The sequence below is a fragment of the Indicator indicator genome, chromosome 6, assembly GCF_027791375.1.
Source record: "Indicator indicator isolate 239-I01 chromosome 6, UM_Iind_1.1, whole genome shotgun sequence".
In the NCBI taxonomy this organism is placed as follows: domain Eukaryota; kingdom Metazoa; phylum Chordata; class Aves; order Piciformes; family Indicatoridae; genus Indicator; species Indicator indicator.
This window is the reverse complement of record NC_072015.1, coordinates 15,755,652-16,041,712: the sequence shown is the minus strand read 5'-3', so window position 1 is coordinate 16,041,712 and position 286,061 is coordinate 15,755,652. Positions and strand designations below refer to the sequence as shown.

The window sequence follows — 286,061 nt, the reverse complement described above, 5'->3', positions numbered from 1 at the left end:
TTCGTTTGTACCTGTTTGCCCTTATTCTATCACTCCCCACTACTGAATAGAGTCGAGCCCAATCCTCTTGCCACCTGCCCTTTAGCTATTGATGAGCACTGAGAAGATCCCCTCTCAGTCTATTCTTCTCCAGGTGAAGCAGCCCAAGGTCTCTCAGCCTTTCTTCCTCAGAGAGATGCTCTAGTCCCTTCAGCTTCTTCATAGCTTCTGCTGGACTCTCTCCAGTAGTTCCCTGTCTCTAACTGAGGAGCCCAGAACTAGACACAATACTACAGACGTGGCCTCACTAGGGCAGAATAGAGGAGGAGAACTACTTTGTCCTGCTGGCCATACACTTCTTAATGCAACCAATACACACCAGACAAATGTAGGCAGGACCTCTAGGTCCTGTATGGCCACCTGCTTTGGGCCACCCTGTTCAGATCAACAGCTCAGAGAGGGCCCCACAACCTGGAAATATATCCTTAGCAGAACAACAAGGTATTCTGTTATGTTAGAAACAACTCACTGAGCAGTTTCATAAAATATCCTGGATCCACATGTGACATCTTTAATCTAGCAGATGTCATCTCTCTGCCACATGTTCAAATTTAGTTTGGCTGTGCTGTGCTCATTGGTGTAAAGTAAATTAATTCTTGTTATTTAATGGCATGACAATGAAATATGGGTCACTCTACACTTGACACTGGGTCTTAGATAGCAGGGCATGAATTTTTAAATAGGATCCTCTTTTCTTATATTCAAAATCAGTCATAAGCAAGATAAATGAGGCTAATAATAAACCAGCCTTGCAGAGGCCTTTGGGATCTCACAGAAGTGAGGTTCAGATGGCTGTACAGTGATGAAGATTCCCCACAGCTCACACAGAGGAGCAACTGCCAAGTGTTAGCAGCCACACAACAGCAGCTCTCAGGGGACATTTCTCCACAATGGCGAAAGTACATCAACCAAGAGAAAGGTATGCAACATCCAGGTCAGGAAGTCCCACAGCTTCTCATTGCTCTGTATTAAGATGTTCTTTCATGAGAAAAATTACTCTACACGTGCCTGGTTTTCATGTTCTCTCTCCCCGTGACACTGCGAAGGGCCATATTTGAAGGCAGACTACTGGGATTCTCAACCAGATCAGCTACTACTGTTACAACTATCCGAGGAAATAAAGGAGGCAGAATAAAAATGTCCTCATTTTTAAGGTAATTAGTGATGGAGAAGATTTATGGCCACTGCATTTATCGACTGTTTAATTTATCAGCTAAACAGCCCTGTGACAGAAACAAATGTAAACTGAATCGAAGGATTCCCGTGGCAGGGGGGTTGGAACTAGATGATCCTTGTGGTCCCTTCCAACCCTGACTGATTCTATGATTCTATGATTCCAGTGGAAGATCAAGCTGGAAAACGTCTTTCAAATAGTGACTGGAGAATCTTGCACAGAGATGCAAGAATTTATCTTGCAAACATCTTGCTTACCATTTACTTCTGTAGTAGCTAGTGGCATCCTCCATGTTATATAAACATGAGTATTATCAGGCAACCATGCAGGGTTCTCTGGACCAGGTTTAAGGCTAGAATTCCTCCCCAGAAGTGACCAGGCTGCCCAGAGTGCAAAAATGCAGATCCCTAATCATCACAGATGAGAAAATAAGGATCATCACAGTGGAGAAGATAAGGATCTAGCGTTATTAAGGACCACTAACAATTATTAAAATCAGTAATAATTATTAGAAAGATCTATTGAAAAAACACAAGTGCAAGGAGATCTCCTTTCCCAACCTGCAGTGCTGCAAGGCAGCATCCCTCCATCCCAGGTCTAGGGAAAGGCTGAGGAAAGGAAGCCTCTGGGCTGGAATGGTGTGATAGATAGAAACAGAGGGCAGATATCTCCTTCCATGATACTTTCCACATCCCTTCCCATCAGCTCCTAGAGCTAAGATGGAGGGACCATCACAGGAAGATCATTCATCAGCTGGAGTATACTTGTGAGAAAGGAATGACATTTTGGGGCCAGGCATTTGGCAGTCTGGGATTTAAAAACATGAAGGGGTTATGGCAGGAAGTTCACAGATTCATGTCATCTACAATGTGGAAAAGATGTCACAAGATTATTGATGAGGCTAGGTCATTAGCCAGGGCTGACATGTGTTTTGGTGGATGATTGCCAACTGAAATGTCCATAAGTGTCAAATCAAAGGAAACTGGCCATCAGCACACTTGTCAGCTAAAAATAAAGAAATAAAGGATAGAAGACTTTATTTTCTGAACTGTCAATTCAGTTCTACAGCTCCAAATATTTGAGCTCACCATGAAGCAGACGGTGAGCACCCACTGAAGTTGCAGCATTCAGTCTCTCTCTCTACAAATTGAAAGAGCTATTAGTGTGCTAGAAATCCAGAATAAAGCTAAACCCACTTTTTTTTAGCAGTATGCTTGAACAGTTGGCAGGATTGAAATCTGACTATTTTTAATATCTAATTCACATAGCATGATAGAATGGTTTGGGTGGGAAGGGACATTTAAAGGTCATCTAGACCAGCCTCCCTGTTGGGGAGTGCCTGAGCAGGGACATCTTCAACTCTAGCCATGGATCCAGTTAAAAATTCTTTTTGCAAGGAAGAGAAAACTTCTGAATTTTCTCTAACCATACCTGCCCCTCTTTCTGAGGGGGATGAAATTGGAGGATGTACCAGCTGTAGTGGGCTGAAAATTACTGCCCCCACCCCCCAACTAATTTGGAAAAAGAAAAAACATACTCCCAAAGTAAAATTTGACAGACCAGCTCAGTTGGAAAGCAAATGAAGCTATATTTACAAGCAGACTAAAATCTATAAATAAGAAATGCAATTAATATGTACAAAATATACAATATTTACATGTATTCACAAATTATAAACAACACAAGAACCCCTCTGGACAAAACCAGGGGGCTACCAACAGCTTCCCTCTCTCTCCCCACGTCCCCCCTGTACACAGGACAAGAGAAAGAGAAGAGCAGATGGTAGCTTGTTAGTACTTAGCCACAACAAGAACGTAGCCAAGGTCAGCAACAGCCAATCAAAAGCAGCAGCTATTATCTGCTAGAGCAAAGCAGCCAAAAAAAGAGAAAAGAGTTAGTTTATACAACTAAATTTATGTTAGTTATCAGACCAATGGGATTTTTTATACCTTATCATTATTTTCCCTTTTACATCCAATAGTAATTTATTTCTATTCTACAACTTTTTTACTCAATCTGTGGAAAATTTTCCTAGGCATCTCCCTAAAACTGCCACACCAGCTTAGTCTGTGTGCCCTGTGGCAGCCCAGTACCTCCAGCATCATGCAGTTGTTCATTGCTTAGGCTATGAAGAGGTGCTCTGGAAAAGGAAAGGCTGCATAGTTCATTTTTCTGCCTCTAACACAGGACTTCCTTCTTGACTCTTGGCTGTCCTCTTTTGCCTCATGCAGTGGGGACTCCCCATCCTAGTTCAGTCTGTTGAGATCACTACCTTATCCTAGAATGCTAGGATTAAGTGCGCGTAATGAGTATGCCTATGTCAGCCAAACATCCTTCAGAAATATTTAAATTAATGTAATTTATCTCACTGACACTGTGGACTAATGCACAGGATCAGCTCCTGTTGTTCCCTTTATGCCTGGTAATGAATATGAAGTTGATGTGTTTGGAGCCCTCAAGCCCTGAGGAAGCAGCTCCAGCTGCTGCACTGAAACCAGTGTGTTGCCCATTTTGGCCAATGTTACTTTGCCAGAAGTGGCCAAGTGACCTCCACAACCCTCAAAAGCATTAGGCACAGGCTCCCTCTCCTACAGATCTGTCAAGGATTAATGCTGAGCTGGCCACCAGAAAGTGACAGACACTCTCTATAAACCCCTCTCTCTCCCCAAAAGGAAGAGAATGGGAGTAAGGGCAAGGCACTAATGGGTTGGGGAAGAAAACTGAAACTAAAACTGAAATAGCAAAATTGAATATATACCAATATTTCCCAAACCAGTCCTGAAGCCAGACTCCCGATGGCAAGGATGTCACTGTCACTAGCGATGCTGTGGGCAGTCACTGGGGAAGCCCCTGACTGGACTCAGGGGCAGACAGAAACTAGATTCAGGAACTGGATTATGGAAATGGATTCAGGAACACATGGATTGAAATTAAAGGCAGAACAAACAGAGTCCTCCTTGAACACCGGGCACTGAAGAACAGGCTTGACCCTTTATCCTGAAGATGATGTCCAGGGGATGGAATCTCTGGTTGGTAAGTTTAGGATCACCTGTCCTGTCTGTTCCTCTCTGCAGGTGCCACTTCCTGCACTCCAACATGGAGCACAAGATTTAGCAGTGAATGTGGTCTCCGTAGGAGCAAGTCTAAACGAGAGTCTTTCTGCACACCACCAGCTATATGTGATCCATGTGCTGGTCTGTGCAGTTTGAAGTAAGAATATATTTAAATGCTTGCAAAGTAATTAACAGAACATTACCCCTGGGCTAGATAGGGGAGATTAATTTTCAAAAAACTATTTGTATGATGAATGATTCATTAAAAAATAGTCTACACCATCCAATCACAAAGTATGATTGTGTTTCTTTTTAGGGAGTTAAAAAAAAAAAAGAAAATAAAAGAAGGGGCATAATTGTCATGATTTTTGCAAGCAGACTTTGAAACATGATGCACTAAAAAACTTTACATGCTTCTGTATGGTAAAAATTACTCTCACCTTTTCCTCCTGCTCTTTCATAATTTGAAATTCACTTGCTCTTAAAAGTTCAAGCCTGTCATGTAGTTAATCCTCAACGAGAGCTAGTGCAGATGACATGTTTGAAAATAATTGGTTTAAAGGATGTTATCAGTGCTGAAACTCCCTGACAGGTTTTAGTGTTATTATGTTCAGATGGAACCTCCTGGGTTCCAGTTTGTGCCCATTGCTCCTTGTCCTATCACTGGGCACCACTGAAAAGAGTCTGGCCCCATTCTGTTGGCACTCATCTTTTAGCTATTGATGAGCATTCAGAAGATCCCCTCTTGGTCTGCTCTTCTCTAGGCAAAACAGCCCCAGGAGTCTCAGCCTTTCCTCATCAGAGAGATGCTCCAGTCCCCTCAGCATCTTTGGAGACCTTTGTTGGACTCTCTCCAGTAGCTGCCTGTCTCTCTTGAACTGGGGAACCCAGAACTGGACACAACATGCCAGATGTGGCCTCAGTAGGGCAGAGTAGAGGGAGATACCCTCCCTTGATCTGCTGGCTGCACTCTTCTTAATGCACCCCAAAAGAAAACTCAAGCACTCTGAAGCTAGAAATGTTGAGGAAAAGTTAAAATTATATCTTAATTTTAAAATACAGGCTGCAATTACATGGTGACACACTGTGTTTTCAAAAGATGTGCTCTCCAAATACACTGTCATTAAATATTTCCTTGAGAAAAACAAAACATGCAGCATACATGACAGGACAGCAAGCAGAAGATCATTTAATTCTCTTCTGATTGTTTCTAATACTCTCATGCCTTAATACTTGAGCAGAGCTAAAGCAATGCTACATTTCTTTCCATAGCACTGCTAAGAAAAATTGGCAGAGAGGATAAAAACTTGATGCTGAATTAAGTGATTTTTTTGAACACTCAAGATGAGATATCCACAACTTCAGTGTTCACATATCCTGTTCAAATTGTGGTTCTCCTCTTAGAAATGAAGTCCTGAGAGGGATGATACTATCCAAGGTCCAGGCAACATGAAAGCCTGTGTAAGGAGAGGACCTCACCACTTTGTTAGTAGAAAGACCTTCTCATTTCCAACCTAGACTGGCTCCCAGATATTTAAAAACCATTTTCTATCATGCTAAACAGATTTTTTAAAGAAACTCTTTTCTTCCTCTGAGGTATTTGCAATTCTAGCTTTTGTCAGCTTTTTAGTTGCTAGGCTAAACAAGACAAATTCAGCCTTCTCTCAGAAGACAGCCAGTCTGCTCCTTCTGTTTCCACTGGTGTTCTTGTCCTGCTCCTGTTCCAGCTGAAGTATATTGCTCCTCAAATGGAGAAGCTAGATCTGGGCCTGTGAGTCCATCCTATGGTCATCTTACAAAAAAAACATGTTATCATCAGGCTAGGTTATGAATAAACAAAATCAGGAGTTTAGGGTTAGGTGGCCTCAAGGTGGCAAGGCCAGAGAAGGGCAACAAAGCTGGTGAGGGGTCTGGAGCACAAGCCTTATGAGGAGCAGCTGAGGGAGCTGGGGTTGTGTAGCCTGGAGAAGAGGAGGCTCAGGGGAGACCTTATTGCTGTCCACAACTACCTGAAGGATGGTTGTAGCCAGGTGGGACTTGGTTTCTTCTCCCAGGCAACCAGCAACAGAACAAGAGGACACAGTCTCAAGCTGCATAGGAGGAAGTTTAGGCTTGATCTTAGAAAGAAGTTCTTCACAGAAAGAATGATTGCCCATTGGAATGGGCTGCTCAGGGAGGTGGTGGGGTCAACATCCCTGGAGATGTTTAAGACTGGATGAGGCACTTAGTGCCATGGTCTAGTTGATTAGTTAAGATTGGATGATTGGTTGGACTTGATTATCTTGGAGGTCTCTTCCAACCTGGTTGATTCTGTGATTTTGTGATTCTGTAATCTTACACTTAATACCAGCAGTTTCAGACTGAAGATGGAACCTGAGTCCCTGGTCATGGTGAGGCTAGGCCACTGACTGGAGTTTCAGTGATGTCCAGTATCTCAAGGAGCCACCTCTGACCCCAGCTGAGAGGAAGGAATTACATTTCTGCTTTCACTTTATGTTCTTTGTTCTTCTAAGTAAAATCAATGAGACTGTGGGTGTGGGGTGAAGGAGCTGTTGCAGTTTGCTGTTGCCTGCATAGATTTACTGGCAGAGGAGATGTACAGGATGACACACTGTATGGCACAGGACATGAAAAATATCAGTGGGAAAGAAAAAAGCGTTCCTAGATGTCACAGCCCTCTGGCCAGTCTTCTGTCTTTTCAGTATCATCTACACCTTGAGTCAGTTATCCAAGTAAGTAAACGGGTTACTCTCTCTCTAACTGTGTTTCTTTCCTTTCTACACTGTTTTTCTAATGTTGTCAAAAAAAGCAGCCAGGCTTTGGGGATGTTAGAGAAGCAGGGTAACACAAGCACAGATTCATCTGCTACCACCATCTCTGTGAGGCATCAGCAGCTTTTACAGCTCAGACAATTATCACAAGTTTGACTGTTGCCAAAACTCCTCTGTTCATCATTTTCAGTATTGCAGATAAGAAACGCATCCAAGCAAACATAACATACTCTGGGATATTGGTACAATTGGTACAAGGGCAAGTGCAGAGTCTTCCATGTGGGAGGAATAACCCTCTAGAAAGCAGCTCTACAGAGAAGGATCTGGGAGTGTTGGTGGACAAGTAGTTCACCATGAGCTGGCAATGTGCACTTGTGTTCAAGAAAGCCAATGGTCTCCTGTGGCACATTGTTGTGTGTGGCCAGCAGGTCGAGAGAGATCCTTCTCCCTCTATACTCTGCCCTAGTGAGGCCACATCTGGAACATTGTGTCCAGTTCTGGGCTCCCTGGTTCAAGAGAGACAGTAAGCTAACGGAGAGAATCCAGCTGTGAGGGTGCCGGAGTCCTGCAGTAGGCTGCCCAGAGACGTTGTGGAGTATCCTTCTCTGAAGATATTCCAAACCCACCTGGACAGGGCAATCCTGAGCAATCTGCTATGGGTGACCATGCTTTAGCAGGGGGGTTGGACTAGATGATGCTCAGAGGTTCCTTCCAATCCCCACCACGCTGGGACTCTGTGAGAAAGAGCAGTGACTTACAGATAGCCAGCAAAGCAAACCTTTCCAGAGATGCTGATGGGAAGAATACAAGAAAACCTCAGTTGAAATATCTGACACCTATAAAAGTTTCCAGAAAAGGATCCCAGGCACTGTTGCAGTTGCTACAGGCAAATAATGTCTCTGAACATCTATTCATAAAAGCAGGTCCACAGCTGCATGAATTGCTGCCCCAGGAAGTGAAAGATACATTGCAGAGATTTTGATCTGGATGGGCTGTTGCTCATTCCCTCAGCATCACTCAGTGCTGCTAAAAATATCCTGCTTCATCCTGGAGGTAGAGGATGAAGGGAAACCTGTGTCTATCATCTCTACATTAGCTTTTAAAGCATCTGAAACATACATAGATGCTTTTCTGAATGTCCATGTATGGATATAACTTTATATACAGGCCTTTGTACATATTTGTGGATGCATGCACACATAGACGTATGTAGTGTGGATTATGGACACGTTCTCAAAATTATATACAACAATTTACAAGAGAGTTACAAGGAACTACAGGACCCTGTATGAGACTGAGTGCTGTGAAATAAATGCCAGTAATGCCAGTGCTGACAGGTTGACAGAAGCAAAGGTTACTCAGCGAACTAGACTTTCAACTGAACTGGGCTATCTGTCTAGCTGTCTAGAGATGCACAAATTAAATAGGTCAACAAGTGACTTGCAAACCCTAATAGCTTCAACATGGCAAGCATGCACCTAGAAAAAACTCATCAGGATCTTTTATGTGTGGACAGCAGATGTTTTGTAGTCAGTTAGCAAGAACACAATGCAATGGATTAGAAAGCATCCTCTAGACCTTCTGTACATGTGTCTCATACGTATGTACTCTCCAAGGTGTGATTCACCATGTTTGCGTTCTTCCTGCTGGACAGTTAGATCTTCTTGGTAATTTTTTGACTAGCAACACAGCATGGTTCAACAGTTTTGATGCTTTCTGCACTAGTATCGGTGATGGTGAGCTAAGACTCCAGCCAGACAGGTCAGAAGGAGAGGCAGATGTTAGAGGAAAAACCAGGCACAAGCCTGCTCCCCGTGGGTGGGTGTTTGGAGGTCACTGCTCTAGCCTATATACTGAAGTGATGGGGGAAGGGGCAGAAGGGTTCCTCTTCCTATGATTTTCATGAATTTGATTCACTGAGTTCCCATACAGGAGAGTGAAAGAAAGAGGTAATAGTGACCTCCTGGAAATAACTTATACTGTGCCTCAAAATCCATCAGGATAGACTTTGTTTTGCAGACAACAGATTTCCTACCACGTTACCTCAGGCATCCTCTCTGACTGCTTTTAACTTCTCAACATTTTTTTTTTCTTTCTACCAGAGCAACCACAATATTTGTAGCTGATGAAAGACAGGGTAAAGGGCTGCTGATACCTGCAGATGGCTACCTGGGTTATGACACAGAGCAAATTCATCATAGGAATATGCACAGGAGATTTTATTTTCTCATCTGTGAGACAAATGTTAGGCTCCACAGGGTGGAAGATACATTTACGTGACCAAAGAAGGGCACTAAATCTGGTAAGGGGTCTAGAGCACAAGTCATGTGAGGAGCAGCTGAGGGAATTGGGGTTGTTTATCCTGGAGAAAAGAAGGCTCAGACGAACCCTACTGACTCTACAACTCCCCAAAGGGAGGTAGGAGCGAGGTGAACGTCAGCCTCTTAACCCAAGTAACAAATAATAGAACAAGAGGAAATGGCTTCACCAGAGGAGATTTTAGGTTAAATAATACAGAAAATTTCTTCAATGAAAGGTTTGTCAAGCTCTGGAACAGGCTATCCAATGAAGTGGAGAAGTCCTCATCCCTGGAGGGATTTAGAAGGTGTGTAGATGTGTTGTTGAGGGACGTGGTTTAATGGTGACCTGCCAGTGCTGGGTTAACAGTTGGACTTGGTCTTAAAGATCTCTTCCAAAATGAGTCTGTGATTTTTGAAAAGAAAACATTAAAACCAATCCCTAGCTCTGGAAAACTGCTGAATGATGGCTTGGGGAAAAGGGTGTTTCTTGGTGACAGGGCTGTTCACTAAAAAACTATCTCCAGTCAGTGTTACCTGTGCTAAACAAGAGTAGATGAGGTGACAGCGTGTGAGTTTGCATCCCCACAGGGAGGTATAGCTACAGGGCCCGGGTGCTTAAGGAAATGGTATTCTGCTCTCTAGCTGTTCACTTAAAATGTTTCACCTTCAGTCAAGCAGTGAGTTCAGGTACAGCTGAATACCTCACACCTGAGAGAATGCTGTTGTGGAGACATGATGGTAACATGCTTAAACCACAGAACCACAGAATGGTTGGGTTGGAAGGGACTATTGGAAATCACCTAGTCCAACCCCCGTGATAAAGCAGAGTCACCTAGAAATCAAGCATTTCACCAAATAGTTGTGGTGCTTAGGCTTCTTACCCTTTTACAAGTAGTACCAGAGCTGCTCTTCGAGGGCCTAATTTGTTGGAAAATGCAGAGCAGAGAGTGCAAAGCTTTGTTGTCTCAAAGTAGGTGAACTCACCTTCAACAAATGAGTCCTCTGGAAAAGAACAACCCCAAATCCTCAGATACCACTTAGTGAAGCCCTGATAACTCCAGTCGTTTCACGAGAGGCAGCAGCGCCACGCAGAAGCACACAAGCGCGCACCAGCGACTCCGCGTAGGGGTGTGCATAGACGTCTGTCTGCACTTCTCCATACATACTCATGCTATAGATAGCTGTAGATAGCTACGCTATCTACATGTAGGCTCACAGCTAAGTGAGCAGTGTTTAGTACACAGCTGTAGGTGTGGATGATGTACGTGTCTTCCTCCCACAGGCATTTGTGTCTCCCGTCGCACGCGCGCGCAGCCTGCACCCGCAGAGAAAGGCTGGAAGTCAGCACCAGCAGTGTTCTGTTCCTCCTGAAGGAAGAGCTGATGTGTGTAATAGCTCCAAGAGGAGCAGGAAGCTTGTTCCAGAACTACCCTGCAGTTTCCTAGGTAACTGAACTTGAAATAAGGTGATGTCTGGAACCACGTTTTATCAAACCAATTTGCTGGATAAAAAAAAAAAAAAACAACAAACCAACCCACCCCATACAGGATCCTACTCAGCACCAACAATGCACCACTTATCTCTTTTGCTAATCGAACAGTTTATTGTCTTTTGATATCAGTAATGACATTCTCCCACTGAAGCCATCTGTGCGAGCAGGGACCTGTAGAAAATATGACTGTGCGTGTCATGCATTATTTACAGAAGGCCACAGCTATGTGCTTTGCAGACAAATGAAGAGAAGACAGACCCCTGCCCTGAGGAGACTGTATGATGATGAGCATGGGTCCCACCTTGCTGACACAGGGTAAATTCTTCCTTCTGCCACAGATTTCTCAAATGATGGTGGGTCACGTGGTTTGGGCAAGATCTACAAAAATATTTATGTGCCTGGATGAATCTGAGATCAGTAGAAGGGACATCAATGTGTGTAGGAAAATGAGACATAGCTTCTCTGGGTATACCTCTGCCCAAGAAACCTAAATAAGATCACAGATTCCCAGCACAGGGGGGTCTGGAAGGGACCGCTGGAGATCATCTAGTCCAATACCCCTGAAAAAGCCAACCATTAACCTAGCACTGCCAGATTATCACTAAATCATGCCCCTCAACATCACATCTACACAGATTTAAAATCCCTTCAAGGGATGGATACTTCACCACTGCCCTGGGCAGCCTGTCCCAAGCTTGAAAACCCTTTCACAGAAGTTGTTCTTAATGTTCAACCTAAATCTCCACTGGTGCAATTTGAGGCTATTTGCTCTTGTTCTGTCACCGAACTGCTATAGGGCTGGGGAGAGGGAACATGGATGTGCAAGTCATGTGTCCTGCCCCATGGATATAGCTCATGCCACAGCCTGTGTCTACTAACTTGTGGTCCCATTCAGGGAACCATGTTAGTTGTCACAGTCCATGTGATGCTTCTGGCCTCAGGACCACCAGACAGCTCTGGAAATCCTGTCTACTATTATTATCCCAGACATACCGTCTGTGCCCATCTGCAGCTCTTCCCTTCCCTCACCAGGGTGTCATGAGGACAAATGCCTTAAAAGACTGAGTCAAATGGGGCATTGGAGTAATGGAGATCACGAGATCACTGGTTGTAACAGCAGCAGATGATGACACATCAGTACCTGTCTTTCCATCACATTTTGTTTAGGTTGACATTTCTAATACCTGTGACAGGCCTGTGTCTGGGACAAAGGTCCCCAAGGAGGCTGGTAGAACAGGTCCAGGAATACTCTGGTGCTGTGTTGTATTCAGAGGGCCACATGCAGGCTTTCAGTGACCTGAATATCCCACTTCAGTCAGAGCACACTCTGCTTTTAGCCTCTGCCTTTTCTTGATGTGCCTGGCAGTGGTTTGGGGTGCAGAACAGTGCTGGGGTTTGGCCTTTGGCACCTGCAGGACCAGAGCATTCCAGAGCATGGCCTAAGCCTTCATCCCATGCACTGCTTGCCCCATCAATGCCTGACAGAGAAGTCTTCACATACTGGCAGGACATTTGCTGGTATGGGGTTGCTGGGTGATCTGAGGGGCTTCACCATCACGCCCACAGGTTCAGTGTCTCTGTGGCCTGGTATTAAGGCCAGATGGCCTCAGGGCTTCCCTCAGCATGCAGCATCTTCCAAAGCTTCTCAACACCCCAAGTATGAGAAGTCTTGAAAAGACAGAACACTATCCATGTTTATCCTGTGGCAAAGCAGGCTGCAGCAGGTTAGCAATCCACAGTAACCATTAACAGAGACATTGTGTGATTTCCAAGGATGAATTCTTGTTCTCACATCTTCTTCCAAACTAAATTAGCTTTGGGATATATGATTGCAAAACCACAGCAATTAGCTCAGGATGGCTCTGGATCAAGTCTGGGACCTGATGTGAGCACAGTCAAATGTGGAGGATGACTTCAGCTTCCAGTTTGGTACTGTCACCTTAATGCAAGAGGGGCTTGGGGGCTGCTTTTAACTGATGTCCAAAGCAAAAAAAAAAAAAAAAGAAAAGGACCTGTTTTTATTCAGCAAGCCCAGATAGTTGGTTGTTGGTTTTATGCAGCAGCATTATCAGCAAAAATATTGCCTGCTGTGGAGAGATGTTACATTTCATTTTAGGCAAGTGCTGTTCAGGCTGCCTGGGATGTGACAAAACATCTGACTGATTATTCTCCAAGAGCTGCTCTGTAGCCCTTGAAAATCAACACATGGTTCTCACTATGGGCAAGCAATTAGGCACAGAGCCATTCAAATGAAATCAAAATCAGATCTGGAGAGGAAAACTGCAGAACATTTCCTTGTCATTTTATCTCAGGAAGTTTCATTACCATTGTGCTCAGCACCAGTATGACTGACCTTGGACAGTGCATCTGGGGATGAGTCCACAGCATAAGGCTGTAAGCCTAGAAAGCTTGAAAAAATGTTCACAAATTGATAGGTGTTCATTAGGGCTGGACATCCTGTGCATCCACCTAGCTCACCTTGGGGGCACATCCTGTGGTATATTGTAGCATCCTCATTCCTTTCCCACCTCCCATGGGGAGACAGATCACAGAACCCCAGCAAGGTAGGATTGGAATGAACCTCTGGAGATCATCCAGTCCAACCCCCCTGCTGAAGCAGGGTCATCCACAGAAGGTTACCCAGGACTAGGTGCATTTGATATCTCTCCAGAGAAGCAGACTCCACAACCAACTATCTGGGCAGCCTGCTCCAGGGCTCCAGCAACCCAAAGTAAAGAAGTTCTTCCTCAAATTATCACAGTATCACAGTACATCAGAGGTTGGAAGGGACCTCAAGAGATCATCAGGTCCAACCCCCCTGCCAGAGAAGTATCACTTAGGGTAGTCTGCACAGGAACACATCCAGGTGGGTTTTGAAAGTCTCCAGAGAAGGAGACTCCACAACCCCCTGCACAGCCTGTTCCAGTGCTCTGACACCCTCACTGTAAAGAAGTTTCTCCTCATGTTGAGGTGAATGAGGTGAACTAATGTTCCTGGGTTCCATTCTGTGTGCATTGTCCCTTGTCCTATCACTGGCCATCACTGCAAAGAGTCTGGCCCCATCATTCTACCCCCAACCCCAATATTCTATCCCCCACCCTTTATATATTCATATGCATTGATAAGATCCCTTCTCACTCTGCTCTTCTTCAGGATAAATAGCCCCAGGTCTCAGTCTAGAGAGCCACATCTCTGATGAAAAGACTTTCTGCCCACCCAGTTCTCCTGAGATTTGCTGGTTCAGAAGCAGAACACAGAGAGTGCTGGCAGGGGCAGGCTGTGTACACCTCCATGTGAAATCAGGTCACAGACCAGGCACTCACCTGCAATCAAGAGTTAAAGAGTGCTGGTGGGACTCCTGGTTCACCCATGGCTTTAGGGCTCAAGGGAGTGAGTTAGCTTAATAAATGAGAAATCCATGCAGTGCCTTTAGTGATGCTCAGAGCCCTGTGCCCAGGGAACAAAGTTAGGATAGCAACATACCAACATCAAATAAGTCAGGCTGTCAGGAGCCAAACCAAGACAAATAAGAACAAGTAATGTATGTTTAATGGAGAAGAAACAACTTTCCCAAGGGTAGTGGTGGATTCTCCCATTACATTCTCCCTCTAAGATCAAGTTTGGCAGTTTCTCTTGATATATATGTTCCAGTTTGATCACAGCTCTTGCTCTGAACCAGGAGTTAGTTGAGTGAAGTCCTGTGTGCTCTGGGAGAAGCCTGACTAAATTGCCACAATGGTCTCTTATGGCCTTCAAAATGGGTGGATCACTGTGTTTCCCTTTCATCCAGCCTCATATTTCACTTTTGTTTCTTTTCAAGTTGTTTTATAGGACTCACATGAAATATCTGTGCATGTCACAAGCAATGAATCACTTCTGATTCAGATTCCCTCAGCACAGTCTGCCACCCCTTTCCCTCACGGGAAAAACCAAAGTGCTGAACATGCAAGTCCCAACTTGTACCAAAACTTTGGGTTGGAATGAAGGAGAAAACCTCAGCCTGTGCCATCTGCTCCTGCACCAGCACCACACCAGTGTGCCTCCAAATCAGCACATTTAATTCTATGTTTCTCTTCCTGCCCACAGGTTCGCCCTATTCCCTGAATAGGGACAGCTGTTGTAGTAGGGCCTCTTGTGACAGGACAAGGGGAGATGGTCTTCATAGAATCGTTAAGGTTGGAAAAGATCTCCAAGATCATTGAGTCCAACACTAACCCAACACCACCATGCCCACTAAACCATGTCCTGAAGTGCCATGTCTACACCTAGAGCTGTCACCTCTAGGGATGGTAACTCCACCACCTCCCTGGGCAGCCTGTTCCAGTGCCTGACTGCTATTTCAGTAAAGAAGTTTTTCCTAATACCCAAGCTAAACCTCCCCTGGTGCAACTTGGGGCCCTTTCCTCTCACCCTATTGCTAGTTACCTGGGAGAAGAGACCAAGTCCCATCTCACTAAAACCTCTTTTCAGGTGGTTGTAGAAAGGGAGAAGGTCTCCCCTCAGCCTCATCTTCTCCAGACTAAACAATCTCAGTTCCCTCAGACACTCCTCACAAGACTTGTTCTCCAGACCCTTCACCAGCTTCAGTGCCCTTCTCTGGACATGCTCCAGCACCTTCTTGTAGTGGGCAGCCCAAAACTGAACACAATATCCACATGGGGCCTCACCAGTGCTGAGTACAGGGGCATGATCACTTCCCTACTGGTCACACTCTTCCTGATACATGCCAGGATGCTGTTTGCCTTCTTGGCCAGCTGGGCACACACTGACTCACCTTCAGCCAGCTGTGGGCTAGCACCCCTAGGTCCTTTTCTGCTGTGCAGATTTCCAGCTACTCTGCCCTAAGCCTGGAGCATTGCACAGGGTTGTTGTGACCCAAGTACAAGACCTGACACGTGGCTTTGTTGAATGTCATACAGTTGGCCTTAGCCCACTGATCCACCCTGTCCCTCTGCATAGCCTTCCTACCTTTGAATAGATCAACACTCCCACTCAGTTTGGTATCATCTGCAAACTTACTGGGGGAACACTCAATATCTTCATCCATATCACTGATAAAGATATTAAATAAGACTGGCCCCCAAACCCAGTGAAAAGTGCATCTGTTCAAGCTATGAGCAGGCATTTTCTCCAGGAGGATGTGGTGGGACACGGTGCCAATGGCTTTATTAGAATCCAGGTAGACAACATCCATAACCTTCCCCTCACCCACTAAGCACCCCATTTTGTTGTAGAAGGAAATCAGTTTGGTCAAGCAGGACCTGCCTCTCACAAAGCCATGCTGACTGGGCCTGATCCCTTGGCTGTCCTGCACATGCCATGTGAGTGCACTCAGGAAGAACTGCTCCATAAATCTTGACCAGTACCAAGGTCAGGCTGACAGGTTTGTAGTTCTCTGGATCCTGCTTCTGTCCCATCTTATAGATGGCCATCATATTGGCAAGCCTCTGGTTGTCTGGTACCTCCCCTGTTAACCAGGATTGCTGACAAAGGAGTGAGAGTGGCTTGGCAAGCTCCTCCACCAGCTCCCTCAGCACTGTGAGGTGGTTCCCGTCTAGCCCCACAGACTTGTGTGTGTCCAGGTGGCATGGCAGATCCTTTACTGTTTCCTCATGGATTATGGGAGGTTTATTCTGCACTCACAGAATCACAGAAACATTCAGGTTGGAAAAAACCTTCAGGATCACCAAGTCCAACCCAGAACCCTACTCTACAAGGATCACCCCTAAACCATATCCCCAAACACCACATCCAAACACATCCAGGGTTGGTGACTCAATCACCTCCCTGGGCAGCACATTCCAGTGCCTGACCACTCTTTCTGTGAAAAACCTTTTCCTAATGTCCAGTCTAAACCTACCCAGTCATAGCTTGAGGCCATTCCCTCTTGTTCTATCACTAATTACCTGTGAGAAGAGGCCAGCACCAACCTCTCCACAATGTCCTTTCAGGTAGTTGTAGAGAGCAATGAGGTCTCCCCTCAGCCTCCTCTTTTCCAAACTAAACAGCCCCAGCTCCTTCAGTAGCTCCTCATAAGGTTTATTTTCCAGGCCCTTCACCAGCTTTGTTGCCCTCCTCTGCACTCACTCCAGCACCTCCACATCTCTCCTGTATTGAGGTGCCCCAAACTGGACACAATACTCGAGGTGTGGCCTCACCAGAGTTGAGTACAAGGGGACAATCACCTCCCTACTCCTGCTGGACACAGCATTTCCGATACAAGCCAGGATGCCATTGGCTTTCTTGGCCACCTGGGCACACTGCTTGCTCACATTCAGTTGCTTGTCCATTAGAAGCCCCAGGTCCCTTTCTGCCAGACAGCTCTCCAGCCACGTTTCCCCAAGCCTGTAGCATTGTTTGGGATTGTTGTGACCTAAGTGCAGGACCTGGCATTTGGCCTTGTTGAAGCTCATCTCACTAATGCCAGCCCATTGATCCAATCTATCCAAGTCCCTCTGTAGAGCCTCCCTACCTTCATGAAGATCAACACTCACACCTAACTTGGTGTCTTCTGCAAACTTACTGATGACACACTCTATGTCTTCACCAAGGTCATCAATAAAGATGTTAAACAGAGGTGGTTCCAACACTGAGCCCTGAGGAACACCACTTGTGGCCGGCCGCCAGCTGGATTTAACTCCATTGACCACCACTCTTTGGGCCCTTTTGCCCAGCCAGTGCTTTATCCAGCAGAGCCTGTGCTCATCCAAGCCATGAGCAGCCAGTTTGTCCACGAGAATTCTGTGGGAAACAATGTCAAAGGATTTTTGAAAGTAGAGGTAGACAATATCCACAGCCTTCCCTCATCCAACAGTCAGGTCATCAAACTCTCTTAAATTAAAAAAAGGGGAGATCTAGACTTAATTGAAGGAAGAAGTATTTTACACTGAGGATGGTGAGACACTGGCCCTGGCTGGACAGATGGATGATAGATGTCCAATTCCTGGAAACATTCCAGGTTGCTCAGATGGGGCTCTGAACAACCTAATCTAGTTAAAAGATGTCCCTGCTCAGTGCAGGGGGTTTGAACTAGACAACTTTTAAAGGCTCCTTCCAACCCAAGCCCATCTATGATTCCTAGAAGAAATTGCATCACAGAGTAAACAACTTGGGTGTCTGCAGTTTTTAACTGGGCATGTACCTCTTCCTGCCTTTCTTTACAACCTGGTTAGAGGCTGCCCAAATGCCCTGTTACCACAGGCAGGAATCAGAGAGGGAAGGCAGTTCTGCACTTGCTTTGCTTATCTTATTCTTGGACTTGGACAAAGGTTTAAAGGAATAAGAGGGAAGCCCAGGGGAGTTGGTTGAAACACGGAGCTCAAAGGAAGCGATTGCAAAGTGGAGACAGCAGCATCTTCCAGTAGGCTGGTGCAGAAACTGGAGTTAACAGAGCATAGGGAGAATCAGGTGAGCAGACAGATTTGAGAGAGAGAAGGAACAGTTAACAAGGAGACAACAGCTGCTACTTACCTACTGAGTGCCAGCAGACAGTGAAAAATAATTCTATTCTAGGTGTTATAGCTGAGATAACTTCAGAAAAATTCCAGAGCATTATGTTATACCTGCTTGGGAAAGAATGTGTTTGGTTTGGCTCCTCACTCTCTCATATTAAGGTCTTTAGTTGTTCCTTTGCTTTAAACAAGGGGTTAAACATCAGCCTTTGGTTTTCATATCCATCTGCTCCCTTGAAACCCCCAGTGGCAACATGCCTGAGACTTAAAGTCCATCCTCTGTCCAGCTGAGGAGAAGCTCTTCAGGGGGAAAATGGTGCTGGTGAGCTCCCCTACAAGTTTGGCAGGGGTTGGGCTCTTCCTAGTCCTCCAGAAGCAAGGACAGAAGCCAAGAACCAGGAGCAAGAGCAGCCAAAAGAATCAATTTCAACATGCTGTGCTCTAAACAATATGAGGATGTGACAAAGCAGGAAGACTCACAACAAGGGGCTGTCTTGGCCTGTCTTGTTTATGGTATAATTCCTTACCCTAGCCTCCTTTTCCCTTATCTCTGTTGCCAAATGCAGGTATTTAGCTTATTTCATACAAAAAAAAAAAAATCATAGAATGGTTTTGGTTGCAAAAGACCTTTAAGATCATTATCTAACTGTAATAAGTTCAAAACACAGTAGGAAAGAAAAAACTCTGAAAAGTCACAGAGATATGGATTCCTTCCTCATAAAAAAGCCACCCTCTTAGGACCCTCTCAGCCCATTATGCACTGACAGTTTTCACCCCTGCAGAGCAGGCAGCAGATGGATGAAGGAGGGAAGAAGTTGTGCTTTCCCTTGGCTAATGGCTTTACTCTAAGAACCTAAGTAGGTTGTTTTGTTTTAGCTGGTTTTCAAACCAGCTGCTTGATGCTGGTTTCTGCCTGCTGCATTGCTAAAGGAAAGCCAGTAAGCAGCATAGAAAGGCTGGCAGACTTCAAAATGAAGACATAAACTAGGAGACAGGAAGGGAGGATGCTGCCAGTAGAAGATGGCTGTAACCAGTGACCTTCAAGCACCCCAAGGCATTTATGTGTGACTAAACCTCTTGCATTTCAGCATTGCCCCAAATTCTCCTGCCCCATTTGGCTTTTTGGTCTACCAGCACGTATTGCCAGCTCAGGTCAAACACCTCATCAACCAACACTCCCAAGTACTTCACTGCAGGATTGCTCTCAATCCACTCATCACCAGCCTGTACTGATAATGCGGTTTGTCCAGACCTATGACCTTGTACTTTGCCTTGTTGAACTGCATGAGGTTGGCATGGCCCCACCTCTCCAACCTGTCAAAGTCCCTCTGGATGACTTCCCTTCCCCGCAGGGTGTCAACCACACCACACAGCTTGGTGTCATCTGCAGACTTGCTGAGGGTACACTCAATCCCACTGCCCAGGTCATCAACAAAGATGTTAAACAGCACCATCCCAAATGCCAATCCCTGAGGAACTCCACTCATCACAGATCTGCATTTGGGCCAATGCTTCAAGCCAATTCCACCAAGCGCTCCATCCATCAGATCTGTGTCCTTCCAATTTAGAGACCAGTTTGTTGTGCAGGAGTGCATTGAATGCTTTGCACACCACCACGAAGATGACATCAGTTTTATGGACTGGTTCAGGGTTCCATTGCAATCCACAAAGAAGAAGATCACATGATCAACTCTAGTGTCCTGGACAGATCCAGGATCCTGTGTTAAAAGGTTTATCATTCTGCTTGGCCTGCTGCAGAAAATCACCTCCTTAGCTTCTCTATTTGAGAAGAACCTCCCAAGAAGAACCTTGCATGCATTAAGAAGAGTGCGGGAAGCAGGACGAGGAAGATTCTCCTCCCCTCAACTCTGCCCTAGAGAGGCCACATCTGGAATAATGAGTCCAGTTCTGGGCTCCCCAGTTCAAGCGAAAGAGACAAAGGTCTACAAAGATGCAGAAAGGACTGGAGCATCTCTCTGAAAGGAAAGGCAGACACCTCAGGCTGTTTAGCCTGAACAAGAGCAGACTGAGAGGGGATCTAAATGCTGATTAATATCTAAAAGGTGAGTGTCAAGAGGATGGGGTCAGACTCTTCTCAGTGTTGCCCAGTGGCAGGACAAGGCATAATGGACACAGACAAGAACCCAGGAAGTTCCATCTGAACATGAGGAAAAACTTCTTTGCTGTGAGGGTGTCAGAGTACTAGAGAAGCCTGCCCAGAGAGGTTGTGGAGTCTCCTTCTCTGGAGAGATTTGAAATGTGTCTGGATATTATGGTCCTGAACAACCTGTTTTGTGTGACCCTGCTTTATAAGGGGGATTGGACTAGACTGGACTAGTTCCTTCCAACATCTACCAGTCTGTGATTTCTGTAGAGGTGTAGGTGACACCTTGAGTCTTCATCTTCCATGAGAGCTCTGGTGATGCTGCAGCTCTTTTTTTTTTTTTTTTCTTCTCTTCTACTAAACTTTCCCAGTTTTATAAAGATAGGAACTCTGAGATGGTGACAAATGTAAGTCTGTCCTCCACACTTTTCTTCCATTTTAACTGATGGCTCTGTACTCCTAAATTAGGATATCTGTTTCCAGAATAGCAACAATGGATTTTGATCTCTGATGTATTTAATGAGAAATTATAAATTAATAGCCCTTCTTCACAGCAGATCTATGCTAAATCCATGTGGGATCATTAAGAACTGCATAGTCAAAATAATTGACTGGCTGTGCAGCTGCAATAAACAGAATTTAATCTAGGAATATCAGGATGGACTAAAATTTAGAAAAAACACTAAAATCACAGAGCAAAAGGGTTTAATGTGTCCTCAGCAGACCTGGCTCTGCCAAATTTAATTAAGGAGTGCTATTTGTGTCAATAAATTATCATCCAAGGTGAAATAAAAGTCATTCGATTTGTTAAAATTCCATTTTATTTCCGTGAGCAATTAGTGGGTTTAGCCTATTGCAAAACAGTGCAGCCAAGAAATTTATTTTAGGACCAACAGGGTATGAATGAGTCTCTAAAGAGGCTTCCAGTGCTAACTGGGTGGAACCATGGACAGGATGTTGTGAATAAATGGCATATTTCTCTTTCACAAACAGACATGCAGACAAACAAGTACTTCTGCAACCACTTCCTAAAAACCATTAGCTGAATGCTGCTGTGATGCTGCTAAAACTAATAACACTATTATGTTACAGAAATTGCTGAAGGCAGCTTCAGGAATGAGACAAAGTGAAAAATAATCAAATAAAGCATTTGTAATCTTGTCTGTCTGCATCTATCTGGTTTTTATTAAAGGTTACACCTCAGTTCTGTGTCTGCTTTGTACCAGTTTTCTGGTAAAATGTGGATGGACTCAGATCAAATCCAAGAAATCAGGCCACATACAGCTCTCAAGGACTCTTGCAAGTAAGCTCTCCGCCGTCAGGACGCTGCAGCAAGGATGAAAAACATTTCAATGCTGCCAACTCCACCAGGATGTTGGTAGAAGCCTGGTTGTGGAGAATGGGCAAGATGTGCTTGTGCATATTTTATCTAGGAGGTCCTGATAAACCCACCCAAAAGTGAGTCATAGCCTGGAAAGATAATTGCTATCACAGGGAAATGGTCACATCACCTAAACTGAGACACCCAGTAGGTGATTAAGGTAGAAGCTGCCTAATATGGCTCCACTGGCAAATTGAGCTGCTCCTCACTTCAGCTGACTGCTGATTGCACAACCCATATGCCTGTGAGCTCCCTTTGGGAGTGAATGTCCACAAGGACATGCAGGCACCTTGAGACAACAACAGCGTCTCCCATGATCTGCAAAAAGGGGGCACTTGGAAAACAAGAAACTCTTCTGCTTGCAATAGAAACATCCTAATCAATGGTTAGTGCTGGGCTGGCCACCTGATGAGTGACAGACACTTCCTATGAACTTCCCACAGGAAAGAGAAAGGGAATAAGAGACACTGATGGGCTGGGAAAGAAAACTAAAACAGCTTGAATGGAAATAATAACAATAGAATTAAATAGATACGAAGAGATACAAACCAAAATCCATCCCAACTCCTGATGGCAATGATGCCAACATCACTAGGCAAGCACTAGGGAAGTCCCAGACTGGACACAGTGGCAAATAAGAACTGCATTCAGGAGATGGATTTTGAAACTGCATTCAAGAACACATTGATCGGAATCTAAGGCAGAACAGACAGAGTCCTCCTTGGACACCAACCATTGAAGATGAGGCTTGACCCTGGTGATTTCTCAGCTTTATCCTGATTGTGTTGTCCATGGGATGGAATCCCTCGTTGGTCAGTTTAGGGTCACCTGTTCTGTCTGGTCCTCCCTTCAGGTGCCACCTAGGACTTCCTGTACCCCTACGTAGGGCACGAGATTTAGCAGTGCCGTTGGTCTGCACAGAAGCAAATCTAAGCCAAAAGCCTTTCTGCAACCCAGCCCTTGGCAATAACTCTAACCATCAGTACTGTCATTGCTAGAAGCAGCCACCGTCTGTGAAAACCTGCTGTGAACTTCAGAAAGTGTTGTCACTGAGCAGAGACTGAGCTGAGAAGTCAAATCACTGAACAGAATCAGTTCTTTTCTAACTCAAACAAGGAGACACTTTCAATTCTGTTCCAGCAGCCTTTGTTCTCTCATCCTTTCTTCTTGGGAGCAGGGAATGGCAAACCCTTCCTGTTCTGAAAGTCCTTCTCTTAAGGTTGGAAGGTAAAAGACATGGCATTAACATACACATTTTGAACAGAGAAAACACCATCTATATATGTGTGTGAGAGCACACACACTTGAACGTGTGTGGGTTTGATGTCTTAGCTGCTGTGCAAGAGGCTTTGGTCAGTCCAAAGCTTGGTAGATCTGAGTGGTCAGGAATTATCCCCTCTACATCTATTTGCCCCCAGTCACAGTAAGAAGAGAGACCAGTACAGTCTTTTACTCTGGAGATTTCTGCCCAGGGTACAGTTAGGGTAAAGACTTGAGTTGGGATTATCTTTCCTCTCTCCCCAGCTTGTTTCCACTGCCTTCTGTGTGGCAGGTCATTACTTCTGGATTACATCAATCACCTCCCTCACAGAGGAAATCTGAGCATAAGTGATGGAAGAACAGTGCAGACAGGCTTTGTGGTCACACATGCCATCAAATTCGGCTCTTCTCTCTCAGGACAAGCCCCAGCAGTGTCCTAGCAAGCCTTGCAGCTTCTTCTCCTTGTCCCAGGGGGCAGATTGCAGGCCTGTCATGCAGGCACCAAGGGAGGAGCCCGTGATATAAGCAACCCTTGCGCTTTAAGCACTTTGGGTTAAACCCCCACACACATACATAATGGTGATCTCTGTGTCTTGGAGTCACAGGGGTTGCACAGTGGATCACAGGAGACTTTGGTCAAGGAGTGTCTTGTCCACTCCTTGTCAGTGATGCAACCAAGCTGTGACACTTCTCTCCATCACACCTTGAAGTCAGCAGAGACAAAAGAACTTGAACTGCTTGGGGAAAACATACTCCCACGCTTAACACCATTTAGTCTGCAACACTGTATGATCCAAAAATGCTAATATCAGGAATTTGGATAATTTTCCTTAGCTGAGCAGCATCTTTTAACTCATCAAGACTATACACACATGAACAAGACCATGAAGATGCTTTGAGGTAAAATTCCAGCTATGGGTCACAAACTCCTATATGCAGCTGCTTCAGATTTCAATCCATATGATGTATAAAGCCATGATAAAATAAGCAATCATCAGTCCCACAGATGCAAAGAAGTTTAGGATCTGTTAAGACCAAGAAATGAGGTAACTGACCACAGCTCATGGAAGGTTCTTGTGGCACAACACGAACACCTCTAACATTTGCATTTGGTGCTTCCATCCCCCAAATCATCTTTCTTATCATTCCTAGACAGCTGCCTTCATTCACAATGCAAAGGTTTATTCTGGCTGCAAACCAGTTCAGTCATCTCTGGTGTTGGTGACATTGGTGATGCTGTCTTTGAACTCCAAGGTAGATTTGTGCATGCAAATATTCCTGATTATGAGCATTGGTTGAAAAAGAAGAGTAAAATCTCACCAGTTCATTTCTTAAACTAGCTACCCTGCCACCCTACTACACAAATCATAGATGCAGCCTGGAGAAGTGAAGGTTGTGGAGTTATCTTGTGGCTTTTCACTATGTAAAAGGGTCCATAGAAAAATGGTGAGCAGGGCCTGTTGCAGTAGGACAAGGGGTGATAATTTTAAACTAAAAAAGGGACATTAAGACTAGAAAGAATTTTTTTACACTGAACGTGGTGAGGCACCAGAGAGGTGGTAGATGCCCCATCCCCATAACAATTCCAGGTGAGGTTGTTTGGGGCTCTGAGTAACCTGTTATAGATAAAGATGTCCCTGCTCCATGAAAGGGGGTTGGACTAGATGTCCTTTAAAGATTCTCCCAATCCAAACCATTTTATCACTCCATGAACACAGGAAAAGCCACAGCATTTACTAAACCTTACATTCAACCAAACTTCGCATAGTAGTTTCAGTCTTTTAGACTTTACAAAGCTTCTTGGAATACTGCTAGGAGGAGAGGTTGTTCCAACATCCAACAACAGATGCAGCTGAAGCAAGAACCTTTCATCTCTCCATCTCCAGACGCAAATGTGGCTTGGATATGCAGAGAAGTTACATGTCTCTCACATTCAGCTGCATTCCAAATGCTTTTAGAGAGACCTTGTCATCCAAAACCAGAGCCAGTCTGGAGGAAACTTGCTGCAAGGAGCATGGATACACTTCTATGACTCTTATAAACAGGGATTGCCAGGAAGTGGAAGTGTTTTTAAATCCCTTGCTTCCAGTGTCTTGAGGTTTGTAACAGAAAGTGAACATGATGAAAGTCATATATTAATATTTCATTGACCACCAGTCAAAACATGTTTGCTGGTGACTGCTCTGTGCCTTCCCACCTGCATACAATTTCCACTGCCCTCCATTAAGGTCTGATTCCCAGTAGCTTCCTCTGATGGATGGGGGGAAGTGGAACATGTGTGAGTGGTGTTGGATTAGGGAATTAGAATTTTTTGCAAATTTTCATTTAAAAAAAAATAAATCCTTGGAGGTCTGTGACTGGCAGCTTGTACTCGTGTTCTCTCAGAGCTGTTCAGACCTAATGGCACGATGACACTGAAGCTAACCTTTCTTTACCAACCTCCTTAATGTCAAGGACTGACATTGCTGATTTCAGAAAGTAGTGATTGCTTCTCCCTTGGTTTACTCTGCTGAGGAAAAGGCTGGTCAGAAATCACTGTTTTGATTGAAGGCACCAGGGCTCTGGGCATTTTTTTGTTTTTCAAAGGCATACATTAGTATGTTGCCTACCTGCAGCTCACTATGGAAAATATTCTAGTTGGGGTGGACTACCTGCCAGGAAAGACTGATAGTTCACTTCAGTAAAGGAAATTAAATGAAAATAAAATATGAATCTGAAGCTCTGGCCACAGCCTGAACTGAGATGTATTTGTGTTTCTAAAGGACTCCTAAAGAAACTTAATGTAATCCTAAAACAAAAAAAAAAATTATGTTCCTTTTTTTTATTTTTTTTTTTTTTTATTCTGGTTGAGATCAGAAAAAAAAAAAAAAAGCATCCACGAAATGACAGGCAGAGATTTTTTGCCTTAAAGGAAAGTTAAAAAAAAAAAAATAGAGTAACTCTTGCCAAATCAGCTGTACTTCTGAGACCACGGGGCTGGTTTTGCAGACATGAGAACTCCAACTTATCACACTAAAATCCTACTGCCTGATATGAGCCCATTGTGATGTCAGACACATGCTGAGGCCTGGAAACCATAGGAGCAGGCATTTACCCAGCAAGCTCTGCATTCAGAGCTCAAGAGATATAACTGTTTAGCTCAAGGACTAACCTGCCTGCTCCCCCAGCACAAAAGTGAGGGGAAGAGCAACACACAAAACTCAGGGCTGAGATAAAGAGATAAGAGTTTAATGTAACATGAGAGATCATAAGCACAATGTGCAATTACCTTAGCTAATAATCTAATTAACCTAATAATACAATGCATGATTACCTTAGCTCAGTCTATTTGCAGAAGCAGCGGAGTGATATACAGGAAAAACCCAGAATAAAACAGAAAGCCAAAGCCAGCAGCTACCTGACTCCCACTCTTCCCACCACCATGCCTTCAAAAAAGAGCCCACACCTGAGAAGCCAGAACCCAGAAGCAGCAACTGGACCAGGAAGCCTCCCATGCTGCAATCTGAACTTCAAGCCCCATCATACTTTGCTCCAGTTAGCACTTTCATTTTTGAAGCTGGCATGACTGCAGCGTGGTATGAATAACGACAGCAGGTTCAACACCATCCATGACACCTATGTAAAAATCACACATCCCTCTGGATCTGAGTTGCAAGAATTTGCCCAAAGTTTGCCCTACTCAGCCCTTCCACAGCATTCTCTAGTTGCCTTCCCCTGTCCTTGAACTCTTTACTCATGTTCTTACAACTTTTCAGGATGTCTGTACCCTACTCCAGGAGTTCCTTAATATGCCACACCTACATTTGCTGTGACTCCACTCTTTGTCCAGATGCACTCCCAAACAGCTTTTCCTGGTGTGAACACCCCTGGACAGAGAGCAACATGGAAAAACTCTGCTTTCTGCAACATTGCCTTCTAGGGATGGATGATGGTAAGTGGCAGTTAGGAAGCTACCTTTACATGACTACAGAGGAGACTGTGTCATGCAGAAAAGATATGCTACAGAGAGCTACATTTTCCTGAGTGGATATTTATAGGGGTACTGGTGGTTGAAAAGCTGGACATGACCTGGCAATGTACACAAGTCTATGGCATCTGATGAGATGCATGCCGAAGTACTGAGGGAATTGGCTGATGTAGTTGCCAAGCCACTCTCCATGATATTTGAAAAGTCATGGAAGTCAGGTGAAGTCCATGGTGACTGGAAGAAAGGAAACATTACACCCATTTTTAAGTAGGGTAGAAAGGAGTAACCTGGGAGCTTCTGACCTGCTCACCTCATCTCTGTGCCTGGGAAGATCATGGAACACATGCTCCTATAAGATCCAATAAGGCACATGGAGGACAGGAAGGTGACTTGGGACAGCCAGCATGGCTTTTCTAAGGGCAAGTCCTGCCTGACCAATCTAGTGGCTTTCTACAAGAGAGTGACTACATCAGTGGACAAGGCAAGGGCAGTGTATGTCATCTCTCTGGAATTTGCAAGGCCTTTGACACAGTCCCTCACAACAGCCTCCTCTCTAAGTTGGAGAGATATGGATTTGGTGGGTGGACTGTTTGCTGCACAAGGAATTGTTTGGAAGGTCACATCCAAAGGGTAGTGGCCAATGGCTCAATGTCCAGATGGAGACGTGACAAGCGGTGTCCCTTGGGGGTCCATACTGGGACCAGTGATCTTTAATATGTTCATCATTGATATAGACAGTGGGACTGACTGCACCTTCAGCAAGCTTGCAGATGATACAAGGATGACTGGTGCAGTCTATATGTCAGAGGGACAGGATGCCATCCAGTGGGACTTGGACAAACTGGAGAAGTGGGCTCAGGTGAACCTCATGAGGTGCAACAAGGCCAAGTGCAAGGTCCTGCACCTGAGTTGGGACAATCCTCATTATCAATACAGGCTAGGGGAGGATATGATAGAGAGCAGCCCTGTGGAGAAGGACTTGGGGATGCTGGTCAATAAGGCACTAGGCATGAGCTGGCAATGTGAGGTCACAGCACAAAAAGCCAACCGTATCCTGGACTACACTAAAAGATGTATGTCCAGCAGGTCAAGGGAGGTGATTCTTCCCCTTTACTCTGGTCTTGTGAGACCCTACCTGGAGTACTGCAGCCATCTCTGGAGTCCTCAACATGAGAAGGACATGGAACTGATTAGGGGTTCTGAAGGAAAGCTTAAAAATGCTCAGAGGACTGGAGTAGCTCCCCTACAAAGACAGATTGAGAGATCTGGGCTTGTTCATCCTGGAGAAGAGAAGGCTCAGGGGAGATCTTATAGTGGCCTTCCAATATCTGAAGGGGACTTACAGAAAAGCTGGGTAGGGACTGTTTACAAAAGCAGGTAGCTCTTGGACAAGAGCCAGTGATTATAAATTAAAGAAGCATAGATTTAGATTGGACATCAGGAAGAAGTTCTTTACTATGAAGGTGGTGGAACATGGGAAGAGGTAGTCCAGGGAGATGGTGGAGGACCCATCCCTGGAACCATTCCATGCCAGGTTGTTTGGGTCTCTGAGCAACCTACTCTAGTTGAAGATGTCCCTGCTGACTGCAGGGAGGTTGGACTAGATGACCTTTAAAGGTCCTTTCCAACTCAAACCAATTTGTGGTTCTATGAGTCTTTAACTCATAAGGTTGCACCCAAAATTAGCATGTACTTTGTAATGAATCTTCACCATTGAGTAGTCCCTACCTCCTCACAGATCCTTGAAGTGAAGAGTACAGGCAGGGGATGTTTTGCCTTAACATTGTCCCATAGGTGTGCTATAAAACATAGATATAAGCAGTAACACATATATATGTATGTATATTTATATAAGCCATAGTGCACAGGGGTTTGGACAAGAAGTGGAAAATATCTTTCACTTGAAACTCAAACCCTCTCTCACTTGAAACCCAGAAGAGCACCTAGATCAGTAAAAATAAATTAGAAAATTATATTTTCCCCACAAAGCATCAACATCAGAACTGATCATATTATTATTTTTAAAAATAGATTAATAACTGGGTAGAGGGAATCAAAAAGGCACAGCATCTCAAACATCTTAAGTACTATAAAGTGATGGAGGTATCAGGGGGATTCATCCATCTAAGTGGAACACAAATTATGAAAACAATGCTATAAAAGCTAGGATTTTATTGGTTTTTCTAACCTTGTTTTCAGTAGCCTTCCCATTACCTGCTTTGTTTAGAGAATTATTCTGTTCTTCCTTAAGATGTTTTTCCCCATGTGAGTTTGCATCATATATTTTTATTATATCAATTACCATGTAATTTACATCATATGGCTTAATTAAGGGGATTTTTTTTTTTTGCTGAGGAGCCTGTTGGAGGATGAATGGAATCAATCAGTTTTAATATAGGACTAGCCTCTTCACAAAGCCATTCATTTCCAAGTTTAGTCTTTGGGAAACAATAAAAGGAATGCTATTACCTTGCCTAGAAAATATGACACTGCTGGAACACACAAAAAAAGAAGGACTCATTTTAACATGGGCTAGGATGCTGATGGGTGACAATTCATTGTCCACAGGTGATGAAGGGAAAAATGAGACAGAAGAAAAAGTTTCCAGGCCATCATTTCTGCTAGGAGCATGAGGATTTCAAGCACTTGTAGAAGAGTGTCGGATGATATAAAAGGACATTTTACTCATTTTCCTCTGCTAAGATGTCAGCTCTGCCGTACGTACAGCACTTCAGCAGGTGAGCTGGGAAAACAGTAATTATACTTCTGTCAGTCCTCAGCATTTTGCAAGGACCAAGCATCGTTTGCTTCTGTGGCATCATGTGATGCTAGGCACTTGCAGATAAATGCATCGAGTGCTGAAGTCCTCGTATGCTTGTTATTTGCATTCTGGCAGTCCTAATATGGTTGTTATCTACACTCAGGGGTACCCTGACGATAATTGCTTCCTGGAGAGACTTCATGCTTAATACTGCTAATTTACAAAGTGATGCAATGGCAGCTCTGAACCTGTTCCACAGAAACACCTCCTAAAATGTTGGCACATTTCTCCCTTGCGTACACCAAAATTCATTCTTCCTCTTTCCTTCCCTTTTCTATGGCCAGACTCCTTACAGTGGTGCTCAGTGACAGAACAAGGGGCAATGGGCACAAACGGGAAACCAGGAGGTTCTATCTCAATATACAATCATAGAATCATAGAGGGCTTTGGGTTGGAAGGCACCTTCAGAGGACATCTAGTCATAAAGGAATAATACACAATATGTTGTAATAGTCATCATAAAGAAAAACTTCTTTCCTGTGAGGGTGCCAGAACCCTGGAACTAGCTGCCCAGAGAAGCTGTGGAGTCTCCTTCTCTGGAGAGACTTCACACCCATCTAGACATAGTCATCCTGGGCAGCCTGCTGTGGGTGACCCTGATTTAGCAGGGAGGTTGGACTAGATGTTCTCCAGATGTCCTTTCCATTACCTACTATGCTGGGATTCTGTGATGTACCCTGTAAAAAAACCTTGACAAGACCATTCCTTCTTACATCTAGAAACACAGGGGGGAAAGGATATTCCTCTGTATGTTTCCCAAATCCTCTCTAAAAGCTTGAGAGAGAGAACAGTTTTGGACACCTCATTTTTCTCCATACTTCTGTGTAGGATTTTTTTCCTTTTTTTTTTTTTTTTGTCCTGTTATAAATGAAACTCCTACAAGATAGCAGAGCATTCTGTGTCCCGATTGTTCTCCAGGCAAAGAAGAGTGAAGCCACAGATGACTGAGATCATGTAGCCATGATGTAAATGGTGTGGTCAGTTGTTCAGATTCATGCAAACAATGGCAATGACACTGATGTTGAACCTGGGGCTGGGTTATCCTTTCTTATCATCCATGTTTTTGATTATGCTGGGATTTTGGATTGGGGCTCCAACTAGGGTGAGGGCCTATAAAAAAGACAAGTGAATGACTTTAACCCCACCAGGCACATGTCAGTGGGGCTGAAAGAAGCTGCCCAAGGAAACTGAGAGCTGATTGCAGACTCTAACTCTGAGGAACACTGAATATCTGGATAGCATGGATCCCATCTTAGGAGTAAGTTGGTGCCTAGGGCTGGGAACCAATGTTTAGGGTTGAGAGAGTGAAGGAAAAAGCTCAGAGCTACCTTTGGTGCGGTGCTAGGCAGAGGCTGCCACAGGAATGTTAGAGTGGCAAAAATAATAATTCTTGAAGAACTTTTAGCTGTTGAGAGGATGCGGCCTCCTCTCAGGGGTCAGAATTATTGTTGGAGCTGAGAGAAGGGAAAGATTTACTTTGAGTGGGGCTGGAAAATCATGCCCCAGGTAAAACAGAGGGCTGAAGCTAGATGCCTTTTCTCATTGGATTTACATTGTGATTTACTACTGCCATTTAAAAAAAATTTAATTTGTATGCATGAGGTCCTAGTCGATGCAATCTTGCTTGAGATTTCTTACTGAAAATTTAGAATACTCCTGCTTATAAACCAAAATTCACCTTCAGGCCACCCACTGCTGCAGGGAGGGTTGCATCCTGGTGATGCTGGGACCTTTCCATCTTCCTCATCTCTGCATTAGGCTCCCAGCTGCTCCTTTTGACACATGGAATATAAAGAAAACAACAGAAAATAATCTAAATACTTTAAAACATCCCCTTAGGACAGTGACAGAACATTTTTGTAATAATGTCTTAAGTCAGAACAAAAGATTAAAATAAATATTAGTGGTGGGAATGAGACCATGTTTTCCTTCTAGCACATATGGTGGCTGCTGTCACCAGCCATGTGCCTGGGGGAACACCAGTCCCTCACACACTGAATCAGAGAGGTCTCAGCAGCAAGAGACTGAAGCATCAGTGCCCTGCAGGTGTAAGATGATTTAATTAGGTTTCATAGTGTCATTGGCCAACATTTTACAGTGTATATCCCTCTACTTAGCACCTGGGTGCTAGATCCTGCAAGCACTTGAACAGAAGAATAGTTTTGTGCTCGTCAACATCAGCAGGTATGTCCTTGGGGGTCTGCAACCAGATGACTGTGGCAGGAGAAATGTGGTGACCCCAGTTGCTAGTGGAACCTCCAGTGTTTGTAAGTGCTCCAAGGGCTCTCTGCAGCTGCATAGCAGTGGCTGGGGCATGGAAGGTTGAAGGTCTGGGTGTTTCCTTGTAACTAGGATTACTTCAGTGCCTGGCTTTCCAGTTCTCTTTGTGGTTCTTTGGTGGACTCTTTAACTAGCTTCTTACCCTTGGAATAGAAACATTCGTGATGCCCAAGAAGGGAACTGCATTTCTGTGGTACACACTTTAGCTTCTAATCCTGCCAAGTGTCTGCATTTGACTGCCCCTGACAACAGTGGGAAGCAACTTGCTCAGCTAACAAAACTCGTCTGGGAAGCTCCTTCCTGTCTGAGGTTGGTGAAAGCTGGCTGTGGATTAGGATTTTCCCAAGTGTGTGTGTAACAGGAGAGCAGATGTTTGACTAGAGGGAACTGTAAGAAAGCTGGGGACAGACTTTTTAGCAGGGCCTGTTGCAACAGGACAAAGGGTGATGGGTTTAAACTAAAAGAGGGAAATTTATGCTACATGAAAGGAAGAAGTGGTTAGACACTGGCCCAGGTTGCCCATAGAAGCAGTGGATTCCCCATCCCTGGAACCATTTCAAGTCAGGTTGTTTGAGGCTTTGAGCAACCTGCTCTAGTTGAAGATGTTCCTGCCCATAGCAAGGAGATGGACTAGATGACCTTTAAAGGCCTCTTCCAATCCAAATCATTCTGTGATTCTCGTGTTCAGTAGGACCAGAGCCCTTCCTGAGCTGTTTCAGAGTCCCACTTTATCCCTTGTGTTTCCTCCAGCTCCTTTGCACTGGATGAAGAAACTCTGCAATTGCACTGGGATAACACCACTGGAAAATGAATATTGTCAGGGTAATGGAGGTGTGTTTTCAATCATTTCATCACATTAATTGTGGCATCAAGGGTCAATTAATGTAAGGGAGTTGGCAGAAAGCAGAGGGCCAAGTGGGAAGAAGGACACAGTTGCTGTTTCCATAACATCCTGGTGAGATAAAATATGCCAGCAAACAGGAGACCTTAATTCACCTAAAAGTTCCTGAAAATCTTAACCTTCTTTTTTTTTTTTTAATAATATTTTATATTGATTTTTTTCAGGTAAAACTCTTACTTACAACAGTTAAGAAAGTAAAAAATTGCCTTGAAACCACACCACAGGTTTATAAGGATCCAGACTAGGAGATTGTGCTGTGAGAAACCTGAGGGAAAGCCAACCCATCCTTAATGTCAAATTTGTCAAAGACAGCTTTTACATAATTTAATTATCTTCTATTAGGCATTGATTTTCACCTTTCAAACACAAATATGTTCATTAGCACATTTATAAGACACCTCTATCAAATGGGAAGGACCCTGAGCTTGAGCTATATGAGGGGTTGTCAGGAGGAGCTCTGCTAGCAGGTGGATGCCTCCACCTGATTTCTCCACACTGAGCAATTACTGAACAGGGTGGAAGAGCTAGGCTGGAAGAACCAGGCTGGTGGCAAGCAGTGAACAGTTTCCTTGTGGCATCTCACAGAGCTGGTGGCTTCCAGTCCTCTCCATGAGCTGTATGACAGCATGCCATGAAAATGCAGCTTCTCACACTGAAGCCACAGAGTGAGAAATCAAAGGACCACTCATTTTGGAAGATGTCTTAAAGCTGAGGAAGTTGCTGGTGACTGTATTGTCACAGGCTGTGCTCTCAAAGGCATTTAAAATCATCAGTTTCATCCCCCTGCTCTGCTCTTAGTCAGACCCCACCTGCAGTTCTGGGTCCAGCTCTGGAGTTCTCAGCACAGGGGTGATGTGGACCTGTTAGAGTGGGTCCAGAGGAGACCACAACAGTGATCTAAGGGATGGAACCCCTCTGCTGTGAGACCAGGCTGAGAGAGTTGGAGTTGTTCAGGCTGGAGAAGAGAAGTCTCTGGCGAGAGCTTATTGCTGCCTCTCTGCACTTCAAGGGCACCTATAAGAATGGCTGAGTATCCTCTGATTGCCTGGGGGTTGAGTGCACTGAGCTGGAACCAAGGGCTTCAGCAAGGCTACACTGGGAGTTAGTGGTTAAACTACACTGGTGAAGAGTGATAGGAACTGCAGGGACCAAGTGGGCTTCCCTAGACTTGCAGTAGGGATATGGCATAGCCCAGAGCTGCCTCTCTTCTCAAGGGTGGCTGGCACAATAAACCTGGGGCCAAGCACAGGACAGGAATACAGGTAAGCTGGGCTATCTGAAATGGTAAAGTCATGCCATGCAGGAATTCCCATCACAAATGGCTGCAGGAAAATACAAGGCAATTTAATTTTTCATGACACTTCTAGTAAGCATTAACCTCTAAGTTTGCCATGTGCACCTGAGGTAACAAAATAGGAAGTTTCTTGAGAGGCAGAACTTCCTCCAAGCCCCCAAACCAGAACTAAAATGACTGACATTTTCTTATCCTCTCTGCCATGTGTTTGTTAAAAGCAGCGTAATGCAATCATCTCTCCCCAGAGCCAGGAGAGAAGGACTAGCCTATATAATGAGAAGACAAAGAGACTTACAAAGGACATTGATGAACCCTGAAAACCAGTCCTATCACTGGGCACCACTGAGAAGAGCCCAGCCCCATCCTCATAACCACCACCTTTTGGATATTTGTATGCATTCAGAAGATTTCCTTTCAGTTTTCTCAGCCTTTTCTTTTCTTTTTTATGCTAAAGAACCCCAGGTCTCTCAGCCTTTTCTTAGAAGAGAGATGCTCCAGTCTCCTAATCATCCTTATTGCCCTCTGTTGGGTTCTCTCCAGTATTTCCCTGTCCTTCTTGAACTGGAGAGCCTAGAACTGGACACAGTACTCTGGGTGTGGCCTCACTGAGGCAGAGGACAGGGGGGGGAAGAACCTTCCTCAACCTGCTGGCCACACTTCTTATTGTACCCCAAGGGGCCACTGGCCTTGGCCACAAGGGCACATAGCTGGCTCATGGTGAACTTGTTGCCCAGCAGCACTCCCAGGTCCTTCTCCACAGAACTGCTTTCCAGCAGGTCAACCTTTAACCTGTACTGATGCTTGGGGTTATTCCTTGCCAGGTGGAGGACTCTACTCTCACCATTGTTGAACTTGGTGAGGGTCACCTCTGCCCAGCTCTCCAGCATGTCCAAGTCTCACTGAATGACAGCATGGCTTGAGGGTGTGTCAGCCACTCCTCCCAGGTTTGTATCATCAGCAAACTTGCTGAGAGCAGACTCTGCTCCTTCACCGAGGTTGTTGATGGATGTTTTGAACAAGACTTGACCCAGTACTGACCTCCAGGGAACACCACTAGCCACAAGTCTTCAACTAGACCATCCACGGTTGATCACTGTGCTCTATCATTCAGCCACTTCTCAATTCACCTTACTGTCCATTCATCGAACCCACACTTCCTAAACTTACCTGTGAGGATGTCATGGGAGACAGTGTCAAAAGAACTCGTTGAAGTTATGGCAGACAACACCCACTAAGAACCTCCTATTTCATACACCTATATATCTATATACCTATACATCTATACACCTATATACCTATAGGAACAAAGTAATTTTGATTTTGTGTCTGAGGAAATCCTGCTGGACTGAATTGCTAAACCTGAAGTCAGTGGGAGTTTTCCTGTGTTGCTTAAAGAGACTTTAAGTATTCTTACATTCCATAGGACTCCCCTGTAAGCACAAGGAGGTTAATTACTTCCTGGGTAGTATCTGTTTCATATTATTATTAATTATTTAACAATTAATTATGAGGCATTGCCTCTTAGGGATGTGTGTGAGCTATAATAGACACCAGTGAAGACAGCCTCTGTCCCAAGGAATTTCCAGTCTCTTCATTTTTTGATGTAGCTTCATTTACACAGTAGCTTGACCAGCATAAATGGAAAAACCCAGCAGTCTGTCCCAGCCTGAGGAATCTGAGCTCTATGGGATAGGTACTTCTCCAGACTGAGATCAGAAAATGCCATCAGGGAACATTGCTGTCCATCCTCCATCCCTGCTACAGTTCTGGATGTGAGCGCTGAGGGCTGAAAAGCTGTTAAAAATATATCCTGTTCTGAGGAGACATAACAGAAATAGCTTCTAACTCTTCTTCAGCTCCTGCCAGTCTGTGCTGCAGTCACATGGGGAGCTCCTAAGCCAGGGCTCTTCTTCACTACCTACTAACATCTCTTCCTCTCCCACTCCGAAAAATTTTAAAGGATTAGGGCTGAGCTGGACATCAGATGAGTGACAAATGAACCTTTCTCTATTCCCAAGGGGAAGAGAAAGGGAATAAAGGAGAGACACCGCTGGGTTGGGGAAGAAAGCTGAACCAGTTTGAATGGAAACAATAACAATAAGATTATAAACAAAGAGTTAGAAGCCAATATCGAAACAACCCTGATGGCAATGGCTTCATCATCACCAGTGAGTGTGGGGCCAGGCACTGGGGAAGTCCCAGGCTGTACTCAGAGGTAGATGGGGACTGGATTCAGGATCTGGATTCAGGAACACTTGGATTGGTATTCAAGACAGAATTCACAGAGTCCTCCTCGGACACCAGCCATTGAAGAAGATGCTTGACTGTGGTAATTCCTCAGGTTTATCCTGAAGATGACATCCATGGGATGGAATCTCTTGTTGGTCAGTTTATGGACACCTGTTCTGTCTGCACCTCTCTGCAGGTGCCACCTCAGACTTCCTGAACCCCAACTTGAGGCAAAAGACATAGCAGTTCTCTTGGTCTGCACAGGAGCAAGTCTAAGTAAGAGCCTTTCTGCAGCCCAGCCCTTGGCAGTAACTCTAACCATCAGCATTACCACTACTAGAATCAGCCACTGTCTGTGAAAACCTGCTGTGAACTTCAGAAAGTGCCATCGCTGAGCAGAGACTGAGCTGAGAAGTCAAATAACTGAAGAGAATCAGTTCTGTTCTAGCTCAGACCAGAACAAAAATGCAGAGGGTCAGTAACATTTGAACCATCAGGCCAATACACCCTGAATTACAGAAATGAGGCACCCTAGGGGCTCTTCTGCCTCTGAAACTGGTGAGGAGAGTTCAGATGTATCAAAGCAAGACGGTACGCAGCAGACTGCCAGACTTGACACCAGCTAGGGATTTCACTGTTTAAATTCTAACTTCAGCTTCAATCTGTGCAGCAACACGAGGAGAATGAAGCAGCAGGCAGCTTTCTGTAGTACTTCCCAAGCCCAGGTACCCAGCTGTTACACCCACTTGCTGGTCTTCCCTGCTTTTTCTTGTGTGGCATACAAGCAATGGAAAATAGCATCACAGCTTGAACACTTGTGTGTGAAAACAAATCTGCTGTTCTGCACAATTAGGGATTTACTAAATCCAAGTCACACCCTCATGAAGCTGATGTCCTTTTGGAGGGTCTGGTGATGCTGCTTCTTGGTTCAACCCTTCTGTGAAGCACAGAGTTCTCCTCAGCATCACGACGTATGCAAAGCAGAGAGCAGCCTCCTCTGCAAGCATGAAGCTGCTCCACTTTCCGCAGACGACTGCCCCTCAAACCTCTTCTTCACCAGACAGTCTGATTACATCTCTCATATTGCAACACAGCTGCTCAGGCTTGACATCTACACCAAGAACACTGGCCAAGTGTTCCAGCTGTCTAATAGCTTTGTGTTGTTGATTGAGAGTCTCGGTGCAAATTATTTTCCCTTGTATCCCTGGAAATCACACAAACATTGCACAAGGGAGAGAGCAATGCATTTAGAACCACCTCTGCAAAGTGCCAGAGCAATGTTTAAGGAGAGTCATCTTCCTCCAGACACTCCTGTTTGCAGAACTCCTTTTGCTGAGAAGATTGATGAGAGATGCTGTTGATGCATCACTGCTGGGCACGCTTGTGGTTACTGAGGATCCTGCTCTCCTGGTTGGGAATTTATGACAAAGGGCAAGTTATTTTACAGTGACTTGATGCCTTTCATTATAAAATCAGCAAGGATATTACTGGGAAAACAGAAAAGAATGGAAAGCCAGATATAGAAGACTTGGAGGTATGAAGTGGGAGTTGATTAGTCATTGTCCCTCCCAGAGTATGAAGCAGCACACGTTAAGCAGAGCTGTCAGGTTCAAAACAAACATGAGGGAATAGTTTTCACCTAATGAACCTGTGGAACTTTTTGACAGGGATGCTGTAGCTGCTGGTTTTCACATGGCTCAAAAAGGACTGGATGACTGCTTTGAAGAAAAATCTGTTGTGGACTGTTAAATTGAAAGACAATACATCTGACGTGTCATTCATTGGAGCCTGTGGTTGCAGCCCTCTGTGTGTTCCTTTATTGGCCATTGTCAGGAATGGGATACCAGACTAGATGCACCTTTCTTTTAATCCTGCAAGGTGATAGCTTTTGTTCTTAATGTGGATAAATCCAGTGAACATCAAGAAACTCACAAACATAATTCTTAGCTCACCTAAGTCTGAGGTGCTTGCAATGATCACAGAATCACAGAATCGCTTTGACTGGAAGAGACCTTTAAGATTATCAAGCCCAGCCATTAACCCAGAACTGCTAGGTCAAATGATGATCCAATGTACATTTCTTCTCACAAGCTATAACCACTAAGAAATAAAGGACAGTTGCTGGAGCTGTCTCTGATGCTGCTTGCTGAGCCCTTGGCAGATCACACTGCCAGCAATGTGATTATGTCCATCACCAGGGACTGATTTCCAAAGCTCTAGGAAGAGTTTGCTTTGCAATTCTGCTCTGTGAAGGAATCTTACCCAGAAACATCTGCAATGCAACTGGCCTGAACTTTTCCAAGCAATCCCTCTGGGATTGAAACACTTCCTAGCAACATGCCAGAGAGCTGCTTGGGCACAGCCATCAAAGCTATTTTGATAATGATGGTTTACATAGTTCAGAAGTATTCTGCAAAATGGGTTGCTGCACTTTTTTTCTTTTTTTTTTTTTTTTTTTTTTAATGTGGGCAGGCCAAAATGGGATGGAGGAAACCAAGATCTGTTCCATTTTGCTCTTCTTCAGTAGCTTTACCAACACCAAGGTCTTTATCCACTACTTCTGTGTCTCCAGTGACAATTTTGCAGATTTTCTGAAGTCTGTGCCTTAAAATGAGCCCTGGTTTCCTAAACAAGCTCATTCAACCCATGGGTTTTGGTGTTTTCCTGCTTCCTCTCACTCCTGTGAGACTCTGATTTTTTGCTACAATTAAGTTTCACTTTCCTCAGGCCAGTACTACTGGGTAAGGGCCCAATAAAACTGTCCAGCAAACACCAACATCCTCTCCTCTCATGCAGTCTTCCCCTTGATTTTACTTCCATCATGAATGCAAAAGATAAAGTTCTCCATGATGGAAGTAGGCACACGTTGGCTGCACCATGGCTGGTTATACAGTGGACTACCTCACTGAGTGGGGATGATCAATTTCTGATCACACTGGTGGAAGGTCTGAATCAGTTTTTCACCCTCTGTACTTCAATGAAGCAAATTTGAGCACCTTTACCACCTGGTTTCTACAGTCCAGAGTCCTCTGGAGCCAACCACAATCCCAAGCCTCAGTTAGTAAGACTTGCCTCTCAGAAGAGCCAGTTCAGTCTTGGACGCCCCAAGCACATTGTTCTCAGTTCCCAAGGTATCTTAAGGGGGTTTGCCCCTTACCCTGGTGTCTCCAGGGGTTTTGTTGGCTGGACGAGAAGTCCCTGGGTGTTTTAGAGACACCATGTATTTATGATTGGAAGCCATGACCATCCTGAAATGATCACCCAGGTGTGAGAGAGGAAAATGAAGTTAAAACCTGAAAGAACTGCTGGGCAGACAAAACAGATGGATGAGAGAAAAGAAGGGTACCTCCAGGGCCATTGGCCCCAGAGCACAGAAAAATATTTTGGAAGTCAGCCAGTTGAGTCCTTTGAAAAGGTGTTGCTGTCAGAGGGAAAACAGAAGACTTGAGGTGCAGGTGAACCTATTTGCAAAGAATCCATGAGTCCTAAGGCTCGATCAAGCTTAGAAAGCGTGTCATGAAGCCATCAGTGAATGCCCTCAAACAAAAATGCATCTCTCTGTTTTCCCTAGTTCCTTGTGTTTATGGACACAAATTTATTACCTTTCACTGACAAATATTTTCCTCTAACCTCCTGCCAGATTCATATTGGCAGTCCTCTCCTGACTTCAGTGTTTAGTCCATATCTTCTATTGGCTTCATGATAAACTTAATTTCCATGGTCTCCTGTGATGAAATCAGACCCTTTGCACAAAACAGGGTGTGTGACTGCCTCTGTGTAGCTGCATTTTTAGTCCCAAGCTTTGACTAGTTGGCATAAAGTCATTTGTAAAAGGACAATAACAAGCATGATGAATTCTAATGCTCTGTGTGTCACGGTGCTTAGATAGCTCATAGATAACTGTACCACCAATATTTCACAGCACTGCAGTAACTCAACTTTCTTTAAAAAAAATAATCACAAACCCAACACTTTATCATAATATTTGTGGACAGGTACCAAAAAAAATCAATAGTAAAGGATCTACATCTATCACAGCTTGCAGGAAACCCTCTGCTAATATTGGGTCAAGGGAAGCTGCTCTAATTGTCTGGATTCCCATGTCAGCTCATATTCACCTGATACCAGTCACTGACATTAAAATAGATTCTCAGACCCTTGCTTCATGCATCATAGGCAGCACAGAAAATAAATCACCTCTTTTTGGGGATAGTGCTCACGACAATGAAGCTGGTGCCACAGAGAAGTTCTCTCGTCAGCTTTCTCTCTTGCACCTGCTGCATTTCAAGTCCCTGAGAGGTCAGGTCGGCCCTGGTAGCACACCCCAGTACCACTGACACCTTGATAGTCTTTCCTTCACTTCCAAGCCAGGAAGGTAGCAGGTCCTACAAGGTTTTGAGGCGTTGAACAAACTGTGCTGTGATTTTGCTGATGGATGTAAGTCAACATCAGGACAGGAAAATCACCAAGCTTCACAGAAAACCAAGGGTCAAACAAGATCTTGTTATATAAACATTATTGTAGCTAAAGCCTAATAACAATTATATAATAACAATAATAGATAATAGATATATAATAACAATAATAGATGTCCATCTTCACTGCAGGGAAGCTGGACTAGATGACCTTTAAAAGTCCCTTCCAACCCAAACTGTTCTATGATTCTAAGTAATCATACCACAGGCACATAAACCTTCCAACAATTACTGTGTGCTGATAATAATTTCTGTCAGTAAAATGCAGACTATAATTCCAAATGGAATGGGATGGACCTTGGAAGAGAAGCAGATTTGTAGCTGATGGGAGCAGCTTTACCCTGTTGTGAGGTTGCATTTACTAGCCTAGTTACTACCACACTGTAACACTACTGAAAGTTGTGAGGTAGCTTGGCCTGAGTCTTTTCACACTAAAGGGGACTGTATTGTGGTAATGACAGGGTGAAGACCAGAGGAGACACTCCATGCTAGATTAGACATCCACCTAGTCAAGTCTTCCCAAGTGACCCAAACCAAATTCCTGGGTAGTATAAAAATGAGTCAAGCACAGAGTGATACTACTTCAAATATTTTTCTAAGCCTTCAGTCACTTGCAGCTCAGGAACTTCTTGAACCTAAGGCAAAGCCTTTGTATGTAATAACTCTCAATGGATTGTTCTTCCATGCATATGCTTTGTGATCCCTTGAGCTCACAGAAACTTTCAATACCTGCATCCTTCTGTGCCAAGGAGTGCCAAAAGCCTGAGAGTGTGGTATGAAAAACTACCTCCTTTGTGGGCTTGGAACCATACTATGTTTGTGTGGCCGATACTATGGAAAAAGAAATAAGGAACTGTCTGAAATCATTGCAGCCTGATCTAGGCACATCTGCTTTGGCAGGGAGGTTGGACTAGATAATCCTCAGAGGCCCCTTCCAACCACTGCCGTGCTAGGATTCTATGATCTTTCCCCTCCGCACCATTTTAGCTCCAGCAAGCTCCCAGTCTACTTCCTTTTAGTCCTGGAGTCTGAATATTGTAGGGTGGGGATTTGCCCACCCCCCGCAACAACCAGAGATTCACCCACCCTGGGTGGAGAGCTATCTCCAGGATAAATCACCAGACTAGCTCAGAAAGTTTTGGAAGCAAAATGAAGGTATAGTTACAAAAAGAGAGCTAAATGTGAAAATATATAAGGTGATAAGACATGTACAAAATATATTTACATATATTTACAACTTATCAGCAATAGAAGCACCCCCTTGTATAGATTTATACACCCCCTGGGCAGCCCAGAGGGACTGCTAGCAACCTCCTCCTCCTCCTCCCTCCCATCCCTGGTACCTTCAGAGACACAACACAAGTCAGTTCAGCCAGCAGAAGGGAGATAAAAGCAGCCATGCAAGCAAGAAAGCTGCAGAGAGAAAGAAGCAAAAAGGAAGAGAACGTCTGTGCAACCAAGTATAAGCTATCCAGTCAACAAATGGAATGATATAAACTTATCAGTTGTTATTATTATTATAATTCTGTGTCCAATCCCTAATTCTATTTACAATTAGGAACTAGGCTGAAGAGCTGACTCCAAACTGTTACACTGAAGACCTCCAATCCATTTGATCCTGTTGAGGAATCTGCTTCATATCTCTAATCATCTTTGTCATTGCCCCTGCTGTGGTGGCCAATACTCATTCACTGGAGCCTTAATATGTCCTCTGGGAAGGAAAATGGAGAGGAAAATGAGCTAGGACACACTCTAAAGGGTTGGTGCACAGACAGCCAAGGAACTAGCTCATATCAAACGCAAAGAGCAAAACAAAGACCACAGCAAACACAGCTTTCATCCTGTGATATGGACATGGTGGAAAAATCCACATCTGAATTTGCAAGAATGAGGAGGAGAGTGATGGAGGAGAATTAAAAAGTGCATTAGGTCTCTTAACCATGTCACCACAGGTGCTCCATTGAGAACTGCTGTCACACTCAGCTCAAACAAGCCTCCAGGGAAGCCAGGACACACTTCTGAAGCAGCACATCAGAGCTTGGAGAGATCCATCCTTTTATTAAATTACAACAGTTAATGACAGGGCACTGACAATGGATGGCAACACCCACTGCATGGGAAGCATCCATAGTATGGAGACAATGCATTTTCTCCTCAAGGATCTCACCTGGCTCCTCACTTTGTTCCTCTTGCAGAGAGAGACCTTACATTGCAGAAGGTGCTGCTGGAAGACGACACTCATTTCAATAGTCATGTAAAGGCAGTTCCTCAAGAAATATCTCAGTTGCCTGTTATGAAGCAGAAAGACTCTAAGCTCAGGTGGCTTCACCTCAGCAATTTGAAAGCTAATTTCAACCCACAAAGATCTCTATTTCTCCTCCCAGAAAATCCAGACACTTATTTCTATCTCCAGGCTCCCTTTGCTTTAATAAATAGTTCTTTACAGAAAATGCTTACATCTTAGCACATACTCTGGGTAAAGACTGTTTTAGCAGTGGAATGAGATAGTGATTGTACTAGCAGCACCAAAATCTGCTGCCCTCAAAATGTAGTTCTTCTGGATAACTTCTTCCTACACCATTAAGCAGGAGCAACTTTTACTTGGGCGTAGAAAAGGGATTGATGGACAGTGTCCAGAGAAGGGCAATGAAGCTGATGAAGGGTGTAAAGCACAAGAGGAGCAGCTGAGGGAATAGGGATAGTTTAGCCTGGAGAAAGGAAGGCTGAGGGGAGAACTTCTCTCTCTCTACAACTCCCAGAGAGAAGGTTAAAGCAAGGTGGATGTCAGTCCCTTCTCCCAAGCAACAAACAATTCAGAAATAAGAGAAAAGGGCCTCAAATCGTGTTAGGGGAAGTTTAGCTTGGACATGGGGAAAAGTTTCTTTCCCAGAAGGGTTGTCAAGCTCTGGAATAGGCTTCCCAGGGCAGTGGTGGAGTTGCCATTCCTGGATGGATTTAAAAGGCTTGTAGATGTGGTGCTGAGGGACATGGTTTAGTGGTGACCTGGCAGTGCTGGGTTAACAGTTGGACTTGATGATCTTAAAGGTCTGTTTCACCCAAAATGATTCTATGATTAAAATTCCAAAACTTTCTCAGTTGATCAGATGCCCACAAACAAGTGTGTGCAGAGCTAACAGTACCTCCAGGCATTAAAGTCCCCACCATTTTTTAACCCTCCTTGTGCAGCAGCTCACTGTTCCTGCAGCTCACGTGTTGGAGAATCACAAGATGATCTCTTGCCTGCTTTCATGTCAAGTTTTCCAAGTTATTTAAAATCACCATCAGCCACATCTTACCTGTCTTTATGCTGGTGTATTAAGAGTGCTTACACAGTCAGCTAATGGGCTATAGGTGCTGGGAATGGCATGGTCTAGCTGGCTACAAGGAGCTGCTGGGATGGAGGAGCTGCTGGGATGGGGGGCTGCTGGGATGGAGGAGCTGCTGGGATGGGGGGCTGCAGACATGATGCATGCATGTCTGCAATGCAGTAGCCTGAAGGTCTGTGCTTTTCCAGTTGGTTTGCCAATAATTATGGGTGTCTTATTTGATGCTCCTCTGGCTGCAGAATATTCAAGCATCCTACTCGTTCTCCCTTTCACATCTGAGTGTTGAGAGCATCAGGCTTCTGCTCTTTTGGCAGACCTCTAACCAGAGGATAACCCAGCAGCACCAGTGGAGAGCTGTGAGTAGATTTAGAAGCAACCTCAACAGTTCTGCTTTTTCTCTTCTCTCTTCTTTTTTTTTTTTTTATTTTGCTGCTGAGTGTTAGTTATGCTTCTGTCACCATTAATTTTCCTAGGCAGAAAAACTCCTCCATGGCTTCTTGTCATGTGGCAGTAAGTACTTTAACCAGCTCTAAGTGTGAAGAGCTGAGATGAGCTCCTGATCAACCAGACTCAGAGAGTTACCTGGCGTCAATCCTGAACTCACTGAAGCCAAACTTGAAGGATGGCACCGCAGGGCTTTGTTTCCCTGAGTTATGTGATGCTTCTTGCCTATGAATCAGAGGATCATAAAGGACACTACTCCTAAATACCCAGATGATTACTTGTAGCCTCTTTCACTTAGCAGCCTATGCTCCAGGTATCAGGAGCTCCCATTACTCACCTGGGTAGCCTCCTGCCAGCACATGTGAATTGCCTCATCCTGGCTGCTGAGCCTTAAATTAAGTTCATGCTCTTTAAGCAAAGTCTGATATCCCTCATCTAAATGTTTGCTTAGCAATGCAGAGGCCTCCTGGTTACTGAGTGCTTCCATCCCTGACATTCAGACGCACATCTGGATCTGTGCATCCAGACACACACTCCACCTGGCAACAAAAGTGCAAGAAGGCCTAGGATGAGCCAAGGGAAGACAAAACTTGAGAAGTGAGAATGTATGAACCTCACAAGGTCCAACAAGGCCAAGCACAAGCCCTCAGATGGGGCAATCCTCAATATCTATACAGAGTGGGCTGCATTCCTGGCAATGTGGGCAGCAGGCCAAGGGAAGGCATTCTGCCCCTCTGCTCTGTTCTGTGGGTGCTGAGACTCCACCTGTAGTGCTGGGTCCAGCTATGGAGTCCTTAGGATATGAGAGACGTGGACCTGTTGGAGTGGGGCCAGAGGAAGCCACAACAATGACCTGGGGGCCAGAACCCCTCTTCTGTGAGGATAGGCTGAGAGAGTAGGGCTGTTCAGCCTGCAGATAAGAAAGCTCCAGGCAGATGCTATCGTGGCCTTTCAGGAGTTAAAGGGACTCATCAGAAGGGTGGGGACAGAATTATTATCAGGGTCTGTTGTTACAGGACAAGGGTTGATGGTTTTAAACTAAGAAGGAGATTCAGACTAGACAAAAGGAAGATATTTTTTACACTGAGGTTTTGTACTGCAGGTTGCCCACATCAGTGGTCTTCCAGGTCAGATCAACCTGCACTAGTTGCAGATGTCCCTGCTCAGTGCAGGGGGTTGGACTAGAGGACCTTTAAAAGTCCTTCCAACCCAAACCATTCTATGATTTCTTCCTTCCATGATTGTCACAGCTACCTTAAGTATTCCAACTTCCCAACACTTTTTGGTAGAAAGGAGAAAGCGCTCTCTGATATCTGTGGTTGTCACTTGTAGGACCAAACCGAACTGTGTGCCTTGGCTAATTCTGCATTCAAGGCTCAGGGCTTCTGTGCTTCTGGAAGAAGGGAACAAGTGGATTTTCAAAGACAGAGCAGCAGTCTGAGTGTTTTACCTCCTCCCATAGGAGTCAAAATCAGATTATTCCAGGTTTGCTGAAAGCAGGGCATGGAGTGGCTGCTATTCTCCTTTGGAAGCTGGGGAGACACTGGCATCACCAGCACACCTCTGTCTTCCTCCCATACACTGCCACTGCCTGCGTATTGATTTGGGAAGTATGTGTAGCAAAGAGGATGAAACCTGCTGGTGTATATCTGCCTGCAGCCTGATGAAGATCAGTCCCTCCCTCCTCTGTCACAGCCAGCAATGGTATTAGGAGTGTGGGACAAAGGATTACCCACTTTCAGCCATTAAAGTGTTTTAACTGCACTTTAAGGTAATCCAGTGTGGAGCACGTTGCAGGCAGAGAAAAGAGCTTCTCTGGAATCTGTGAATTGCTTCCAAATATTTCTGCCCTTGACTAAGCACTCTCTGTCTCCCTGTGTCTCTTAGTCCCTGCTAACAGAGCAGCCAGACAGAATAACCAGCCAGAGCAGGGGTGTAAAATCCCCCAGTTAATGGAGGAGCTTCTCTGCTGGCTCATTTAGTGCACCCAGTGCAGGGCTGCTTTGCAACATTGTGGGGGGATAAACACCACTAATGCAACCTACAGCCTCCTGCTCCAGCGTTCCTCCGTTAAGGCTTCCTCAGTATCAAGGGAAGCCTCTGCTCTGCCTGTAGTTATTCATTATATATGGAGCAGTGCAAACATGGCTAATGCAAGGAATGGTTTGGTTTTGTTCCCTCAGCACCTTCAAGGCTGTCAGAAGAAAAGCAATCAGAATTAAGTCCCTTGCTGATTTCCATCCCTCCTCCTGCGTTGTGGGCAGGCGCAGATGCAGCCCTTCACTCACTGAGGCTTATCAACTGTTTTTCCATGTGCTGCTTGGAGGTTGCTTTCCCAAGCTTGATCACTAGGGTCTCACTTCAACAGGTTAAAATGTCCATAAACACCGGTCTGGGCTATTTTTAGATGCTTGTGTTATAGATATTTGACATTTATCTTAGACTGACCCCAAGGTTTGGTGCTCCATCCTCCTTGAGACAGCAAGGATGGCTTTTGACCCGGGTTGATTCATGGGTTAATCCTTGTGTAGATGGAGCAATTTATATTGTAGCTGGCAGCAGCTGGATAAAGCAAACCCAGAGTCAGGCAATGCTTACCTCAGCTGGCTGAAGCATCTAGGGACACTGGTTGGCTTTTCCACACTTCTGCTAACAACACCTTCCATCCCAGAGAAGACAAAGTTTATGTGGTGACCAGATTACTCTGCAGAATCCCAGAGTGTTGGGGGTTGGAAGGGACATTTGGGCATTATCTAGTCCAATCCCCCTGCTAAAGCAGGATCACCCACAGCAGGTTGCACAGGACTACAATGTCCAGGTGAATTTAGAATCTCTCCAGAGAAGGGGACTTTACAACCTCTCTGGGCAGCCTGCTCCCATGCTCTGGCACTCCCAAAGTAAAAAAAGTTCTTCCTCATGTTCAGATGAAACCTCCTGTGCCCAGTTTGTGCCTATTGTGGCTTTTTCTGTCACTGGGCACCATTGGAAAGAGTCTGCCCCCACCATCCTGTCCCCTGCCCTTCAGATACTGATCAGCATTGAGAAGATCCCCTTTCAGTCTACTCTTCTCCAGGCTGAAGAGCCTTTCTTCAGCCTCTCAGCCTTTTCTCATAAAAGAGAAATTCCAGTCTCCTCATCTAGTTGAAGATGTTCTTGCTCACTGCAGGGAGGTCAGACTGGATGACCTCTGTCCCAGGTGACAATGGCTCTGAATACTGGAGCCAGGTTTCTCTGAAGCCCAGCCATGCTCCTTACTGACAGGCAACCTCATGGCACAAGATACATATGACCGGAGAGCTCCTGACACATAGGAGAGCTACAGAGGATTTTCAACCATCCCTGCATGCTGGAGCAAGATTAATACATCTGACCTGTCTCTGGCAGACCTTCACACGCTGTGTTTGAGGAACATTATTGCATTTCCCCTGCCTGTGGCTACTTCTTGCCTTCTTTGTACTAGTTACCAGAACATTTTCTTCCCTGTCACATTCCCCAAACTCTTAAATCAACATAAACTGCTCTTCTTCTCCATACTTACCAGGCTTGTCCTTCCCCACCCCACTGCTTGTAACTAAGTGAGTTGTTGTCTGAGCTATTTATTGGATGCCTGTAGCCTTGGAGCCAAGGAGAGGAAAGCTCACATCCATAATGGTCCTTTGGGACAGCTCTTATGACAGTGAATGTGGATCCCCTGTCTTCCCCACCATCTTCCCTCAGCCATTCATCAGGAGATGGGAGGGCAGATTGTGTTACTCCGTTGTTTATTGCTCACAGAATTCACATCATTCTCACAGTGCTGTGTTTTGGTTTGTGGTTTGAGTTGTTTTTTCATCAGGAATAAAAAGGAAATGCAGGCTACTAAAGGGCATGGAGGACATCTAGCTCTGGTCTTGATCCACGTCAAGGCAAATGATTTCTGCCTAAGAAGGGCAATAAGGCATCAGGGCAAAGAGGAGCTGAGGACTCTGAACTCCACAGAGGGGAAGATGGAGAGGATTGCAGTAATAAAAAAATAATACATGGATTTCTCTTCCATATTCATTCAGCAAGTTCATCATGAGCAAAATAAGGTAAATTCCTTCCTCTCCAAGCCAATGTCTATCAGAGTGCTCAGTCCACTTTATTGTATGCACATAAAACATGTTTAGATATGCATGTGTATATGTATATGCATCTACATACACCCACAGGTAAGAAATTAGGTCCTTCATGACATGTCTTGCTGAGTGGTGATACAGAAATCCTGTTCCTACCATCAGTTTTGTATTGCTTTCATGCAGTTTGGTTTCTGACCAGGCAGAGGTACAGGTCTAAGATGCCAATTTAGAACCACAGAATGATTTTGGTTGGAAGATGTTCAGGTCCAAACATTGACTCATCACTGCCAGGTCACCACTAAACCATATCCCTCAGCATCACATCTACAGAGCTTTCCAACCCCTCCAGGCATGGGGACCCCACCACCGCCCTGGGCAGCATGGTCCAGGGATTGACAGCCCTTTGTGGAAGAAATCTTTCCTAGTGTCCAACCTAAACCTCTCCTGGTGCAGCTTGAGGCTGTTGTCTCTTGTTACTTGGCAAAAGAGACTGACTTCCACCTGGTTCCAACCTCCTTTCAGGGAGTTGTAGATGGCAAGAAGGTCTTCCCTCAGACTCCTTTCTCCAGGCAGGAGCAATGCCTGGCCTGGAGCAATGGTTCATGCAGGGGAATGCTCTGCCTCTTACAGTAGCAGGAGAATCTAGTGAGAGGTGGTCAGCATGGCTGAAACCTGTAACCTATTATCACCATCCATCCAGGGGCTGCCTAAAGCAAATCAATCCCTGCCTCATGTTAGGACTTGTATCCTTAAAAAAAAGAGGAGGGTAATTTATTGGTGATTGGTGATTCCCTTCTGAGGGGAACAGAGGACTCCATACGTTGGCCGAATCCTTCCCACAGGGAAGTCTGCTGCCTCCCTGGGGGCCAGTTGAGAGATGTTACCAGAAGGCTGCCTAGGCTGGTACAGTCCTCTGATTAATATTCCTTACTAGTTATGCAGGTGGGAAGTGATGAGGTTGAAACCAGAAGTCCAAAAGTAATCAAAAGGGACTTCAAGGAACTGGGAGGCCTGGTTGAAGGATTGGGGGCACAGGTAGGTTTTTTTTCAATAGTCTCAGTGGCTGGAAGGAATACTGAAAGGAACAGGAAATTGTGCACGATTAATAAGTGGCTCAGAGGCTGGTGCCAACAACAGAATTTTGGGGGTTTTAATCCTGGGGAACTTTATATTGCACTGGGACTGCTAGCAACAGATAGAGTACATCTGTCTCAGAGAGGGAAAATATCCTGGCACAAGAGCTGGCAGCGCTCGTTGAAAGGGCTTTAAACTAGGCTCAGAGCGGGGAGGGGGTTAAAACCAGGCACACTAGAGATGAGCCTCAGGACAGCCTTTGGTCTGCCATTTCACTTGAGGTGGGAGATGGTGACAATGTCTAAATTGTCTGTGATGAGTGGCAGGAAGATACAGCAGGGTTGGAAGGATGGGGTGATAGTAAGAGCCTTCAACCTGTTGCCCTGAAGCATGCTGTGAACACTGCAAGGAAGCCAGGGTCTTACAGAGCTGAGCCTGGATCCACTGAGGTAATAGGAGACAGGAGGGTAGCTCCTATGAAACGCCCTGGGGGAACAATGGGGTGTCCCTCTAAGGAGGTGACATGGCTGGCAGCCCAGCTGAAATGCCTCTAGACCAATGCACACAGTGTGGGCAACAAACAGGAGGAGTTGGAAATTACCCTGCTACAGGAAAGCTACAACACAGTGGCAATTACAGAAACTTGGTGGGATTAATCTTTTAACTAGAGAGTGGCTATCGATGGCTACAAACTGTTGCGAAGGGACAGAAGAGGAAGAAGGGCTGGAGGTGTTTTCCTCTATGTAAAGAAGTGGATAGAGTGCAAAGAGCTGTCGCTAGAGAACACCTAGGAGCAGGTCCAAAGCTCACGGGTAGGTATTAGGCATCGGGACAACACAGGAAGCCTTGTGACTGCCTGATCTAGTTCCCTGCTTACACAGAGGGTGTTGGACTAGATGACCTTTGGAGGTCCCTTCCAACCCAGACCATTCTATGGTTCTGTTATCCCCAGGATCTGCAGTTACTGGACCAGAGGGGTTGGAGGGCTGTTCTGTCTGTTCTGCTCAGTAACTGTTCAGAGATACTGTCCACAGGACATGATGCCACAGACCTGAGATGTATTCAGCCAATGTTTTCTTCCTCATCAAGGTCTATACCTTGTTTCCTCACAGGCACTGTGCCAGGAGAGATGTGGGCAGGAAAAAACCTTGGCTCTGCTGAGGATAAGCAGAAATCTCAAAGAAGGTCCTGGGTTTAAGAAACCAAATAAGAAGCAATTAAAAATAAGTGGCCTAAGGTTGTACATTCCCTTGCCCCATCTGGAAATACAGTGGTGGGTTTACTATGCCAATATTGACATTCTAATTAATCACTTTGTGGGTGGAAGCCTAGCCCAGTCAAAATTATTATTATTAACAACAATACATCTAGTAGCATTTCACTCTTTATTATTACATTTTCATGCATTAATATTATATAAGATTATTAATAATTGCAATATTCTGGTCCCTTAATATGGGGAGGGTCAGGCTTTCCCCACATTTTAGCTGTTACACACTTTATAATTTTACTGTGGAAATTAACCATATAGTCACAGACTGGGACCGTCACCATGAACAACCATAACAGAAAAAGAAATACAATGCTCTCCAGTAAATGGAAGCAGCCCCCTCTTTTCCCCCCTCAAATGGTACAAAATACAGAGGGGACCCTGTTGTCATAGCAACTGGCATTACAGCTTGCTCTCGATAATTAATGGAGGGCTTTGCTATTACAGTATGTTTGAAATTTCCCATTCCCCTGTGCTGCACTGCAGAATGCAGCAGCATTTCCCCATTCATAAATATTTCATTACCACAGTCTGCTGTGTTTCATCATCACTGGCAGCACTCAGCCTCACCCACCCAGTCCTGAATTCATGTAGCCCTGTTAGCAGAGCAACTTCCAATTCCTCCTTCCACTCCTGCAGCCTTCATTTGTCTTGTGCAGTTGTTCTCCTGCTGCAAAACTCTCATCGTAGGCTAAGTGCAGAGAGCTTCAATTTTTCTCACTCTGACAAATAAACATGAATGGTAAAAGCTCTGCCCCAGTAAATAGCATGAAGACATGTCCACACAAAATGCTTCTATCACAAACACAATTGGTACAAATCCCTACAGGGAGATATTTACATCAGTGATGGAGAGGACAATTGTAATATGCTTCTGCAGAGGGAAACTCTGATTCAGCAAACTCTAGGGGTACTTTTAGACATGTGATATCCCTCTGACTGCAGTTTTAAGAAATAGAAGCATCCAAAGCACTGACTGAGGCATGGTATGGTTTGTAAATAACATAGAATCACAGACTGGTTTGATTTGGATGGGACCTTTAAAGACAATCTAGTCCAACCAATAACTTTGCTCCACCAAATCCACCCCTAATCTATATTCCCTAACACCACATCTGCATGGCTTTTAAGCACCTCCAAAGACAGTGACTTCACCACCTCCCTGGGCAGCCTGTTCCAGTGACAGCAGGTTACTCAGAGTCCCACCTGGAATGGTTCCAGGGGTGGGATATCTACACCTGCCTGGACAACCAGTGTCTCACCACCCTCAAAGTAAAAACTCTCTTCTGTATAGACTCATAGAATCACAGAATTGTCAGGGTTGGAAGGGACCTCAAAGATCATCCAGTTCCAATCCCCCTGCCATGGGCAGGGACACCTCACACTAGATCAGGTTGCCCAGAGCCACATACAGCCTGGCTGCAAAAACCTCCAGGGATGGGGCTCCTACCACTTCCCTGGGCAACCTGTTCCAGTGTCTCACCAACCTCATGGTGAAGAACTTCTTCCTAACATCCAATCTGAATCTGCCCACTTTAGTTTTGTTCCATTCCCCCTAGTCTTATCATTACCTGACACCCTAAAAAGTCCCTCCCCAGCTTTCTTGTAGGCCCCCTTCAGATACTGGAAGGCCACAATAAGGTCACCTCAGAGCCTTCTCTTCTCCAGACTGAACAGCCCCAACTCTCTCAGTCTGTCTCCATAAGAGAGGTGCTCCAGCCCTCTGATCATCCTCATGGCCCTTCTCTGGACACATTCCAGCATGTCCATATCTTTCTTGTAGTAGAGGCTCCAGAACTGGATGCAGTACTCCAGGTGGGGTCTTACCAGAGTGGAGTAGAGGGGGAGAATCACCTCCCTTGACCTGCTGGCCACACTTCTCTTGATGAAACCCAGGATGTGATTGGCTTTCCAGGCTGCAAGTGCACACTGCTGGCTCACGTTGAGCTTCTCATCCACCAGCACTCCCAAGCCCTTTTCTTCAGGGTTGCTCTCAAGCCACTCAGTGCCCAGCCTATATCAGTGGTTGGGATTGCCCTGATCCAGATGCAGGACCTTGCACTTGGTCTTGTTGAACCTCATGAGGTTGGCTTGGTCCCACCTCTCCTATCTGTCAAGGTGCCTCTGGATGGCTCTGAGCAGCAGGGCTGGCACCTTCCCTTCCTGCCTGTAAGAAACTTTTAAAGCACAACGTGCTACAGCCATGAGGGTGTTGTCCCCTTCCTCTTGCCAAACTTACCCAGAAAAATATGGACAAGGTGAATGAGAGGGTATCATAGAATGTTTTGGGGTGCAAGAGACCTTTAAAGGTCATCTAGTCTAACTGCAGTCAGCAGGGAGATCTGCAGCTATAGCAGGTTGCTCAGAGCTCTAAACAACCTGACCTGGAATGTTTCCAGGGATGGGGCACCTACCACCTGTCTGGGCAATCTGTGCCAGTGTTTCACCACCCTCAGTGTAAAATATTTCTTCCTCTATCTAGTCTAAGTCTTTCTCTTTCAATTTAAAATTGTCACCCCTTCTCCTGTCACAACAGGCCATGTAAAAAAAGATGTACCTAACTTACAGGCCCCCTTCAAGTACTAAAAGGCCACATAGGTATCAACTCTTGCTAGCCCTCTCACCAAGAATTTCCTCCCACTGCACCACATGCTTGCTGCAAAAGCCACCATGATGGTTTGCAACCAGGAATCCACAGGGTGCAGAGCAAAAGCCTTTCTTCATCTGAGGAGCGTGGACAATGACAGCATTCCTTCCTGACCTTTGTTCTTGGCTATGAGGGTGACTGATGCCCCTGGGGCTGGGCAGGCCCTGCACTGGAAACAGAGCTGACCCAGGGGCTAAAGGAAACCCTGGAAGCAGCATGTGGGAAATGATGGATGGAAAGTAGGCCAGCAGACAGTATTCGTCAGCTCTCAACACCAAATCCTTGCAGGAGGGCTTCAGAGATGTAGATTCCCCTCCTACAGGGGAAAGCTACCATGCAGTTGTCTCACTTTCCATTTTTTGTCCCATATTTTCACTGGAGGTTAGCTGGAGAAGAGGATTCAGGGAGAAGAAACCCCAGAGCACAGCAATGTGTCCTACAGTCCCAGACCTCGAAAACCAGAGATGTTTCAAAGTGCAGACTTGATGCTGTACCTTACCCTTGACAAAATATATAGCTCTTCTCTTCCCCTGCCAGCTAAGCTGTTCTGTTGCCATGGCAACCAGATGAAGTTCAGAGAATGGTTGCTAGTACCCCATCTCACTGTACCTCACCAGATGCCTTCAGTGGTCCTTGCACTATTGGGATGTGCTGTGAGGTAAATGCAGACACTGTATCATTCAATACCCACACTAATAAAGTGGGCTTGTGCAGTGTGTTACCTCTGGAAGTCTCAAAACATGTGGCAGAGTAAAGCTGGCATCAGCATTCCCAGTTCACAGACTTGCAAACGGAGGGGATGTGATTTCTTCATCATCTCACTTGTCAGTGCCACTGTGGGAAACAAAAAGCAGAGCCCCCCAGCTTCCCTTTCAGTCAGTCACAATTTATTATGGTGTTTAGACCTCTTTGGTTGAGGATCTGCACTGTGCCTGAATTTTGGAATGACATGCCTCCTTTTATCTATTATGATTTTAGCATTTAAGTAGAAAACTGATCCATGATTAGATTACTGCTTTGTCCTAGTGAGGCCACATCTGGAGTAGTGGGTCCAGTTACTGTCTCCCCAGCTCACAATAGACAAGAAGCTACTGGAGATGCCAAGGGGACTGGAGCATCTCTCTGATGAGGAAAGACTGAGAGACCCAGGGCTGTTTAGCCTGGTGAAGAGCAAATTGAGGAGGGATCTTCTCAATGCTGATCAATATCTAAAGGATGAATATCAAGACGGTGAGGGCAGACTCTTTTCAGTGGTGCCCAGCAACAAGGCAAGGGCAATGGGCACAAACTGGAACCCAGGAGATTCCATATGAACATATGGAGAAAGTCCTTTGCTGAGAGGGTGCTGGAGCCCTAGAGCAGGCTACCCAGAGAGGTTGTGGAGTCTCTGCCTCCAGAGAGATTCCAAATGTATCTGAGTATTGTGATCCTGGGAAACCTGCTGTGGGTGACCCCGATTTAGCAGTGGGGTTGGACTCGATGATGCCCAGATGTCTCTTCTAATCCTTATTATTCTGTTGTTCTTTTATACTGTGATTCACTCATGTCATGGTCTGGTTGCTAGATCCCAGATGAGATCCCTTTCCATTTTTTCCAGCCTACTCATAACAACAGCCATCAAGCAAACAGAGGCAAATGATCTACAACCTCTTGCCAGAGGCCATCCTTCTCCTAAAACAAGAATGAATGTTCTATCTGGCAACAGAAGCTGATGAACAACTCACAGCTTGAGAGATTTTCTATTGTGTTTATTAGTATTGCTAAGATGCCTAAATGAAAAAGGAGTATAAGTCCTGTTGACAAAAAAAAAGTCTAGAAACATGCATCCTACTGAAGTACTGTTCTACAGCCTAAGTCCTCGAACTAGTTGGAAGTTTTTAGACAGAGAAATTTTCCATAAGATGGTCCAGAAAAATAAAAAAAATCAAATTATTTCAGAGGAACTCTGCAATTTAGGCAGCTCACGTGGTGGAAGTTGGTGTAACCATTTTGTCTGTTGCTATAACACTAAGACACTGCAAGCACTGTGCAGCCAGGAACATGAATGATTAGAGTGGCTTTCAAGATGACTTCTCACCAGCATATGAAGAAGTAGCCGTTCATCTAAGGACTCTAAATGCCTGTCTGAAAAAGAGAAGTGGTCATACCATAATAAACTCAGCCATTCAGTATTCACAGAATCACAGAATTATTGAGGCTGGAAAAGACCTCTGAGATCATCCAGTCCAGCCTGTGACCTAACACCATGATATCAGCTAACCATGCCACCAAGTGCCACATCCAGACTTTTCTTAAAGACTTCCAGTGATGGTGACTCCACCACCTCCCTGGGCAGTCCATTCCAGTGCCTAATCAGCCTTTCTGTGAGGAAGTGCTTCCTAATATCCAACCTAAACCTCCCCTGAACAGCTTCATACCATACCCTCTTGTCCTGTCACAAGTGGCCTGGGAGAAGAGCCTGACCCCCACCTGACTACAACTTCCTTTTAGGTAGTTGTAGAGAGTGACAAGGTCCCCTCTAAGTCTCCTCTTCTGCAGGCTAAACACCCTCAGCTCCCTCAGCCTCTCCTCATCAGACTTTCCCTGCAGCCCCCTCAACAGTCTCGTTGCTCTCCTCTGGACCCACTCCAGCACCTCAATATCCTTCCTGAAGTGAGGGCCCCAGAACTGCACACAGTAGTCGAGGTGAGGCCTCACCAGTGCTGAGTACAGGGACAGAATTACATCCCTAGTCCTGCTGGCTGCACTGTTCCTGATACCAAGATGCCATTTGCTTTCCATGCTACCTGGGCATACTGCTGGCTCATGTTCAGCTGCTGTCAACCAGCATCCCAGGTCTCTCTCTGCCAGGCTGCTCTCCAGCCATTCATCCCCCAGTCTGTAGTGCTGCATGGGATTATTGTGGCCAAAGTGCAGGACCCTGAGCTTGGCCTTTTTGAATCTCATACTAATGACACTCAGGAATATTTCCCACCTTCATTACCAAAGGTAATTAAGATTAATTGTGCAGCTCACAAATATGATGTCAGACACAGTGTTGCAGACAGCACATACAAGAACAAACAATTTCTAATGTCGGGTGAGTCAGTTCCACGGTGAACTTGTAGCTCCAGGATGACATGTTCAACATGCAAGTTCTCACCTAGCTCATTTCCTTCTCTCAACTGAAATGATTCCTCAAGGCTGTTGTCTAAATAAATCTGATTTCACAAGGGATGAACAATGAAGAATATCTGTACTCTGGCAACTTCCTAACTCCTTCTCTTAGATTTATGACTGCTTATTAAATTAAAAAAAAAGGCAAAAGAAGTTAAAAAGGAAAAGTAGAGTTGTTCTCCACATGAATGACAACCAACAGAGATCATTTAAAAATGGCAATATTAAAACCAGTTAATAATATAGTTCCCCTTTTCTGAGTTGCCCTTTCTGGTTCTACACACAGACCTCACTATTTCAGATTTTCCTGTTTTTCCAACAGGGCTTCCTTGTTATCTTTGCTAAATAACAGTTCCCTTGTCTGGCATGAATTTCGAGTCTGGAAGTCAGGAAAAGAGATAAAAATGAGACAAAAAAGCAGCCTTTGCCTGCTGCACCCACATTCAGGCAGCAAGTGCAGAGCAGGATAATCCTAGATGACCAAACATTTAGGGCAAACAGCCTGAAAAACACAGAATCTGCAAGAACCCTTCTTGGAAAGCCTCCAGGAGGTTAGAGCGTGATGGTTACATGGGCCAAGAGAAACAGTGACGCCATCGCCAGTGAGAGTGAGCTCGTGCCCATCTGTGATGCCAACCCTGACTGGGCTCAAGGTCATGCACCCAAAAGCAACCAGGGAAGCAAGGTCAATATTGCCAGGTCCTGAAGCCTTAAAGTAAAGACCAAGCAGTTGGGCTTCTGCCCTTTCCCTCAGGAGACTGCTCACAGCAAAATGCATCTCTCTGCCAGAAAATTTTTACCTGACCTTCAGCCTGACCGTCACGTTATGAGCCCTTGTTATGCCCTTGTGTGTTATGCTGAAATTTCCTCTTTGGAACGCAGGAGAGTGGGAGGGTGTTTGTACTCATCAGAGCTCTACCAGTCTCACAAAGTACACATCGGTTAGTCATTCCTGAGCTAAGCTCTGCACCCTTCCATAGTCAGACTCATCCACCTATACTTCCATCTTTCATGATCAGCTGTGTCACTCTTCACCAAAGATGTTCTGGTTTTCAAGGGCTGGTTGTTGACTGTATCAGTTATTTTGGGATTTGGGACACCAGTCAAAGCTAGATGCCAGGTTCAAACCCGTCCAGAACATTCTTTCTTTTTCACACAGCTTATTTCAACGGAGCGCTTCACCAGAGGACGTGTGTGTGTGTACAAAGGGAAAGAGCCAAGGTAATGGAGGAAAAATCACATGTTGACAGTATCTACATACACGATCTTGTATTTAAGTCAGTAGGCAGAAAAGGTGCAGCCAACTCCAGTGGACAAATCAAAAGGAAGCCAGAAAACTGCCAAACAATTTTCCATGCATGAATGAAAGAGCTTTCATTGGCAAAGCTCTCTTCTGTGGGAGCATCATGGGCTGTACTGATACAATCATGAAACCATTTTGATTGGAAGAGATCTTTAGGGTCAGCAAGACCAACTGTTAACCTAGCATTGCTATGTCACCCTCAAACCATATCCCTCAGCACTACATCTACAGGGCTTTTCAATCCCTTCAGGGATGGAGACACCACCACTGTCCCAGGAAGCCTATTCCAGGGCTTGACTACCCTGTCAGGGAGGAAATTGATCCTTATGTCCAGCCTAAACCTTCTCTGGCACAAATTGAGGTTGTTTCCTCTTGTCCTAGCAGTTGTTCACTGGGAGAAGAAACTGATCTCCACCTCATTACAACCTCCTTTCAGGGAGTTGTAGAAAGAGAAGGTCTCCCCCCCAGCCTCTTTTTCTCCAAGCTTAACAACCCCAGTTCCCTGAGCTACTCCTGATGTGAAAATGTGTCACCATCACAAGCCTGCTCTCTAGTAAAGATCAAACCTGACTTTTATGAATAACTTTTATGTGGCTAAGATTTTTTTTCCCCCTATTAAAAAAAAATATGGCACGACATTTAAATTGTCCAAATCTCTTTCATGAAGTTGTCCTTTCTATTCAGTTCCCTTTCTTCCTGCAAGGCAGAAGATGACCTGCATTGTCACCACCAGCAGGTGTTACACAGGAGCCAGCAAGTGTTTCAGGCTGAAAGCAAAATGGCTCAAGTGGGAAAAGAAGGGAGTTCTCTGCCCAAAATTCAATTGCTCTCTGAAGAGAGGCTGTTCAGAAGACTGTTGGCTCTCTAATAGCAGGAGGCATCAGAAAGTATCAAATTTTTTCTTGGGAAAAAAGGTGGGTTTCGGTGTATCAGAGCAAAGTAGCAAGAAAAAATTCTCCAATCTCACAGAGAAGGGAACAACAACTCTGCTTTTGTGTCAGCAGCACAGAAATGAGGCTCCCATCACCCACTCCCACCAATTTCATACGTGTCTGTGTATGGACCACATAAATAACACAATTTGCTAAGGTGTTCTCCTCAGCAATGCCAGGCTGTTCTTGTTCAAAAATAAGAGGTAATGCTGCCAGACCAGGAACAACACGAAATAATTTCATTCTTCACCAGATGCACATTTTCCCATTTCTAGCAAGTGGAAAGGAAGGAGAAGTGATGCCATCACTCCATGGCAGCTTGTAAACACACACAGAAGGCTGCTGTTATTATTTATCAGAGAAACATATTTGTAATAATTTTCTGGAACTGCATGCAGGGGAACATGCTGGGCACTGGGGCCTTACTAATATGCTGTCTCCTCTCTCCAAACTTACACTGACAACCTTCATTTCAACCCTGCTATTCCTCTGTCTCGTCTTCTTAAGGAAGCAGGGTTGTGGGCAGTAGTAGTCAGCGTCCACCCTTCCACTGTCACTGACCTCTTCTGGTTTTGAACCCCCTGAAATAAACCCATCCATGCTGAACTTCAAGGGGAGGGTTTCTGAGGCATGACATTCTGGAAAACCTCGTGAAAAACAATAGCTGAGAAACATGGAATCATTTTGGTTGGAAGAGACCTTTAGGATCATCAAGTAGCATTAGAGGTGCTGAGACAGAGATAGAGAGTTGGTTCCAGAATCACAATTCCTTGTCAGAAGTCGCTAACAGTGAGATGTCTTGGTCCCTGGTTACCTAGAGAAGTAGAACCGAGCATCACTCTCCACCTCCCAACATGAGTGTCAGGAATAGATATGATGTTTTAATGTCTCTTGACACTCATGAGCAAGTATAACATAGTGAAACTACAACAGAAAAATGCAGTGGTTATTATGAAAAGAAATGAAGGGTGCTTGTAGTGGGAAACTCTCTCTTAAGGGCACTGAGGCACTAATCTGCTGACCTGATAAAGAACCACGAGAAGTTTGCTGCCTCCCAGGAGCTAAAATCTGTGGCACTGCTGAAAGAGTGCCTCAGCTCATGAAGACCACTGATTACTACCCATGGTTACTCTTCCATGTGGGCATGAATGACACTGAGAATTGGAACCTGAGCATTGGGGCCCAAGTTACCTTTACTTCTGTCTTGTCAGTTAGAGGAAGAGGGGCAGCTAGGTATAGATGAATAACAAATATTGACTTCCGGCTATGTAGCTGGTCCCACCATGAAGGTTTGGGTTCTATGATAACAAGACATTCTACGATGACTGCAACTTGCTAGAGAGGGTAGAGGGATGGAATACACTTGCCTCAAAGAGGCAAGAGTATGCCAGGCATAGTCAGTCTAGAAAGTTCCTGCAGTGCCTTGATGACACCTTTCTGATGCAGGCAGTTGAAGAACCAGTGAGGAGAGATGTGATGCTGGACCTTGTATTAACAAACAAAGAAGGTCTAGTCAAGGACATTAAAATAGAAGGCAGCCTTGGCTGCAGTTTAGTACTGTTAGGGAAAGAACAGGGCAAATAGTAAAAGTTCTCTGCTGGACTTTCAGAGGGTTAATTTTGTTCCATTCAGAGAACTACTTGAAAGTATCCCAAGGGGTAGGGCTCTAGATGGGAAGGGGGTCCAAGAGAGATGGTTAATATTCAAACACCACCTCCATCAAGCTCAGGAAAAATGTATACCCTTGAAAAAAACAATCTAGTAGAGGAGGCATGATATCTGCATGGATAAGCAAGGAGCTGCTAGGAAAATTCAAATGGAAGAGGGAAGTCTACAATAAATGGGAAAAGGGTCTAGGTGGTTGGGAGGGTTATAGAAATACTGCCAAAGCATGACGAGATGCAGCAAGGAAGGTCAAAGCTCTCTTGGAATCAAACCTGGCTAGGAAAGTGAAAGATAACAAGAAGAGCTTCTTGAAACACATCAATAGTAAAAGGAAGAAAAGGGGGAAAGTGGGTCCATGGTTAAATAAGGTGGGAGATGCGGTGACAGATGAGGTAGAGATGGCAGAATCACTGAATGTATTCATTGCCTCATCTTTGCCTCAATCTTTACTGCTAAGGCAAGCCCTTGGGAATGTCAGACACTGGAGGTAAGGGAGCAAATTTGGAGGAAGACTCTCCACGGGTCAGTGTGGATCAGGTTAAAGGTCACTTGGATGAAATAAAACCACAGAAATCTGTGGGCTCTGATGGGGTGCATCCATGAGTGCTGAAGGAGCTGGCTGATGGTGCTGCTCTAACACTCTCCATCATTTTTGATAGATTATGGAGAACAGGAGAGGTACCTGAGGGCTGAAAGAAGGCTAGTGTCACTCCAGTCTTCAAAAGAGGCAAGTAGAAAGGTGATTGGACCATGAAGTGCATTGGTAACTGGCTCAACAACAGAGTTCAGAGAGTTGTGATCAGAAAGTCTGAACACAGAGTCCAGTTGGAAGCCTGTGGCTGGTGGCATTCTTCAGGATTCAGTACTGGGTCCAGTTTTGTTCAATATCTTCACCAATGACCTGGATGAGGGGATTGAGAGTACCCTCAGCAAATTTGCTGATTATACAAAACTGGGGTGAGGGTGGCTGACACCCCATCAGGCTGTTCTGCTATGCAACAAGATCTGGACAGGCTGGAGAGCTGGGTGAAGGTGAGCCTCATGCAGTTCAGTAAGGACAAGTGTAGAGTCCTGAATCTGGGAAGGAATAAGCCCAGGCACCAGTACAGATTGGGGGCAGCCCCATGGATAAAGATCTTGGAGCCCCAGTGGACAGCAAGTTCTCCATGGGACAGCAATATGCCCTTGTGGCCAAGAGAGCCAATGGGATCCTGGGATGCATCAAGAAAAGTGTGTCTAGGGAGGTCTAGGGAGCAGGTCTAGAGAGGTTCTTCTTCCCCTCTCTTCTGCCATGGTGAGACCACACCTGGAATACTGCATACAGTTTTGGGTTCCCCAGCTCAGGAGAGACAGGGATCTGCTGGAAAGAGTCCAGAGGAGGGCTGTGAGGATGATTGAGGGACTGGAACATCTGTTTTATGATGAAAGACTGAGAGACCTGGGGCTGTTTAGTCTGCAGAAGAGAAGGCTGAGAGGGGTGGGTGTCAACATGAAGGTGCCAGTCTCTTTTCAGTGGTGTGCAGTGATAGGACACGAAGCAACAGGTACAAGCTGGAACATAGGAGGTGTTCTCAACATGAGGAGACACTTCTTTATGGTAAGTGTGACAAAGCACTGGAACAGGCTGCCCAGGGTTGTGGAATCTCCTTCTCTGGAGATTTGCAAAACCCACCTGGAGGCAGCCTGCCTTAGGAGTTCCTGCTTTGGCAGGGGGATTGGACTTGATGATGTATAGAGGTCTCTTCCAACCCTGAACATTCTGTGATTCTGTAAAGTCCAGCTGTTAACCCAGCACTGATGACTCACCATTAAACCATGTCCCTCAGCACCACATCTACATGGCTTTTACATCCCTCCCTTTACCACTTCCCTGGGCAGCCTCTTCCAGGGATTGACAAGCTTTTGCAGACAGAAGTTTTCCTCATGTCCAACCTAAACCTTCTGTGGCACAACTTGAGGCCATTTCATCTTGTCTCAAATATTAACACATGTGCACAGGGGTCATCAATTTGATTTGCCTGGCCCCTTGGCCAGCCAGCAAGGAAGCCCTCTAAGCAAGTTCTGGCAAGGTATCAAACACTGTAGTAGAACAGGGTGAAGAGCTGACGTTTGTAGTCATGGGAGGGAACTTAAATAGCATTTAGGAGATTGTAGAAGCAAGGAAGCATTTCCAGGGACATCCCACGTAGGTAGGCTTGCATGTGTTGTGAGCATAGGACAGAAATGTGAAGGTTATCAAGCTCCATCAGTGTTGCTGTGCAAGACTCAGAGCCACTGGTGCCCAGGCAAGGGTTTCCTGACAGACACTGGGTGGACATCTCTGGAGAGCTGTTTGGTGATCTCAGATGGTACCCATCAAGCTGCTGAACACCCAGCAAAAAGAACCTTGGAGTGGGTACCTTTGACTTGAGTTAAACCTGTCAATCCCTTCATGCTCTGATGACACAAACCAACCTACAGACCTACACTTCCATTTCCACATTGATTTATTCAATTCCTACACTGAGATCTGTCAATAAAGACCCTCTGAGTGACTGTTAGTTTCTCTACCACCATTGAGAAAAGATTTGGCACAAGAATCAATAATCCCTTCAATTACTCATTGGTTACAACATCTGATGACCCAAAAGCCTGGCTGTGCATGCTAATTAGTTACTATTTGCCTATGCAAAGGCAGGCAGCCAAACACACATCCATGCCTCCCAGTAGCAGGATGAGAGAGACAGTAATTCAGTACTTTGAGAACATCAGAAGACAACTTCTTGCTGCTCAGCTACCCTGTGATGTCTCTCTAAATCTGCTCCACTCTCCTCAGATGACGCCAGTGCTACCACAGTCACTGAGTGCTGGGTTACAAAATGTCTCAAGTAATGAAACATTTGGACTGATGCCCAGAGGGGCTTTCAAACCTCTGTGGTTACCAACAAAATTCCACAAGCAGTTATATACCGGGGTCTTAATCTTGACCCTTGGTCTGAGGGTGTCTCATATCTCTAGATGGAGATGGTAACGACCATTCATAAGTACATTTCTGCTGAAAAATGGCTGTACAGGCTCCACACCATGAGGTGCATTGACCTGATACTGAGCTGCAGTAAATACCAACACAGCACTTCTGTCTGTATCATACCATGATACAAGTGAAGCTGCAGACACTCAAACAAAAAGAGAACAACCTCCTGCCCATTTAAGTGGCAGCTGCTCTGGATGACTGTAGAGCTGCCCAGCAAATTACTGAGCAGGCAGAGGTACAATTCCCCAGTCTGTCTGTTAATCACCTGCTTGCAGAGGGTGAGCACAGAGAGACCCTGCAGGCACGTGGCATGGGAGCTTTAGGCTGTGGTGTAACAGAATCACAGGCTGCTTTGGGTTGCAAAGGACCTTTAAAAAGGGACCTTTGAAGGTTGCATAGTCCATGCCCTTCCAAGGAAAGGTTTCTGTCTTATTTTGATCTCTACTTGGCACTGCACAGCATAAACATACCTCAGTCCAGCTGCCAAGGTAAACCAATGTGACACCATCATTTCCTCAGCTATTTCTAACTATCTACAGCACCAAATCATTACTATTGCAGATGTATTGAAAATGGTGCAGTTCTTCAGGTACAAGGGAGGCAGCCTTGAGGAGGGTTTGAGGGTGCTGGCCAGTGAAAAGCTGGACGTGAGTCAGCAATGTGTGCTTACAGCCCAAAAGTGAAACCTGGGCTGTATCCCCAGCAGTGTGGGAAGCAGGTCAAAGAAGGGGATTCTGCCCTTCTGCTCTGTTCTGCTGTAACTTCATCTCCCATGCTGGGCCGAGCTCTGGAGTCCTCAGCACAGGGGAAACCTGTTGGAGCAGGGCCAGAGGAAGCCACAACAATGACATGAGGGCTGGAACCCCTCTGCTGTGAGGACAGGCTGAGAGAGTTGGGGTTGTTCAGCCTGGAGAAGAGAAGGCTCCAGGGAGATATTATTGTGGCCTTTCAGGACTTAAAGAGGATGATCAGAAATAAGGGCCCAGAATTTTTAGCAGGATCTGTTGTGACAGGACAAGAGGTGATGGTTTCAAACTAAAAGAAGGAGATTCAGACAGAGGGAAGATACTTTTTATACTGAGAGTGATGAGACACTGGTGCAGGTTGCCCAGAGAGGTGGTAGATGCCCCATCCCTGGAAACATTCCAGGTAAGGTTGTTCGGAGCTCTGAGCAACCTGATCTAGTTGATGATGTCTCTGCTCACTGCAGAGCAGTTGTCTGAGATGACCTTGAAATATCCAACCTAGAGCATTCTCTGATTTTATGGACTTGATAGGGATATTTTTACACACTCTTCCAGTTAACAGCAAGTTCACATCATATCTGGGTTAAAAATCTAGCAACCATCAGTTCCACCTTGGGCATTCAAAGTAGTGTTGTTAACACTAGGAATATTTCAGATAAAGATAAAAAGTCTAAAGTAATCAGCATGCCATTGAAAATTCTGATATTCCAGTTTTAAATTTAATTAATTCTGAAATTTTAATATTAAATTTAATATTAAAATTAAGAAATTTAATATTAAATTAAGAAATGTTAAATTAAATTAAAGGCCTGTATTTTTATAGAGAACTTTCAGGACTAATGTATCACAAACAGAGCATTGTTATTTTGTCTTCTGTAGATCATAGAACCATAGAATTGTTTAGGGCAGAAAAGACCTTTAAGAACATTAAGTTCAACCACTAATCTAAGCCTACCAAATCTGGTGCTAACCAGCACCACATCCACACAGCTTTTCAGTCCTTTCAGGGATGGGGACTGCACACTGGCCTGGGCAGCCTGTTCCCAGGCTTGACAAACCTTTCAGGGAATACAGTTTTCCTAATGTCCAACCTAAACCTCCCCTGGTGGAACTTGAGGCCTTTTCCTCTCATCCTGTCATTTTAAACTCTGCACTTCCAAGCGAATGCATAGAAATTTCTAATCCTTGCTTATAGCCTGACACTGTTCCTTCACCAAAACTATACCAAACTTGAACAGCAAGAGCTGTCAGTGGAGGCAAAGAAAACCAAACCAAGAAAGATAGGTCATGGCAGAAGGATTTTAGGAGCAGCTCTCCTAGTGTAAAAGGCAAACTACAGCCGACTTTACTTAGTTAACAGTGGCATAAATAGAATAACAGGGGCCATCTGACAAAAGCATAAAACTGCCAAATGTATGAGTGCCAATGATGATCAAGCCTTAGCCAACTGCTTCTGGAGATGCTGGTGCCTTCACTCAGCATATAGCCGCACTCTGTGTTGAACCTGCAGTCATCCCCTCTGAGATAGTCAGCTTAAAATGCAGAGGTCATTGTGGGAGTGTTTACAAGCAGGTAGCAAGTGCTAATAGCTGGTTTCTTGTGTCCCCTACACATTTGTTCAAGGTCCTCACAAGATTGCTGCAGTTCTGATGGCCCTTCAGTGACAACGCTCCACGTATCTTAAAATCTGATCAGGCTGTGTGCAATCAGTCAATACAGCCTGTTCAACACAGAAAGAAAATCTGGTTACAGAAACAGTCTGAGCAAAGACACGCATCAGACATGGTTTAGCGGGCATGGTGGTGCTGGGTCAACAGTTGGACTTGATGATTTCAGAGGTCTTTTCCAACCTTAACTACTTTATTAAATTCTATTCAATTCTATGTGATGGTGTTCTAATTCTGATGTAGTTCATTGATACCAACGATCAGACCTCAAATACCTAGCACAATCATTTTATATGCTCACACCAAATTGGGCAGAACTTCCTTGTGCCTTAGAAGTATTTCTTTGTGTATTTGAGGTGGTGGTGGCAAGACACAGATTGCTTTCTGACTTTGGCTTAACTAATGAGCACCTGCCAACCTTCAGTTGACCCACAGTTAGATGAACTCAATGAAATGGATATTTCTGCTTCTTTGAGGTAAGACTTCTTGGATTGACTTCAGTGAACTGCCAAAGAGCCCTGTGCTAATCATAAGTTTTACTTGGAAGAGATTAAATGTCACTGCATATAGAAAGTACCAAATACAAAGCCCACAACTTCTTATTCTGCCCTCATTTTAAAAAGCTAAGCCCTATGAGAAATTATGGATGAGACTAATTTGTTAATATGTGAGAAACTCTGTACAGCTGCACAGTAAGAAGAAAGTAAATTCATTGTTGAAGTATTGGCCACCAACATGTAGAAGGGATAGTAGTCATGTTTTTAATGGAAGGCAAACTACCACCACCAGTGGTTTCCTTGTTGGGATTCTCAGCACAAAACCACTCTCAGATCTGTGCAACTGTTTGATTGTGCCTGGCAATATAACGGCAGAAGTCACTGAAGTCTCAACGGTAGGAACACAAAGCAATTTACTGCTTACCTACCTTGCAACACTTTTCCACTGCAGCACCTTTAACAAGAACAGCAAAACCAGGTAAGTCTCAGCACGCTGTAAATTTGCTGCCGGTTTACTGGGAAGATCCCAGATTGAGTGTTAAAGCTAAATCTTTAGTCTTCCAGGAATCACAGCCAGCTTGAAAACCAGTGGCAACTTGGAACAAAACCAGCACCCAGAATATTAAATCTGCACATACCGTTTGGGCACAGAAATCCCCAGCCATTTCTCCTGGTGATGTGCAGATTAATTTGCTACAATCAGTGTTTTTTTCCTCTTTTATTACAGGGTGCTGATATCAAACCTATCAGCACATAAAAATCAACCCAAGTGGCTGATAAAATGAGAAGCAGAGCCTGGTGTCTCATCAGTCAACATGCACATTCATTACTGAAATTATCCTTATTATTTTGTCACGACATTGCTTTGATACTTAGGAGTTTGTTTGCCTTTACTAGACTCGCAGCCCATCCAAGACTGAGGCATGTTCATGAGGCAGACTGTAGGGTACCAGAGACTAGCAAGTGAATTTACCTTGGCAGCTACATTGTTCATAGATACACGGAATTATTTGGGTTGGAAGAGACCTTAAAGATCATTTAGTTCCAACCCCGCTGCCATGAGCAGGGACACCCCTTTCACTAGACCACGATGCTCAAGGCCCTGTTCAACCTGGCCTTGAACACCTCCAGGGAGGGGGCATCCATGATTTCCCTGGGCAACCTGTTCCAATGTCTCACCACTCTTACTATAAAGAATTTCTTCCTCATATCAAGCCTAAAGGTACTCTCCTTGAGCGTCAAGCCATTCCCTCTTGTAAAAAGTCCCTTTACAGCTTTCATGTAGGCTCCTTTCAGGTACTAAAAGGCTCCTATAAAGTCTTCCCAGAGTTTTATCATTTCCAGGATGAGCAGCCCCAACTCTTGCAGCCTGTCCTCAGAGTGGAAGTGCTCCAGCCCTCTATTCATCTTTATGGTCCACTTCTGGACCTGCTTCAGCAGCTCAATGTCCTTCTTATGGTGGGGAACCAGAACTGGACACAGTACTCCAGGTGGGATCTCATGAGAGCAGAGTAGAGGGTGAGAATCATCTCCCTTATCCTGCTGGTCACACTTCCTTTGATGCAGCTCATGATAGAGTTGGCCTTCTGGGCTGCAAGTGCACATTGCCAGCTCATGCTGAGGTTTTTGTCAGCTGACACCTCCAAGTCCTTCTCCTTGGGACTGCTCTTGAGCCACTCCTCACCCAGCAATATTTGTGCTTGGAATTGCCCAGATCCAGGTGAAGAACCTTGCACTTGGCCTTGTTGAACTTCATGAGATTGGCATAGGCCAAATTCTCAGGCCTGTCCAAGTCCCTCTGGATGGAATCCCTTCCCTCCAGCATGTCAACCAGGCCACACAGCTTGGTGTTGTGTGCAGAGCTGCTGAGAGTGCTCTCATTCCACTGTCCATATTGCCAACAAAGATGTTAAACAGCACTGGTCCCAGTATCAACCCAAGGGATGCCACTCGTCACTGGCCTCCATTTGGACATCGAGCCCCTGACTACAACTCTCTGAATGCTGGCATTCCTTATCCAGCGAGTGGTCCACCCTTCAAGTCTGTGCTTTTCACACTTCAGATAGACCTGGACAGTCTGGGTTGATGGACTGAGGCCAACAATATGAGGTTTAAAAAGGCCAAGTGCAGGGTCTTGCACTTTGGCCACAATAACCCTGTGCAGCACTACAGACTGGGGGATGAGTGGCTGGAGAGCAGCTTGGCAGAGAGAGACCTGGGAGCGCTGTTTGGCAATTGGCTGAACATGAGGCAGCAGTGTGCCCAGGTGGCACAGAAGGGCAATGACATCTTGGTATCAGGAACAGTGTAGCCAGCAGGGCTAGGGATGTAATTCTGTCCCTGTACTCAGCACTGGTGAGGCCTCACCTCGACTACTGTGTGCAGTTCTGGGGCCCTCACTTCAGGAAGGATATTGAGGTGCTGGAGTGGGTCCAGAGGAGAGCAACGAGACTGGTGAGGGGGCTGCAGGGAAAGTCTGATGAGGAGAGGCTGAGGGAGCTGAGGGTGTTTAGTCTGGAGGAGACTCAGGGAAGACCTTATCACGCCCTACAACCACTTGAAGTTGTAGTAAGGTGGGGGTTGGGCCCTTCTCCCAGGCAACTTGTGACAAGATGAGAAGGCATGGCCTGAAGCTGTGCCAGGGGAGGTTTAGGTTGGATGTTAGGAAGCACTTTCTCATAGAAAGGATAATTAAACACTGGAATTGACTGCCCAGGGAGGTGGTGGAGTTGCTGTCCCTGGAGGTGCTTAAGGAAAGACTGGATGTGGCACTTAGTGACGTGGTCTAGTCGATGGGGTGGTGTTAGGTCATAGGCTGGACTTGATGATCTCAGAGGTCTATTCCAGCCTCAATAATTCTGTGATTCTGTGAACCAAGTTTTCCTGGTGCCTAACTGGCACCCATTCTTTTTGTGGTGCAGATAGTCTGGCATATTGTTTTCATAACCAAGTTATTTGGATAACACAACAGCTGTGTAGATTAGGATTTGTTTACACAGTTAAATACGTTGAGTAATGAAATTAAAGCGAGCTTTCCGCTTCTGTCACATCTGCAGTAGTAACTGGCTGCTGCTGCTGGAGAACAAACCTGCTGCACAGATGTTTCTGGATAAGGAATAAATCAGTGTTAGATGCTGTTTATCGCAGTGATTTTACAGCCTCCTTCCCTGAAGGAGGGAATGTTGCCTGCGCAGCAACCAGATGTGACCTGCAAGGCTGTGTGAAATACCATTACAAGCAAAAAGAGGTCCCATATTCCATATCAGCATCTGCAATGGCTCATCAAGTATTTATCAGACCAATTGAACGCTGCTACAGGTCCTGACTTCACACCACTGCCAGAATTTACTTATTATAACCTGCGATGAAACAGCCAAGCATCGTGTAAAGCAACTAGTGTCTGAAATAGTAGGAGATCCCATTTTAGTTTGGCTTCCTGCCTTAAAGGTCACATTTCAGAGCAGACACTGCTGCTTGAAAGTAAAATACCGCATGAGATCAAGGCAGCTGTTTTTCAGGGCATTGCAGAGAAGAGTATTTGTTTCCTGCCGTCCTGCCCTATGTGGTATCAATCTTTTGACAGTGACAGGAACAGACATTATCTTGCACTGGTGCCTATGTGAGGAGAACTGAGATCAGGTTACTTCTCAGCAGTGGAAGGTGGCACAGAGCAGAGAACCTCTTTCTGCTCAGCTCTGTGGAAGCAGGGTGTCCAACAGGAAAGACTCACCAATGACCCAGCAATCCAAGACAGCCAAGCCTGGTCCCTGAGTCACACCAGCTCCTTCTCTGCAGCAGATGAAAGCAATACCCATGGGCTCTGAAGATAAGAGAGCCAAACTTCATCAAGATGCATTTCTTGGAATGTTTCTTGAAGCAAAACCTGACATTTCTTATGTCAAGAAGAGGGAAGGATGGGTTTTAATTCCCTGCACTAATCTGTGTCTCTGATTTGCTTCACTCATTACAAGGACAGAAGATCCTGTCAACACAGAAATAATGCTAAGTATTTACAGTTTAATGGAACCCAGGGACCAATTAACTACATAGAAAACCACCAAGCAGTGTATTTCTTATTGTAACAGGAGGGAAATCTCACACTGCTGTTGCTCCCCCACTCCTTACAATAAAGTGCCAGCACTTTGTCAATGATTTCTCAGCAGTAATGTTTATTAGCTGGTACATTTACCAGTCCTCACTTATCAATCATTTCCCATGTTCTAGGTTCAGTCACAAAACTCTTCTCTACTTGTATGCCCCAACCCCACCTCAGTCCCACAACCCCTGCCCCACTCCACCAAAAAAAAAATAAAAAGAGGGGAAAAAAAAGGAAGGAAAAAGCAACTGTCATTAGTAGGACTTCAGACCAGTGATGCTAGAACCTGCCCTCAACCCCAAGTTCTCTGACTGCTGATTCTTCAATAGCTTGATGGATGCGGTGCACTTCTTCCTGCGTTAATGTCCTCTCTGTGTGGCGGTAAACAATCCGGTAGCAGTGGCTGACTTTCTTTGTCCTACAAAACACAAACCAAACGAGGACTCAGAAATACACGTGGCTACAAATGCAAATATATGAGGCCAAACACTTACCTGCTGGATCATTTTTTATTTGCTGTCTAATTTTGTTCCTGTTGCTGGAAAATCACCTCAGTGCTAAAATACACAGTCCAGAACGGTGGGACTGAGCTGAATTTTAATTTTGGCAGAGGACTGTAAGACCACCTTATACTTCAGCTCTCATTGCTCTACAGTAGCTTCTTATCACAGCACACAAGCCCAGGAGAAGGTCTGTACTAACACCACAAAACTGCTGCTGACATCACAGCTCTCCCATTTCAGTGCCAATGGTGCTAGTACAAGGGAGCACTGCACACACCAACCTCCTTCAGACCAATGGGGCTGGAGGTGATGGGCACAAAGAAAATGCCACATAACCTCTGAGCAATGGAAAGCAATGTTGGTAGCTAATGTGGGGTCTCTCTCAAGCCTCACTATCCACGCTCCAGCCTCTGGGAAGGAGACCAAACACAGCAACAGACTGGTAGAGGTTGGAATTGACCTCTAGGGATCATCTAGTCCAACCTTCCTGCTAAAGCAGGGACACCCGCAGCAGGCTGCCCAGGATCATAATGTCCAGTTTCATTTTAATATCTCCAGAGAAGGAGACTCCACAACCTCTCTGAGCAGCCTGGTTGAGGGCTCTGGCACTCTCACAGCAAAGAAGTTTCTTCTCATGTTCAGATGGAACTTCCTAGCTTCATCCAAGAGCGATGAAAACCTCCAGTTTGTGCCAATTGTCCCTCATTCTGTCACTGGAAACCACTGAAAAGCATCTGGCCCCATCCTCTTGGCCCTCACTCTTTAGTTAGGAATAAGCATTGAGAAGATCCCCCTCAGTCTGCTCTTCTCCAGGCTAAACAGCCCCAGGTCTCTCAGCCTTTCCTCCTCAAGGAGATGCTTCAGTCCCTTAATCATCCTTTTAGCACTTGGCTGGACTCTCTCCACTAGTTCCCTGTCTCTCTTGAACTGGAGAGCCCAGCAGTTGACATAGGTCTTCAGATGTGGCCTCACTAGGGCAGAGAAGAGGAGGAGGAGAACCTTCCTCAACCTGCTGGTCATATTCTTCTCAATGCATTCCAGGAGACCATTGGTCTTCTTGGTCACACAGGCACATAAACATTTATTTTTCAATTCAGGTGCTAGTTTGCCCTTGTGGGATATTAGAAACAAGGGCAACATGCATCTGAAGACTCCATTTGTGGGCAGACAGATGCAAGATGAGAGTGGCCATCATGGGGCACCAAAGGGCAGTGCCCAGGCACTGACACGATGCGGCCTAGGTGTAGGAGTTGTCTGGCAAACTTCGAAAGAAATGAGGTGAGACATGGCAGCAGGGACACATAGTAGAATTAAAGAAATACCACTTGCTGTGGAAAAGAAAAGGCAAAACAGAGCAGGAAAATGGAATTATGGGAGAAGAAATGTATTTAAGAGTTGCTGAGCTGAACAATGTTAATGCAAACTCAAGCAAACCAGCAAGTTGAATAAAAGAGCAAAAAACTTGCTCTCCATCAAAACCAGACTGCAGCACATCACTTGAGCAAGGGCATCGCTAGAGATGCAGTGTTCATGTTCCTGAATTTAAATAGCAATTATGGTGTCCTTTTTATTTTTAGTTTCAAATGGAGCCCACACAACTTCTCCTTTCAAAGGTGAATACTCACTTCAGCGCAAGACAGAAAATCTGAAGGGAAAAATAACAGGAAACCAGAGATCAAATACTAGACAGAAGGATCTCCCAGATGGGCAGAACTCTGCATTTAATGGCCCGCAAAGGCATTCAGCAGGCGTCAGGTCATTTCTCTCCTGAAGCTTGTTTCATGCTAGGAACCATGTTTATTACAACTATTTGATTAAAACTACAGTTATATGTGCTCATACACAAAACCAACTCTCAAGATACTCATTTCAACCTCAAGTCTTATTACTATAGTAGTTTTTATCTCAGAATAGCTATTTGATACCAACTTTGTCCCAATTGACATGGCGGGAGGTTTGCTCTGCTCCCACTGTCAATTTACAGCACAAGGTTATTTTGAATTAAAGCATTCCTTCTCTTTTGTGTGCTCTGAAGGTAAAGCAAGTTAAATCTGACAAGCACAGGAAAGGTTAAACTGCATTTCATGAAGTGTTAGGCTGACTGGAGTTAACTCCTAAAAAACAGCTTAAAGGTTTCCCTCAGTGCAGGTTAAATGCTGTAGAATAGTCATGCTGGGGAAAAGGAGGGGAGGTGTACTTGCAGAGAAGGTGTTGCTCTGCTCTGCTCCAACTCTGCAAAGCAATCACAACAATAGATCTGAGAGAAGCAAGTAAACAGAATAGCAAGGGTCTGGCCAGATGCTACAGAAATTTGACTAAGAGAGAGGAATCATAAATTGGGGTTCAACAGAAACAGCTTTCCAAACCAGGCTGGCAAACACCATTATAACTGGTACAATTTGAGCTTTTACTGGTGGTACAGCATCCCACTGAATCAAAAACGTTCACAAATGGCCCCTCAGAAGATGCAGAGTCACAGGCTTGATCCTGAAGTCTTGTATATAGTGGGAACACATCCTATGGCGGAAAACTCTATCACTTTTTTATGTGATGCCAACGCAGGTTGAAGTATTTAAGCTGTGGTAAGGGGTGGCTACAGCACTGTTGTTTCACTGCTCATAGTTAGCTGAAGGTAATGGTTTCATGCCCCTCCCTCCCTCCATCCCAGTAAGCAGTTCATTCATGAGGTGCATTAAATAGGTCAGGCTAGGATGCAATAGCTTCTTGTGGGTGTTGCGGAAAACCAACATCTTTAGGATGTATTTAAATTAGGAAAGAGCTGAAGTCTTCCAGAGCAGCTCTGGACTTAGAGTTCTGTTAGCTGCAGCATTGCTGCAGGAGAAATAAAGCAGGGATTGCATTAAATGCAATTAATTTTAATTACAGCCACGAATGTTACTACTGACATGGCTGGCTACACTTAATTCATGTGGTTTAGTACATCACATTTCTCTCCCATGTTCAGATGGGTTTATTTGCATCTTTGTTATTAATCAGAAAGAAGGAATATAATTGCTTAATGTGATTTCAAGGAAAGACACACTGCAAGTTTTAAACCCTTAGGCATTGCTTTCATTAGCCAGCTTTGCATAGGAAATAGGGGAAGAATCCTTCTTGGGTCTTTCATCCCCTAATACTTAACACTCCCCGACCCCAAATCAAATATTAAGAAAATGTTAGCTGCCATTAGCTGCAACTGGAAACAACTATTGCCAGAAATAAAATATGCTTGCTGGCTCCCATTTTTGCTTTTCTTTTGTTCTGCAGAGTCACAGAGATTTTGCCTACCTTAAAGATGGCTCTGTGAGTGCAGACTGAACTCTGCTGCAGTCTGACCATGTAGAAGCAGCAGCTCTCTTGCAAGCAACAGAAAACTTGAAGCCAAACCCCAGATCAGCAACTTCATTGGGTCAAAAAACAAAATGAGAAGCTTAACGGTGAGCACACAGGGCTTTATTTCCCTAACCTGCACTGCCAGACAGGTCCATGCAGCTCACAGTCACGTGGGCTCCTCTCCCATTGGGCTTCAGCTGATCTTAGTGGCGCAACCCTGCTCTGCACCAGCCTGCAGCTCTCAGGTAAGGAAATGCAGTGAGCACAGCAAAGCAAAGGGAAAGGGCAGCCAGGGATATATCCTGACACTGCAGGATGAAACAAGAATAAGGTCTGCAGAACAAACACTAGAGTGAAATAATGCCTAATGCTCTGGCACACGTTTTGTGGAGGAATCACAGAATGGTGGCAGTTGGAAGGGACCTCTGGAGATCATCTAGTCCAACCCCCCTGATAAAGCAGGATCACCCACAGCAGCTTGCCCAGGATCACAGTATCCAGATGGGTTTCGGATCTCTCCAGAGAAGACTTCACAACCTCTCAGGGCAGCTCGCTCCAGGGCTCTAGCACCCTCATGGCAAAGAAGTTTCTCATGTTCAAATGGAACTTCCTGTGTTCCAGTTTGTGCCCAGTCTACCTTGTTGTGTCACGGGGCATCACTGAAAAGAATGTGGCCCTATCCTCTTGACACTCCTCCACGTGCTGGGGAGCTGCTTGCTGCCAGGTTTGACTGATTGTTTATGTTTCAGTGTTTCATCCTGATGTCTGAGTACAGCAAGAAATTAAGGGCACCTAGTCTGTCACTGATGTAATAAAACAAACATGGAAGCAACTTGACACTGGGACCAGGGCTAGAATGAAAGGATGTGTCAGCCAATAGCCATAGAATCATAGAAGCATAGAATGTCAGCTTGGAAGGGACATGAAGGATCATCTGGTCCAACCTTTCTAGGGAATAGTATAGTTTAAATGAGATGGTGCAGCACCACATCATGCTCAGTCTTCAAACTGTCCAGTGTAGGAGAATCTACTACTTCCCTTGGGAGATTATTCACTGCCTAACTGTTCTCGTGGTGAAAAATTTTCGTCAGGAGTCCAATCGAAATGACCCCAGGAGTAAGTTGTACCCATTACCTCTTGTCTTTTCCATGTGACTCCTTGTAAAAACAGAGTCTCCATCTTCTCAGCAGCAACCCTTTATGTACTGGTACATGGTGATAAGGTCTCCCCTAAGCCTCCCCTGACCTAGTTCTCTCAGCTTTCCTTCTTATGGCAGGGCTTCCAGCCCTCCGATCATTCCCATGGCTCTTCTCTGGACACTTTCCTGCCTGTCCACACCTTTTTTGCACAGCAGGAACCAAAACTGAACACAGTACTCCAGGTGTGGTCTGACAAGTGCTGAGTGGGATATGACTTCTTCATCTCTGGTGATGCCCTTGTTGAGAGGGCAACCAACAGAGCCAAGCACCAAACCGCTTTATTTAAGAGGCAACAGACACAGCTGCCACGATGATCTGATCTGTAGGGAATATGCATCATGACCATGCAAGCATGGATAATGCCAAAGGGAGTGGGCAACAGGGGTGGCAGGCAGGACAACAGCTCTCTGGGGTGGCAGCAGCCTTCTCGGGCAGCAACAGCTCTCCAGGGTGACGGCAGCTTTCAGGGCTCATGATGGCAGCTCTCATGGATTGTGATGGCAGCTAGCAATCTCTCTGGTTCTAGCAGGTTCTAAAACCAGCTCAGCTCTAGCTGATTCTCATTCTCTAGCAGTGTTCTTATAGTTGATTTCCAGCAGCCTGTGGCAGATGGCAGAAGCCCTAGCCCAGCAGATCACTTAGCAGTCCTTTCCCTGCAGCAGATTCTAGCAGCCTCCAGCACAGCTTTTCTAGCAGCCGATTCCTTAGCGTATTCTCTCTTAGCTGACTTTTTTCCCTAGCTGCAATTCTGAGCCTCTAGCTGCCAATTCCCCTTCTCCTCCATACTGTGATGCCTTTTATAGCTTCACACTGGTGCTAAAAATAGCCACATCCCCTTCCACTCAGTGGTGGAACACATGCCCAGTGCCTGTCTTTACAAAACAGCCTGTAGCCATTCATCATGATCCTCCAGTTGTGTGAGTTGTCCCACCAAATTTTGCTTATTCTTAACTTTCTGACTGGATGCATAACTCCAGTTCCTCGTTTGTTTCCCAGACCTTGTGCACTAGGGAGACAGCTGAGGCACGTTTTACTCTGGTTTGCCTGGTTAATTCCCTGATTGGTTGTAGTGGTGACAGTGGTTTGAGCATTGCCATTTTGGATCCCTTCCCCCAAGTCCTTGAGTTTATAGCCTGACTTACCAAGCTGGCCTGCCTGCTGCCAAAGATTCTCCTGCCTCTTTCAGACAGGTGGATTCCATCCATTCCTAGCAGGTTGTAATCCTCAAAATCCTCCATCTAAGAAGGGGATTGATAGAGCAGCCTGGGTGGGCATCTGGCCCCTAGCCAGGGTCAAACCACCACAACGATTCCATCACTGGTCATTAGCCACAACAGTATCGCTCAAAAGTTTCCAACCTCTGGCAACTGAAATGCCCTTTGGAAGCATGGAATAATGACAGCCTACCTCAATAATCTGAACAAATCCAACATGAGAGGTGAATTTGGACTCTTTCAAATGCTATCTAAAATATTTATAGTGAAAATGTGAAGTGTGATACCTTTTCAGTTCTTCTGAGTGCAAGATCAAAGAAAAGAAGTATAAATATTTAGCAGTTCTCCCCCCCCCCAAACTAGATGTTAATACTAAAGGCTACAAAAAAGTACTACTAAAATTAACACTGCTGTCAAATTGGAACATATTTCATAACTGATTAAAAAGATAATTTATATGAGTATTTAAAGCAATTCATATCCTTAAGAAACGAAGAGTGACGGGGGTGACATCTGGTTCGGATATCTGCCCCGAGTACTATCAGAAACCAGGGTCTACAAAGCTAGGCAGAAGGCAAGTACAGGGGAAGGACTAAATGCTCTATCAAGTACTTGTCTAGATTTCCTCACTGAGTTTAGTGGGTTTGTCCTCACTATGGCCAGGAGCTAGATATTTAAGTTTCCTTTATACTTGCTGAGAGTTGAGGTAAAGAGGAACATGGCTCTGGACCCAAATCAAGACACTAAATGATTTTTCCAAGGTCACACAGCAAATGGATGAGAAAGGGCAAACCTCGTAAATGCAGACTCTTTAAAGAGTTATAAGCATAGAATCACAGAATGGTTTGCGTTGGAAGGGACCTTTAAAGGTCTTCTAGTCCAACTCTGCACTGAGCAGGGACATCTTCAGATTGCTGCAGCAGGTTGCTCAGAGCCCCAGAACCTGACCTGGAATATTTCTACAGATGTGGCATCTATGCCCTCTCTGGGCAACCTGCACCAGTGCCTCACCTGGCTCAGTGTAAAAGTTTTCTTCCATATCTCTAGTCTGAATGTCCTGCTTTTAGTTTAAAACCATCACCTCTTGTACTGTCACAACAGACTCTAATAAAAAGTCTGCCCCATCTTAACAGCCCAGTTAAGTACAATACAAGGGACAGAGGAGGGAGAAGTGCAGAGCCAACATCAAGATAACCAAATGTGCCGGCTGTTAAGTGCCAAACCCAACCCAAATCAGGAGAAAACAGGACAGGGAGAAGAAGAGAGCAGGAAGAGACCAGAAAACAGGAGAGATTTAAAAACTGAAGATAGGAGTTAAAGAAATCACTTGCTTTATTTTGGTGTAAAAGCAACATATGTTTTGGTGTAAAAGCAAAACACTAGAAGTTCCATCCCTCCTGGGCAGACTAGAAGGCAACTTAAATCCATTTGTACCTATGTGTGGGCAAATACAGTCAGGCTGCTTACAGCCTCTGTTAAACCTAGTGAAAATTCTTGCACAATTAAGTGTTGCCTACTACCACCTTCCAGCCCATGCATTCCTTCTCCTCTCAGAATTGTCAGGTTTTACCAGCTTTAATCTGGCTAACTGGGTTTATTTGGGAGCTGCAGAAATTCCCCCCTTTTCTCTCCCCAAGGGCAGAGTTGTTCCACATAGATGATCACCAGAAACCTGTTCTTGTTGCTCTGCTGACAGCTGCTGCATTGGGAAGGCAACTCAGAAAAAGCCCTCACATTAAGGATAACAACTGTCCAACAGATTAAAATACTGCTAACACACAGAAAAACTGGTGCATGTTTCTCTTGCTGGGTCCCATTTGCACAGGTAATTCATGTGGACCATGATGACAGACAAAGAGCCCATCTCTTGTAGGTGAGGCTTGTCTGGAAAATGGCACAGCGCCATTGAAAATCGCCATACAATGACAACCACACAAGTTAGGTGCAATGGTCAGAAATTCTACAGCATTTTACTTTGGCAAACTGTGACTGTCATACTTGGCATGTGGCCCCATACTACGGCTACGCCTCAAGGAAAACAAATGAAAACTACAAATAGGATAGGATGTATGCATAGCAAACACTCTCTTCACTGGTGCCCAGGGATAGGACAAGGGGCAGCAGGCACAAACTGGAACACAAACTGGTTCCGTCTGAGGATGAGGGCAAAAATTCTTTGCTGTGAGGGTGCTGGAGCCCTGGAGCAGGCTGCACAGAGAGGTTGTGGAGTCTCCTTCTCTGGAGAGATTCCAAACCCACCTGGACATTGCAATCGTGGGCAACCTGCTCTGACTGACTCTGCTTTAGCAGAGAGCTTGGATATCTCCAGAGGTCCCTTCCAATGCCTATCAGTGATTTTGTGTGATTCTGTAATATATACTGTTGTAAGACCATATGAGCACCATGCAATAAAACTCCCTATGGGCATGAAGACCAAAAGCTCAGGGAACAAAATGAGGCATATCATTCTGTAAGTCCAATGAAATTGTTGGTCTTCCACTCAAGAAAGGAAAAAAACCCATTGAGGCATGACTCTATGAAGATTAAAGTACCATTTATGTGAAGGCTTTACTAAAAATGTCTATCCAATACTCTCACTAGCATGAATTCATACCAGCAAAGCAGGGATACAGTTTCAGCCCAGAATGGGGAATACACAGGGAACACTAGAGTAAGCCAAATGTTCTCAGATGGTCCAAGAGATGAACTTTGCTCTAGGGTTCTTAAGGAATAAGCAGAAGAAATCTCAGAGCTCTTGTCAGTTGTCTGTTAAGAGTTCATGGAGGACAAGTAAGGTACCAAATGTTTGGAAAAGGTCAAACAGGGTCTGTTTCTGAAAATGGAAAGAAAAAAGATAGGGAGCCACAGAAGCTATAGAGAATTTGCTTGTACTTTAGATTCCCAGAAAGACTCTCGTACTGATAACCAAACCATCTGTAAGCATACAATAAAAATAAAAAAAGATGAAAAATAGAAAACATGGACATATTGATTAAATCTAGTCCAATGTTATTTCCCTTTATAAAGGGGATATCTTCCTAGCTGTTTCACCTTGGAGGGAGCTGCATAAAGGTAGATGATCAGGTGATCATTATGATTACCAATAAAAGGTGTTATTCTAAGAGGGTGGAATAGCTGTCAATAATTTGCTGTTTCTGGAAGCCGTTAACCTAAAAGGAGGTCAGACTGAAGTGGAGGTCACAGGATCACAGAATGTTAGGGGTTGGAAGGGATCTCTGGAGATGTTTGAGTCCAACCCCCCTGCCAGAGCAGGACCATAGAATCTAGTGCAGGTCACACAGGAACGCATCCAGATGGGTCTTGAGAGTTTCCAGAGAAGGAGACTCCACAACCTCCCCTGGGAGCCTGTTCCAGTGCTTTGTGAGCCTTACAGTCAAGTTCTTCCTCATGTTGAGGTGGAACTTTCTATGCTGTAGTTTACATCCATTGCCCCTTGTCCTATCACAGGGCACAAATGAGAAGAGGATGTCTCTTCCTTCTTGACACCCAGCCCTCATATATTTATAAACATTTATTAGATTCCCTCTCAGTCTTCTCCTCTCCAGGCTAAAAACCCCAGGTCTCTCAGCCTTTCCTCATAAGGCAGTGCTCCAGTCCCTTCATCATCCTTGTTGCCCTCTGTTGGACTCTCTCAAGTAGATCCCTGTTCCTCTTGAAATGGGGAGCTCAGAACTGGATGCAATATTCTAGGTGGAGCCTCAATAGGGCAGAATAGAGCGGGAGAAGAACCTGCCTTGATCTGCTGGACACACTCTTCTTAATGCACCTCAGGTCAATTTCTTCTTAAAGCACCCCAGGTAAACCTCTTCTCCCAAGTAAGAAATGACAGGATAAGAGAAAATGGCCTCAAGTTGTGCTACAGGAGGTTTAGGTTGGACATCAGGAAAAATGTCTTCCCTGAAAGTGTTGTCAAGCTCTGAAACAGGGTGCTCAGGGAAATGGCGAAGTCACCAACTCTGGAGGTAGCAATTGTAGCAGACAGGAGAAGTGCCCCTAAACTGACCAACAAGGGATTCCATCCCATGGAGGGCATCTTCAGAATAAAGCTGAGGGATCACAAGGGTCAAGCCTCTTCTTTAATGGTTGGTGTCAAGGAGGACTCTGTCCATGCTGCCTTTGATCCTGATCTCTGTGTTCCTGAACCCAGTTCCAGAATCCAGCTCCTGCATCTGGCTCCCATCTGCTGTTGAGTCCAGTCTGGGACTTCCCCAGTGCCTGCCCTAGGCATCAGTGGTGATGGTGACATCATTGCCATCAGGGGTTGGGTTGGATATTGGTTTGTATCTATTTGTATCTATTTCATGTTATTGTTCTTATTTTCATTCAAATTGGTTTAGTTTGCTTTCCTAATCTCTTCTCTGTCCCTTTTTGTTCCCTTTGGGAAGGGAGAGGGGTTCACAGAGAGTGTGTCAGTCACCAGCCCAGCCCTAACCCTTGATAGCTTGAAAACACCCTTCAAATACTTAAGATGCTGTTGCACAGTTAGGTAATCATCTGTTCATTGACATTCTCAAGCATGAGGAGATGAAAGGAATAAATTCATGCTGCAGAAATGTTCAGCTCTAAAATCTGCTTGGAAAGGCAGTGGAGAGGTCCCCATCACTGGAAATTTTTAAGGACTGGTTATACAAGTGTCTGTCAGGACTGCTATAAGTAGAGCTGATCCTGGTTTGGAGTGGGAGGATGAACTAGGTGGCAGTGCTCCTCAATTCTGCAGCATAAAATAATGTAACCCTCTTTAAAATGCAGAAGTTCCTGGAGTAGCAAAGAGAGCTCCTTGTAGCTCCAACTGAATGCTTATGGTGTATTTGTCTATCCCATTGCTTTAAAAGGAGATGGGGGGGGAAAGGCCCTGTTTAGGAAGCCAAGGAGATAGGAAATACAAATCACTGCTGCTAAAAGAGCTGTGTTACCAACATCAGATTCCCAGGAAATAAAGCCAACAGGGAGAAAAAATTGCAGGGGAAACAGAAGAGACCAACAGACTGAGAAGGGAAAGAAATGCCCTGAAAAGGATATAAGCTCTTCAAGCTAGCAATCCTGTCACTAGCCTTACAGGCCAATGCTGAAATACAGAGGGCAGGGAAGCAAAGTGCTGCCGAGTTCTCTCTCACTGCCTAAAGTCAATAAAAAACAAACAAACAAAAAAAAAAAAAAAAAAACCCAACCAAAAGCCCCAGAAAATTCCACTCTGTAAGACAGCATCCCAAAGGGAGACTATCACTCAGCTGCCTGTCCCCCTTTGCTTCAGGGCTGAGAGATGGCTTAGGAAAGCTCTATGGAGCAGCCACAGAAGACGCTGCATATCCCTGGTAGGCTGGACTGCATGTTTCTATTTTATGCTTTTCTGAGCTGATATCCAGAGGTTAACCCTTTGTTTTCAGCTTCCCAAGTTAATAACCCCAGATATCTTAAAATAAGAACTAAGAACTTATTCTAACAACACAACACTACAAACAAGCCTGCTGGAAATTTGCACCCTGGGGTAATTTGGAGGAGTCCAGGGACTCAGAGACAGCTCAGACATCAATCCTTGAATTAATTATAGAATCATGGAATTGCAGGGGGTGGAAGAGACTTCCAGAAATCATCCAGTCCAAGCCCCCTGCTAACATAGGTAAGCTTAGATCAGGTTGCCCAGGGTTACAATATCCAGGTGAGTTTTGAAAGTCTCCAGAGAATGAGACTCTGCAACCTCTCTGGCCATCCTGCTCCAGTGTTCTGGCACCCTCAAAGTAAAGAAGTTTCTCCTTCAGTTCAAGGGAAAACTCCTGTGTTCTAGTTTGGACTCGCTGCCCCTTGTCCTGTTATTGGCCACCACTGAAAAAAAGCCCAGCCCCATCCTCATGACCTCCACCCTTTATTTATTTGCATTCATAAGATCCTCTCACAGTCTTCTCTTCTCCAGGCTAAGCAGCCCCAGGTCTCACAGCCTCTCCCCATCCTCTCAGCTCCAATCCTCTGTCATCCTCATAGATCTCCATTGGACTCTCTCCAATAGTTCCCTGTCCTTCTTAAACTAGAGAGCACTTTTACACTGAGGGTGGTTAGAGACTGTCCAGGTTGCCCAGAGACTACAGCAGGTTGCCCAGAGAGGTGGTAGATGCCCCATTCCTGGAAACATTCCAGGCCAGGTTCTGGGGCTCTCAGCAACCTGCTGTAGTTGAAGACGTCCCTGCTCCGTGCACAGGAGTTGAACTAGATGATCTGTTTAAAGGTCCCCTCCAACCCAAACCATCCCATGACACTACGATACTGTAGATCACCCAGTCTCATAAGAAATGCATAGACACATAACAGAAATCTCATCCTATAGAGAAGATACAACATCAATATTAATACTAATAATAGATTATCTATATAAGGCTCTGAATAACTAGTCATGTTTCCCTTGTACCTGTAGGTGTTATTCTAGACTCCCCATTCTCACTCACTTGTTCTTCTCTATTCACTTATAGTACCTCTTTCTGATGTACTGTTCAGTATCAGAGTAATGGTTTGAGCCACATCATAAAGATCCCTACAGTGTTCTGAGCAATGCTGGGTGAAATGTGCAGCACTCATGATGTGTTATAGTCAGTGGGAGTGGGGGCTGAGTTCACTCTCTTTCTGGTTTCATTTTTGTGCGGTGCAGTTGTCCTGTATAACCTTCAGTCAGGTATTTTCATTTTTGTTTTTCCTTTCCTCTCTTTCTTTTGGTGTAATCTGACATCTCTGCAGTAGAGTAGTAAATGATTTTGTGTAATTAAACTAAAGCTCTCCATTTTCCTTTTTTCACTCTCCTGCCAGTGGGAGAGAGGGGGAGAGAAGAAAGGGGAGAAAAGAGAGGAGTGGGAAAAAGCCAGTGACAATCACCTGTCTCTCTTTTATTGGCCCACATCCCCTTCTGCAGCAGAGAGTGAAAGGCCATAGCTCTGCTACAAGGAAGACCAGTCCCATGGACTTGTATTTTGTGTGTATGTAAGTGCATATACACACTCAGCCATTGCTGCATAGGTGAGTCTTTTACTAATCTTTGCAAGTTTGCTTGGACTGGCAAGATCAATAGTTTGGGGGGAATCTTGACGTTTACTAAGTCTTTTTCAGGGATTAAATGTTGATCTGATAAAATTTCCATTGCATATGTATTCTTTTCATTCTCACACAAAATATGAAGTTGCCAAGGAAGAAATAAACTATTTATGACTTATGCCTGTACAGTAACAAAGAATGGCTTAATGGGGGCATGTATTACTTTGAAAACATGAAGGTTGCTGTTCCCTGAATTGGAGACTCTCTTACACAGGTTTAAGATGCATACTCTCCTTTCTCTCAAAAAACACCCAACCACCCCCCCCCCCCAAACCATCACATTCTTGACATGATTGTCTAAGCTGAAAGACTCATACGTGTCATAGGCTCCTGTCACACAGTCCCACGTGTTCCTTACCTATAAGTAATTCAGTGTATGCAGCTGTATCCAAACAGCAACTAAATGGCTAAACTGAAATGAAATCAAGTTATTTTTACATTACTGACTTCAGAGTGATATGAGGCTGGTATTGATTATACATAGAATGCAGCAATTTGGAGGCATGACCTTAAACACCATATCTCTGCTAGCAGACCTTTTCCATTTCACAGAATCCCATCATGGTAGTAGTTGGATGGGACCTCTAGGGATCAGCTAGTTCAACCCTGCTGCTAAAGTAGGGCCACTCAGAGCATGTTGTCCAGGATCACAATGTCCAGGTGGCTTTGGAATCTCTTGGAGGAGGAAACTCCACAACCTCTCTGGGCAGCCTGGTCCAATGCTTCAGCACCTTCACTTGAACTACAATAACAAACAAGGAAGGAGATGCTCCTTCTGAGATTACAGGTAGCTATGCCTGAAGACTCACCTCACCAAGTGCCACGGGGAGGTCACACCATTCAGATCAGCAATGTGTTCTCTCTTTGCCTAATTTTTGTCACACCTGGCCATGATTGCTGGTGTGCCAACACTGTTGTGAAACATACATTGCAGAAAGAACATCAAAATCATTAGGCACCCACTGCTGAGAGTGCTGCAATGCTGCTCATGCTCCCTTCCAAATCATCTGCATTCGCTGTGCCCAAACTCTTCTCCCCTGCCAATGACACCATGTTCCTGCAGAGATGGCTGAACAAACACAGGTTCTGGGTGTGTGGAGTCAGTGAAATGAATGGCCATAGCAGACAGTGTGCCAGAATGGTGCAGGGGTGAGCACAGCATAAACCAAGAGTTACAGTGACAGGAGAAATGCATGTGAAAACAGCAGCTAAAATCGCAAGCTGAACTGTAGAATCACAGAATGCACTGGGTTGGAATGTCTCCATGGATGGGACCTTCACCACCTCTCTGGGCAACCTGTTCCAGTATTTCACTGCTCTCACTGTAAAGAACTTCCTCCTAATGTCCAGCCTAAATCTACGTTGCTCTAGTTTAAAACCATTGCCCCTCATCCTATTGCTACAAGCCCTTTTAAACAGTCCCTCCCCAGCTTTCTTGTAGGTCCCCTTCAGATATTGAAATGCTGTTATAAGGTCTCCCCAGAGACTTCTCTTCTCCAGGTTGAACAGCACCAACTCTCTCAGCCTGTCTTCAAATGAGAAGTGCTCTAGCCTTCTGATCATCTTCATGGCTCTCATCTGGACCTTCTCCAGCAGGCCCATGACCTTCTTTTGTTGAGGACTCTAGAGCTGGACACAGTACTCCAGGTGAGGTCTCACCAGAGCATAGTAGTGTAGCAGAATCTCCTCTCAATCTCATCATCCCCCAGACTGTATTGGTACTGCAGATTGGTACTGCACCCAACCCAGATGCAGAAGCTTGCGCTTGGCCTTCTTGAACTTCATGATGTTAACCTGAGCCCACTTCTCCAGGTCCCTCTGGATGGCATCCCATCCCTCAGTCATGTCAACCACAGCAGCCAGCTGATGGTGCACTCAATCTTACTATGTCAGTGATGAAGACACTGAACAGCACTGGTCCCAATATTGACCCCTGAGGGACACCACTTGTCACCCATCCCCACCTAGACATCAAGCCACTGACCACTCTTCGAATGCGACCATCCAGCCAGTTCCTTATCCACCAAACAGTTCACCCATCAAATCCATCTCTCTCCAGTTTAGAAAGAAGGATGTTGTGGGGGACTGTGTCAAAGGCTTATAGAAGTCCAGATAGATGACAATCATTGATCTTCCTTTGTCCACTGATGTAGTCACTCCATTGTAGAAAGCCACTAGGCTGGTGAGGCAGAACTTGCTCTTGGTGAAGCCATGATGGATGTCTTGAATCACCTCCCTGTCCTCCATGTCCTGACTCAGCCATGCTGGTCTCTTCCCTTCCTTGCCTGAATTCTTACACTTGGGGACTGAGAGCTCTTGTGCTCTATGGAAAGGGTCCTTAAAGACCTTGCAGCTCTGTTCTGCTCCTCTGTCCTTGAGGACCATTTCCAAGGGAGTCCTACTGTCTAACTCCCTGAAGAGCTGGAAGTTTGCTTTCCTAAACATTCAGTGTCCTGACTATGCTCCTTGTCTGACTAATATCCCTTAGAACTGAGAACTCCTCCAGTGCATGATTACTGCAGCCCAGGCTGCCTCCAATCTTGACATCCCTGAATGAGTTCACTTGCATTCATGACAATCAGGACCAGTACTGCATCCCCTCAGGTAGGGCTGTCTATTACCTGGCTTAAGAAGTCATCATCAAAGCACTCCAGGAGTCTCCTTGATTGTCTATAGCTTGCTGTGATACTTTTCCAGCAGGTGGTTGAAGTCTCCTGACACGGTGGGATCCTGCGAATGCAAAGTCTTCTGTAGCTGGTGTGAGAAGGCTTGTCAGTGGGCTCCCCTTGCTCAGGTGACTTGTAGACACCAAAGAAGAGGTTCCCTTTGTTGCTTCTGTCTCTAGTTCTTACTCATAAGCTTTCAACTTGTTCATGGATGTTCTTCAGGGACAGCTCTTCATACAATATCCCTTTCCTGACATAGAGGGCAATGCCTCCACCCCTCCTTCCTCTCCTGTCCCTTCTGAACAGCCTGCAGCCATCAATAGCCACACTCCAGTCACAGGATTCATCCCACCAACTTTCAGTGATGGTAGCCGAGTCATAGTTTTTCAGCAGCACAGTAGCTTCCAGCTCCTCCTGTTTACTGCCCATGCTGCATGCATTAATGCAGAGGCATTTCATATGGGCTGTTAGCCACGTCACTTTCTTAGTGGAGGACCCCTTGATTCCTTTAGGCTGTTTCATGGGAGTTTCCATGTTGTCTTCTACTACCTCAAAGGTCCTTGCTCACCTCTGCTGCATATTGTCTGCACTGGAGTGTCCTTCCAACCACTGTGTGTCAACTCACTGCTTGTCACAGGCAAACCTGATTTCTTTATTCTGAATCCACACAAGTACTAAAGTCCTCTTCCCTCCTGCCTCCAAGTTCATGTGAAAACATGTTATACACTATGTTTGAAATGAGACTTGGACATAAGGGAGTGGGAAAAAACTCTGGCTGCCCCCAAAGGATGCTGAGTCCAATCTCCTGACCTATTCCCACTGAAGGCAAGGGGATGACATCTCTTTCTTCCAAGAGTATTCGGCTGATGTTTTACAAGAGGGTTCCTGGGTAGCGATGTTTATAAAAGAAGATCAGCAGAAGCAACCAGTTGGATCCTCTTTTTAAAAATGGTGATATACCAATTAAGTTAAGAAATTAATGAATGTGCTCAGGACAGATGGAGAAAGGTAAGTGAAAATGGTTATGACAGCCAACTCTTTTGCTACCAGATAACCCTCAGGTCCATGGTCTGAGCAGATCTTATGCATGCAGGGTCCTTTGTAGGACTTCTGCTCTAGCATGGATTTCATTCTATGCAAGTTCTTCCTTCTGGCAAATGTAATACAGATCTTGGGAAGAGAGACCTGTGCTTGTATGATTGCTCTTACCAGTACTTCATCAAATAGGGCAGCAATGCCTAAGGAGTTACTACCATTAAAGACAAATCTGTACAAGATCACTGCCTTTAACTACTTCCCTGTACTGTGGAACACCAGCCAAGGGTGACTGATTGGCTTTCAGATGCTGAAAAGCAAGGTTGGATAGACACAGGGTGTGGGGATCCAAAGAAAGAAATGCGAAGAGTGAATCACTCCTCTCCTGATAGAAGAGATGGTTGTCTGTAATGAATAGTTACATAGAGGATGTGAGATAACCTAAGTGGGACGGTTATGAAACTTAACTACAAGATACTTTGAGGAATGATCTATAAAGCTGCTAACTGGATTCAGTCAGTTGTTGAGTCATTACCATGTAAGACTGGGTTGCTCTGAATGGCACACAAAATCCATCTGTCTAGAGACATCAAGTAGTTTGCTTTTGGTTAGAGAAGATGAAAATGAACATGTATGTACATGGAGTTTCAAGAGTAAAAAGTTACCAAGGAAAAAATAATTAGCCATGATTATATACCACAGAATCACAGAATGGTGGTGGTTGGAAGGGACTTCTGGAGGTCACCTAGTGTAAAGCAGTGTCACACACAGCAGGTTGCCCAGGGCGCAGTGTCCAGGCAAGTTTGGTATCTCTTCAGAGAAGGAGACTCCACAAACTCTATGGGCAACCTGGCTGTCAATGCTCCAGCACCCCCACAGCAAAGAATTTTTCTCTCCTGTTCAGATGGAACCTCCTGGGTTCCACTTTGTGCCTGTCGCCCCTTGTCCTGTTACTGGGCAACACTGAAAAGATTCTGGCCCCACCTTCTTGACCCCTGCCTTTAAATATTGATCAGCATTGAGAATATCCACTCTCAGTCTTCTTTTCTTCAGGCTAAACAGCCCATAGCATCCACATGAATATTATTTTGTCATTTATCTTTTAATAAGTGATTAACAGTCATTAGCGTGGAGTTCTGGTGTTTTGGCAGAAAAAAATAACATCTGCACTGATGTATCTGTTATGACATCAACTCAAGGTAATATGAAGACCGGGCAGAAGGCTGCTGGGTACTGTATCTGAATCACAGCTCTTTCATCTCTTAGAGCATATTCACATTCAAAATGAGATGCTAAATGAGCTGAGTGCTTAACCCCCCCCCAAAAAAGAGAAGAACTTACAAAACCACCACTACAGATATAATTCATTCTAGAGTAACTAGTCAAGCAAAGACCCAGGGCTGATCTAGTCACATAAGTCTACTATCTTTCACCTGAAGAAAGTGTGATACTGAAGGAAACATCACATCTGCACTTAAAAACTGGTTCAAAGACAACTTGTACTTCAGCCATTTAAAAGACACTGCAAGAACAAAAGGCTGAGATAGCAAAGGGTAAGGGGTTTTATGATTTCTCACTGTTGTATTAAGACACCAAGCTTAACTTGATGATTGAGAATCTCAGCAGTTGGCACTTCCCAACTGCTCTCTGCTGATCGTCGGGGGATCAGTGCCAGGGCTCTTGCAAAGTGTCTGTACAGCATTTACCACCCCCTATAGCATCAGCCTGTGGTGCAGCACAGAGCAGCAGAACACGGAGCTGGGAGAACTGCATCTTCTTCTCTCCTACAGCTACTCTACAGCACATGGGAAGGGGACCAAGGTAGTCAAACTGGATGGAAGGGGAACATTTACTAAAAAATAACCTTTTCTGGTGATTTTTATCAAAGGTGACATGGACAGCATGGGACGCAAGGTAAACATCTCTTTTGAAGAAGTCTTTGCACACTCACCACGAGAATAATTCAGAGTACTGGACCAGGCTGCTCAGAGGGGTCGTGGAGTCTCCTCTGAAGAGATTCCAAACCCTTCTGAACATTGCAATCCTGGGCAACCTGCTTTGGATGACCCTGCTTAGCAGGGGGGATGGACTAGTTGATCTCCAGAGGTCCCTTTCAACCCCCACTATGCTGTGATTACTCCCAACTGCAGTGCTATCTCAAGCAGGGCAACAATCACGACCATTACATATAGCCACTCTACTGCCTTTATGGGTTTTGTTGTTTCTGTTTTTTTTTTTTTTGTTTGTTTGTTTTGTTTTCTTTTTAAAAAGCAATGTCACTCAGTCTTCTTTTATCTATTTATTTTTTCCTTCTACTTTCTTCTTGGCTTGGCATTTGCTTGCACTGTTCTGTGAATCCTGTACATGGGCCAGCCCAAGTTATTTGTAAAATGCAAAGGAAAGGAGCTGTAAAGCTGCCCAAAAGCACAGACGTACCAACTTCATGGTCACCCTCACTTGTAACCCCCTGGAAACACCATGCAAACCACAGAAGCACAGGACAGGCTTGGAAAGGATTCACAATTCCATCTCCCTGCTGTGTTTGTAACTGGAACCTCTCAGCTTCATATCGATAGCATCTTTGACCTGCCATTTTTCATTTTTTTTTAACTTTCAATATTTTTAAGGACCCTTTGTAAAAGGCACACATGTATATCTCAAACATAATACCATGAGAGATCACCTTGATCTAGATGAACTTGATCCATACTGAAATTTTGATGGCAAATGATCGTAACAGTTAAACTTGGCTTATGGCATAAACCTCCCACCTCTTCATCACTGGGCTACAGTACATATCCCAGGTGGATGTGTTGTGTGGCTTGAGAGGGTAACCGCTAAAAGGATGAATGGATCAGCATGACTCAGGAAATTGTGCCTTGCTGAAAATTCCCCCTCTCTAGTGCTACAAACATACCTGTGCACACACAGAAAACACTATTTTGGTTGTTTTTATCCAGCAGAAAAGCATGTCTGCCTTTTCTCTTTCCCCAGCAAGTAGAAAGCAGGCACTCTTCAGTTTACAAGACTGCAGTGAAAGCAAGGAAAACAAAGCAGCAACAGAAAGAACTAGCTGGTCTTTTGCTAGAAATCAAGAAGAGTATGTTATAGACAAGGCCAAAATGAAATGTAAGTGTATTCTTACATGCATACTGTAATACTTAAGCTATAGAGAATCACTGAGTCACCATTCAGCTGAAATGCTAAAAGCAACCAGGTCCATTTTTCTATCCATACCAGCAACACAATAAAATATATTAGCTTGAACTGCTCCAGTAAAAATACTTAAGGATGTGAAAACTTCCAGCCTATGCAGATGAGCAGGGAGGTGGCAGCTCATTCATCCAAAAAAAATGGGATCAATTCCAGTTCCAAGTTCATACCTTATTTATAGCAGCCTGGGCTGCCAAAACCAACATACTCATTGTAAGCCATAGGAGATTCAAGAGGAAGCTGAAGAGGGTTTGCTTTGCAATATATTCATTTTGTAAGCAAGTAAAGCAAGTATTTTTCTGTTCCTTATAGCTGCAGAGATTCATGGGAGAGCAAGTGGAGGCTTGTGGGATTTAGAATGTTTGCCTGGCTGGAGGCACAAGTGAATCTGATTCATTTGTGTCTCCTTTCAGAAATGTGACAGCCCTCAAACAAACACAAAACAGAGCCATGATTAAACAAGTGACTGCAGGCAAGCGTGGGGACAGCCATACATGGCAAACCTGTCCTGCCTGCTGGGAACGCCTGCAGCTCACTCTGGATTCTGTAGCACTGTCTTAGACTGCTCCCTGTCCTCAAATCAGCTCATGCACACACTCTATAAAAACCAGGCAAGCCTTTTATCTGTAACTTCCATTTGCATCTCCAGTTAACTGTGATTTTCCAAATCATAGAATCACAGAGTGGTAGGGGTTGGAAGAGACCTCTGGAAATGATTTAGTCAAACCCCTCAGCTAAAGCAGGATCAACTAGGGCAGGCCACAGAGGAAGATATCCAGGAGGCTTCTGAAAGTCTCAAGAGAAGGAGACTCCAAAACCTTTCTGGGCAGCTTGGTCCAGTGTTCCAGCATCCTCACCAGAAAGACATATTTCCTGATTTTGAGGTGGAACTTCCTGTGTTCCAGTTTGTACTCACTGCCCCTTGTCCTGTCATATGGCACCACCAAAAAAGAGACTGGCTCTTTCTTCTTGACACCCCCCTTCAGATATTTGTAAAAATTAATCAGATCCCCTCTCAGTCTTCTCCAGACTAAACAGCCCCAGGTCTCTCAGCCTTTCCTCATGAAACAGATGTTCCAGTCCCTCAATCATCCTCATAGCCCTCCACTGGACTCTCTCTAGTACACGGCTGTCCCTCTTGAACTGGGGAGTCCAGAACTGTACACACTACTCCAGATGTGGTCTCAGTAGGGCAGGGTAGAGGGGGAGGAGAACTTCCCTCAATTTGCTGGACACACTCTTCTTAAAAGAGCACAAAGAACCTGTATAAATCCTGGAACTGAATTTGGGGGAGAAGACTACATATCTTCATACCAATCGATCTTTAATAGATCTAATAGTTTAACTTGATACTGAAATTAAACTGAAAAACAAAGTAAATGTAATTGAAAAGATGGACATGTAGTTCAGACTCATATCATTTAGTACTGTCAAGGATTAGGGCTGGACTGACCACTGGGCAGACATTCTGTCTGAAACCCTCTCCCTTCCCAAAGGGAAAAGGAGTAAGGGAGAGAAACTCATGGGCTGTGAAATAAAACTAAAATTAAAATAATAAGATTGAACATATATTAATATTGAACCCAATCCTCTGATAGCAATGATGTCGCAGTCACCACTGATGTCAGGGGCAGGCACTGGGAAAGTTCCAGACTGGACTCAGTAGCAGATGGGAATTGGATTCAGGAGATTGATTTTGGAACTGAATCCAGGGAAACATGGATCAGGATGGAAGGCAGAATGGACAGATTAAAGGCAGAACAGACACAGTCCTCCTCAGACACCAGCCATTGAAGAAGAGGCTTGACCCTGGTGATCCCTCAGCTTTATCCTGATGATGCCCTCCATGGGGTGGAATCCCTTGTTGGTCAGTTGAGGGCCACCTGTCCCATCCTCTCCTCCCTGCAGGTGCCTCTGACTGCCTGCACCCTAAAGTGGGCCATGAGATTTAGCAGTGCCCTTGGTCTGCACAGGAGCAAGTCTAAGCAAGAGCCTTTCTGCAGCCCTTGGCAGTAACTCTAACCATCAGCATTACCACTGCAAGAAGCAGCCACTCTCTGTTAAAACATGCTGTGAACTTCAGAAAGTGCCATCACTGAGAAAAGACTGAGCTGAGAAGTCAAATCAGTGAATAGAATCAGTTCTGGTCTAGCTCAGTCCAGGACAAGTAAATATATTAAATACAGCTATATAGGATCATATATTGTTACATTCAACAGAAGTTCAGAAAGAAAAAAAAACACCACAAACAAGTATTTCCAATACTTCTGTGTTAACTGAAAATTGCCAATAATTTTTGTTGCTGAAAAAATTTCCTTCCACTTTCAAGGTTCCTTTGAGACGAGCAAACATAATTCTGAAAGTGATCCATTTTTCTGGCATCAAACTATTTTTAAATCCTATTCTTCAGTCTCTGCCTAGTCATCAGTCATTTCTTTGTGAAATTCCTCGAGGAAGGGAATTTGGAAAGGAAAGGTAGGTGGGAAGCAAAAAAAGTCCTACATACATATATATAAACATCTATATATACATCTATATCTATAAAAAATCCCTAGAGGAGAGGTTGCCAGGTGCCAAACTCTGGCAGCTGAAACAAAACAAATATCATTTTACTATTAGCATGGTTCTGTTGAAGTCTGGGAGATGCCCAGTACGGCCATGAAAAGCAGAATCCAAACCTACTGCTGACCATTCAGACCATGAAGGGAGTGGTAGGCCTAGCAGAATGTCACATCTGTCCTTCCATCCATCCATCCATCCATCCATCCATCCATCCATCCATCCATCCATCCATCCCATGACATAAATCACTGTATGGTCATAGAGGAAAATCAGACAAGCTGTAAGCAACAGGGCACATTCATTGACTCCGCTTGGGAAGAAAATAAGTAACAGCACAGGTAACCTGATAAAGGAGATGTGGGATAGGATGACAGAGATCATTTGAAACACTCCCTGAAGCTGGTAACCAGCTTAAGACTCTATTTGGGAGCAAATCCAGAAGGAATACACTTGGAGTCCAGGGACTCCTGCTCCCCTAATTCCACAGAGCAACACCATGTGTTATTGCAAACCTTCCTTTGCTGTCAGAGGAGGAATGATGGACAGATTTCAAAAGCTGCAAGACCACCAGCCTTTGCTCCTTCTGTGAAGCCCTCTCTTTCTGGTGTACTGAGAGAGCAGGCTTCCTTAGAGCTTTCCTTCTGCTTCCTTACAGTGGGACAGTGCTGCAGGCAGTACTCTTTGTGATGAGGAATTAAACCTGCTTCTTCCAAAGGCACAAAACTACTACAGGATCAATAGCTTTAAGACTAATGGGATCGCAGAATGAATCATAGAAGAATGGAAGGACTGGAAGGGACTTTTAAAGGTTGTTAGTCTTACCTCCCTGCAGTCAGAAGAGACATCTGCAACTAGAACAGGTTGCTCAGAGCCCCAAACAAGCTGACTGGAATGTTTCCAGGGATGAGACATCTACCACCTCCCTGCCCAACCTGGGCCAGAGTGTTATCACCCTCAGTGTAAAAAATGTCTAGTCTAGTCTGTCTAGACTAAATCTCCATCTTTGAGCTTAAAATCATCACCATTTGTCCTGTCACAACAGGGTCTGCTAAAAGTTCTGTCTTCATCTTTGTTATAGGTCCCTTTAAGTACTGAAAGGCCACTAGCACGTCTCTTCAGAGCCTTCTCTTTTCCAGGATGGACAACCCCAACTCCCTGCATGTATAAGGTGTTCCCCGAAAACCCAGAAAGAAAACATCCTTTCAGTGCAAAAAGATTGCAAGCTCATGTTTAAAGCAGGAATTGTTGATTCCAATTTAATGAAGCAGTCGATTTTCACTCTGTGGAGCACAAAAGGAAACACTTGCTAGATATGCCTCTGGAAAATTCAGTTACAGGACCATGCCTGTGTGCCCATGGAGGAAAGGCCTGTTTTAGGGGAAAAGGTGTCCCCTGAAGGGTCCATACATCTGTTTTGATTAACTGCCCTGGAGATTTTCTGTATTGGTTTTCCAGAAGCAGACGTTGTACAGCATTGACAGCATGGCAAAGCTTCCCTTCCAGGAAAGGCTGCTGCCTCTCTAGGAAGAAGACAAGAAGTGAATCCACATTTTAAGACACAGTTTAGACTACAGCAGCAAGAAAGGCAGAGGGATGGACGTTTCAGAGCCCATGCTCTCTAAAATCAAACCAAACAACTGAAGAGCCATCTCTACTGAGTTTTCCTGTAACATCAACAGTGGTTCTTCTGTTGCTGCTTAGGCGTAGAAACAAAAAAACAAAGCACCTGTTGAGAAGAGCTGGGGAGAAGAAAAATGGCAACTTCCTCACCAAAAAGGATCGGATGGTGAGCAATGTGAAACTTAAGGGCAGCCTCAGCTGCAGTGACCACAAAATGATAGAGTTTAAGATCCTCAAGGTGTCAAAGAGTGTGTGAAGCAACCTCACTACTCTGGATTTCAAGAGAGCAGACTTCATCCTCTTCAGGAACCTGCTTAGCAGAGTGTCATGGGATAAAGCTCTGGAGGGAAGAGGGGTCCAAGAAAGTTGGTCAGTATTCAAGCCCAAGAGCAGTGCATTCCAAGAAGCAAGAAGGCAGGCAAGAGTGCCAGGAGACCAGCATGGATGAACAAGGTGCTGCTGGTAAGGAGTTTCCCATTTCCCTGCTTCCCCACTGCAACTATCCCTTTAAGAGGCTTTTCTTTTAGAAGATCACCAGGAACTCTTCCACACTTGTTGTGGAAAGAGGAGAAATGGGCAGTTAATGTGAGATTATCTCCTGCTGTTATTGCATATCTGGATATAAATTCAGACACCAACTTGTGGTGGTTGCTACCACAGATCATCCACTTCAACCTATACACCTATGTACAAGGATGTCCAATACCTTCCTCTCTGCCTATCATATATACCAAAGCTTTTTTACTAGCTCTGATGACATAAGCTTCCTACATGCAAGGAAGTACACAGGCTTCACTGCTCATTTAGATTCTTCTGCTAATTCACACAGTTTTTAATTCCATGCCCCTTAAGTCTATAATAAATATCACCCTTGATAAGTCAGAGTTATAATTAAGCTAATATTGAAAGAATCTGTCTGACTACTTTTTACTGGTTTAATTTATTACTGCCTTGATGTTAATCCTATCAGACATTGCCTAGGTCTAAACAGAAATCACCAAATCACCCCATGTCCCAGTGCAATGGAAAAGCAGACAAAGCAGTGCATGAAACACCTTACAAATGAAGCTGTTAAATGATTCATTACTCACTGGGTTTTCAAATGCTCTTTGTTGAGTAACAAAAATAGCAAAACCTCCATCCAGTAACAGAATATATTTTTCAGGACATTTACAATTGTCGTATTTGGACTTACCTTCTGCATAGTAGAAACATTCATTAGTTAGCACTTAAATTAAGTTTATCTGACATTTTCCAGGCTGTAACATCTGTGTTAATCACTTCGCTGAAGACCTGTAATTTTATTTGTATTCAGGAAGAACGTACTTTGTGTGAGTGTGGAATTTACTTTCATTCACCATATAATAGAATGATAGAACTGTTTGGGGTGGAAGAGACCTTAAATACAATTTAGTTCCACCCACCCTGTCATGGGCATGGACACCTCCTACTAGATCAGGTTGCTTGTGGTCCCATCCAACCTGGTTTTGAACACTTGCAGGCTTAGAGTCTCCACAACGTCTCCAGGCAGCCTGTTCCAGTGTCTCACTGCTCTTATGAGGAAGACTTTCTTCCTAATGTCTAATCTAAACTGAGCTTCTTCCAGTTTGAAGCCATTACGCCTCATCCTGTCACTACATGCCTTTGTAAAAAATCTTTGTAAAAAGGATCATTATGGACACTCTGCATAAGACTCTGATCTGCAGCTTGCAATCATCTTTATCTCCCTCCAGGTCACCAAGAGCTGAATGCATGTGTCAGCTCACAGGATCAGACACACACCTGGACTTGAAAAATTGTTATTAATTTTCTTGTGATTTAGTGTAGTTAACCTCCCAGTATTGTCATTGGTTCAAACAAAAACGCCACTCACCTGGACAAAAGTTATCTTTGCAAAGATGCAGTTGTGCCAATTCAAGTGGATTTATTCTGATTAACCTATGAACCCAATGTAGAGCAAAGGGCTTAGGAAAAAAAATAGGTTAAGGCTGCAGACTGCCTCTTAAGTACACTGCTGCTTTAGCTATAAAGAATATCCTTTTGGTGAAGTCAGCATTTATGAAAACTCTGGTCACATTTATGCACTAGTAAAAGCTGAACTGCATTGGTAATAATAAATCTCAAGGGAAAGTGTCTTTTCTCTTAAACAGAACAGAGTCATAGAATCACAGAATGTTGTTTGTTGGAAGAGCCCTTTAAGATCCTCAAGTCCAACCATTAATCCAGCACTTCCAGGTCACCACTAAACCATATCCCTCAGCATCACATCTACATAATTTTTAAATCCCCCCAAGGACAGAGAGCTCATCACTTCCCTGGGCAGCCTGTTCCAGGGTTTCCTCCTGCCCTATCACCTGTTGCTTGAGAGAAGAGACCAACCCCCACCTGGCTCCAACCTCCTTTTAGAGAGTTGTAGAGAGCAAGAAGGTCTCCACTCAGCCTCTTTTTCCCCAGGCTAAACAACTCCAGTTCTATCAGCTGCTCCTCACCAGACCTGTTCTCCAGCTTTGTTGCTCTTCTCTGGACATGCTCCAGCACCTTAATGTCTTTGTAGTAAGGGCCCCAAAGCTGAATAGACTATCAAGGTGTGGCCTCCCCAGGGCTGAGTACAGGGTGAAGTACTTTCCTGACCCTACAAAAATATCATCTTAATACAGGAAAAAGAGAAAAAAAAGCCCTTCAAAATGTCCATGCTTTTTTCCCCTGAGTCTCTTTTTGCTACCTAACACAGAAACAGTGGCCAATCCTTGTTCCAGCTGGACCAAGGGGAACCCCCTAAGAGGAGACTTGGCTTAGATCTTTAAAGAAGTGTCGCAGATGAAAGAGAAGCGAAAGAGGAAAAAGGCACCTAGAAACTTTATCTTTGTAACCAAATGAGGAAAAATGTTCTGTGATCTATTAATACCTCTGTCCTCCTGGAAAGAGGATAAAATGTTATTGAAGATGCTTCAAAACCTCTCTTGCACTGTTGCACTGGGGACCGTGTGCTCCAACTTCACTGGTGGTCCCTTCAGGGAACAAAGGAAAACTCATCCTGTCATGTCCTTGGTGGCACACTGTTCTCAGATGAAAGGGACAGCACAGAATTCCAGTCTAAAAATACAGACCCAGATTTTCTCCTTTCCAGATATAATACCAGGACACATGCCTTCAAAAGTGGACTTAATCAGGGGAGAATCCTTTCAATGGGAAGGACCCTTCAGTGAAAGGACTTTGCAGGACTCTGGGACAGAACATGACAGGGGTTAAAAGGCACAGGTGATCTCTGCCATAGTAATGACCTTCAGGGAGGGTGTGAACCACAGCATTACTTAGTCCTGCTGTCTCTATTGGTGTCAGGAACCCCAATACGATATCAGAGGAGGTGACACTAAATAGGAGACAGCTGCAGCAATAAGGTTGGGAACTCCTAGTTTAGAACACTCTTGAGGTTGTTCCAGTTAACGCTTACTCACTGCCTCACCCTGGACAACCCCAGCTGCTCATGTGACATCTACTCAAGACCCCTGACCATTTTGATGGCCCTTTGTGGGACTTGCTTTGTCAACGTTGTTCTTGCATGGGGTAAGGAGCGGTCTGAAGAGCATTATCTGTCTCATCATTGTCATCAGGAATCGGGACCCCTGTGTCCCAAAGACTTGGACTGATATTCTAATATCTTAGCATGAGTTTTGCAGCAGCCTACTCCATAATAAGTTACTAATTAAGCTACCGAGCCTGTACAATGGAATGTGGTCTCCATGGATTTCCAGGTGCAGGCCCTGTGGGAAGAGACCTGCCTGGTACCAATGGTCCATAGCTGCCAAGAACGACAGATGATTCCACTGTCCACGATTATTGCTTCAGAACAAAGGAACATAACTGCTGCCGAGAGAGACTGATGCCCTGGTGTTGCTAAGGGAACCATGAACTTTAGCGAACTCTGCTCATTATAATGTCATTATATATGAAAACATACCCCATGGCCTAAGGCTACACACCTGCAAGACAGACCACACGTCGGTCACTCCTTCTTGGGCTCATGTGGAAGCCTTACTTGTGGAGGGCATGAGGGGTGGGGAGGGGCGGAGGTGTGAAGTTGCTTATAAAAGATGTCTTCCTAGCAACAAGACTTTGAAGGAGAGCTTTCCCCACCAAGATCAAGAAAAGATCAGAAGGACCAGCAGGACTGGACCCAAAGAGACATCTTTGGACCCTTGCATTGGTGGTAGCTCTAAACCTCTTTCTCTTCTCTCTCTCCACTTTACCTTTCCCTTTTCTCCTCTCACTTTTCTCCACCTATGGCATGCCATCTCATGGGCAAACAATAAAATTTTACTGTTGACTGAAGCGAACCCTCTGGCACAGTTGCCTGAGTTTTTGCACTTTGAGATCACACTAATGAACCATCATGAGTACACTGTTTGGACCACGACATATGGTCAAAAAGTATTTGAGGATCTGAAAAGGTATTTTAAGTTGGGACACCACAAACACACACCCCCAAATGCTGCTTTTCATTTCCATATATGACTTCAGATGAGACATAGTCCTCCTTAGTAAGTTGAAAATACAAGTCCCTCCTACACTGGCAGAACTACCCCCACACACAAGCAGTTGCAGTGTTGTGTAGCATCCTTCTCTATGTCAAATTCATAAATCACAGCAATCCTACTTCTTAGGCCACCAACAAGTTACTTTGTCTATTTAAAATTTATTGACATCTGCAAGAACTACAAACTATTCCCTTCTGTAAGTATTTATCCCTCCTCAGCCATGTTCCCCAATACCTATTATCACTATCATTGCTCCTTTTCCCCACAATGAGTTTAGTTCATTCTAAAATAAGGCTTAAGGGCTTGTACGTTTCACAGGAGTTGAATTTCACAAGAGATTATATATTTTCATTATAAGCAAAGTCACTTTATTCAGTCTGAGATTACTTCAGAAATCCTGGCAACTTGTTGCAATTCAGGGACTCACAGGTTAGGAAAGCTAAAGCACAGATAGAATTAAATTTGGCTGGGGACATAAAGAGGAACAAGAAGAGTTCCTTCAGATACATTAGTTATAAGAGGAAGGCTGGGCAAGAAGCAGAGCTTCTCCAAAAGGAAAATGGTGACCTGCTCATGAGGTGTATGGAGAAGGCTGAGTTACTCAATGACTACTGTGCATCAGTGCTCACCAGAAAGGGCTCTAGGTTCAAGACCATCTATAGAACCTGAAGGTGTACAGGTCCATGGGGCCCGATGAGATCCATCCATGGGGTTGAGGGAACTGGCAGATGAAGTTGGCAAACCATTATCCTTTGTATTTGAAAAGTGATGGCAAACTGGTGAGATCCCTGTTGACTGGAAAAGTGGAAACAAACTCAGAAGAAGAATGATTTTCATTGGGACCCTAAAAAGCAACAGGCCTTTGAACAAATCAAACAGGAGATTGTGGATGCAGCAGCCCTTAGGTCAGTTTGGACAGGACAAGATGTTACAAATATGCTCTACACTGTGGCTGGAAAGAATGGTCCCATGTGGAGTCTTTTGGCAGACAGTATCAGGGAGGTGCAAAGTTGACCTCCAGGGTTTTGGAGTCAAAGCTACAAAGGAGATGAGGCCAACTATACCATAACCGAAAAAGAGATACTGGCAGCATATGAGGAGGTTTGACCTGCCTCTGAGGTAACCAGCATGGAAACACAGCTCCTCTTGGCACCTCGACTGCCAGTGCTGGGCTGCTTGTTCAAAGGAAGAGTCTTCTCCACCCATCATGCAACTGATGCCATGTGGAGCAGGTGGATCGCATTGATAACACAACAGGATTGAATTGGGAGTCCCAACTGCTCAGGAATCTTAGAAGTCATCACAAAATGGCCAGAAGGCAGAGATTTTGGGATGTCATCAGAGGAGATGGAAGTGACACATGCTGAAGAGGCTCCAACATAAACCAAACTGACAGATAATGACAAATGATATGTCCTGTTCAGTGACAGGTTCTGCTGTGTTGTGGGAAAGCACCGAAGGTAAAAGCTGCTGTGTGGAGTCCCAGCCGGTGGGCTGCAGAAGCTGAGGGAGAGGTGAATTGAGTCAGCTTGCAGAGGTGAAAGTCATCCATCTGGCTTTAGATAGAATCATAGAATCATAGAATGGTCCAGGCCAGAAAGGACCAAGTCAGTAAAGCCTCTGTGGCATGGGGGGAGATGGCTGAAATATAAATATGGGGAAGCCTGGAAAACTGACTACATCAGACTGCCACAAACCGCCAAGGCAAGCACTGTGTGCTTATAAGGGTAGAAGCAACCACTGGATGGGAGGAAACATATTCATTGCCCCATGCCACTGCTCAGAAGACTATCTTGGGCCTTGAAAAACAAGTACTTTGGCAACACAGCAGCCCAAAAAGAAATGAATCAGATAATGGGACTCATTTCTGAAACAGCCTCATAGATAGTTGGGCCAAGGAACATGTCATCAAGTGGGTGTATCACATCCCTTATCTCGCACCAGCTGCTGGGAAGGCTGAATGTTACAACAGCCTGCTGAAAACCGTTCTGAAAGCGATGGGAGGAGGGACCTTCAAAAAGTGGGGTGCACATGTAGCACAAGCAACTGGGCTAGATCAAGGGGCCTATTAAGTGGGCCAGCCCTGCACAATCCAAACTGCCATGTGCTGTAGGAGGTGATAAAAGTTCCCATGGTACACATGAAGAATGTCCTAGGGAAGAAGGTCTGGGTTAGCCCTGCTCCAAGTAAAGGAAAACATGGGAGTGTTTTTGCCCAAGGGCCAGGATGCACCTGGTGGGTAATGCAGGAAGATGGAGAAGTTTCTTGTGTGCCATAAAATAATCTCACTTTGGGTAAGAATACACAGTAAATTATATATATTCTATGATGTTACTTGCTGTTGAGCATGACACAGAATAGTGTGGGATAAGAGGTGAAGATTGTAATGGTTTGAGCCACATCATATATGTTCCTACTCTATTCTGAGTAATGCTGGCTGAAATCTATAATACTTGTGAGACGTTGCTGTAGTCATGGGGGCTAGGGACTGGCCTCTCTCCCCTTCTGGTTTCATTTCATGAGGTTACAGCTGTGCTGTATGAATTTCAGTCAGGTATTTTTCCTTAATTATTCCTTCACAACACCATTGCTTCCAGGGTAGTACACAATTCAGTTACCTACACTGAGGTTGTCCAGAAGAAGCACATCGAACAGAAAACCCACTTTAGCTCAGCTGCTATTACTAATGCAACATCTTGACAAATTCTGCAGTGACAGCAAAAAGAGAAGTTTTGGCAACTTTTTCACAAGTTTAAATAACTTGTTGAGAAAATATGGTGTTGAGGGTCAACCAAAAATCATAAAAATAAATACATAATTAAAGCTTTGGCTTATAAATAAATCAAATTTAAATCAAAAAACAATATTAAGAAATCATAAATAACTAAATAAAGCCCCTACTGCTTAGGTTGCAGTTCGAATTTGCTCTCAGACCTTTTTGGGTTTTCTTTTTTGCACAAGACCAAGGAGTTGTGGAACCCATGTGAATGGGAACAGGCTTTACATGACTCGCCATGATCCGAAAACACCATGTTTTATTCAGGGTAATGAATGTTGGTGATACTAATGTTTTGCCTGAAAGACAAATTTACAATACCACAAGGGTTTTACGAAATCATAGCACTTTTGCTTAACTAAGGGCACTTAATGTTCTGTCTCAAAAATGCATTACTTTATATTCCTTGAGGTTCCTTCATAGGCCAAGGATTTTTCCTCTTCATTGTTGCCAGTTTGATCTGTGAATTTAATTGCTACTATGCTAACACTTCACTGTAATTTTACAAGCATGTGTAAAAAGTTATTGGTTAGAGGTTACCATACAAGCATTCAGTGGAATGCTACAGGCAGGCAGAAGAAAAACAGCTGGATCTGGTAGCTTTTCCTCTATTTGACCTGAGGGATCACAGTTCAGCTAGTATCTGCTAGAAGGATGTTGTGAAGGATCATGTTTGCAATGTTTTGCCACAGCACCTCCCATGGTAGATAAAGCAGTACCCATGTCTATTGTAGAAAACCAAACCACTCCTGCCCTGTACCCTGTTTCTAAATTTAAGTATCTGCTGTCTGTCCTCTTTTATTGCTCAGGGATGTATCAATCTAAGCTGATATCTGGCTGAACATGAGCCAGGTGACCAAGAAGGCCAACAGCATCCTGGCCTGGATCAGCAATAGCGTGGTCAGAAGAAGTAGGGAAGTGACTGTCCCCTCGTACTCGGCTCCAGCGAGGCCACACTTTGAGTACCGTGTTCAGTTTTGGGCCTCTCACTACAAAAAGGACATTGAGGTGCTGGAGCATGTCCAGAGAAGAGCAACAAAGCTGGTGAAGGGCCTGGAGAACAGGTCTGGTGAGGAGCAGATAGAACTGGAGTTGTTTAGCCTGGGGAAAAGGAGGCTGAGTGGAGACCTTCTTGTTCTCTACAACTCCCTAAAAGGAAGTTTGAACTAGGTGGGGTTTGGTCTTTTCTCCCAAGTAACAGATGACATAACAGGATGAAATGGCCTAAAGTTGCACCAGAGGAGGTTTAGACTGGACATGTGGAACAATTTCTTTCCCCAAAGGGTTTTCAAGCCCTGGAACAGGCTGCCCAGGGAAGTGGTGAGCTCCCCGTCCTTGGGGGGATCTAAAAGCCATGTAGATGTGGTGCTAATGGACATGGTTTAGTGGTGACCTGGCAGTGCTGGGTTAATGGTTGGACTTGAGGATCTTAAAGGTCTTTTCCAACTGAAACAATTCTATAATTATGCTTCTAAACTAGTCTGGCTTGGTCTTTGTGAGGCCCAAAGCATGATCTCCTCTTAACAAGGTTTCTGCTTCTCATAGTTTAGTTCTCACTCTTTACACTTTGGTTTCTGTCTGAACTGGCTGCAGCCCACCTGTGCATCAGGGAGCTGCCATGGCAGACACTTGTACAGGTGGTAACATTCTGGCTTGTTGAATAAAATCTCACCCTAAGTTACTTCAAGTGCACTTCTTTGCCTCAGTTTTTTGCTTAATGACAGGAGCATTTTAGTTATGATGTGAGGGGGGCGGAAAAAACATAGAGCAAGGCCAGAGCTGTCTGCACTGAAAACACTCACTGAAGTTTTCAGGCTGGGAAATCTGGTGCTTCCAAGGCTTCTGACACCGTATGCTGTAAATGCTAAAGTAACAAAGATTATTAATTACACTGAGGCCCCGGTAGCATGACCGCAATACTCTGCAATGTTCCAATTTCGTATTTTTCCATCACTGATAGGACCACATAAAGTCTAGTCTGTTTCCTTGACTTCTGATCACCTAAAGCCAGAGTTCCCCATCATTCCTTTTCTCTACTGCCTTTTTTGCTATGTGCCCTCTGTCCATTTTGACATTTGTACAATTTAACTCACAATGAAGACTTGCTCTTGAATGTCTTTAGATGTTATCACAATCTCATTTACCTCCACAGCCTGGATAAGAGAACCAAAATCTCCCTCTGTGGAGCTCCTGGTGGAGGAATAGATCCTCATTTAACTGAGCTGCCATCCTAAGAGTAATCAAAAGCTTTTTCATATGCAATAAACACCATAAAAGCTGTGCAGAATGAATACATGACAATGGATTGTGTGATATCAAGTCTTTGTCCACGTGGAGTTGGGACACAGAGCCTGAGCCTGGCATGTTCCCATAGGAACATAGGGAGAACATTCAACTCCCTGAGAATGAATAGCTCAACAAATGAGTTATTAACAATTTAACTACACAAGCCCCAAGAGAAAACCATTGAAGCCTATTAAAAATGAATTGGAAAATGCTCCTTTATACAGAGAAGACACTAAGTGTCAATGTTGCAGGCCCTCCCTGGATTAGGAGAACATGTCTATGAGCCACTGGGAAGTCTCTATTTCAGGAAACCCGAGACAGTGCTACCGAAAGAAGAAGGAACTCAGCCATCAAGGGAAAGTGTCAGACTCAGTGCAATGCTCCCTGAAGTAGCCCAACAATACCAAGCAAGTTATTCTGGGTTTAAATTGATCTTACTAGCATCAAAATCTGGCCTATAATTTCCCTGTGCTTTAAGCAGCACAGGATCACAGATCAGCATCTGGAAGTAGTCCTTTGAGATCAATTCACTTAGGGTTACTGCTGTGTGTCATCCTTGGGAGCTGAAAAAGCTGATGATGCCAAGTACATGGTGTCCTGTCTGGTCCCTGGAACACCTCTTGGTATGTGGACATCTGCACTGGTACACAAAAACCTAGCTTGTGCCTTCAGAGGCAGTTTTTCTGTCGCATCAGAATGAAAACCTACAGTAGACACGACGCTTCTCTCCAGCTAGTGTTTTCTGGCAGAATGCATCATTCACGTACAAGCTCTCTACTTGGATTCACAACTTGTACTTTTTCTTCACCTTAAAATAGTTCTGTTTGAAAATGGTCTGATTAGAGGAGCACCTAATAATATTATATAATCATAGACTGGTTTGGGTTGGAAGAGACTTTTTAAGGTCATCTAGTGCAACCTCCCTGCAGTCAGCAGGAACATCTTCAACTAGAACAGGTTGCTCACTGGCCCAAATGACCTGATCTAGAATGTGTCCAGGGATGGGGCATGTACCACCTGTCTGGGCAACATACAGAATCACAGAATATATCTGTTTGGAAGAGACCTCAAAGATCATCTAATCCAATCCTCTACCCAGCACTGAAGGGTTGACAGTAAACCATGCCTCTGAGCACCAAGCCTACACGTCACTTGAACACCCCCAGAGACAGTGACTCCACCACCACACTTCCAACCATCACCATGCTGGGATTCTGTGAAAGTTACAGCACTACACCCAGTGAGTTAAAATCAAAGAGCAAAGAGGTTTAAGTGCAACAGAATCACTTTAAAAAACCAACAAAATCAGAAAGAGCAAGACAGAGCAAATGACAGAGGGGGTAAGGTTGTGAGATGATCAGATTATAGGAAGCAGAAAAAAGTGAAGCTCCTAGCCAGACTTCAGAGCAGACTTTGCTGCCAAACGTGATAGGCCATTTATTTAGTTACCCAATTCATATTGACTTGGAAAAGTCACACAAGCATTGCAAAATAAGAAGGGCATTAGCAAAGCCTACATTTTGATTAGCTTGTGCTGCTGTAACGTTCAGAACCGCATTGACATTATGTGTGATGGGACTCAATAAACAAAATCAATGTAAGATGGCTACCACTCAACATTCCCATAATGTTTTATGCCTTCACACCACTTTGCAATAGAAACTTAATCAAGTAATCTCCATACGATGGGCTAATCTGATTAGCTTTATTTTACAGATGAGTTAAGTGAGGCTTGGCAGAAGTGAAGTCATCCAAAGCAGCACAGAGAGCTTAGGGGAAAGAGTAGTGAACAGAAGGGCAGCTTGGGGTCAGCAAGAGACATTGCTGTTCCTTTTGGCCAGTTATAATGCAGGACTCTCTTATTCCTACTGCAATGTAAAATCTAGGGATCTGCCCATCTGGCTGTCAAAATCACAGAATCATTTTGGTATAAAGAGAACTTTAAGATCATCAAGTTCAACCCAGCACTGCCAAGCCACAACTAAACCATATCCCTCAGCACCACATCTACATGTCTTTTCAATCCCCCCCCCCAGGGACAGGGTAGCCTGTTCCTGTGTTTGACAATCCTTTCAGGGAGGAAATTGTTCCTAATGTCCAACCTAAACCTCTCCTGGTGCCACTTGAGGCCATTACCTCCTGCTCTACCATTTGTTACTTGGGAGAAGAGACCAACACCCACCTTATTACAAAATTTAATAGTACAGCATTTCCATATTCCCTCAAGCATTATCAATAAAGAAACACACATATATAATCTAACTGAGGGACCTAGTTTCTTCTGCATAAAACCACACCAGATCCTGTAACCCTCTAGCTTCACCTGCCAAATTAACACGGACAGAGGAAGAGGTCTCATGACCTCCTTCAGCAGGAATCTAGGCAGTCTCAAAAACACATCAAAAGAATAATCCCCAGTGGAGACAAGAAACAATACTGGCAGCAACACATTTTCTGCATTTTTTTCCTCTCATCAGACACCATGATGGGCCATGCCCTCCTTCAGTGGAGGCACTAATAAGTGCTTCCCTCTTACTGCTTGATTCTCCCACTGGAAAAGGTGTGTGAAATGACGACAGCTGCTCTGCCAGTCTTCCACCCAAAACTGAGGAGCCACCACTTCCTGGATTTGTGAAGGCTCTTTAGTTTCCCCCTGAAAGATTTATTTTGCCATTGACTTTCATTTTTACTGAATACTGTGTCACATCAGCTCAGTGAAAAGGAGAAGAGAGGATTCCTCTTAGCAATGGCATTTTCTGTTATGCATGAAGAGCTGTTGACGGAAAACTACATCCAAAGGGAGAAATGGGGTCTTCCTAACAGGCACCCATAACACTAAATTAATAGTGATGTAGAATGATTTATCCCCATCCAAACAGACATTTCCACATTTGTACCTTTTTCTACAGGTACTAAAATTCCCTACAAGCCTTCAGGATATAAAAAAATGCAACCACTGTCACATTAGTACAAAAATGTGACAGGAGTGTCATTCAAGAAGTAGAACTACAAAACCTGCAAGGAATAGGTTTTGTGAACAAGCATGGCACAGACAAACACAAAATGAGTGCACCTCACAAAACTGGCTTCTCTGCTGGCTGTGCAAAACAGACCACAGCAGCTGGGCGGTCAAGAGAGCATGTAACTATCTGCAGAATCATCACTGAAAGCAGAAAAACAAAAAAACAACATGGTCCTGAATTTTGTTCTTCTGCCCTTTCCCCCTCCTTTTAAAATTTACTGCATTCCATTACAGCAAGACCATTGTACCAGTACAGGTTAGGGGCTCACCTGCTGAAAAGCAGCTCTGTGAAGAACCTGGAAGCCCTGGTGAACAGCAAGTTCACCAGAAGCCAGCAATGTGCCCTCATGGCTGAGAAAGCATCCATGCAACCAGCAGGTCAAGGAAGTTTCTCCTCCACCTTACCCCTACTAAGGATACATCTGCACTACTGGGTCCAGTTCTGGGTTTCTCAGCTCAAGAGAGATGAGGAACTACTGGATAGAGTACAGCAGATGCTATAAAGATGCTATGGAGACTGGAACGTCTCACTGAGGAGGAAAGGCTGAGGGACCTGGGGCTGTTTCATCTGAAGAGCAGCAGACTGAGAAAGGATCTTCTCAATGCTAACAAATAGTGGGAGGCAAGAGGATGGGGTCAGACTTTTTTCAGTGGTGCCCAGTGACGGGACAAAGAGCAATGGGCACAAACTGGAACCCAGGAGATTCCATCTGAACATGAGGAAAAAATTATTTGCTGTGAGGGTGCCAGAGCACTGGACCAGACTGCCCAGAGAGGTTGTGGAGTCTCCTTCTCTGGAGAGATTTCAAACCTGCCTGGACATTGCAGTCCCAGGCAACCTGCTCTGGGTGACTCTGCTTTAGCAGTGGGGTTGGACTAGATGACCTCCAGAAGTCCCTTCCAACCCCCACCATCCTGTGATTCTGTTTCCTTTTCAAAGTGCTATATTGGAGGGGTGGGGGGGGAATGGGTAGTGCACGTTAGTGCAGTAAAGATGACTTCCAACAGCACAAGAACTCTAAAAAATCATTTTGCCTAGATTTTCTTCTACTCATGTCCCAGGTTATCTGGTTTTGTGATGTTTTAATGGTAGTCACATAAGACTGGGGTTTTACCTACATAAGACTGGGGTTTTACCTATGTCCCCATGGATGACAACAGGAACAAGTAGATCCAATATCTTCCTTCACTTCAAAGACCTCTGCTTTAGGTAGGGCAGATGATTTACTGGAGAGCAGACAGAACTTGTGGACAGAGAAATGGAATATTTATACATACAACAGAGATAAAATGCCACTATAAAACCCCAGCTTACTTCCACCCAATCTCCTCTCTAGATTTGACTACTGATACTGGTACAAACAAGTATCTGTTTCACAAATACCATGTATTTGGTCATGGAATCATACTGGAAGGATCCCAAATGGAGAAAAACATTACTGAAGAAATGCCAGTGGAATGTTGCAATTGCTGATACACTTCATACATACACACAGGCAAACACACATCAGCCTAGAGCAAACAATCACCACTGTCACTTTTTGAACATGTTAAAATCTAAAGTAGGAGCTTAGGGGTGATCTGAAATCATGGCATACACTGTGAAGTATGAAATTCCCTTCTGGCATCTTCAACATGAAACAGTCAGAACTGAAAAGCTGTATCATGGGTAGAAGGAATGCAGCCAGACTGGGCCATTTACTGCACTGTTGAAGCAAAGGTCACTGCAAAAGAGAATTGACTTCATCAGCAGCCAAAGTGAACGAGTATAAACGGCTGGGACCAGCAAAGCAATGTAAAAAAGAACAGATTGGATCAGCTACCCCCATGGGAAAGAGCTTGCCTCGAAATATCTCATTTGCTGGAAGTGGTCTGATCTGGAAAGAAACGGCTGCACTCAGACCTAGGAGACCAGACCACCACTCACATGACAGACTGCTGAGAGTATCTTACCCCTTGACCTCAGGTCAATGGTCTCAATAAAGCAGCAAAGGCAGTACCTGAGTCTAAAGCTTGCATTCAGCTACATGAGTTACTGTCAAAGAGGTTTAGGGAGGCACTTTGGTAGTCCACCATGTTTTTGTTTTCCATCTCACAAAGAGCCTGGTCCAGTTCAGAGGTCATTAGGTGGTAAGACAGTCCAGTTATTCTCTGGTCTTTCTGCAAATTTTGGAATCTGCTCTACTCATTTTTTTAGAGCATGGCACGAGTCTGGTTCAATCTAATCTCTAGGACATCCCCTTTGCTCTGCTATATTCCCCACTGACATACATGGGGAATGTTTACTTATTTGCTTTGATTCTTCTCTGTCCCTGGAAGCCAACAGCAGCTCCCAAGATGATCAGCTGAGAGCCATGACTGCCTCTCAAAATAGCGGGAGAAGGACTGCTGTGGGTTTTCTACATGATGAAACACACAAAAAAAATAATAAAGGGTTGAAGTTTGCCTGTCAGGATAATCTTTTCTTGAGGAGTTTATGGCATTAAGGACACAGTCAAACAACATTTCAAATGTCTATTCACAAGCTGTTGTGATTTTTAATATATTATAAATCTATTTCTGTCTTGAAGCCACAGTAAGCAAAAATGGTCTGAGTGAACTGAAAACATTTCAAACCAGCCTGCTCTTCCCTTCAGCTTTGTCCTGTAGCACATTGGTAGATTGGAAAGGTGCTGCCATATGACTTAGAACACTAAGTTTTGTTAGAAAACAAACTCCGAACAGGGCTTAGTGGTTTCTTCAATCTTTTGATGCAGACCGTGCCTAAGATAAGATGTGCCTTATGGCTTCAGCGTGGCAGTGCAAACTAGACAACTAATCCTCCCAGTGTGGGACAGGTCAGTAGCATCATACTGAGACAGACAGGTTAACATTAATTCAGAACTACCTCAGTGCCTCAGATGGCATCCCAGGCCTTTCTGTCCATGGCTTAAACACCTTAATATCAAATGCTCTCATTTTGAATGTAATCAAATGATTTGAAAGAGAGAAGATTTTCTTCTAAGAGTACAACCAATCCTGCTAATCAAAGGTATGGAACGCAGAATTTCTGTCTTGATACTTTATTTTCAGATTATGTTCTCAGCACAACTTGACCCTCACAATTTTTGGTACTTACCAGTCTTGAACAGCAGGTCAGTTATTTCTGAAGGCTGAAACTTGCAACTGACAGTTTACTGTAAATGAGAAATTTGTGCCAGGTAATTATAAGATGATAATTTCTCCTTTTAACTCGTGACAGTTTGGTGTGTTTTTTTTTTTCACTCCCTTCAGGCAAAGTGTTAAAGTGATGCTCTGCTCCTACCACCAACTCTGAAGTGACACTGCAGGAATTCCAGTTTGTATTCCATCATTTATTAATTTGTCAGAAAGACATTTTGCTAAATGCCTGGGTCCTACTGGAGCCTCTTCAACATGTATTTTAGCTTTTCACATCTGTTTCATAGTATTCATGCCACTTGAGGATCACAGAATCTCAGGATGGATGGGGGCTGGAAGTGACCTCTGCAGATCATCCAGCCCAACCTTTTTGCTAAAGCAGGGTCAGCCACAGTAGGTTGCCCAGGATCACAATGTCCAGGCACATTTGCAGTCTCTCCAGAGAAGAAGACTCCACAATCTGGGCAGCCTGGTCCAGGGCTCTGGCACCCTCACAGCAAAGTTTTTCCTCATGTTCAGATGGAACCTCCTGGGTTCCAGTTTGGGCCTATTCCCTTATCCTGTCGTTAGGCACCACTGAAAAAAGTCTGGCCCCATTTTCTTGACCTCTTCCCTTTGGATATTGATCAGCATTGGTAAGATTCTCTCTCAGTCTGCTCTTTTCCAAGATAAACAGCCCCAAGTCTCTCAGCCTTTTCACCTCAGAGAGATGCTGCAGACTACTCACCACCTTTGCGGCTCTCTGCTGAACTCCCTCCAGTAGTTTCCTGCCTCTCTTGAATTGAGGAGCCTGGAACTGGACCCAGTAGTGCTTCACTAGGGCAGAGTAGAGGTGCAGAGGAACTTTTCTCAACCTGCTGAGCATACTGTCCTTAATACATCCCAGAATACCATTGGCACATTTTTGGCTTGTGGTGTTATGGGAATACCTTTCTCTCTGGTATTCATAGCCACTAAACAACTTTGATACAACCACTTTCCTCCCACCACTATGCTCTCTGAAACCACCAGTACACCAAGGCATGTAAAATCCTAATGAGAATGAAGCAACATAAAGATACTGACAGCTCTCTGTGGAGATGCTCCTATTTATAGGTACCTTACCTGGGGAATATTAATCCCATCTAAGTGTTATTATATATAAATCCTAAAGAAAATGAAAAATGGGGATGAAAAACCACAGAGGTTTCATCTGAATGTAACTTTATACTCCATAGAAATCTGAAGTTATAAACTCTATGCATAGGTTGAAACTGTGACTTTAAAGGATTGCTGCAAATTCTCTCTCTGACACCATGCTTGGTTTCCAAACCTGGGTAATGCCAGCATGTGATTCTTTCTTCAACAGATAATGAAACGAACAGAGTTTTTATCTGCAAAAGCAACATCACCCCACAGTGCTGGAGCTAGGCACATGCTGCTAACTCCAGACAGGGTATTGACAGGAAACTGCTGGAACAGATTTGTTTCCCCAAGCAAATATAACAACAAGGTGATGATATCAAGCACTGCTTGATGCAGGGGAGTAAGAAAAGCAAGAGACAGAAAAACAAAACCTAACCCAAGAACAAGTCCAAGGAATTGGGAAGCACTCACAGGCTCCACCAGCTTTTCTGTTTTAGGCATGTTTGTAGTTTTTATTTTATTTAACTTGCTTTTATTCCTCAAAAGGATTTGGTTGCAGCTAAGATTGCTTTACTCAGCACTCATTATATTTCATCTTCTTTCATCTGAGGACGACAAATTATACAGCAAATTAACTAAAGGATTTAACTCTAATGCAGCCTCTCCCATGATTGTTTCAAATGCTTCTGAAATGCTTGTTCATAGTTTCTCCTCATGATGTTCTCACCTGTAGATCAGGGCAACTGTCTTTACCACTTCCCAGTTTCTGATGGTGGGGTTCTCCCATCCACTCAGTCAGGATTCTCCTCCTTATCCTTACCCTACTAAAGAAGCCCCTGCCTGAGGTGTAGAGGGATGCTGCTCTCCCATATGAAATAAAAAACAGTACTACCAAATACGCAGAATAAATCAGAATCAAAAGGCACAGCCAAGCACAGGCTGTCTGTGCATTAAACAAGACCACAACCCATGAGATCAGCAGATCTGGGCTGCAGAAATGCCTAAACTGGGCCGGCCATACAAGCAAAAAGCAATGAGCAATTTGTTGAGTCTAAGACCTGAGGAAACAGATGGTACAGATGAAGTTGGGGGATCCTGGTAAGAAGTGGGGCCCATGTTAGCTGTGCCACAGATGGAGAGATATCAGAGCTGGTCCCATATCAGCAGCTCAGGTGCAGAGAAGTTTATTTGCTAAGAAATAAGACTGTTGAATGCAACTGCACTGCTTCCAGGGCCAGCTTGGTCACCTCAGGTGTTAACAAGCCCTTGTAGACCTGAGCTGGCTCTGCTCTGCATGGCAATGCCTGGAAAGCCCAGGTAAAGTAATCTGTACTGGTTGAAGATGTCCCTGCTCACTGCATGAGAGCTGGACTAGATGATCTTTAAAGGTGCCTTGCAACCCAAACCATTCCATAGTTTTATGAAGTCTTGGCATCTTCTATCACCCACAGCGTAATCACAAATTGTACAATGTTTGAGGTGCTTCTGTCTCCAGAGTCACAAGTAACAGAGAGCTGGTTGCAGGCTCAGCTCACTGCATTTTTTCCTCCCCTAAACAGCTCAACTGAGGCAAGAAAAACTCCTGATCATGGAGAAGGTCACCATCCCTCTTAAAACACTTTCTCCACGATTCTTTAAAACATAATTTTAAAATTAAAAGTATACATAGCAATAAAATCGAAAAATGGTCAAAACATGACTACAAGCACTCCTACTCTGCTCTGTGCTTTGAAAGCACCAGTGATAAATATGATTGTAGAGTGTCTTCAGCAAACTACCAGCTGGGAGGAGGGTACACAGTAAAGAGCAGAGCCCAAACCCTACTCCTCCTACCCCTTTTAAAGGCCTCCTGCAGGGTCCAAAGGTGAAATTAGCCCAACTACCTGGGCAGATACAATTCCATCTGTGTCACAAAATGATGCCTTTCATGCCTAGGGCTAATAGCTTGAACTGTAAGTAATGGTTGTGCAGAGAAGGAGACCTTCCTGCCTAGAAATTTTGTGTTTATTGTAACATGGAGCCTACATTCCCTCCTTGCCCACATGATTTATATTCCACCTTGGAGAAGGGAGGCCTTGTTCCTTCCTGAGAAATAGCAATGCCTTTCCACACCTCTGATAGACTCACATTAATCACATGGCTTAGGGTTTGTTGACAGTAACATGTGAAAAATAATTACACACCCCAAGCCAGGTGAAAATAGAAAACATTAATGGGCATTATCTGCCCTTGGGATGTGAATTTAATGACCCTGCTCTTCCCAAATAAAACACTGAATGGCTCAGATTCATGCATGTGGATGAACCACAGTAGAGCTAAATAAATAACTTTGCTTCTTGTCAACACATAAAAGTGCCAGTGCTGTCTATAAAAGTAGATAAATGCAGAAAAGGTAAGCAAACATCATACACCAAATATTTATCTGGTTTGATTTGACCATTCTGGGTTTTCTTACTGATGGACTTCCAGGTTCAACTTCACTAGGATTCAGCCACAAATAATCTCCATCCCTGGAGGTGTTTAAAAGACACCGAGATGCGATGCTGAGGAACACGGTTTTGCACTAGGCTTGGTAGAGTTAGATAATGGTTGCACTTGATGATCTTAAAGGTCTTTTCCAATCAAAACAATTCTATGATTCCATGATTTCAATTACAGGAGCATCAACAGGCCCCATTTTTCAAACACTTGATTTAATCCAAAACCTACTCCTCTGGAGAAAAGTCATCACCTCCTTCTGTACCTTCAGACTTCAAGGTTCAGGTTAAAGCCTGTCTTCTGCTCAAAATACTAAAATACAAGTTACTAAGATAAAAGAAAACACATTTTGAAAATGAGAGTAAATTAACTCTGCCAAGGGAGAGATCTATGTTGCACTCCAGCAATTTTCCTGAGTTTTTACTTCTAATGGTTATTGTTTAAAACTGAGTAGCATAACAGCAGCTCAAATGCCTGAGAGAAACAGCCCATTAAAATACGGAGCATCTTGTTAATAAAACACACTCATTAGAATGCTCCACAATTCCCTACAAGCTCCTGTAGTTTTAAGGCTAATAAACATTTCTAATGATCATCAGCAAACCTGAGATTTCCTCAATGGTTTGTTACATGGCTTCTCTCCAAAAAAGTCCCCCATACTCAGCACTGGTGAGGTCACACTTCAAGTACTATGTTCAGTTTTGGGGCCCTCACTAGAAGAAGGACATTGAAATGTCCCTTCCAGAGATGGGCAACAAAGCCAGTCAACAGCTGAGGGAACTGGGACTGTTCAGTCTGGCGAAAAGGGGGCTGTAGAGATCTTCTCATTCTCTACAACTCCCTGAAAGGAGGTTGAAGCCAGGCAGAGGTCATTCTCTTTCCCCTAGGAAGAAGCCACAGGACAAGAGGAAAAGGTTTCAAGTTGCACCAAGAGAGGTTTAAGTTGGAGATTAGAAGAAACTTCTTCACTGAAAGGATTATCAAACACTGGAAGGGGCTGCCCAGGGAAGTGGTTGAATCCCTATCCCTGAAGAGACACAGAAACACAGTGCTGCAGGACATGATTTTTAGCACCAGACTTGGTAGAGTTAGCTAATGCCTGGACTCATTGATCTTAAAGGTCTTTTCCAACCACAACATTTCTATGATTCTATCACAGTTAAGAAAAAAGAAAAAGATAGAACTTCAAATATGGTCATATTGTTTCATAACCTTCCAGAGGCCTGTAGAACGAAGACACAAGAAATCCTGGCCTTCCTCCTCTTATTCATGTCAGCTTCTCCACCATCCCAGAAGGTATGGACAGGAGAGTTTTATCAGGCATCTCAGTTTTAGGTAACGTGCTCCAGCTACTGGTGCATCTTTTGAGGGGAAAAAAGGGACTAAATGCATTGAAAAGTTTTTTTTTCCCCTCTGCTGGCTTATCTCCAGATCTGAAGTACACCAATGAGGTGAGAACAATTCTTATCTCTGCCATGTGTATGGTGAACCAAAAAGACCCAGATAGATGTGTTAGTTTCTTTTAGGCTGGCAGCTTCATCGGTTTGCTATCACAATTTAATGCAGTGGACTAAAAGCTTTCTCTCTAATGACAACATGCTACCAAACATTCCATTTTAGTTGCTATACAGCAAAAGTCTGCTACAGATGAGGAATTGACCACAGTTCCTATTTTTGGGATACCACGCCTTCACAGTCATCAGCTCTTCTTCACGAGTTTCCAAGGAACAATACTGTGCAGGGCACCAGCAGAACATGGTAAAAATAAATAATATCTACTCACTGCAAGTTGAAGAGAGGGAGAAATCCATCCTCTTCAGCTGACCCAAAATGAAGGCCAAAATGTCTCTAACATTGAGGCCCTGATGTGAAGTGGTTCATCATGAGATTGTCAAGACTAATTAACAGACTCCCCACATCTTTGGTTTGGATGTCAGAAGTGACTTTTTAAAAAAGTTTTAATTGTTAGGGAACTACTGTTCTTCAGCCTTCTGTGGAAAAAAAATACCAGTCTTTTTAGTACCAGCAAGTTAAGTTACGAGCTGGTTCCTGAGCTCTTTAGAAAACATGAGTCCTACTCATTATTGATCTCCCTGTAGAAAGTTATTTCTTTTTCTTTTTTTTTTCTGGCTTATTTTATATAGCAATTGCTACAATTGCTTTTATCATTCCTCCTGGAGTCATTTCAGGTTAACTCACTTTGCTGGATACACTTGCTTAAATACAGCTCACATTTGAAGGTCTTCTTTTCTGAACGTGGGCTGGACAGAGAAATTCAAGATGAAAAGAGCAAAACTTCAAAACAGGTTGTCTTGGCAACAGGGTAGTTGTTTGTCTGAAAGTGGCAATCTTGTGTTGTGGAATCTATAATTAATTGCAAGATCAGCCTTAGCTAAGCATAATGTATCTCTCCTCATGCTCTTCCTCTTTTCCAGCATGGGGGACCTCCCACAGCAGACGATCCTCCAGGAACTTCTCCAAAATGAGTCCTTCCCATGGGCTGTGGTTGTTCAGGAACTGCTGCAATGTAGCTCCCTCCATGGGGTGTAATACTTCAAGAACCAACTGCTCCAGCCAGGGTTCCCCATGCATCACATGTCCTGCCAGTAAAACTCCTCCCATGTGGGCTCCTGTCTCTTCACAGGTCCTGACAGAAGCCTGCTCCAGTGCAGGCTTCCTATGCAGTCACAGCCTCATTCAAGCATCCACCTGCTCTGGTATGGGGTCCTCCATGGGCTGCTGGTGGACACCTGTTCCATTGTGGACCTCCAAGGGCTGTAGGGAGACAACTTACTTCACCATAGTCTTCATCACGGACTGCAGAGGAACCTCTGCTCTAGTGCCTGGAACACCTCTTCCCCCTTCACTGATTGTGGTGTCTGCAGTTGTTTCTCACTCCTCGCTCTCAGTTGCAATTGATGCTGTGGAAGTTTCTTTTTCCTCTTCCTAAGTATGTTGTCTCAGAGGTGCTACCTCTATCACTGATGGGCTTGGACAGTGGTGGGTCCATCTTGGAGCTGTCTGTATTGGACATGGGTGAAGCTTCTGGAAGCTTCATAGAGAAGGCACCCCTGCAGACCCTCATGATCAAAACCTTGCCAAGCAAACACAATAGAAATATGCTCTTTCTCCGTCTAAAAGTCACTTTTCAGTAGGAAGAACTTGACTTGAGACCTGATCTTCAAATTAAGAAATCTTGTAATTAAAAAGCTCATACACAAGAAGACACCCCCCCGCCCCAAAAACTAGGTAACTTCTCCAGAACAATCTCTAATTCTGTATACGTACCAATTTGATTTAGTTGAAGATGTTCCTACTCACTGCCAGGGATTTGAACTAGAGGACCTTTAAAGGTCCCTTCCAACCCAAAACCATTTTATGATTGAAAGCCAGGTCGGATGAGGCCATGAACAACGTGATATAGTAGGACGTGTCCCTGCCCATGGCAGGGAGGTTGGAACTAGATGGCCTTCAAAGACCCAAACCATTCTATGATTCTGTGCCAATTTTTCTATAATCCATTTAGCTAGGACTCTGTTTGTAATCCACAGTATTTGAACATTCAGGATAATATTTTTGGCTCCATTTAGGCACAAGTATTAAATGTGAAAATGAATGATACATTTCAGGGAACTATCATCTTCCATCTAGATTTCACCCTGAAATTAGGCAAGGACTTTATATTTGAAGTTTGAAAGTGAATGTAAATCAGGTTCAGTGTAAGGATGATATTAAAATGATGATTTAAAGACACTTCAAAGGATAATTGAAAGCTGATTAATCTAAATTTTGTTTCATGTCTTCTTCCTTTGTGCACCAAAAGCCATCACAGATTCCTGCAGTTGGTGCTACATGACTGTTTTTCAAGAACTATTTCTCTTAGCTAAACTAAGCAGTTAAAAAGACCATAATTACACAAGTAGTACAAAGTAGTAAAGGCTGTTGCAGGTTTTCACTTCCAGACCTACTTGCAGTTTACAACCAGCATATTTTAAGACAGATTTGTGAGTAATAACCTATTCTCTACCAACCTCTTCAGTCCTCTTGCTTGCTAGAGCCATCTGGATGCTCCAGCCATTTGAGGAAGAAGTTCAATACAGCACAGCCCCATCCTGCATGTTGACTACATCACCAGCTGTATTTTCTCATTAGAAAGGCTTTTCTGATGAGGTCATGAAACTTTGGAGCACATCCATCCCACATGTACTGTTCATAAGAGTGTTTTTTCACAAGCCTTAAGTCCAAGCCCACCATTGTAAGGTATTTGTCTGATCTCTGTCCACAGCATGAACAAAGGAATTTCACACAGTGGGAACCTGCTTGAAATAATTCACTAAATGAGTTTGGTAATACCAAAAACATTATCAATCAGATGATAATATCTTTATTTGGATAATGGACCTCTTCTCTCTGCTAAGCTTATTTTAAATTAAATAGTTGCCCTTTTCTCCTTGTCCAGTTCACAGGATCACAGGATGTTAGGGGTTGGAAGGGATCTCTGGAGAGCATCGAGTCCAACCCCCCTGCCAGAGCAGGACCATAGAATCTAGTGCAGGTCACAGAGGAATGCATCCAGATGGGTCTTGAGAGTTTCCAGAGAAGGAGACTCCACAACCTCCCCTGGGAGCTTGTTCCAGCACTCTGTGACCCTTAAAGAAGTTCTTCCTCATGGTGAGGTGGAACTTCCTGTGCTGTAGTTTACATCCATTGCCCCACAGGGCACAAGTGAGAAGAGGATGTCTCTTCCTTCTTGACACCCAGCCCTCATATATTTATATGCATTTATTAAATCCCCTCTCAGTTATCTTCTCTCCAGACTGAAAATCCCCAGGTCTCTCAGCCTTTACTCGTAAAGCAGTGCTTTGGTTCCTTAATCATACTTGTAGCCCTCTCAAGTGGATTCTCTCAAGTAGATCCCTGTCCCTCTTGAACTGGGGAGCCCAGAACTGTATCCAATATTCCAGGTGAGGTCTCACTAGGGCAGAGTAGAGTGGGAGGAGAACCTCCCTCAATCTGCTGGACACACTCTTCTTAATGTACCCCAGGATACCACTGGCCTTCTTCGCCACAAGGGCACATTGCTGTCCCAGTTGTTTGATGTTGGATGCTGGAACTTTACACATTTGCCACTGCCTATTACAGCTTGTAAGAAGCACACAAGAACTGCTTTTGTGTTCTAATTAACAAAGGAAAAAAATCTGTTGGCTGCATTGTTTTTGGAACGTCTTCACAGAGGTAGGCCTGCTACCCAGTATTGCAAAGACTCTCCACATTAAAAAGGAGCAAACCTGAGTTTTTTAACTTCTCAGGTACATTTTCAGAAGGCTGTGCTGTGCCAGGTGCCACTCAGTGCCCTGTGCTGTACAGCAAGGTGTGCAAAGGGTAATTTTAGCATGTGTCTTATGATCACATCACAAGCAGAATGTTTCAGAGGCCACAAGATCTCCCTGAGCTGCAGGGCTGAGTGCTCACATGCAGCTACACTGCATAACACCAGTCAGCCTCATGTCATTTGTTGAGGTTTCACAGAGACTGCAACTGAATACTAAAAAGGGATCCAAGAAATCACCTGCTTCTGTTTGCGCTTCACGCACACACATTTGTACACACAAACAGAGCATCAAGCCAACAGTCAATAAACACATCAGATTCACCAGTCAAATTATTATCATTTAAAATGCTTCCATCCTTAAGAGGATACAAAAGAAACAGAATGAACCAGGACTTTTTAAATCAGATAAATTTTCTCAATCAAGGCTTTTTTCTGTTCCAGCTTCTTTCTTTATTAGTGATGAAGCACCCAAGGACTTGGTCAGCTGTAGTAGTGTGTGTTTTTTTCCAGTGTATAGCACCTACAAGTACCACTAAGTCACCAGACCAGATGTGCTTTGTTAGTCCATCTTTAATCCCTCATTTCCTGCCCCAAATTTTCTGCAAAGGCAACTTAAGCAGCAGAAAACATATAAGCAGGGTGCAATCTGAAGCTCAAAATAATCACTGGTGAAAAAGGAGTTGGGGATGCTGGTCAACATCAGCTGGATATGAGACAGCATGTCCCCAGGTGTCAAAAAAAGACAACAGAATCCCAGCTCAGATCAGCAGGACCAGCACAGGGATCATTCCCCAGTACTCAGCACTGGTGAGGCCACACTTTGGTTCAGTTCTGGATCCCTCACTACCAGAAAGACATTGAGGTGCTGGAGTGGATCCAGAGAAGGGCAACAAAGCTGGTGAAGGGTCTGGAAAACAGGCCTTCTGAGAAGTGGCTGAGGGAACTGGGGATGTTTAGTCTGAAGAAAAGGAGCCTGAGCAGAGACCTTCTTGCTCTCTACAATGCATGAAAGGAGGTCATAGCAAGGTGGGGGATGTTCTCTTCTCCCAGGTAACAAGACAAGAGGAAACAGCCTCAGGTTGCACCTGGGGGAGGTTTATGTTGGATATTAGGAAAATTTCTTCTCAAAAAAGTGCTGGAACAGGCTGTTCTGGGAAGTGGTAGAGTCTCTATCCCTAGAGGAATTTAAAAGCCATAGAGATGTGGTGCTGAGGGTAACCTCAGTGGTGACCTAGCAGAGCTGCATTAATGGTTGGACTCGATCTTAAGGTCTCATCCAACCAAAACAGTTAAATGAATAATGGCAATCTTTTTGCTTTTCCCATCAAGACTGCATGACAGAAGCAGAGGCAGAAGCAGACCAAAGCACTAATCATCTAGAAGACAATTTAGATGGGATAGGGCAGAACCAGAAAACAGCTGCTACTGGGAAGAATAATGCAAATTGACACATCCCCTGTATTTATGCATCTCACTATCTACTGCAGATCAATGAAAGCCACACAGTTAAAATCTATACACAGGGCTTATTGAACATATGGAATTTACAACTCAGAGCCACTTTATAAGATGTCTGTAAAAATACATTTTAAATTTACTTTAAAAGCAAATGAGCACTTCAACAGCAGGACTGTGTACGGAGCCTTGGAAAAAAATATTTTTTGACAAACTACTTTATTCCTCCACAGCAAATTACTTTAGCTTTCTTTCAGTAGAGGCTATTTCTCAAATGCAAAGAATAAATGAATCCCAAAAGCATTACAAAACTTCCGCTGTAAAACTGTAAATGGATTATCCCTCCATTAATATCTCACTAAACAGCAACACTTTAGAAGCAATCATTCTTCAGTTGCTCACAACATAAAAGCCAAATGATATCTTCTCCATAAATCATCTGGCTATTACAAGATTGGTGTAAAAAGGGGTTGGGTCTCAGACAATAAAGTCTTCAGATCATCTTGCCAGCAGGTTTGCAAACACCATACTGGAATTTCCTTCTCTTCTATGCTGGAACATCTCTTTGTATGACTCTTGCAGAGGAGAGCAGATTTATGCACTAGATTTTAAGTGCTTCCACCAGATGTGTCTACCTGATCTTCATTTAACAGCAAATATTCTTATATTCTAGATGTCCTGTAGCACATCTCTATGGAGGTGTTGGACCTCCTCCTAGAGTTATTCTTCGTTCTCTCTTTACTGGCTTTGAAGTTCGGAGTACAACAGCTTTGAGCTGCTTTCTGAAATTAGGTAAATGTAGTAACACTGGACTCTGTGAAACTACCTGTGAATGCCGTAAATATGGATGCTTTTTCAAGAATAGACACAAAGGTGACAAGGTAGATCTGCTGAACAGAAACACCTGGGGATTCTTAGCCTGGAGAAGAGCAGACTAAGAAGGGACCTTCTCAATGATGATCAATAGCTGAAGGGTGGGGTAGCAAGAGGATGGGGCCAGACTCTCTTCAGTGGTGCCCAGCAACAGCACAACAGGCAATGGGCATCAGATGGAAACCAGGAGGTTCCATCTTGTGGATAAACTTCTTTGCTGCGAGGGTGCTGGAGCCCTGGAGTGGGCTGGACAGAAAGGTTGTGGAGTCTCCTTCTCTGGAGAGATTCCAAATATGCCAAGACATTGTAATCCTGGGCAGCCTGCTGCTGTGATTTGGTGGAGAAAAGAGATTGTAATTACCTAATGAGGCATTTCCAAGCCAGAAGCAGATATGAACCGAACAGCACATTGTTTGTCCAGCGAAGGCTCACGTAATTCTTACTAAAATGCCATTTTTATGAAGAAATTCCCAAAACTAATTGGCACCGTTTCTAAATGGAAGTTTAAGTTTGCCATAATGAGGGAGCTGCGAAGTTTAAAACAAGGAAGTAAGGAGTTCCTTGAACACTTTGTCTTGGTTTTGAGCCATGAGCTGCCCAGGGCAAAAGGACAGAAAAGATATTCCCAAAGAGTAAAATAAAAATGATCCACACGGGATTGGAAGTTTAAATGGAAATTCTATTTACAAATATATACAAAAGGTATTCTGGTAAAAGAAATACCTTCACGAGTTAGGCTCAGTTCTTCACCTGGGCACACCAGGCCAAGACCTTCCAGAGCCTTCCAAAACCCTCCACCCCACTCAGCCTTAGCAGGCCCAGGAGCAGCCCAACTGTCCCCACACTAGACCCAGGCCTACCACAAGCTTCAACAGGCACAGTGACATAGCTGGAAATTCACTGCCAGCCAAGGCACAGAGAAAGCCTCTCCCCCCAAACCACAAGATAACCACACACATGTCCCGAAGGAGAGAAGAAAGAGGTACAGGAAAACAGAATGGAATAACAAATTACAATATCCTGGGACGAACTATCTGTCCCCCTGGAACGCTGACCTCTGGAGGACTTTCCTTCATGGCCAGGGGGTTGGAACTAGATGATCCTTGAGGTCCCTTCCAACCTTAACAATTCTATGATTCTATACCAATTAACTCTTGATTTCCCTTAACCTACAACACACTTGCTGAAGGAAGTTAAGCATCTGCAGAATAACCATTTTTTGGTTTACACTGGTAAGAGTGTGACAGTGTTGTGGCGTGGGGGGCTGAAATTCCCCTCCCACATTAACAATGCCAGACTAGCCCAGTTCAGAAGCAAATGTAGCTGTATTTAGAAGCATAAACTACAGTCTAGAATGGAATGCAATGAATATGTACGAATATACAGTATTTACAAATATGTACAATTAACAGAAACAGCACAAAACCCTCCTGGCCAAAGTCAGGAAAGCTGTCCCTCTGCCTCCCCCTTCCCTGCCTTCTCCAGACTTCCCTGGCAGAAGGAAGAAAGACAAGAAGCAGAGAGGTTGTTAGAACTTAGCTTTCAAGGTCAGTATGCCAGTATGTTACCTTCAAAGCAAAGCCAGAAGAGAAACGCAGAAAGCACCCTGCTAGACTGTCCAGCAGAAAAACACCAGACAGACTGAACTTTGTTTTAAGTACTGACTCTTAAACATTTCTATCTCCCCTATGGAAGTGTTTAGAATAGTCATTATTTTTCTTCTTACAGCCAATTGTGATTTATTTACATTCTTTTACTTTTCTGCTCAAACTCTCTGAAAAGAAATTACAGGCATAGCCTTAAAACCACCACAGACAGGATGAACGAAACATTGATTACCTCTTTATCAATAAACATTCTCCCTAAGTCCTGATGAAAATGTTTGCAGAATGACTCTGAAAGGCAAGGGGAAAAAAAAAGCTGAACTTAGAAACTTCATATTCAGTTATTTTTATGGAACACAAGTCAGACAAACAGCAAGCCAAGCTGTTAGAGACTTGATTCTCTACTTTCATACTCAGAATTTTAAAGATGGAAAGACTCTCAACACATGCTAGGTTTGGATGGTCAAAGAGCTGTCAAATTATGCCATATAGGAAATCTCCTATGAAAAGAGCAATTAAACCTTCAGAGTAAAGAAACATTCTTCTTTGAACCTGACATGGTTTAGGCCTTAGATAGCACTAACTCAGTAATCATTCTTCTTAGTAGAACTGAAAGTATACTTCGACCTTCTCGTACTACACTCTGTAACCAAATCTGCACTCAGTCATATGGTCAGGTGCTAAACAGAGCTGAGAACTTGACAAAAATGCAATAGCTTCTTCTAGGTTTGAGACAAGAGTTGACTATGATGGTGGGGAATGTTCAGAAGCCTGAAAGGAGAGATCTCAATCAAAATTCAAACTGATGGACTTTTTCTGTAGAGAATACAAATGGTTTCTGCCTCCCTTCCTCAAACTCACACACACAGACATTCCTCTTATGTAGTAATCTATTGTAAATGGTTATTTATGGGTCATTCTGAAGTACATTATGATCTTACATCAAGATCATCCATCTTCATTGAAGAAAGGAATTTTTCACATTGAGAACAATCATTTCCTGGAATAACCTCCCCAGGGATGTGGTAGAGTCCCTATCATTCTAAGTTTTCAAGATGCAATTGGACACGGTGCTAGATAACCTCATCTAAGCTCCTCTTCCCATGAAAAGTTAAACCCAATGATATTTCAAGGTCCTTCCCAACCTGGGCTGCTTTAGAATTTGCAGCAAAATAGGAAATTTGCAAAATTAGACTGATGAGAGATGTTTTTGCAATGGTAAAGTATAATAATTAGGCTGAGAAAGGTGTATGGGAAAATCAAGGCAGCCTGCTAGAGGACTTTAAGTGTGAAATGCACTATTTCTCTCTCTTGTCAAGCTCTCAGTTTGAAGCAGTCAGTATTCTCATTTAATATGCTATGAGGATTGGAATAATGTTGATAGTTATCTCTCTCACAGGATGTTGTGAAGAATGATTTGTACACGCTGTTGCAAAAATGCAAGACAGAAGAATAATGTTATGCATTATTAGCATTGGTAGAACACTAATTGAGTTTTATATTAACTCAGCATTCCACATACAGCCAGCAAATTGCTACTCAAAAGGTCTCTTCTCTTTTCCAACGTTCCTCCCTGATTTCTTCCAACTCCCAAGCTGGTTATTGAGCCAGTTGTAATGTCATTTGAAAAGACTAACAGACTTCCCTAGGGGAAGAAAAATCTGAAGACAAAACATCACAAGCAAGTTCTCCCATTAAAACACTTCTGTCTAGAGATACTTTGAAAAGCTGAAATAAAATTACAATAGGGACAATGGCATTTCAACTCAACTGTTCCAATCAGGGATTTTATCTAGGTTTGAAGAAGTATGAAGAGAGGATAGTTACATAAACCGTCTGAATAGCTTAAACAACTTACTTTAAGGTAATACCAGGCAATGCAATTCAAAGCACTAAGAAATAACCACAAAGTCTTTAGAATTTTATTAGGTACAAAAAAAAAAAGAAGTTATAAAAATGTATGTGTTGAAAGATAATCACTTTAAAGAGTCCACAATTTAATAAGAAATGTAATACAAAAGTTTACTATATAATTGAAAGTCATTGTGTTTAAGTCTATTTTTTTGTTTTGTTATGTAAGTTCCACTTGAAAAGTTTATTTTTTCTAGACAATTTTATGGGAATTGGACCAAAAAATCTCCTTCAGCCATGTTTTGTTCCAGATTCATGATGGGCTAAATCTGCTCTCACACAACAGCACTCATTTAAAAAACAGACCTACTGAATTTTCCAGACATCAGTGGTGTTTTATGCAATAGTGCTACACTGGAAGTTGTTAATAAGCATCATCATACACAGACTGTGGTTCTGGTGGTGGCACGAACAGATTTATTTTAGATTGAAAGCATCAAGAGCACACTCATCTGTGAAGTGATGGTCAGAAAAGTATGAAGATACTGCCCAAGAGGAAGCTCAAAGTAAAATTAAGACATACACTAAGGGGCTTCCTTCGTTTGGGTTGATCCTAGTGGGATGGAATGGTTGAAGCTCTCTGGATCCTGTATAAGAAAAAATATCAGAAAACCAGCAGCTTTTGAGGAACCATAGTAACTATGGAGCTGAGAGACCACACGGACAGCAGGCAGGAGAACACAGTTCCTACTTGGAAGACAGGACCAGAAAGCACCAGCAAAATACCTGCCTCTGTCCCTACTGCGCTTTCAGGAATTCTGTAGACTGCTGCAGGAAGAAATGTCTGGCACAGATCCTGGGATACCTTTCTAAAACCAAACCATAAAACTAATTTTCAGTTACATTTAACATACAATATATGTAATTTAATTTTTTTTTCCCAGAGGTGCTACTGTATCACTGAGCAACAGATGAGCAAGGGGGATATAACTCTTGGGGAGGAAATGGGGACAATGTAGGAACAGCTACTCATAACAGGTATCAGTCCTCCAAACACAGGTGTGACAGCTCTATCCAGTATTTTTTGGGGGATGCAATTCATTTATCATTTATTCCCCAGTCTAATCTCCAAATATGCAGCCATTACCCAATTCTTATTGAGCTGTGCCAAAAGATTCCTTTTGCAGAGGCTTACAGGGCACAATGTGCTCCTGCTCCACCAGCACCAGACACATCTGTGCTTGTGGCTCTGACAGCTTCCTACAGCCAGAGAAACCCAGTATGGTGGGATTTGGAATTGACTTATGGAGATGATAAGAGTCCAACCCTCTTGCTAAAGCAGCACCCACAGCAGATTGCCCTGGATGGTAATGTCCAGGCAGGATTGGAATCTCTCTGCAGAAGACGACTCCACTACCTCTCTGGGCAGCTGCTCCACGGTTCTGGCATCCATGTGGCAAATAATTTTTAGCTCATGTTAAGATGGAACCTCCTGGGTTCCAGCTTGTGCCTGTTGCCCCTTGTCCTGTTCCTGTGCACCACTGAAAAGAGTCATCCTCATCCCTTTGCCCTGTGCCCTTTAGCTATTGATCAGCATTGAGAAGATCCCCTCTCAGTCTGCTTTTTTCCAGGCTAAACAGCCCCAGGTGCCTCAGCCATTCCTGAGAGATGCTAGTCCCCTCAGCATCTTCATGCTAACTTGCCCCAAGGCACCAGAACTGCCATTCATGGTCTGCAAATGTTTTTCTGGTCCCAGGACAGGGCTGTATCTCTCACTGACTATGCACCCAGTTCTGTCTATAGATCAGAAACCATGTTTATCTATTTCAAATGAGAATTCCAATTATAGCACCAAATTATTCTGAGCGGGTAACAACAAAGATGCTGCTTTTAGTCCAACATGGATTTATTTCAAAATTATTTCCAATGTGCTGCTAAGCAGCAGAAGTTGTAGACTCATACAACATGAGGCAGGCTGCCAACACCAAGCTCTGCTGCAGCTGAGCAGGCAGAAGTTCAACATAAACAAAAAATAACTGAAAATGAAAACTGGGGGGTGGCGGAAAGAGGGAAGGGGAAAAGACAGACCAGTGCTGAGAAAGAAAATGCTAAAGACTACAAATCTTTCTTGGCAAGGAGGGAGTATACCCCTTTATAAAACACAGCACAGAGCCCACCTCAAAATGGGCTTGTTCCAGCCCTGCCAGGAATTTTGAGTGGCAGGATAAGGTTTTACATTCAGCTGCAGCTCAGACGAGCTACTTCACAGGCAAAGAAATATCCACACATTTCCAGAAGAGAGGAGCTCAGCCATCAGAAACTGAAGCTATTGATGACCATTGAAAAGATCCTCTCTCAGTCTGCTCTCTTCCAGGCTAACAGCCTCAGGTCTCTCAGCCATTTCTCCTCAGAGGAATGTTCCAGTTCCCTCGGCATCTTCAAAGCCCTCACTGGGACTAAAAGCTGATCTGGAGTGATCACAAAGAACCAAGCTTTCTTCAGTGCTCCCAGGACAGTAGAACAACTGCATTAGGACCTTCAGGACAATTTTTACTGCACGTTAACATTAGTCACTATTTTGTGGCATTAAAACACACATCTCAGCAGAAGTTCAACAGAATTTTAAGGAACAGTCATCCGAAAAGGCATTACTGTGACTGAAAAGCCTGGCTGAATCACAGGATCACAGAATGGTAGGGGTTGGAAGGGACATCTAGAGGTCATCTAGTCCAACAGCCCTGATAAAGTAGGTTCACCTAGGGCAGGCAACACAGGAATGTGTCCAGGCTAGTTCTGAAAGCCTCCAGAGAAGGAGACTCCACAATCTCTCTGGGCAGCCTGTTCCAGTGCTCTGTCACCCCCACAGTAGTTTCTCCTGATGCTGAGGTGGAACTTCCTGTGTTCCAGTTTGTATCCATTGCCCCTTGTCCTACAACTGGGCACCAGTGAAAAGAGAAAAGAGATTGGCCCCGTCTTCTGACACCCACTCTTAATGTGTTTGTAAACACTGATCAGTTCTCCCTTCTCAGCCTTCTCTTCTCCGAGCTAAACTGCCCCAGGTCTCTCACCTTTTACTCCTCACAGAGATGTTCTATTCCTGTAATCATCGCCATAGCCCTCTGCTGGAATCTCTCCATTAGTTCCCTGTCTCTCTTGAACTGGGGAGCTCAGAACCGGACACACTACTCCAGATGTGGTCTCACCAGGGCACAGTAGAGGGGCAGGTGAACCTCCCTTGACCTGCTGGCACCCCAGAGGACCATTGGCCCTGTTGGCCACAAGGGCACGTTGCTCTCTCAGGATCAACTCACTGTCCACCAAGACTCCAAGGTCCTTCTCCATGAAGCTTCTTTCCAACAGGTCAACCCCTGTACTGGCGCATGGGGTTATTATTGCCCGGGTGTAGACTCTGTATTTGTCTTTGTTGATTTTCATGAGGTTCCTCTCTGACCAACTCTTCAGTTTGTCCGGATCTCTTTGAAAGGCAGGACACCCTTCTGGTGTGTCAGCCACAGCTCCCAGTTTTGTACCATCAGCAAACTTGCTGAGGGTACATTCTATCACTTCATCCAGATCACTGATGAAGAATTTGAACAAGGCTGCATCCAGTACTGACTCCTGGAGAACACCAGTAGCTACACGCCTCCAAACGGATTCTGAACTGCTGATCACAACCCTCCGTGTGCTATTGTTTAGCCAGCTCTTAATCCATATCACAGTCCACTCATATAATCCCTATTTCCTGAGCTTACGTATGGGCTATTACCTATTACCTGTCCCTGAGCTCATGGAGTGCTGAAATGGTCTTAGGTTGCCTCAAGGAGATGGAAGGAATTTCCCTTCAAAAGGAGCCAGATAAATATTGTGGCTTTCCTATGAGTTCCATGTGATTTAGATAGCATTTCTTAGCCTGTGGTCCACAGAGCACAGAAATGACCAGAGGCAAAAAATAAGTGGGTACTTCCACACACAGAGAAACAAAGGCTGAAAAAAATACAAATAAATCTACAACTGAAAGTCTAGTCCAAACATTTTATTCTCAAGAAATAAAAAAACCCCACCACTTGAAGCAACACTACTGAAGATGAATAGTGACTTTAGCCTTTCTTCCCAACTTTCGATCCCAACATCTAGACCAGCCTTTGACAAAGAGTACTCAAGAAGTACTAGTATGAAAGAGAAGGTAAATACCAGATTAAAACATTTACTGCTGAAAAAATAGGTAGAAATAAAATCCAGCAACACAACAGAGCTCATTGCAGGAAAACCCATCACAGCATCCCCCAAAAGACCAGGACACTGGTTCAGCACCAACTCGAAAAAGAAAAGCTAGAATCTTCCTAAAGGAACAGGACACCAAAACACTTAAAATATTATAATGTCAGCATAAAGCATTCACCATGAGGATGGTGAGGCCCTTAAACAGGTTGCCCAGCAAAGTTATGGAGGCTCCACTCCTGAAAGTGGAGACTTCAACTCTGAAGGTGTCCAAAGGCAGGTTGGAGGGGGCCTTGAGCAACCTGGTCTAGTAAGAGGTGTGCCTGCCCAGGGCAGAGGAGTTGGAACTAGATGATCTTTGAAGTCCCTTCCAACCCAAACCATTCCATGATTCTGTGACAAAAGTCAATGCCATGCACTCGCTTTGGAAACGATCACTCTGATCTCCACATCTGAAAAATACATGCAGGAGATAAAGGGTCCTAAAATTAGGCAGCAAAGTCAAAGAAAGAAAACTGAACTGGGATCAATGGAAAAGATTGGGGTTGGTTATCTGAAAGATAACAATGGACTGAATAAACATACACAATATAGTGAAAGTTAATTAGAAGTATTTTTTTCCTTGCCCTCCTAATACCAAGTCAAACAGAACTAAATCACATTTCACATTGATACTCTGAATTAAAAACACTGGCTGGATAACCTCTGCAACTCAGTGCCACAGAATAAATATGAGTGATGCCAAGAATCAAGAGGATTAAACTGAAACTGTGCACGTATATGAGTAATCCCCATGGTTCTGCTACAAGCAATTGCTAACAGATGGAGATTAGGGAGACATTCTGTAGAGGAGATATCATCTGCTGACACTTTAGGGAAGGATTTAATATCTCACCCCCTGTAGCATCCTAAGCTTGCTGCTGCTGCTGGCTGTTTGACACCCAGTCACAGAAGGACCCTCCGTGTATTCTTCCAGCACTTTCTAGGGCTGTTTTGTCATCTGAACTGTTCAGTGACAGCAGGTAGGAAGTGCATACCAGATTTACCACCAAATAGGATGTATATACCCTTTAAGTCTTCTGAGGAGAAGCTGAAGGAACTGGATTTTTTTAGCCTGGAGAAAAGGAGGCTCAGGGTACATCTCACTTTTTAAAACTATCTGAAAGGAGGTTGGAGCCAAGTGAGAGTTGATCTCTTCTCCCGAGGAAAAGCCATAGGATAAGAGAAAAAGTCCTCAAGTTGAACCAGGGATCGTTTAGGTTGAACATTAGGAACAATTTTTTCCTGCTATAAGGTTGTCATGCCCTGGAACAGGATGCCCAGAACAGTGGTGGAGTCATGAATTTAAAAGCTGCAAAGATGTGGTGCTGATGGACATGGTTTAGTGGTGACCTGGCAGTGCTGAGTTACCAGTTGGACTTGATAATCTTAAAGATCTCTTCCAGTCAAAACATTTCTATGATTCTGTGAGGTATGTCTGGGCTGTCATCAAGCAGCCTTGCTTAGAAAAGTCAAATTCCTGCTGGTAAGGCAAACTTTTTGTAATCTCACTTACAGCCTATCCTACTGCTTAAGCCAACTAGTCCTCACTCCTTGGTCTTCTGAGAGTTTATTTTCCATTCTATCCTTACTTCTTTTAATTTCATGCAAAAGTTATTATCCTTGTTATTTGTTTGAGATACAGGAACAGACTACAGATAAGAACAAACCCAAGAGCAGCACATCTTGATTGCGTCTTCATGACACTACTTAAGCAAACTCACAGAGCCTCTCCCATAGCAAATATATTCCCTTTTAAGAGAGGCTCCCCTCAAGGAAATAACATTCTTTGTTAAAAGGATATCCTTGAGTAACAACGGTAGCCCTGTCAGCACCCCTAAAATGCCTATCAGTGGCCAGCAATAAACCAAAGATGTGTACTCCGATCTAGGTGTACTGCATTCGCAGGGAAGCTGGACTAGAAGGTCTCCAGAGGTCCTTTCCAACTCCCACCATTATACAATTCTATGAAGGAATCTGTTTCCTAGCCAGGGAAAACAGGCAGGATGCAATACATGGTGAAAATTCAGCTCAGCAAGGTCAGCAATGGCTGTGTGGTGCAGCAGACTCACTGGAGGGAAGGCATGCCATCCACAGGGACCTTGACAAACTGGAGAAGTGGGCCCATGTCAGCCCCATGAAGTTCAACAAGACCAAGTGCAAGGTCCTGCATCTGGGCTGGGGCAATCCCAACCACCGATATAGGCTGGGCAGTGAGTGGCTTGAGAGCAACCCTGAAGAAAAGGACTTGGGGGTGCTGGTGGATGAGAAGCTCAACGTGAGCCAGCAGTGTGCACTTGCAGCCCAGAAAGCCAACTGTATCCTGGGCTGCATCCAGAGAAGCATAGCCAGCAGGTCAAGGGAGGCGATTCTTACCCTCTACTCCACTCTGGTGAGACCCCACCTGGAGTACTGCATCCAGTTCTGGAGCTCCTGTTACAAGAAAGATATGGACATGCTGGAACATGTCCAGAGAAGGGCCATGAGGATGATCAGAGGGCTGGAGCACCTCTCCTATGAAGACAGACTGAGAGAGTTGGGGCTGTTCAGTCTGGAGAGGGGAAGGCTCTGAGGAGACCTTATTGTGGCCTTTCAATATCTGAAAGGGGCCTACAAGAAAGCTGGGAAGGGACTTTTTAGGATGTTGGGTACTGATAGGACTAGGGGGAATGGAACAAAACTAGAAGTGGGTAGGTTCAGATTGGATGTTAGGAAGAAGTTCTTCACCATGAGGGTGATGAGACACTGGAACAGGTTGCCCAGGGAGGTGGCAGAAGCCCCATCCCTGGAAGTTTTTGCAGCCAGGCCAGATGGGGCTCTGAGGTGTCCCTGCCCATGGCAGGGGGTTGGAACTAGATGATCCTTGAGGTCTTTCCAACCATGACAATTCTATGATTCTAATTCATGGAATCATAGAATCATCACTGCCTTCTCTCTTCCTTCCCAGCTGCATATTTCAAAGTGTTGACATTGCTATGTCCTGTCAAAAAAAACTTCTCAGTTACAGGCTGAGCTGCTCTTCCATGCTCTACACCTGGTTGGTCTGGTGCAACAATTTGAGAAAATATCATAATAAATATGTTTGGGGTTTTTTTTGTCCCTAATAAAGCTGACAAGTCAGTTTGTCCCAGTCAGAGGTTAATAGTTTCTACAACACCTAGAAATGTGACTAAGCAGAGTACAAGTGAACTGCTAAAACATCGAGGTGCCTTCTACAGTTCCAAACCACCAGAAAACTGGAAGGACTTCTGCATGCTACTGTAACACAAATCTTGTTATTAACTGAGCAAATACCAGCACATCCCTTCTGAGTAACAAGAGTATTTCCAACCACAGACATCATATTTCTTAATGGAGAACTGAATTTACTGGCAATAAAGTCCAGGTTCCTGGAGGAGAAATGACTCTGTGCTTTCTGTAGACAGATTGGGGTTTAATGACACACAAGGGGCCTGATCCTATTCAGTTAATACTATGGATTCTGCTGAACTCAATGGGATTTGGATCTAGGTCTGAGGTCCTGAGTTTGCATTTATCATGCTTCCAGGAAGTTTCAGTGTCACTCAAAGAAGAACAGTTCTCCAACAATTATTATCACCACTGTTTCAGCTTGGAAAATGCTCCATTATAAGCAGAGAAATAAGTCAGCTGCTGAGAATTTCAGATTGCATTTTCAAAACCAAGATTTCTTTGGAATGACACTCAGTAGGATCATCATGTGCCAACCTTGACTGTAAAGAAAGCAGACTTACGGCCTCCAGGTGTGTTGCAATCTTTCCCACTATCACTTTGAGGTGCCTTGCTGACATCTGATTTTATTTTCAAGTCTAATTACTCTAGTAATAATTTTTTTCCAGCACTGGAATGATCTGTTCCTGTGGAACTGGTGGAATGTGCTGGAACAAACTAATACACTGGAATCATAATGTGCCATGGATGAAGGGTTACACAGGACTTTTTATTTTACAATCTATAACATACAGTTTAAAAGACACAGCTTTATCCTGCCCACATAGTATTTTTATTTCTACTGTTGCACTTTGCAAGCTATTACTTCAGTGGATGCCTGACCTACTCATTAAGTGAGTTCTTTAATGACCTCAATAAATTACATTTAAGCTTTCAGTTAGGGACACAATTCCTCAATAAAAACTAATAGTCACGACTGCAGCATCTCTCTGCGAGCCTGCTGCTCTCTGTTGGCTACACAAAACACAAACACAGCTGGGGTCAACAGACAAGTTGTCCTGGTTTGAGCTAGAACAGAATTAATTCTGTCCAGTTGTTTGACTTCTCAGTTCAGTCTCTGCTCTTTCTGAAGTTCAGGGCATATTTTCATAGAGAGTGGCTGCTTCTAGTAGTGGTAACTGATGGTTAGAGTTACTACCAAGGGCTGGGCTGCAGAAAGGCTCTTGCTTAGACTTGCTCCTGCGCAGACCAAGGCGCACTGTTAAATCTTGTGCCCCACACTGGGGTGCAAGAAGTCAGAAGTGGCACCTGCAGGGAGGAGCAGATAGGGCAGAAACTGACCAACGAGGGATTCCATCCCATGGATGTCTTTGTCAGGATAAAGGTGAGGGATCACCAGAGTCAAGCCTCTTTTTCAATGGCTTGTGTCCAAGGAGGACTCTGTGCATTCTGCCTTCAGTTCCAATTTGTGTGTTCCTGAATCCAGCTCCTGAATCCAGTCCCCATCTGCTGCTGATTCCAGTCTGGGACATCCCCAGTGCCTGCCCTAAGCATCAGTGGCAACGGTGATGTCGTTGCCACCAGGGGGTTGGGTTCCATACTGCTTTGTATCTATTTCATGTTATTGTTATTATTTCCATTCAAGCTGCTTTAATTTTCTTTCCCAACCCATCAGTCTCTCTCCCTTACTTCCTTTCTCTTCCCTTTGAGAAAGGAGAGGGGTTCATAGAGACCACCTGTCACTTGTCTAGTGGCCTCCCAGCCCTAACTCTTGACACACATCCTCCAGATCTGTTTCACAGCATTTTACTCCGTTTGATAAGCTGACCATTCACAGATTTTAGCTCTTGTCCATCAAACTTACAACAGCTTTGACTGTGTGGGTATCCAGGGTAATGTGCATATATATTCTTCTCCTGTGGATGCAGGCAGCTCTGCAGGGATAGATATGGCATCTGAAAACATTATAAAGTCTAATTACATAGAAAAAATAATGTGCATGAATTGCAGTCACAGTTATTCCTCATATGCACATTTTTAAACTCTCAGCCAACATGCTCAAAAGATAAAGGTGTCTGGTGAAGTGTTCTTTGCTCTCATGTTCAGAAGTGCTAAGCATCAGCTTCTGAGAATCATGGCCCTTTAAAGTTTCCTAATCCAGTTATCTAGACAAGTCATCCATCATGTTTGAAGACACTTTTTTTTTAGTTATGGTGTTTTTTCCTTGTGTTCTTTTTTTCCACCTTTGCTTTCCTTCAGTTTTCATTCCTGTCTTGCCCAATGCTCCAAGCAAAACTGAAGAGCAGCAGAAATACTGTTTTTAAGGTAAGCAATTTCACGCTGGGAACACGCTGTCCTCAGAAACCAAACCACAAGTTTAAAGGCCACTCCAAACCCCAGAATCATCCTGAAGCTTCAGGTAGCTTGCTTAAGCAGATAGGACCATTTGGGGTCATTAGAAATATCTCCATTAGCAGACACTAATAAAATTGTCTGCATAAGTGACACAACCCACAATGAAACACTTGGCTTTGAATCTGATGCACTATTCCAGCTGATTTTAACTTGTTCAAGACATGTCCCATCTACCAACAGAACTGAAGGCAAAATTCTGACCTAAATGGTTACATTTCCGTTGTGCTTTGTCACACAAGTATGGACACAGACTATTTCAGTGTTCCAAATATGAACAGTCATTCATTTCCTCACTATCCCTATGTCCAACACACGCAAAAATACTAAACATAGATCTTTTCTTCATCCTCAAAATAGTTTTTTAAGATACCCTTCCCTTGTATTTCTGTGTGATGCTTGATAAATTACAAATCAGATGCATGGTGTTAGTGTTAATGTTCTCAGACAGCATTTGAGAGAAGTAGGACAGAAACCTGAATTCCACAGGAATTTGGAATGGCAGCTTAGGTTCACCTCCAATTTAAAGACCTCTTATGGTCCCATGAATTTCTATGCAATTTACCCAGGGATGAGGACATTTGATAGAACTGGGGGCTATTTTCTTAAACAATTCCAAGTTAACTAAGAGGTTAAAATAAAAGGCCCATCAAGCACAAATCAAACAATGGGAAGATACTGTGGTCTGTTTCAGGAATGCTGACATTTGTTTGTTCTGAAATTAAAGAAAACCTTTTTCCTCAGTCCAAACATTGACATTTACAACATGGAGATAAATAACCTTTGAGCTACTGAATGCTTTGACTCAGTGGCAAGAAATTCTTTCTAGTTATAGAAAGTTTTTTTTCCCTACAAAAATGTGTTCTGGATCCATAAAATATAAAGAGCAGGATTAATTATTTAGTGCTAAATCCATCTCTCTGCTGTGCATCAGTACTAGGAAGTGAAGAGGACTGTATAAAGACTTTTTCCTCTCATCTCCCACCATGGCAACTTTTCAGGATGCATGTTGGGCTGAATCCAGTCTAAGAAGCAGGAGCCTGGCCATCATATTACCAACCTCAATACAGGAGTTGAGTGCAAACATGTGCAGGTACCACACATGCAGGTGACACTGATGTCCTTCACAAAATCCCAGCATGATGGGGGGCCAGTAGGGACTTCCAGAGTCCAACAACACTGATAAAACAGGCACCTAAAGCAGGTTGCCCAGGATGGCAGTGTCCAGGCAGAGAAGGAGACTCCACAACTTCTCTGGCCAACCTGGTCCAGAGCTCCAGCACCCCCACAGCAAAGTTTTTCTTCATGTTTGGATGGAACCTTCTACGTTCCAGTTTGTGTCTGCTGTCCCTTGTCCTATTGCTGGGCACCACTGAAAAGAGTCTGGCACCATCTTTTTGACACCTGCTGTAGCTGTTGATCAGCTCTGATAAGATCCCCTCTCAGTCTGCTCTTCTCCAGGCTAAACAGCCCTGGGTATCTCAACCTCTCTTTGGCAGAGAGATGCTCCAGTCTCCTCATCACCTTTGTAGCTTCTGCGGGACCCTCTCCAGTGCTCCCCATCGCTCTTCAACTGGGGAGCCCAGAGCTGGACACAGTACTCCAGATGTGGCCTCAGTAGGGCATAGCAGAGCAGGAGAACCCTGCTCCACTTCATCACACTTCAGGTGGCTTTCTCGGCACTGTGGCTGCTTTCTGTGGCTACAAAGACCCTTATAAGAGGGAAGCCAGTGGTATCATATTTCTACCTTCCCATGCAGAGCTCCATTCAAGAATTCAAGAGGATCTGAGAGAAACTCAGTATCATGTACAGAGATGTTGCCTCTTCACACTGCTGGAACACTACAGAAGATAAACATACCACACTGTCATGCCAAACTTCATTCAAAAGCTGATTAAGGAGTGGGACAAAAGTTACATGAACAATAGACATGTCTGTTGTTTTAAACTAGTTTTGGGGCACAGATCTGAGACCTAGCCAAAACACATTTCCCTCTCTTGCCCATATTCTCTTGGAAGAAGTCCCAACCTGCAGCGTAGGCATCTATCACTAGAGCCTTGAGGGGAGACCTCATCACTCTCTACAACTACCTGAAAGGACACTGTGGAGAAGCTGCTGCTGGCTTCATCTCACAGGTAACTAGTGACAGAACAAGAGGGAATAGCTTCAAGCTGCGACTGGGTAGGTTTAGACTGGACAGAGTGGTCAGGCATTGGAATGTGCTGCCCAGGGAGGTGGTTGAGTCACCAACCCTGGATGAGTTTAAAGGTTGTTTGGATGTGGTGCTTGGGGATATGGTTTAGGGGTGAACCTTGTAGAGCAGGGTGATCCCAAGGGTCTTTTCCAAACTGAATGTTTTCATGATTCTGTGATTCTGTGACTGATCCACTTTGACTTCCTAGCCTGCTGGGGTAGGATGCTATTATGGAAGAATACACGGGGCAGGGGTAGAGTCCAAGAAAAGAGGGATTCTCCACCCTCAGGCAGTGAGTGCAGTGAGCAGCATTCCTGGTAGAGAGAGAAACCTTAATGTGAAGTAGAAAGAAGGGACAAAGCACCAAGTGAAAGAGTCCTTTGCCTCTTATATATAGTGAACTCTCCCCCATGCTAGGTGCTGAAAAGAGCACTTTGAAAAGGCACTGCAAGATTAAACTGATTTCAGGCTCTTCAGAGAACACAGTATTTATCACCTAACAAATGCGATTACAAAAGCTTTCATTCCTTCTCTGACACACTCCCAGTCATCACAATGCTTCTCAAGCTCTAATGTGCTCACAATTACATACTATCAGAAACAGGTCTGCACAGAAGTCATCTCAACCTCTAGTCTACAAGGACAACAATTCCCTAGGATTTCACTGAACTCAAAAGCACTCACATGCCTGCTATTGTCCTCTGTGCAGACGGTGGCAGCCGACTCCTGGAGCCATTTTTCACAGGCTCACCACTTGTCAATAAATCATGGCACTAATTCCTGTGATGCTTCCTGTGAATTGTGCTTTGGGAATTGTGGCAAAGATATCTGGGATGCATCTGAGAACTGGTGGTGAATGGCTGACTCCAGGTTGACATGATGAAGAAAGGTTAAGCCCTTCAGTTGAGCAGCCTCTTAGAAAGATTCATTGTGACTCCAGCTATCCCTTTTCTATACTGCAAGGCTCTCCCCTGCATCTGCCTGAATACTTGAGAGAGTTGACATTTGTCTTCTGTGTGGCTCACACACTTAAGTTTTCCTCTCTTCTCATTACCCGTGAAGGGTGATTACATTTCCTATGGAATATCACTGGTGATACATCACACTTCAGGGCTATGTTTACCCCCCTTCCTCTAATGGGAACCTGTGGTTACTTCATCTTTCTCCTTTCTCGAATACCAATCCTCCCACAAGCCCATGTGTTAGCCACCAGCCTTCCACCAAAGAAGAATAATGTGTCTCCTCCTGAAGCTCATTAATAGTAAATTATCTTCAGTTAATGAAGACTGTTTTCTCACTGAAGCCTCTGAAGTGCCAGCCAGGGATGGTACAGTGGAACGCTGTCTGCCCTGAAATTGATTTGAATACCGTGGTCTGAAGGAAACCTCAGACTTCAATAGTAAGCCATTAAGAACAGCCATTTGTGTGGTGCCTGTCTGGACACTAAGGAGAGGAGGGGAGGTAGAGTCTGTCCTTCCTGATCAGTTGGGGTTTGTTTTTTTTTTCCCACCAGGTGGTCTTCAAGTAAACAATGGTAGCAGAGGTCTGAACTGGCAGTCACAAGCTGTGTGAGAAGTCTTAATTCACAGAACTCACACTTTATTGTATAAAACAAGGATTATTTCTTATTCTTCTCTTGTAAAACAAAGTCAAGGCATTTACTAGCATTTTTCAAGTCTATCTTCCTGGCAGATGAAGCAAGAAATGCCCAGCATAAGCAGATGTCAAACAGTTTAAGGGCACATTTACTACAACATAGACTTCTCTGTCCCTCCTCTCACAATTATGATTCTCAGATTTGGGTAGGGAACTGCCATTTGAGGGACTTTCAAAGCAACTCAAGGGACTAAGGTATCTGATGCCACAAGCTCTAGATGAAGCATTCAAAAACTTTCAAAGAGGATTCTTAACAGAAATATGCAGACAGATTCCAAGTCTACACAGATAAACATGATAAGGAGGTGCTGAAAAGGTCTACTTCCATATCAGACAATTTCTGGCTTGCGCTGTGCAAATGCATGCTCATTTTTACTCTCCCTGACCTCACCCAGCAGGTCCTATAAAGAAGCTGGAGTAGAGCTAACTGAAATGCAGAATTCCTAAAATACCTGGAAAAACCATTTTTAAAGGAAAAATATGTGCATATTTACTCATTTAATTCTCTATATTCCTTTCAATCTGGAATACTTTTGCTGGAGAGGAAAAGGAGGATTAAAAACTTTTCATTTCAGTTTCTTCATGATGGCTGTCTTGTGCTCTGTGAACGTCCCTGTTACTGCATGAGATGTCCAGGGAAGCTAATCCCTGGCAGTTTCAGTCCTGGAGCATCAGAACAGCAGGGCATTGGGATTGTCAGAAAGGGGGTTGTGCAGGACAAGCAGGCTGTCCAGGGGAGGTGGTAGAGTCACCATTCCTGGACGTACTTAAAATACATGTATGCAATACTTTGAGACATGGTTTAGTGGTAGCGTTCTAGCAGTAATTGTGGCCTTGAGAGCTCTAGGCAAGCAGTTGGACATGATAATCTCAAAGGAAGTTAAAGAGAACAAGAAGGGCTTCTTCAAACATATCAGTAGGAAAAGGAAGAATAGGGAAAGTGTGGCCCCACTGCTGAATGAGGAGGCAGGCCTGATAACTGAAGATGCAGAGAAGGCAGAGTTGCTGAACGCCTTCTTTGCTTCAGTCTTTGCCCTAAGATGAACTCCCCTATGAATTCCAGATTCTGGATGAAGGAGAAGAAACCTGGAGAAGGGAAGACTCTCCACTAGTCAGGGAAGACTGAGTTAGGGATCAGAGTGGTGGTCAATGGTGCCAAGTCCAGCTGGAGAGCTGTAACTAGTGGAGTCCACCAGGGATCAGTGCTGGGTCCGGTCCTGTTCAACATCTTCATCAATGACACTGATAAGGGGACAGAGTATCTGCTCAGCAAGTTTGCTGACAATACCAAACTGGGAGGCTTAACTGATACACCTGAAGGCTGTGCAGCCATTCAGTGAGACCTGGACAGACCAGAGAGCTGGGCAGAGAGGAACCTAATGGGGTTCAACAAGGATAAGTGCAGAGTCCTGCATCTGGGAAGGAATAATAAACAGCACCACTACAGGTTAGGAGGAGATCTGCTAGAGAACAGCCTCGTGGAGAAGGACCTGGGAGTCCTGGTGGATAACGAGTTATCCATGGGACAGCAACGTGCTCTTGTGGCCAAGAGGGCCAATGATATCCTGGGGTGCATTAAGAGGAGTGTGTCCAGCAGACTGAGGGAGGTTTCCTCCCCATCTACTCTGCCCTGGTGAGACCTCACCTGAAATACTGCATCCAGTTTCGGGCTCCCCAGTTCAAGACAGACAGGGATCTACTTGAGAAAGTCCAACAGAGAACTACCAGGATGATTAAGGGACTGGGGCATGTGCCTTATGAGGAGAGGCTGAGAGCCCTGGGGCTTTTTAGTCTAGAGAAGAGAAGACTGATAAGGGATTTAATAAACATCAAGAGGGAGGGGACAGGCTCTTCTCAGTTATGCCCTGTGAGAGGACAAGGGGCAATGGATATAAACTACAGCACAGGAGGTTCCACTTCAACATGAGGAAGAACTTCTTCACTTTGAGGGTCACAGAGCACTGGAACAGGCTCCCCAGAGGGGTTGTGGAGTCTTCTGCTCTGGAGACTTTCAAGACCCATCTGGATGCATTTCTGTGTGATCTGTGCTAGATTCTATGGTCCTGCTCTGGCAAGGAGGTTGGACTCGATGCTCTCCAGAGGTCCCTTCCAACCCCTAACATCCTGTGATCCTGTGACTCTTCCAATTTTGACAGTTCTGTGATTCTATGATTCTGTCCTGGAGCTATGTAGCCATCAGCATGTTAGGATTATCTCATAGTTACAGACATGGAGCCCAAGTGCAGACTGCTTTAAACCTCCAAGCATCTGGGATGAAAACCTCACCATTTCAGCCTTCAGGTGGTAGATTATACCAGCTCTGGTGGGACAGAGCAGAAGTTGTATGTCTTAATTAAGCATCTCTTCCTGGGCAGCCCAGTCTTTAAATGACTTTGGCCAGAAAGTCCCTGGACGACCTCTGAGCGGGAACTCAGAGGGTATGAGAATGGATCTGTTATTTCTACACAGCTGCTGCTCAAAGGAGAAAAGGCAGGGGAGAGGAAGAAACCAAAGTGTGGTTGGGGCCACTCTGACTGGGAAGCAAGCAAACACCACTGGTCATTGGGTTGGTCTGGAGCACAGGGGAACATCTGACACACACACACACACACCCCAGGAGTGAAATACCCTCAAAAGCACACACCTCCACAACCTTTTCTAAGCTGATGCCCATGAAGCAAAAGAAACAACAGATAAAGTTCTCATTCATGAGAGAAAATGTGTCATTCTGAGACAAGGGAGGGAAAAGAGAAGAGAGACCAGGGGTACTACAGCAGTGCTTTATCTAGTCACTATATAGTGATGCTTTCCTATGACAGATGAAGAAAGGCTCAGATGTCAACCAGTATCTACCAATAGAGTCCTTCATAAACGTTTAATCTATTACAGAAATATTAGCCTTACACTTTTTTGATGAAATAAAAGAAAATAGAGAGCTAGAGAACAAAATTCATTAATGGGTAAACCCATTCTTTGCTAGCTCCTGTGAAAAGCAACTCCTGGGCTGTTTTCTCTGCAGAGAAGCTGCTGCTGGGACTTTGCCAGTTCAGCAGTTAAAGGTAATCTCAAAGAATCCCTCAGCAAAATGTAAAGTGCTCAGCCTGAAAAACAGCAAGGTGTTGAGGGACCAAACTGATTTGTTTAACTTGCATAACACCAGCAGCAGGCTTTAGAATTGTTCTGCTTAATTCACCTCTTCCAGGAGCAAGACAAAACCCAAGCCAGCTGAAAAAAAATAAACCAGATCTAAAAGTACTTGCTTTGACCTCCATCTAGGTAAGGAAATATGCACCAAATATGTCAATAAAGAGGAGAATTATGTTAGTACATTGTATTTCTATATAATAACAAGAAGCTAACACAACACAGCAGTCAATAGGACCTGACTCCTCTCTGTCAGATCTATTCCTTTTACCATTTGGAAAAGAAGAGACACAGGTCATGCAAGTACTCCCAAAGTCTCTGAAGATGCTGCCACAGGGCACATACCTTCCTCCCACACAGCAGCCAATACATTCCCTTTCACTTCATTTAACAGCCCAGCACAAATGTGCAGCTCTTACCCCTGAAGTGTGCAAGTAATTCACTCAAAGGCAAGAATAAATCCTTTCTTATCTTTCCCCCACATATTTTAAACAGCAGAGCTGTCAAAATGCAGCAAATCAATTCCCATCCCCCCTTTACTGTCTCCACATTGCTTTTTCAGGGTATTTTTAGTTGTTCTGATTAAAAATTTACCTCTTAAGTACCATTGAGGACACAGTATATTTTATGGTTACAGTTTTGTGTACTTTCTTCAGCCTACATCCACCTTGCAAAGGCAGGTGTGGAGACACATCCTGACTTCCTTCCCTTCTCTTTCTAACAAAAGAGAAACTTGAATATCAAACTCTAAAAACAACAGCTCCTAGACCAGCAGGAAAACAAACTCTACGAAATGCAGAAAATCCTTTCGCAGAATGAGGGTGTGAGACTATCATATCTGACAGGATTATGCAAAATACCAAAAAGAAGAGATCTATCAGTCTAAGGGATAAAAACCATTGAGGGTTGGGATGGATGATCTTTGAAGTCTCTTCCAAAAGGATGCATCCTGCAATTCTGTGATTTGCAAAAAAAAAAAAAAAAAAAAAGTAAGGAAACCCCTTGACTTTCTTTTCTTCTTTCAGTGTCAACATAGTCCAAAATATTCTCTTTGTTTTTACAAATGTTTGCTCACGAGAATGTTCTAAAGGGAAAAATGTCAGCCACAAATCCTCACTCATCACCTGTTTGCACAGTGATGTGTAAAGGTCTTTAAAAATCTCCAAGGACTTGACAGAAATAATTCAGTTGAGCAGCAGAAACAGCACAGCTCACGCAGCAGATGGCAACTCCAGGCAAGACACAATGAACTGAGTTCACAAACCACACACAGAAAAATGGTCCACAAACCAAACACTGAACACCTGAATGCTTGCAGCTAATGCATCAAGAAGACAGAGCTTAAATCCACAGAATGGACCATGGAAAACATTTTACTCACTCTCAAAGGACATTTTTTCTCTACTCTGCTTCATTTTTAGACACCTCACTCCTATTATTGTTGTAACTGCCATAGTCTCACTCTGATTCCTTGGAATTTCAGCAAAGCAAAAAGTATTTCTTCATATCTGCTGGTTTATTCTTTATACACCTGAACAATGGGGGTGTTGCAGCCATGGTTTGTGCTACTCATCTCAGATAAAGTTACACCCTCACACTGTTATCAGGACAAGTCTGTTGCAAGCTTTAGATTCCAAGAATATCCTAAAAATCAGGTGGCCTTACTTTTCCTATCCACATTCAGCTGTCCAGACTGTGCTAGCTTTTACATTACAGAACACCAGAGAACTGGAAAATGGTTGAAATTGGAAGGGACCTCTGGGGATCATCTAGTCCAACTGCCCCTATTAAAGCAGGGTCATCCAGAGCAGGTTACCCAGGATCACAATGTCCAAATGGGTTTGGAATCTTTCCAGAGAAGGAAACTACAGAAAAAACAATTCCACCACCTTTCTGGGCAGGCTGGTCCAGTGCTCTGGCACCCTCACAGGCAAAGAAGTTTTCCCTCCTGTTCAGATGGAACCTTCTGGGTTCCAGTTTGTGCCCACTGCCCCTTGTCCTGTCGCTGGGCACCACTGAAGGGAGTCTGGCCCCATCCTTTTGCCCGTGCCCTTTAGCTATTGATAAGCATTGAGAGGATTCCCTCTCAGTCTGCTCTAATGTTTATCCTGGTTTCCAGAACTGCCTACCTCAACTTAGCTGCTTACCTCAACTTAGTTGCTCAAAGTCAGTTCTCTGCTTGCAATAGAGCACACAGACTTCTTTGCTCTGTGAAAGGGTGACCAGGAATGTAGAAGAATGACAAAACTCAGGAGAGGTAAATACAGATGTGTCTACATGTCCAAATTTCTGCTCATACATTATTTTCAACTAGGGAGCACTTATTTTTCCAAGTCAAAGTAACATGAGTGCACTATGAAATAAGTTTCTGCTTGAAACATTTCACAACTGATAGAGCTCTGCTAGTCTGCCACCCATTACAACAAGCTTCAACTGTAAGGAGAGGAAAATCAAATGTTTGCAAACTAAATTGAACCAAAAAGTTAATTTTCTGGAAAGCCTTCTTCACACATCGCATGTTACTCAGTTTTACTCAATTCTGTGTCTTTTTTTAGTTAAGTTTATTTAAGATGCATTTAGGTTGAAGCAACTCTTAATTAGCCCAGTACAGTAACTTGGCCTCCTCCTAGATTTGTGCTTTTCAGCAGTGAGAATCTTTCCTGCTCTACCTTTTAATTGCCTGGGCTTTCCTGGAAGATGTCTCAACATTACCATCTTACAAAGCAGATAATCAAGATCTACTTTTTTTCCCCCCCAGACATCTCTTCCTTTTAAAAACAATTACTTCTCATGCTTTTCCTCTGCCCTTCTCTATCCTTTTCCCTGTAGAGAAATAAATTTTCGCTGCTAATACACACTGTAACTGAGGCATCCTGAAGCATGGTGATGAGTCTGAAGCCCAGTGGAACCTTGACAGGTTTCTGAACTACAGAAAAGTCTGTAAGGCAACTACGGAGTATCACAGACAGTTTCTATAAAGGATCTTAATTAAAAGACTTCCTTCTGTGTTCTAAATTAGTTTTATTTGCATAGCACTTTCTGTTTTCCAATCTTTGTAGCACTGTAACCAAGAAAAGTGGTTTAAGAAGGACAATAAGACTGTCAAATGTCCTAATTCCTCATGAAACTGAATTCTAAATTCTAGAAGTGATTCACTACAAACATGAACTTCCTAAGAAACTTGTAGCTGACATTTCAGAAAGCAGCACTGCAGACTGCCCTGTACTATACGCTTTTTGCCATCCTCCACATCAGAATCATAAATTCAAGATGATGATGACAAGAATTCCAACCTGTCACATACAGTCACAAAATCACAGAATCACAGAATGTTAGGGACCTTTAAAGATCATCTAGTCCAAGCCCCCTGGCAGAGCAGGATCACCTATACCAGATCACAGAGGAATGCATCCAGGCAAGTTTTGAATATTTCTGGAGAGGGAGACTCCACAACCCCCCTGGGCAGCCTGTTCCTCAGCAACACTGAGGATTTCTTATGTTAATTTCTGTGCCCAGAGGCTTTTCTGCAACACTGAATTAAAGAAACTGCTATATCTTTCCTGCAACAGAACAATTATCTTGGAATTAAGGCTAAGCAGAATATTCTTTTCAAAGAGTCCAAAGGCTATAGTGAACAGATAAAATGACTTGTGTGGCTTACGTCATTGGTCTGCAGAAGTTACATATCTGTGCACATCCTGTTCTAAGAAGAAAGAGCAAAGTAACATGATGTTACAGTCTTCATCTAGAAGTCTTTTTTTTAATGAGGCAGATAAAAAAGAGTTCTTCCATTCTTGTTGCAGTTGAATTAGCTAAGAGGACTCCCACATCGCTTCCCAACAATCCATTGGTGTCACCAGCCAAATTCTTCAGACATGAAAGTGAGAAATGTTTCCTCTGTAGCGTTGTAGCATATTTGGATGTTTGTTGAGTGAGGGCTTAATGGCTTTAGAGGACAATAGTAGGAAAGTCCTGTCTGTGAGACAATTCTCAGTGAGCTGTCACCCCTCTCACCTATCTACAGAAGTCACTAATAGAACCAGAAGTGTATTCCTTGCAGATGAAGAAGTGTTTTGTACTGAACTACTATCCCAGTGACAGTTCAGGATATGTCAAAGCATATCAACGGCGAAAACACACATAGTAGAAATCCAGAGAAACGAATCCTGTCCCTACCTCACCACTCTACTATTATGGAAGATAATATTCTGAGTAAAGAAGAGAAGCAAGACCCATAAGCTGAGTTGTGACTGACACACTGCTGCTGGAGAGGCCCTCCCAGCTACGTGAACTCCTCCGGTAAGCTGCAAGAATGACTAGAGAACAATACAGTCTCTTGTTGAGGGAGCAGGGAAGATTTCTTCAAACCTTAAACCTTAAAGAGCTGCTTACCCTACACAGAAGATCTTCCCCCAAGAGAAGATGAAACAACAAAGAGGATCCTGTTTGGTATCACCAGGAAGAATGTAGACAAGAAGTAGCAATGAACACAGAGGTATTATACACAGAATTACAGAAATGTTTTGATTGGAAGAGACCCTTAAGTGCCCAACCATTGATCCAGCACTGCCAGGTCACCACTAAAGCATGTTCCTCAGCTGCCCAGAGAGGTGGTGGAGTCTCTGTCTCTGGAGGTATTCAAAACCTACTTGAAGATGTTCCTGGGTGACCTTCTTTAGGTGAACCTGCCTTGGCAGGGGATTTGGGCTTGATGATCTCCAGAGGTCCCTTCCAACCCTTATGTGGCTGGATCAGTTCTAAAAATGGGTCCAGCATCCCAAATTTTACCAAAAATATTGACTGTACTGCATCAAAATCATTATGATAGAAGATAAGTATATTTCCAGCAGGATCCATGTGAACAGCCTTCAATCTCTATATACTTGTGCTGATACTATAACACAGTCCAAGTCCAATATTTTTTCCACATCCACAAAAAACCTGCATTTGAATTTCTCTGTAAGACACAGACTTGCTGTTTACAATGACCTGTACTCATTATCTTACCCTAGCATTCCTCTGCTGGACATGCTGTTTTGGTGTAGCGTTAAGATCCCTTTTGCAGGATTTGCATGTAAAGAGCACTCAAGAACCAATGACTCAAAGCTTTCAGATGCCCACACAAATCCCACTGGTCTTTCTGTTTCTCCATGCAGTAGAAACAGTCTCAGATAACACCACACAAGGAGGGCAAAATAGGAAAAAAACAGATATATATTAATCCACTGAACCAACATGAAAATCAGGTCATGGAATAATGTGTTAATCTAGTCTGCAACACAGATCAAATTTGAAAGAATAATATCTGGGTGGAGAAAGGAAAATACCCACAATAGGTGTTGGAGGACAACACGAAGCATTTTCCCATCATCTTCAAGCCCCACTGCATTTAGGTTTGCTCCCTGCCTTTCTAAAGTACCAAAAAAATCTCAAAGAATAGAAATTATTTTAACATCCAGTTGGGTAGCCAGCAGCATATTTAATTCTGTATTTGGAAACAGCAAATTGTGCTTATGTAATAGCTGGTACTTGTCAGATTTTGAGACAAGTAATAGGACAACTTGGACAAGGATCCTCTGCACCCAGTACTGGGTTGTGGCAGTGTTGCTGAGGTATTCTGAAGCTCAGTACTAATACAAAACTGAAGTAGAAAACCAAGGCTTTAAGTAAAAGTATTTATTATTGAAAGTGTTGAAAAATGCTTTGGAGGTAAAAAGCTGAAAGGTGCAAACGTTGTAAAAAATAAGGAATTTCTTGCTATATAGAATGAAAATATCTATATTCTGACCACAAGAAAAAAAAAATGTGTTGAATGTTTTACCTACTTTGGATGGGTGAATTCATCCATGAGGATAACCTTTTCTACCAGGTCTCCACCAACAGTTCGAGCCAAGTCATAGAAATCGTTCTCGGAGTACGTCTCAGAAGGCAGCCAAAAGGAGATATCATTGATCAAAGGTGGATATCTGCTGAGTGGCTGAAAAAATGAAAACACAGACTTTCTTAAATGTGGTGGTTTGACACCAGACAGAATATGGAATTTACCTCAACACACAACTTACCACACTACACAGAATTTGGAAGGAAAATGAAATTATTATTTACAAAAAGCAAACTAATATAAAAACATAAAAGGTAATAAACATATACAAAAATATATTTACATATAAGATTAGACAATAGTCCAGCTAACCCCTTGCAGCTAACCCCTGCAGCCTGAAGGCCACGCTGCCTTACCTCCCCCACTGCACCACTTGGATAGCCCCAACAATTGGTTGGTGGGAGAGAAGTAAAGACAAAGTTCAGAAGGCAGGATGGAGGGAAAAAAACAGGAAGGAGAGAGAAACAGGCTGTGTTCTCAGATTATACAGGAATTTTGCAGGCCAATGGAATAGGATAAACATATCTCTTATTATTCTGTTCAGTCCCTTGAAGAGTCCACCCCTTGGACTCTCTCAAATTCTCTGGAAAAACTTATTTACAATTAAGACATTAGTCTTAACCTGTAACAATAAGTGTGTGGACTCGGCAGGTTTATCTCCTACTGTTGTCAACTCATATAACACAAAACCCAGACATTTTAGAAGCTTTCTGAAATGCTTTTTGAAGTGCAAACTGACCTCTTAACTGAGATGCAAGGCTTTATACTAGGAAATGTCTTTTAAAGATTCCCTTGTAACTACTTTGATATATTCATTCAAAGAACAAAAACTTGTTTTGTTTGCTAAAATCAGCAAAAACACTTTTGTAGTAGAGCTGTTTAAAAGGAAGAAATTATTTCAACGTGATTATTCGGTGGGTAGATTTTCAATTTCTAAAAGCATTTTTTGTATTTTTAAAGATTTGAGATCTATCAGCACATTCATGTCCAAAGTTTGTATGTCTTTTATATCACTCTCACATAAAACAAGGTGTCCAATTTCTACAATAGTCTTATCAACAAGTGCATTCTTATTAAAAGGTTACAATAAGAAACGTTCTTTGGCTTTAGAAAGAGGGATCAGTTCACTTCCAAGTCCTTTTTATAGACATCCAAACATCTACAACAATGAAAAATGTATTTCTTTTTGCAGAATTAATTCCTCAAGTACAACTACAGACTCTTAAACATGAAGGACATCTTTGCTGATGACAGACTCATCTTATAGTCAGAATCCCCTAAAGTTATTTGCAAAACCAGGGAGAGAAAAAGAAACAAAACAAAGGAATTATTAACTTTTCAGTTTTGATGGAACTTCCCTGGAGTCAGTGGGTTTCAGATCTTGTCTTGGCAGAGACATTTCCACCATTCACATCCTCTAAGTCATGCAGTATCTTATTTCTGCCTTCCATTAGTGCATGGCAGTTGAAATAAGTACTTTTGCACAAGATTTTGGGGGTCTGGAAGAGAAAATGTCTTCTCTTAATTTACTTATAAGTACCTGGTGTGTACGCCCTGGTCTTATCCAGTACATTATTGCACCAAAAAATGTAATCCATGCCTGGCAATGTTTTACGGTGGGGCAGTGAAATCCTAAGTGAATACCAGCTGAAGCAATAAACCTGTTTAAAAGGCAAATTTACAGCATGCTCATGTCCTGTTCTGTACAGTGCAAACCAGTGAATAAATGTTTGATAAGGACTAAAGTGCAAGTTTGAAATTAATAACCCTCCCAAGTGAATAAAATTGTGAATAACACACAATTATCCAACCTGTTAAAGGAATAAATTTGTCAAATGAATTAATATCCTGTACACCAAATTAAAGAAAACTTGCACAATAAATCCATCATACAAGAGCTTTTGATAAAACATGAACAAGTGAAATAGAAACATCCCCTCTGCTATACAAAAGTCACAGTACTAAATCACAGAAGCCCCAAATCCCAGCATGGTGAGGGTGGAAAGGACCTCTGGAGATCATCTAGTCCAAGTACCCTGCTAAAGCAGGGTCACCCAGAGCAGGATTCCCAGGATCACAACGTCCAGATGGGCTTGGAATTTCTCCATAGAAGGTAACTTGTGGCCAGCAGGAGTAGGGAAGTGATCGTGTCCCTGTACTCGGCACTGCTGAGGCCACACCTGGAATACTGTGTTCAGGTTTGGGTCCTTCACTACAAGAAAGACATTGTGGTGCTGGCACATGTCCAGAGAAGGACAACAAAGAAGGTGAAGGGTCTAGAGAGTAAGTCTTATGAGGAGTGGCTGAGGGAATTGGGATTGTTTTGTTTGGAGGGGAGACCTCGCTGATCTCTACAACTTCCTGAAAGAAGGTTCTAGTGAGGTGTGGGTTGGTGTCTTCTCCTTAGTATCAGGCAATAGAAGAAGAAATGACTTGAAATTGTGCCAGGGGAGGTTTTGGTTGGATATTAAGAAAAAATTCTTCACAGAAAGAGTGGTCAAGCATTGGAATAGGTTGCCCAGGAAGGCAGTGGAGTCACCATCCCTGGAGGTGTTCAAGAGACATGTGGATGTGGCACTTTAGGACTTGGTTTAATGGCCACGGTAGTGTTATGTCAGGTTGACAGTTGGACTCAATGATCTTAGAGGTCTTTTCCAGTCAATTCTATGTCTATGACTCCACAACTTCTCTGTGCAATCTAGTCTAGTGTTTTAGCACCCTCACAGGAAAGAAGTTTTTCCTTATGTGCAGATGTAACCTCCTGGGTTGCAATTTGTGCCCATTGCCCTTTGTCCTGTCCCTGGACACCACTGAAAAGAGTCTGGCCCCATCCTCTTGCTCCTGTCCTTTAGATATTGATGAGCATTGAGAAGATCCCCTCTCAGTCTGCTCTTCTCCAGGCTAAACAGCACCAGGTCTCTCAGCCTCTTTCTCCTCAGGGAGATGCTCCAGTCCCCTCACAATATCTTTGTAACCACCCACTGAATTCTCTCATGTATTTCTCTGTCTCTCTAATGCTAGAGATACTCCTCAGTAAATAACCTGATACAAATGTTCATGTAATAATCCTGCATCAGACTTCATTCTCACCTCACCCTTCTCTACCACTACTATATTTCAGCAACCTACTGAACACAATTCAAAGCTTACAGGGACTAATCCAAAACTCACTAAACTCCCAGCTTCAGGACATTATTCAATCAGAAGCACAATTACTGCACTTGGACAGGTGCCTACTTTCTTTCCCACAGGTACAAAGGCACCAAAGAACAATAATTACATGTTCAAGTAACTCAGTAATATCCTAAACCCCAAAAGAGCACCCACAACAATGAGTGAGTCTTTGCTATCAATTTCAAACAAAGCAGGATTATCCCAGACACAGGGAAACACCAGTCTTTTTCCCACTTAATATGAAATGTAGACAAGAATGCAACATGATCAGATCTTGAAAATGTACATGGAACAGTTTGATTTACTTGATCAGGTTCACCAAATTCCATGTGGGCAAAGTTATTCAAAGATGTAATGAGCTGCAGGGTCTGGCTCTCCTGGATTAACAAATCTCTGAAGACTTTTTCACTTAATCCAGGGTGTTATCATTTTAGAAACAGAACTGTAATTTTGTGTTTGCAGGCATGTGTGTGTTACAAAGGCTGGAAGGAAAAATGCTTCAAACAGTAACCATAACTTTTGTTATCATTAAGTACTAACCTTTTCTCAGGGTCTTATAATGCAGAAATATCTTTTATGGTAAAAGGGAAGGCAATAATCCCACATCATACTGTCCCTCCACTACCTGGCTGCAGTCATTACCACTGCAGTAAGTATTATATCAGCACCAAAGTTAGTGTAAGGATAAAATTCCTAGCTCTCAAATCTATCGATCTGTTTGCTCAAGAGCTACATAATCATTTATTAGCTACATCTAAAACGTGAAGGGGATGTGACAAGAGTTTCCATCTGGCAGGTCAAAATGAAATCACTAAGTTTGTATTCAGGCAGTCCAGAAAATACATACAGTGGTCCAACAGATCCTGTTGTTATCACTGTCCTCCTTTCCAAACTCCTCTGCCATTTAACAATATAGCTCTCTAAAGCACACTGACTTTGGTCTCTGGCCACGTTCAAGGCAAATGGTAGCCCCTGACTCTGTTTCCTTATGAATTAACAGACATTTCAGAGGCTCCCCTTGAGAGCAGTGTGTTCTTCCCATGACATTTTCTGCTCTGTTGTCATCTCCAGCCACCAGTTAGAGCTACTGTGTTCAACTCTGGAGTCCTCAGCACAGGAGATACATGGACCTGTTGCAAGAGGACCAGAGGAGGCCAAAACCCCTCAGAACTGCCTTCCAATATCTGAAAGGAACCTACAGGAAGGCTGGAGAGGGACCTTTTACAAGAGTGTCCACCAATAAGACAAGGGTAAATGGATTTAAATTGAAGGAGAATAGGTTTAGATTGGATCTTAAGAAGAAATTCTTCACTATAAGGGTGGCAAGACTCTGGAATGCACTGTCCAGGGAGGTTGTGGATGCCTCCTCCCTGGAGATGTTCAAGGCCAGGTTGGATGGGGCCTTGAATAACCTGGTTTAGTTCAGAGGGCTCCCTACCCATGGCAGGGAGATTGGATTAGATGATCTCTAAGGTCTCCTTCAGCCTAAGACATTCTATGATTCTACGAATACAATGATGTGAGGTCTGGAACCCCTCTGCTGTGAGGACAAACTGAAAGAATTGGGGTTGTTCAGCCTGTGGAAGAGCAGGCTCTGGAAGACCTTACTGTGTCCTTTAGTACTTAAAGAGGTCTGTGAGAAAGTTGCGGACAGACTTTTTAGGAAGGCCTGTTGGCAGACTTTTTAGGAAGACCTGAGAGGACAAGGGGTGATGGTTTTAAACTAAAAGAAGGGGGAAGTTTTGTGCTGTGGGTTCCCTCCCTGTTGCCAGCTGCAGATGAGGGTACACAATGCAAAAGTGACAAACACAGTGGAGAGAAAAGCTGTACTTGGATTTCAAGAGTGGTGACACAAGTGCAAACTTGACGACGACATGTACCAAGAACTGGGTTAGTAGCTCCACAGCAGCCAAAGCATTAAAACACCAGCCCTGCTGTACTGCCACCACCGGTCTTGGCCAGAAAAACACAAGCCTTAGCAGCACTGCTCCTGTTGAGCTTTAGCAGTCCTGCACTGCCTGTGTTTTGGAGAAAAATGTATATAAACTACATAGGTTTAATGCAGGGATTTATTCTCATCAAAATGAAACCTGCAGTCCTGTAACAGCAAGGCCTTTCTTAATATATTCTATGGTGAAACTACAATAATTCAGTGTTATCATAGGAATTTTAAACATGTAACAGGCCTGAAATTCAAATTTGCAAATTTACAGCTGTAACTTAGATAACAAAGTTTCCTATATTAGTGCCTGTGCTCCTAGATTTACACTCTGGTATTTATGGCTGGCACAGACAAATTATGGCTGCTGCAGGAAACATGATTTTTAATTTCTTGGCTCTCATGGCTTAAAATTCACAGTCACAATGTTCCATTATGATGTTTTCTACACCTCCCTTCAGTTTTTCTCTTAGTTCTATATAATAAATTCTCTATATCCATACATACGTGCACACACACACATACATTTATGCGTAAACACACACATATCCAAAGGAAGAAATGAAGGAATTTTATCAGAGAACTTCTCTAATGTCCAATAAGCAGACACATAACTGTGTGCTGGGATTAAGCAAAGGTGGCTGCCTTTGGCAAAGCAGTAACTTCTGAATCCAGCATGAATAGATGTGCAAGAGCAGATCACAGAATCAAAAAATCATTTTGATTGGAAGAGACCTTCGGGAGCGTGAAGTCCAGCTGTTAACCCAGCACTGCCAGGTCACCACTAAACCACGTCCCTCAGCACCACATCTACGTGACTTTTCAATCCCTTAAGGGATGGGGACTTCGCCACTTCCCTGGGCAGCCTGTTCCAGGGCTTGACAACCCTTTAGGGGAAGACATTTTTCCTAATGACCAATCTAAACCTCCCCTGGCACAGCTTGAGGCTGTTTCCTCCTATCCTATTGCTTGTTACTTGAGAGAAGAGACAAAACCCACCTCACTAGAAGCACTGCCTTAAAAAAGCACCTACCATGCCTGTAATGAACAGGCCATAAACTGGTGTTAAGTCAGCAGAATCCCAGCTTTTCAGCAAACAGTAGGAATTTCTTCTTCAACAGTGCTGAGCACGTCTAGTTCCTGCAGAAGACATTGACTGCTGCAGGGATTCAGTGTTTGCCATGCTCAGAAGGTTTCCTTCTTTCTAGTGTTTCGGGTTGTATGTTTTCTTTCTCATTGTGCTTAATAATAATGCCAAGATAAATAGCTCGGTGGGGTAAAATACTGCACACATCAACAATTCATATAAAAGATTTATATCTAAATAAAGAAAGAAAGTATTTGGAGAGAGATTGTAGCACTATAAAGATGTATTTCTTCCCAATGTATCGCAGAACAATGGAAACAAATTGCACGCAACATATTATTTCAGCTTAGATGAAAAATCTCATATAACGCACTGTTGATTATATTTCCTTTTCTACTCATTAAATCCACCATTCCAGAGAGTTATTGTTTAAACAGCAGAATCTCCAGAATACCCCAATATAACTTACACCAAACTAAGCTGGCATCATAAATCTTACAGGCATGTGCAACACCTTGAAGCCCTTTTCCCACCTAATAGGCTGTTTTTATTTTCCTCCCTCCCTCCTAAAAAGCATAGAGATTTCCAAGACAGTGGCAGTGATGCTTCATATTTCTCAGCCAGGTCCAACTCCAGGTCTCAGACCTTGCTATGCTACAAAGCAATGCCCTCATCTTTCTACAATTCTCAGATTCAAGAGCTAATCTCTGTCACTCAGGAAATGCTGTTGTAGATACTGCATCATAAAAATCTGTACTCTCTAGGAATTAACAAGATCCCAACTGTAACATACAGCAATTTGTTGATGGGCAGATTACACAGCCAATTATTGCTGGTTTGAAATACGCCTTGTGATTTCCAGTGCTACTAAACTAGCTGGGTTTGTTTCTTCACTTGAGAGAACTGCCCAATCACAGGCTCACAGAATCAGCCAGGTTGGAAAAGACCTGAGAGATCACCAAGTCCAACCTATTACCTAACACCTCCTGAAAACTACACAATGTCTCCAAGTGCCACATCCAGTCTTTTTTTTTAACACCTCCAGGGATGGTAACTCCACCACCTCCCTGGGCAGCGCATTCCACTGGCCAATTACTCTTTCTGTGAAGAACTTTCTCCTCACCTCAAGCCTAAACTACCCCTGGTGCAGCTTGAGACTCTGTCCTCTTGTTCTGGTGCTGGTTGCCTGGGAGAGAAGACCAACGCCCACTTGTCAGTTAGTTGTAGAGAGCAATAAGGTCTCCCCTGAGCCTTCTCTTCTCCAGGCTAAACAACCCCAGCTTCCTCAACCTCTCCTCAGCCTTGTTGCCCCAAGTTGCAACAACTCTTGGTGAAATTAAGTACTTCAGTACTTCACTTTTTTCCCCCCTTAAGGACTAAATTAATACAAATCACCACTTAGAAAGTGCAAAACCAATACTAGAACACCAGGGTAGTCTAGCAAGCTATACCCAGTATCTAACTTTAGAGAAGGATAGGTGAGCTAGAGAGAAACAGAAATGAAAGGCTTACTTACTTGTCCAATACTCAGAAGAGGGAGAAAAGCCTTTAATTACTCCTTTCAGGCAGACCCTGAGCATTTCTAAAGCCATACATTTCTTCAAGAGTAACAACACTTGGAAAACTACAGAGAAGCCATGAGTCAAGAACAGATCAATCACAAAAAGCACACTAAGCATTTAAATATGGAACAATAAAATGCATAAAGAACATTTAAATCTCAAACAGGAGAATCCTCATGCAGAAGAGGTATATCTTTAATGCCTTTCCTTACTTTAAAAGGATCAGAAAATAGGCTCACTGTTGCTGATTTAGGAGAATAGGTTCCATGTGGGAATAACTACGCAAACTGGACACAAGCAATTCTCACAAGAGGTGATTTCTTCCTATTATTCATATTTAGCTAATTGCAAAAGCAAATCTTCTGCAGCATATACACCCCAAAGCATTACTTCCTCATTTTGACTGTCACTACTATGGACCATGTGTCTCTCACATTAGCAAGATGAAAGAAATTGAGGATGGGCATGATAATAACAATAATACAGTTCTTCACAACTGTGCCTTCTGTTGTTTGGTTATTTTCTGTAGCCTAATATATATTCAGATCAGAGAAGTGTTAGTTAGAAATTATGGGGGCAGAGGGGCTGGTGTGGTTATTAACATCATGGACTTCATAAGATGCTTCTGTTCACACACACACCACCCAGACTGCTCTTCCCAGCCCTCATTTCTGAGAGAGACTCTCAGCAATGGATGGTCATGATGCAGGTGACAACTATAGGCATGATTTTAGAGACCACTTTATATCAAATAATTTAATGGTTTGGGTTGCAAGAGACCTTTAAAAGATTATCTTGCACAACCACTCCTGAAGTCAGCAGTGACACGTGCAACTAGAGCAGGTTGCTCAGAGCTCCAAACAACCTGACATGGAATGTTTTCAGGGATGGGGCATCTATGATCTATTTGGGTAACCTGGCCAAAAAAAAACCCATCTCCCTTATATCTGGTCTAAACCTCCCCCTGTTTAGTTTAAAACCATCACCCCTTGTCCAGCTGCAACACTACTGCTAAAAAGTCTGTTGCCATCTTTCTTATTTGCTCCTTTAAGTACTGAAAAGCCACAATAATGTCTTCCTGGAGCCTTCTCTTCTCCAGCCTGAACAACCCCTGCTCTCTCAGCCTGTCCTCACAGCAGAAAGGTTCCAGATGTATTTAACCCTGCTGTGTAAGCATGCAGATATTCAGATTGTGATAGTGACCTAGGGCTGCCAGGCAGAAAACAGGGTTCCCTTAGGCAGACAGAGCACAAAGAAGAACTTTCCCTCTCAGAACAGTACTGCAAAAGAGCTGAGGCAGGAGGTACAAGACACCTAGAGTTGTAAACAGCATGGAAAACAGAATTATTGAGCAGAGAAATGGAGCAATTTCTCAGGTCAGGGACAAAGACTTATTAAGAGAATTACTGTGCCATCCTCCTAGCTGAATTCTCTTCACCACACTGTAATTAAACCAATACTGGAAAAATACTGGCAAAAATATTACTAGCTACGTATTTTTGCAGACAGTAAGACTAAAAGCTCTGAATGTCTGTGGATTCCTGCTGAAACCACTAGCAGATGGTTCTAAGAGCTTCATATAACCAGTACAAAATCTATTGTTATTTTAGATTTCCAGGTTTACTCCTTCACCTAATATTAATGTCATATGGGTTTCAGCATATATATCGCTGCTGAAAATTGCTCCATGGTTTATTTAAAGACTTGTATAACTATTATACTTCACAATTTGGGAAGCAATAAAGATTGGTTTATATATGCAGCAAGAGAATTACTCATTTGTGAGCTGTTTGTTTTAAAGAGCTTCAAACAGTCAAACTGCAAATACACAAGGTTTAGAGACCAGAGCAAACCACAGCAACACATGCTTTTTGAGGCTTATTGCCCTTTTGGCCATGTAATCACTTAAATACTATCAGGTGTACTTTGATTTGGTTGTATTGGAATTTGCCTCCCAAAAAAATGATCCTTCTGGTAATAACTGTACATTGCAGTAGCATTTTTAACTGGAGATTCGTTTATTTACATCGTGTTGAGGCAAGCTCAAAATTCAGCAAAGGCTACAGTTGCTCCTTTGTGTTTAAAAACAAACTGGAAGGAAGTCTGTGGTGCTTTGTTCCCAGTGGCTGGGAATCTCTTTCACTTGTATTGTTGACACAGTCTGTACACATCCATCCATCATCCTCTAAATTCACAATATGCTCCAAATTCTGCCACACCTGAGGTGGTCATTCTTGAGGCACTTCTTTTGCTTGTGCCAAAGCCTTGGGAGAGCCCAGTCTGAAATCCATGGGAGACATCTACAGACTCAGTAGGTCTTGTGGGTGTTGCCCAGTTTGGTTTCATTTGGGCCATTGCAATTTACGTGACAAAAAACTTTCAATCACATTTCTTCTTCCAAGTTACTCGTCCTTTCTTCTCCTTGACTTTTCTTTCAATTACTTCTGGAATACTTCCTTCTTTACTCCAGGACTGAGGTTCTGGATGTCCAGGTTACACACAAGGAAGACACCTAGCTAGCAAAAGTTCCTCTTTCTACCTACTTCCCTCATGGATCCATGATCCTTCCCTTGTGCCACTTATGCATCCAAGCCACAGTGCTGTGGCACATTATCCAGTGGCAAAGCCACCTTACAGGATTTTACTTCTGAAGAAGAAAAGTGTTGTCTTCTTGCCTGTGCTGAGGGTGTGGGGCAACACTGAGAAGTGAATCAGAGAATGGATGTGAGTTTTAGGAACCACAGAGGAAAAACCATCTCTCATCCACCTCACAGTATAGCTGCCTAAGTAGCAGCTGGATTTAAACTTCCTGTTTGCCCTCAGACTTTTCCATATTCCCCTCAGTGCTCAAAGCAGAGCTTTTATTCCTTCTACCTTCCTCCTACTTTGTTTTATCTTAGTGTTTTGTTTTTTCCTGTGACTGACACTCTTCTCATTTCAGAGTCTCTATATTCTCCTTTCCTTCCCATGTTTTAGCTAATCATCTTTAGCTGAGAATGAGAATTCAAGCCCTGTTTAGTTTACTCTTCAGTAAACAGGATTTGCTTCTTGACTTTTTTTACTCAAGTGTTGACCAGTAAAACCAGGGTCAAAGATATCTGAAACTATTTAGTCATTTAGGTTACCTTTGACTGAACATAGGAACTAACCCATTGATCTAAACGGGACTGCTCACAAGTTTAAAGCTCAGCATTTGCTTCTGTACTTTGCCTGACTCAGGCCAGAGGACTCAGGTTCCTGGAGCTTTAATACCAGCACTGGCTACAAATGATTCAAAATACCACATCCTGATGAGAGAAGACTTGATGATCAGGCAATTTCTAATCCAATTGAGCAGCTTCATCTCCACAATGAAGAAGGTTTTCTTTCCATGGCTATCCAACACTAAGAAAGGAGTTTCACAAAGTTTTGCACAGTATACAAACCTGAGATGATACAGCACTGTAAAGATTTTATTGATGTTCCTTTAAGGCGATCCGTGTGAGTCACCCCTATGAAATTTAACCTGCCCAAAGTTATGTCAATAAAATGTTTATGCTACACCATCATCTATTCTCTCTTGTACCTCCACAAGCACACATACCCATATACATCTTCAATGAAAGTAAATTAGACAATAAATCAAAGTTGAGGCTGTACCTCATTTGTTTAGGCATCCAAGTTAAATTTACATACTAATGGTTGTGTATTTGCTTTTAATAAATGCACTGTTAGAAAGCAAACATAATAAATGAATAACCATTTAAGCATGGAGTTACCTCATCTTGACAAAAAAAATCTGAAAATGTAGCAGCCAGTGAATCTATTTACTTTTTTACTGGAAAATAAAGCTAATAAATACAAATGATGTGGAGCAGCATACTATTGATGGATCAGACAGTGAATTTAGCAGGAACTGGTTGAAATGGCTGGTGTACACATTAGATGCTTTCCTTCTCAAACATGGAATAAAGGATATAGACTAAGATGGTTTAATTTGCAGTTTCCCCTCAGATCTGCCAGTGCACTTTACTCTCAGCGTCTTCTAAAGTTTCAGGACAAGCTCCACATCTCCCAGCAACAAAGAAGGATGTGCACAGGGCTGATGGCTGTCTCAGGGAACTGACGAGTGCAGAGTAAGGGAAAAAAGTTGTTCTGTGTAATGGTGTGAACAGGAGGGCTCACACAGCAGATAGTGCAAACTGGGCTACTGGGTAAATCCTTCAGCATCAGAATGGGGATTTAATTGGCCAGCCTTTGCTACCTTGCACAGGAGAAAGATAAGCTCAGTTTTATTTCTTTTTCTGTATAATGAATCACAGAAGCACAGAATGTTAGGAGTGGGAAGAGACCTCTAAAGAACATCCAGTCTAAGCACCCTGGCCACAGGAACACATCCAGGTGGGTTTTGAATGTCTCCAGAGAAGAAGACTCCACAACCTCTCTGGGCAGACTGTTCCAGTGCTCTGTCACCCTCACAGTGAAAAAGTTTTTCCTTATGTTTATGTGGAGCCTCCTATGCTCCAGCTTGCACCCATTGACCCTTGCCTTTCACTGGACATCACTGAGAAGAGCCTGGCTCCACCCTCCTGAATCTTGTCCTTCACATATTTATTATCATCAATTCTTTCCACACAACTATATCTTTCTGAAGATAAACTTGTTCTACCTCCACTAACCTTGACCATTCACTTTTCAAAGTAGAAAACTCCTCCTGGATTAGGGCCACTAAGACCATTCTGGCTTCAGTGGGGAGCAAACAGTGCCAGTTCAAGCTGCTTGTCAGCTCTGCTCACTCCACTGCCAAAATTGTATCTCCCAGCAGGAACTTTCTGGATGCTTTGTCTATCCCAGCACCACCAGAATGACCTTAGTTAGAAAGTCTAAATTTTGAGTACTGATGCTAACAGGTTATTATGAAGAAACTAAGTTTGGAGAGACTCCATGTGCCAGCAGATACAAGGAAGGAGCAGCCCCTGGTGATGATGCAAGAGGGTGGTAAAGAGTAGATGGTGCTTGGTTTATTGCAGATATTGCAGAAATGAGGAAAAGAAGGAGAAAGCAACTCCCATCATCTCATAGAGGGAGTTTACAGCTTGGCTAGGAATCTGATCCAGATTCCCTCTGTACCAGAGCTTCTTTTAGAACATCACAAAGAGCTTCTGCACTGCCTCACTCCGGGCCACAAGGCTCATCTGCAATCCAAATAAACAATTATTTAAAGCAACAGCAGCCACAGCCAGCAGCAGCATCAAATGAAAGTGACTTTGCAAAGAGAGAATGAATCAGCAGTCAATTGATGTGACACATCACTTGCTCTCCACGGCACCAAAATGATGGAGGGTCCAGGAACCGTCCTGCCACCAGAGCCCATTCATCTTAATCAACACCTCTGGGCACAGCACACTTCATTTGAACTGTGACTGACTTCCTCCTCTAAACGTCATTTCATTTGGGTGCTGTTCTTGAGTTGTCAACCCATGGACACAGCAGCTTTTTTTCTTTTGTAGGAACACCAGCTCAGCATGATCTGCAAAGTGACGATGTGCAATGATACCCAGAGTTCTGACAAATACAGCTGTAGCACAGCACTCGAGACCAGATCCAAGCCATTTGTTTTATTACATTACATCCTGCAGGTGCTTAGTCCTTCCCACCCTGTCCATCCTTAGTCTTGGATTGTGAAGAGCAGAAGCTCTTCACAAATGACTAAAGGCACATTACCAGACTCTGCTGTGACTTGTCACCAACTACACCTGGAGTGATTTGGTGATCCTCAAAAATCACCTCAGCAGAGGAGTTACAAATAAAATAGAAGCTGAGCCTGCGCTCTTCCCCTGCCATCACTGTGAGGAAGGGACAAGGCTGAAGAGCTGAGAGGCTAAAGATAGCAAGGCATATTCACAAAGCATTTTACCAAAGTCTGACAATGCAACTCACATTGACTTCAATTAATATGGAGTGAAAACAATGGGAAAAAATTGCAATGCGTTATGACATTTACTGTTCAGCATCAAACATATTTTTATAACAAAACAGAATGGTGGACACAAGAACATACCCAAACAACACACAGGCCTAAATCAATCCCTTTTCTGGATACCTTTACAAGTTAAATACATGCTTAAGTGTTACTCAGAGCAGAGATATTCACTGCCTATCAGAAACACCTCACAACATGATTTGGTTGAAAAAAATGCTATCATCAAAAGCTACCACAGTGTTATCAGAGAGTCATGATAGCTGTAAAGCTGTTGCTTTACAACCTAATTAGTTAATGGCACAGAATTTTAACTGTGTGATATTTTCTATTCTACACACACTTCTTACTGACATAAAGGTATGATCATATATATTATTTTACCTGGAATTTTATCTTTTGCCAAATGTGAGGCACAACAAACTGTTTCAAGAAGCGTTCATCTTCACTCCAGAAAAGTCGGATGTCGGGGATATCATACAGGATCATGGCCAGCCTCTCCAAACCCAAGCCAAATGCCCAGCCAATTTTTTCCTGAGCACCAGCTGCAATAAACAAACAAGATAAAAATTCAAGAGCTTAAGTTTACAACATGAAAAATTGCTGATAAAATGTTCACTATTTACCAAGAAAGAACAAAAAGGTGAAGTAGCAAGACAGAAAAAAACTACAGGTAACTGCCAAATGGAAGATCTAAAGGCTGAAGGACAGAAGTCCTAAGAAATAAGAGGACTAAGCGTGAACTCAAAAAGTACCCCCTGCTCAAACCAGTATTTATTTTGAGACCAACAAACAAACTTTGAGCTAATCTGACCTTAGAATCACACAATAACAGAATGGTGGGGGTTGGGAGGGACCTCTGGGCATCATCTAGTCCAACCTCCTTGCTAAAGGAGGTTGCCCGTGATCACAATGTTCAGGTGGGTTTGGAAACACTCCAGAGAAGGAGACTCCACTCATCTCTGAGGAGCCTGATGCAGGGCTCTGGCAACCTCACAGGAAAGTTTTTCCTCCTGTTCAGATGGAATCTTCTGGGTCCCAGTTTGTGCCCACTGCTTCATGTCCTGTTTCTGGGTACCACTGAAAAGACTCTGGCCTCATCCTCTTGCCCCTCACCCTTTACTGATTGATCAGCATTGAGAAGATACTCTCTCAGCCTGCTCTTCTCCAGATGGAACAGCTCCAGGTCTCTCAGCCTCTCCTCCTCAGAGAGATGCTCCAGTCCCTAATTCATTGATGCTCATTTAAGTACATATGATAGGAGGTGATGATTCCTCTTCCCCACATCACTGGTGATTACTGGTAGATCAGAAATGGCAAATTTCCTCTGCACTCTGCATCTTCAGCTACTTAGTCTCTGATCTCTTCTCCAACTTCTTTATGAAGCTCCAAGTCAATAGTGTTGACTTAAAGCAGCTGAAGAACTACCTTGGGGAACTCAACAAGGCTAAAGCATGCTCTGGGAAAACTGCCTACTTTACCACAGGACAGGAAGGCAAGTTGATTTAGCATGTTTTGGGACTAAGGTCATTTATAAGCAGCAGGTGCTTGTGTTAAACGAAGACCCAAGAAGCTGGCCTGCCAAAGAGCTGAAGGAGGGAATCTCACAAAGACAGCCCTGTTTTGGCTAAAACTGATGAAGCAGGGCTCCAATAACAGAAACATCCAAAGCGGATTTTGAGGGCCAGGGTGTGTGAACAAAGACCTTTGCCTAATTAACTGCAATTTTAATTTTAAGGCTGACACCCCTCAATATGCTAATGAGCAAAATTAAGTCCATGCTAAATATTAAGGACTATGTTACTCAACTTTCCTCCCAAATCATGCTAAATGTCACCTAGAAGGCAGGGACAACTAGGGTATAAAACCCACAAGAAAGACATCTCTTGGCAAGCATGCCAGGGGGCACTGCACCAGCAAGTGTGCAGGGACACCAGTACCAGTGCCAGTGGAGGAGGTGCTGCATGGGCCAGCAGCAGAGGTGCAGCGTGGCCAGCAGCAGCAGCAGGGCAGGAGAAACTGAGACAAGGATGGTCAACAGGCTGTGCTCCTTTTCCTCTACCTAAGACAGGGACACCTTTCTTGGTGAGAATTATGCCTTCAATATAGGGCTTAACTTTTGCTGCATTTCTATTTTATATTAGAGCTACTGCAAAGGTTTGGGCCTCTGACTCTGCTGGATGTTACCCAGGATTTATTAACCTGAGATCATTGTGCAATCAGTGAATTTATGACTGGCAATCCCAAACCAGTTGTATCTATCATTTTGAACAATTAAACCATATGTTTGCTTTAACTTTGTGAAGCTGTGAAGTCCTTATTGGAGCACTGGAAAAGAGAGGAGTTAACTTTGTCAAATAGTTTCAGTAAGAGTCCTGGAATCTGAGACAGGCAGACATCAGGATCTTACCCTTAACATGACACATGATTCTAAACATATCTCTGGTTGGAAATGACCAGGTGGCTTAGAAGTTAAACCACACCATTGAGCGAGAAAGCAACCCAGATCTTTTCACAGCACACATATATGCTTAGATACACTCAACTATCAACAAAGTCAATTGAGTGCAAGCCAACATGACAGAAAAGGTGAACACAGAATAGCTTAACGTGTGTCAAAAACCAGGTTGAGGTTCTGACGAGGAGACCTGGCCAAAGTGGCAGATTCCAACAACCTGGTGGGATAACCAAAGCAGCACAGCTTGAAAAGGACACAGCCCAAAGGACAAAGCTTTCCTGACATGTGAGCATTCCCCAAACAGCCCTCCAAGGGTTATACACTGCCAGGCTCCTGTTGCCTCACATGAAAAACTTGACTACACACCAAGTACACACTTGCCTTAAGTACATGTCAGGCAGCCAAAGATGGAAAAGGAAAGGATAAAGCAGCTTGACTGTGTCTTACAGGGGAGCTCAAGAGCTCTCACCTTCTTTGAAAAGTCCTATCTCTCTGTGCTGCTCTTAAGCTTTAAGCCCAAATGGATGTTTACACTTAAATGCAGACCAGTCAAGCCATTCTCCAAAAAACACTTGTTAACTGAAAGTTAAATTTGAACAGCCAGAATGGGAAGCTTCACAATTACCAACAAGTATCTGTAATGCCCTGCCTGAACTCATGGATTATATCCCACTAAATCCTCAGATCTTCATTTACCTTCTCACAGAATCACAGAATGACAGGAGTTGGAAGGGACCTCTGGAGGTCATCTAGTCCAACCTCCCTGCCAGAGCAGGTTCATCTAGAATAGATTTCAAAGGACAGCATCCAGGTGGGTTTTGAATGACTCCAGAGAGCAAGACTCCACCACCATTCTTGGCTGCCTGGTCCAGTGCTCTACCACCCTCAAAGTAAAGAAGTTCCTCCTCATGTTAACATGGAATTTTCTATGTTCAAGTTTGTGCCAGTTACTTCTTGTCCTGTCACTGGACACCACTAAAAAAAGATTGGCCCCATCCTCCTGCCCCCCGTCTGTTGGAAGCACAAATACGGGAAATAGGAAGGCATAAATGATTAGCACCCAGGTCTAAACCAGACATTGGGACTGGGTGAAGACCCAGCTGTCCCTGTTTGTGATGGGATCAAAAAGGAGTGCTGGCTGGGGCCAGGTGTGGCCCCGGCATTCTTTTTGTCTTGCTTATCACAGAAGTTAACTATTCCCAACTGCACTCAGCTTTTACTGGCTGAAGTTGATTTTTCCTGTCAGAAGATAATTTTTCCCAGCAGAAGACATCAGGTCTGAAAAGCCCATGACGAAATACTTGTGCAACCAAACAGGGGCTACAGTCTCACCTCCAGGCTTTACACAACAGAAAAACAAGGTATAAATATTAGCCCTTTTGGGAACCCAATGTGTGGATGAGAATTTGACAATGATGACCTAGGGAAAACATTGATGGGCTTTGTCCTCCTCACCCTCCTCAGAAGGGATGCCCTTTTGGTAAGTTGTGCCCTTAGTTAAGATAAGAGTGTACTTTGCCCCAGGAAATTACACATGTGAATACAATTGCATTTTCTTACAGCAGGGCAGAGATTTCTGCAGTTAAGGTGCTGTCACCAGCAATCACAGAGAATCTGTGTATAGGTTGCAAGTGTAAATAAACTGTGTTATTGGTGCATCTGACTGCTTGAATGCAACTGGACCTACAGCAAACTGGACTGTTTGTGCATCTGGTGTTGGACCTAAAATCTTGGGAAAATTATGTTGCTTTTTGTGCATCCAACTGTTCCCTTTGAAGAGAACCAGACCTACAGCAAAACTGAGCTGCCATCGTGTCTGGTGGCAGACCTAGAGCAACCCATCCCAACTGGTAGCCCTGTTAAAAGGTAAGTCCAGCCACACCTAGCCCCTCTGATCTCTGAGGACTCAGCTAGAATGCAGGGGGATTCATCTCTTACTAAATTTACCCCTCACTTCATGCAACAACACCCTTTAAGTATTTATAGGCACAGACAAGATGCCCCCTCAGTGTTCTCCAAGCTAAAAAGACCCAAGTCCATTAGCCTTTCTTCATAAGAGAGATGTTCTAGTGCCCTAATCATCTTTGTAGCCCTTTGCTATACGCTCTCAAGCAGTTCCCTGTCCTTGGGGAGCCCAGACCTGGACATAGTACTCCAGATGAGGTGTCATCAGGGCAGAGTAGAGGGGGAGGAAAAGCTCCCTTGATCTGCTTTGACACACTCTCCTTGATGCACCCCAGGATGCCATTAGTCATCTTGGCCACACCATGGCTGGCTCATGGACATCCTGTTGTCCACCAGGACTCCAAGGTCTTTCACCACAGGGCTGCTTTCAGCAGGTCAGCCACAAACTTGTACTGATACTTGGAGTTATTCCTCTGTAAGTGCAGTAGCCTACACTTGCCCTTGTGAACTTCATAAGGTTACCCTCTGCCCAACTCTAAAGCCTGTCTAGATCTCTCTGAGTGGCAGCACAGCCTTCTGATGTGTCATCCCAGTTTTGTGTCATCAGAGAACTTGCTGAGGATACACTATCCCTTCATCCATTGATGAATATGTTGAGCAGGACTGGACCCAGTACTGATCCCTGGGGAACATCACCAGTTACAGACCTCCAGCTAGACTCTGTGCCACTGACCACAACCCTCTGAGCTCTTTCAGCCAACTGTCAATCCACCCCACTGTCTGAAGATGCTGTGGGAGACAGTGTCAAAAGCCTTGGTGAAGTTAAGGTAGACAAATGCCCACTGTCCTCCCCTCATCTAAACATCCAGTCACAGCATTACAGAAGGCTATAACTGGTGAATCCATGTTGACTATTTCTGATAACCTTCATTTCGTCCACGTTTTGAAATGATGCCCAGAACAAGCTATTCCATCATCTTTCCAGGGATGGAGGTGAGGCTGACTGGCAAGCAGTTTCCTGGGTCTTTCTTCTTGACCTTTTTTGAAGACTGGAGTGACAGTGGCTTGTCTCCAGTCTCAGACACCTGACCTGCTCTCCAAGACCTTTCAAAGATGATGGAGAGAGGTCTAGCAATGTCTTCTGACAGCTTCCTCAACACTTGTGGGTGATCAAGGACTTGTGGATATCCAGTTTGTTTAATTCATCTCTAACTTGATCCTTCTCAACCAAGGGAATGTCTTCCTTCCACCAGACTTTCTCTGTTACTTCCAGGGACTGAGGCCAGCCTTAAAAGTAATGAATAAAGCAAAGAGCGGATTCACTAACTCTGTCTTCTCTGTATCCTCTGTCACTGGGTCACCTACCTCATTCACCAGTGGACCCACATTTCACTTGGTGTTCCTTTTTCTTCTGATGACTTTGAAGTAACCCTTCTTATTATTTTTTCCATCCTTAGCCAGGTTTAATTCCAAGAGGGCCCTAGGTTTTCTTGTGGCATTCCCACATCCTATGACAGTGTTCCCATATTCCTCCCAAGTGGACAGTCCTTTTTTCACACACTGTGAACTTCCTTCTTCCATTTGAGTTTTCACAGAAACTCCTTGCTCATACATGCAGGTCTCTTGCCACCCCTGCTTGATTTTTCAGCCAAGGGAACACAATTCACTCCCTATCTTCTAGAGCCCTAACTCATAAGATTCGTCCAAAGAGGTCTCTGAAGAGTTCCAAGTTGTCTCTCCTGAAGTCCAGGGTTGTGATCCTACTTACTACCCTACTTCCTTGCACAATCCTGAACTCCACCATCTCAGGGTCACTGCAGCCAAGGCTGCCCTCAGCCTTCATATCACCAGACAGACCTTCTTTGTTCATTAGCACAAGGTCCAGCAGTGCATCTCTCCTCACAGGGTTCTCCACCATCTGTGTCAAAAAGTTATCATCAGTGATCTGCAGGAACCTCCTGGACTCTTTGTGCCTCGCTGTGTTGTCTTTCCAGCAAATATCAGGGTAGTTAAATTCCCCATTACAATCAGGGCATGTGACTGCAAGGCTACTTTCAACTGTCTGTAGAAGGCCTCATCACTTTCCTCTTGCTCATCAGGTGGCCGCTACAACATCATCCATATTAGTCTGACTCTTAATTCTTACCCATACACTTTCTCAAGGAGTATGAGACAGAACATTTTGCACCGTACAAGATTTGCAAGATGTATTGTGTAATAGGTACAGGCTGACAAAACTTTTTTGTTATACACTTTGGTCACACTTGTTTTATAGCTAAGCTGGCTTTTATTTAACAATTTTCTCTAGTCCTGTAAAGCTGCCAAGAAAGAAATCTTTCAATAAAGCCTAAAATTGTCTTAAAATTGTTGTACTCAGCAGTTACTGAGAAGTGAAAATTAAATTTTGATCTTGGACTTAGGCAAAGTCAGGAGCATACAAAAGCCTGCATAAGAGGTGTGCTTCACCAAGTGGCTAAAAATGAATATACACAAAGCACATGTAGCTGAAAGCTGGGATGAGTTCCAAAAGCAAAGACTTGAATTTGATCTCCTGCTTTCAGCTGAAATCTATTCATGGAGAAAATTGAGGAACTAAACTGGTGGGAAGAGGAGTGAACAGATTCTCAAGGATATATAGACCACATCATGCTTTATAAAACAAATCAGTGCTTTCAACTGTGTGGAAAGTAAGGCATAGACATAATGAACATGTGACTTGACACAAGCCATGAGAAATTTCTAAAACAAAGACCTATGCCCACATTTAAACTTTATGTGATTAATGGACAGCTTATGAACAAGGCCTTGAAAAACAGCTTCTGCAAATTCTTAAACACCTGGGGATGTTTAAGAAAAGACTGGATGAGGCATCTAGTGCCATGGTCTAGTTGATTAGTTAGGGTTGGACTTGATGATCTTGGAGGTCTCTTCCAACCTGGTTGATTCTGTGATTCTGTGAATATTGCTAGAGACTAGAAATGCAATTCTACATGAGGTCTGCAGCAACAAAGCAAACCATGTCTACCTGTATAAAAATAAACCATTTAAAATTATTTCCTGTTTGAGGAAAATTCCTGTATGTTGGGAGTCAAAGGTTTTACACAGAAAAAAGAATACTATGGTGTGAGTCTAATATAGAAGAACTTCCAGAAGTGCAAGGTCAGGTGTCTGGGGTGTTAAGCAACCAAAGCCAAAAAGCTTGCTGAAGTTTCTTTCTGAACATCTCTCTTCAGAACAAAAAAACAATTCCAAACTGTCCTGTTATTCTCTAACTCCATTAAACTGATGTATTCAGGCTCTCGTGTGCAATTCAGTTTAAATTAGCTCCTGAAAAAGGTTTGGCTTTCAGACTGTGCATGCTAAGTAAGCCACTCCTCAAGAACTCAAGAGAAGAAGTAAACATTCAATTATGCCTGTTTTGTGGAATAAAAGAACAACTTTTTCTAAATCTCACACGTGGAATAGTTTTCTAATGATAACAGCCACTTTGAGACCACAACTTTGTCTCCTGGGTCAGACTGATCTGTTCTGTCTGCTCCACTTGAAAAATAAGTGAAAAAAATGTAAAGGCTTTGATTGAGATTTTAATATGTATGCTTATTTTGTTTCATCATCAAAATACCTGGGTATATACTAAAGGAACAGCCTGTTATAAACATTTATACCCAGGGAAGCCATCCACTGGTTTCATCTCTCTTCTTATATGTAATTCACACACATTCTACCTTTTCACCAGTATTTCACCAGGCCAAATATCTGCAAACATATAGGGAGAAATGGATGACTGGAGCAGAAGAGGACAGGAAAACTAGATGAGCAAAAAGAGGAAAGACTAACCCAAAGCATCATCAAGGAGGAATATTCCCACCTTGAACTGATACTTTAAGTTTCTGGGTTTTTTTATCTTTCTGCCCCTAACATTCCTCAGTCCTCCTCCCATGCTCCTTTCCACTTTGCTACCTTTGCACTTCTCCCATTCCCACATGACCTCCTAAGCATCCATAACAAAATCGATGACAAAAACAGAATCTTACTTAAAACTTCAGACAGGTTTTTTTTCTAACCATGCATTGCAGTTAACCTGCAACCTTTCAAATTATATCAGATAAAGCAGATAAAACTCCCAAGGGCAATACAAGATATTAGTCATCAGCTACAAGTACTTTTATGATGTATGGTCTACCTTTTTCTCTGTACTTCAACCTACAGAGCTGAGCAAAGAGCTTCCTTAGTTTTTGAGAGATCTTTTTTACTTTCTCCTTGTAGATCTCAAGACCAGACGTTCTTCATGGATGACAGTGCAATTTCCTGTCCTAAGTCCTGACCAAGTCTACAGTACAGTTCAGAAATTCAGTTGTGTATTTTATTTCTTCACAGGTAGAACTACAGCTGATCAAATATTAATTATATATTAATATATATATAGTATATATTAATTGCCCTCAGATGCAAATCCTTTAGCAAAGTTTCACCAATATGAAACTTGACTCTTCAGTGTCTTACAAGAAGGTTTTTGTTCAAGAACAACAGGCAGAGCAAGGAAGAACACAAATGCAATGCAGTCTTCCAGGGAATAAGAAATCCTTAAACATCAGAGAATCCCAGCATGGTGAGGGTTGGAAGAGACCTCTGGAGAGGTCCAACATCCCTGCTAAAGCAGAGTTGCCCAGAGCAGGTTGCCCAGGATTGTAGCATTCAGGCAGATTTGGAATCTCTCCAGAAAAGGAGACTCCACAGCCTCTCTGGGCAGCCTGGCCCAGTGCTCCAGCACCCTCACAGCACAGAAGCTTTTCCTCATGTTCAGATGGAACTGCCTGTTGCCAGGCACGACTGAAAAGAGTCTGGCCCCATTCTGTTGACACTCATCCTTTAAACAGTGATTAGCATTGAGAAGATCTCTCAGTCCGCTCTTCTCCAGGCTAAACAGCCCCAGGTCTCTCAGCCTTTCCTCCTCAAAGAGATGTTCCAGTGCCCTCAGCACCTTTGTAGCCTCCCCTGGACTCTATCCAGTAGTTTGTTGGCTCTCGAACTGGGAAGTTCTTGAACTGGACACAAAACCCAATTGTGGCCTCAGTAGGTAGAGCAGAGAAGGAAAACTTCCCCCAACCTGCTGGCCATGCTCTTAATGTATCCCAGGAGACAGTCAGCTTTTTTTTCCACAAGAGCACACTGCTGGCTCAAGATTAAGTTTTGTCCACAAGAACAGCTTGAAATGACAACAGTTTTATCTACCTTTGAAGGAAGACAAATTTTCCTTAGAAAAGATACTCAAAGATTGCCACATAAAACACTCCAACTTCCAAAACTGCCTGAAAAAAAAAATCATCTCCCTTTTATATTCATATAAACTCTCAATTATAAGTATTTTTTGTATGTGCAATAACAGTATACAGAATGACTCTACCAAGCTTATAACTGTATTACACTGACTCATAAGAATGTGAGGATAGCAACAGAGTATCTCCATCTTTCAGTTTTCTATCAACCAAGAAATGGCCCACAAAAGTGAGCATTAACACAACACTTGGTGTTTTAATGAACCATTCAAATAATCTGAGATGCTATAATTAAGGTGCCTAAGGAACACTAAGATGCTCTCATCTTAGAAATACATTATGATACTCTCTTCAATGAGTCAAACAAGCATTGATTCTTCCGTGAGACTTTGCTCTGTTCAGCACAGAGAAATGACAGTGGTTAAGCATCCCTGCTTGTGTTCCTTGTGTTGCTGAACATGGAAGCCAAGTGCTCTATCCACTGAGTAAAATACAGGCAGAACTCTGAAGACACATTCTTTCTTCTATGAGCTTCCCAATGAAGCATTCAGGGCCACAATAATTGAAGGCTTGAAAAATGTTAAGGAGTTATTTTCCCTTCTTCCATTTCTTCCCTTCTCATTGAGGGAGTGCTGCTGTTTGCTATATTGCAGACTGGGAAAATGGGAACAGAGACTTAAAGATAAAAAACATCTATTAAATTTGCCTGAGACACACAGGACCTGATGTTTCTGAGCATGGTATTTGATATGTCAAGTACACCTCCCAGTTACTACAGCTGCAAATTTGAGCACTCAACATTTTCACAGATCAGATCCCATGGTGTAAAGTCAGACACCGACACAACAAAAAGCACACAACAGCCACATGTTGAAACGTTCATTAGGAGACGTTTCTACACTTAACTAAGAACTTTCTCACACAGGAAGGATGAAAATTGTATAATGGTAGGGGCTGAAAGGGACCTTTGGGCATCATCTAGTCCAACCTCCCTGCTAAAGCAGTCACACACAGCAGGTAGCCCAGGACCACAATGGCCAGGCAGGTTTGGAATCTCTCCAGAGAAGGAGACTCCACAACCTCTCTAGGCAGAATGGTCCAGGGCACCAGCACACTCACAGCAAAGTTTTTCCTCCTGTTCACATAGAACCTCCAGAGTTCCAGGTTGTGCCTGTTGCCCCTTGTCCTGTTGGTGAGTACCACTTCAAGGAGCCTGGCCCCATCCTCTTGACCCCTGCCTTTTAGATATTGCTCAACATTGAGAGGATCCCCTCTCAGTCTGCTCTTCTCCAGGCTAAAGAGCCCCAGGTCTGTCAGCGTTTCCTCCTCCAAGAGATGCTCCAGTCTCCTCATCATCTTCATAGCCTCTGCTGGATTTGTGTCTCTTAAACAGGGTAAATATCACATGGTGGGGGCACAGAGGACAGACCGCTTGCTTGGTGGGAAAAGAGAAACACACTCAAGTGTGTAAGGGAGGGGTGGGTAGCAGAGCACCTCAGCAGGAAAGCTCCAGGTTTGCAAGTTTTGTAATCTCCTTGGGAACTATACAAATGGAAACATAAACGAAAGGTTACTGTGTTGATTACATGGGATTTTAATGTGCTGATAAAATATTTAAATGAATTAACAGAGAGGACTATTCATCCATGTTTCTTTCTGGAGGAATGAATATATTAAGAAAAATAATTTATCTTGCTCAGCTGAAAAACTGCAATTTAAAGCCCCTTGTTAAAGAGATTCCTTTCTCAAAAATGTCTCCAGTTCTCCAGCTAATGGTCCTTTTTCCACAGTTGGCAATTAGTCTGTTGTTATGCACCAGACTTCATTTTGGAAAGGTAATGAAACTGACATTTAAAGAAATGAATGGAAAAAAAGAAGTGTTAGATCCTCTAATTTTATAATTCCTAAGTAATGACAATTAATGAAATACTATTTTCCACTGGGAATTTTTCTAGGCAAAGGATAAAGGGGCTGCTAGGCTTTTAAGATTTACTCTCCTATTCAAACTGTGCCTTTCACAGCTATCAGAAATATAATTAAAAGAAGACACTTCCTAGAAAATAAACCTACAGATAGTTTTTAATTACATCTTGCTTCCTTTCCAGTTTGAAAGTTGACAGCAATTGCTAGAGAAATTGCCAGCTGTGTCTGGTGATTTCTGCCCTGCACTCACTTAGAGAAGCCCATCTTGACTATCAGTCCCACTTGTCAATAGAGTAGAATCTGAAGTATATTAACATTTAGTTTTACAGGACAGATACTAATTGGGTTGTTATTTTGTCACTAAGTAAATTTTCAGTGACCTTTCCAAAAAAGAAATAGCAAGCTGACAGAAACAGTTTCTTCTTGGCTTCCTCCATTGTATCTACACCAAAATTCTTCAGTAAGAGTATTTGTAAATATGAATTGTATCAGCATAGCTATGGATGAAGATTGCATTAGCCCAAATCACAGCATCACAGAATTGTCAGGCTTGGAAGGGACCTCAAAGATCATTCAGTCCAACCCCCCTGCCACAGGTAGGGACACCTCACACTAGGTTGTAATCACACTGCACTCCACCATCATATTCTTGACACCCTTCCCTCCAGCAGTTTGGCTAAAGACAACATAAACCCACAGGGTCACTTCAGAAGCTGTCAGGGCTAGCTCCAGGAGCATTCTGCCTCTCTTTCCTGAAAGTAAGGGAAGATCTGGAGTCAGTTAGTTTGTTCTCCCGAAAGTGATAGACATGAAGAAACAGCCTCAAGTTGCGGCAGGGAAGGTTTAGTTTAGACATTAGGAAAAATTTCTTCTGTGAAAGGGTTGTCAAGGCCTGGAGCAGGCTGCCCTGAGAATTGGTGGAGTTATCATTCCTGGAAGGATTTAAAAGCTACGTAGATGTGGTGCTGAATGATATTGTTTAGTGGCAGTGCTGAGTTAAGAGTTGGACTTGATGATCTTAAAGGTCTCTTCCAACTAAAACATTTCTACGATTCTAAGATTGAAAAGAAATGGGTAGGAAACAGGAGAAATTAAAAGTTGGAGCACAGGGACAGAGCAACATCTTCACTGGGTTTATAAACATGGTGGGACATCTCACTTGAATGGAGTGAGATGGGTAGAGAGAGCTTTAAAACCTGAGTAACAAAATCCTGGGCAACCTGTTCTGCTTGGGACTTGCTTCAGTCAGGAGGCTGGACTACAGACCTCTGCAGGTGCCCTGTGATTTACACAACTCTGTGTTTGTGACTTTGTCTGTCTGTGTACGTGTAATTCTTTATAGGAAAATTGTGCTCCATCTTTGCTAAGGACAAATTTTCAACTGGGAAAAGCCCTGAAATATTAATCTCAGCAGAAAGCCTTGTAGAGAAAATAGTTGGACTTGGTGTGAAAGGTCTTTTCCAGTCTAAATGATTCTGTGATTTATAGATATTACATAGGATTTGAGAGGGCTTAAAAAAATAAAAGGAGCCTGAAAGACTGTATCATTACAGTGCCAAAAAGAGATGGGAGGTAGAATGTGACAGTGTGATATTCTTTCTCAGCAGATGACATTTTAAAGAAACACACTCTCAGGTCATTTACATGCAAAGTCCTTGTCAGTTCTTGCTGCAGCAAATGGTTAAATGTCTAATTTGGGGTAAACAAACTGCATGCTTTCTACATGGCAGCATTTTAAGTAGGATCTTCAGCTTACTCTCCTCATGAAACTACAATCAGAAGGACTTCTATAAATGTCACTTGTCATTTATGGAGTATTTCATCATTTCAAGGCATGGTAGACAACCTATTAATATTTAACACAGAGCTTGGGATTATGGCACCATTTCCGATGAAAAAGAAAGAAGGGCTCCAACACCTCCTTTAAGAAGAGATGCCTGATTTCTGGGTGCTCATATTTGGGCTTTGGAGGATTGCAGACCTATCAAGGTCCTGCCACCCAGGATATGCAAACTGGCTATCGATTTATGATACATTTGAAGAACTCTGAGTCTTCCAATCCATCACTCCATAGGATCGTTTTTAAACAACAAAACTCCACACACCCACACTCACAAATCACTTTAAGAATACTGTAGTTGGATGCTTAAAGTTGACAAAATCAAACCAGGAGATTTTAGGAATTCTCACAAATTAAAGACACAACATGTCTAATTATATAAAACCCTAAATTTTGCAATGGATTAGCCAACACGGTGAAATGCTGAGCTTCATATCCTGCAATATTAATGTAGTCACTGTAAATCATATTAAATATCAACTTTTGCCTTCTTTTTTTTTGAGCTTTACACATAATTATTTGGATTTCAGTTTAGTATTTTGAAAAGCAGAAACCTCTGCTAGGAATACAGTATGTTACACCTTGATATAAGTAACTCATTCAAATCAAATAGACCCTGATGAAAACAAACAAAAAAAAATCCAGGTGCTCTTGGCTGTTTCAGCAACCACTGCCTTGAATTTGATACTACAGTTTCATTAGTGTTCTAGTCCTGAAACCCTCACAGCAGTGATAGGAGCTAGATTTCTGCTGACAATAAAAAAAAAAGGCAAAAAAAAGGCATGTATTAAAAAAAAAAATCAAATTAGAGGTCTTTGGAAGATGGCTTACCAAATAAAAAACCAAAGCAATGCTTGTTTTTGTGCTTAAATTCCCTTGATATTTCTTAAATCTTGTTATTTGTCTGTAAGAAAAGAGGAAAAAAAACCCTGCAAAGATACCCATATCCTAATTAGCAACAGCATGTCTAAGTATTTCTTTGTTACTTGGAAGCTGGACATTTCTGTGCTGTGCAGTGAGCCTGGATTGAAATTGCATACAAGAAATAGTGGGAATTCTCAAATAGCCACACAGGTACATAAACCCATCTAGACCAAAGGGGATTACAGGCTGCCACTCCTCCATTACTAATAAGGGATTGGAAAAATGATAATGCCAAGCTGAAAACTCCCCTACAAGCAGAGCTCACCATCTGGCTTGTCTCAAACCCAAAGGGAATTAAACAATAAGAGAGAATAATTTCCCAGCAGTGCTGCACCAGCACAGAGCAGGAGACAACAACCAGCCACAGCCTAGAGACTAATGTTTATGAAATATTTTTGTAACATGATTCTTTCTATTTTTTTTGCAAACATCAAGCTTTAGAGAAGTACTACAATTAATCTTGTCTTAGAAATGACAAAATTTGAGGCATACTAGTCATTTCCTCAAAGAAAGCAAATCATTAACCAAGTGAACAAGACAGGTCAGAGTTATTGATTCTTACAATTGATTTCTGAATCATGAAAACAGACTTCAACAGAAGTTTCTGTATGCTGCTCCAACTTCAGGAAGCTTTTGAACTTCCAAACGTATTACATTCTACACGATGATGCTGTGTTAACAGAATCTTAATTATACAGTTATAAATTACTTCAGCTAATCAATCACCTACTCATACTCTCCGTGAGGAATTTGTCATGACAAATTGAACACAAGTAAGAGTCCAGGAAGATCATTTAAAATTCTTAAATAGTCCATAGAGAACAACCTGGGAGTGCTGGTGGACAAGTTCACCACTAGCCAGCAGTTGCTCTTGACAATGGTCTCCTGGGGTGCATTAAGAGTGTGGCCAGCAGGCTGAGGGAAGTTTTCCTCCTCCTGTACTGTGCCCTACTCAGGCCAGCTCTGGAGTACTGGGCCCAGTTCTGGGCTTCCCAGTTCAAGAGATACGGGGAACTACTGGTGAAAGTCCAAGCAAGGGCTGCAAAGATGCTGAGGGCACTGAAACATCTATCTGGAGAAGAAAGGCTGAGAGAGCTGCGGCTGTTTAGCCTGGACAAGAGCAAACTGAGACAGGATCTTCTCGAAGCTCATCAACAGCTAAAGGGCAGGGGTCAAAAGGGTAGGGCCAGACTCCTTCTTGGTGGTACCCAGCAACAGGACAATGGACAATGGGCACAAACAGGAATCCAGAAGGTTCTTTCTGAACATGAGGAAAAAATTACTTCCTGTGAGGGTGCTAGAGCCTGGGACAAGGCTACCCAGAGAGATTGTGGAGTGTCCTTCTCTGGAGAGATTCCAAATCTGCCTGGACATTGTGATTGTGGGCAACCTGCTGTGGGTGACTCTGCTTTTGCAAGCCAGTTGGACTAGATGATCTCCAGATGATTGGTGGCTAGAAAGAAATGTTTGCAATATTTGGTTATTGCACTTGTCTGGTGTAGGTTTTTCCCATGTTTCCCTGATACAAATGTTACTGGCCATGAGACAGAAGGGCAAGATGGACCATTGATGAACTGGAGCACCAAACTAACATTCCTTCTACCATCTCGCTTTCATTAGCATGCTTTTAAAATAGACATACCCCTATGGATGGAAACCATAAAATGTTAAAAATCATTCTAGTTGCCCAGTCTGAGAGCCCAAATGTTTCATTGGCTCAAACAGTGCCACTGAGGCACGGGGTTGCACATGGCCTGGGGACGGTGCCCTGGGCCCAGGGCCTGCTGCACCAGGAGTGAAGGCAAACCGGGGGAACGTCTGGGGAAGCAGGGAGGAGCAAGGGGGCCGGAGGAAGCTGCTCTGCTTGGATCTGCTTCCCCCCCCGCCGCTCCGCACTGCCTACTCTTCATGGCTGCACAGCTCCCCATTCCCACTGGTGCCTGCATGCTTAGAGGGCTCTGCAGCAGGCAAACATGTGGTGCAGCCGCATGCCTCTAAGTACTGAAAGGCCACAATAAGGTCTCCCCAGAGCCTTCTCTTCTCCAGGCTGAACCCCAACTCTCTTCAGCTTGTCCTCACAGCAAAGGGGTTCCAGCCTTCTGATCATTTTTAGGGCCACTCTAACAGGTTGATGTGCTGAGACTCAGTATTAAATAAACTCAAGTTCCTGAGACGTGTGCACCAGTTCTTGTAATTCTCAGGTTTTTAGCTTCTGAGCACTTTTCATCATGGTTGCCTGCTTTCCCGAACAATTAAAAATGTCATTGGTCATTAAAATACAACTTGATTAATCAAGGTGTCCTTGGATAACTATCATGTGAAGTTTGCACATACATTAGCACAAGGTTTCTTTCTACAAATTGTATGTGATTCCCTCAAGTCAGATAAGACAGGATATGCTCTAAGACATACCAATGCTCAAATGAATGTAAATCCTTCCTACTTTTTGTTGCCACATTAGAAACAGAAGCTCTTCTGCTGAACAATAAGAGCAAATCACTCACAGCAGATTTCAGTATGTATTCCTTTTGAGCCCTCTAACATCAAGTGAAATAAACAGGGCTTTTCTACCCAGAAATGTATTCAGATGTTAAAATTAATTTGTGTTTTTCATAGGGAAAAAAAAAAGGCAACAGCTAGAGGAAAGTGCAAATCCTCATTTTGGATTTAAAATAAATCCTCCACATAACTATGTAACCTAGAATCAAAATTAATAGGCTTCTGGATTCATGTAAAGAAGCTCAACTCTGTAATAGGCTTGTAGTTTATGTGCAGTCAATTGGCCAGAGCTGAAACTTGCACACGAGAGGTGGAACAAAAGCACAAGATGGAAAACAGAATGAGAGGTAAATGGAAAAAAAAAAAAAACAACCAAAACGAACGAACAACAAAAAAACCCCACAAAACATTTGGACAGACTGGGCTGTATAACAAGCTCAGCTGGTGTGAATGAGTACAAAAGCTCCTCCAACACCAGTGAGCCTGTGCCAATTTAGACCAGATGCGGTCTGAGCTGTCATTAGCCAAAGGCCAAAAGAGGCAAAAAAAAAAAAAAAAAAAATAGCCCAGTTCTTATTAACTCCTATTTCCATACACTTGCACACAAAAATATATCATTGGCTTCATCACTGTTACTGCTGGTTTCAGGCAGCATAAGTAGGAGAAGATCCTAAGTGCATTTCCTCATCTACCAACTACAAAATTGCTTGAGCTATCCAACATCCTGTGACAGCATCTCAAATCAAATTCAACTAATTTCAGAATTCACTTCAGATTCCTGCTAGGATGTAATTTTTATCGGAAGTCATATGACTGGCTTTGGCAAACACCCCTAAAGAAGGACAAAAAATTCAAGGGTTGTAAGCACATAGAGCAAACCAAGAGGAGTAGAATTGGGCTAGTAGCAATCTCTTTTCCCAGGCAGGAAGATAGGAGAAAGTTTGGACTGGTTTTGTCACTCTCCAAAGTCTCAACAGATGAAGGATCCAGCCACATTAACCTAACTAGAGCACAGAGAATGTGAATTCAGTAAAATCACTACCTACATTTCTCATTTCTTCTTTTAGTTTCAGCCAGTGTTTACAATACATTTAGGCGACCCTTTCACATGAACCAAATAGCCTTTTCCTCTGCTTGTTTTGCTGCCAGAGAAACTCCAAGAATGTCCACACAGCGCACAATGGCTGAAGTGCCACACACCGCTTCTTGAACAAGCTAATTCAGCTGCCAATTCTGGTCTAGTCAGATCAAAAGGAAGCTCCAGGAAGAACAATTTATCCCAGTTCTTCCTTGCTGAGGTAAACCAGCCAGCTATGCTGCAGCTAGTCTGCTTCTGGAAAACAGATCTGGAGGATTTACTCATCTGCCAAGATTGCAGAGTCCACCTGCCTCTCCCAGTGACCCAAAACCTGGTGTGATAGTCCCCAGTCTTCTGCTCCTAATCTCAAGATATCTTAACTCGTCACTATGCCAATTTTATCAGACCAGCTGAAAATGGGAAATTCACCAGATACAATCACAGAATCACAACTGTGTACTTCTCTGGAGACTATTAAGACCCATCTGGATGTGTTCCTTTGTGACCTGTGCTAGATTCTGTGGTCCTGCTTTGGCTGAGGGGTTGGACTCAACGATCTTCAGAGGTCCCTTCCAACCCTGTGATCCTGATCATTGCTAATTTTTTAGTTCAAATTTCACAAAGACTGTGACAATAGATAGGAAAACTATCACTATTCACAGACAGGCAAACTGCAACGCCTGCCTTTGTCCATCTTCCCTCTCTTTGAATCCACAGAGTTAAAGGAATGAAGGTGAATTTGCACAACTGCACTCCAAGAAATGCACAGAAATAATTACACAGATGTAAGGTATCTGCCCTTTAACTGCTCTGTTTTCTATGGCTATAAAAAAATCCCTAAACTCTGGACAGAAATCTTCCAGAGACTACATGCAAACAGTTCCCACTCCTTCTAGCTACCCCCCAAAAAAGAAGGTACAAACTCTGCATTTGATACATGCAAAATTACTCTGCTTCATCATGTGTGCCCCGAAATGAACACAGTACTAGGAGATGCTTAGAGGAAAAAGAATGTTAGGAGGCAGGCAGATGCTATCAAGTTTGATGGTGCTTGATTGAGCCAAGAAACATACCTGTGGGTCCTCAGTATCACCAGGGAGCTCTTTCAGCTATTTGCCATGGTTGATACGTTTGCTTTAACACTTCAACAAATTTGATCTAAAAGATTAATAAAAAGTAAGACAAGTGAAAATGATCAATAAAGATTTAAGTATCCCAAAAGCTTACAGTGGTCTCTTAAGGTAGAATAAGCCCAGGTTTCACTGGTGAAAGGCAGGCACAAGGCTATCACTCACCTTGTTAAATGGTGCCTGTCAAAAAAAAACCCGCTCTGATTATTTCAGCTATAGCAGCCAAATCCATCTAGTGTTCAGTGACCATCCAGAAAGCACTTACAAGTTTCAAAGGACAGAGTTACTATGGCAAATCCTCAAGACACATACAAAAAATTATACTAATCCATTTTTATTTCCTAAGAAGTCTCTTTTGGTCTTGTACCTTAAAGCTCAGCTGAGTGGCCACAACAGTTTGTTGATGAATTCAGAGCAAAATGGTACTGAAAGGGGTATTTCTGAAGCCAATGGTAAACATTCTGCACCCAGAGCCATCCCAGTTCTGGTTTAGTAAGGTCTGATTTTACTGTCCAATAAAGTGGCTTCCAAAAGCTGTGCTTTGTCGGAGCGCAGATCCAACAAAAAGCAGCTGCACATCACAGCAGCTCTGGTTTCATCTGCCTAATGGTTTCAAAATTCAGCACATATTCACTTTGGGGCATCAGCTCAGTTACAGTTCTGTAATGAGAAGTACCCAGAAACTGGGCATCACTGAAACTGGTGATTCTCTGAGGAAGAGAACTGCAGAGACCTTGTGGGAGTAGGACCATAATAGTTTCATTATTCATTACACGCAGTAGCAGACCTGATCACAGTGGAACACATGAAGTGCCAAATGGAAAAATTCTCTGAAGAACCTCTTTGTAATGCAAAAAAATCAGACAATAGTTGAGGTGGGAAGGGACCTCTGACAAGGAAAGGCTGAGAGACCTGGGGCTATTTAGCCTGGAGAAGAGCAGACTGAGAGGGAATCTTATCAGTGCTGATCAATAGCTAAAAGGGGGTGGTGGGAAGGGGGCAAGAGCATGCAGACACTTTTTCAGTGGTGCCCAGCAACAGGACAATGGACAATGGGCACAAATGGGAATCCAGGATGTTCCATCTGGACATGAGGAAAAAAATTATTTCCTGGTGCCCTGGACAGGGCTGCCCAGAGAGGTTGTGGCATCTCGTTCTCTGGAGAGATTCCAAACCTTCCTGGATGTTGTGGTCCTGGGCAACCTGCTCTGAGTGACTCTGTTTTTGCAGGCAAGTTGGACTAGATAAGCTCCAGATAATACCTGGCTAGAAAGAAACATCTGCAATATTTGGTTACTCTATTTGTCTACTGCATATTTTTCCCATGTTTCTCTGATAAAAATATTGCTGGGCCACAAAACAGACCAGTGAAACAGACCACTGCTCAGTTGGAGCACCAAATTAATTAACTGTGGTAGTTTTAGGCTATGCCTTTAACATTTTTTCACAGATCTTGAACAGAAAGTGGTAAAATGTAAATAAATCACTATTGAGTGTAAAAAGGAAAATAACGATGTTCTAAACACTCCCATTGGAAGAGATAAAGGACTTAAACTAGTTGCACAAAACAATCTATCTCTCTTCTCGCTTCATCGGGCTGGAAGATACTAACTGGGTCTGCTTGACCTTGGCTGCATTGTTCTGGCTAAGTCTAACAAAATATTGCTCTGCTCCTTTCTCTTGTCCCTTTTTGTGGGTAAGGTGGGGGGGGGCAGTGAGGGAAAATCTATTAGCTTCCTCTGGTCTTTGGCCAAGGAGGTCCTTGTACTGTTTATCAATTGTAAATACCTGTAAATATTGTAAATACTGTATATTTTGTACATATTCATTGCATTTCATTGTAGATTGTAGTTTTCCTTGTAAATACAGCAATTTAATGTTGGGGGGGTGGAATTTCAACCCACCACACAAACTTCCCTTACATCATATCTTTTTCATTATGATCCTGGGCAACCTGCTGGGGGTTTGGACTAGGTGATCTCCAGAGGTCCCTTCCAACCCTCACCACACTGGGATTCGGTAGTTCTGTGATATGCATGTTGATTAATACATCTGAAATGTATTTCCTCATTTATGCAACAGAATGGTGGGGTTTTCCCTACAAAGAAAGCTCCTCCACTGACACTCACAAAGGCGGTAATATTTTAGGAAGTTACTATTACACTAAGAGCAGTAGAGACTGTCTTGTGTTTTCTTGTTCACAGCTTTATAATTAACAAAGTGAAAATGTAGGCTGTTATGTTTGATGGAAGTTTCCCCAGAGAGATCAAATAATCTAAAGCAGCAACAGCTTTCTATAATTCTGAATATAATTACAAGAGTGAATTTCTTTTTATGGCATAAACAGTCTCAGTTAAGTAGATGGATCTTTGTGGTTGCCACTTGCACTCCTAAGGGCACCTGCATGGAAGTCAAGCTGCTCTCTGCTACATCGCAGGATGGTTGCTAAATTATTACTGTTTACTCATGTCATATTAACAAATGTTTGTTTATAGGTAGAGGTACTTTATCATCAATATTGTCATGCTGAATCTGGAATCAGTGCTGCAGATTTAAGGAGAGATCATGATCAGAATTCAAGGGCAGATCAAACTCCTCTACAGAAACACAGTTTTTTCCAAAATTTGGCCCTTCATAATGTAAAAAAAAAACCAACCCCAATAATATAAATACTTGCTATGTTTAGTAGAGTTGACTGTGCTCATATATACACAACAATGCACATTTTTCTATTTACCTAGATGTGGACACGTGCACACACCACACAAAGACACAATCTTTCCAAACTAGTATTTTCAGAGTTCTAAAGAAAAAGCTTTTTCAGCCCAAACACCTGAGAAGAACTAAACATGCTGATGAATCACACTACTTCCACTTGGGGACAAGGCTTCCAAGAGGTACCCTAGAAAATAACAATACAGTGTAATAGCTGGAAGGAGCAGCCTGAAGTATAATGCCAAGAAAATAACACATACCTCCTCTCTTTTCCTGATGGCCTAGAGGACTGCTAAACCAGACCATGCCACGAGCTTTTGAAGTACAAGTTGTGGCTGCTACAAAGCAAGAAAGTTGTGCCAGCATATCTTCCCCTAGTGCTACAGGGGCATATGCTTCTTCAATACACAGGACCAACATCAAAGGGCTCAACATCTGCTATGGTTGTGGATACCAGAGAAGCTCCTCTCAGCCTGTAGCTCCTCAGCAAGACAGAATTTTCTACCCCAGCCACACACAGCTCTTTTTTTCCCACCACAATTCCCTCTCACATAGAAAAATCTTCCTACACAAATAATTTTTATGCTTTGAACAACCTTCCACCTGGAAACTCCATCACCTGCCCTTCTGTTGACTCCAGTGTTTTCTCTCTAAGGACCCTAGAGACCCACCTAAACCCAAACTGCTGTCTGGACAGTGGTGGTGACTGTTAGCAACACATATTGGAAACACAAGCATTAGATAACTGTACATTACTGTTTTGCTTGGTCCTTCCACACTTTGGCCATCAGGTACATCATGAAATTGAGGATGGATAATGAACTTACTTCTTTTTGAGGACGTTACATGACAGCTCTTGAGACACCCAGGATTTTCGAACATGCACAAACCTTTCTTCATCCACTCCACAGAATCATTAAGGTTGGAAAATATCTCCAACTGTTAACCTAATACTGTGAAGTCCACCATGAAACCATGTCCCTCAGCACCATATCTACATGTTTTATGAACACTTCCAGGGATGGTGTCTCTACCACTTCTTTGGGCAGCCTGTTCCTGAGATGAGGCTCAGACTGACAGGTCTGTAATTCCCAGGTCCTCCTTTCTACCATTCTTAAAAATGAGTGTAATATTTCCCTTCTTCCAGTCACGTGGGACTTTACCTGACTGCTACAACTTTTCAAATATCATGGAGAGTGGCTTTGTGGCTGCATCAGCCAATTCTCTCAGGACTCTGAGATGCATCTCATCAGGTCTCACATACTTGTGAATAGGTTCCTCAGGTGGTTACAAACCACTTACAGTGGGAAGGACTTTATCCCCCGGTCCTTGTCCTGTGGTCCTTCAGCTTGGGAGGAGTGAGTAAAGAGGTTGCCAGTAAGGATCGAAGCATAAAATGTGTTGAGAGCCTAAGCCTTCTCCTTGTCTGTTATTACTAACTCGACACTCCTGCTTATAAGAGGGTACTTTTTCTTTAAATTTTCTTGTTGACGTATCTGTAGAAGCACTTCTTGTTATTCTTTGCATCCTTTGCCAAGTTTTAGCTCCAGCTGTGCCCTGGCCTTCCTGACCTCATCCCTACACAACTGGGCAGTATCCCTATACTCAGGAATACCAAGATATCTGTTCCTGCCAGAGCTGTCTTGTGCAATTCCTTCTTTTATTTTATTTTACCAGCAAGTTCTCATTCAGCTATGCTGCTCTCTTCCCTTCCTTGCCTGATTTCTTACACCTGAGGATCAAAAGATCTTATGCTTTATGGGACGTGTCTTTAAAGGTCTGTCAGCTCTTTTCTGCTCCCTTGTCCCTGAGGACCGTTTCCCAGGGAATCTTATTGACTAATAACTCCCTGAAGAGATTAAAATTTGCTTTCCTAAAAATTCAGGGTCCTGACTCTGGTCTGTGTCTGACTTGTATCCTTTACAACTGGAGAACTCCATCAGTACATGATCACCGCAGCATCTACTTCCTGTCCATAAGCTTTAGACTTGCTTGTGGCCCTTCTTTAGGGACATCTCTTCACACTCCCTTGATTTCTTAATGTAAAGGGCAACATCTCCTCTCCTCCTTCATGTCCTGTTCCTTCTGAAGAGCTTGTAGCTGTCAATAACCACACTCCAGTCACAGGATTCATTTCAACAAGTATAAGTAATGGCCAATATATCATAGCTTTCCATCAGCACACTGGCTTCCAACTCCTCCTTTGTATTTGTTTGTTTGCTGCTCATGCTGTGTGCATTTTACATAGAGGCACTTCGGCTGGTTTCTTAGAGAAACACCCTTTAATTCCCTTAAGGTGTTTCACCAATGTTTCCCTATTGGCTCCTACTACCCCAGGAACCCCCAGCTAATCTCCATCAGACTTTGACTGTGATGCAGGTGTCTCCATCATGCCTCAGGACAACAGGTTAAAGGCCCTTACTAGCACTAGTTAGTGTAGGCAAGCTGTTCTAGTACTCAACCATCGTCGCAGTAAAAAGGGTTTTTTCTTATGTTTAAGTGGCACTTCCTGTATTAAAGTTTGTGCGTAGTGTGTCTCCTCCCATCACTGGACACCACTGAGAAGAGTCTGGCTCTATTTTCTTTACTCTTCCCCATCAGATATTTATATATACTGAGAAGATCCCCCTGAGCATTCTGTCTTCTCAAGATTCTTCCCTCATGACAGATGCTCCAAGTCTTTACTCACTTCTGTGGCCCTTTGCTGGACTGAGGCCAGTATGTCCATCTCTTTCTTGTACTGAGGAGCACAGGCATGAACACAAATCTCCAGGTGTGTCTTTACTAGTGCTGAGCAGAGGACAAGGATCAAAAAGGACCAAAAGATGGCCCTAGACAGATTTGTGATGGCTCTTCAGTCAAAGAGTGTTTCACATTTTTCCTAAACTCAACACCTGTCAGGAATGCAATGTAAGACTCACTCTGCCAATATATATGCAAGACAGGATACAAAGAGGAATATCAGAATCTGACACTGCTTGTGACAGACATGAAATATTCAACACCAGAAGCTGCCTTCTTCCACTGTGAAGCTTGAGAAAGAGGTCCTGATTATTGCTTACTGGTGGAGCTTTTTCCCCACAAATGTGGTATCACATAATAGCATCATACCAATGCACAAACCCACTATAACTTTGGTTGGATCAAGGAGACATCCCAGAAGTATGAAAGCCCACTGCGATGAGCAAGTTGTTTGGAACTGCTACTTCATCAACTCATAGAAATCAGGAGAGAGAAAACTACAAGTGTTAATATAGAAACACTGGACTGGGAAGAAGAATTGAAAATAGATAATACAATAAATCAGACTCAATTCTGACAAGTCATCTTTTTTTTTTTTGTCTTGGGGTGTTAGAACAAGTTTTCTCCTGAACTAATGCTGAGGGTTTACTCAGGCAAGTGTTCTTACTGATGGAACAAACACTACTTCGAAAAATATGCGTTGTTCTGGTTATAGTCGAACATTTATGTTTGAGGTAGATGATATTAAAGGTCTTTTCCAATTGAAATGATTCTATGATTTATGCCTTCATTGAAGGAACTATGGGAAACATATAGAAGATCAAAGGAAATCTTCGATGTCTTTCTGATTGTCTTTGGAGTTTCAGAGCATGCCTCCCTTAATTACCTACTAATTTTAGAAACCTCTTTAATGTAATGATTTTGCTGATGGCAGCATGCGTGGAACTATACTAAGCTTGAAAATTCATCTCTTTGATGAATGAAAGGAGAGCCTGAAGTGCTAATTCCTCCAGCACTCTTTTTTTCTCATTTACCATTCTTCAAGAAGCTGACTGAACGGTAGCTAGGAAAAATGTAGTTGTATCACTGTGATTCATATTCAGGAAGAGGTTGTGGAATAACAGCTTGCTTTACACATGCTATTGTTTTATTAACAATTAATTAAGCTCTCTTCAATCTGGGAGTTCCTTTATAACTCCAGCCCTTTGCCAGTACAAAAGAAACTTTTTTTGCTTGTGACAACACAAAAACAGTCAGGCCCTTTCTATGTGCCTGTGTTCACAAATGACCATTTATCTCTCTGTGCTCCACCATCCTCATCTTTTAGAGTGCCTAGGAACAAAATTTCTCTTCCTTTACAGGACAAAAACTGCTCCCACAGCTCCAGGGAGCCAATTCCATTAGGCATTGAGCATCACAACACTCAGATACCTCACAAGAACTTGCACTCAATGACCTGGACATCCTCACTCAGGAAGACAAGAGCAGATACAAGACTTCTGACTATTTGCCCACCACACAGCTATGGGTTCTGTGCTGTGGTTTTCCCACGTGATCCTGAATCCAGTTCCAGAATCCAGCTTCTGAATGAAGTTCCTGTCTGCTGCTGAGTCCAGTCTGGGAATTCCCCAGTGCTTGTTCCCAGCATCAGCGTTGACAGTGCCATCACTGCCATCAGGGGTTGGGTCAGATATTTGTTTGTATCTCTTTGTATGTATTTCATTTCATTATTTCCATTCAAGCTGGTTTAGTTTTCTTTCCTAGCCCATCAGTCTTTTTGGGAAGGGAGAGGCGTTCATAGAGAGCATCTGTCACCCAACTAACCCTTGATAATAATCTTTGTCAAGAACACAAGAATTCCTGGATGCCATTCTAATAGTAGTTTTGACTGCTTACAACACCTGTTACGGGTTTAAGAACTGAGATGTCTTAAACCATGGAGTTGAAAGTACTCCAAATACTAGATAAGTCCAATGATGGACACTGGCAAGTGTAATCTGTGTCATTCCACTCCCACAATGCCTGCATCTCCCCTTTATAAAGGAAGAGCACAGGCTGTTCGGCCCTTCTCCTCTCCCTCTCCCTTCCCGACACGGACTGCTCTCTCTCTTGCGATGCGGGGGAGGTTTGCTGCCTGGCTTGGCCTTGGCAAGGCTAATTTTTATCCACACCATATGGCCTGGCTGGGGGGCAGGGTAAAGCAGGGAGGTATGGGTTTAGGCTTTGAGGCCTGGGTTTTCTCTGGTTTGTGGGGAGGCTTTGGAAAGCTTTGGCCTAATGAGGTTCTGTGATAATCTCAGATAAAGGAACTGGGCTGAGGTTGAATATGAATTTGTGTATTGTGTATGCTTTTCTGGAAACCAAGCAGCAGTAATTAGGCATATTATATTGTAATTGAATAAGTTTTGGCAAGGTATGAAGAAATAGCAAGAAGAAAAGTAATTTGATTCCAGATGCAGCAATGTAAAATAAATGATTGGGTGGCCAGAGATATAAATACTGCATAACAAAAATAATTCTGTTCTTGGGAATTACACAACGTAGTGACCAAAAAAAATGTTTCCTGAAATATCATTTTTTAGAACACGTAATTCCTCAGATCCCAAATTTCAACAGATTGGTACATTATGCTGAGCATTTAAGGGATATTAAGGGAATTGCAAGAATTGTCAATGATGCTAGTGACATTCATTTTCAATGTTAACAACCTATTTACCATGATAGCAGCTTAATAAGCTTTTAACTGGCAGAAATGAAATAACACTGCAATATGGCATTATTATTAACATTAGCAAGTAAAACAACCTCACAGTTTCTTGCCCTCATCATTCAGATATTGTTAATTTTATATTTCAGGAACATCATAAGGTGATATTTTCCCTCCTCTTTCCACCTATGCAGGTTTGGGTTGGAAGGGATCTTAAAGATCATCTAGTTTCAACCCCCATGTCATGAGCAAGGGCATCTCCTACTAGACCAGGCTGAAGGCCCAATCCAACCTGGCTTTGAACACTTCCAGGATTGGAGCCTCCTTGGTGAAGCTTGATGTGGGATGTTTTCTAATTGATCCTCATCAGAGATTGTTTCTGAACATACCTTAAATGTACCAATATTATTAATAAATGGTACCTGGCTGACAAACTCCCTTCACCAAGACCACCTGCGTATTGCAGAAAGCCCACACATTCAAGACACAATGAGACACAACGCCCAATGAGAGTTGCCATCACTCTCTTCTTGGGGTGATGCTTTCACAAGAAAGGGCTTGATTTGCTTCTGGCTTCTCTGAGGAAAACACCAAGGGTATCAGTGACTGCCAATTGTTCCCGGGGAGGGCTGGCAATACATCCAGACTGGAAACACAGATCCATTTTGCATGGGTCACTGAGCAGTAACCAGACAGTGATTTTTGGTCACTACCAATCTGGGATAGACTGATGACCTGAGGGCAAAAGGCTCTGAACACAGTTACTAATTCCCTGAGCCACTGACTGCTCTGGCTCCTTATCTGTCATATCTCTAATACTTATCAAATAATTGAGAGGCAACAGTACAACAAACAGAAAAGGTGCTGATATAGCCAATTTAATTTTTAATTGCAGAAAATCTCTGGCAAGGTTTCAAGCCCTTTTGTGCACCACTCTGTGACTTCTAATTATGGAGGAAATGAAAAAGAGAAATGCCATAGCACAGATGACTGGATGCTATAGCTTTGTAGCTTTGTACCTGTGATGGTTTGAAACTGTCTTTTTAATTTTCCCTTGCAAAGTTCAGAACAGAGAAAGTGAAAGAATGTAAATAAGTCACTATTGGGTGTAAGAAAGCAAAATAACGATTGTTCTAAACACTTCCATTGGATAGATAGAAATGTTTAAGAACTATTACCCAAAACAAAGTAGGCACTCTGCACATTCTGCGTTCGGCAGTGGGGGCAGTTGCTGGGCTGTCTGGCTGCTGTTTCTTCTTCTCTTCTGGCTGAAGATAACACGTACTGACCTTGGCAGCTAAGTTAACAACTTTCTGCTCTAACTAAACTCTGCTTCTCTGTCCAGGGGGGTCTGGGGGGGAAGCTCCTGGGAGAGGGAGGCCCCTTTGGGAGGGTCCCCTTGGGGGGAAGCAAAGGGAGATCGGTTGTGCTTTTCTGTTGATTGTATATATTTGTAAATGTTGTGAATATTGTATATTTGTACATATTCATTGCATTTCATCTGCTTGTAAATACAGCTTTTCATTTGCTTCCAGACTGGGCTAGCCTGGTTATTGTCGGTGGGGGGGGAATTTCAGCTCACACCGACACACTTTCTATTTTTGGCGCCCAACGTGGGGCACGAGTTACTCTCTCCTCTGGAGGTTTTGCACAGCTTGTGCAGAGGAAGCTCCTCCTTAGAGTGATCTGTCTGATGATGAAAAGAGATATGCTTTGTTCACAGACGGTTCCTGTCGTCTTGTTGGGAACAAGCGGAGATGGAAATCTGCAGTGTGGAGCCCAACGCGCAGAGTTGCAGAAGCGAGAGATGGAGAAGGAGAATCCAGTCAATTCGCAGAGGTAAAAGCTGTCCAGCTAGCTCTTAACATAGCTGAACGTGAGAGATGGCCAAAGCTTTATCTCTACACTGACTCGTGGATGGTAGCCAATGCCTTGTGGGGTTGGCTGAAAGACTGGAAGAAGAATGGCTGGCAGAGGAAAGGAAAGCCAATCTGGGCTGCAGATCTGTGGCAAGACATTGCTGCTCGCATTGAGAGAATCCCAGTGAAAGTGAGACACATTGATGCTCACATTCCTAAGAGCAAAGCTACTGAGGCAAGGTGCTGACCGACGGTGGCTCAGCTCTTGCCACCGCACTCCCAGAAACTGAATTTCACCATTCTCTTGCAAGCTGGTTTCGCTATCAAGCGAGACAAGGTGAAAGGACCTGCCAGAGTACCTTGAATGGGTACATTGCACTAGATCCTTGAAACTTCCCAGGGCATCACAACATTCCTGACAGTCCTTCACTCTTGATGCCTATGCTACTCCTTGTCCAACCAGATGTCAGGTTTTCTCAGTTTCCCAATGGAAAAATATTTATGGTGTATTCTAGAGCAATTTACATTATTCTGCCAAGTCAGAGCTCTACAAAACTCTGCAAGCTACCATCAAGAACATCACAACAGGAGAGCAGCAGAGCTGTAATTTAAATCATTCCTAACTGCAATAAAATTAGGATCCATGAAGAGTTATACTACATACCTAAACCAAGACAGTTAGACCACCACAAAACCATTACTAGAGATGTAGGAACAAGTAAGGACAGGCTCAGGAAAATGAGCCATTACATTTTTAGGCCTAGATCTACAGCAAGACTTTGCTCAAAGGTTGAAATAATTTCTCAGACACCCATGGTGAGCCAGCAAAAGTTTCAGGCCTTTTAATCCAGGAGGCCCTGATGCCCTGGGGCTCATGGTTCTAGTAAGACCCCTGGGCCTCCTTGGTGAAGTGCTCATTTTCCTCCCACTCACAAAGAGTAGAAAAGTCAAAGCTACCTCCTAGAGAAGACATGAGCATAGGCTGCATATTGCCAGCACCCCAAAGCAGGTAAGCAAGACGTTAGTCCTCTTGCTTCCTCATCCACGCAGTGCACATCCATGACTATTGCTAGGTGTGGCAGTTCAGGCTGGGTGCCTCCTGTCACTGCCACATGAGCTACACCTCCGGTGTCCCAAGTGCCCACCCAATAGGGGTGGACACAGGAAACGGCGTATTTCTACCTGTAAATCCTGCACCCTATAAATCCATCTGCAAAGTCATTCTCTGCCTCTTTCTTCCCTCTCTGCTCCCATGGGAGATGCTCTCTTATCTGGTAACAGTGGGGGAGTACCTCAATGCCCCTTAGGCCTGTCTAGGCCTAATGCCAGGAGGAGAATGGAGGGGGGGGCAGTCTCAGACCTGGCCAGCCTGAGACTTGCCTAGCAGTGGGAGGGGGAAGAAAGAGCCCTGGGGGTTTAGGTAGACCCTCAGGTGGGAAGCAGGGAAAAGTTGGGAAGCCTTTGGGTGTTATGTAAGGGGCTCTGTACGCTTTGGGTTATTCTTGTCACTATGCTTTGTAGTTTTTTGTAGTTTCACCAATTGCTTTTCCATTTAAACTTTCCATCACTCTCCAATCCGTTTGTGTGAGTGTCATTCTCTTGTCCCTCTCGGGGGCCTCAAACCAGCTGGCCTCAAACCAGCACACTAGGTGAAAGAGAAGAATCTTGCTATGTTTCTTAGATTCCCTTCAGAACAAGCTGAACAAGGTCTCAAAAATTACAAGCTTAGGAAGAACATTAGGCAGGGAGCTGGGTCTGAAGCTTCTTTTGGGAATCTTCTCAATGCTGATCAATATATAAAGGGTGAGGGGATAGAGGATGGGGCCAAACTCTTCACTGGAGCCCAGTGACAGGACAAGGGGCACAAACTGGAACACAAGAAGTTCCACCTAAGCATGAGGAAAAAATTCTTTGCTGTGAGGGTTCTGGAACCCTGAACGAGACTGCCCAGAGGGGTTGTGGTCTCCTTCTCTAGACAGATTCCAAACCTAGCTGGACATTGCGATCCTGGGCAACCTGCTCTAGGTGACCCTCCTTTAGATGGAGCGTTGGACTAGATGATCTCCAAAGGTCCCTTCCAATCCCTACCATTCTGCAATTCTCCTTTCGAGCACTGGAAACCTTCCCCCAGTACCATGGGGAAGCAATTCTAGTTCAGAGCAGCAATGGATGATAAAGAAAAAACTACACTGAAGCAAGAAATGAAAGGCTATGAAAGATATGGCACAAAAAGGGAATGAAGAAAGTATCACAGCACCTGAGACCAAATGAACTAGCAATAATGTAAAAGGCCTGACATGAAAAGATACCATATGAGAAGCTAGCACAGCAGGAGGCAAGAATGCAAATGAATGGATGGGGACAATCAATGGATGTCTAATTGGGTTGTCAACCTCCTATTAAAGAGATTGGATATGTTATGTAAGCTCCTAAACACGCAGCGTTTGAAAGTTTAATACAGGAAGAGACCTAGCAGAGAGACATGTCACAGTTTCCAGCACTCTGGGTAAAGAAGGAAAAAAAAAATCACCACTAAACAATTACATAAGAACAAGGTTGCAAAAACAGGAGAAGTATTAACATAAATTTGTTTAGCCGTACAAGATTTATCAAGTTAGAATAAAGTGTGTTTTCAGGCTACATTCATTCAGGCTTCAATTCTACCAAGAGAGGCACTGAAATAATCAAATTATGATGCCCCAAAAGCATTTAATAATCACAAAAACGAAGCAGATGCACTAATAAAATTAACACTAATAAACTAGGTCAACACTGAGAAAAGAAAAGAGTGATGGAGGAGGAGGAGAGCTCCACCCAGAGCTGCTTGTCCCTGGGTGCTGGCTCTGGTGCTGCCCTCCCTGCACTGCTTTGTGCAGCAATGACTACAGATCATGCAGCTCTTTGACCTCTTTAACACAGACGTTGCTCGCCCTGTCTCTGTAGAATCTCTGCTTTCTGCAGCCAGCATCTGAATTGCTCCTTAATATAGCAACCTGTGAGGAAATGGTCCCTCTATCAGTAGTTTATCAATCCTTGGATTAGGACAGAGGCTCTTTAAGCCTCACAGGCTTATCTGCAGTGCAGCAGGGGTCTGGAGAGGCAACCAGAGGACAGTCAGGATCTTACTGGCTCTCAAGTCAACCAAGGAGGGAAAGTAATTTAGGCACTAGGACTCAGCTTTCCTCATTCTACTCATCATGCCTAAAATGATCATAAAGAGAATGAACTTGAATCCAGCTGTGTCATTCCTATTCTGCTGCCCCTTCCCAGAGCTGGGCAACCTTGTGAGCTGAGAACAACTGCATAAAATCAAAGGAACAAAAGGTAGTCGTCAAGGCCACATGACTTTGGGTTCTGGTGTTTTGATACATAAAATACTACGTACAATAAATGCTGAATCATATCATCATCTTGGTTGAAAGAGACCTTTAAGATCATCAAGTCCAGCACTGCCAGGTCACCAATAAAGTTCCTCAGCACCACATCTATACCTATTTTGAATACCTCCAGGGATGGTGACTCCACCACTTCCCTGGGCAGCCTGTTCCAGGGTTTGACAGCCCTTTAGGGGAAGACATTTTTCCTAATGACCAACCTAAACCTACCCTGGCACAACTTGAGACTGTTTCCTCTTATCCTATTGCTTGTTACTTGGCACAAGAGACCAACCCCAACCCCTGTCTCCTTCTTTGAAAAGTGAAGACAAGTACTAGCCAAACCAGCAAACACGTTGGAAAGCCAGAACTGCTCTGCTCCATCTCAGAATCTGACCCACTCCTGTTACAAAAGAGATGCATAAATTATTATAGTGATTATGCAGGGCAGCGAGATTATGCTAAGCACTGCTGTTATAATACAGATACACAAATGAGTATAAAGGGGCCTAGGGATATGGCATTTCTCTTTAGCTTGCTTATGAAGGCAAAGAAAGAACGAGAAAGAGGGGGCTGGATAAATGCAGTCAGATGGAATCATTTAGGCAGGAAAGACAGAAAACCTGTCTTACTGCCAGGCACTCCTTTCCTCGCACAGGGATAGCTCCAGCACAGCAGAGGTGGGAGCACAAAGGCAAGGAACTAAACTGTTCATTAAAACTCAGGTTTGGAAAGAGCTGACAAACATTATAGTGCCGCAGAAGATCATTCGTCTCAACTATCTGGCACAGAAAAACCAGGAGCAACTGCCATTAGAAAAAAAAGATGAGGGAAAAAATGAAGCAAGGACAGAAGAGCAAAGTCACAAGCACATTCTGAAGAGCAGGGAGTGGTAGCAGAGATGCACAAAAGCTGCACATTTAAGTGTGGTGAATTGGGAAGCTTTCGAAAAGGAAGTCCAACTGTTACTACAAATAATGACATGAAAGTAGCTGCTTTTAAACCTCCCTCCTCAAATGAAGGTTAACACAAGACTGAAAAGACTCTAAGACATATTGAGATGTAAAAGAAGAGCATTTAGTGATGTGCACAAAGGATAAAGCACCACCAGAAGCTCTTGCTCTAGAAGCCAGGCTGGCTGCAGCCAAGCCTGTTGTGTCATGCTGTTATGTGCCTGAACAGACAGAAAGTGTCAAGACAATCATACTACAACCAAAAAAAAAACCCCACCCCCCAAAAAAAAAAAAATCAAGATAATTGAATTTTTATTAGTTCCAAGGCTTTTTATCAGAAAGCTCACAAACCTTTAGCCAGTGGTCCTTTATTAGAGACACTGGGGCCATTCCCACTCCAACCTCCCCACCCCGTGCCCAGACTCTCTTCACAGAGTGTCAAAAAAAACCAGCATGCACTCAAGACCTGGCCTTCACCACCTCACCATCAGATTCTGGGCAGGCAGCTGGACTAGAGAGAACATGAGGCCCAGGTTACCTCAGTATTCTAGTGAGGATGTCCCCTCTCCTCTGTGGCTGAAGTGGAAGAGAAGGTGGCTGCCCCTCCATCACTTATCTCAGCCTTTTCCCTGAAGGTACCCCCTGCTATTCCCCCTGGGTTTGCCAGCACAGTAACTTTGTGGATGACTGGACCTTAACCAAGCTCCACCAGCTTGGTCCAGCTGACAAAATTGTACATATATTTTCTCATACATTGCAGCCAGGCTAGGGACTGGCTTGAAGGAAAGAAAAAGAAAAGCCTGTCAAGAGAAGCAAAACTACTGAGGTCAAGGACCATTTTAGCACAATTTGGCCTCTTAAAAGAACGTATCACCAGAGTCATCAGCTGAAACACTCCTGAAACCGTCAGGGCAGGAATCACCTCAGTCCTGTGCCAAGGTGGCATGAGGGACCCAGCCTTCATATGGGTCTTTTAGCAATAGAATACCCCTCTCCCTTCTCTCTTTTCATTAGGAGCATCGATGTGTTTTAGGAGGAAGAAATCACTAAGACACCACCCAAAGATCGTTCAGTATTTATTGGAATTACAACACATCACCTCAAAGGGATGAGAGCCTATTCAGGCAACGTAATGGAAGATTAGAAAGATGTATTTTAACCCTCATCCAACATTTTCAGTGCTACTGCTCTTGCAAGCATGTGCTCCTTGCATCTTACAGACTGCATGGTCTTGGTCTAACATGCCATTATTATAAATCCACATTTTTACCTTATTCCAGTCCCCCTGCCCCCACCCCGTTTGATAAATGTTTTAAAGCCATGCTTAAAATAGCACACATTCAATATTATACTGTATGCAAGGCAAATTAAGACACTTGCACACAACTCGGGTGAATTAATAAAAATGGCTTTTCTGTTCTATGGGAATTCCCAAAATCTCTCAACACTTGCTCCTATCCCTGAACCTCCACCACAAATGACTATTGCCATGACAGAAACCCTTCTCTGTAGACAATTTCTCTATTGAATAAAAGCCTCATAGATAAATTAAGAATCAGAGGCAATTCATTTAACACAAACTCCTACAGCACTATTTTCACCCAACCTTTTGAAGATTTTCTTCCCATTCTTCCATTTGCCCAAACAACTAAAAGGTTTGGAAAATTAGTAAGACCAAAGACTTGGACTAACTGATGCTGAATGCTGGAAGCTAATCCTGAGGTGAAATACAGACCTGTGGCAAAACTAGTTTGGACAGGCTTTATTACAGTTTGGCTGAGCTGGAGTTAATTCTCCTCAGAACATCTTTCTAGTGCTGTGTTTTGCAGTGCTGAAGCTGGGTGTTGATAACACACTAGTGTTTTGGCTACTGCTGAACCGAGCACCAAGGCTGTGCTTTTCCAACATTTCCCCTCCCCAAGACTAAGATGAGGGATGGGCAAGATTCTGGGAGGGGACACAGCTGGGCCAGCTGACCCAAACTGACCAAAGGGGTATTCCATGACATATGACGTCAGCTCAGATATACACATGAAGTGAAAGAAGGAAGTGTAGGGATATTCATCTGTGGCATCCATCCTCCAGGGCAACCACTACATGTAGAACCCAGCTTCCTGGGAGTGACTGACCAGCATGAGCTGACAGGAAGTAGAGAATAACATCTGTTTGTTTTTGCTTCCACGTGCAGCCTTTGCTTGTGCTTCACATTATTGAATTACTTCTATCTTATTATCAGCCTTTTCTTATACTTTCCCCTCTCTCCCTTTTCCATCTAAGGAGAGTGATAGAGTAGCTTTAGTAGGCATATGGCACCCAGCCAGGGCCAAACCACCACACAGCCAATTTGTTCTATCGCAGAATCATAAACTGGCTTAGTTTGGAAGGGACCTTCAAGATCATCTGTGACCTCCTACTACACCAGGATGCTCAAGGCCCCATCCAACCTGGCTATCAGTACTTCCAGGGTTGTAGCATCCACAACTTTTCTGGGCAACCTGTTCACGTGCCTCACCACCCTCATGCTGAAGAGGCACGATGTAAATTGGTATCTCAGTTTACTGCTCAGATCTTTCCTGATTTTTTGCTCATATGAAGGCTTACATGCCTTGACTCCACAAACTACCAGGTATATTCTCAACATGTATAAATGTACACATAAGGCACTAAGGGACGGGTTTTGGGATTTTTTTAAGAGGCTGGCATGCTGTTAGTAAGTCATCCATACACCTACTTTCATATGCAAGGTCTTCAGAGAATCTCATGGCCATTTGAGACAAGTGCCTGGCAAGGAGTGGGTGCCACCATAAAGTCACTACTGTGTCATTAAGCATCATGTCCTTATTTATTATCCTCGCTTCTGCAAGTTCCGATAACACCTTATGTGTAGGACAATGCACTTACTTCAACTAAACAGCACATCTTTTTTTTTTTGTTTACTAAGTTTTCAGCTGCCACCAGTATCAATGGATTTCAGAATATCCACTCCTCTCAAAAGGGCATCTCAAGGATCAACCTAGAAATGATACAAAAATTTTCATCCATGCAAAAATTCTGGAGATACATTTCACACATTCTTTCATCGGGGAAAAAAAGAACATTTCTGCCACCTCCCTTCTACTTTACAAATATTTTTGGTCCATGGAGAATACAAACAATACCCTTGGCAGAACACTCAACTGAATAGGATATTAAAAAAAAAAAAATCCTAATTTAAAGAAATACAAAGTTCATTGAACCTGAAGGGACGAAGCGTTACAAGTGGTTTAAGTGAGTGTACATTCCAGGAATGACTGAACTTGGGATATTTTTCACTAGTACTATCATATCAATATAAACTGTGTTGGTTTTTGTGTTCCTTAAGAACTGAACAGCATCAAACTCCCCTCAGTTTGGAACCTGGGGAATTTTAAATTATGTAGGTCAAGAGTGAAAACGAAATCCTCAGATGGACTTTTCCACACTGAGGTAAAATGCAGCAAGCAGGGAAGGTCTTGGACAAGTCCTGCATATCTAGTTCTGTAGTGTAGTCAGTAGGAAGGCTGATCAGAGTATGGGACAGTGTGGCTGTGTTTTATAAGGACAGTTTAGTCAAATTAATCAAATACACACTAGATGAAAAGAACTGAATGTTACACTGCAAATAGCAATTCTGATTCTTCACTGTTTTGCTTACTTGGGATTTCTATTGTTTGTTTATTATTAGAGCTACTATTCTTTTCCGTCTTCAAAGATGCAGATTTTTGGTTCATTCACATCTTATGAAGGCCTCAGCTGCGTCTTCTGCAGAGCTGCATCTTCTGCAGAGCTACATCCTCTCTAACACTTGCACCCCACCTCTGTAGCGTAGAGACTTCATCCCCCACATAGATGGATGTGAATCGTCCCAAATTTTTTAATACATAGGATCCCTGCATGATGGGGTTTGGAAGAGACCTCTGCAGAATATCTAGTCCAGTCACCCTGTTTTAGCAGGGTCACCCACAGCAGGTTGTCCAGGATTGTAATCCATAGCACAGCTAAGAGTGAAGTGGGTTTTCCATCCCACTTCCTCATGTCCTTCCTGTGGTCACATAACTGCAGGGTATGCCGTGGTGTGTACTTCACAGATTCTCTCCCTTGGACAGGGAAATGCCTGCTCCTAACAGCTGAAATATGGGACTGCACAAGTGGGGAACAGGATATGTTCTCTTGGATTTGCTCAACCTCCCAGGACAGTTACTTCACAGCTGAAACACAGACCTGTACAGAGGAAGAGGGACTTCCCTCACATTGCCAGAGCCTGATAGTCATTTCATCCACCATTAGTCCTTGACCATCTTCCAAAGCCAGAGATAAAGACTGAGTTACCACCTCTGGCTCTTCCTGTTGTTCCCATGACATCTTCTTGATGACATTTCCCTTGATTCATCCTCATTCTTTGCCAGACAAGCTGCTTTCCTTTTGTGTTTGTCCTGTACAGGGGCAGCTGATAGTGGCACAATCTGGTTCTCTGGTGCAGCTGCCATGCCTGCTGTTGGGGTCTGAGTAGCCACAGTGCTTACCAGTCTGTCTGTAGGCCCAGAGACCTTCTCTTGCCCCTGTGTGTTCTGAACATTGATGAGGAGGGATTGATGGGTCAGGCCCCAACACGTCACAGTGATTTCTGTCCTTTGGGAGCCTGTGGGCTGACAACAGACTTCTCCCAAACATTTCACCAGCTTGTCAGGATTTTCAGGGGTGAAATTCCAAAACAATGGAGGTAATCATCATCCTAAGCACTTGCCCATATTCTTAGCCACACCCTGCCACTCATAATTATCCATCCTCTGGACAAAACCTGGCCCATCAAATGGGTGAGATAACATCTAAACCAAGTGGCTGGTGGAGTAACCATATTATAACATGCCAGTCAACAGAGCAACAACAGCACAGATTTAAGCCATTTCCTTAAGGTGACAAACAGCACCACAGAGAGCATATACAGTCCTAAACTTTGTTCTGGCAACCTGCATTTTCACCTTGTGGAAGCAGCATGTGTCTCAAGGCAGAGGTGCTGCTGCTGAAGTTTAGCAGCAAAGGCTTTCAAGTGCAACTTATTCTCCTGTACTTGGGCCTTCCAGCGTCATAACTTCTGCCAATCCAAAAATCAAAGTGGAGTCTGGCTGCCAAGCAATGAAGAACACATGCACACAGACACAGACTGACACTGCTCCAAATACAGACCCTTTATGAACAAAAGTAAAATACTAATTTACTCCAAAATTCAGGCCACAGAATATTCTCATGATCTGACCTTTTTCTCCTACACCTGCCCAGCCTCTTTAGGCTGAACAAATATTTGGAGCTGATAGCTCAATGAATTATCACAGGGCAAGTGATGCAAGAGCAACCTGAATATGATGTTAAAAAGGATGAAAGACATAACAGACAGACGGGTAATCTTCAAAGCAATTTTACATGGGAGCACACAAAAGCATCCAGGCCACTCACAACTTGTCAGCTAATAATGCAATCGGTTCTTGTTCTAATAGTGTGCTGTAGTACAAACCAATCATTTATTCTGCAATTCTTTCAGCAAAGCTGCATAAACAACAATAACCCTCCTCCAAACATGACATTTTTATTTCGTGCTGTACGTGAACTGAAATTCAAATGCCTTCTGCAAGCACAGTTGCAAGCTTGTCCTGTCTTGTAGCAAAACATGTGTTGTAGCAACCAAATGCTGCCCCACTAAGTTGTCAGATATGCTAAGAAGGAAATTCCAAGTAATTTATTTTCAAGGCACTGTCTTTATTTTAAGCTAGCAAGAAGTATTTACACATTGAGTCCTTTGCTACAGACAAGCCTCCCTAGGAAAGAAAAACTCATTCAAGAGTACAGCTTCACTAAATCACAGCTGTTAGGGGTTGGCAGGGACTTCTAGAGGTCATCAAGTCCAACCCTCCTGCCAAAGCGGGATCACCTAGGGCAGGCTGCACAGGAACACATCCAGGTGGGTGTGGAAAGGCTTCAGAGATGGAGACTCCACAGCCTCTCTGAGCAGCCTGTTCCAGTGCTCCATCACCCTCACTACAAAGAAGTGTCTCCTCATACTGAGGTGGAACCTCTGTTCTAGCTTGTACCTATTGTTCCTTGTCCTATCACTGGGCACCTGAAAAGAGACTATTACCTTCATCTTGATGCCCACTCCTCATATATTTATAGACATTGTTAAGATCCCCTCTCAGCCTTTTCTTCTCAAGACTAAACAGCCCCAGGTCTCTCAGTCTTTCTTCAGAGGAGAGATGTTCAAGTCCCACAGTCATCCTTGTAGCTCTCCATTGGACTCTCTCCAGCAGATCCTTGTCTCTGTTGAATTGGGGAGCCCAAAACTGGACACAGTATTCCCGGTGTGGTTTCACCAATGCCATGTAGAAGGGGAGAAGAACCTTCATAGATCTGCTGGACACACTTTTCTTAATGCACCCCATGATGCCTTTGGCCCTCTTGGCCACAAGGGCACTTGCTGTCCCCTGGATAACTTCCTGTCCACTAGGACTCCAAGGTCTTTCTCCATGGAGCTGCTTCCCAGCAGGATGACCCCCAGTCTGCATTGGTGCCTGGTGTTACCCCTTCCCTGATGTAGGACCCGGTACTTGTCCTTATTGAACTTCATGAAGTTCACTCTCACCCAGCTCTCCAGCCTGTCCAGATCTCATTGGATGGCAGCACAGCCTTCCAGTGTGTCAGCCACACCCCACAGTTTCCTATCATCAGTGAATTTGCTGAGGGTATACTCAATCTCCTCATCCAGGTTCTGGGTGAAGATACTGAACAAAACGGCACCCAGGACTGATTCTTGGGGAACACCACTAACCACAGACTTCCAACTGGACTCTGTACCACTGATCTCAACTCTCTGAACTCTGTTGTTGTGCCAGTTACCAATGAACCTCATAGTCCAATCATCTAACCCACTTTTCTTGAGTTTACCTCCAAGGATGTTATGGGAGACAGTATCAAAAGCTTAATTTATTTCTAGCTAAGAAAACAAGAAAGAAATGGACAACGGAAAGAAGGTTTATCACCTAAAGCTGCTATAAGGCCATATTTTGGGTTACCAAACACTGGAATAGGCTTCCCAGGGAGGTGGTTCAATCCTCATCCCTGGAGGTGTTTAAAAGATGCAGGTGAGACCCCACCTGGAGTACTGTGTCCAGTTCTGGAGGTCCTGTTACAGGAAGGATCTGGATGTGCTGGAGCATGTCCAGAGAAGGGCCAGGAGGATGATTAGAGGGCTGGAGCACCTCTCCTGTGAGAGAGTTGGAACTATTCAGTCTGGAGAAGAGAAGGTTCCAAGGAGACCTTATTGTGGCCTTCCAGTATCTGAAGGGGGCCTACAAGAAAGCTGGAGAGGGACTTCTTAGGATGTCAGGTAATGATAGGACTAGGGGGAATGGAAAAAAAAATAGAAATGGGTAGATTCAGATTGGATGTTAGGAAGAAGTTTTTCACCATGAGGGTGATGAGATAATGGAATAGGTTGCCAAGGAGGGTGTTGGAAGCCCCATCCCTGGAGGTTTTTAAGGCCAGGCTGGATGTGGCTCTGAGCAACCTGACCTAGTGTGAGGTGTCCCTGCCCATGGCAGGGGGGTTGGAACTAGATGATCCTTGAGGTCCCTTCTAACCCTAACAATTCTATGATTCTATGATTCTATGGTTTAGCACCAGACTTGGTAGAGTTAGCAATGGTTGGACTTGATGACCTTAAAGGTGTTTTCCAAGAAAAATGATTCTATGATTCATATCACATCTGGGCTGCAGAGTGACATTACCATTAAACTGAGCCAAAAGTTCATTTTGATATTCTACCCACCTCTACCCTAAATGCCAACCAAACTGAAGGGGAAGCCAAAGTTGCTGTTCGTGTGGGAGGTAAATCTGCTGCACCAGTGGGGGGTAAAGCTGAGACAGGGGTGGTGGAGGAGGTCTCTGTGCCTGCTGGGAGAATACAAAGGGCAGTTACAGATGAGGGGAAAGCCCAAATATAGGCTAGATTTGTCTTTTCTACATTGCAAGCAAAAATCAGGAATGGAGGATACAATCAAGCTGAAGATGGAAGCCTGCAAACCTCCTCCTCCTCCATGTGATAAGACTGCACTTAATGATACCAATAGGGATGAGACAGTGTCTCTTTCTGATATCCTTCTGCTCCTCATAGACCTTTCTGGCAGCAGCAAATAATCTATTTCTAGAACAACTGTTTGCTAAGCTGCTACAATTAAACTGCAACAAATAAACAGAACTGAAAAAGGAAGCAAACTATTTCTTTTTACTTAGACAATCCTTGGAAAAAGAATCATGCTGTCAGACAACAGAAACACCAACCATTGTGACTTACTACTGCGACTTGATTTATTTGAAAGCACACTTCCCAAAAATGAGTCAAATAAAAGAGTTCACAATTTAATCTCCTTCTTAATATCACAACTGTTTGTGTCCCTATCCTGCAAAACATGGAGTAAATAGGAGCACAAGTGAGAAAGTGTGGCTGGACAAATATTTAGAGTTTACATAAACTGGATACTCAGAGGAGATCCAACTGCAAGACCATAATGATGAAATGGAAACTGTCAAGAGGAAAGAGAAAGAGCTTATTCCTACAGGAAGATTAAGACTTTAAATATCAATTAACAGTCAACTGAAAATTACTCATCCTCAACAAAAATCATTTAAAAATTATCTAATTAGCTTGTGTCTTTCCAGCAAATTGAATTTAAACAATTTCCTCATGGAATTATTTTTAAAACATTACCATATAGCACACAGAGAACTTGTGTTCCCTGTAAATAATTTCCAAAATATCATTTGCATTAGAATACAAGAAATAAGACCAGCACTAATGTTGCTGCATGCTCTACATTCCACTGCAACAGGAGAACGCACTTCACTTGTTCTGTTAACTAGGGATAGTGTTGAGTAGGGTGTGTTTGCATCTGCTTAGACATTGCATTAATGAGAATGTGGCCATCAGGTTATTGGAGCTCTCCTGGACTCTCTCCAGCACATCCCTGTCTCTCTTGAACTGGGGAGCCCAAAACTGGACACAGTATTCTAAGGCAGAGTAGAGGAGGAGAAGAACCTCCATAAACCTGCTGGACACTTTTCTTAATGCACCCCAGAATGCCATTGGCCCTCTTGCGGTCCACTAGGACTCCAAGGTCTTTCTCCATGGAACTGCTTTCCAGCAGGACAACCCCCAGCCTGTACTGGTGCCTGGTGTTACTCTTCCCCAGACATGTAATGTAATATGTATTACATAAACTATAGAAATCTCCAGCACCTTTGTCCATGGCTCTGTCATTCATCTCTCCTACATGTGGTTCTGTCCCTTGCTGTTACCCACACATTTGCATGCTCTTGGGGCTACACAATGTCTGTACACAGAGACAGAATTTTCAACTTATTATGAAAAGAAAAGTCAGAGATAACAGAAATGACCCTGAAATTCTCCCAAAGACCAATGTATGTCCCACAACCTATTTCAAAGCACACAGAATGTCACCTGTTTCCACCCCATCACCTACCAAGGGTGATCATTAAAAGGCATCAGAATCAGGTAGGGGTATTCTTGCAGGTTATTGGTCTGACAGGGAAATAATTTTTCTCTTTCATAAACAAACAAAAAAAAAATAGAAATATTTAAAACCAAACATGATATTTAGCAGATGAAAACTGTCTCAGCTTTGGTCCGTTCTGGGATATTTTTTTCCTTTCTAGAGAAGAAAGTGAGCTAGTAATTACAACATGCAGTTCTAAGACCAATTAACTATCTGCAACATGTCCCACTTCTTTTATCCTCCACTGGTAAGGTTGCAGGCAGTATTAACTATCTAATAAATAGGTGAGCACTGCTTAACACTTTGCAAGGTTTCAGCACTTCTCTTCAGCCTTGGCATCACTCCTCCCCTTCCCTTGGCTATTAGCAGATCAGTCTGGCAGTATGCAGATGCTGCTCTGTGCTGTGCTCCAAGACACATGCTGCCTTTGGGCTCCCCTGGGCTATGAAAGGCAGGTGGCTTATTCACATTCTGAAAAGAAAGCTTCACTAATGACCTCGCAAAGGTCTCCAAGAGATTTTTTTTTTTTTCCCCTAGGTAATCAGCTGGACAAAGGGTTCACTTCTGCTGAGGAAGGGTGGATGTTTGGAAGCCAGCTCTGAGTGGTAAAGGGCAAGCGGTAGAAATATTTTTAATATACTTCCATTTCATAGAATGGTTTGGATTGGAACGGACTTTTCAAAGTCATTTAGTCCAATCCCCATGCATCAAGCAGGGACATCTTCAACTAGATCAGGCTGCTCAGAGTCTCAGCAACCTGACTGGAAATGTTTCCAGGGATGGGGCACCTACCACCTCCCTGGGCAATCAGTATCTCAGTGTGTTCATTGTAAAGGATTTCTTCCTTGTCTGACTTTCCCTCTTTTAGTTTAAAACCATCACCCTTGTCATGTCACAACAGGCCCTGGTAAAATGTCTGTCCCCATTTTTCTTATCAGCCCCTTTAAGTACTGAAAGGCCACAAGAAGGTTTCTCCAGAGCCTTCTCTTCTCCAAGCTGAACAATCCCAGCTCTCTCAGCCTGTCCTTACAGCAGAGGGCTTCCTCAGAGCACAATATTTGCTATGCCTGTAAGAAACACTTCATATCAACACGAAATTGACTGGCTTGTCATCAGCAAGACACACATAAGGAAACCTCTATTTCCATATTCTTTTATATATATATATATATGCACTTTTAGAACTGTTTTAGAGGAATAAATCCCAATAACTTTGAATTTTCCTAAATATTATCACCCTTGAAAGAAAGATCAAGTCTGGCCTTTTTGTCTAGAATCTACTTTCTGTTGACTAAAGAAAAGAGAGCTTTATGACAGACATTAGCTGAGAACACGGTCCTTCATCTCTTTGTTGTCTTACTACATCCTGAAAAGTACCACCAGTGCACAATGAAGCCATGGAGTAAAATATGATACTTGGCCTTTCCATTCACCCCATCTCTACTCTTGTAGATCTTATTCTACACTCATAGATACAGGAGGGCTCACAGATCATGAAACCTGTCCAAGTCTAAACTCTTACAAATAGAACTTAGATAAAATAAAGACCAAATTAAATTAGTTTGTTCTGTGCAAGGAATAAGATATCATCCTTTAGCCTTAAATATAACTTAGTAGCTTCCAGACTGGAGTTGGCTTGTAATTACTATGTTAATAATGCAAAAGAACCTTTTGGGTTCTCGTATATACATTGCATAAAAGAACTAGCAGCACTGCACCCACGGAAACATGGTATTTTCTCCACACATTTAATCCAGTGGTTATTCTTGTACCTTTACTTCCATCTGATCCTTTGAGGAGAGCATTCAACATTCATGTGGGGACCAAGGTAGTGTTTAGTTCATAGAATCACAGAATGATTTGGAAGAGACCTTAAAGATCATCTAGTTCCAACCCCCCTGAAATGGGCAGGGACATCTTCCACTAGACCAGGTCGCTCAACCTGTCCTTGAACGATTCCAGGGAGGAAAACACAAAGAGACAAAGGAAAATTCTGGTTCAGTTTGGAGAGAAGGTGGAGAAAAGCAGAATGTGAATGCAGAAATAGTTATAATTCCAAAGTTTCGGGACTTCTCCTCATGCATTGGTTCCCCTTGTGCCCATTCAGAAGGATGCTTGGATTAATATATTCTCTTTGACACAAGTACCTTCAGTAATTCTGTTCTCACAGCCACAGAGAGATACTTCTGGCACTTGGGGTGTTGTGTTGTTCTCATCCAGATCCATGTAATGTAAAGGAAAATGAAAAACCCATAGTGGAGTGGTGGAGAACTGAAAAAAAAAATAATTGCTCCTTTTTGCAGGTCATGGCTTGAACACAGTCTAGGGAGGAAGCATCTCCACTGGACAGATCAGGAGAATCACCTCAGTGGTTTGGGTATCAGGGGCCTCACCACAACACCATTCAAACTGTGTGTCCTAAAAGCATGGATTCTCCTGTTGGCAGGCCACTTACCTCGTCTTCATTTCGAGCTCATCTGTATTGCCAGTGAGAAAATGTTCTTCATTCATACACAGATCAAAGCAATCAACGTATGTACACATTCCACCCTGATCCCTGACCTCAACACTCATATCCACAAAATGCTTAACAATGCTCTTGTTCATAGGTCTGACAGGAGCTGGCAAGCACATGAAGCATCTGTTTGTGGCTTTCACAGAATTGCAGCATAGCGGGGTTTTGAAGGGACCTCTGGAGATCAACTAGTCCAACCCCCTGCCACCCATAGCAGTTTGACCAGGATTGTAATGTCCAGTAGGTCTGGAATCTCTCTAGAGAAGGAGACTTCACAACCTCTCTGGGCAGCCTGGCCCAGAGCTCTGGCACCAGAGCTCACAGGAATTAAATTTTTTCTTCATGTTTGGGTGGAATTCCCTGGGTTCCAATTTGTGCTCACTGCCCCTTGTCCTGCTGCTGAGCACCACTGAAAAGAGTCTGACCCCACCCTCTTGCCTCCCACCCTTTAGATATTGATCAGGATTGAGAAGATCCTCTCTTGGTCTGCCTTTCCCCAGGCTAAACGGCCCCAGGTCTCTCAGCCTTTCCTCCCTGGGGAGATGCTTCAGTCCCATTGTACCCTCTAATGGACACTCTCCAGTAACTCCCAGTCTCTCTTGAACCAGGGAGCCCAGAACTGGGCACAATACTCCAGATATGGAGTCCCTAGGGCAGAGGAAAAGGAAAAGAGGAGCTCAAATAGTGGAAAAAAAGAAAGGAAAGAGTGACAGAGACCAAATTTTTATGCAGAAATATGCAGAAGTAAGAGAAATGACTGATGTATCTACCACCGACCACCTTTTGAATCTCCATTGTCCACAGAAAGACAAATTCCTTTGGCCACTGAATCTCAAGGTCACCAATACCTTTCTTGCCCACTGACTTCACAGGACTTGCTCATTTCTTTGTAGTTAAGCCACAAAGGTCAAAGCAGAAGCACAGATTGTGTTCTCTGGCATCAGGAGGACAAGAACTCTACAAGAAGCTGGTTCAGATATATTTGTTTTGTGTTTTCAAGTTACTGATACATAAATAGAGGACTCTGGATATAAAGCTTGACATTTTAAAGCAGCAGGGATTTTACTGGTCATTTGAAAGGAAACATTTATGCCTTTAAATCACTTTGTTTAAGAACACAGTTTAAAATCTCCAATGTTTTCACTGAGATTTTAAAAGCTAGAAAAGGTATGACACAGAGTAGCAGCCTGAACATATAAAATGATGTTAAGCATTGCACACCTCAACAGTAATATGTTGCAGTAAAACTGGTTCTTTACAGCATGCCTACATACGTGTCTGGAGTAAATCTGAATTCAAAGTTAAAGCATATTCTTTAGAGATTACAAAATAAAAAGGATAGGAAGAGAGTCAAAAAAGGGAGAGATCTGTAGTAGCTACAGGTGAAATTAAGCTGTGGTTAATCTACTCCATTAACCTACACCTTTCCCAGAAGTCCAGCATGGTCGACATTGGAAGGAACCTCTGGAGATTCATAGATTCATAGAATCACAGACTACCAGGTTGGAAGGGATCTCAAGGATCATCTAGTCCAACCTTCAAGGGTAAGAATACAGTTTAAATGGTATTACCCAGCACCCTGTCAAGCTGCACCTTGAAAGTGTCTAATGTAGAGCAATCCACCACCTCCCTTGAGAGTTTATTCCAATGTTTAATAGTTCAAATGGTGAATTTTTTTTTCTGGCATTCAGTCCAAATCTCCCCAGTAAGAACTAGTTCTACCCCCATGCAGGGTCACCCAGAGGAGGCTGCAAGACTTCAGCAGGTTTCAAGACGTTAGCAGTGTCTGGCAAACGTCAGTGCATCTTTTTCTTTCAAAATCTTATCTTTTTAAAACATTTATGCCAGGTAATCTATCCCTGCCCTCTCCAGTTCCTGCATCAGACCTTCTTCCATTTCCAACCTGAATCTTCTCAGCAACATAACATCTGAACATGACAAAAGGGTTGCTTCTGGTCCCTCAAAATACAGTCATGAGTATGAGACTCACCAATGAAAAAGCACTGAATTTTACCTAATGCCAACACAGATGCACAAGCAAAGCGCTACTCGTGTGTCTGCACGTCTGTCTGGCTGGATGGACAACCAGTACTAGATCTACCCAGGGAGAATACTGGGTGGACAAATATTTATTGAGAGTTACTCAGCTGTGATACAGGAGGGGATTCACAGCACAATGCATCTGAACTCCGCTAATTTTTTACGAGATAATTGCACCACAGACGACCTCCAGCACGGCATGACTGAAGGATTTGCCTTTTAAATTTAAAAACATGGAACGGACAGGAATTAAATCCGTCATGCCTCCGTGTGGCACACAAAGGAAGGAGAATATAAATAAACAGGCAACCAGAGTGGTGCAATAAGAACGGGATTAATCCAAGTGTGATTAATTCAGTGTCAGATTAAAATTGATAGTGCCAGCTGTATCAGGTCCATTCTGCCACATTATTCTCGCCTGTCATTTTTTTTTTTCCCATCTTCTTCCCATCTCCTTGGTGGATAAACCTGCAGGAGAGTTAATTGTCACATACATGGATTTAATCATATTGTCCACAGCATTTGGGGGCCTTGCCTTCAGCGATCCATGACTAATTGTTGTGGTAATTTTTCAATCATTAACAGCTTCACATATGCTGCAAACAAATCCCATGATACCCACTAAAGCCCCAGTGGCAAGTGGTGCACACTCCTTCATGAAAGCCTCATGCCCTTTCTCCCCTCCCCTCTTCCCTATTAGACAGCCATCAATATGCTGCCCTTGACCTTTGGGGAGGGAGAAGAGAGGCAGAGCTGGCTGAGCACCCTGCAACTCAGACACTTGGTATTCTTACCTTTCAGGAAGGAGCACTGCCAAAAAGGTGGGGGGAGAGGGAGGAAATTAAAACTCCATCTGGGATGCCTGACAGGGGGCTTGTTCTTCATTTGGTCTCCATCAAGCTGGTGATGCACTAAAAGGGTTGTCAAGCCCTGGAACAGGCTACCCAAGGCAGTGGTGGAGTCCCCATCCCTGAAGGGATTTAAAAGCTGTGTAGATTTGGTGATGAATGACATGGTTTAGTGGTGCCCTGGCAGTACTGGCTTAACTGCTGGACTCAGACTTAAAAGGTCTCTTCCAATCTAAATGATTCCATGAGTCTGTGGAGTGCCCCTTCTCCACTTTTCAGTGGTATTAGCGATTTCCATGGCAACGGCTGGTCCTCAGCTGCTGCAGCAGGCTGCAGCCCCCCTCCCTCCTTCCCCTGTCAGGAGGACAGGGATGCACTGGTGGGACCAGACCTGCCCTGAGGGAATCCTCTGGCTGATTGAAGCATTGCTCTCATCACCTCATCAACACCAGCCAAACAGGTCATATAAACCAAATTGCTTTTTCAGACTCCAGTAATTACATGCATTTAACAAGAAATAAAAAGGCAGCCAAAAGCTTCAAATAAAAACCAGAAACAAACAAATTGCTGCAGCAGCAGTCCTGCAGCAGCAGAAACGAACAGTGCTATGGTGCTTTAGAGGGTTTTGAGGATTATACCAAAGTGCCATTGCCCACCCAAGCTAAATGAACTCACTGACCCCTAGCTCAGCTGGCAAAAAGCTGCTGGGGAATGAGGAGGCCAGTGATCCCAGTCACCTTTCCGACTTCTTGTTCCCAGATTAATTTATTCACTGGCATGCAAGACAGCCTGCAGTGACAGAGGTCTACAACACCCTCCAATGGTGTATGCCTGGGTGCCTGGAAAAACAGCACTGGGATTGGAGTTTTGAACGGGCTGATTGGATGATGTCAGGTTCTCACCTTCCCTCACCACCCCATTCCCTAACATGTTAACATATTAAGTTGCTTCATGCGCCTGCTTATAGATGATGCACATCTGTGTTCTTAAAGAAAGCCTGAACAGGGGAAAGAAAAAAATGGATGAGATTCTGCAGCATCTCTGCTTTGAAGAGAGCCCTTTAAAACAAGGTAGGATTGCAGCAATCACCCAGGTGGATTTAAAAAACACTGATAAAACATTCAATTATTGAAAGCCATAGTAGCAGCAATGGTATTAAAATGTAGATGCTGGCAAAGGGAAAAAAAAAGAAGGTAAGAAAGAAAAGAAGAGAAATAGGAACTAAAAGCAATACAAGGTAGGATTAAACAAAAGCAGGACCCCCCAGCTCCCTTAGAATTGGGGGTCTGTCTATGCAGAGGGGTAAACAGCAGCATCTTGGACTCAGCTTCTGATTCAAGCCGTAAGGAACGAGAGGGAGGGAAACATCCTGTCCTTCACGCGTGTTTTTGACAGTCATGGCATCAGCACTCTTATGCAACCGTTACATAAGTTGTGACAGGAGCAGCACCTTCACCTCTCCCAGCATGCTGGACTCCTTCTGCCTCCCCAGCCACTGCATAGAGAGGTCACGCTCTCCTCTGCTCAACCCTGCTTTGCAGATGTCTTGTGATACACAAATACATGGCCATTCTTTGCACTTCTGTTATTTTTTATATCTCGCTCCCACCATCCACGAGCTGCTTTCTGTGAGAACAGAGCAGCATGTGGAACACTTAGTAGCACACAGCTGAAATAATCTTTCTTGCTTTTTTCCCCTCCTTATCCCTGAGGCCGAAGGGTGATAACACATAAACAGTGTCTTAATTTCTAGCTGTTTTTACTGTGCTGCACCGAGTCAGTGTCACCAACAGAACCACCACATGAAGTTTATGGAACTGCCTCGAGCCTACCAGAGACAACAAAAGATCCCAGAGATGGCAGATGGCATGTGAATCACTCTAAAGGCAATTAGCAGCTAGCTGCTGGATTTTGACATGCTGGGGAGGACAGAGGGGGTTTTCTCTGCTCCGAGCAGTTCTCACCAGAGGGGCTGGAAATAGGCATTAGTCTCACTTTGCCCCCACAGAGTCTTAGCAGCCAGTGTTGCTGGCTTTCAGACTTTAGTGCTAGGTACTTATAAACACCCAGTCCAGAAAGATTTGCAGCAGCAATAAAAATGCCTTCTTTTTACCTTGATGGGCTCGAGTCACAGCTGCTGCAAGTAGAGAGTGTTTTAAATAAAGTAAAAAAAACCCTACCTATGCAGCAATGGAACACAGCCACCAGAGCAAGTGCCTTGAAAACATTAGAGAGTGCTGTAAGCAGAGATTGAAAATGCATCAAAACCATCAAGTGCTCCTAAGCAACAATGACAAATGGATTCTGGAACTGCTCAAGTTGGATACCTCTCAAAATGACTTTGTACGGTAGACAACAGTCCTAAATTTTGATCAGAGAGCTGAAGTAGAACTCTTCAGCATGAGCCTTGTCAGTATATATATCTTGATCTTCAAGGCAGTAAAAAGAATAGTATTAAAAGGTGCTAGTAAAATAATGTCCAGCAAAGATCTTGTTTGTGTGGCTGCAGTGCAGACCTTGGCTAACACCAAAGCAGGGATGTTATTCTGGGCAAGCTGACTGGCAGCACTGTGACCACTAACACTCAGAAGGCGATTATTAGTTAAAGCCAAGACGACAAAGATTTGAAATCAGTTTTCCCTACACCTGCTAGTTTGTTCACTCATTACTTGCCACTGACACTGCAGGTCAGTGCAAGCTTTTGAGCTCTGCAGTGAGCATTATTCAGTGCTTTGTACTTGCTCAAGCACAGTTAATCCCTTTTTGGGGGCTCCTTGCAATGACGCAATTAATAAGCACAAACCTCCACAGCTGCTCTGCCTCTGGAAGAACAGCATCTCCTAACCCTTCTTGCAGGAGGGGAAGCTCTATCACCCACACCTGGATTAAGCAAGGCAGTCCACATAAGAAGGGCAATGTACCAGTTTGTGTTTTCACATCCCAAAGTAAGCATGCTGGTAGGTATTCAGCAGAGGCTGGAGGATGTTACCTGTCAAAGACACAATATGTCCTCAGTAACCCTCTCATTAACACTTTGCTTCCACATCAGCACTTCCTATGATCTTTCCCAGGAGCCAGAGGCTGTGCCTTGCTCAGAAGTCCATATTCCCAACATTATGTCAGCCCTACTGCACACGCCTCAGCACCTGCCTTCTCATATCTACAGGTGATCTAAGTCTGGACTGGTGCCAAACTATCTCATCTTATGGCTATCTGCATGATGGCCAACAATGAGTGAGAAGTTTTCAGCAAGACAGGACTCCACTGCAGGAAGTTTGGAGTCTAGTAAGGTCAAGGAATAGTGGAAGAGTGAAGCAAAACCCTGGGAAAACATCAGCCCTTCCAAGCCATCAGACTTTACAGTTTACCTTGAGGTCTTTCAGTTGACACATCCTTAAAAAAAACAAAATCAAAACAAGCCTCCCCTATTTTCATTTAGGAAAGAAAACCCAACACAAATAAAAAAGTGTGATTCTCCAGACCTTTTCACTGTTCCAGTTACAGCTGCTGCTGTCTCTTACACTTCATCTGATAAGAAACAGCTACTGAATCTTTTTTATTCCTTGTTTTCACCAGTGCTCAACTGCTTCCTAATACAGCATTTAACTCCTGTCCCACCCTTAGCCTCACCATGATGCCTTGTCATGCTTCGCTGCTCTCCAAGAGGAAGACTTCCATTTCCATTTCACACCTCTGCAGACATGACAAGCAAGACCATACACCAGATTATCCAAACTAAAACCGTCATTCTACAAGAATAAGCTGGGAGCTGAGCAAGAACAATGTCAATGGACCAGGTCACAGGTCCTCAATAGAGGCTTTCAATCACCCATCAAACACTTTTTGTGTCCAAGGCATATGTCCCGAATCAGGAGTAAATTTGTACTGGTGAGGCCACATTTTGAGTTCTGTGTTCAATTTTGGGGCCTCCACTACAAGGAAGACATTGAGGTGCTGGAGGAGGTCCAGAGAAAGGCAACAAAGCTGGTGAAGAGTGTGGAAAACAGGTCTTAAGAGGAGGGAGCAGTGGCTGAGGTAACTGGAGTTGTTTAGCCTGGAGAAAAGGAAGCTTAGAGGAGACCTCCTTGCTCTCTACAACTACCTGGAAAGGAGGCTGGAATTAGGTGGGGGTCGGTCTCTTCTTCCAAGGAACAAGCAACAGGACAAAAGAAACAGCCTCTGGTTAAACATGGGATGTTTAGGGTGAACATTAGGATGAATTTTTTCCCTGAAAGGGTTGTCAAGGCTTGGAACAGGCTCCCCAGGGCAGTGGTTGAATCCCCAGTCTTGGAGGTGTTTAAAAGCTGCAGAGATGTGGTGATGAGGGACGTGGTTTAGCACCAGGATTGGTGAAGTTAGATACTGGTTGGACTAGATGATCTTAAAGGTCTTTTCCAACTGAAATAATGATATAAATCCAGTATCTTGTGCAAGACTTCCACAGGTAGTGCAGAACAGAGATGATGAGCTCACACAGGCATGTCCCCTGCTGTCACACATCCCTGACATAGTTTTCTCAGCTGGGGTTTGAAAACTGTCATGGGGTTGTCCTTCAGCTGCCAGCATACTTGCTGCAATTACTCTCATCTGCTAGGAAGCCTTTTGGGTGTTTCCTGGGAGCCCAGGAAGGCCCTGCCAGCTTTGTATTGCACAAACGTATAGAACACATAAAAGAAATTACAGATTCAGTGCCCCTAAGTCCACCTTCCTTAAACTCCACCTGTGAATTGCACAGTCACTGAGCTTTTCCCTAACTTAAGGTGTACGTATTTTTCTTCAGTCTCCACGAGAAGAAAAATAATGAAAGGGAGGTGAGAGTAAAGCAGCAAAAAAGGTCACTGTAGGGGAACTCCAGCTTTTCAAATGTGAGTCTTTCAAGGAAAGAGTTGCTGATTTTCTCTTTCTGCAGAGTATCATAAGGCAGCAAGAAGGTCATAGCAGGGGAACACTGGTTTTCTCAAAGCTGAGCCTTTCAAGGAAAGAATTAATGATTCCTCTTACCACTGAGTACCACATCTGCAGGTGTAATGGAGAGAACAGAAGACAAGAGGCTGACTGTTAAAATAAGTGAAGCAAAGGATTGACATTTTTGGTATGATTGTGATTGTGTTTCCACCTCTAAGAATGATTATCTGAATTTAGCTTATGAACACAATGCCAGCCTGATCTCATGCTCTGGACACACCTGTTTCATGTGGATACTCCCCTTCCCCTGAAAACTTCTAAACCTGAGGGCCAATTTAATGAAAGATACCAGAAGCAGGGGGAAGGTCTCTAATGGCTGTTAGAGAAGTTTGATCTAATTACTGACCCATGAAGAAAGGGCAAGAACATGAGGCCATTCTCTGTCTGACATCAGAGCACCCACAGAGGTCTGTAGGCAATGACTGGTTGCACTACTCATAGCAGCTCCTAAACTTCAGGTTTAGGGTGACTCCAGTTTCCATCTGTCTCATCTACTGCACACCCTCTGGATTTTAAATACCACTTACTTAAAAGTATGCAGTAGAAAACTCCAGGGTGATGTCAGTGATTGTGTGTGGTCTGTAACAGAACAGTTACCAGGCAAGTATATAAACATTATACAGATTGATGATGTTGAATCCTACTCTCTCTCCTTTTTTTTAAGACTTGGTGCTTCTTTGACAGCCATGAAGATGCCAAACACAGAAGCACTGCTGGGGCACCGCAGAAGTTGCTTTGTTTTCCTTTCACAGAATTGCATTTATATAATACTGAGTGATTCTTCCTCCCCATCCTAGGATGCACAGGTTTGCTTCTACGGAGATTATTTTGTATTGATTAACGGCAGAGAAACAGACCTATTTATACTTTTTTTCAGCTAGAAGCAACTCTGCTGTGAAAATAAAGCAGCAGCTTGTTCCTTTGTCCTGTAGGACAGTAGCTCATAGGGTCACATTTAAAGAAACCCCAGATACTCATAGAATCCCAGCATGGTGGGGGTTGGAAGAGACCTCTGGAGATCATCTAGTGCCACCTCCCTGCTAAAGCAGGGTCACCCACAGCAGGTTTACAGGATCAGGTGGCCTTGAAATCTCTTCAGAGGACATTCCACAATCTCTCTGGGCAGCCAGTCTCCTTTTCTCCAGGCTAACACCACCAGTTCTCTCAGCGACTCCTTGTAAGACTTTCTTGTTCTCTATAACTACCTGAAAGGAGGCTGGAACCAGGTGGGTGTTGGTCTCTTCTTTCAAGGAGCAAGCAATAGGACAAGAGGCAACAGCCTCAAGTTGCACCAGGAGAGGTTTAGGTCAGATGTTAAGAAAAATTTCTTTCCTGAAAGGGTTGTCAAGTCCTGGAACAGGCTGTTCAGGGAACTCCCTTGAGGAGTTTCAAAGACATTTGTAGATGTGTTGCTGAGGGGCATGGTTTAATACTGGACTTGCCATTGGATTTGATGATCTTAAAAGTCTTTTCCAGCCTGAACAGTTTTGATTCTATGAACCTGACAAACAAATAACCACAAGGGGGCAATCACAGGACAACATGCCCCTCAGGAGCAGCACACCTGAAAGATAGTAGCTTCTCCTTCACATGATGAACTGTCAGGTCTTAGTACATCAAATAGCAGCAGCAAGTGCCAATACAGGTAGAGCACAGTTTTCTTTTCTAAGATCACCATTTTTAATCAGTAAGAATAGAAATCAATTTAGCACTTATAAATGCGAGTAATCCTCCCCCCCATCTTGATCATGCTGCTATGGGTTCTAATACTGTACCAAAGAGTAGATGAAAAAATGAACTTAAGTCAGGAGCTTGTCTCTGACTCTCACTTTTGAAGCATGCTAAGCATGTTGGAACTAATAGGAGAAAAGCATTCTCCTCCTCACTGTCCTTGTTCTTTTGGAATAATTCATTAGCTAAACACAGTCAAAAATCAAGTCCTGACTGGAGTCTCTTGCCTTATTTAAATTAATCCTACTAACTTTTTCTTTTTTATATTCTAATCCCCAGTGCTGTTCTGTGTCAGTAACTGTCACAGAATCACAGAATTGTCAGGGTTGGAAGGGACCTCAAGGATCATCTAGTTCCAACACCCCTGCCATGGGCAGGGACACTTTCCACTAGATAAGGTTACCCAGAGTCATATTCAGCCTGGCCTTAAAACCATCCAGGGATGGGGTTTCCACCACCTCCCTAGCCAACCTGTTCCAGTGTCTCACCACCCTTATGGTGAAGAACTTCTTCCTAATGTCTAATCTAAGTCTACTCTCCTCTAGCTTGGATCCATTCCCCTTAGTCCTATCACTTCCTGACACCCTAAAAAGTCCCTCACCAGCTTTCTTGTAGGCCCTCTTCAGATATTGGAAGGCCACAATAAGAAACCTCATTCCTAAAAGAAACCTCAGTAAAGTCCTAAAATAAACTTCAGTGTTGTGGTTTATGGGTTAACAGGTGTGCAGGTGGACCCTAGAACCCTGGTGGGGTCACCGGGTCATGTTATTCCCTCCCCTTTCTTGTCTGTCCTCTATTGAAGGAGACAGGAAGGCCCTTCGGGCTCTCTTCCCTTTCACCTTTCTGCATGGTGAGGTACTGTTTGCTGGAACCCTTGGTGTGGTCAGGCCTGCATCCATGTGTTTGGGGAAATCCATTGCCATCCAAGATTGTCTTTAGTATATCTCTGTATATATGCATACATATATATACATCCCTTCCCTCAATCTCTTTGTACATCCCTTTTCCCTTAATAGGTTTTACTATCTGTTAAAATTACTTTCTTAACTTCCAATTCCATGCAAGCTCTGTTGTTTACCCCTTACTTCCTCTGGCTATCTCTTCCCTGAGGAGGGAGAGGGAGGGAAAGGGGGTAACTCAAATTCTGTCCTGTGGGTTTTTGTCCTGAAACCTTAGACAGTGACACTCAGTAAATCCACTTTATAGAATCATAGAATCAAGAAGGCTGGAAGAGACCTCAAAGATCACCGAGTCCAACCTGTCACCCTAAACCTCATGACTATCTAAACCATGGCACCAAGTGCCACGTCCAATCCCCTCTTGAACACCTCCAGGGATGGTGACTCCACCACCTCCCTGGGCAGCCCATTCCAATGGCCAACCACTCTCTCTGTGAAGAACTTTCTCCTCACCTCCAGCCTAAACCTCCCCTGCTCTGAAATACAATATCAGTGGCAACCTCTGTTGTTAGCATAAGGAAGAATGGTACTTCTGGATGAGTGACCCAAACTTCATGGCTGGGAGAAACAGTCTTCTGTTATTTTTTTCTGTCCTCTCACAATTTTAAGATACATGGGAGATAAAAGTTAGTGTTCACTGCAGGGTGGTGTGTTGAAGAGTTCTATAACTGTAGCCACTATCTTATGGGCTTTTGTTTGGATTCTTTTTTCTTCCTTTTTCATTGATAAAGCCAACATTTTGACCAAGAGAACATACAACTTGCCAAGATTTTAAAATAATCAGGTAAAGTCTTTCAATACTCCAATGCCCTCAAAACCAAGGAACTTGTTCCCTCCATTCTATATCTAGCCAAAAAGAAAATGGTTGTGAGATTACTTCTGCCATTCCCTCTTAAAAGCCTCTTGTTGTTAGATAACAGAGTTTTCTGGGACTCTGCAAGAATATTTAGGATCAAACTAATTACCAGTCATCAGAATACATAATTTATGGCATCATCATCCTGGTCAGGAAAAAGGAGACATTGCTTTAATATCTACTAGTAATCTGTTCCTGTTATTTACATGGGGGGAAGTGTTAAAGAGGCTGGAGTTTTCCCTTGATTAATTTAGGGTGGAGCAGCAGCTCCTGCTCAGAACTGGCTGGTATGCTGCCTGGAACTTGATGTCTCTTCTCTATAGCTGTGGATGTCTTCCAGCAGCACAGAGGTACCAAACCTGTTCTAGACTCTTTCCTTCTTTCTGGAAACATGATTATTCTCCACAGCATATCACCTCCTTCTGAACCCCTTTTTTAGTCACATGTTGTATATTTTATCCCCTCTACTGCTCATGCACAATGCTTGTTTACGAATGCTGAACAAGAAAGCAATCCTGGGTATATGAAGATGAAGCCCAAGCAAAATTGTAGCTAAGTTATCCTTTGTAATAAAAGCCAAACAGCAACAGTGGAGCCCTCGTATACTTTTACAAAGCTAGAGTTTGTAATAACATGAAAGGTTTCTCTGTTGGCAGACAGTAACAACAGAAGCAGTGCCCAAAATCTGGCTCCTGAGCTGTTCTGTGTTTGCTTACTGTGGCAGGTACAACCACCCTTGCAAACAAAAAATGCTTGACAGACACTGGACAAAGGGCTGATGCTGGCTAGGAGCTGATAAAGATCTGCTTGATGCCTTGAAGACATTAACTGGTTGGCATCTCCAGACCCAGAAGCTCTGACCTTGCTTTTGTATTGCTGGGAGAACTCAGCCCTCCAACTAATTAAGAAATTGACCATGGCGCACTCTGTACAGGGTATAAATGGAGTCTCTTCTACGGAAAGAGGGTGTCTGCACCCAGTAAGCAGCCTGGCAGTTGGACATTTATTGGCATAGTCAGCTGGATGTCAATGGAGGAACTGCTGTGGAAGCACAGCTGTGCACCTTCTGTAATAGATATTAAATGGGTGAAGAAGAAGTAGCAGTCATGGAAAGGCTTGAACAAAGCTTGGTTGAGGTTTTGGAGTGGCACTGATAAAAGGGCTGCGTGTGGTGTGCCAGGTGCTTATTTAATCCAGTCGCAGGACTACTCCAAAAGGCTGGAGTGCAAAGCACATTATTTGGAGAGAGACCTGCAAAGAGAAAAGAGAAAAGGAGCAGATGCGTGTACTGCTTGAGCTGCTAGGAGCACAAATAAATGAATCACCTGCTGATCTCTAAGTCCAAAAGTAATGGTTAGGCAGGTGAACAGTCAATCACATCCCAATTAGTTTACTGGGCTGGAGGCGTGCACCACATCGAAAATGGAGAACCCGTTACTATCCAGGTGAAAGGCTCATCAGGGCTGCTGGTGGTAGGAGTACAAAAGGCTGCTTGTATCCAGGCTATGGATGAATGAGGGAAGCACAGTCCCAACAGCTCCACTGGTGCAACCCAAGCACCTCTAACTGCTCAATAAAGGTCTACCAGAAGCTTTAAAAATCTCTGTCCAGACTCTTCAAGAAAGGATTCAGAAGGCCATAGACCATACTCATCAAAACTCTTGGAATCTACCCATATCTGTGATGACCTGGGCAGAAATATTAGGCAATACTGTCACCTATTGACATTGAATGGGCTGGGCACTCTTGACACAGTATAAATGGAGTCCTGCTATGGAGAGAGGGGGTCTGCACACAGCAAGCAGCCTGCCAGTCAGATCCTCGCTTCTTAGACTGTGATTTTGTCTGAGTCGTCCTCACCCCCACTTGGGTGAGTGTATATATTTTGGGTACCCTCTCTGAATGAGTGAGTGAACATTTTGGTTCACCTCTCTCTAGATAGTTTAACTGGTTGTGCAGCAGTATATTCCCAACTGACATCTGAACCTGTAATTTTATTGTGTCTGAAGGAGCACAGGGGAATTGCAGTAAGTCCACAGTTTTCAGATGGCTGTTGCCTCTGTGACACCTACCCACAATTCAAACCAAGGACTCCAGCTAAGGCTTGCCTGTGTGGTCAGCACTGGCACATGGACAGCTGGGCAACCTGGTCTTCTCAGTCTCCAGCCAAAACAAGTCAGGAGAGGCTGGAGCCACTGGCTCATCCTGGACTGCTGCCATGACTGAGCTGTCATCACTGGAAAGATGCTGCTCTCACACAACTACACAACATGCTCAGGTTTTTCTTCCCCACTTGTTGCTCTCTAAAGACATGTCTCATGACTCAGCTGGAGCCCCTGATAAATGGAATGGAGTTGGGAAGGATGGTTGCCCATGTCAAACCACTGTTTTATTATTTTCTTCATGCAATAGCAGAGGAAAGAGGATGAGAGGCACATGTTCAGCATTCAGCAGTCATGCAGCAGACCTGCATTCACCCGTTCCTCTCATCAACTAGATATCTGAAAGGCAATGATGCACAATAAAAACGTCCTAACCAAAATCCAGAAATTACTTGTATTTGCAATCTAGTGAAGAGAAATACTGCCCAAAATGTTTGATCTAATCTCTACTGAACAGAAACTATCTCATCTGAGCTTTGTGTAGTGGAGTTGGGAACACGCCTGTAAAATCTCTTTTCCATCCTCAGCTGGGCAGTCCTGATAAATGTCCTGGGAACAGCAAAAATGAATATTGCAGCACAAGAAAAAGCCCCACAGGGTATCCTAGCCTGATGAGGAATTATATTAGGCTCACTGGACCAACTCCTGGCTGATTAAAACCATTCAGCATTCATCACATAACAGCATAGTAATGCAATAGTATTATTTAGCTGCATTTTCATTTGCATAAATAAAGCTGAAGGAAACACCTTCTCCGTTCTGTAAACTGTTGTGCTTCAAGCTTTTTAGAGAGTAGCACTTTTTCATACTTGGAAGCTGCTTAATAAACTACATCCATCATTATTTAGCCTTCTCTCGTGTGTGATGCTCTAGTCCTTCTGCTGGATCCCAAGGAGACAAATCATAGTGAATTACTAAACCTTTAATTTAATTTTTATTAAAAAACTCTAAGGGAAGAAGAAGCAGTACAGACACATGGGAAAACTTCTTCAAATGCAGTAACAACTTTGGAAGATGCAAACATGCCTTCTCCCACCTCTTCTTTCCTCTCTTAGATTCTAAATGGACTAAACTTAGCCTCAAGCGTGATAGCAAGAAGCTTTCATTTAGGGAATAGAAAGATGTACCATGCCAAATAACCAGTCTTGCTGGTTTCAAGGTTAGTGTTAGACTGGGTTAACCCTTTCTCACAGGCATTTTTGCAAAAGATAAAATAAAGCATGAAGACAAAGTAGTTTCCTAAATTGTGAAGATATGGAACATAAACATCAACTAGAAATGTACCATGAAAGAGAAATTATCCTCTACCTCCACTGGCAGCACTAGCACTCATGCAAAATCATATGGAGCCACAAACTTAAAGGGCCATCCAACTTCTATAATAGCTACTTAGTTCAAGATTTAATCCTATACTTACTCTCCTACAAAATACCCCTGTAAATAAATAACACACTGCCCAAAAATAGGTGTAATAGAATTGTCATAAAATGGAATACTGTATTTGTTCATTTTACACAAACACAGATAGGAAGTAAGCTTGTATTAATTCTGTGGAAGAATACCAACTCTAACATACTTAATGAATCTGTCAAAGGCAATAAAATCAGAGAAAGCAACATTTTGACAATTTTATGGCTTCCTCTGGATGAAAAATTTAATGAAAAAACAGTTTTACAAATAGAGTTGTAAATTAAGGAGGAGACAACAGGCAAATTATTTTGACAAGGGAAATGGAAGATTGGAAGAAAAGTCTAACTTGATAACACAGCACACACATCAGACCTGGTGATGTAGCCACGGGTAAGAGAACTAGAAAAACAAATAACAGATAAAGCAGTCTGCCCTTTGATTGACCGGAGCATCAACTGCAACTCACTTCTGTGGTTTGGTTTATCAAGGCAAGACCAAAACTTCCTTCCAGTCAGTTCAGAAGGAACCAAAACAACAATAACCCCTGAAGACAATCTTCATCTGAAAACAGGAAATAAATTTCAGTTTCTTCTTCAAATTGGATGGATGAAAGAGAGAGAAGAAATAGTTTTTCTATAGAAGAGTCACCCTAATTTAAAAACACTTGCTCTTTAGACACCTGACCCTTCAAAGTCTTGAGAGTCTAGATCTAATCTTGCAAAAATTAAAAGCACAAGTTATGGCACACTTCATGTGCAAATATGCAACAGGGCTGTATTTACTCACTTTACCAGACTGGGATGCCTAGGAAGCCATCACTTAGATTTGTGAGCTTGCAGGAGGCTGGCACAGCTGGTATTTCTGCTGTCACTGTCTATGGGCAATTCCTTTTCATCCAGGAAATGTGGCAGTCACACATCAATTAGCTAAGGACAGCTAATTGCCCTAATGGGCCTTTACATGAACTACTCAAAGGTTAAAAGACAAGCACATGTGTAACTGTTTTGCTGGCAGCCACCCAGGCGACTCAAATCCAGCTTCTCTCCTTGTACAGACAGGCTGGATCATCACAGATTTTTAGGGAAAATCAACTCCTCTGCCCTATTAATTACTCCTTTTCAAATTTGTCAGCACTATCTTAGGTAAACACTCCTCTGGACATGCCATGTGCATGCATTGGTGGGTATCTATACGAAATGATGCAGAATACAGGCAAAAATTCAATTGCAACCTTCTCTAAAAGCCCAACTCCACCCAAAGTCCACATTTAACTGGCTAACCCAAAAGTTCAGTGGCTGCCAGCTCCACAGAGTTTCTCTCAAAGTTGTCAGCTTACACTATGGGGAGGTATGTGAGTGCATGTCAGTGTGTGTGTATAAAACTACGCACACAAAAATCAAAATAGACCATATTTGTCTCTCTGCATTTATTTGTTCACTTAATGGTCTTGTTTGTCTCACTCTCTGTTTATTTTTATAGATAGACACACACATGTATATTTTTATGTATAAATATTTGCAAATGTAAATCACTAGGATGAAATGAGACAAAGATGACCCAGGAGCTGAGATATAAAGCTTGTATTCACCTCTGGTTTCTGCCACAGGTAATTTCTGAGACCCTTGGTTAGTCGCCCAAACTCAGGGGCTTCCTAATTTCCCAATTTCCTTTACTCTGAGACATTTTCTTTTTGTAGGATATTCCCTTTAATTTCAGATACCTGTTTAAATCAGGAGATTAGGCTCCCCCTGCAGCCAGCCACAGAAAGAGGCTACCCAGAAGCATGAGCCACACAACAAACTCCATCCACTCACACTGCACTGGAAGACCTTCTCTCTCTGTATGGGGCATGTAAGGACTGTATAAAAATTATAAGTCAGCTTCCCGTGCACTCCAGTTGCAGCCCATAAAAGAGCTATCTCATAATGCTCTCAGAAGAATGAGCACAGGGAAAGGCTGGGAGACATCAAGGTATTGTGTCACAAATGAGACAGACAGCAACCTAAAAAAAAGCAGATTTTAACCCTTGAGAGGTTTGTGATGAGGAGCTGTGAAGCTTACGTAACAAACCTGGACTGCTTTGGATGTACTGTTCTTCTCACCCTGTACTCTGCTCTACTGAGGCCACATCTGCAGTATCGTGTCCGTTTTGGGCTCTCCAGTTTGAAGAGGGACAGGGAAATACTGGAAAGAGACTATGGAGATGATTAAGGGACTGGACTATCTCTCTTATGAGGAAAAACTGAGACCTGGGATTCTTTAGCCTGGAAAAGAGAAGACAGAGAGGATCTTCTCAATGTATATAAGTAAACTAAAGAATGGAGGTCATGAGGATGGGGCTGGGCTCTTTTCAGTGGTGACCACTGACAGAATAAGGGGTAACAAGGGCAAAATAGAACACAGGATGTTTCACTTGAACTTAATGAAAAGCTTCTTTACTTGGAGGGTGGCAAAGCACTGGAGCAGGCTGCCTAAAGAGGGTGTAGGGTCTCCTTTTTTGGAGAGACTCCAAACCCATCTGGACATTGTGATCCTGGGCAACCTGATATAGGCGACTCTGCTTTAGCAGGGAGGGTGAACTAAATAACCTCTAGAGGTGTCTTCCAAGCCCTACCATTCTGTGATTCCGTAAAGAATCAACTCATACAACACTTCTACCTTGTGTTTTTGGCAGGCCCCAGGTGCTCAAGACACCAATACATCTGTAACTTCAATTTCACCTTGAAGAGTTGCAGGAATGGATTTTAAATGCATTATATTTACCCTTATACACTATATCTATACAGACACATACAGTGTTAACTATTTCAAGGTCCCCACAGAGAGCTGTTAGCACAGACAGAACATGGGTCTGCATACTATTTCAGCCACATGCACCATCTGCTCCAACATTTTAATGTAATTTACTAGGCAAGAGCTGAGCAGGGAAAAAATACCCTGCTCGATGGAAGATATTAAATTTCCCCTTCCCCAAAAACAACCCCTGCTGCTTGATATATGAACTCAACTCACCCATAACTAATATTTCATTTAAGAACATATTCATGAATCTAAAAAAAAAACAACAAAAGAAGTCCTGTGTCTGCAAGGTAACATTGATAGGATTTTTGTGTTCCCTACTAAGCTGCTCCTCACAGGAAACTGTCCAAACTGATAATCGTTTTGGCAAAAAAAAAATAACAAAAAGGAGTGGACAGGTTAAGAATTTAGAACTGTTACTCTCCCTCTGTCAGCAGTTTTCATGATCTTCAATAAATGAGTAAAGACTTATTTACTGCAGCACTGAAGCCAAATAAGTTCTGTATGTTAAGACTTGGATTTGGCTGAAGGTGGCAGATCTGGGCCGAGAACTATTTTGAAAGTGCTCTGTAAAAGGGCTTCCAAGTGGGAAAGAGCTACACTTCAAGAATCAGGCTTCACCAAGGAGCGCACTCATGACAAATAAGCTTCCACCTTCTACAGCAAAAGCAATGGTCTGCAGAAGTTATGACAAACTCTTTTGCCATGTTCCACAGTATTCATGAAGATGTTCAGACAAAGTTAGTATGTTTTTTCATTAGAAGTATGTGCAAAATTAACAAGAAACACGGTAACAGAAAAACTGTCTTTGCTGTAAGTTCAGGGTATTACACACAACTGGAAGACCAAAACTGCTCAGTATCTTTAAAACTACAATTGTATGCAAGGTGTTGACAAAATTCTCTCCACAGGCTTACTGAAAGCCCAGTGCCTGCTCATCTTGCTAAGGCCATGACAACCTCCTACTCTTCATGTTGGAAATTCATTCTTCTTCCAATCCCTGCACCATTTCCTACTTCATTCAAATTTCCTACTACATTCAAATTAGTTTCTTAATACTGTAAATAACAACATTGCTTTCTGATGTGGAAGGTAGAAAAGTCTACATACAGCAGGGAAGTTTTACCAGCATCTCTTACTGGTAGCTGTCTTCATGATTCAACACCTTCAGAATCAAGAGCTCAGCTGGACCTCCCGTCCAGAGATGAAAGCCTGGCTGTGTGCCAGGATGCTTCATATTACCAGCCAGTGATCAAAGGCAGTCAGCTCCAGCAGTCATCACACCAATATTCCCAGACTTTGGTTTGATCTGGTGTGCCAAACTTAATGTTATTTAGATTGGATATTGGGAACAAGTTCTTTACCACAAGGGTGGTGGAACACTGGAACAGGTTGCCCAGGGAGATAGATGAGGTCCCATCCCCAGAAATACTCAAGGTCAGACTTGATAAGGCTCTGAGCAACCTGATCTATTGGAGGATGTCCCTGCTCACTAGATGACCTTTGAAGTCCCTTCCAACCCAAGCCATTCTATGATTCTATGACAATTCAAAACCATCATGAGAATTCTTACAAAACCAAAATAGAATTTCTTTTATAACTTTTTTCATTTGTGGGGTTTTGGAGGATGCTATTCATTTGGGTTTCATTCAGGTATGGTCTGAAATGTTTCAAGTTTATAGTTTCTTGGTTCTGGAGTAAACTTTAGTTCAATTTTCTTGCTTCCGTGCCCAGCTAACATATTCTGCAACACTGAGCACTAAGAACATTGTCATTGATTTCAATCAGCACAGGATCACACCCTAACTGCTTCCAATTTCACAGGTACTAAGCAACACTATGTGATTCCAGCTTCCAGGTAAGCAACACCCTGTATTCAAAGCTTCAAATCATCTAACTCCATACAGACCTGGGAGCTTGCACACCTACCAGTGAACACCAGCGCTGCTGGGACAACAAACTCTTGAAGGACAGAAATAAGCAAGCACATCTTACATGCTGTTAATTGATATTAGTTCTACTGAACCATAAAACTTCCTTTTATCCTCATCATGGACCTAAAATTGAGAGTCTTTGGTACTATAGTGTAAAGTTTCTTCATTTTTGTCAGTTTTTACTTACTTTTTACTTTACTTTTTTATTTTATAAAAATAAACTTTTCTTTCTAACAAAAATCACACATAACATTCTTATTAATGTATTCATGTACAGTTTAAGAGGAAAAACAGAGCACAGAAAAATGGAAAGCTTAACAGTACAAGTTAGATTTTATACTTCTTATTGAATATTGATTACAATAGTGAACTTCTCTGTTCACACTATTCCTAGTAATTGCTCTAGTTTAGCATCATCAGTCTTATAGGAACATGTAGCATCGTTTGACACAGATATGGTGCTAAGGGACTGGGTTAGCACCATTAGCAGAGTCTAGATAATGATTGGACTCAATGATCTTAAAGGTCTTTTCCAACCAAAATATTTCTGTGATTCCCTTCAGTGCACAATTCAGTGCATTTCTGCAGTAGTGTGTATTTTTCCAATAATTATCTAAGAACATAGGGCATACGCTTTTCTTTTAAAAAAGCAACTCTCACTGATAAAAAAATGGTAAATAACACTATAATCCCTATTTTGTTAGTAGTAAGAGGCTTTACTGTTAACAACTGTTAAGAAATACTCAATAGTAGCTGGATTGGCTTTAATGGAAATGGTACTTACAGTCTTTCTTAAATTTTATTTGCTCATCCACACATCATAACAACATAAAACTTGCTTGCTGTTAAGATAGAAAACCTGAATGGTTCAGAGGACTGGATCATTCTCAGTACCCAGCGAATGACAAACAACGAGGCTGGTTGCCCCTCCCTAGGCAAATCCTGAGCTGCTTTAAATTTTAAGGATGTGAAATTTGAAGGGTGAGATAATGCACTATGAAAGTCCACACACAGTAAAGTTATGTTTTGAACTGTTGCCTCTCATATCTGTTTTATCACATCTGTTTTGTGGAGATTTATGTCATAAATAGAAGTCTAGTTTGTTAAGAAGCAAGTAGGAATAAACCAAAAATGCACAGAGACTCTTCACAGAGCTCAAAGGGATAAAAGAGGAGAGTAAGAAAGCAGGTGATAAGGAGTATCAGTACATTTGAACAGACATGACAATTTTTCCCTATCACCAATGAATTTCTATCTACATGTAATTTTTTGTATCGCATTCTATTTAAAAGTGGTTAAAAGGTTCCTTCCAAAACGAACTTTCACCATTGTGGAAACTGTTGCTGTTTCCTGTACATTCATTCACACACACACATGCATACAGTAATTGTTTTGAGGCCACAGTTTAGCTCTTCTCACACGTATTAAAGAAACTTAAATGGAACAACTTAGCAACACAGAAGTTTTTCAAGAAAGCCTGGCTATTACTGTGTTACATCTCATGGAAATAACACACTGTAGTCAAAATAACACCAAACAGTAGCCTGACTTCTGAGGTTGATCAGAACCTGTATTGCATTCAGCACATCATGAACATGATAACCAAAGAAAGAACATTGTCATAAATCTTTAACGTACTGGGGAGAAGCTCTGGAAGAGGATTCATCTTTTGAAAGGAAAATGGTCATATTAAAATCCACAAACTTTGAAAAAAACATGTTGTGCCAAGTAATTGTGGCCAAAATTGAGTTATTTATAGTTATTGTACTTGGACTTCAATGGCAAGAACTTAGAGCACACTGAAGTACAACAATAGCTTAGGAAAATACTTGAAACTTGGCTATCTGAAAGCACACTTGTGAGAATTAAATGCATCCCTTTCCAAAGGCTCTTATATGTAGATAGTGAATGACAGAGGTCTGAACACATGCAGTCTGCCCTGTGCTTCCAAAGAACTGCTCATTCTCAGCTAATGAAAACAATCACATAAAGTTCTCAATACAAAAATAATCAGAAAAAAACCCACCATTTTTTCCTCTCCTTGCTTGGTACACGTAAGTTTTAGAAAGTAACATCATCAGGTGACTTTGCTCAGTATTACTTCCAATTAAAATAAATTATGTTGCTTTTAATGCAGTTTTCAACCCCATAAATAACTATCCAGAGGATAAAAGAAACAAAACAAAATCAAAAAGCAACCTACCATTTACCCAGCAACCAAACAGCAATATGAAACGACATCACATTCTTCTTTCTGCACTTTAAAGATACAAGAGTACTCTGATATTCCAAATATTAGGAAATGTTATTTGCTTATGATGCTTTTAAATCATAACAATGAATGCACTTGACATCACTTGGAAGACAGAAAAATACAGACCTTAATTTGTCAGCTTCTCTTTTAAAACTGACATCTGTTCGTTTCCTTATTGCCCAAAATAAAAGGCAAGCTTTCTGCCTGCAGGCTCCAGACTGCTCACTCCATCCTCCACTCAAACCACAGCATGTGAGGGCTGTGTTCCACCTCAGGACTAGTTGTGGTGGCTGCCACAAGCACAGATGTCTGTGCTCCCCAGGGGCCAAGCAGGACCTGAAGCTGATTGCGCTGTAAGTGTTTGCTAATAGAGATGTCAAGGAAGTAAAGGAGTTTCAGTACCTGAGTTAACTAGCTGTTGCTCCATGACCCCGCAGCCCAGAACCTCCAGCCATTCTCCTTGGAAGTTGATCTCCATCTCAAAGGAAGGGTGGGTAAATGGGAAGTAGCAGTCTACCCATCTGACTTGCAGTCCTGTAGTAGTGTTGAAAAAAAAATAAATATGAAGGGTGTATGCTTCAAAGGCCATCCCTCCAACCATCTGCAAAACTCGCCCTTCAACTAATGATTCCAATTACAGCGATCCAGAGAAAATAAATAGCAAACAAACTCATTTACAGCACTTGGGTGAGGCAATAAATCTTAAAACTTCTGGAAAAAAAATGGCTGTGTCTTTTCTAATATGAAAAACACTTTGTGCAACTCAAGCATCCTTTGAAACCAAATCAATCATCTGTCAACCTCTAGCAGCCAGCTGGCATTGAACAAAAATGAGCCAAGATCATGGGAAAGTCACTAATTTTGTTATTCTTTACACCAGGAAATGACTAACTGCTCCTCACAGAAAAGCTAAGTAATTTTTACTTAGTATTTCATCAGTCAGCTAGGTAAGTACTTTTCAAATCAGAAGCTATTTCAAATACAAACCTATTCTTTTTGTATATGATCAAATATGAATGTTAAGAATAGATACTAATGCAAACAAATATAAATATATATCACAGAGCTGTACCCCTTATCCTGTCACTAAATGCCTTTGTAAAAAGTCCCTCTCCAGCTATCCTGTAGCAAAATCTCATGAAAGAAACTCAAAGAGCATCACTTGCAGAATACAAAATGAGCCATGGCATATCACTAGAAATTGTCATTAAAAGAACTGTCTTCCATTGGCAAGTATTTAAGACAACTGATTGCAGGCTCCAGATATTCATCCCTCTTCTAATATCCATCATTCCTTTGCCTCTTGGCAAAGCCAGGAAGAAATAGAAAGACAAACCTTGGGAATAAATGCAGGTGCAGACTTTTTATAAAGTTTTTTACCTACCTCATGACAACCCAGAGACTGTTAAGTAACTTTTGTTACATTTTTTTTGCTAATGAGGATGATTAAACACTAGCCCAGATTGCCCAGAGAGGTGGTAGATGCCCCATGCCTGGAAATGTTCCAGAGCAGGTTGTTTGGGGTTCTGAGCAACCTGATCCAGTTGAAGATGTCCTTGCTCACCATAGGGAGGTTGGACTAGGTGACCTTTAAAGGTCTCTTCCAACCCAAACCAACAGGCCACAGAGTCTTCTCTAAGTCTTCCTAAATACTGACGTGTGCCAGACCCAGCCTAAACCATTCATTGATTTTCTTGTCAATCTCCATGCTGCCAGTACAAAGTGTGATTGTGCCCCAAATGTCATGCTGCAGCCACATTCTGTCCCTCTGCAGACCCGGAATGTCCACAAGTATGAAGCAGAAGTGGTCCCACACAGCTTTGTGCTGGAGCTGGAGCTGTCTCTCCTTGCAAGACCAACTCTAAGACATAGTTTATTCTAGACGAGCACCAGGAGTTGGGTCTGGCACACGTCTCTACCTGTATTCATGCCCACTGCATTACCCTGACATGCTGCATTCCAAATCCTCTTCACAAAAATCTGATGATTCCACAATATTGTGTGTGCCAGTATTTAGGAAGACTTAGAGAAGACTCTGTGGCCTGTTGGGCTCTGCTCAATAATTTTGTACGGTATTAAAAGTATTAAGTATTAAAGCACCATAAGATAGAAAATACCAATTACACCTGAAAGGTCAATCAATGCCAGTTACTCTGACATTAAAAGACACTGGGGTGGAACGCTGACCAAATTTAAATCAAAAACATAATAGTATTGAAGATTATGAATGAAGACTTCTAAGATGACTATAACTCTCCTTAGGAAAAAAACCACATGGATGCTGCAGTATACCTGTGGTCACCATCATCCCTAAGCCTCCTGCTTATATTATGCAAAACATTTCTCCAAAGTCCAGATGCCTACAGTCATCAGCAAGCCAGCAAAAAAGGTGCAAGGACTTAAGGTCTTACCATCGCCAAAGAGGTGAGTCATGAGCTTTGTGAGCACTTGCTTCAGGTTGAACTCCACCAGCCTCACTGCCTCCATAGTGTGACACTCTTGCTTGTGTGCAGTGCGATGACCTTGTTCAAACAGCTGTAAGCCTTCCCCATCTTTAATGTTGGAGAACAACTACAACAAAACCACAAAGACACCAGTGTTTTGCTTTCTAAGTGAAAGCAGAGAGTGAAGTTTTATTGATTTCAGTGGAATCGTACCTGTGAAATCTGCACCACGAGAAACAAATGTAAAAATTGTGATTTTATATAAATTCACTAAACACAGGGATAAATCACCACAACAGAAATATTCAAACACTAAAATTTGGTTTATTTCTGTACCATACCTTCAAATACTATGGTTAACTACAGGAAAATACTTATTTTAAAGGAAACATCTTTTTCCTCATTCTGTTACATTGAAAGTTATTGTGTAGAACAAATTTCACTGTACAGTATCTAAATTATATCCATAGAACTCCAATACATATCACAATTTCAACTTTTTGTAGTAGCGGAATGATGTAAAAGAAATGCCAAAAAACCCCAACAGTTTTTAAAAGCTGTAATAAAATGAATTTCAAAAAAGCCACCAAAAAAGCTTCCCCAAGAGAGAAAAAAAAGGCACAAAAACACACACACAAGAACTCCCAAATAACAAGATAAAACCCCTCAAACCCACACCGCACCAACAAAACCCCAACGAAAAACCACCAGTCCCAATCTTCCAGGTTACTGAGATCTTACACTACTTACATTATGACTCATCTTGAGTACAATTTGTTCATTTAAGGACCACCATTTTCATGTGTTTTCCCACACACAGCACCTTCCTGTGTACCAGAATTTTGTCTGTGGAGCATTTAAGGATTCCTGGTTCTTGGTTTGGGATCAGATAAATCACAAAGCACAGGGACAGGCTGTATTTGGGATGTGACAAACTTGCTCATTGTGTAGAGGCTGCTCTCAACCACATCTGTTGCAAGTTGAAGATTTGTTTCCTGTACATCCCACACATTTCTGGCCAGGAGATCCCAGACATACACACTAGAAAATTTCAGTCCTCTCAGAGAGCCTAATAAACCACTCTTGCTAAGCCACATCATTGGAGGCTGCGTGTTGGGGAGACAAGCAGCCAGTTTTACACTCTAAAACCAATTTCTGTCGGAAATCCTTACAAGCTGGACAACCCTCAACTTTGTTAAGTCTGGAAGTTATGGAGAGCTAATTGTGAAAGTGTTTCTAGTGCCCTTTACTCCTCCTCCACCTTCCCACAGTCCACCAGCACACACAGAGAGGGTAAAAAAAAAACCCACACTGAGATTTTCTTCCCATTAAGCCTCCTAACATAACTAGCAAATGCCACGAACAGCGTGTAACCTTCACAACTTGCAGATGCCCACAGAAGTTGTTTTAATTGCAGTTCGATGTTTCCAGAGCACTGAAGTGCTCTAAAAAAGTTCAAGTGAACTTCTGGTAGCCTACAAATGGCAGGTGTAATTAAGATTAGCATGTAGCACACTTCATGTGAACACAAGGCAAGCAGAAGTTTGAGTTAAGAGAGCACACAAACTAGCAGCAAAATGGATTGAGCGAATTGAAAACAAACAAAAAAATCACTAGTATTTAACTTTGAATTGCTAGTCAGGAGACTGGGCTAGCAGATTCAGACAAGACTTCTCAATTTAATCCCCTTAGTGCTTCGCACAGAAACACGAAATAAAAAAGGAAAAAGAGAAATACCTAATTATTATCCATCAGTCTCAGAAAAATGCCTTTACTAATCTAAAGGCAGCAGCTTGACAAAATGAGATATTACACTTAAATAACAGATTCTGTATTCAAGTGCTCACCTGGAAGATTAAACCCCTTTATACTGCTGGCATTACTTCTGTACTGGTTGGAAGAAGCAGATGAAACCTACCCTGGACCTAATTTACTGGCATCAGGGTACATCAGTCATACAGCATGTGAGTTTGAAAGCCATCGGATATTCACAGAGGCCAGCATCAGACAGGATTAATTGTCTTACGCTCACTAGGTGGTCAACAGACAGACACAGGCTTCTTCACACAGGAACCTGAAGTGGCTAAATCAGGTTCATGCTCTGAATTACCCTCTGCAAGTAGCTACTTTTTCTAGCTACTGACTGAAAAAAATACCCTCAGTAAGACGGAAATACCCTTCAGGCCACAGAGATTTCCCCCTTTGGACAAGAATACACAGTACTCACACAGCAGAAGATGTATTTGTTCTTTTTCCTCACCAGCAGTATTTTAGGACATGGAACACCCTTTTTCCTTTTCCCCTTACAGACAGCTGTAAGGAACAGAATCTGCACACTGCCTTTAAAATACAGCATTTATATCAACACGCACACAAGTACTTTTCCTGACCATTGTGTTACTCCTGAAATGGTGATACTGCAATGCCTGTCTGAAGCAAAAGTTCTGTTTTAGTAGATTATGTCAGATGTGGCAACAAAATATGTGCAAGAACCACTGAAGTAAATGTATGCAGTCATACCCCAGCTCTCTAACCTGCCAGCTTCTTCATCCTGCCAAACCAGCCGTACCCACCATCTCCTCCTCTGTGCCAGGACAAGTGTCCACGCAGCAGTGCACTGAGCCAGGCTGGGAGGTGGATCTGGATGAGGAGTAACCCAGGAAAACAGAAGAAACTGAGACATGAAAACAGTCAAATTCAGATTGATACTCAAATTATCAGCATACAGGTGGCACAAGGACATGCTGGCACATGGGACAGGGCAAGGCCACTTTGACACAGGTTTGGCCTAGGCTGTCAAAGCACAGCTTTAGAGAAGACCCCAAAAGACAGGAAGCAGCAAGGAAACACCCTCCTTTACAGAAGCACTTTGGTACTCTCCACAGAGGCTTCATGAGTGCCTGCCAAATCATTTGCAGAAAGGGTTATACTGAGGAAAAAAAAAAAGAAAGAAACCCTACAGTTGTATTAATATTTACTCCCTCCTTACATTCACTGATATCTCTATGTCAATATGAGCAGCTTTAAACTGATACACCAATGTCACTATTAGAATGATTGAACTGCGCTAAGTGCATATTTCTATACACATAAAGCCAGGGAAGTCAAAGCTTGAATAAAATGAAGAATCACCTACAGTCACTCTTTTTTGATGCCAGTTCTTCTCAAGCATATATCTGAGTAAATGGAAGGAAAAAAATAATTCCTTAGTCTTGCATAAAACACTGACATATCCAAGATGTACATGAACATACATATGTACATGTACAGGGTAGGAAGGCTCTACAGAGGGATCTAGATAGGTTAGACTGACAGGCCAAGGTCACTGGGATGAGCTTCAACAAGACAAAGGGCTGTGTCCTGCACTTGGGGCACAAAACCCCCACGAATGCTATAGGGTGGGGGAGTGGCTGGAAACGGCCTGGTGGAAAAAGACCTGGTTGACAGCATCCTGATCTGTATCAGGAATACTGTGGCCAGCAGAGGTAGGGCAGGGATCATCCTTCTGTACTGGGCACTGGTGAGGCCACACCTCAAACACTGGGTTCAGTTTTGAGGCACTCATAGGAAGGATACTGAGGTGATGGACTGGGAATACTTACAGTTTTCCATAGTATCCTATCAAAAAAGTTGCCATTTCCACTAAAACCATTTCAATGGAGAATGAAGATTCCTTATTTATAGCTTTCAGATGTCAGCACAAATGAACCTGTTGTTTCTTCATCTGAGCAATCTGGTATTGGCCTCTGTTCTAACAAGGTTACTAAATTAGAGGAGCAATTTCTGTGTTTTCACATCTCTTCCCCTTAAAACGTATATGTAATTCAGTACAGACAATAAAAGACCTTACTGTGTATACATTATTCATTGTCAACTGACAGATGCTCTGCAGTTGCCATTGGGTTTACCTTGGCTCCCTCTTCAGGCTAAAATGCACCAAGTGTGGATCACAATTTATTTTTTATCTTTTCCATCTGTTGTGCTAAGTAAAGAACTGCACCAAATACCATGACACAGCACAGAAATAATTTCTCTTATAATCCCACCCAGGAACGTTTGCCAGTCCAACCCTGGCTATAGCAATATCAATATCACCAAACCAATGGATATAAAAAAATGAAACTGCCATACACCATAGAAGGGAAAAAATGTGCCCTTTAGAAGAAAAACGGGCATGCTGGATGGAGAGATGAGAAAAGAAATACCATTTGGGGATATTACTGAAGAAGATTAGTTTGTTTTATGTCCAGAAATGTGAAGCAGATTTGTGAAGCTATTCTGGAACCACTTTAACTGTTTCTACCAGTTTCTAAATCTTCTGTCACATTCACAGAATCCCAACATGGTAGGGGTTGGAAGAGACCTCTAGAGATCATCTAGTCCAACCCCTCTTCTAAAGCAGGGTCACCCATTGCAGGTTGCCTACGGTCATTTTGCAGTCATGTTTTATTAGTTTTAAATGTTTATACAGAGTTGAGGATGTTCCTGCTTACTGCACAGGGGTTGGACTAGATGATCTCCAGAGGTCCCTTCCAATTCAGTGCATTCTATGTTTCTTTGTAAAGATAACATTCAAGTGAGTTGGGAATCTCTCCAGAGAAGGAGACCTCTCTCATCAGCCTAGTCCAGGGCTCTGGCAACCTCACAAGAAAGTTGCTTTTCCTCATGTTCTGATGGAACCACCCATATTCCAGTTTGTGTCTGCCCTTTGTCCTGTTGCTAGGTATGACTGAAAAGAGTATGGCCCCATCCTCTTGCCCCTGACCCTTTAGATATAGCTGAACATTGTGAACATCCCTTCCGTCTGCTTTTCCCCAGGCTAAAAACCCCAGGTCTCTAGCATTTCCTCCTCAGAAAGTTGCTCCACAGTCTCCTCACTATCTTTGTAGTCTCCACTGAACTCTCTCCAGTAGTTCCCTGTCTCTCTTGAACTGAGGAGCCCAGAACTGGACACAATACTCCAGGTGTGGCTTCACTATGGCAGAGTAGAAGTGGAGGAGAACCTCCCTTGACCTGCTGGCCACGCTATTCTTAACGCACCCCAGGGACCCGTGGGCCTGCTTGGGCTCATTGCAAACCTGTCCACCAGCACTCGCAGGTCATCCGCACAGCTGCCTTCCAGCAGGTCAACCCTAACCTCCACTGGTACATGAAGTTATTCCTTTGCAGCTGCAGGACTCTACCCTTGCCCTTGTTAAGCTTTCATGAGGATCCCTTTCAGGTTAGTATACTGAAAACATCTTTAAATGGATTGTCAAATGTCCATTGGTAACAGTCCAAGGACATTTTAAAAAAGTTTATGGCAAATTTGAGTGGGAATTATTTTAGCAATATGTTAGTTTGGAAGCTGGGAATTTCTTTAGTACTTTGATAACTGTGCTTATATAAAGCTGCAGAAAAGCATCAATTGCCTGCCCATCTTCAAATCATAGATTACTGCTCCTGTAGAAATAATCAGCCAGCAATCATGAAATACACTATAGCCAAAGAAACAAATAGCTCACTATGATTTGTTTTTCCAGCTCTTACTTACCATGTATTGATTTGAACTTTGGTATCAAGAATTATCCTAAAGTTTCAGTCACAGGGCAGAAATTTTTACCTACCCTCGACTACAGAATTTTATATTTGTAAAGGAGAGACACTTTTCTACATCTTTTACATCTTTCTTACACTGCCTAAAATTTCAGATGAGCATGAACTGATCCCTTTTTCCCTGCTAGTGAGCTGAGATGACAATTTCATCTAAATTCAAGTTTCTATAAAATCACTCTAGGTTTTGGGGTTTGTCCTCACATCCTCAGTTCTGTGGTCACCTTCACTGAGAAGACAAGAAGTGATCAATGTACAAATCAAAAGAAGAAAGCAGAGCAACATACATCATTATTGGAATTAACGTAAAAGCATATAAAATTATGGTGTTGGACACAAGATGAAATGCACCCAGGGCTTGTAGCTAACAGTTTTTCCCTTAGTTCCAAAGGTTCTTATCCCCAGCACTGTGCAGATTTCCTCTCACCAGACATTCCAGTCTGGGTACGAACGAAAACTCTGAGATTAAAGTAACAGGTGCTGACATTCACACGTTTTTGCTCAGTGGCTTACCATCTAAAACATTGGTATAAATAAATAAATAGAAAGAAAGAAAAAATATTTCTTTCCTGCAGTATGACCTCTATCTAGTCTTTTTTCTGCTCAGACAGTTCCTTCTGAAATTACCTAAATGTGGGTTATTTTGAATAAGCAATCAGAATATAAACCACAGAAACAGTCCCCAGTGAAATTTCAAAATTAAACACTCAATTTTCTCCACACAAGGCTCCTATGATGATGACTGTAATAACTTTTACATATTGCAAGACTATCAGTATTTAATCTGCAAGTGCAGCAGAAAAGGATGCTTTAGATCATGCTCAGGTTTAGAATTTGAATGTTGCCCAATAAACAAGACCACATATTGTACACCATACCACTATTCTTTCATCAGTATAGAAAGTCAAGTGGAATTCTATCCTTTAGGGACATACACACTGTGCAGTACATTGCTAACTTCAAATTTCATCAGCTATTAACAGTCTGGAGAAAAGATAGCTTATAGTGGCCTTCCACTACCCAAATGGGGCCTACAAAAAAGCTGGGAAGGGACTTTTTATGAGGGCTTTCTGTAATTGGACACGAGGGAATGGACTGAAGTTTGAGGATTTAGACTGGATATTAGAAATAAATTCTTTACAGTAAGAGTGGTGAGACATTGGAACAGGTTGCCCGGGGAGGTCATGGATGGCCCCTCCCGGGAAGTGTTTAAGGCCTGGTTGGATGAATGGAAGGTGTTCCCTGCCCATGGCAGGTGGGGCTGGAATTAGATGATCTTTAAGGTCCCTTCCAACCCAAACCATCCCATGATTCTATGATTTGATGGTGCCAGAGCACCTGAACAGGCTGCTCAGCAAAGTTGTAGATCCCCTTCTCTGGAGAGATTCCAAACCCTCGTGGGTAACCTGCTCTAGGTGACCCTACTTTAGCAAGGGGGAGTTGGCCTTGATGATCTCCAGAGGTCCCTTCCACCATGCTGGGATTCTTGAATTCTCCAATAACATCTAATTTATTTTCTTGAGTAAAAACAAAAGAGAAAAAGAAACAAGGAATCTGCAATGCAGTGGATCAGACTATTACACATTGTGTACTTCTAGATAGAAGGTGGAAGTGAACATAACTTTCTCCTCGGTTATTAAAATCATATTATCACTATTATCCCTAATACTATTTTTTTTAGAGAAGAAAGAAAGAAAGTTGTTCGGATCAACATTTCTTAAGGGACATACACAATAATAATTTCAATAATTAGATCAACCACACTTAAGTTTGCAGAAATTCCTTGATGGAAGAGTATCGATGTCATCAGTTTGTGGCAGATAAAATCTTTCTAACTCAACTCCTGCTCAAACATTTTAAAATGGCATTTCCTTAGTGTAGTATTGAACATTTTTCTCTTGCATATACCCTGATTGTATTCATCAACAGGTCTATGGGAAGAGAACTGCAAATGAACTTAAGACAGGATAAACCCACAAGATTTCCACCTTCTGGTTACCAAAACAGCAGCTGCACCACAGCATGCACAGGACAACTACAGAGGCAGGTAGCTTGGAAGTGCAAGCAGCAGCGTCGGTGTGGAGTGGGAAACAGGGAGCACAAATCCTTTTCATCAGGGAGAAATGCAGTACTCTAGGATTATCCTAGTTTTCCCTCAGGCATCCAAAGCCATCAGGTTTCTCTGCCAAGCTCCAGCCACCCATTGGCAAGCACGTTAATAACAATCTACATTGCAGTATTATTAGAATAAGTTGGGTTTAGTTAAAGAGGGGGAATTTGGCAGTGCTGCTGTAAGCACACAAAAATGATACAAATCAATTACGACTTGGAAAACAAACTGGCTTATATTTACCACTGATCAATGACACGGCAGAATACTTTATGACACCAAAGCACCTGCAGAACACACAAGTTGTGCCAACAAATTATATGAACTTGAAAGTCTTGGACATCTACCTAGAGGCTCATCAGCTGATGCCTCTGGACTCAGAGCTTACTGTGCATGTCTCACCCAGAACTCAGCTGCAGCAGATAAATCTGCTGGAGGAGATGCAGAATGGACTAATTCATTAAAAAAGACATTTATTCATGGAAGGTTAGAGCTATCAAAAGAAAGAAGAACACAATAAAAACTGTACTCTGCATGTAGCTGCAAGAAGTCACATCCGTGAGTCCTTCAAGTATTAATATGACAAAGTTTTGGGGACAGTGATGTCATTGGAAGAGAGCTGTGATAAAACTAGAACTGAATAGTGCAGATCAATTCTGCATCAAATCTGGGCTGCATCCAAAGCAGCATGGCCAGCAGGTCAAAGGAGGTGATTCTCCCACTCTACCTTGCTCTCATGAGATCTCATCTAGAGTACTGTGTCCAGCTCTAGAGTACCCAGCACAAAAAGGATGTGGAAGTGTCGGGAAAAGCCCAGAGGAGGCCATGAATATGATCAGAGGGCTGGAGCACTTCTCTTATGAAGACAGGCTGCGAGATCTGGGCTAGTTCTGGCTAGAGAAGACAAGGAGGACTCACAGACACCTTACAGCAGTATTTGAAAGGGGCCATGGGACATCTGGAGAGGGACTTTTTACAAAGGCATTTAGTGACAGGATAAGGGGTAATGCCTTCAAACTGGAAGAAGCTGGATTTAGGTATTAGGAAGAAAATCTCCGTGATGGTGATGAGGCACTGAAACAGGTTGTCCAGAGAAGTTATAGACACTCTAGCCCTGAAATTGTTCAAAATCAGGTTGTATGGGGCCTTCAGCAACCTGACCTAGTAGTTGTCCCTTCCCATGGCAGCAGGGTTGAAACTAAGTGACCTTTAAGGTCCCTTCTGACCCAAACCATTCTATGATTCTATGTTTATCTGAACAAGACATTTCCTTTCATATACTGTTTTATTGTGCTAGCTTTCAAGAATATTTGCTTTCCATTTTGTCCACATTTTTCTGTGGAAGTTTATAGCAGTCCTCAAATTCAGCATTTCCCATTTACATTCTTCCCGAATTAAAAGTATTACTACACGATCTATCATTTTATCAATGCACAGCATGACACATTGCTGTAACATGTTTATACACGTGAGTTTCTTACAGCAAATACAAGATCATGCAATACACCCAAAACCATTCACCCCAACTGGAGAAGTCCTACCTCGTGACAGGAGAAGAGCCGAACTCCTTCCATCTGATGGAAGACTGGGTAGTGGGTGTTGTCGATTGTATCACGGCGGTAGACATCCCCCACAGCCAGAAAGGCATCCAGGCCAGAGTGTATCAAGTCCCACTGGTGAGCTGAGGTATGTGCTCTTAGCATATGATCCCGATTCAAGTAATAGTTGTCTTCTTTCCTTCTGCTGGTGTGGTTTGGTGGGATAAGCAAACTATCAAAATTCTGCTGCACTGTAACCACTGGAGAAAGTGCATCGTAGACAGAAAAAAGTGGAGTCCCACGGCGTCCTGTATATTGTTTGTAGAAATGGTCCTTCACCTGCTCCTTGATCAGCCACAAAGGGTGATGCTTTTTGTTATGCAAGTTCTTTCCCACCTTGGAAAGAATCTTCTCAGTGACATTGCTGAAGTCATCCTGAGGATAAGCTTTCCCAAGCAGTTCCACAGTATTTAAGCAGGGTGTGCTGGGAGCAAAATCTGAAGTTACAGACTTCGATGAAGAATACCTTGAAGAGGTGGGAATTCCTCTTACCTTTATTTTTGGTGATAAAGCTGTTTTAGAATACTTTGCCACCCTCATGAATTTCCAGAGCATTGCCATTGCAAATTTTTCTATGATCTAGAGAAAGAAAAATAAATGAGTGAGTTAGGAACTACAGTCTTAGGAACTACAGTGCGGGAATTGCTAGCATCTCAGGGATAAATGAAATTCAAATGTCTGCTTGATTAATATTACTGTAGAAGAGAGAAAATCCCCTTGTGATCAAATTTCAGCTAGGATATCTCATTCAATTATCAGTCTTCTGCATCACTGCATCAGTATTAATGACTCCAGACCCAGCTTTAACCCCATTCTAGATACTGCTACTGAATAAACATCAGGTCTTCTATGAAACAGGATTTTTCACTTGGTTAAAATATGAGGCAGTAACTGAATATTATGAAAAACTCAGAGATTTAACAATGTCCTCTATCAGTCAGGGACTTGTTTATAAAAACTCCTAAGCATTAATTTATTGTTGTATCACCTATCCCCATTAGCAGAAGGTATGGAAGGTGTTCCACATCAACCAGGTGCATTTGGCACACACTATGACATCATTGCTAATTCGGACTTAATGCCAAATAAAACCAGTTTAACCTTCCAAACCTCTGTGGAAACAGATGGCCAGACCACAAGGCATATATTTATACACAAACAGCATATTAATTTCACATATGAGCACTGCACAAGATTCACAATGAAGGCTTCACCTCATCAGAACCAACATCAGCAACCCTCCTTTTCTGTGCTTTCCTGGTATGCCTGATTTCAGGGCTTATAGTGCTGTATGGAGCAGGGAGCCCGACCAAGTATCAGGAAGGTGAATTAAGTGATAAGATTCTGAAACGCATCTGAAGTGAACAACCCGTTTCCTCTCAAAGAGCCATATTTACACATCCAACCTGTTTAAAACAGGTTTTGTACTTCACAGGTACCCTGCTGCACAACTTTAGTGTTCAAAGTGAATTCCAAAACCAAAAGGTTCTGGAGCCCACCAGGCACTCCTAATGCATAAGCCCATTCTGAGATGCAAAATAGCTTTAAAATCTGTAGTTGGGCTTTACAAATACCAGTATAGGTTCCATTCTAACAATAAAGCATTACATTTATTTATTATGGAATGGGAAAACAGATGCACTGAAAGTGAAGTGTCTGGGGAAAAGCATCTGCTCCAAACTACAAACTGATTTCTGTTTCTCCGTGAAGCAAGAAATCCAGAGCCATGTTTCCTGGGTAAAAGAATTTATAGTGAAAGTTATCTGAAAGAAATGGAACAAAAAAGGATATAAGCAGTGAACAGACTACAGTCTTTACAAGATAGCTTCCACTTTTATGCTAGGATTACAGCACCTGGGTAGCTTTTCACTGGAACATAGGAGAAACAAGTGTAAAAAAAAAAAAAAGCCAACCAAACAAGCTAAGATTATTTTTCATACTCTTAAGCTCTGAATATGCAAATATAACAGACATATTATAGAATATACAGTCGTGTCCTCCCCCTACCTAAAAAAAACCCAAATCTGTAAAAGGAAGTAGATATGTTCATATTTGGCTTCCAGGTCGGTTTAGAATCTCTGCAAAGACGGAGACTCCACAACCTCTCTGGGCAGTCCAGTTCAGGATGATGGCACGCTCAAAATAAAGAAAATACAAGCATGAGTATTAAATAATTGGTTTAATCCTTTTTCTAGTCAAATAAGAAAAAGAAAATGAAAAAAAAGAGCAACTGGAGCTTTTATCTAGTCTTGAAACTTTTAAGAAGATTTTCTTTTTTTTTTTTTTCAGTTTGCAAAACAACTTCACCAAATTAGTTCTTGGCCATTTGTAATAATTTTCTTCCATAAATTAATTCACAAAGCAGAAAACTCTCTGACATAAACAAGGGATAGCTTTATATTTTGAAAAGAAGCTGCATTTTCCCCAAACATACATTCTCCTCCATGGGAAGTGAGCGCTCATTTTCCAACAGCTGCTTGAAATGCCCAGTTCTAGTCAGAGAATGAATTCAGCTTCCCTTAAGTAAATATCACCATCTGCCCACCTATTTATTTTTCACAAAAACTAGATTCCAAACTGATACAGAGCTTTAATGCACAAGAAACTCTCATGACTTTATCGTGATTCTCATGATGGTTTTTCCTTTCCTAAATACGATTCCTCTGAGAATCAGACTAACTTATAAAAATTTTAATTTTCACATAAACAGTTCTCACAATTATAACGTTATAGAGAAAGAAATTGGAATGTGACCCATAAGTGTTGGGGGCGGGGACACAACAGGACAGAACTTTCATTTATCTTAAGGCTGATGATCTTTAAGGGAGACTCTAACATACAGATCTCTAAGGGCTTACCTGATGACTTTTCAGATGCTTTTTCTGAGCAAGTGATTTACACCCCTCACAAACTTGTACAGGAGAGCTACAGATGAACTTATAGCAGAGTTTTCATCCTAGCATTATGCTTATGCCTTAGATAGTTAAATTGTATTACTACCTGCACTATTATTCTAATCTAAGGCAAAATCTGTGAGCAGTAAGAAAAAAAAAATATTACTGTTATGTAATGAGTTATCCAATGTCCAAGTACTGCAACCAAGGAACAAAGGAACCACCAACATGGTGTCACACAAAGGTGCCAGAACCACTGAAGTCCTTCACCCACATTCTTCTTCTGCTCTCTCCTACCAAAAATTCATTTATGCTACATCCAGCACCAGTACAGGAAAATTGTATTGGACTTAGTTCAAATCAGCTGGTGATAAATTACAGTGGGAGGGAGAAGCTAGAGAGAAGGAAGGAAAAATACCCATTGTTTACAGTCTTTACATGATAGAAGAAACCTTCAAATCAAGCAAATGTTTACCAGGGTGGAGAACGACACTGGAAATAAAAAAATCTCTTTATCTTTCTGTTAGCAACAGATAATTGATGCTAAGGATATGTTAATTACAGAATCACACAGAATTGTAGAATCAACCAGGTTGGAAGAGACCTCCAAGATCATCAAGTCCAACCAATCACCCAACCCTAACTGATCAACTAGACCATGGCACTAAATGCCTCATCCAGTCTTTTCTTAAACACCTTCAGGGATGTTGACCCCACCACCTCCCCGGGCAGCCCATTCCAATGGGCAATCACTCTTTCTGTGAAGAACTTTTTTCTAAGATCAAGCCTAAACTTCCCCTTGCCCAGCCTGAGACTGTGTCTTCTTGTTCTGTCGCTGGTTGCCTGGGAGAAGAGACCAACCCCCACCTGGATACAATTACTTATGCTCAGTTGTAATAAAGAGTTATTTCTAGCAGGCATTTATCTAAAGATCTGAAAATGCAAAGCTGAAATTCATAATTTTCTTCATTTCCACCATGCTTATTATTTGTTAGTAAAATGGAACTGGTTTCTGTGCACACTGACAAAACCCAAATCCCAACAGCAAAGGCTGCCAGCCAGATAACAACCACAGCAAGCCAAATGGCAGCTGTATGTCCTGGAGTTGAAAACAATACACACATGAGAAACAAACATTGAACACTCACCACTGGCATCGATGAGCCAAAGATAGCACAGCGCTCCACCAGCATCACCAGTGACTAATGGGCTTGACAGTGGTTCTGACTTTCTTGCACCTGGGTGGCAATGTGGGATTTTGGAAGAAGGCCACTCCAACAGCAGCTCCCAGTAGGGCTTCTCAAAGCACTTCAATAGATCCAAAGATATATAGCGATGATATTGTATGATATCTTTTGACAATATACCTGCACGTGGTAGAACAGAGGACAAGAGGTGGCACCCATGCCATGCTGAGATGAAAGCATCTGAACAACTCTGTCCATGCTGCGGATAGACCAGGAACAGATAAGTGTGGCAGCACTTATTCATAGATTCGTAGAATGGTTTAGGTTGGAAAGGATCTTAAAGATCACATGGTTCCAACACCCCTGGTATTTCCAGGGATACCTTCCACTAGCCCAGGTTGCTCAAGGCCTCATCCAGCCTGGCCTTGAATACCTGCAGGAAGGAAGCATCCACCATGTCCCTGGAGAACCTGTTCCAGTGTCTCACCACCCTCACTGTAAAGAATTTCTTTCTAATATCCAGTCTACATCTGCCCTCCTCAAGTACAATCCATTCCCTCATGTCCTGTCACAACAAGCTCTTGTAAAAAGTCCCTTCCCAGCTTTTTTGTAGGCCCCTTTCAGGTACTGGAAGGGCACTCCAGGGTCTTCCCAGAGCCTTCTTTTCTCCAGGCTGAACAGACCCAATTCTCACATTCTGTCCCCACAGGGAAGGTGCTCCAGCCCTCTGATCATCTTTGTGGCCCTCCCCTGGACCAAATCCAGCAGTTTCATGTCCCTCTTATGCTGGGGGCAGAGGAACTGGATGCAGTACTCCAGCTGTAGTCTTCACGAGAGTAAGGTAGAGGAGGAGAATCACCTCCCTTGTCCTGCTGGTCACACTCTTTTTGATGCAGCCCAGGATATCGTTGGCCTTCTGGGCTGCAAGTGCACACTGCCAGCTCATGTTGAGTTTTTTGTCACTTGACACTCCCAAGTCCTTTTCCTCGGGACTGCTCTTGAGCCACTTCTCTCCCAGCCTGTATTTGTTTTTGGCATTGCCCTGACCCAGGTGCATGACTTTGCACTTAGCCTTGTTGAACTTCATGAGTTTGGCTTGGGCCTATCTCTCAAGACTGTCTAAGTCCCTCTGGATGGCATCCCTTCCCCCCAGTGTGTCATCTGGACCACACAACTCGGTGCCATATGTAAACCTGATGAGGATGCACTCAACACTATAGTCAATATTGCTGAGAAAGATGTTTAAAAGCACTGGTCCCAGTAGTGACCCCTGAGGAACACCACTTCTCACTGGTCTTTATTTGGACATTGAGCCACTGACCACAACTCTCTGAGCGCAGCGACCCTGCCAATTCCTTATCTAGTGAGTGGTCCATCCCTCATGACACTCTACCCCCCTACCACAGATTTTGTGGCATTTCTACAGCAGTTTCAGTGATGGGCAACATTCCTCCATCCTACCCTAGAAAACCAACTATCCCCCCTGCAGCAGCGCAGTAGACACTACACATGCAGAAGCACACCTGAGTCAGGAGTTTAACAATGGGGAAACAGCAGACTACCAAAAATGATCATGATTTTGGAGTATATGCAAAAGGCAGTCTGATGTGGTAGGGACTGTATCACTGTAATGTTAAGGTCTAAATCCAGGTTGTTATTATCATAGTGCAGCAAGAATTAAAACAGCGTTATCACAGCTGCAGTGGTATTTGTCACAAGTCCCTTCTACTCCACTGAGGTCTAGGAAAGAATCATAGACACAGCAAAATTCCTCCTTACACCTACCTTGAAAATGGAGGCGAAAAGAGGGGTAGCTTAGCAGCTCACTATGAATAGAAATCAAACACCATGCACCAGTATTGTTTTATCCACCCAGGGAAGTGGAAGAGAGAGAATGCTCCTGTTCAAGCAAACTAGAGCCCACCAGTGAAACAAACCATTTTCCAGATATCACATCTGTGAACCCAGCGCATCCTCGCTCTCACTGACCGCCTTTCTCTCTGCCTTCTGCTTTTTACTGTTTATGGCTGCAGAAACACAGGCAGGCTCCTGTTCTCACAAACCAAAGTACATTATGGGTTTGAAACCAAAATTCTACAAAAATGAGAGTCTGTCTCCTATCCAAGAATAGCTAATTAATTCAAGGCTCTGAAGTGCCATGGAAAATGTTAGAAAAGTTGGGCTGCCACCATTTTGTGATGTGACAGCTTTTATCTACCGTATGTGTGGGGAGGGGAGTTCAACCAACATAGCATATGTTAAAACAAAAATCATAAACATATGCCAGGCTGCTAAAATTGGACATTTACCAGTCTGCTTAGCAATTTAGTTAAGCACAGAATTTTAGTTTTGAAAACTATGGAGACATACAGGAGCAAATAGCATTGTATTGCCATGGCCATATCTATAAAATCACAGCATCACAGAAAACATCCAGTTGTTGGAAGAGATCTCAAAGATTATCCAGTCCAACCCTTGGCCCAGCACTGAAGGGTCAACATTAAACCATGTCCCTTAGTGCCATTGCATAGGATGTAAAAGAAATTACTTTGCATCCAGTACTAATAATGAGCTCAGATTCTTTTTTCCAAGTTCATTTTAAAATGCAGATCATAGAATCATTAAAGTTGCAAAAGACATTGAGGATCATCAAGTTCAACCATTAAGCTAGCACTGACAAGTCCATGGGTAAACCATGTCCCTCAGCACTACATTATGTTTTTTTGAACACTAATAGGGATGGTAACTCCCATTCCTTGCTAGCCTGTTCCAATGTCTAACCACTCCTTCAGGAAATAATTTTTTCCTAACACCCAAGCTAAACCCTCCCTGGAGCATCTTGAGGCCTTCTCCTCTTTTCCTATGGCTTGTTATGTGGGAGAAGAAACCAACACTCACCTCCTTTCAGATAGTTGTAGAGAGTGAGAAGGTCTCCCTTCAGCCTCTTGTTCTCCATACTAAACAACATCAGTTCCCTCAGCCTCTCCTCACAAGACTTGTTCTCCAGACCCTTCACCAACTTTGTTGCTCTTCTCTGGATCCACTCCAGCACCTCAATGTCCTTCATGAACACAGTATTTGAGGTGTGGTGTCACCAGTGTCTAGTAGAGGAGGATGATCCCAGCCATGTTCCTGCTGGCCACACCACTCCTGATACAGGCCAGGATGCTGTTTGCCTTCTTGGCTACCTGGGCACATGCTGGCTCATGTTCAGCTGCTGTCAACCAACACCTCTGGATCCTTTTCTACCGGACAATTTCCAGCCACTCTTCCTCATGCCTGGAGTGTTCACAGGGTTGTTGTGACCCAAGTGCAGGATGCTACAATTGGCTTGTTGAACCTCATACAACTACCCTTGGCCCACTGATCCAGCCTGCCTAGCTCCCTCTGTAGAGCCTGATACACTATTGCACAGCAGAATAGATTTTTGCTTTTACTGAGCATACTGAATTTTTGTTACACACACTTCTTAAACAGCATTACAGATATTTTAGAACCTGACCTTCCAAGGGCAGAACATTTTCAGATGTCCCTCATGATGGCTAACCATCCAGTGGAACAAAATATTACATGCACTACAAAGCACAAGGCAAGATAACGTAGGCTTCAAGTATTTGGCTCTTAATTTTTTCATGTACTTCAAGTTCATCTAGTTAATACATCAACAAGTTCCAAGAAACATACAGAATAACTTTTTTTTGGCTATTTTTCTTAACCAAAGCAAAAATGTGTCAGAAGCTGCTTTGCTGTCTGCTTTCTTATTAGATAAGTTGTGGTATGTTAATCATGATGCCACCCTCAGCAGCATTTTGTGGCCTGCAATATTGAGAGAGAAAATGGAAAACCAACTTTTCTGGGATAAAGCATGACCAGGTTTCCTTTCAGTGTTATATGTAAGACCTTTTAAACATGAAATTCAGGCTATTAAGAGCCATGCACCTTTTCTTCACTGATCCAGAAGATACCTGCTGTATGAACAAAGGGCAGTATATCGTGTCCTGTCCTATATAGGTGAACACTTGACAGACACAGACACAGACACATCAACATCTTACATATCAAGGTTCAACACATATGGTACCTAACAGGCTACATTTAACCTTCACCTGCAAAGCATTTGACATGCCCAAATACCCCAGTTTCAGCCATGTCATCTGTCATAGTGAAAAATTAAACTTGAGAAACAAACCCAGCCCACCCAACACTGTAAAACCAAAATGACTTATATGGGTCATGTCAAAGGTGGTGGGCAGCATGAATCTCTCAGTTCATCCACAAACTAGGAGAAGGATTCAGCTTTACCAGCTCTCTCCTGGCAGTACTCTGATTCCCACCGCCTCCTTCTGTTCTTGAGGAGAACTGGGGAAATCCATGACTCCTCATAGACCTCCAGGTGCCCTCTTTAGGATTATCCTAGACATCATGCCACAGTTTACAAGAATTACCTAAATATTAACATCTAATAATAAATAGAATAGTTTAAACCAAGTTTAAATCAAATAGAATAGTTTAAACCAAGTTTAAATCAAGTCTTTCTTATCATGTTTCAACCCTAAGTGGTAGTGAGGGGTATTATCAAATTTCTGTCACACCAAGCTCTAAAAAGATCAGTTTCACATATTTGCTATCACCTTGAACCAAAATACCACCAGAGATCCACAGCTCAGACCTAGCTGCAAACTCGATCTCAACTCAGACTCTGACTCAGCTGCAGTATTGTGCCTTGGTCTGTCTCTAAGATCAAAATAATGAAAAGTCTGAACAGACAGAGCCTTTATCAGAACAATGTATATTTTAACAGCTAATCAAAAAATGAAAGACAGAGACTTTTCTCTACGGATTTTACTTCAGAATCAGTAAGTCTCACAGACTTCATTATGGATAAAGAAGAGAAAATGTAGATGTTTGCAGTGAAGACTCCAGCGTGGTCCAACACCTCCTGGTTAGAAAATCTCTGATCATGCCCGTACAAAGAAGTCATCTCTAGTTTGAACTGCACCATCGTCATTTATCTGTCACAGGCTCTGACAAAGTGTTTAAGGAGAAAACCGGAAGGCTCCTAAGGAAAGAAGTACATTTCCCTGCCTGGGGCATACCACTTTTCTGAGGTTGGGAGGAACAGGGCTGAAATATTAATGAGTAAGCCATTTGCCAAGAAAAATCATTCAAGAAACCGTGTCAGCCACACAAAGCGGCTAGCAATAAGATACCAAGGTTGAGCAGTACAGTCCAGGCAGTTAAAAGACAGAATGGGAAAAAAAATAAAATCACTTTTATTTGTTTGCGCATGCTCATAAGAATTAGTAATAACAGGTAAAAACTTTTAAAGGGGGCTATGAGCCACTCTGAAATACAGAATTCAAGTTTTCAAGCCTTGATATATCTAAGAAATTACTTCTATTGATATTGGTGAGCTAAAAGGTGCTGTCATGACAGAAAGTCTTAATTATTGAAACCTCAAATAATAAAAAAATTCCACACAGCACAGATGCACAAAATTGAAAATAAAAATACACTCTTCTTGAATTTTCCTCACAAATCATCACAAAGACAGACAAAGACAAAACTGTAACCACTGTGTCAAATCAGATGTTAAAATCTATACTCCCCAAAAAGTTCTAGGAGTAACCAAGCAGTATTTCTCCATAAGGGAGACTTGCAAAAGAAGATTAAGAAAAGATTCAGCCAGACTCCATGTTCCTACTATTTATTCCCACATTTTACAGTTTTTCACACACTTTAATATACCTTTATAATGTCTTTAGGGCCAGATATACTATAATTTTATATAGTGCTTTTTATAAAACATAATAAACTGGAAGGTTTAATTGTTAAAATGACATTGCTAATTTTTAGTGTAAGTGGATCTGAAAAGCATGCAGAACATCATCATACACTAAAATGCAGTCTAAGCCCTTTATTTCAAAAGGCTGTCCTATTGGCAGATATAGAAAATTGTTAATGTATGCTGATCTACCAATACAGTTTGCTCGATGTTAACCATGTCCAGCAAAGTAACCCATGGGTTTGATCACCACTGACACCAGTTGGACATACTGGCACACTGACAAACCAGTGTTGTATAGCAGCATGCAGACTTCCACGAAGCAGCACTCTGCTCTTAGATAGGATATCTCCACACAGGATCTCAAAGTGCTTTTCAGCCATTACCCAATTAAGCTCTACAATATACCCATGGGAGAAGAACTGCATTATTTATGCCCATTAGCACAGAAGCTCCAAGTTCAGGAGTGCTGTACTTCAACATCTTGGCTTTCACTTATTGTTTCTTTCCAAATTCTCCCAATTATATTTCCATTTTTTCCCCCTCCATGTTCAGATTTTTTTTCTCTTTGCAAACAAATAGCTTGCCAAAAATCACGTTAGGAATCATGCCAAATAATTCAGAAATATTGAGCTATCACCATTGAAACAACCTTCTCTCTGAACATGCAGAGTTTGAACGCTCAAACATACATTCCTTGAGCAAGGAGTACAATCATTGTTCTGTGTTCATTGTGCCTCAAAATTCAAATGCCCCCAGGTTACTGTAATTATGTACTCTCTTAGATCAAGATAGATTGACTGGAGAGGCAGAAGATATTTAGAGGAGATGGGAAGGTGAATAAATGAAGTGCTGCTGAGGTAAACAAGGATAATGAAGGAATAAACTGGGTGAAACAGCATGGGCCAGACTGCAGCCACTCTGCTTGCTCCATGGCAGGGGTGGTCTGCAAACTAGCACCACATTGACAAGTCACCTTCCTTTACTAAGATTTTACCTCCAACCACTATGTTTACCAGAACCAAAGGCAGAAGTTGCTTGATGAGCAAATTACATGTTTTTTAGGGGCCTCTTTTGAGGAAGTTTCACCTTATACCTAACCCCACTGCCGCTCTTGTCTCAGATGATGCAAAACTTAATCATGTCTGCCTGCCTGTCCAACCAGGATGAAGGAGCATTACATGGAGGGTTGTCTCTTCTCTATTGGTTCTGAGAACTGAGAGAGTCATCTGAGATACAGACAAACACAGGACACAGAGATCCAAAGCATGGAATAAAGGTAAGAATTCTTTAATCCTATTTACCATTGAAAACTTAGCCAAGAACACATCATCAGCCTTAGAAACTGGTTTTGCTGAGGCCAAAATACTTGGGTGCTGTGTGTGGTCAGTAGTGACAAATACTACACACCAGTGCTAAATAATTCTAAATTATCATTTTTACCACAACCAGAGGACAGATTTAAAAGCATTATAGGATGCTTTGAAACTGAATCCTAACAGAATGTGGGAGATGCAGGCCTTGTAGTGCAGGAAGGTAGGAAATGGTGACTTGCTGAGGCCACAATCAACTACACAGGACCTGAGAAGGTAGCAATGAATTAAAAGTAAAAGGTACGGCCACAATCCCTGTTCTTTGAATATGCAAAACCCAACAGACCATGGAGTTTGAATTGCTACAAGGAGTGAGTAAGGGCAATGGGGTCTCACTCAGCAAAGGAAAACATAACTAGCATCTACACAACATCAACATGGGACAGTCACAGATTTGTAACATGTACTAAGTTTTTTTTTCAGCATGAACTTTTCATATTAAATTCCTGGAGTTCCAGGGACCACTGCCAGAGCTATTAAATAAAAATGAAGGTTTACACTTGGTTTATGCTCTAAACCTGCTAATTTCAAAGTTACAATTTCTCACATTAAGCTATGATGTAACCAATAAAGTGATTGATACTGATATTTTTTTTCTGTGTAGTTATTAGCTTACTGGGCCTTTTAAAAAGAGAACCAAAGAACCAAAAGAATTACAGGAAATCTGTCCAGCTTGCTACGTGACATAACAAAATCTGGCCTAGCCTTATTTTCTGGAAAGATTTACAAGCATCATTGTAAATATTCAGCATCTGTAGGTATAAAATAAACCTTCATGTTTATTTAATTTCATATTTGTAAATTACAACTAAATGTTTCCAGTTGTTTAGGTGTTCCTCTTACCACCCTGCTCCAGCTACTCTGAGAAGTGTGCTCAACTGGATGATCATAGAATCACTTTGGTTGGCAAAGAGTTTTAAGATCATCAAGTCCAACCATTAACTAACCCTATCAAATCTGGTGTTAAACCATATCCCTCAGCACCACATCTCTACGTTTTTTTAAATACCTCCAGGGACAGGGATTCAACCACCTTCCTAGGGAGCCTGTCTCATTGTGTGAAGAAGTTTCTTCTTATATTCAACCTAAACCTCCCCCAGTGCCACTTGAGGCCATTTCCTCTCATCCCATCACTTCTTACTAGGGAGAAGAGACTGACCTCCACCCCACTACAATCTCCTTTCAGGGAGCTGTAGAGAGCAATGCTGCAGATACTGCTCTGCTCCTCCACCACACAAGAGCCTAACTGTTTCAGAGTCCATTCTCAGCCATAGCAGACTGAACACCACCTGCTGCTTCACAAAAAATTACTCATACGAAGCTAAAAACATTCTTCCAGTGAATAACATAAGAACTGAAAATTATTCCCTAAATTACCAAATCCTTTATCATTCAGCCAAAATTATTTAGTATTGTTTTGTTGTTGCTATTTGGGGGTGGAGGGGATGTTGGAGTTTGTTATTTGGGGGTATTATTATATTATTTTCTGCCACCCCAACATGAAAAGCTCCAGGCCAAACTGCTGCCTTTTTTATTTATTTAGACATGGTAAAGCATTTGTTGGGAAATATTTCCATAAAATCCATCAGGTGACTAAGCCAAGAACAAAGAATCTCAAGATGAAATTCTTTCAGCTCCTGAAGTTAAAGCTGATATCCTAGACCTTTACAACATTTAATTTTCTGCCATTCCAACACAGGCATTGGCACCTAGGCTGAAAACTCTTTTTCAATTCTTCATTCTGTCATCTGCTGGGAGGCAGAGTAGAATAATTAGATTGGTTCAAAGAGTTTCCAATTGCTTTCAATGTGTAGTTCGTTCCTTGACACTATAGAGAGAAGTCTTGCTAAATAAGGATCAATAGAGAAGATAGGAATGTTTACATTTTCTTCAACAACACTGAAGAGCAATGCTGTGAGAAATGAACTTTTTTCAAGGCAAGTGATTAGAAAAAAATGTTGAGTGAGTTTACTGCGTGGCAAAGTTTATGAGAGGTATGAAGAATAGAATTTAAGCAGAAGGATACTGAAGTCTGACTTTTCAATTCCCATTTATTTCTTACTACAGAGATACCAAGAAACACCGCTGGAAGGAGAAGAACATAATCAAGGCATGATGTTAACATTTCAACATCAGTTAGAGGAAAAATTACATCCACTGAAGGGACCTTCAATCACAGACTATTGCAAACTCACGTTTGAAATCCACTTTTACAATCAGCACTGCTGTTCATAATTGCAGGAAACTACCAAATTCTGTATATAGGCAGACAGAAAGAATGAATAAAAATAACAACAAATTACAACCTCTTACTTCCAGGCCAATACTATTTAATTAAGAGACAAGCAAGGGAAAGGTAGTTTCCTGCATTATCACTATGAGTGTAGACCTGTTGTGGACATTTCTTCTTCAGCATGACATGAATTTAACGTAAAATAACTATAAAGTATTTAAGGCTTTCTTTCCTTGAAGTCTTAAAGCCAGATTCATCTCACAAAGTAACAAACTAAGGAAAGCTCTTTTACTGTCTCTTTTACACTTTGAAATGTCTCCTCTGCTCTAACGTTTAGTTTGACACCATGTGGAACGGTTAAAGTAAAATGTTTCATCAGAAAAAGAAGAACTGAATTTCAGTGGTTTTTTAACCTGATAAAGTTTTTTGTTGCAGTTTTGCCAAGTTTGCTGTAAATTGAGAGAGAAACGATAGAAAAAATATCTTCTGTTGTATCAGAAGATGACAGCCCCACTTGAGGCTGAAATTCAGCACTCTGCAGAAGGGTGGCACCCAACTCATTGTCAGGTAAGCCTTATAAAGTGGACTATAAAATCCTGTACAGCTCTGATGCCTGAATCCTGCACTAGATGTGTCTTACAGAGGAGGAGTTTGCAGCTTAAGGCCTGAACTCGTATCTATTCATTGAGAACTTTAGACCGTAGCCTTCTGGCAAACCAGGTATAATAAAAAGAATTTCAAGTAACATTACATGTCTGTATGAACGTCCTGCATTCAACTGTTCAAATAATTACCACATTAATCTTCACCCTAATGACAGCCACACTTTATCCAGTTTAAGTTCCATGAGCATTAAATTTAGTGCAGTCAGTACATCTGCCATGCTAATTTCTACCATCTCTCTCAAAAATCACACATTTATTATTAGCAATCTGTGGGCAATTAGTGTAATTATCAGCAGGGTGGAATTTATCAGTGTTGTTTCAATTCCACAGACAAACAAGACATAACCATTACAACACTACAGTAAGAATACTGATGACTTTATATTTAGCTATAGTCACGCAGCTGTGTTTGGCCCTCCCTCTTAAAAAAAAAAAAAATCCCCAAACCAAACAAACAAAAAACCCAAGAATCCCAAAACCCAACCAACCAACCAAAAAAATCAAGAAAGAGATCTAACCATCCAACTATCAACAAACATGGAGTTAAAAATGCACAAACAAGCACTCCCCCTTCTTTTTTTGTGCTACGCGATTATTCCTCAGCAATAAATCCTGCTTTGCACTAGTCTTATGCACCATTAGATCATTAAACACTTGAGCTTTTGTTCTATCCCACTGAGAAACAGTAAAGAGGCCAGCAAAGAGTACACCTAAGTCATGAGCCACCAGGTTGTCCAGCAGAATGCTGTGGGAGACTGTGTCAAATGCTTTACTGAAGTCCAGGTATACAGCATCCACAGCCTTTCCCTCAGCTGGTCACCTAGATCATAGAAGGAGATCAGGTGGATCAACCAGGACTTGTTCCAACCACCACATCACCCACCAGTCCTTCTCTGTTAGTAAACAGCAGGTCTAGCAGGGTACATTCCCCAGTGGGCTCACTTACCAGCTGAGTCAGGAAGTTATTTTCCACACACTCCAGGAACCTGCTGGACTGTTTCCTCTCTGCTTGCAAGGGCAACTGCAAGGTTCTGCTTTGGCATATAGTCATCCAGTTCCTACAGCACAGCAAGGAGGCAGTGAGATGACAGCTTCTTCAGGAGAAGACCAGGAGTTAGAATAGACCAGGAGTTGAATAGAACTTCAAATGTGATTTTAAAAAAGAAATCATCACAGAGGAATATGAACAGGAATGTGTATGTTCTATAAAATAGGAAGTACTCGCATCCTTCTGTTTAGCAGGAAGGAATACAAGAGTCAAATTTCTGGCATAACATTTATAAAAAAATGTAAAGGAATTGGAAAGAGTCCAAAGATAGTAAGAGAGATTACCATAAGTCTCAAAGGAGAAACTCCGTAGAAAGACAAAAAATACTATTTAGATTGGAGAGGAAAAAAATTAAAGGCATTTTCATCATCAGATCAGAAAGAAAGCTGCACTCCCTATAAAATAATCTTATATCACATGTACCCTGGCTAGGACAAGCAGCAAAGTAGCAAACCCAAAGTTAAAATATCAAGACCAATTATTAGGAGAAGCCTTTCTGCAAGTAAAGTGAGAAGTGACAAGTAAGAGAAGCCTTGTGAGGTGTTCTTATTCATGAAGATTACTTTAAGCAGTTGTGCTAAAAAAAACCAAACCAACAACTAAATAGATATAAAATTCAAACTGCATTGGGGGCCAAAGTACAGGCTAGTCAGGATCTCAAGCTCTTTCCAGTTTTGTTTTGGTTTATGTTACAATTTCTATGATCACCATTACATTTTTTCATAATGAAACACATAATAGGAGGTTATGCCTTAGAGGTCCATTCCAGTCTTTCTTTCAGTAGCACTTTTAATGGTGCTTACAGCTGTATGCTAGTTGCATTGCTGAAAGCTTAGCAGATGATGTATTTGCTATAGGCCGTGTCATATTTTATCCCTCTCAGCATCTATTTAGTATGTGCTTTAACATTCTAGACCATGGCAGGTGCTATATAAAACGCAGCATTTTCCATATTTTATTTCTCTTGTTGGCATTCCCACTCTCAGATTAACTGGCAAGAGTACAAATATTCACAGCAATGTTAGAAAGGAAGTCGGAGAGCACACTGACCACCACAGTTAGCTGCACAGTACTTTTACTAAACAAAACACAAAACCTTCCTCTCCTATTACAACAAAATTCCTCAGCATTTTTGTGTATAGAAGGCAATACAATGGTAGACAAACTCTGTAGTCATTCAAGCAGACGTCTCCTGCTAAATGTATGCTGCAACAATGGTACTTGATTTAACTGAAATGTGTTGTGATTGCATTTTAATTAGTCTCTTCATCCTGTTCATTGGCAGAGGATAGGCAGAAAAATCCATTTTTATTAGACTTTTCCATTCATAGATTCATCCTACTCATGTTTAAGATTTCACAGAATTACAAAATCACAGATTGCTGTGGGTTGGAAGGGATCTCTAGAGACCACCTAGTTCACCCTCCCTGCTCAAACAGAGTCACCCACAGCAGGTTGCCCAAGATTGCAGTGTCCAGGTGGGTTTAGAATCTCTCCAGAGAAGGAGACTCCACAACATCTCTAGGCAGCCTACTCCATCACAGCAAAGAAGTTTTTCCTCATGTTCAGATGGAACGCCCTGGGTTCCACTTAGTGTCCACTGCTTCTCATCCTGTCACTGGACACCACTGAAAAGAGTCTGGTCTCTACAGATATAAACTCCAAATTAAATTAATGGAAAGATACCAGAAACATCTCATTGATCTTACAAACAAACTCTTAAAAGTCTCTTGCCTCTCCAAAGAGGCTTTCCTTCAAAGTCACTGTTCTCAGCAGCAGGTCCACTCCAGCCAGAATAAATACATCCTGTGCTGCTCTGCTTCTAGGAAGTGTTAAGACTCAAACACAGGCCTCCAAAGGGGATGTTTTCTGAGTAGCCCTGAACACAAAGTATGGATTTAATGCCTTTTCAGGACAGAACCTTTATTTGGGAACAAAAAAATAGTAATCAGAACATGGAAATCGCTGACAGTCAGTTCAAACATATTAACAGCAAGATGTCACCCAGTCCCACAAGACAGCACACCGAAATAGATTGTGGATAGAAAATTGTATACCGTTTTCTTGTAAGGAAAGGGTGGGACATTGTGCACAGCATGCTAACCACAGCCTTAGCTCAACAGAAATGTGCTGTCTCCAGAGATCTTAAAGAGTCCCATGAAGCTTTCCACCTAATGCAACAAGTAAAACTCCCGTCCGTGTTTCTCCCCCACCCTTAAGACAGATCTATTGCCAGTTTTTTGGAGTCCAAAGGTGCAGTTTCATCAGGCCTCACCCCCAACCCTGTCCCTGAGCAAAGTGGTTCAGAGGATCACAGGATGTTAGGGGCTGGAAAGGACCTCTGAAGATCATTGAGTCCAAGCCCCCGGCCAGAGCAGGACCACAGAAGCTAGCATAGGTCGCACAGGAATGCATCCAGATGGATGTTCAAAGGCTCCAGAGAAGGAGACTCCACAACCCCTCTGGGGAGCCTCTTCCAGTGCCCTGTGATCCTCACAGTGGTTAAATGCAGGTATACAATATCTAGTCCATCCAAACGGAACACTGAACAGGAATTAGGGGGTATACAGGCTGAAGGAGCACATGCCTGTCCATGCTTAATCCTGTTCTGAGTAACCCGTATACTAGTTCCATTTTTGAACTCCACCAGTGTTCAGCTCGCTTAAATGAATTGAGAAATGATCCAAGAAATCAACCTGAAAGCTGAGAGGCAGGGAAAATACAAGCATCAACAAAGGCCTTGATATTCTTTACAATAATTTCACACCCAAATACAGATCTGAAGGTCATTTCCAGTGAGACCTCCTATCTGCCTTACATCACGTGAGTTTATCAAAGTCCCATTCATCCACCTTTCTGGGCCACCATTATTCTACAGAGTATGTAAAGAATGACTCTTAGAATTAAACTTATTGTATTTCCAAATCCTCCTAGACGTTCAAACTACTTCAAATAATGTTCATCCCATACAGGTATAAATAGTTTCATCATAGGATGTAAATATCCTGCCAGGCAGCCACTCCTCACTGGTTTTAACACAAAAATTAAGGTTTGCCTCTTACAGAATTATTCTGACTTTTGGAGCAGGATGGGCAACATTAGGTTATAAATCATGAACCTGTTTTAAAAATTTCTTATTTTTCATATGGGGAAAAGGTGGATTATCACCTTTTGTTCACTACAGATCAGATATTTTTATTTCCTATAAAGTTTCAAGGTACTAAATCTTAGAACCACTTTGTTTAGATACTGAATTTTACTACAAGTAATTCTCGCTGGCTTCTTATATGTGTATTCAAAATCTTCCTTGCCCAGTTATGTACAGCAATGAAATAACTAAAGATGAGGGAAATGAAAACTACCTACAATAAAAATGTAAACCCCTCTAAACTGTGAGTAAATAAACTCCTTTTCTGTAAAACATTTTTGGTGTACTGTATATCAAACACAAAGCTGAATGTAGAACATAAAAATTTTACTACTATGATCTTAACATTACCCCTTGTGGCATGCAAGCCCCAACAGTTGTGACGCTACTACAAACTACTGAACAGAAATGATGGCCAATCTTTTATACCTTGCAATGTAAGGTGTGACTAAAATATTAAGTGTCTTATTTCCATTGACTATGAAATTAATAAAAATGCACAGACACTGAGAGATATTTGTATTAAACTTTAACACTGCCCAACATATATCATGCTGGGAAGTTTGTTCACAGGTTACTCAAGGTCTCAAATCTCCCTGAATTTCCACTTGATAACCAACTACTCCCTCCTCCCCTGCCAAATATGCCTTCACATCAGCTTAGACCTGGATTCATTATTCACTCTTTCCATTAAAATCATATACTCAGTCAGCATCTCAATGCACATGGCTGGTCTCTTTAAATATCTGCACATCACTTTTATCTTAAATTCACCAGAATACAGAAATCAGGCTTTGCCAATTAGCAAAGTAAGTAAATTTGCAGCTATCTCTTCAAAGACACTTCAGGATGTGATCTGTCAGCACTTTAACTATTCTGTTATATTAACCTTTCAGACACTGCCCATTCTGAGGTTGATTTATAGAGTCATACGTTTACACTTAATTCCATTATTCTTTACCTGACCCTATGCATCCCAGGCCTGACTCACTGTCAGAACAAGGCGATAAAAGAGCACTAAAGGCCATCATGTTGCAAGTCATAGAAACCATTTTCTTCAGTCATTACCAATTCAACCTGACAGCTGAATCGTCTTGGGGTTTTGACTGAACTCATACCTCACAGGAAACAGATCTGAATCTGTTTCAGCACTGTTGTGAATTTCAGAGGGTGTAAAATTTGAGGTAGTCTACATTTTCTCCTGATCTAATGGGAAGAGTCAATCCTGCAGCCCTTTCCCTGACATGTTCAGGCATGAGACTTGAAAGTGGACAGCTGCTGGCCCAGGCATCACAGACCCAAATAATAAAGGTCTCACCTTGCTTAAGAACAACAGACAAGGCAGAATTCAAACAAAAATTATTTTGAGGCAGGTTAAGACATTTATTTTCATTTCTTCAGTTACAGCAATTTATTATTATTACTGGCATGACGGAAGCCTGAATGAAACCTTGGGTTGAAACCTGAACTATATTCTAACTCTGCACATACATACACTGTGAGTACTAGGTTCAGTTTTGGACCCTTCACTACAATAAAGACATTGAAGGGCTGGAGTGGGTCAATAACAGCAATGAAGCCGGTGAAGGGTCTGGAGAACAAGTCTTTTGAGGAGCAGCTGAGGGAACTGGGGTTGTATGGCTGGAGAAAAGGAGGCTGAGGGGAGACCTTCTTGCTCTCTACAACTACTTGAAAGGAGGCTGGATTAAGATGAGGGTTGGTCCCTTCTCCCAAGGAACAAGTGATAGCACATGAGGAAACAGCCTCACATTGTGCCAGGGGAGGTTTAGGTTGGACATTAGAAGAAACTTCTTCACTGACAGGGTTCTCAAACACTGCAACAGGCTCCCTGGGGAGGTGGTTGAATCCCTGTCCCTGGAGGTGTTTAAAAGACACAGAGATGTAGTGCTGAGGGACATGGTTTAGTACCAGTATTGGTAAAGTTAAATAATAGTGAATGATCTTGAAGGTCTTTTCCAAACAAATTAATTCTATGATTCTACAGTGCTTAACTCATACAACCCACAACCAAATACAAAGAAGCAAAACTAACAAACATATTCCATGGAAATATTCTTCCTATTTTTTTTCTGTCAAAATGTGTAAGGTCTGAAAGAAATCTAATGTACTCAGTTCTTAAATCCATTAACAAAGCAAAGATGTACAAGGAACAAAGCTAGGGGACATTAGCTTTCTGCATAGTAAGATGAGCACCTGCTAACACCTGGAAATACTTAATTATGGTAATAAACCACAGACCAGAATAACTCTCAAATCCTATGGAAGGTAATACAAACACCTTTTTGCCACTTACGTCATCATATTGCATGCAGAACTTCTCCAGAAGAAAATCATAACAAACCTTTCAGTCCAAAACCACCTGCATCTCTCCTCATCAAGACAATATCCATTAATTATAAAAGCTAGAAGAGCATGTCATCCAGAAACAATTTGCTCCTTTCAGTAAGAATACCGCCTTTGCTTAGTCTGTTCTACTCATTTTAAATGTGGGATGTTTGTGAGGGAAAATGTGCATAATGTTAGGTTTCTGTATTTTTAATTGAATTCAAATTTCCATTGTGCAACTGTACATGTCCCAAATCTAAATTAACCATTAGCTAGGAAGCAGAAAATGTATCAATTATTACATTATGAAATAAGATTGTGCAAATATTAAGATCCTAGGTATATTTGTGTTAGGTTTACAGTTGCTTAGAAGTAGAAGACCAACGCTTACTTTAGCATAAAGGACTATCTACCAAACAACTTATTACACTTTTTGCCTGGGAAGCACAGAAATGCAACATAAACTGTACAAAAGCTTCCCTACTCCTTTAAAAGAAACCACTTTTAATTATGATTTCAATCAAATCAGCTTGACTTATGTCCTGGTTTGCTCTCACTGATCTGTAAGCTTTTCCTTCCATGATCAGAATGAACCTTGCTCAGTTTCATATGAATGCGTAGAAGAGAGCTGCTGACTCACACACATGATTTCTCATGTGTATCAAAGGAAGGCCTTTATGACTGCTTTCCCTAACAATCTCCTTGTCATGATCCCAGGAAAACTGATTATTCTGTAAAGATGGCAGGCTGAAATTGAGATTTTCCACTCTCAATTAACCTGGGCTGGTTCCAGCTAATGAAGTGGAAGGGAAGCAAAAAATTTAACAAGATATCTTATACTATTTTTAGCATACAACCTTCTTTATATTCAGTACAAATTACACCTGCTTTCAACTGTAAGGTGAAGATTTGATTAACATACAGTAAAGTTCAATTCACTGAACAGTATTATTTTGTTTGCAGCATCTAAATTAAAAGTGTCTTTACATCAAGAAAAGCAGAGTGCAATTTAAATGTCTTCTCCAGTTAAGTTTAGCTGAAAACAAGTGGGAGAAAACATGTCAGTTCTATCTTTGAGAAGGCCAGGAAGGAGGATCTGGGAAACTATAGGCCTGGGGAAGTGGTGGAGCAATTAATGCTAGAAATAACTTCCAAAACATGCAAAGGTGATTAGGAGTCATCTGTGTGGATTTATGAAGGGAAAATTAAATCTGATCCACCTGTTAGCTTTCTATGAAGAGATTATTGGCTTGACAGATGAGGAGAGCCTTTAGAAAGGCTTTCAGCATTGTCTCCCATAACATCTTTATAAGAAATCAATTTTCAATCTATTTTGGTTTCCATTTCCTTAAATACATGGTTAACATTAAGCCTGTGAAACAAGAACATACTTAATATGCTCCACAGAAAGTAGAGCAGCATGTCCCCACCACAGAGAAATGATTAAGGAGGTAACACCATATGTTTCGTGTCCTGCAGAATGGTGCAAAATATTTTGGGATTTAAGAGGCAGGATGACTACTCAACTTCTGTCCCTTCAGTTTAAGTAATTTAAGATTTTTGTTTTGAAAGAAAATAGAAAAAAAGGGAAAAAATAACCAAACAGTAACACACTGAATTCTATTCTTACATATGATAAGCCAAAAATACTCCTGCAATGGCATTTCATTTCTGCTAGCAGGGGTGTGGGGGTGATGGGTTGTTTAGCTTTTCCAAACAACACAGCAGCTGCAACTACTTGCAGAGAAAACCCAAGAGAATGTTGTCATTTCTTGAAGGTCTGTGTTCATTCCACTTTACAGGAGCACAGAGGTAGTGCCTCTTAGCTGTGCTAAGAAAAGGGAACTGCAGAGCTCTGAAACAGTGTCCTGCCGTGGAGAAGCACAGGCATGTGATGCCAAGAAAAGTCAAGTCAGAACTTACATAATCTCCACCAGAGATAGGCTCCCCATAAATGCTCTGCTGTATGCTCAGAACTCCTTATGAAAGAACAGGCTGCAGAATCCATCCAATGTTTTAAGGGTAACAGACAATTTTCCTCATGACTGTATTTGATTTTCTCATCTAAGTGTTTAAATCTGCAGGGGCTCAAACACCACCTACAATTATGTCAACACTTTGTCAAAAATAATTTTATGTATATATTAAAAAAAAACCCAAAACAACATAAAAACATCAACCAAACCACACCCCACATATCTATCCTAACTCCTGGAGTCAGGAGAAACTCAAAATGCCAGCATCCCCCACCACCATCTAGAGGGTGTTTGCAGACAGTGCAGCAAGGTGTGAGTAGGAAGGAACGGTGACACCACTGCATGAAAGGCAGAAAAAGGTCTCACTTACTCCTCTAGAATACCTGCAGCATAGAAAACATTTTCTGGTTTACCTTCCTTCTAACCCACCCCACCTTCCCCATATATTTATTATACATTTTCAATGTCATATTGAACTCTCTTTGGTTTTGGTATTCTTTTCCCCTAGAGCATTTTGCCTATATTCCCCCACCAAAACAAGTACTTTTTTTACGCTATTGCGTTGTGTCATTATTTCTTTTCAACCTTTTAATCTGATTGAGGAATGTTCTGTATTCTATTTTTTACCCTTAAACAGCCACAGTCACATGTGAGTACACAGTCCTAGGTTACACCACCCTTCAACTCTTTATCAACACCTTACTTTCTCTGGCCACAGCCTTTTATTTACTTATTTACAATAAATATTTCCTATTCCTCCAGTCCTCCTCTTGTCTCTAGTTCTCCACCTGTAAGTTGCTGTCTGATCTGACACCATCCCAACAAAATATTAAACTTTTCATAATATCTTCATATCTTCATAATACTTTAAGCTGAATTTCTCCTCAACTAGTTCAGCAGATGACAGCAGAACATTCAGCATCCAGAAAAAACACAGTTTTTCTCCCATCAGTCAAATACAATATTTTGTTTTCATGTGAGACACCGGCCCTGAATAACTCCCTGGACAAGGTTCTCTCTCACACATGCAATATATTGAACTAACTGTAAGAAAACAAAACAAAACAAAACACAGAGAATTAAATACCAGAACAAAACCCCAAGGCTGTTCTTGCCCCATTGGCCCACAGTACCCAAGAGGTTCTTTTGGGCTAGTATCAAATATACGCCTTTTGTTGACCCCATTTTCAAATGCAATCAGGATGCATTTTAAAGTAATATGCAGAAAAACTGCCTCTGTTTCAAAGGCTTGCTAAGAAAAGGGAGCACATTTATCATAACAAAAATATCTGAGTGGGGAAACTATGACCTGCACAGTAAGCAAGTGGGGAAAAGCAGCTCCTGGACTACTTCACAGATGCATGCTTTGCGAAGGTGTGAGTTAGTCCTTCAGCTCTAAACACAGTCTAGACAGTCTCACAGACTCACCATTTTAGAAGCATGTTCCCTGTCTCTTCAGAGAAGAACTAAATTGTTGATTAAACCTTTAAAAATGTATTCTTATATAGGAAAAGCTTTGTGGTTTAACGACTTATGTGAGAGATTTGTGTCCTTCTGCACTTTCATGGTAAGAACAAATGCAGCTGAGGATGGATTCCAAATTGCTCTTAATTCTTTTAATATTTCAACATGTTGCAATACTAATGACGACAAGTGGTAGAGCAGTCCACTAAGGAACAGCATAATTCAGCATTGAATGGATTACTTCATAAGGATGGACTGCAGAAAATAAAATTTGCAAGTTAGCCACAGAAAAAATGACAAAAGCAAGACATCCTTGAGCCCAGTGCTCACCAAGCATGCAAAGACTTTGCATCAGCTCCTTTTGGAGTTCCCTTGGTGACTTTAGAACAGAAGAAAAAAAATCCAGCAGAAGGCTGTGAATGAGGAGAACAGAGACAGGAGACTAACAAGTCTGAGAGGAACTGCAATAAAATGGGAACAGTACCACGGTGCAATCATTTTTTTTGAGCTACCTGGAGAGGTAGCTGGCTTATCAATGAATGCTAACAATGAGTAGTGCCCATCTGCTCCCCTTAGTAAGTGTCCTTTACTAGAAAAAATATAAAAGAATACAATTCCCTCGGTGCTACTCCCATGCTTTCAGCAGATTTGTTTAAAATATTTATTTGGGTCTTATATGGCTTAACAACTACTTGCCATGAACAGAATAATGCTTTAAGATGACTCTTGGGAATACAGGGCAAGTCAGGAGCTATAACAATTCACGAAAGCAGAAAGCTCCAATGAATTCCTTTTAAATAAAGGAAAAGCTCTGTGATTATCACTGTCTTCAAAATGACTTTGGAACCGCCTAGATAGGTGGTCTGAGCGGTGGGTGACGAACTGGCTGACAGGCTAAAACTGGCAACCACTCACAACTGGGGTCCCCCAGGGATCGATACTGGGCCGAGTGCTGTTTAGTATCTCCATAAGTGATCTGGATGTTGGGATGAAGAGTACCCTGATGAAGTTTGCAGATGACACCAAAATGAGTGTGGAGGTTGACACTCCAGAAGGGAGAGCCATCCTCTAGGAAGACATGGACAGGCTGAAGGAGTGGGTTAGCAAGAACCTTATGAAATTCAACAGGGTCTTGCACCTGGGGGAATACATAACCCAGGAATGCAATTCACACTGGGATCAACCTGTATGGAAAGCAGCCCTGTGAAAAGGAACTTGAGGGTACTGGTGGACAACAAGCTCAACATGAGTGAGTAGTGTGCTGCAGTGGCAAAGAAAGCCAACAAGATGCTGAGTTGCATCAACAAGGGCATCGCCAGCAGAGATAAAGAAGTCATTATCTCACTCTACTCAGCACTTGTCAGACCACACCTGTAGTACTGCCTTCAGTTTTGGTCCCTGCTGTACAAAAAAGCTGTGGACAGGCTACAAAGTGTCCAGAGAAGGGCCACAGGAATGATCAGAGGACTGGAAGCCCTGCCATAGGAAGGAAGGCTGAGAGAACTGCATTTGTTCAGCCTTGAGAAGAGAAGGCTTAGGAGAGACCTTATTACCTTGTACCAGCACATAAAGGGTGACTATCAGGAGGACAGAAACTCCCCTTTTACAAGGAGTCACGTGGAAAAGACAAGAGTTAATGGGTACAAGTCACTCTGGGGAAATTCTGATTGGACTCCAAAAAGGTTTTCACCATGAGAACAGTTACACATTGGAATAATCTCTCAATGGAAGTAGTGGATTCCCCTACATTGGACAGCTTGAAGACTCAGCTTGACAGGGTGCTGGGCCATCTAATTTAAACTATAATATTACCTAGAAAGGTTTGACCAGATGATCCTTGGGATCCCTTCCAACCTGGCATTCTGTGATTCTGTTGATGATCTTAAAGATCTTTTCCAGCCTAAACAAGCTCAGTTTACCTCCTCCCCCAATGGCAACAGGTACCATCCTTCTTATGATTCTAAATGCAGAATGAGGAAGAAGGACAGAGACAGCAAGAGGTGAAATAAGGAACACTCAGATCTCTCAAAGTACTGCTACAAAAGGAAATGGGATGGTGGAGAACTAAAGTGTGCAGGTTGGTTTTCCTTCATAAGTTTGAAAGCAAAATACCTTTGGCACTAGGCATTATCAGCTCCAGATATTGTTTTTGCAATGAATGGGGTGTAAGAGTTTGGAGAAGAAAGTTGCTAGGACTGAGATACTTCCAAGCTAGCCTTTTGATTCAGAGGTATATTTATATTTCACAGATGACCCATAGCTAAAAAAAAAACCCACTCTGTTTTGTTTAATATCACCAATTCTACTACCTCAATAAAAGCAACTCCATCACATAGCACTGTCTGGATTCACCCAAAGTTATCCAGAGAAGGACAGGCCTTCATACCACTATCTTTGCAAATATAAAGTTATATGACTTGTGCATAAATATTTTGCACTAAATTTTGCCTTTTATACAGCAAAAATGTGACAGAATTAAAATATACTTCTATAAATGTGTATGAAGAGAAAGGAGAACACCATAGAAAGCACTTTTGAGGAGGTATAAATCAGAAAACGTGAGCAAATATGTGTCACTCTGATTTAGAGTTCTGTAAATGTCTGTACACAAGGCCAGAGTTCCTGCAGAGTCACTACAGCATTTTTTAAACAACTTCCAAACAGCAGCTTTAAACCTGTCCATAGCAAAACAAAGCAACCAGATACTGCACTGGGTGCCGTACAAAAAAACTATGTACCACAGAAAGCTTATTTCTCTGCTGAATTCAGTACTCAGGAAACTCATTTCTTCACAATCAAGGTTATTTTGATTGTGAAAACTCCTTTAAACTTGGTTGTCTTCCCTGATAACTTGGTTGCCTCCCTGAAAGTACAGAACTTGGTAACTAGCTCCATCCGTAACAATTATACTTCTGGAAATCACCATTTATAGAAGTTAACCCAGTAAAAAGATCCATTCCAATTTAAATCTCTGAATCAGAGCCTGAAGGGACAATAGTCTGAAAACAGTAACACTTCCGTATAAAGGAAACAATCAATGGGTAATAAATACAAAATCCTCCATTTTGTCACATACCATTGAATTTTCTTTTTACTAAAAGCACAGGGATTTTGTAGAAAATGGCTTTAAAAGTACAGAATTTGCCTGTTTAGAAAGACTCCTTCCCAATAGTGTAGACATCTGAAATAGAATTGGTTTAGACACAGTGGAAGAACAAACTAAATGAATGAAATTTTTGCTTATGCTGGCACCAGGTTCTTTCAGCTCCCATGCTACATCAGGAACATCAGAGTTTTTTAGGACAACAGTGCTAGTTCTGTCCAAGCACAACCAGCTACTATCAGCCAGATAAACTCTGTTATCTGTCCTCCAGCAGAACACAACTTGTGCCAGCTGATTCAGGTGTTTGGTTTTAAGCTGTTCTGTGTATCCATTTTAGGAGTATGCATATAATAATTTGGCCTTCTCTGAGTGTGCTAGGGGGAATTTTGTTTAAATAACTGCTGGGTTCCCTGTCTGGCTTTGGAGAACAATTTCTATGAGTAAAACAAACAAGTGAGCAAAACAAACCAGATGCTCCTTCTGGTGCACATTTTTCAGGGGTGAGGAGAAGCACGAGGAGAAAAAAAGGAAGAGGAGGAGGAGCAGGAAGAGCCAGCAGACATTTATGGTCTGGGATAAGCCCATACACAACTCAGGGCAGCTGCTCTGGCTTTTGCCCCTCCCACAAGCATGAGCCATATAAGCTTATCAACAAGCAGCTTGAGACAAAAGTCCTCAACTACTTAGATTAGCTACTCTATTGTTTCTCCCCTGAGGTCTGGATCACTCACTAAAGCTTAATGAGATATTCTTGTAATATATGTGCCCCAAAATTACAGCAGTTGCTCTTCTCTTACCCACTGATGCTGTGGCTTTCTAAGACGGAGTTACAACATCAGTGAATATGGGAAGAGCAACTGATGTCATGTACCTGGACTTGTATAAAGCCTTTGATACTGTCCTGCATGACATCTTGATCACCAAATTGGAAAAGTATGGACTTGAAGAGTAGACCACTCATTGGATAAGGAATTGGCTGGATGGACACACTCAGAGAGCTGCAGTCCATGGCTCAATGTCTAAATGGAGGCCAGTGACGAGTGGCACCCCTCAGGGGTCAGTACCAGGACCAGTGCTGTTTAACATTCTGAGTGCAAGTTTGCACCAAGCTGTGTGGTCCAGTTGACACACTGGAGGGAAGAGATGCCAGGCTTGAGAGAGAGGCCCAAGCCAAACTCATGAAGTTCAACAAGGCCAAGTGCAAGGTCCTGCAATTGGGTTAAGGCAATACAAAGCACAAGTAGAGGCTAGGAAAGGAATGGGTCAAGAGCGGTTCCAAGGAGAACGACTTGGGAGTGTCAACTGGCAAAAAAATCAACATGAGCTGGCAATGTGCCCTTGCAGCCCAGAGGGCAAATGATATCCTGGGCTGCATCAAAAGTGTGACCAGCAGGACAAGGGAGGTGATTCTGCCCCTCTACGCTGCTCTTGTGAGACCCCATCAAGTACTGCTTCCAGTTCTGGTGCCCCCAACACAAACAACATCAAATTGCTGGAGCGAATTTAGAGGAGGGCCACAAAGATGATCAGAGGGCTGGAGCACCTCTCCTATGGGAACAGGCTGTTAGAGTTGGGGCTGCTCAGCCTGGAGAAAAGAAGGTTCCAGGGAGACCTCATAGTGGCCTTCCAGTACCTGAAAGGGGCCTACAAGAAAGCCAGGAAAAGACTTTTTACAAGGGCTTGTTGTGACAGGACATGAGGGAATGGATTGAAGCTCGAGGAGGGCAGATTTAGACTGGATATTACAGAATCACAGAATTGTCAGGGTTGAAAGGGACCTCAAAGATCATCCAGTTCCAACCCCCCTGCCATGGGCAGGAATACTTTCCACTAGATCAGGTTGCTCAGAGCCAGCCTGGACTTAAAAACTTCCAGGGATGGGGCTTCCACCATCTCCCTGGGCAACATGTTCCAGTGTCTCATCACCCTCATGGGGAAGAACTTCTTAATGTCCAATCTAAATCTACCCTCCTCTAGCTTTGATCCATTCCCCCTAATCCTATCAGTACCCAACATCCTAAAAAGTCCCTCCCCAGCTTTCTTGTAGGCCCCCTTCAGATACTGGAAGGACACAATAAGGTCTCCTCAGAGCCTTCTCTTCTCCAAACTGAATAACCCAAACTCCCTCAGCCTGTCCTCATAGGAGAGGTGCTCCAGCCCTCTGATCATCCTCATGGCCCTTCTCTGGACACGTTCCAGCACATCCATATCTTTCTTGTAATAGGGGTTTCAGAATTGGACACAGTACTCCAGGTGGGGTCTCACTAGAGCAGTGTAGAGGGGGAGAATCACCTCCCTTGACCTGCTGGCCACGCTTCTCTTGTATATCCACCTACTACTCCTACTCATGCTGCTAATACATAAGAAGCCTGGTAGCTTTCATAAACTCTTAAGGCTGTAAATCAGACTCAGAACAGAGTCTGCCAACATCTGCAAAGCTACCACAGGACACAGAATCTCTGCATTCAGCGTCAATACCCACAGCCAGCTCCTACCATCCTTCCACTCTCACCCCAAACAGTATCTTAACTTCATAAACTGCCACACCTAAGGCATTGAGGAAGCTCAGGTACAATTCAGCCTGGATTAACATGACAGAAATCTAGCTGAGGGTAAAACTGTTTGCAATACTCACATTGAGATATTTAACCACCCTAAACCATGACTGTGCTGTGGCTTTGCCTACAAAGCTGCTGTAAATTTGCCTTTATTCAGAAGTTTTTTCTGGTTGTCCTTCAAATTCACCTAAAATGTAAAGGCACCTCCCAACATGAAGCTACATGGCTTTACACAATTTAAAAATAAAAAAAGCAACCAAAAACCCCAAAATTGACCCCAAAATGAAAGTATTAGAGATACTTTCAACATGATCCATGATGAGAAAATACTTTGTCGGACAACTAAACATTTGACACTACAGAACCTCCTTTTTGCTCTCAAGAGCAAACCTCTACAAAGTTTGCATTAAATATAATTTAAGGTGTTTTTTGGATATGGTTAAAAAATAGACAGACATAAAATAAAGTTACAAGCTGCTCCCCTTTTCAGCATAAAAAGATTTTCAATTACATAGAAATAGATCTGGTCTATATGTGATATAAGATAATCAGATATGAACACTTAATGGTTGGACTCGATCTTAATGGTCTTTTCCAACCAAAATGATTCTATCATGCTACAATGTTTTAATTAGCAGAAAAGACAAAAAGAGGTTCAGCAGTAAAATGTCCATCTTAAATGAAGGTCCAGCTCTAAGCAAGCTGACTGTGGATATTCCTGCACTTGCCATTGTCATAGATACACAAATATATTGGTTTATGTAGCTGATGTTTCAGTAGGTAAGGCACTAGAAAAGCCAACATACCAGCATTTCCCAAGCTTGCTGCTAATTAAATCATATGCATTCAGGTTAAATCCAAAGATTATCAAAGTGAATGAAAAAAATTCCCATTTCATTCAATATGCTGTGGATCAATTCCAGACAGCTTACTGCTTATCAAAAGCACTCCAACAGTGAGAAAGTGAAGAGGGCTCCATCTGAGTCTACAGATTTTGGTAACTTCCCTCAGATCTGAATTTTCAATTAATTATTTGACAGTTGGCCACATTACATACAACTAATCTTTTCCATAAAGCTCTATTAGAGGCTGATGCAGGTTTTGAAGGCAGACAGGCTACTGCTGTGATTGTCACATCAACAGCTTTAAAAGATTCCAACTATTTCTTTCACATACAGGTTTTTCCTCATTATACATTTATGTGCCACATATGTTCACTGCAGCAAAAATCTGAACATGGAAAATGTCAGTCCAATGTAGTGGAACTAAAGCATAAAATGTATAAGGCTAAGATTAACAGAAAATTATTTTTTGACTGAATGCTTGTATTAAAAAAACGAGAACTTAATTCCAGCAACTCAAAACTCATCTCCCAGTGATGCATAGTTGCTTAGTTCTGTTTCTTTGAGGTCAGGGTTTAGCAGACATCCAAGATAAGCCTGAAGGTACTTATTTGTTTAAAGTAGAACTGGACAGGAGCTTCTCTAAAATCTTTATGTGGGAATCAAACATACACATGAGTATGTGAATGTATGTTGCAACATCTCAAACCTAACAAACATTGCTTAGGAAATTAAGTAACAAAAATAATCTCTGCTCAAGAATCAAAAGCCAACAAAATAAAAACTGAAGCTGCTGGCTTTCAACAGAAGAAAAGGTGTCTGTGCCTAAACTTTCATATTCCATCTATACAGGGACACAAGCTTATATGAAAAATAGTGTTTAGGCAGTTTCAATGAAATTTTATATGCAAAGCTGCCTAGCTCGCCACCTTACCTCCCCCTTCCTCTCAGACAGATTTTTCAAGCATTTCTTGCTGGAAAAGACATTTTCTTTCACAGCATCCTAGTATGGTGGGGGTTGAAAGGGACCTCTGGAGATCATCTAGTCCAACCCCTCTGCTAAAGCAGCGTCACCAGAGCTAGTTGCCCAGGACTACAGTTTGCCCATATTTTGAATTTCTACAAAGGAGACTCCACAACATCTCCAGCCAGCCTGTTCCAGGCCTCAGGCACCTTCACAGCAAAGAAGTTTTTCCTCATGTTCATATGGAACCTCTTGGGTTCCAGTTTGTGCCTGTTCCCTCTTGCTCTGTCACTGCACACCATTGACAAGAGACAGGCCCCATCCTCTTAATCCCTGCTCTTTAGATATTGATAAGCATTCTTTGATCAAACCTATCACATTAAAGTTAAAAAATTTTATGTGTAACAAGAGGTCAACTCTTGGCAACTCCTTCTACTTTAAGTTAGAGAATCCCATTAAAAACAATGGAAAGGAAACTGTGTTACTACAGTTTAATCACACTTCAGGTCTCTGCCGTAGCTACACAGAAGTCTCCGTGCTGCACCACAGAATCACAGAATGTTAGAGGTTGGAAGGCACCTCAAAAGATCACGTAGTCCAACTCTCCTGCCAGAGCAGGATCACATATGGCAGGTCACACAGGAACACTTCCAGGTGGGTTTTGAATGTCTCCAGAAGAGACTCCAAACCTCTCTGAGCAGCCCCTTCCAGTGTTTTGTCATCCTCACAGTGACAACGTTTTTCCTTATGTTTATATGGAACCTCCTATGCTCCAGCTTGTACCCATGCTCCATCTTGCACCCCTTGCCCCTTGTCCTATCACTGGACCATCACTGAGAAGAGCCTGGCTCTGCCCTCCTGACCTCCCTTCAAATATTTATAAACAGGAATGAGGTCACCCCTCAATCTCCTCTTCTCCAACCTAAAGAGACCCAGCTCACTCAGCCTTTTCTCACGAGGGAGATGTTCCACTCCCTTAATCATCTTTGTGGCTCTGTGATGGGACTTTTTCAATCACTTCCCTTTCCTTCTTAAACTGAGGGGCCCAGAACTGGACACAATATTCCAGATGTGGCCTCACCAGGGCAGAGTGGAGGCAGAAGAGAACCTCTCTCAACCAGCTAACCACACCCCTTCTAATACACCACAGGATACCACTGGCCTTCTTGGTCACAAGGGCCCATTGCCAGCTCATGGTCATCCTTCTATACACCAGGACACCCAGGTCCCTCTCCTCTACACTGCTCTCCAACAGGTCAGTCCCCAACCTATTCTGATACATGGGGTTGTTCTTTCCCAGATGCAAGACTCTACACTTGTCCTTGCTGTATTTCATTATATTTCTCCCTGCCCAACTCTTCATCCTGCCTAGGTCCCCTTGAATGGCAGCACAACCCTCTGGTGTGTCAGCCACTGGGAAGATTGTGGCCAGGGAGTCAGAGCAGCAGGATTTTATTCCCATGCAGTGCAAAACCACCCCTCATGGAGCCCTGAATTGGAACGTGAAGTGATCTCCCAGTCTGCTTGTCCCATCTCATTCAACCCTGTCTAACACTAAGGCCAATGGAGATTTCTGCAGAGCAACTTTTAGGTATCTATTAAAAATTAGGCTGGCAGAGTTGGGTTTTGTGGGTTTTTTTATGGGATCCAGGCATGTAAGAAATGGCTCTGAATTCAGCTCTTGACTGAGAACAGACACAGACTATTACAGCTGAAGATACAATGCAGAAAATCTGATTCCTACAAATTTACCCAGGCTCCAATATCACTCCTGAAAAAAACACTTGAGAGATTTTCTTCTACTTTAAAACACTGCTGTGAGCTCAATCTCCTTACTAAGGGCCCATTCGCTCTGAAACACGTAAATGGGACCTACAAATTGAACTACAAAGTCAATTCTATTTACTCCAACACCTTTTCTTTGCATCATGCAAAAGCCTTTACTGCTTTGATATGATTTTTGATAACTGAAGCTCTTCTGAGCAAAATTGAAGACAAGGTGTTTTTTTTAATTATTCTTCCATTTATATGCTAGTGTTGTTGTCCTAATGCTAACAGAGTTTAGAAGACAACCCCCTTCATCTCTCAAGAATTCTTAACCCAAAGTCTTAGAACAGAACTACAAATACATACTACTATAGCAAACAAAATCTGTTTAGAAACAAACAAAAAGTATAGGGAAAAGCAGCTGGCCTACACAGAGTGCACTACTGACAAGCATGTTGTAAAATGAAAAAAGCCTACACACCACCTAAATTTCTAAATGACATAATTTCTCCCAACCTATTTAACTCTCCCAAAATGGTGGGTGCACATGACCAGCAGGATTTGCAGACAATATGGACAGCTCTGCCAGCAAGTCTCACACAATCACAGCATCTGTCTCAATATAGCTGGTCTCAGCAACATGGATTTCAGAAGGTAAACCAAAACTGATGTAAGATTGTACTGCTGCATATTTCCAGGCTGGTTTCTTTATCCTGGTCTTTCTAGCAAACTTATTTACCATAGGCACACATACATGCATTTTAACTGCTTTGGTATTTCTTCCTTGATTCTAGCACTAACATTTACAACAGGTGGGTGAATAATGTATTTCCTCAAAATCCCACATGATTTTATCAAACCTGTGTGCTGTCTCTGTGTTTTCCAATGTATTCCTTGGCTGTAAGATGAAAGACTTTGCTTTTTTAAGAACACATGTACTCCAGAAGACTCACAAAACTTAACTGCCCAGACAACCTCCATTAATAAGATTAAACAGTTTGTCCGTTCTACAGTTATGACTGAATATGGTTTACCAAAATACTGGGAAAAAAATTGCAAATATTCTATTTATATAATAAAGCATTTTCTGTAACTAGCTAAAGAAATGCATTAACTATATTTAAAGCTCATCAGAAGTTTTATCGTAAAACCCCTCAGCTTAAAGTTCTACCTGTTCAAATAAATACAAGTCCAATTTAAAAATCCTGTTATACTTTCCTGGTATCACTGAGCTCTAGTTCTGTTGAAGTTTACAGCTATGATTACTTTATGTGTACTGAGGCACACCTAACCTATAATACTGTATATGATTATGTGTAAAGGGTTCATATAATCTTTCCCCCTTCTCTCCCCTACTGAAGAGGAATAACAGAAAGGAGGTAGAGAGTTTTAGTTGAGATATACAATGATTTACTACTCTAGAGGCAGGGGAAAAATAAAAGGAAAATACCCAACTGAAATCATACAGGTACCTGCATCAAGCCCCTGCACGAAACCAGAAAGAAAAAAACCCAGCACCCTACCCCAGAACAAGGAACTTTACAAACTATACAACATCCTGGAAGCCTCATAAATCCCAGCAACACCTGCTTCTGTCACACAGCAAGCATTGCTCACAATGCTGTAGGATAGATCTACATGATTCAGCTCAAATCAATGCATTCTCCACCCCTTATCCCACACTATTCTGTGTCATGCTCAACAGCAAGTAACATCATAGAATATGTATCATTTACTGTGTATTCTCACCCAAAGTGAGATTATTTTGTGGCACACAATAAACTCCTCCATCTTCCTGCATTACCCACCAGGTGCATCCTGGTCCTTGAGCAAAAACACTCCCATGTTTTCCTTTACTTGGAGCAGGGCTAACCCAGACCTTCTTCCCTAGGATATTCTTCATGTGCACCACAGAAACTTTATCACCTCCTACAGCACATGGCAGTTTGGATTGGGCAGGGCTGGCCCACTTAATAGGCCCCTTGATCTAGCCCAGTTGCTTGTGCTACATGTGCACCCCACTTTTTGAAGGTCCCTCCTCCCATCGCTTTCAGAACGGTTTTCAGCAGGCTGTTGTAACATTCAGCCTTCCCAGCAGCTGGTGCGAGATAAGGGATGTGATACACCCACTTGATGACATGTTCCTTGGCCCAACTATCTATGAGGCTGTTTCAGAAATGAGTCCCATTATCTGATTCAATTCTTTCTAGGGTGCTGTGTTGCCATAGGACTTGTTTTTCAAGGACCAAAACAGTGTTCCAAGCGGTGGCTTGGGGCACTGAATATGTTTTTGGCCATCCAGTGGTTGCTTCAACCCTTGTAAACACACAGCGCTTGCCTTGGCAGGTTTGTGGCAGTCTGATGTAGTCAATTTTCCAGGCTCCCCCATATTTATATTTCAGCCATCTCCCCCCATACCACAGATGCTTTACCCTCTTGGTCTGTTTGATTTCAGCACGTTTCACATTCATGGATAACCTGTGCTATAGTGTCCATAGTTAAGTCTACCCCTTGATCTCAGGCCCATCTGTATATTGCATCCCTTCCTTGATGGCCTGAGGTATTGTGGGCCCACCGAGCTAGAAATAATTCACTCTTATGTTGCCAGTCCAGATGAACCCAAGCCACTTTAATCTTAGCAGCCTGATCCATCTGCTGGTTGTTGCAATGTTCTTCAGTGGTTCGACTCTTGGTTACTCCCTCTCCCACTGATGGGGAATAACAGAAAGGAGATAGCAAGTTTTAGTTGGAATATACTACAATTTACTACTCTATTGCAGGGAACCAAAAGAGACAGGAGCAAAATAAAAGGAAACTACTCAACTGAAATCACACAGGTACCCGTGTCAAGTCCCCGCTCAAAATTCAAAACCAGAAAAGAGAAAGCCCAGCCCCCACCCCAGAACAAGGAACTTTAAAAACTACATAGCATCCTGTAAGCCTCACAAATCTCAGCAATGCTCACTTCTGTTATGCAGCAAGCACTGCTCAGAATGCTGTAGGATATACATATATGATTCAGCTCAAACCATTATATTATGTCTTCATACTACTATTTTTAGAGCGTTCAAGAGGTGCTGACATTTTACAGAGTTATGGCTTCTGAGGATAAGGGAAGAACAACTGATGTCATGTACCTGGACTTGAGTAAAGCATCTGATACTGTCCAGCATGATGTCCTAGTCACCAAATTGGAAAAATATGGACTTGAGGGATGGATCACACGCTGGATAAGGAATTGACTGGGTGGATGCATTCAGAGAGTTGCAGTCAATGGCTCAATGTCCACATGGAGACCAATGATGAGTGGCGTCTCTCAGGGGTCGATACTGGGACCAGTGCTGTTTAACATCTTTGTCAGCAATACAGACAGTGGCATTGAGTGCACCCTCAGGAATTCTCCAGACAACACCAAGCTGTCTGGCCTGGTTGACTTCTGGAGGGAAGGGATGCCATCCAGACAGGCTGGAGAGGTGGGCCCGTTGCTAACCTCAAAAAGTTCAACAAGGTCAAATGAAAGGTCCTGCTGTTGGGTCAGGGTGATCCCAAGCACAAATACAGGCTGGTTGATGACTGGATTAACTCAGTCCTGTAAAGAAGGAATTGGGGGTGTCAGTTGATGAAAAACTCCACATGAGCTGGCAATGGGCGTTTGCAGCCCAGGCCAACCATATCTTGTACAGCATCAGAAGCGTGACCAGCATGACAAGGGAAGTGATTCTCCCCCTCTACCCTGCTCTCATGAGATCCCACCTGGAGTACTGTATCCAATTCTGGGACCCCCACCATAAAAAGGACATTAAACTGTTGGAACGGATCCAGAGGAGGGCCACAGATGATCAGAGTGCTGGAGCACCTCCCCTAAGGGAACAGGCTGCAAGAGTTGGAACTGTTGAGCCTGGAAAAGAGAAGGCTCTGAGGAGACATTATAGCAGCCTTCAAGTTCCTGAAGGGGGCCTACAAGAAAGCTGGGAAGGGACTTTTTTCAAGGGCTTGGTGTGATAGGATAAGGGATAATGGCTTTCAGCTGGAAGAGGGTGGATTTAGACTGGGTATTATGAAGAAATTCTTTACAGTGAGGTTGGTGAGCCACTGGAACAGGTTGTCGAGGGAAGTTGTGGATGCCCCCTCCTTGGAAGTGTTTAAGGCCAGGCTGGACAGGGCCTTGAGCAATCTGGTCTAGTGGGAGGTACCCCTGCCGGGGTGGGTGGGGAGGGGTGGAATTAGATGATCTTTAAGGTCCCTTCTACACCATTCTGATTCTATGATCTCCTGTATTTTGATAAAAGAAGAACAAGTTTCAAGATACTGTGTAGCAAGCAAAGCAAGAGAAGTTATGACTTAGGTTTAAATTGTGTTTCCATCCAGTCCTGCTACCCCAGGATAAAAAAAGGTTTGAGTGCTACTGCATAAAGAACAGGACTACTGTCACTAATTTCTATGTTATTAATTCTAGAAAACATGATATATTCAGGTCTGTAGCTCACAGCACCCTAGACTAATGGGCTCCCATATAGCTTCCTGGTTTATTATATTTAATGTGGTGCTGAGGGACATGGTTTAGCTCAAGACTTGGTAGATAATGGTTGGCCTTGATGATCTTAACGGTCTTTCCCAGACAAAATGACTCTATGATTGTTACCAGGTAACATCCCATATAAGGCTTGCTAATGTTCAAATACTTACTCCAGATAAACACAAAATAAAGAACAAGAATAATTCTGTTTGAAAGGCTTTGAGAAAGCCATGTATTTTAGCTGTGTCAGAAAACTCTCTGTGGTACCAGATACTTGAAAGTCACACTTCCCTCCAGAGCAAACCTCAGTGAATTTGGAAACTTAGAGCTCAAGATATACTTCTCAAACTATGCCACAGAAGTATTTTTCCATCCAGTCTTTTAATAACAAAGGCAGTATCCCTATCCCCTCATCTTGTATTTTGAGACAACACACACTGACAAGGTGGAAGAAGCTAGGGAAAAAAGAACACAATACCATGAAAGAATCAAATCTTTATTAAGGAAGAATGAGATGTTACTATAGTTAAAGCTCACATTATGACAAAGCACTCTTCATAATGCCATGTCCATTATGTACTGAAAGAATCAACATGAAAACATAACAATTTTTCATATTTTTCACTTGAAAACCGTTTGTAGAATTTCAATTTTGCAACATGCTGAAAGATCAAGTTCTGCACAGGCCCAGCAGGCTCTGCCACTCAAGGTCTGGAATGAATAGTCAGGGGACACTGGGGTCAGATGAACTCCTAATATCAGCTGAGGAAATAGGATTTGGTAGAAACTGCACTAAAAAAGTAATTTAAAACAACAACACAAGGAGTCTGAGACAAGAAACTACAATAAGCATGGTATTCCCACATACTTATTTCAAGTTTTCATCTAGCCAGAAGAGGGTTTTTTTGTAGAATTAATGTTATATTAAGAATATAACCCACCACAAGAAAACAGTAAGAAAATAGCACTATCAGGATAAGATACGTTGGGAGTGGAAGGGTCAGGGAATATGAAACATTGAGAGGGAGAGGGACAGAATGGAAAACAGACAAAGAAAAAGCTAATCTTTACCAAGCACCATCTCTCTGTTTAGAATAACTTCCTTCCATAAAGCTTGACAAACCTAGTGTACCAACATAAAAAGTAACTTTTCTATATTAAAATCTATTTAGAATTAATATTTAATTACCTCTTCAATATCTGATCTCGTTTACATGTGCAACACTGTTTTCTGTCCATTTTAGAGTATTATGTTCCCATAGGAAAAGCTTGTGTAACACACTATGCAATTTTTCATCTTGAAAGTAATTAGCATAATAAAAATCAAACAGAACAAATCTTAAAAAAAAGGCAGCTATGTTCGCAGCAAAATAATTACGAAAACAATGAAAAGATTATGCCACCAGTCTCAAAAATAAGACCACTCTCAATGAAAGTGTTGAACATGGCCTTGAAAGTCAAACCAATGTAGAAATCACAAGTTACTGAAGAAGCAGCATTAAAGCTCTGTGAGGACCCTGATAAGTTGCTATGTTTAACTGTTTTTCTTCATTTTAAATGCAGCACACATACTTCACTAGGAATCGTTTCCAAAAAAAGGCAGAAATTAAACAATTATGAAAACCAAGCAGGTATAGTGCCAGCAAATAAAAAGAATGCAAAAAAACAGAACCCACCTTGTCTTGGGCAAAACTAATCCTAGACTACAAAGCATACGTGAAAAATCTTATCACAGGAACTCTTATTAAGGGAGATACTTAACTTAGGACTCCAAAGGGATGAACTTGCAAATCTTTCAGAACAGTACTTGAAGCTATTTTTCCCCTCATTCCTCTTTCCTGCCTCTCTGCCAAATGTGAAACCTACCCCAGTAAGAAAGCTGGCAGCTCTATTTCATAGATCTACATCCCTACCAAAATCTATCCTCATTCCCAGTTTGAGCTAAGACATAGTAAGATAGAGACATGGACACACATTACCTTTAGCATATTTTGCCATATGCTATTATGGCAAAATAACAGGACATAACAGACTGGAAGGTTAATGGTGAGATCTGTAAGGCCATACTATAGGCTCACTCAAGACCTCACTCACCATTCACTGGAGCACCCTACGCTGGATTCTAACTTTCATCAATTATAAGGGATTTGTCACTTAAGAACCTAATTCTGCCTCCTGCTTTCACACTGAATAGCAACTTATTGCTTAGGTATTTGGAGGGATGTCAGAGGGATTATACAAAGATATGGGCATGCTCCAGCAAGAACACGATAGAATTTGTCTTTCTGAATTTGTTCTTCAGAAGATTATCATCTTTTAACTATCCAGCTATAATTATTATTTACCTTTTTATCTCATCTCATCATTTCCTTTGTATTTGGAATTAGGAAATGTATGAATTCTATACAGAAAGCAAGGGCAGAGAGTTAGCATACCTGTCTTTCAACAGTTGGTGAAGATGAAGATTTAATTATCAATTAAAAATGGAAAAGGACTAAAAACTTGTTACTACCTAAATAAGCAGGTAGTGCTGGTGTCAAATATAAATTCAGAAAGCTAAATTTATTTATAATTACTTACCCAAAAGCAGAGATAATCTTTCGTCTGCTCTGCTTCCTTCACCTGTTAGCTTTAGTCAGTGCTTTGTTTATTCGTTTCAGGGACAGGCTGAAAGACAAATTTTGGCACAGTTATCCCGGGCAGAAAAAAATGGAAACAGAAATAAAGTTTTGTCTAGCAGCATGAAAGCATGTAAGGACATACTGACAATTCATCTTCTCTTATAAAGGCATCAGAAGCATGACATACTTAGAAATATGTCCCTAATGTACTATCATGAATGCTGGCCAGAGCTTTTGGGACACAAAACTGATAGTGATACAAGGTGAAAGTTCAAAAATGTCCAGGATCATGCAAAATCAGGTTATCTTAAACTCTACCATTACTACAATTTGCTACTATGGGTATATAGTTTTTCTGCCCCCCAGTTTCGTCTTCAGAAATATTATCTTTAGATTTCTTCAGCTTCATATTTAAACTGTTTGGTTTTTTTTTTTTGTGAACCAAAAATCAAAGCAACCAGAACAAAAAGCCTATCAGCATACAAAATCAAAATGCATTACAAGTGGAAAAATCCCATTCCCCCTCCTCTCATCACCAGTCCAAAACAAAGAGCCTACTTAAAATCTTAATCCTTGCTATTTTACACATACATTGTAAAACCACAGTTTTGCTTAACCTTTCTTTCCCTGTGCCTTCCATGTGTCCCATTCTCAATGGCCACACTTTTCCCCCAAATATACCTTTTCCATATATTATACAAATTTGCACCTTCATTTTACCTGGTTGAGGTGTTTTCTTACATCAAATACACTCTACCTTATAGCAACATGATACTTACAGGCCTCACTGATACTTTGCTCTAGGAATTGCTGCCAGGAAACAGAATCATAGAATGGTTTCAGCTGGAAAAGGCCTCTAAGATAAGTCCAACCATCAACCCAACACAACCACGGCTATTGAAGCATGTCCTGAAGTGCCACATCCACATGTTTATTGAACACCTGAAGGGATGGTGACTCCTCCCACCTCCCCATTTCTCCTAATATTCAATCTAAACCTCCTCTGACACAGTTTCAGGCCATTTCCTCTTGTTCTATCATTTGATACTAGGGAGAGGAGACTGACTCCCACCTCCTTTCAGATAGTCATAGAGAGCAATGAGGTCTCCCTTCAGGCTCCTCTTCTCCAGATTAAACAATCCCAGTTCTCTCAGATGCTCCTCATCCACTTGTTCTCTAGACTCTTCACCAGCTTTCTAGCCCTTCTCTGGACACACTGCATCAAACCAGCGTCTCTCTTGCAGTGAAGAGAACAAAACTGAACACAGTATCCGAGGTGTGGCCTCATTAGCAAATGAGTACAGGGGCACAATCACTTTCCCACTTCTGCTGGCCACATATTCCTAATGCAGGCCAGGATGCTGTTGCCTTTCTTGGTCACCTGAGCACAATGCTGGCTCGTGTTCAGCCAGCTGTCAACCAGCGGGCCCAGGCTCTTTTCTGCTGGGCATCTTTCCAGTCACTCTGCCCCGAGCCTGTAGTATTACATGGTGTTACTGTGCCCCAAGTGCACTTATCTTTGTTAAATCTCATACAATTGGCCTTGGCCCTACTGATCCAGCCTGTTCAGAACTCTTTGCAGAGCCTTCCTACAATCAATTTAGTGTCCCACCCATTTTAGCGTTATCTGCAAACTTACTGAAGGTGCACTTAATTCCCTCACATGAGAAGTATTTAGAAGAAAATGCTCAGTGAAGTGAATCTTCAGGGAAGAACTTTCACAACAGCCCAAAAGGCAAGTGAAGCTGGCCCTGACGAGAGGCCCATGCAGGAGGCAGGATGTCACGGGTTAAGTTGAATCTGCTGAGTCATACTACGCTGCCAGCATGCCAGCTTCAAAATGAAAGCGCTGGCCAGAGCACAGCATTATGGGGCTTGAAGTTCAGATCATAACACCAGAGGCTTCCTCTTCTCATTGCTACTTTTGGGTACCTTTTTTTGGTTCTTGTCTGCAGGGATGGCGGCAAGATGGGTGAGACTTGGCTAGCTTGCTGGTTTGCTGCATTTTGGTGTGCTTTTTCTGCAAATAGGTGAAGCTAAGGTAATTATGCATTATGTTATCTTATTTTTAAACTCTTTTTATCTCAACCCAGAGGGTGTTTTTTGTGTGTTACTTTCCCTCACCTTTGTGTTGGGGGGAAACAGGCAGGTTAACGTGTTACAGGACATTAACCTGTTACAAAAGAGAAGAACGGGGATGAACCTGAGAAGCAGGTTGCCTTTGATTTTCCATACTTGGAACATGGGTCTGGGTTACAGCACTGTGTCAGCTATGTGTGAATACCCAACTCTACACCATGGAGAATATGGGATGGGCAGCATGACTGATACCACCACAACATGCCTGTATACATGCTTTTACACGTATATTCACATAGACATTTACACAGAATAAGAATAAAATCAGGAGAAAAAAAGACCATTGCTCTGGCAGTTACGATGTTTAAATAAGAAGGCTGGCAGTGCCATTAGCAATCAACTTGGCAAATTGGAAATCACAAGTCAGCAAAAAATAAACTAAGGTGGATATTAAAGAGATTCTCAGTTGCTCTTACTATCAGTCCTTGTTTTACAGATAAGTTTGGTTGCAAATGGGGGAGCATCAGCACCTCGGACTCCACTTCAGGCATGGCAATCTGTGTCAACAAGGAGAATTTGGTCCCACAAGCGACTGAAGAGTGTGTTTGCTTTATAATTCCCTATTTGGGTTTCCTGAATGTCAAAAGTGATCCAAAACCAACATTGTCTTACAACAGAAGGCTTCAGAAACATCATGCTTATCACAGTGTTTCAAAAGCAACATTTCCTTTAACATTTCTAGTTTGGGGTTTGATCCAAGAAATTTGTTATATATGGAAAATCTTGGTTTCCAGAAGTATAAAAAGGCTATTCCACACCTGCAAAAATAAATTTGCAGTTACTATCTATGTTATTTCCACACAGAAACATAGATCTATTTTAGCTCTATAAAATGAGCTGTAAATTACATCAGTCAAGTTTATCTTGGAGAGGCAAAAGTTCTAGCAGGAGAGAAGGCTTAGGTATACGCTGTTTCCAGCAGGAAAGAATCAGGGATAAATTATAAAAGAGGTGCTTTAGAAGAACAAGAATCCTAGCCTCACAGCAGAGAAGAATAAACCCCAAGGTTCAGCAAATAAAAAGGTAAAACCTACATTTTAAATACTTCAGGCAACCTGTTGTTGTGTGGGCTGTATGTAAGAACTGTGCACACTGATTTCTGCCTAGACACTGTCCTCTTCAAGACCACCTTTGACACGTGTAAGCCTGCATGTTAAATCCATATAAAGTTCAACGCAGTCACTTTCTGAAACTTGCACAAATGGCAAACCTTAGGGGAGGATGTTGATAAAACCACTTCACAGAACTGGAGAAAAGTAGAGAGGCTGGAAAACTTTGCTAACCTCCTTCAGAAAATCTCACTATTTGCCTTTAAAAGTGCCTGAACTATGAATACACAGGTCAAATTGGTTTAAGTAACAGAATTCAATTTAAAACAGGGTACAGAAAAAGAAACAGCCCACTCATCACTGCACCAAACCCTGGTACATTAGCAGAAGCAACCATTCACTGAAAACTTATCTAGTGACGGTAATGTCATTGTAAGACACCCACCACTTATTGTCCTCTATCAAGCCCAGCACACCAGCACCCACCTCCCCATATAACACACCAACAAAACAAGGACAGCTCCGCGGAACTACGCTGCTATCACCGAGCAGTTTATTTAAATGCTGCTATTCCTCTCCTCATTGCTTAGGCCTTCCTGTATGCTCTACTAATGTACAGGCCATACAAAACCGCGCCAACCCAGGCTGACCGGAGCCCAGATGGGGCAGTAGCGGGAGTGCTTCAAGGCAGGCCGAGGCTTGACACCGTAGAGAAGCCACCACACCTGTGGTGCCGGCCTGGAGGGATCCGGCGTGCCTGGAATCAGCCTTGAGCTGAGCCTTCTGTCGGGAAAGACCTGCCGCCACCCGGAGCTGCCTCAGGCCGCAACCTCGCCCCACCGCGGGTCTTGCGCTGGGCCCCAGCCGATCGGCGGCCGCCACTCACCGCCGG

The 286,061-nt window shown here is 43.0% G+C and overlaps 1 protein-coding gene across 1 annotated transcript; it reads right to left on the bottom strand.

Annotated features, from left to right (window-relative positions):
• Nucleotides 1-71,204: 71,204 nt before the first annotated feature.
• FARS2 (phenylalanyl-tRNA synthetase 2, mitochondrial) lies at nt 71,205-282,020 on the bottom strand. Its single transcript, XM_054381749.1, has 7 exons — nt 281,941-282,020; nt 241,435-242,070; nt 232,159-232,318; nt 230,150-230,281; nt 162,698-162,858; nt 148,537-148,688; nt 71,205-71,343 (listed from the first exon to the last, which is right to left on the bottom strand). The coding sequence occupies exons 2-7, from the start codon at nt 242,050-242,052 to the stop codon at nt 71,205-71,207; spliced, it is 1,362 nt and encodes a 453-aa protein (XP_054237724.1). The 5' UTR covers nt 242,053-242,070; nt 281,941-282,020.
• Between the last annotated feature and the right edge of the window lie 4,041 nt (nt 282,021-286,061).

Coding starts and splice junctions, on each gene's coding strand:
- FARS2 (XM_054381749.1), bottom strand. CDS start 242,052: ATGGCAATGCTCTGGAAATTCATGAGGGTGGCAAAGTATTCTAAAACA. Junction 148,689..162,697: donor GGCAAAAGATAAAATTCCAG/GTAAAATAATAT, acceptor TCATTTTTTCAG/CCACTCAGCAGATATCCACC. Junction 71,344..148,536: donor GATGAATTCACCCATCCAAA/GTAGGTAAAACA, acceptor TGTGTTTTGTAG/GACAAAGAAAGTCAGCCACT.